At 39.3% G+C, this 267,084-nt stretch overlaps 16 protein-coding genes, 1 long non-coding RNA gene and 2 other non-coding genes across 30 annotated transcripts; 6 read left to right on the top strand and 13 right to left on the bottom strand.

Annotated features, from left to right (window-relative positions):
• Window positions 1-25,660: 25,660 nt before the first annotated feature.
• LOC127357755 (uncharacterized) lies at window positions 25,661-89,652 on the top strand. The gene is made up of 3 exons (XR_007882307.1): window positions 25,661-25,954; window positions 83,120-83,234; window positions 88,668-89,652. It is a non-coding gene; the product is annotated as an uncharacterized LOC127357755 (long non-coding RNA).
• Window positions 46,236-65,258, bottom strand: LOC127357753 (zinc finger protein 516-like). Its single transcript, XM_051390171.1, has 5 exons — window positions 64,902-65,258; window positions 53,308-54,802; window positions 51,011-52,285; window positions 50,674-50,738; window positions 46,236-48,515 (listed from the first exon to the last, which is right to left on the bottom strand). Exons 2-5 carry the CDS (start codon window positions 54,647-54,649, stop codon window positions 48,465-48,467), a joined length of 2,733 nt encoding a protein of 910 aa, XP_051246131.1. The 5' UTR covers window positions 54,650-54,802; window positions 64,902-65,258; the 3' UTR covers window positions 46,236-48,464.
• Window positions 70,412-73,450, top strand: LOC127357754 (relaxin-3 receptor 1-like). Its single transcript, XM_051390172.1, has 2 exons — window positions 70,412-70,544; window positions 71,722-73,450. Exon 2 carries the CDS (start codon window positions 71,863-71,865, stop codon window positions 73,039-73,041), a length of 1,179 nt encoding a protein of 392 aa, XP_051246132.1. The 5' UTR covers window positions 70,412-70,544; window positions 71,722-71,862; the 3' UTR covers window positions 73,042-73,450.
• On the bottom strand, window positions 76,201-116,148 carry LOC127357752 (ras/Rap GTPase-activating protein SynGAP-like). Of its 8 annotated transcripts, none has more exons than XM_051390162.1 (21): window positions 115,030-116,148; window positions 114,756-114,877; window positions 111,630-111,733; window positions 102,340-102,443; window positions 102,019-102,140; window positions 96,742-96,895; window positions 95,872-95,970; window positions 95,509-95,769; window positions 95,069-95,404; window positions 94,776-94,920; window positions 94,027-94,171; window positions 93,254-93,490; window positions 92,214-92,415; window positions 91,684-91,874; window positions 90,107-90,311; window positions 88,694-89,272; window positions 85,412-85,933; window positions 85,060-85,221; window positions 84,343-84,554; window positions 82,201-82,273; window positions 76,201-80,616 (listed from the first exon to the last, which is right to left on the bottom strand). In XM_051390162.1, exons 3-21 carry the CDS (start codon window positions 111,727-111,729, stop codon window positions 80,578-80,580), a joined length of 3,888 nt encoding a protein of 1,295 aa, XP_051246122.1. In that variant the 5' UTR covers window positions 111,730-111,733; window positions 114,756-114,877; window positions 115,030-116,148; the 3' UTR covers window positions 76,201-80,577. The 8 variants fall into 8 exon arrangements, with proteins under 8 accessions (XP_051246122.1, XP_051246123.1, XP_051246125.1 ...); XM_051390163.1 differs by having other exon boundaries at window positions 115,124-116,148; XM_051390165.1 differs by having other exon boundaries at window positions 95,509-95,748; window positions 114,756-116,147.
• A 6,181-nt stretch (window positions 116,149-122,329) lies between these two features.
• Window positions 122,330-127,688, bottom strand: vps72a (vacuolar protein sorting 72 homolog a). Its single transcript, XM_051390498.1, has 6 exons — window positions 127,313-127,688; window positions 125,114-125,266; window positions 124,567-124,687; window positions 124,270-124,446; window positions 123,566-123,710; window positions 122,330-123,342 (listed from the first exon to the last, which is right to left on the bottom strand). The coding sequence occupies exons 1-6, from the start codon at window positions 127,427-127,429 to the stop codon at window positions 122,952-122,954; spliced, it is 1,104 nt and encodes a 367-aa protein (XP_051246458.1). The 5' UTR covers window positions 127,430-127,688; the 3' UTR covers window positions 122,330-122,951.
• Window positions 127,689-128,109: 421 nt separating this feature from the next.
• Window positions 128,110-134,015, bottom strand: LOC127358242 (leucine-rich repeat and immunoglobulin-like domain-containing nogo receptor-interacting protein 1). Its single transcript, XM_051391208.1, has 2 exons — window positions 133,600-134,015; window positions 128,110-130,749 (listed from the first exon to the last, which is right to left on the bottom strand). The coding sequence occupies exon 2, from the start codon at window positions 130,739-130,741 to the stop codon at window positions 128,909-128,911; it is 1,833 nt and encodes a 610-aa protein (XP_051247168.1). The 5' UTR covers window positions 130,742-130,749; window positions 133,600-134,015; the 3' UTR covers window positions 128,110-128,908.
• Window positions 134,016-137,860: 3,845 nt separating this feature from the next.
• On the top strand, window positions 137,861-143,670 carry ctss1 (cathepsin S, ortholog 1). Of its 2 annotated transcripts, none has more exons than XM_051390032.1 (8): window positions 137,861-138,030; window positions 138,696-138,813; window positions 138,905-139,027; window positions 140,997-141,149; window positions 141,256-141,480; window positions 142,018-142,183; window positions 142,932-143,037; window positions 143,133-143,670. In XM_051390032.1, exons 2-8 carry the CDS (start codon window positions 138,697-138,699, stop codon window positions 143,230-143,232), a joined length of 990 nt encoding a protein of 329 aa, XP_051245992.1. In that variant the 5' UTR covers window positions 137,861-138,030; window position 138,696; the 3' UTR covers window positions 143,233-143,670. The 2 variants fall into 2 exon arrangements, with proteins under 2 accessions (XP_051245992.1, XP_051245993.1); XM_051390033.1 differs by lacking the exon at window positions 137,861-138,030 and adding an exon at window positions 138,093-138,219.
• Window positions 143,671-143,786: 116 nt separating this feature from the next.
• Window positions 143,787-147,149, top strand: LOC127357683 (cathepsin S-like). The gene is made up of 7 exons (XM_051390035.1): window positions 143,787-145,399; window positions 145,576-145,698; window positions 145,867-146,016; window positions 146,128-146,352; window positions 146,472-146,637; window positions 146,772-146,874; window positions 146,969-147,149. Exons 1-7 carry the CDS (start codon window positions 145,280-145,282, stop codon window positions 147,066-147,068), a joined length of 987 nt encoding a protein of 328 aa, XP_051245995.1. The 5' UTR covers window positions 143,787-145,279; the 3' UTR covers window positions 147,069-147,149.
• An 865-nt stretch (window positions 147,150-148,014) lies between these two features.
• LOC127357681 (synaptic vesicle glycoprotein 2A-like) lies at window positions 148,015-167,036 on the bottom strand. Its single transcript, XM_051390031.1, has 13 exons — window positions 166,835-167,036; window positions 162,160-162,907; window positions 161,322-161,502; window positions 160,420-160,571; window positions 159,352-159,485; window positions 159,119-159,208; window positions 158,364-158,471; window positions 157,315-157,403; window positions 157,057-157,221; window positions 156,581-156,714; window positions 153,791-153,997; window positions 153,547-153,706; window positions 148,015-152,529 (listed from the first exon to the last, which is right to left on the bottom strand). Exons 2-13 carry the CDS (start codon window positions 162,767-162,769, stop codon window positions 152,346-152,348), a joined length of 2,214 nt encoding a protein of 737 aa, XP_051245991.1. The 5' UTR covers window positions 162,770-162,907; window positions 166,835-167,036; the 3' UTR covers window positions 148,015-152,345.
• Window positions 167,037-168,408: 1,372 nt separating this feature from the next.
• Window positions 168,409-172,540, bottom strand: sf3b4 (splicing factor 3b, subunit 4). Its single transcript, XM_051390520.1, has 6 exons — window positions 172,451-172,540; window positions 171,364-171,492; window positions 170,711-171,253; window positions 169,548-169,715; window positions 168,860-169,018; window positions 168,409-168,724 (listed from the first exon to the last, which is right to left on the bottom strand). The coding sequence occupies exons 1-6, from the start codon at window positions 172,482-172,484 to the stop codon at window positions 168,561-168,563; spliced, it is 1,197 nt and encodes a 398-aa protein (XP_051246480.1). The 5' UTR covers window positions 172,485-172,540; the 3' UTR covers window positions 168,409-168,560.
• Window positions 172,541-173,054: 514 nt separating this feature from the next.
• lix1l (limb and CNS expressed 1 like) lies at window positions 173,055-181,992 on the bottom strand. The gene is made up of 6 exons (XM_051390298.1): window positions 181,436-181,992; window positions 178,795-178,958; window positions 178,365-178,505; window positions 177,603-177,698; window positions 177,163-177,240; window positions 173,055-176,417 (listed from the first exon to the last, which is right to left on the bottom strand). The coding sequence occupies exons 1-6, from the start codon at window positions 181,767-181,769 to the stop codon at window positions 176,166-176,168; spliced, it is 1,065 nt and encodes a 354-aa protein (XP_051246258.1). The 5' UTR covers window positions 181,770-181,992; the 3' UTR covers window positions 173,055-176,165.
• Window positions 181,993-187,980: 5,988 nt separating this feature from the next.
• LOC127357679 (type-4 ice-structuring protein LS-12) lies at window positions 187,981-190,442 on the top strand. Its single transcript, XM_051390030.1, has 4 exons — window positions 187,981-188,079; window positions 189,665-189,733; window positions 189,830-189,953; window positions 190,049-190,442. The coding sequence occupies exons 2-4, from the start codon at window positions 189,685-189,687 to the stop codon at window positions 190,248-190,250; spliced, it is 375 nt and encodes a 124-aa protein (XP_051245990.1). The 5' UTR covers window positions 187,981-188,079; window positions 189,665-189,684; the 3' UTR covers window positions 190,251-190,442.
• Window positions 190,443-190,587: 145 nt separating this feature from the next.
• On the bottom strand, window positions 190,588-197,694 carry LOC127357678 (polyadenylate-binding protein 1A). The gene is made up of 14 exons (XM_051390029.1): window positions 196,912-197,694; window positions 195,121-195,314; window positions 194,551-194,666; window positions 194,056-194,195; window positions 193,845-193,939; window positions 193,615-193,752; window positions 193,173-193,268; window positions 192,702-193,068; window positions 192,464-192,574; window positions 192,194-192,339; window positions 192,000-192,084; window positions 191,631-191,761; window positions 191,278-191,377; window positions 190,588-190,972 (listed from the first exon to the last, which is right to left on the bottom strand). Exons 1-13 carry the CDS (start codon window positions 197,102-197,104, stop codon window positions 191,285-191,287), a joined length of 1,905 nt encoding a protein of 634 aa, XP_051245989.1. The 5' UTR covers window positions 197,105-197,694; the 3' UTR covers window positions 190,588-190,972; window positions 191,278-191,284.
• Window positions 193,364-193,500, bottom strand: LOC127358512 (small nucleolar RNA SNORA5). The gene has a single exon (XR_007882446.1). It is a non-coding gene; the product is annotated as a small nucleolar RNA SNORA5 (small nucleolar RNA).
• LOC127358511 (small nucleolar RNA SNORA5) lies at window positions 195,531-195,667 on the bottom strand. The gene has a single exon (XR_007882445.1). It is a non-coding gene; the product is annotated as a small nucleolar RNA SNORA5 (small nucleolar RNA).
• A 1,746-nt stretch (window positions 197,695-199,440) lies between the features above and the next one.
• Window positions 199,441-209,061, bottom strand: LOC127357653 (14-3-3 protein beta/alpha-like). Its single transcript, XM_051389992.1, has 7 exons — window positions 209,043-209,061; window positions 208,080-208,220; window positions 205,850-206,157; window positions 204,445-204,568; window positions 202,166-202,329; window positions 201,102-201,197; window positions 199,441-200,932 (listed from the first exon to the last, which is right to left on the bottom strand). The coding sequence occupies exons 3-7, from the start codon at window positions 206,141-206,143 to the stop codon at window positions 200,882-200,884; spliced, it is 729 nt and encodes a 242-aa protein (XP_051245952.1). The 5' UTR covers window positions 206,144-206,157; window positions 208,080-208,220; window positions 209,043-209,061; the 3' UTR covers window positions 199,441-200,881.
• A 2,686-nt stretch (window positions 209,062-211,747) lies between these two features.
• Window positions 211,748-215,266, bottom strand: znf706 (zinc finger protein 706). The gene is made up of 3 exons (XM_051389993.1): window positions 215,147-215,266; window positions 212,933-213,078; window positions 211,748-212,710 (listed from the first exon to the last, which is right to left on the bottom strand). The coding sequence occupies exons 2-3, from the start codon at window positions 213,065-213,067 to the stop codon at window positions 212,615-212,617; spliced, it is 231 nt and encodes a 76-aa protein (XP_051245953.1). The 5' UTR covers window positions 213,068-213,078; window positions 215,147-215,266; the 3' UTR covers window positions 211,748-212,614.
• Window positions 215,267-223,410: 8,144 nt separating this feature from the next.
• Window positions 223,411-242,466, top strand: grhl2b (grainyhead-like transcription factor 2b). Of its 2 annotated transcripts, none has more exons than XM_051390386.1 (16): window positions 223,411-223,723; window positions 225,767-225,956; window positions 226,765-226,832; window positions 228,279-228,654; window positions 229,509-229,567; window positions 229,777-229,933; window positions 230,661-230,772; window positions 235,612-235,706; window positions 237,890-238,048; window positions 238,613-238,670; window positions 238,800-238,939; window positions 239,970-240,007; window positions 240,179-240,270; window positions 241,152-241,237; window positions 241,329-241,393; window positions 241,488-242,466. In XM_051390386.1, exons 1-16 carry the CDS (start codon window positions 223,704-223,706, stop codon window positions 241,600-241,602), a joined length of 1,830 nt encoding a protein of 609 aa, XP_051246346.1. In that variant the 5' UTR covers window positions 223,411-223,703; the 3' UTR covers window positions 241,603-242,466. The 2 variants fall into 2 exon arrangements, with proteins under 2 accessions (XP_051246346.1, XP_051246347.1); XM_051390387.1 differs by lacking the exon at window positions 223,411-223,723 and adding an exon at window positions 223,732-224,053.
• A 2,220-nt stretch (window positions 242,467-244,686) lies between these two features.
• ncaldb (neurocalcin delta b) lies at window positions 244,687-261,747 on the bottom strand. 3 transcript variants are annotated; one of them, XM_051390322.1, is made up of 5 exons: window positions 261,516-261,747; window positions 260,956-261,182; window positions 249,755-250,188; window positions 247,591-247,696; window positions 244,687-246,817 (listed from the first exon to the last, which is right to left on the bottom strand). In XM_051390322.1, exons 3-5 carry the CDS (start codon window positions 250,130-250,132, stop codon window positions 246,723-246,725), a joined length of 579 nt encoding a protein of 192 aa, XP_051246282.1. In that variant the 5' UTR covers window positions 250,133-250,188; window positions 260,956-261,182; window positions 261,516-261,747; the 3' UTR covers window positions 244,687-246,722. The 3 variants fall into 3 exon arrangements, with proteins under 3 accessions (XP_051246282.1, XP_051246280.1, XP_051246281.1); XM_051390320.1 differs by lacking the exon at window positions 260,956-261,182; XM_051390321.1 differs by lacking the exon at window positions 260,956-261,182 and having other exon boundaries at window positions 249,755-250,185.
• Between the last annotated feature and the right edge of the window lie 5,337 nt (window positions 261,748-267,084).

Here is a 267,084-nt window from a genome sequence, read left to right as displayed (position 1 = left end):
AGTATGATGACAACATGTAGGAGCATAATGTATAGAAAGTTAAATAAGGTGCACAACATGGAAGGCAGATTCAATAGAAAGATATTATATAAGGATATGAAACAATTTGAAAGGACCTTTTTCTCTATAAAGACACTCAAGTTTAGGGAAGAAAGAAAGATATAAGAAAAGGGCACAATCTTTTTTAACATTTGAATTTTTTTCTACTTTCTGTGCATGAGAATTTTGCATTTATCTAACATCTGCACTAGAATGTAAGTACTGGATTTGACAGTTAACTGATCAATTTGGCAGATATAAAGTTTTAATATTTGACATATTTGTATAATTTGATCAAGAAGTTTACTTTGTCAGTCATAAATACACATACAAAACAGATTTCTTTGAGTACGTAACCTTTTTAATCTGAAATATGGCTCAATACATACATACATACATACATACATTTGCAAAGTAGTCTTGAGCCTGTACGTTGACCACTCACTAAGATGCTCTTTAATTTTAGTAATCGATTATGAAGTTCAAAATAGAAAATCAGAATCAGAATCAGAAATACTTTAATAATCCCAGGGGGAAATTAGTTTCGTTACAACTTCAAATCTACATACAAGATTTAATAATAAGTACTTTAATAATAAATACATGTATTTTGTGTTGTGTGTTGTTCAGTTGCTTGAAGACTGTTTTGGCTGTTGGTCAGACTATGTAAGAAATCTCAAAACCTTTTACCACAGGTTGTCTCTAATGGACAATTGTCATAACTTTTACACACAATGTACAGAGTAATTAAGATCAATGATAAATTGATCAGTATTGAAAAGAATAGTTAGTTAGTTGATTGACATCTCTCTATTGTCTTTCTAATCAGACAAAGTTTGAGTCCATGCACATACAACGGCATTACATACAGGATCTGATGGTAATACTGTGAGGTGTCTCATTTAGGATCAGTCAGTCAATGCATTTTTTATGATGTTGTAAACATGCATGTACATGTGACTGTTTCATACATGGTCTCTAAAACAAGCCATCTTTGTCTTGTCACAACTGATATAAAAGCTCCACGTATGACTTTGTCAGGCAGTCAATGTTTTGTTTGTTCTGTCGCGACTCTTGTTTGCTTTAAAGCAAACACAAAATAAATTGGCTCCATGTCATCACCATTACCAGGTGAGCAGAGGCTCACGAGACAGCAGCACAAATCTGATGTTAAACAAAAGGGTGTTTATGACAAGAGGCATCGTGATGCGGCCTGTTATCCATTTATAATAATCAAAATGGAAAGCTTTGAGTCGCAGTAAGCGGTTCTGCTTCTGAGCAGTAACATCTGTACATCCATGAAGTATTACGCGTCGGCCAGATGCACATGATGGTGCAGGCGGTGTTTGAATCTTTGTGACATGCATATCAGGTGTACTCATGCCGACAGCAAGGATTCGGTGAATTAACCTTGTGCTCTCTTGTCCCCCTTCACCGCTTTCTGGGCAGCCTTCTGCTGATCGCAGCTCTGTAGGACAAGACCTTGCTTTCAAAACACGTCTGCTCTCTAGAAAGAAGAATATCTAGAAAAATCTACAGTAAAGTGACTGAACTGGAGTACATGCAGCTGAACAAAATGCTGTAATGTAAGTCAGAAAGGACAACAGTTACTGGAACCACAACAGAAATGCTATGTACATTTTCTGTACTGTTATGAATATTAACTTTTAATCAAAATATATTTATATAATATTTCTTCCTCTTAAGCTGCTGATTTAATATTTATAATCCTATTGTAAATTTTTTTTACAGAATATGAAAAAGTGAGCAAGTGCATTACAGTTTCCCAGAACCCTAAAAGTTCTTTACATTTGACCTAGAACCAGCTATTCAGCTATAAAAATACTTTACACATCTCTTTATAAATAAGCATTTATCTTCACAAGGTTGTTTCCTCCCTTAAAATAGTCTGGTGGTCAAACTAAATGTGAGAATATTCAGGTTGTTGAGCGTTATCCTTGATTGTTTGTATAAAAGATCACTTCATTCCAAATGATGACTCTACCTTGATGGTGTCTGAAGTTGTAAGGCATCAATCAGAAGGGAACCCACATGTTTCTCACATAACACATAAATATACCTGAGGTGGCAGACTCATTTCTTTGTGTTGCAGCCGATCTGACAGCAAAACAATATAGCACCTTAAATTTTTGTAAAAACATTAAGCCTCAATACAGAATTTGAAGAGAAGCTGAAGGTTTAAAATCACCTGAGACATCTCATCATGGACAGAGAGTTCAATCCGATCGCTTGTTGACACGTTTGTCCCCGCTGAGATCTGCAGGCAGTCAAAACCATCTTGTAAAGTGTTGTGTACCTGTCAGGAATGAGCCTTGTTTTGGAAGATACAGACGACATAATTCATCAGGCCGAGGGAGAGGCTCTTGAAGAATGGAGAAGTGACAAAGTCGATTCTTTCGAGAATAATGACGGCTGCCAGCGTTCTGAATGGATGAAGTGTCTTTTAGGATCTATCAAACCCCGTTTTTTTTTTTTCTATTGCTGTAAAGCCCACAGGTGTGATGTGAAGCGCTGTTGTGTCAAAGTGTCTCAAATATTGAGACATTTATATTTAAGTATGACATTTTTGGGTGGATTCTGTAATTTCACCATTGTATTATTTCATTTATTTAATCGATGAAGTGGACTTACTGCTAAAAGTGAGCACACTTTTAGTTTGTTTAGTATTGTTTCCACTACAGTGATAAATTGAATTTTGCTTGTTTAGGACTTTTTCATGATCAGACAATAGGTTTCATTCTGTCCTTTTGCCAATAAATACTGTATACTTGTTCAGATGGCAGATGATGAAAGCTGTAAAATGCTTTTTATTTCACGTTATTAACAATCTGATTCTGAATCAGCTCTTGTGAATAAAGCGTGAAACTCTATAAACTGGAGAAAAAAAAATTCACAGCAGGATGTGTGTGTGTGTGTGTCTATGTGTTTAACAACGAACTCTGCGTTGTCTTATTGGAGTTTGGATATGTGCTATTTAGGACCTAAGAAAAGGTAAATAGGTTACACTCGTGGTGCTGTGGTTCCTCTCGCAAATTCCTCATTATTTTGAACTATTCTTGGTATTGGTTGCCAGGTTTGAATGTCAAATGTCGTATTTATTTCATCTTGAGCTGTGCGAGAGAAACCACTGTCATGTGGTTGGGTTTAGACCCTTGGACAGTGTGACGAGTCTCATTCACATTCTGTCCAAACCTGACATCATTTGCATGAGAATAAGCCCAAACTCTGCAAACGTGACACGTCCCAGACAAGGGATCACAACTTGGCTGTCATATTAGGCCGGTAAATTCAGGTGACACGGATCCTGTGTCCTCATCTGGGCCAACCTGACAGTGGTTCATGTTCCCTGCTGTCTTTTTCTGAGGGGCTTTGTGAGGGGGGGGTTGCTTTTAATCAGCATGACGAACCCTGCCACCCCCCTGCTCGCACACACACACACTCTCACGCTCACACACATATGTGAGAGTGGGCATATGCTGAGGGGCAGTGGGCTGGCCGCTGTGCCATCATTAGTCCAAGCCTACACTGCAAGCTTCTGACACATGTCGAAGGAGCTTCATTCGACCTACAGAAGGTGCATCCGCATTATGCAAAGGTAGCAGTGTCTTTATGTGCAGCACTACTGTCAGGGGCTTGAAGGAGGAACTGAGGAAGGAAGTGCAGGGGGGAGACAGAGGGGAGGAACAGACATGGAGAGAGAGAGAAGCTGAAAATCAAAAAGAAAAGAAAAGAAGTGGAGGAATCTGTTGTAAGTAATAATTATTGACTGGAAATTCCTATTTTTTTTAAAGAAAATAAAGAAAATTAGATGATATCATTTGACTTGTTTCTTCAATTCAAATGAATTAAACAATATTTTTGAATCCGGTTAAACAAAACTAATACTCTATCTGTTGTTATTTCAAAATAATTTTCAATCCATTGATCCATCCTCATTTTCTCTAATGTATTCCTGTTTTAGAGGAAAAAACATTTTTTGACTGAGGTCTCTGTTTTTATGGTGTTGCAGTGAGAGGCTCTGTGGTGGCGGAGTGGCATTTTTTTTGTCTCACCTGTGCCCTCTGGCATTTTGATGAATCACTCTGAATTGGACTATGTTCAAGTTAGAGGCACAGTAGGACATGTGTCAGTAATGATCAACTGCTGCAGTGCAACAACAATAGTGTCATGAACTACATGACACCTGCTTGCTCAGACCATTGAAAAGTGCACCGTGTTGTGTTTATTGGGGTTTTTTTGTGTGTGTGTGTGTGTGTGTGTGTGTTTTTGGTGTGTGGTCGCACTATTCATGCATGGAGGAATCCTGTAGAGCTGCTTCTAGACTCTTGCAGCCTATTACCTTTGATATATACAGTATCTCTGTTACTATTTGAATTGTAATTGGTAATTGTAATACACACAGTATGTGGCTGTGATAACATTTACCACTGTCTGTGTGGGATTGTCACTAAACAATTTCCAATAACCAGGCATTGATTTCCTTTGATTAGAAAAACCGTGGTCCAATGCAGTACCAGGTACTTTAATTTAGTGTTACAATTATTTCTCAGCCTGCCCATCTCATCATGGCCCAATGCATCTAATAATAATAATAATAATAATAATAATAATACATTTTATTTATAAGCGCTTTTCTGAATACTCAAAGACACTTTACATTAAATCATAAAAGCAGCAAAAACAACATCAAATAGTAAAAACACTAAAAACACATCGGAGCTAAGCTAAACATGAACATGCAGCTTGAGTGTCTTGAATTCTGGACTGCACTTTGCACACCTTCTAACTAATTCAAAAACAAAGAATATTTTTCTATATCTTCTTTATCTTTAGTAGTCTGCAAATGTCACTGCACAATATGCAAACATTGTGCCATAAAACCTCCATTCTATGTACACTTTAAAGGCAACTTCTATATTTGGTTATTTTTCTATTGTTCTGTTTACTTTGTACAAATGAGTTATTGGTTCACAAAGAACATTGCTTATGACAATATCATCTTACCAGTGAGTGCATTAGTAGAAGAATATAAATACGTTATCAGTGTCGCAGAAGGGAGGCTGCCTTTGTGGCAGTGGACACTGATAACTCAAAAGTCTCTTTAATTTTGCTGTGTTTTTAAAATTATTGGCTGACTTAAAGGTTAACTGCCATCCCATCTGATGCATGCGCACTCTGCTCCAAAATGCTCTCGTCTTTGCAGACATAGAGGTAAAAGTTTGAAGGAGTCGTAAATTATCACATCATCCCTGTTCCTCTTCCCCTGGCTTCAAACAGCAGTTCAAAGACTTACACGTCTTTAAGAGATGTGTTAATAGAAGAACCAACAATCCACTTAATGCCCAAAGTGAAGGGTAGAGTCATTTTTACAAGTCCATAGATGAGATTCTGCTTTCATTGCCCACGTCAGTACAATGATTTAGTACCAGGCCCTGCCAGTCCTTTGTCACTTGGGCACTGCAATCTTTCTCTGTCAGTTGCCAGGGGGTAGGACTGAGATTCAGTTTTTCCAATAACACTAAATGCATCGCCAACAGCTCATGGTCCAATAGCTCATGAATATGAATATACATATAAATAGACAAGTTGAGGAGGCGGATGGATGTTGGCCTGTCACTTTTGCCTTGCCTAACATCTCCACTGAGGGTAAGTTGTGTCCTGGATCCACAACACAACCAGCCTGCTGCAAAGTCAGGCGAGGCTTTCTCTCTCGTACTGTTGTTAAAGGCAGTGCATATATCGCCGTTTTATTTCCTAGCCCCAAATTAAGTCGCTATCATTAGCATGAGTTTGACATCTCTTTAATTAACAGTTATCCAACAATCATGATCACAGTTGGAATAGAGTGACAGAAAAATGACAGGAGGGCGGTGGAGGAGCGGCAGCATGGTGACAAGTGTGGACTTTGCACTAAACTGTATTAATATGATGAGTTAGTTTGATGAGCCAAACACACCCAAACAGCTGTTTTCATACAGAGGGCCGCCTTCATCTGGGTAGATCTAATCTGAGACCATACTCAGCTAAGAGATTAAATTTGAGATATTTATCTTGCGACTTAAAAGGATAACTCTGCTTTATTATAGCTTGGATCTTATTTTCATAGGTTTGGCCTTTTTTTTGGCATGATAACCAATCATTATCACAAGAAAACTCCATGCTCAAATTAGACCTAAAAACTAATTCTGGGTTTTGTTTTATTATTTCCTTTAGACATGAAAGTACAATGAAGTTTAATGAAGAACTGGATCCTTTATTTGACTGGGATGTTACAGCAGCATCGCAAAAAAATCAAAATAAATTAAAATGGAGCAGTGAGCTGATAATACGAAAAAAACAATATTCAAGCTATCTGATGTAAATTTCCATTACAGTTTACAGACCAACTTCCTTTTTCATATTTGACCAACTGTACATGCCGTAGTTGTGCATACAGCTGTGTGTTGTGCACTTTCAGGTTTACCTCCAAATAAAGTGGTTTAAATAATCTGGTTAAACTCTTAAAAGTCTTATTTACAACCTGTTTATCTGAATGCTCGTGTTATAAGTCCTGTTGGACTTCTTCTTTTTAGCAATGACTCCCTGTTCATTGATCCTACAATATTGACCTTTCATAAGTCCCGCCTCTTTTTGCCCTGTGCTCCAAAAGCAGTTATCCAACTGAACCTCGGTCAACTTTCTCCTTTCCAGTACTTAGATATGCTATGCTATGTGTTGACCATTGATTGTATAGCTCTAATTGTGGACAGAACTTCTGGTTCTGTGAAGTGAAGCCAACGCCAAAATGACCTACATTCTTTCTTAAGGCCAGCAAGGGGCAATTGCAAAACAGAAGTCCGATAGAACTGGGCCTTATGAAGAAATTACCCTACTTCTCACTTGATTTCTCAGTAAACAGTTTCCCAATGAGTTTATAGTTTTAATTGCTAGTTTCAAGTCTTCTACCACACAGTACGATGTTCATTTTGTAGCTTATGGTCCCATTTAAAGTAAGACGATAAAGCAGGGTATGCTTTATTGTGCTTTATCTTGCGATTGATAAGTCTTTCTCAGTGAGTCCTCACAGCAGACCGCACAAAACTCTGATCAGTCTTTCAAACTACATAGTGGTGATCAAAGTAAAATCAAGATTCTTTTACTGCTTTGCCTATTTCTCACCAAAATGTTTTCAGAAACATATTTTAGTTTCCTCTTTATCTGTTATATGAGAACGTGTGTGACCAGGTAAACCGGCATTGTTTCCTAATATAAATATTGTTTTAAACCATCTTCAAAATTTGATTGTCTTTCTATCCGTTCTGAAAATTATTATTCTGCCACCAACTTTTTATCTCGACTGGCTCATCTCTTAATATTCTTATAGCTGTAGTGGATGGTAATGCACATTCATTTGCATTTTCTTTTGCCGTTTTTTGGAAATTCAGTTAAAATTTGTGCAAGACATAAGTTTGTGAAAACTTGGGTCAATAAAGTTAATTCAGTTTCTTAAATCATGACACCTGTCCAACCCTATGTATCCCCTAGCAGTATATCATTTGATGACTGAAAGGAGAAGTCCTCTGAAGGTCCTATTAAGAGCAATTGCAGTCACTGTTAGATTAACTACTGCAACTACAACTTTGTTCTGTGTAATGTAATTCAGTCAAATCCAGACCCACTCTCTGAAATTTCAAATTTACCGTCTCAAAAACTGATGAATTACTGTCAGCTGACCTTTGCCAGGAAGCTCATTGAAAAATGTGCACATTAATTCCATACTTTGTTTGAAAACCACGCTGGGGAAATGGATAGAAGTTGACTAATTCAGAAAACTAAATATTACTCTAAATACCAGTCTTAAAATCACTCTAAACCTCTAAATAAAATAGTAACTTTATTGTGAAATGTATGTGTTGTGCACCATTCGAAGCTTTTGGTTTGAGCATCCTTCCAGTGAAACTACACATATTGCTCTTGTCATACCTGTCCAGCACACAATGCAAGGAGTAGCTCGGCTTTGTTTGTCAAGACACTCACCAAACTCAGCTCTCCAACTCCTGGTTTAACTCCCACACTGTCACTATCTGGCTCGCTTCTCCACCGCCGTGGGAGTATTAACGCGTGACATCTACAACGGCCTTAACACAACACACCGAGATTGAGTTCCTCATGCTGCCTATACGAGTCTCTTCTTACCTTCACTCTGAGTTAAGCCAACCCCACTGCTGGGAAAGAGATGTGACAAAACCAGGGGGGAAGGGAAGTGGAAAATAAGGCAGAGCCAAAGCCGAGCTGCCACTCACTGACAGGCGTTTTGACAATCATAGGCTGTCATCACTTTCTGATCAGACCTGTCAGCAAGAAATGCGGCAACAAGACAGCGCTGCAGAAAGATGTCCCCCTCCTTACTGTACACGCACACAGATATTCAGAGTTGTGTTATTGATGTACACACACATCACACCGAGACATGCAAACACATCAAACATGTCAGAAAGTGCTACGTACCGACCCTAAGAATAAAACGGGTTTGGTTACACAGTACACATTGAATTGGCTGCGCTTTCTGCCAGTGCTGCAGGGATATCCCAAATAAAGCCAAAAAAGGCAGCATGCAGTGGCTTTGCAAACTGACGGCTGATGGAAAAAAGTATTTTTGATGCAAATGGAAAAATAATGACAGTATTGAGCTTGATTTATGTGGCACTATGGCCGGCAATCAACTCCCATGAAGCTTTCTCACTGAAGCAATTTTTAATTGAGAGTGAGTCACAGTGAGACCAAAAAGCTACGGCAATTTGAAACAAAATGTAGCTAAAACAGACTATGAGGAAAACCGAGAGAGTCGTACAAAATTACATTCAGCAGATCCAATTATTATTCTTTGTCCAAACAGAGGAAAACAAGAAACAGAGAAATGAAATAACATCTGTCATGTCATCTGAGTCTAACTGCCAGTCAGAGAAGCCAAGCTGCCATCTGCGTGAATAATGGAAATAAAAGGGGATCTCTAAAGTGTGTGGTGAGGACATTGTCTGACTTGCTTCAAAATTTTAAAAGAAATATAATTTGGATTTTTGAGTAATATGGGTTTTAAATAAGCTTTTAGGCTTTAATCTGAGTTTGTTGTATCTAATATTACCCAGCTGCTGCATGGAAAGTGACCTACATTCTCTGTTTCAAGTTCACAGATGTATTAGTCAAGCACCCAAAACAAGGCACCTGATTATTACGTAGTTTAAATGGATATTTATTACAAACTCACCCAGTACCAGGGTTAAAAAGTCAATGGTGCTCAAATCCAAGATAACCACATATTAAAACAATAATTACAACATGTGAACTACATGTGTTATAATTTTCTATACTACAAACTTACAGTCCTGTACTGTATATTGTATTTTAAAGCTGAAAACGATGTTTAGTTGTTAGATTTATTGGGTTTAAAACTGAAGTTTAAGTACTGGTAATACCAAGAAGTCTCAAAAGGTCTTTTACAGTTCACGTTTAGCTGTTTTTTACTCAGGTACTTAATCCTTCTCATCCTCTGTGGGACATAAATTACATAAAGCAAGACACTCTGTCTCACAGTGTATATAGCCTTATATAATTTGCTGTCTTTGTCTGTTTAGCTGTGGGTATCAACATGTGAAGAGACCATCATCACACCACAGTGCTTTATTGAAGCAAATGATGACATCAAGAGAGACTCCAGTATGCTACATGTTGTGTATTTATTTGTGTGCTGCCGCTGTTTCTGTCCGACTGCTCTGTTCATTAGCTGTACATCTGTCACTGCTGATGATCATTATAACACTAACTGACACTAGAGCTGCAAAATTACTCTGCAGCACTGAGAGACATCAGAGAGGCTTGAGTGGCAGCTGTCGACTTACCCCAAAAATGACGTCTGAAGTGAAACAATACTGACACACCAGTCACGTCTTTGTAAAGTGGCTCAGACAATGAATAAAACACTAGAGGACTGTATTTTCATCCCAGCTTTCGTTTTTTATGGTTGAAATGACAGTTGAATTAAACTTGAACTTATCATAAAAATGTAACATACATTTACAGTATACTGCATATAAAATCAGTGCAACAAAATCAAGTGCAGATTGAGATTCAGTCTTTTTATTAAATCTATACAATAGCAGAAGCAACATTGTTGGGCTTATTTTCTTATTTTTATGTAATATGTTATGTTAGGGAAAAAAATATTAATATCATATTAAACCTCTTTCTTTCAGCCCTTCTTGTACAGTTTCTTCACCCTTCTGTCTCTTTATTCTTTTGTGTCCAATGTTATATTATTCCCCTGCTGATCTTGTCATTTGCATGACCTCAACCTGGTTTAGAATCTAACACAGACCTTTTATAAACTGGCAATTTTACTGTTTAAGTCTTTACCATAAAAAAAGTGGGATAGTTAATGAAGATTAAATAGGGAGCAAATTTTCCCACCAGAGGTTAACCGCTGTATGGAACTGAGAGAAAATGAAAGCAAGTAGCACTAATGAGTTTGCAATTAGACTATTTCAGCAGGATTTGTGCACTAGTGTTGAGAAGCGAAGTGTATTACACTCTGTGCAGATAGATCTTAAAGAGCAGGGGCAGATTTTAGTGTGTTAATTGTATAGTCGCATATAGTGCAAGGAGTATCCAAAGAAAGAAGAAGTAGTCTCATTGTATTTTTGTGCTGCAGACTGAGTCAGATTTAGTGTTGTTGCAAGCTCAGGTACATGTCTTTTCTTTAAAAAAAATGTTCTTTGTGACTGACCTGCCATTACAAACATCAGACCATGCCTTTAACAATCCTATTACATACAAAGTGAGATTATACAGCATGTAGGCTCAGAAACAGTGTTTACTCTTAAATACAGTGTGTTGTCGTATTTGTTGTCCTGTTCAAGCTGCTGGAACTATATGATGGAAAAATTGACTTTTCACATGAAATCAAGGTGGTGGAAGGAAAAACAAATTCTTCCTGCCAACTTCATATAATTAGAAACATCTTTTCCTGGGAGCCGCGAGCCTGCCTCGGCCTGAAGCTCCACACACGAACGGCAGTGACTTGAATCACGTTTTTTTTGTCCACACACCCCAAATCCCACAAAGTTTACTGAGCACCATTGTCTTCCAGGATAATTATGACAAGAGAAACACAGAAACAAAGACTGGATGGTCCGGTGCTGTGGCAGGCGAGGACCAACAGTCTTCCCTGTCACCCTCTGAGGGCACCAGTAGAAAATAAACAACAAACAAGACAACACACTAGGATGATCTAAATCAGGGCTGTTGCAACAGCTTCCTGTCCTGAAGTGTTTGCCTTGTTTTTGTTCCTTACACTAACAACTAAACAAACAAACAAACACAGCTCCCACAACCTTGTGAGTGACTGTTAGCCTTCATCATGTTCCTTTTTTTTCTCTTTCTTTTCTTTCTTTTTCAGCTCTTTTCCTCCCACTCAGACATCACTCCGACACACATCAGTGTTGTGTAACTTCCCCGCTGTTTGATGAACCCGTGTTTAGTGCGCGGCTGCTGAGGACGTGTTTGTGGCAGCTCTCGGTGTCAAGGTGTTTGCAGATATTAAGTGATTGTTACACACAGACTAATTAAAAAGGTGAATTTCAAAAGCAGTAAATGAATATGTAAATGGTCTGTGTCTGCGCCTCGTTTTCTGAAGTGGTGATAACAATGTGGCTCTAAGCTCTTCTCTTAACTGTAATTTTCTTGATCCACCGTGACAAACAAACAGAAACGATAATCCTATTATATTTTTAATGGCACAGTTTTGTTTTCTCCAGGCAGCCTGTGAGAGATGTTGTGGTTTTTTTGTGTGTGTGTGCAGTGTTTTCTTCGCCGTACTGACAGAACTTGAAATCAATTTTCAGCCACTTCTGTTTCAGTCTGCACAGTTTTCAGCTAATTCCTGCTCCTTTTTGTCTTCATTGTTGTGTTGTGTGTATGTCCTTGTACCGGTCATCTTAAGAGAGCACAGTTTTCTTCTCCAGGGCAGAATTTACATTAAGTAGCTTAGCATCACTCTGGGTTATTATATGCTGCCATTTTTCATTACTGTGGGAAAGATACGTCCATTTGTTTTGGAAGGTTCTCCAAACATTGACATTTGGAATATTCTGTTGTCTCTCTTATTAAAGAATTTGAATTAATGTCTCTTCAGTGAAATGTTGTTGTGTTTTTATCCACATGATGCACTCTGCTTTATTAGCCTCAAACATAACAGGAATCTGTTGTGTACTTGTGGCTGACAAGAAAGTCAAACCAAATATAATTCAACTGCTTCCCATCGCTATACTTTAGAGGCTGGAATAAACCATCTGTAATAGTGGTGGAGTAATGATTTATATTTTTTAACCCGTATGGACCGTTACTACTTATACCACATAACAGCTCTGTCTCAAATGTGTATACTTCATATTACATTAAAGTATTCACAACATGTGAAATGTAGTAGTCACTGGCATCCCACTGTGCACCACATCATTTAATAATATAACAAAGTTAGAGGAATATGTCTTCAAAATCAACTGTATGTTGTTTTTTTAAAGAATTCCTGTTAAACTATGCTTTAAGCAAAGTAAATGATCAACTTCATCATCTTGAGAATTATCTTGGGAGAACCACTCCATTTAAACCCGAATGAATAACAATTGCTTACTCTCATTCATAATCGAAACTTCATTCTTTGTATATTAAGTTGTATGTTTGTCACAGATGAATTTCACATTCTTGTCTGTTTAGCTGACCTATTGTGCCCTTCTAAGACTCCTAGGTTGCATTAGCAATTAATTGGATTAATTCCTTATAAGTAGTAGGAAAACAGAGACCCCTTAAATCAAGTGTTATACATTTGTAGAAAATAAAAAAAAATGTGTAGAATATGTGTCTTACAACTCATTTACTCGTTGGGTCGATTCTGCATATTAGTGTGCGTAACTGTGTTTGTTGTGAAGCGCCGGTCTGAAGGAGGAGCTAAGTGAAGAGGAGCAGGAAGTAGGAGGAGCCTGGTTTGATCGGCGCCTTGGCTGAGTTCAGGTGTGAGCTCTACCTGCCCCAGAACCCTCGGTTCTCTACTGGCAAAAATCGAGCCTGAGTGGAAATGCAAGTTTTTTTGTTTTTATGTTCGCAGTATCTGGATGCTTGAGTTACTTATGTTATGTTAGAATGATTTGTACATTGTGTTAATTCTTGTTAGTTACAGGGCAGTCAGATGAACCCTTATGTATTAAATATATTGTATGGGGTTGATACTTTGTGCCTGACAATGTGCACAGTAACATACTATAGGAAACACATCCATATTAGGCGATTCTGCACCTTGCAATTTAAGCTCAATGCCAATTTTTAATGCCAGTGCAGGAAGTAGTAGAGTGCCCTATATTTAGTTGTAAAGTAAGGGTGTTCGGGATGGTGGATAGACATGTAGCACATCTGGCGTTCATGCAGAAGACTGAAATTCACCTCCCATCACACACCTGCAATTAAGATTCACGTTTATATGCAACGTAATCATAACCTTTTTAATAAAAAAACGTATCTAACCATATTTTATTGGCCATAACAGTCTTTCGCTAATCTTAACCATAATTTGCCAATGATTCGTAAAAAGCATATAGAGCATATGTTATTATGAGACAAATCTACTGAAGGAAACAAGAGGCTATTGTCAAGGTCCACTTACTAGCTATAGTTCCAGAGTGTAGCATCCCCGGCTGAATGATGGTCTACTCTTCAACTGATGTTTCCCAATTTATTGATGAGCAAACAGTGTAGCTCCCTTAACCCTTGAACACATCTGGAATACACCGTAAGAGCTACAGATAGAAACAAAAGTGAAATATTAATCTTCTTTAATGTTCTGAAGACAAACAATACTTACTTATGAGCTTTAATTAAATAAATAATTGCAAATCATGTCCCTTTAACTTTTGATAGAAAATCAATCACAATATTCAAATCATGAAATATCACCTTTTAACACCATTTCAAACTTGACAATCTCTGCTAGAGTGCTAATAAATACATTAAATACATGTAACATAAAACAAGTTTTTAAACTGTCCTAGCAAGCAAACTCCATTGTGATAACCTGCTCCCTAAGACCGACAGAGTTGCCTCAAATGAGTTTATATAGCAGTGCTCGCATAAATGTATTAGCTTAAAACTCTCCAAAATATGACTTAACATTAAACACTATATATAACAAAGCCATAACAAACCTTGTGCCCTTATCAGCTGGGTGCTAGGTAAACAAAAATAGATTATTTCGACATTAGGCTATAATAACCGATAATAGCTTAACTTAACAATAACTCTTAAAGGATTAATACAAATAAGAAATAGCAACTTCTTGAAATATTCTGGGCCGTTTAAAGGTCATTTACACAGAGGTTTCAGCCGTCTTCATCAGCTCAGATCATGTGATATGGCTGAACGCTCTTCAACAAGTGAACTTTGAGTTGAGATTATTTTGTTCGACTGCTGTTTTCGAAGGTCAAGACACGGTCAAAAATTCTATGAAATGCCATCAGTATAATTTGTCGAGATTATTTCCCGAAGAACTTTTCCACACCAGCAAGACAGGTGCTGTATGTGCGTCTCTCTCTCTCCTCAAACCAGGTTTTGACAGTCACCTCTCAGCTTGCCAAGTTCATACAAATGGGCACTCATGTTTGCATTCAGCAGCACTGGTCACAGCTGCTTGGACGTCTGACAGGCCCGTCTAGAGTTCAGCCACCCTGTCTGTGTTGACAGCTTCTGCTATTAAGGACACCAGCAGTCCACGGCTTCCCACTGAGCTACTGACTGGTTTAGAGAACACAGTGTGTGAGTGAGTTTTCCTTCTAAACTTCTTCCTAAACATCTTGAACATGAAGCTTGAGTGCAGTAATAACGATATTTTGTTTTCATTATAGGGATATTTTCTATCTGCAGCGAGGTCAGAGGTTACAGCTGGATGAATTTCAGTGTTTTGCTGAAAAACACTACAGCCAGAAAAAGAAGAAGAAAGAGAAACACCAGCATGACAGCTCCTTCAAGTACGGTATAAGTAACTTTCAGTGCATTTGTGTGTGTATTAAGCCCTCAAAGAGCTAAAAACTGCAAATTGAGCACAAATGTCATCGCTATAAGCAGGATACCTTCAAGAAACAACTTTGGCATGGCTGCCTATTTCTTGATGACAACCAATGGCACATTCATTTCCTAACTAATACCTGAACTAAATACCTTATTCCACTGGAACTCCAAAGGTTTGTAAATGTGCTAGCATTATGTTTTTTTCTATGCCGTGTGCCCTAATCAGTGAATAATAGAAAAAAAATTAAACTTAAATAAACAGCGCTGGGTACTTATGCTGACAATGTAGGAGTTTCATTTGAAAATGTTTTACCTTCTCTAGCAATGAAGAAAAGTCAACTTGTAATTATTGTGGAAGTGTTTGTTTGAATCTTAGTCGACAGAGGTATTTAAGAGTCTGAGCCAAATCCTCATGCAGTCTCCCTTGAACCCGACAGAAGACACCGAGACCCCTTTAATCTTGGCGGTAATGCACTGACAAGCTCTTCTGACGCACCTTTCATTTGAAATGTTTTAATGTCTCTTCACATTCTGCTCCTGTCGTCTCCCTCTCCTTTGCTTCTTCAGTCTCCTCACCCCTCTTTCTGGAGGTAGGCGTTGTCAAACATATTAAAAAAGGAAGCTTGAACTAACTTCTGAGGAACATCAGTCCAGCTTTAATCAGAATTTTAGTGCAGCTTGTTGTAGAAGTTCATTTATTAAAGTGATGGTATTTGTAACATCCTGCACCTGCACCTGATCTTCCATTCCCGAGGGAGGACAAACCCAATCATTCCCGGTTCTCATCTGTTAGAAGCTGCCGTTTACGGTATTGTATGCATCCTACTGACATCCATTCAGCGCAGACATGTGAACGACCCCACCGTGTCTCCACATAAGAGCACGGCACGCATACTTTGTGGTTGTTTTACTTTACATATCTTTGTAGTCATTTTGCGCCTTTTTGTCGTTATTTAGTATCTCATTATAGTGTTGTGTGTCTTTGTAGTTGTCTCTTTGTGGTGATTTTGTGTCTATCTGTGGGTGTTTGTATATATCCTTTATTTAACAAGGTAAAAACTCATTGAGATTAAAATCTCAGAGTGGCTTGGCCAAAAAGGGCAGCATAAACATTGTTACAACGGTAAACACAGACAATATAAACAGATAAATACAACTGTCCCACATTACAAATGAGTGAACACAATATTCAGTTAATATGGAATACAAGGTCAGGGACAAAAAACAATTATGATGCATCAACAGATCAGATGACCCTTTAGAAGCAATCACTTTGACCAAGAATTATAACGTCTTGATGCTTTAAAATTAAATTCCCCATAGTAATCAGACAATTTCAGGTCTTTCTGTACATTATTCCAGGAAGAGGGGACAGCGTATTGAAAAGCATTTTTGGCTTTTTCTGGGGACCAACTCATAGAATATTGTGAGAGCACAGGCCATATTGATTTCATTTTCTTTCTTTTTTTAGTTTGTGTCTCTTTGTGGGTTTTTTTTTTTTTTTTGTGTCTCTGTGGTCAGTTTGCACCTCCTCACGGTCGGTTTGTGTCTCTGAGTGACATTTTGCAGGTGAAGCTCAGGGGGCCCCTGACCCTTTGGGCTCCTGAGCCCACTAAGTAATCCGCCCATGGAGCTCAGGGTCAGGAAGAGGTTTTTGTGATGCACAACCTCATTTTTAGATGAAGGCCTGGCATTGCTTTGATGCAACGCAGCCAAAGATTTATCACAATTTCCATTTTCGCCATGTATCTATCCAAGAGGCTTATCATGTAGGGGTGTGATAATGGCTTTTGTTTGGCCGTTACAATCTTCTGTCTGTTTCCAGTTATACTTTTATGAAAGACTCAGCGCTGTAAGAAGCTTTGAAGAGGATTAGATTGTTCTTTGATGAAACTACGAGCAAAAGAAAAGTTTCAAGGTTGTACTGACAGAGCTATAAAATTGACCTATAGCATTATTTACCTGTCTCTGTTTTCTTTCTTGAGGCTATGTAATCAACTTTTTAAACATGCTGATCCTTAATCTCATGCACTTTGTTGATTGGAGCTTCTTAATTGTCTTTCTTTTCAGACATTAGACTTGTGTAAGAGGATTGAAATGCTTCACATACTGTACTTCTGAAACTGATTTATCTTAATACCAAACTAGACAGCAGAATGATTTTGAGGGCTCTTTAGCTGAAGGTATGAGGGGTTATGGGGTTGAAGCTGTCCAGCATCCAACTGTGTCCACCACAGGGGTGCACAGCTTACCATATGGAGAGGAATTCAGATGTTTTAACATGAGACATTTGGATGCTTCTTTAATCGGAAGCACATCACAGTATTATAGTGTTATATGAAGTGTATTAAGAGCATGCATAGCTGCAAGGAGAACCGAAATGGAGGCGTGTACCCTGTAGTAGAGGGCTGCATTGGGATTGGGATCCTGCAGTCCCACGGGACCCATGCAAATCGCATGGGAGCGGGCGGTTTTGACTTTGCTGCTGTTGGGAGTGGGCAAAGCAAGGCAAGTCTGGCATTTGGAGACGTTTTTCAGTTGTTACTCTCACAGTAAAATAACATCTTTTCACCTGCGGGACAGGAGAAAACACGAAAGGTCTGTTGTGCTGGAATGAATGGTCAGAAATCCACCGGGAGCAGGATTGAGAAACCAGTCCCAGGCAGGGCTCTACCCTGTAGCTGCAGCATTCTGGGTTCACTCACCTTTTACTCTCTACTGTATGAGAATTTTCATATTAAGCCATTCTTGTATGCCTCGGTAATGCTTTAATTTATGGACCCTCAACTCCTGAATACTTTCCACTAATTTCCAAAGTTTCCTGTAAAGAAGGAAATTAGAATTAATTAATACTTCAGTGGAGCTTTTTGCTATTTGCTATTTTCCCTATTATTTAGTTATTTCCAGGAAACTACCCAGGAAATTATGCAACCCTTTATCCTTGAAATTACATCTATATATTACTAAATTGTTTTCCCAATTACATTGTGATGAAAAACATAATCACTGCCTGTATTATATTCTGAGGCAACATTTTTTAGAGTTAAGTGTTTCATTTATAAACAAGACCGTTTACAGAAAGCTGGTTTGGGTAAAAAGACCAGAGTCTGTGGTTGGTTTTAGGCAACATAAGCAGTTTATAGTTTAATTTAGGGAAAGTCTGTGGTTTCAGTTCAATGTTAATAAACTTGTTGTGTCTTAAGTTGCTCCAGACTTTTTCAAGACTGTATCAAACACAACACCAAGTGCTGCCAGTGCCTAAAAATAACCATACAAACGATTTGAAGAACATTATGAGCAGATATTGTATCATAAGATCTGATATTTAGGAGGAAACAAATAAAATACATTGTCAATGAACATTTCACGGATATGTCCTATATCAACTTGCCAGATACGTCAGTTAACTACATTTACTCATTATGCTGATGAAAATGTAATTCAGCTGGCATTACATTTCCTTTCAAATGTATTTGCTGCTGCAAATTAGTTGTATATAAACATAATTTCTAGGAGACAGGGTTGACACACAACCACAACATGTTATCCAGACTGCTTCTTTAATTAATACAAATATTATGTTGGAGGTCAGAGTCAGATCAGCTACAACTACACTCAGATCCTGATTCTCAGTCATGACCTCACTAGAAAGAAATAAATGTATACTGAAAGTAATCATGTTGAAAGTTTTGCAAAGATACAAGCTTAAAGTTCTCCCAAACAGCTGAAACATCCAGAATGGTTAGGTGCCACACAGGAAAAGCTGTCTTAATATGATGATTAAAATGGTGTGTGCAGTATAAAAACTACATGAAGTAAGATTATTGCATCATGAGATTAAACTATATTACCTGTATATCAAAATATGAATACCAGATAAATATTTAAAACCAAAAAAAAGAACAACGAAGAGTGTTTTCATAAAATGTTCTAAATCTGTAAAAGTATTTCTATCCAGCAAATCTGTTATGAATCTGAAAATACTTAAAAAAAACAAAAAAACAAGTTGGATCTGTGAGCCTAGTTTATGTTAGTGATCCTTACTTGTAGAAAGCCAAACACAACTTTAATATCACGCGATAAAACTTGTTCAAGTAACATTTTCACAACGCTCCCTGCCTCGAGAAGCAAAAAATATTCAATTTGATATCCTGAAGACACAAATTATGGAAGTGCTGATATCATTTAGCGACCATTAGCCTACAGGCCGTAACCTCTTGGCCTCCTCTGCAAACATACGTGCACTCAAATGCACACACACTCACACGCGCATCATTAATGTATTTCACTTCAAAGTCTTGGCAATTTTCTGATGACATTCACACTCCTCCAGGGTCAAACAACATCTCACTGGCTCCGTATCAATTATTAAATATTTTAAGCAGCATCCCGCCTCCACCTCCGTCACCCCCTCGAGACCGATGCCGTTATCATTTTTGTCAGAGTCAGTTTCCATCTGCATTTGTCATCCCCGCACACATTTACGAGTTATCAATCGCTGTGTCAGGATGCAAAATAACTGATGTTCTTTTGGGCGGGATTGGATGGGACTATCTGGGGCTTTCAATCAATGCATATTCTCTCTCTCTCTCTCCCTCCTATGCCACTACTCCCTCATAAATCTCAAAGCATTGTGGGGCTGTAATGTATTTGTGGGGGGTGGGGAGGTGATGGGGTGGAGGCTTGGCTGTGGGTGCAGATGGGATGGGGGGTCTGGGTGACAGAAGCAGTAGTTATATTATCAAACATTACACCTTAGGGCGAACACGGTATCAAGGGCTTTCAGACTGTGTAAGCTCGGCGCGGTGGCAAAGGAGGAGGCACGACTACAGCACGCAGGACAAGAAGGGATTACTTTCTGTCGTCCATAAATCAACTCTCCAGCTAAACTAATCTTTCTGGCTGGATGGCAGAGTAAATACTCAGGGTATAGGGATGTAATGTGTGCTTGATGCATCTGGTTATGGCTGCCTGGATGCACACAGGAAGGGTGAGAGGCACTCCGCCAGCAGTTACAAGTTTGTTAATGTATACTTTCCTGCCTGCTATATCCTTCTCTATCTTGTTTCAGGTGATTGTGGTGGGGCGGCCAGCTGCACAGTGGTGATAGTGTGTGCGTGTACAGATGTGTGTGTGTCATCTGTTGTAACAGAATACCAGGGAATAGGGAATAATTAACAGAGCCAAATAAAGCATTTAAGCTGTCTAATGAGGACTTTTGTCAGTCATTTGATAGGGCAGGCAGATGAGTAGATGATGATGAATGAAATTAAAGTAATTTATGGAAAAGAAACTCATGATGTAGTCGAAGGCCACTCGTTCTTATTAAATCAAGTTATTCCAACATATCATTAATGGGGAAAAGGTCAAACAATGAATGACATAGAGCACATATGCATAAATTAATAATGTTCAGCAGGAAGCAGCATTAGACAATGGCTTACTATTTATTACTGTTGTTTGTTTCGTTTTTTTAAATATTACATTCTTCTATACATGGTAGGTCACTTATCATCAAATATGAATATACTGTGCTGCCTTTGACATGGTTTGCCTTTTTGCTGAGAGTTGGATGATGAAAACCACTCCCATGTCTGCTCTTAATATTTAGCTACAGCCAGCAGCTGGCTTGCATAGCTTAGCATAAAGAGTGGAAACAGGGGGAAACGGTTAGCCTGGCTCTGTCCAAAGGTAACAAAATCCCACCAGGACCTCTAAAGCTCCCTATTTAGCACAATACTTACTTTAACTCTCGGCAAGAAATCCAATAAGTGTATTTCGCAAAAGGTGGAACTATTCCTTCAAAACACGCCCCAGAAATTCATCATTTACATCCAGTAAAACAGTAAAGTGCCATAATGTAGTCAGTCATATGTCATTATTGATATAGGTTATTTGAAATAATTTGTCACAAGGATAAACTGATGTGTTAATTTTAGCTAGGATGATTCTTGAGCAAGCATGAAATGTCTGTGTACATTTTATAATCAAGAAACATACTGTTCCATGCCTCCTGCATGTGGATGATACTTACTGGAAATGTAATAATTTGCTGCTTTATGATGACCTGGAATATACGACTTATAGAACCTCCTCAGCAGCTTGACAGATGGTTACATGGTGGTAAAGAATGAGGGCATTACCATTTGAGGATACAGTACAGCACAGTACATGAGGCTCCTTAATGTTGGAGCAGTAGGAGGGGCAACATAATGAGAAGCCAAGCTGAGTCTTCACAGAAGCAATTTAAGTTCAAATCAGACCTCAGGGAAACAAAGAAAGCCCCGGTGACATGTAGCCTGCTCAGAGTAAATCACCTCTTACATTGTGTCTGGGCTCACCTGATAACTTGGTAGGTTTTTACATTTCCCTTTGAAAAGGATTTTGTCACTCAGGTTGAGGACACCACTGGGGCCTCAGGACCTAAATGACTATTTGAAATTGCAGCGTGGACAATTGTGCATCATTTTTTGTGCTCCCTGTGGAAAACAATAGCTTGTGAGAAGATGCATAAATGACTATAAAATTTTAACTAGGCATATTTTGGTTAGAAATGATCTGAACAGATGTACTGTATTTCATTTTCTTTCCTTTGCTGCAGATTTCTCACAGAGCAAAATAAAGTGATCTTATACCTTTTGTCATATTGCAACAAGTAGAGCTGAAAGAATTAGTGTATTGGGAGGAAATTAATCTGCAAATATCCTGATTATAAATTATATTTATGTCTACGTATATATACTTTTGCCAGTTTCAACTGTGAGGATATTCTGCTGAAACTGAAGATCTTTGGGTTTTGGACATTTGGTTGGATGTCATAGTGTCTGAGACATGGCTTTTTTTCACTATTTTCTGACATTTTATAGACAAAGAAATCAAGATTCTTTGGAATATTATTAATTATTAGCAGTAAAATGGTCTCTAATAAAACAGGGATGGCTATTCTTACATTATTAAAGGTTAATTTTCCAGTTAGAGTATATGAAGGTCTTCTAATGCATTTTCTTCTGCTGCCTCTTCCTGGCTGATTCTGCTGACAGGGGTGGTTTAGCACATTAGAATGCAAACATCTGCTAATTAGCACAAACACAACTGAGGCTGATGGGAATGTCATTAGTTTTTGGTCAAATACCAAAGTAATGGACAAATTAAAATCTGGCTTGATGGCGCTAGAGGAAATCTCATACAATATGCTGAAGCGATAGAACAGACCAGGAAATGGAGCATCAACATGGTCATATCTCCAGAACACTGAGGTCAGTATGGCACATAGTGAAACCCTAATAGGATTGGTTGACCTTCCTTGTGAATGCTAACATCCATTCACCTCCTTTACATTCCAGCAAACAGAGCTGTTTGTTTGTATGTCGACTCCTACGTGTCTGAACGCCATTGCCCAGATCCGGCTGGCCAGTCGCAATATTGCATTATTCATAAAACATAAACACACAAAATGGATTCCACTGGTCCACTCCCCACCTAAGTCAGAAGATTAATGAGTCACTCTTTAGGTTATAATTCAAAGTTCATCCTCACATACATCATATTTTGAAGCACATAGATTATAAGAGAGAGAACATTTATCATATGACAGGGCATACACAAGCTCTCCTGCACACATAACACACACACACAGAAACACTCTTGTCTCCTGCTGCACACACACTCGTGCACACACAATTTGTTTAAACACCAGGCCCCACCAGAGTGAACCTCCTCTTTCACATCCAGTTATTCTAATTTTATTCAGACACATCTCCTCTGAAGCATTAAAGTGCCGTTTGCACAAACAGATGAGAGATAATAGTCTAAGAAACTGGTCATTCCTATACTCTGCTGCCCTGTGAGAGCAAGAAAGATGATAATCATTCATCACAATAATCAAACCATGAGACATATGCAGGATTTCATGTAGTTCCCTTCAACGTCTGACTAGCAAAATTGGTACTTTCAAATTAGGAATGCAGGTAACAGCATGCTGTGGTTTGCCTGTGGAATAATTTCAAATAAAATGCTATGTACTGGTCATTCAAAAAAATATACAGTATAGAAGGGTTTTTTTGTACATATTATAGAATTTGCATGGTGTGCCTCTTAGCAGCCATTCGCATGGATACAGTATTTACCTACCTCTTAATATAATAACAAGAAATTGTTTCTCATAATTAATAAGATAATGCTGACTTTCTATCTGGTTGCTATTTCCTCAGTGAATTTAAATTGTCATTGTTTTATTAAATTTTTTTTTAGATTCCTTTCCAGAAAAAGGCATATTTTAAAGGAATAGTTTGCCATTTTGGGAAATATGCTTATTTGCTTTTCTCTTAGGTCTTTATTGTAAATATGAAGCTACAGCCAGCAGGTGTTTGGTTTAGCTTAGCATAAATACTGATGACGGGAGGAAATGGCTAGCCTGGCTCAATGTGCAGTAACTTCTGGGAATCTCTGCTTACAACTTGTCATTTTACACTTCGGTTTTTGTTTGTATTTAACAAACAAGACATAATGTGTCATTTAGTGAGGTTTAGAGGAGCTGGAAGGAGGATTTTTTCACCTTTTGATAAAACAATGCTAGCTGTTACACTCTTTATGCTAAGCTAAGTTAGCTGGCTTATGGTTTGAGCTTCATATTTACTGTGATAAGACACGAGAGTGGTATCAAACTTATGATCTAGCTCTCTGCAAGAAAGCTAAAAAGTGCACCATCGTATTTGTGAAAGATGCATTTCCTGTATATTTTTGAAACAGAACTCAAAAGCAGCAGCAGTGGGGAAAAAAATAGTAAAAACCATGACAGTGACAGTTACATTTATGGACCGTATAAACATGCATGAAAATGACGAAAAAGGAATGGCAAGCTCATCAAAAATAATTCATCCCAGAATACAAATCTGGTACATTGGATTAACTGCTGGTCACAAATGAAACACAGACTTCATCAACTTTCGAGCAATTTGTACTGACAGCTGATAACCTCTCAAACATCCTAGCAAACATTAACCCTGCCTCTCAAAATGATAGACTGTATTATGTTCTAATCTTCCCTCAAATACTTGATAAGAAAGGCTAATTTGAGTGCTGATGGAGTTGAGAATACAGCTGAAGCTCAAGAATAAATACAGATATCGTATCATAATCACAAAGAGGCCCGACTGCACACATTTAGAAACAAATTGGTCTCTTCACAAGTCCAATCACAGTTTTAGAGAGTTGATGCCGGCAGATTGAATTCTCTCTAAATTGGCATGGCAATGTCACAGATGCCACTTCAAATGAGGTTTGAACATATATTCATTCTGTAGCTCATTGGCTCATGTTAATCCTCTCCATTTGCCACTTGTCAGAGGCAAGTGTCATTTAGCGTTGCCATCATCTCACAGTATTTCAGCCTTTCAGTAACTCACACAAGGCGTGTCAGTCTTTCAATCAGGCAGAGGTTTCAAATCAGCTTAAACTTTTCTGGCCACTGATTAGATAATAAATTATGCCAGAAATGTATCCAATTTGGCAAAATATGAAGTCTTTGTAGAATGAATTATAGCTCAAAAGTTGGTGGTGTGTGGACGTAGTTTACAAATCCTCAAGCACTGATGGACTTCTCCACACAGATATAATGAGCAGTATAGACAAAGGGAGCAACAGAGTGCCCTCACTGGACCTATACCGTTAAAATGTGCATTACCACCATGTCACACCGCAGTGGGGGCAAATCTACTCAGTTGAAAGCTCCAGAACAAGCTAGTTAAATGGACCTTGAGGTGAGATTGTTTTGTCGACTGCTGTTTTACGGTCAGGAATTAACTTAAGAGCTCAACTTTTAAGCCAAAATGAATGAAAAGTTCTTTTTTTTTTTAAAAAAAGGGAAATTGGAACATTGACAATTTCATGATTGTAGAAAAAATAACGGGGGTAAAGTAAATTTAGTGCACTTGTAAATTAAGTAAGCAGGAAGTCATATGATCGAAAGCTCATATAAAGCTACCAAATATACCTTGAGGTGAGATTGTTTTGTCAGCTACGCTCTGAGTGTTCACTCCAGCTATAACAACAACATTATGGTTAAGTGAACGATCTTTGTTGTGTTCATCCAACATCACACCTACATTGGCTTCTTATCCCCATCATGACACTTATTATAGAGCTCAGCAGCTCCACTGAACGGCTCCAGGGATGTAGGTGAGAAAGACCAACATACAGTACATTCAACCCCCAAAATCACTCACAAGCTATACAACACGAAGCACATTTAGTTTTTATCATTGTCTATACATTTTTAATAGCAAAAACACTCCTCATACACTTCACCTTTAAAACACTGTAACAGATCTCTACATTAAGATACCAAACCTGGACATGCATCAATGGAAAATACGTTACACACACGTTTAATGGTGTGAAGTCTCGCAGCTAGTTCAGGCAGACACTCACAAGACAAACCCTACATACTGCAGTAGAAATCCAGCGCACCCTCTGCAGAGGGCGGTCTATTTAAACCGGTCAAAGCCCCGCCCACTCCTTTGCCGTGCGGTTCACCTGTTGGTTTACCTGTGTGCTAAATGTGCTGCAAACTGCTGCGGTTCATGTGGCATTTCTAAACGGATTCTGCCTGCAAACAGTGCAATCGTGTCACCTAAGGGTTCCTTTGTGAAGGAAATGTTCCTGTTGGGTTCTGGTTCTGAAATCTGAATCTGATTGCCTCATGGAGCACTTCAAACCGGAAGTGGAGTTTTCTGCTCCTGTGGCTGCAAATTAGGATCACATCACATTAGACCATCACAGTGGATTTACTCCACAGCTTCCCTTCATGGAGGTAAGTGTTTGCAGCTGGTGCTAAAATGCATATTGTGAGAGTGGCTCTGTTCAGTTGTTTGTGTGCAGTCACTATGAGGCTGCTGACATGCTGATGTGCTCTCCTTAACATCTGATTGTGTAGACATCTGCTATGTGCAATATTTGCTTTGGTCATCAATTATTTCCTTGGTGTCTAAGATTTGCTATTGTTCTTGGACTTTCTTATTGGCTCAAAGTAAACTCAAATCTCTAGCAGAGAGTAGAATTATGTTGTGTATGTGTTGGATTTGGTGATGAAAATATTGTTGCAGTAATTTTCACTTGCTGCCAGCTTTGATTCTATCCAGTTTCTCCACCTCATGTTTCAGTGTCAAGTGTTGGATAAACATTTAACTCAAAGCACGTCACAACTTGCTTTATTATTCTTCATATCACTGGTGAGCTCCTGATATGCTGCTAAACTCACACTGCAGCCTTAAGATTACAGAAAGATGACTTATTTATTGTTTATTAAGTTAGTACTAGTCTGCTGCATAGTTGATGTGTCTTATCCTGCTCTTGCATGCTGTATCAGGTAGATTGCTGGTTTAAGGTTTTCCCATCTCCGTTTACTATGCAGCATATTCACTTCTATGGTTGGAGGAGATTTGTTGGGAAATAGCCACATGGCGGCTAGATAAACAGTAGATTACACATAATAACTGTGTGTTTAATGCGGTATCCAATGCTTTGTTATGGTCATTCTTTCAACCTCTTGTGTGCTGAGCTTGCTGTATTAGTGGTGAGTTACGAGGCGAATATCACATGTACAAATATTAACTTTGCACATAATAAATATGTTCCACATGAATTGTAAAACTGAAGCTATAATGCTAAAGCCATCCATTTTCTTAGCTTTACTCGTGTATTGCTTCCTGTATTTATATGCAGTTTATTTACAGCCAGTTTATACAGTCCCATGCACATTTAGTGTGCTGTTGCCTCAATAAACAAACCAAACAATGAAGTTGTCAACAAACCTCACACTTTCAGTCTGATTCATTTTTTCCTCAATCCTTTCAAAACAAAAGCAGTTGGCAGCTGCCAGTTAACCGTCTAAATGATTAACTTCTGTTCAGATTAAATATCACCAAACACAAACTGTTCAGCTTCAAACTTCATTTTCTTCACTCTCAACATGAGACAATAAACACACAACCGCAGATCATATTTCCTACCATTACAAACAATTCCATGTTGTTGTAAAAACTAATTGGTAAAATCTGATCTTGTTTATCCAGCCTCCTAATGAAAAATCTTTGTCAATGTTTTCTTAGCTTTCATTTTTTTCCTGTGTTTTCATTGGCCGATTCTGCTCCTCGGCTTCCCTTGAGGAGCATTGTGGGTAGGTCATATGATCTCGCACTACTCATCATCTTCCCTTTGATGAACAAATGAGAAGTCCTGCGCCCTTTGAAGCATTTTTGTGTGGCACGTTCAGGCAATTAATGCGTACATGAAAAGCCAAAGCGAGAATAGATGAGAAACGATGACGAGGAACGCGGGGAGGAAAGCGAAAAGAGTGGAGGGACAGTAGAGAGTGCGAGAGAGAGAGAGAGAGAGACGGGTTTCAAGCTTCATCACCTCTTTCCAGGTGTCTCTGCCCGCATGATTTCATCTGTGAACTGCAATCAACTTCCTTAATGAAATAAGTAATTAACATATTATAATTGTGCTACAGTTTGATTTGACAGAAATCATTTTCCATATCTAATTCTATGCTAATTTAATCTGTTCCTCACTCGCCAACATGACCTTTTGTGATTAAGTTTCATGGCAGATTTCTTCTGTGTTCCTGTGTGAGTGTGACTTTATGTGTAGGAGGGATTTATTTCAGAGTCTAAAAATGTACAGATTTCACTATATTACAGCAGATGACAAAACGGCTTTTTTTTGTGCAGTGGGAAATTAAGTAGCAGATTTTTTTACTGCATGTTCTACATGATCTGTTCCACATTATCTCCCCCGCTGTGTGTACATTAATCAAATAGTGGATTAGGTAGAGGATGGGATGCACTGATGTGTTGTATCTGTGCAGATTCTGACCTTATTAAGCAGGTCCGGTATTGGTCACATTAAATACAAAAAAATGTCACTGTTTCAGCTGTAAGTTACAGTCGTTCTGTCACAGCCGCAGCGTGTGCTTCACAACAACAGTGAAACCAATGTTACCAAAAACTGAAAAAAGAAGGATCAAAAAGGAAATAAATGTGCTTTAGTCCATGAGTAAAATGTTAGGAAGTCGTTTTGAAACATTTCATCGACAAAATAGATATTATTACATGTTTAACAAGTTTGATAATGGAGAGGGTCTCGGAAAACAATGAGGGTCGATGTTACATCTTAAATAGCAAACTTAAAGCAACTGGAGTAAAAAGGACAAATAGAGTGGAGCAGCCAAGTTAACTTGTCAAGTTTTGGTTAGTTTAAGAAAAGAAAGCAAAAAACTCAAGTTTTCTACACCCAATAAAAAAATCAGACTGTCCTGCCATGAAAAATGTCAGAAGGCTGCTGTGAGCTTCCTGGTTCCTACAGACAGTCAAGGTTGATTCAATTTAACCAGACCGTGATCCCTCCCTAATGAATTTATTTTAACCCTTTATTGAAGTAGTTATTTTAACCTAAAGCTAACCAAAACTTAAACCTACTACAAGGTGTTTTTAACTGGTTATGAAACAGTCTTAATTTAATATTGATGCCTCTATATGGCCTACATAAACCAACAAGATTTCTATATATTCCCCAAAATCAGAATAAGAGGCAGTAGAAACAGTACCACTTTTGTCAACAGGGTCTGCCAGAATCAACACAAAGTTGAAGTTCGCTGCCTTGACCATAGCAAAATAACCTGTAAGCGTTTCCAAAACCACAGACAAATGATGTCTGATTAGACAAATGTGTCATTTTGGAGGGCAATTATCATGTATTTTTCTCTTGATGCATTACAGTGCATCTCGTAAACTAATACAATAGAATTTATTAGTGCATGAACGTTCCCACTTCCAGTTACTTATGAATGATCATCATTTAACACTTTTAATCATTTACACACAGTGAGGTCATGTTATGAATTTTACATCTGGGGAAAAAGAGAGCTCTGGTATCAGATCAGTACTCAGTATCAGCAGATGCCTGGAGTCAGTATCCGAATCTGTGTCAGGAGAGAAAAAGTTGGATTGGTGCACTAGTTTGAGGCACAATACATTGTTTCTCATGAGCTGCTGTTGGACTACAGTGTGTTCACATTATTGTTATTTCAATTCCAGCTCATGTTGTGTTATGTTGTTTTAGCATTTCTTTGCTGTCTGTCATGCCGCTCCCCACTTTCTATTGTAGCAGAAATGTCAAAACAAATAATCTCGAAAAGAACACAGTTTCACCATTGATACAAGAGCAAAAAAACACAAGCGGTAATCTGACTATGTATGAAATATTCTCCTGGTTTCCAGACAGCAGCAGAGTCCCCGGGCCTCTTTAAGTCCACTCCTCCTGGCTGAGATTCAAACTCATCAGACTCGGTCCTCTCCAAGAAAAACAAGCTGCCTTTAGCTATCAACACACTAGCAATCATGCTCATGAGAGACCGTAGTTGTGATGATCACATGAGACTCGAGCTATCATGATCACAAGTTTTCATGTTCGGGAGATTTACCCTCCAGAAAGAGCAAAATAAATATCATTTTACGTAATTACAAAAGGTCAAGCAGTCTGTGAGGGATGCAGGAAGTGGAGAGGAAGTAATCAGAGCAGCAGTCTGGCATTAGGAAGACTGACAGAATATGTGCCAGCCAGTAACGAGACAGCGTATTGCCGAGGTTCTTGTTTTTGCTGTATGATGGCTCCGAGGCCTCGGGGTGCACTGACAACATTACCATACTCTTCACCTCCTATACACAATGCTCATGTCATCATCGCCTTGGTGTGGCGTCACCCATTTGAGACTTGACACTGTTGCTGTTTTAGAGTGTCACTTAAGGTTTCAGGCATGAGCTTATTAGTTCAATCAGACTCAGCGCGGATGCTTAGTGTGTGCCAACTTAAAATCAAATCGGAGCATGTTACACTTGAATGCCAACTTCTCCCTGTGTGGCTTTTACAGTTGGTGTAAAATTTGATTTCTTTGAGTAGACGGTGGCTTACAGCAGTTACGGTGACGGATTTGAGAGAAGACTTTTAATTTAATGTTCTGTTCTGGGGAAAAGTCTTGCATCTTTAGGTACATTTTACAGTTAAGAGAAGATGCAGAAGGCAGGCGCTCAGAGGTAATATTCATGTCACTAGGCTGACTGTTGTCGTATGCAGTTGCAGTGTCCATTTTGATTTTGATTTGTGTCTGCTTAGCGTTTTTCCCCTGGGATTTCCTTTACTGCCACAGTATTTCCTTTCATCTTCCCTATTTCTCACTCTCCACTTTTCTGCACAGTTGAGTCAGTCGCCACCAAAATCCCCGCCTGGCTATTGATTCTCATGTGAATACGACCATGCCAAACAACTGAGGTGAAAATAGATTTGTTTTATGACTCAGGCAATAAGCTCAAATATGCAGGCACATGATGGTTTTTTTTTCTACAAACTGAAGAACAGCGTGATTTGTCCCCCCGTGCTACATTCTTCCTGAATATCTGCAACATGATTTATGTCAAGCACTATTTACTTTTAATCTTTTTATTGTATTACACAATTGGAATACACATTTCAATCAAGGCATAATTACAGCAAATGGCCTTTAAAATGGGTGTCATAATCAACATTTTGTGGATTTCGCTGAATTCCAAGCATGCCAGAAACTACATGATCATTTAATATGCAGGAGAAAGATGCACTGAAGCCCAGAGTGAGTAGACCTCTACCTCCCTCATTCCTCAGGATACTAGAAACCTTTCTGTTTCTCTTGAAGAGCAACCCAACCTCACAGTAGGAAGATTTTAGCCATTTTCACAGTGTGCCCCAATGTCTTGACGCTCATGTTGTCAGGTGTTCCCAACTCTCCTTCCCTTATTTATGACCGACAAATAAATACCCCACTAAACTAGGGCTGCAACTGATGATTGTTTTCATAACCAATAATTCTGCCCGCTTATTGTTTGTTCATTGTTTAGAAAAATATACTCACAACTGTAGGGTGCCCGGTTAGCTCAGTTAGCTCAATGTACCAAGGCTGAGTCCTTGCTGCAGCTGCCTAGGGTTCAAATCCGACCTGCGGCCCTTTGCTGCGTGTCATCCCCGCTCTCTCTGCCCCCCTTTCCTGTCTATCTTCAGCTGTCACTACCAAGTAAAGGCAATAAAAGCCCCCCAAAAAAAACTTTAAAAAAATAAAAAAATATTCACAACTGTCCCTTTTGCTTGAAGTAATGATTTAAATTATTAGTCAAATAATTGCAAATTCTTTTTCTGTCAATCAATTGTTTGATCTCTGCAACAAACAAAGCGTGAAGTGATGTATATTCACCTGAAAACCTTTTCTGTCCATGGTCAACAGGTCAACAGGAGCCAATTTTTTAACATAGGAGAATTTGTTGTCTCTTTTCTGCAGCAGTGAGACAGCATAGATGAAGTTTGCAGAATATGCCAGCTAAAGTCTGATACTACTGGGCTTAAACTCTTGATTTTGATGTGTGATGAAACAGACATGGTGTGAAATGCTTTGCTTTCATTATCTTAACTTAATTTAGAATATTCATTATTGGAAATATCAGAAAAATGTTGTATGTGCCAACAAGTGTCTATTTTACTCTTCTCTATCATACATGTTGTTTTATTTAATTCATTTACTATATATCTTTAGAGGCCATATATATTTGACATCTAGCCATGCAACTTGATATTGTTGTTGAAAGGGAAATATAGACATTATACTTTGATAAATCCATGTGTCAGAAGAGAAAAGTGTAAATATCTCCACATTCACAAGTGTTGTTGATGTGTTGACATCAATCAAGCAATGTACTCACATCAGTGACAACATGTTAAAACATCTGGCATTTGAGTGATTAAGAAAACCAATAGTGTTTCTGAATATGCATATATAATATAAGTGTGCATGTACGGTGGACTTGAGAACCTAAGAAAACACATGCAAAAAACGTAATTAATTAGATAACACATGTACAGCATTCAGAAAAAAAAACCTACTGCTGCGAGTACAGAAAACACAACCAAATACAGAAATGCTGCAAATAGCACAAAAACAACAGAAACGGTTTCCAGGGGTGATGAACACGGCTGGGACACACTTGTAGTTGCCTTGGTTTGTGACTCATGAACTTATTGAAGTCGTCAGTGGTGTTGGAAAATGAGCTAAAAAATGTAGTTTGTTTGTTGTTTGGTGGGACAACAAGTGTGTCCCAGCCGTGTCTGGGTGTGTTCATCACTTTCTCACTCTGCAGCTATTTTTTCTAAATGCTGTGTGCATGTGTTGTGTCGCACATGTTTCTTGATTTGCTTGTATTTTGTAGATTATTTTTGTATATTTTTGCATTAATTTATGCAGTGTGTTGAGCTCTCAGGGCCACTGTACGCATGTCCTAATAGAACAACAGGAATGATGCTCTCAATTTCATACATTGCTGTAGCAAAATTAATAACTAGAAGCAGTGTGTGCTCATCACTTTAACTTTTAGATCAGCTGGTTCAAAAATGTTAACATATATGATCATTAAGTATGAACAGAAAGTTTTCTCTTATTTTTAAGTTGTTAGATGGAGTTATTCTACATGGAATAGTAAATAAATGAGACATTTATGTTTAATTTTATTATAAATGTTGTTTCAAGTACAGTGTGTTCCACATAACAAGATTTTTTTCTTTACTTTTTCAACCATCTGATTGTCCTGACTTTGGTGCAGGTATTTTCTACTCTGTGTATCTGAGTGTTTATGTTTGCATCTGGGAAGAGCGCTCAAGGTTGGCATGACACAAGCTTGTTGTTCTTCCCAGCACTCAATCACACAACAGCCCCATGAAAAGAGAATAATGCTGGAGAATCACCCCCCCCCCTCCTCTCTCTCCCCCTGCAGTGTGTGTGAGTGGTATCCATCTGTCAGTTGTCAGTGCCAGGGAGTGATACAGAGAGCTGTCACTTCTCGTCAGCCCGCATTGGTGAGGCCTTTTGCAGCTGCCCTGCCTGACTCGGGGCCAGAGGAAATGTATGTGTGTGTGTCTGTAGATATATATGTGTGTGCGTGTGTGTGTGTGTGTGAGGGCTGGGGGAAAAAAGATAGAGAGAGAGAAAGAGAAAGAGAGCGAGAGAGAATAGAGAAGCAGAAAACAGAGAAGGGTATTCAGGGGGCAGTAAAGCAATTAAAGTGGAGACAATTGAAGGAAAGCTGGAGAGAGATTGGAACCAGTGCAGGACACACAACAGACTGTAAATATCACATTACCTTAATGTGTTCAGCACTGTATCACAATGTGCTCAACAGGACATGAGGTCATCCATGACTTTTATCAACCTCTGTTGGTGACCAGCAGGAACTGCACCAACCTCTCCTCCTGTACAAAAGTCTGGTACAGGCTACACCCATGAATAAGACCAGAATAACACTCCAATCAAAATAAAACATGGCATCTTTTGAAAGCTTGTCAAAATGCATTTTAATGTAGCATTTAAAGCAAATGCCAGTGTACTAACTGTGGTACTGTTTGTCTTATGATGACACAACAGATGGAGGAGCTTGTGTGTCTGAAGAAGTTCTAGAAGACACACATCAGCTCCTAAAACAAGTAAAAAACCAACAAAAAGCACATCATCAAGTCCTTCTTCTTGGTCGCAAGCCTGCCATTCTTTCGGTGCAAGCAGATTTGATTGAAGTACATTGTTGGCATAATCACTCCTGGCTTCCTCACAATATTACAAGAGAGCTAATGTATTATTGGACCTACAGAAAGTGAGAGCGCACTGAATAAATCTAATACATGCACTGAATCTATAAAATAATAGGGACACATAATTCTAGTATTAGGAGTCCCAGTGACAGCCATTATACCAGGGATTTCACTTCCTAAGTCTACAGCAATCACAGAGGAGGAAATGTAGATGTAGAAGAAAGTTGTAGCCCTTTTCGCCCATCAAACAAACAAAACTCTGAAGTCTGAAGAACCATGAAGATCAGGAAAATTGGGCCAAAGATGAATGTTAAAGAAAGACAACATTAGAGCTGCAATGATTAGTTGTCAACTTAAATTAATTGTCAAATAATTTGATAATCAATTAATCGTTCTGAGTCATTTTTTAAGAAACAATTGTAGCTTCTTGAATGTGTAAATATGTTCTGGTTTCTTTAGTCTTCTATGACATTAACCTTGATATCTTTGGGTTTGGGACAGATAAGATATTTAAGGACGTCGCTTTGGGAAACGGTGCTCAACATTTTCCACCATTTTCTGACATTTTATGGACCAAACTAACTGATTAAGCAATAATGGAAATAATCGTTAGTTGCAGCCCTAAACAACGTCATAATCTTGTTGTTCTTCGTATTTACTGTTTCACTGACATTTCAGCTGGATGGATTTAAAGTCTGAAATCTTAGCAGTTTGCAAAATACTCATAATTCTTACTCCGTTATTACATTAAACCACTGTGACATGCAGTATGTTCCGGTTCCTGTTCCTGGGAAAAGGAAAACACTGAAACAACATTCCCTCACTTATCTGTTCTATAGCTTGAAGGAGCAGTACATAAATAAAAGCATTATGGGTCATGATTCTTAGTAGATAGAGCATGCTTTGTATTACGAGCCATGCAAGACCACAAACAACGGTAGTATACACACACAGGAGACAATAATAGTCTTTGACTTTTCAACATCAATCTTTGACTTATCAACATCACTATCTCTTAGTAACAGCCGCAGGACTCAGATGACATTTATAATATACTGCAAAAGATATTTATCAGTTGAAAATGAGCAAACTTCGATGTGTATAACTTTTCTTCGGACACAAATTCAATGTGGGACAAGAAATTACGACGACGATTTCTTGTGTATCACGTGTTTGTTTAGAATAACTTTACACTCTACCTTCTGTATGAAGAGAAAGTCCAAAGCTGTTTTCTTGCAATATGGACACAGGCTGTAAAATCATGTGAGCAGGAAACATGAATATCTTCTTAATGAGGACACATAAATCTGTTTTTCACACATCACTGCTCTGACAGGATACTCATTATTAATAACTGTTACTTATTACATACTTGACATTAGATCAATATTAAACTGAAACTACTACTTAGCATTCAGTATTTTTTTCATCTTCATCTGTTCTGATCTCCATTTTACGAAACTTTCTCCCTCTGAACAGCTGTCTACTTATATAGAAGTGACCACTAAGTGCTTGTAGGCCTTTTTTTTTTTTTTTTTACATTTCGGACCCAGCAATTATTTTTGGAAAACATTGCAAGTAAATCAGTCATCTTCTCATCAAGACAAATGTGTTTGTTTACAAGATGATCACATGTGAAAGGCTCCATCACGCAGTGTGAAGTTATTTAACTTCACACTCTTGACGTCAGTGAATATTTCTCTCCCGGCCTTGCAGATGAGGCGACCTTCAGGAACACTGAATCCTGAGTCCTTTGTACTGGTGAGGCATCCAAGAGCTGAGCCTTGTTTCACTTTATCTTTCATCTCTCAGTTGAGTCATTTCAAATTAGTCGATGAAGAAACAAAGATAAACTACAGCTGCTACAGTTTCTGTATTGATAGAAATACAGTTTAAAACCAGTTATATTGATTTGCGGTAGCACTGAGAGATTGTGTGTGCGTTTCAGTGAGACAGAGAGAGAAATGTGCAGGGTTTCCTTTAGAGTACGACTAAATTCATAAAGAAGTGTGCGGACCCCACAACTGCAGCTCTTTTCTGTTAAAGGGAGACTCGTGTTGTCATTCTCTGTCCTTTCTCCTTTTTTGTCAAATTAGGATGACTAATTTGGCAACATGATTGCCACCTTCAGCAACGCTGTAATTCAGAATGGGGCTATTATAGCGAACATTTCAGGAGAAAAATGTCCACATTCAGGCAAAGTGCAGACTCAGCAGAGTTTATGAATCATTTGGTAACACTACATGAACACAGTCAGAGCACCTGAGTTTTACAGCCAGAACTCACAGCAGTGATGAATAACGCACATCAGGGGAAAAATGTCAGTTTATTGTGCAGTTCCTTGAAACGGTATGTTCAGCAGCATTTCACAGATAGGTCAAAAGGACATATTCGCAGGAAATGTGCAGTAAATATTCATATGTCATTTTTAGAAGAAGTTAACAAATAAATATGGATTTTTATGATCGATTGTGTACCATGTGAAGCCAGAAGGCACTTTTCAACATAATTCACGGCCTAACTCAGCTGGTTGATGGACATGAAGCAGAATAACCACACATCACAAAATAGAGGTGGAAAAGCCAGATCACTTTGTTCAGTTCAAACATTTCTAGTGACTGACTAGTGACTAAGTGATGACAACTTCAGTACGTTCAACAGTAAGTGAACACATCACCATTCATACGGCCCAACGTTCAGCACTGATTCTGTCTTCAGTTCAGCTTATATTCAGTCTGTTGCTGTTACTTTCAGTTCAATACAAAACTAGGTCTATAAAATTGTTGATTTTAAGGTTAAAAACTCAGCAGCCAACTATTTGCAACAGAGTTATGTTCAGAGTTAGCTTTTAACCAGGAAGTAATCAGGGTCGAGCTGAAAACGTTGTTCTCTGTTAAGCTACTGTTCGGTCAGTGACAATGATGACTCAGTATAGTCAGTTCAGTTTAATGTTAAAGAATAATTCATACATGTATTGATCACAAAATCAGTAAGTTTAAGTGCTTAAAAACATTTTAATCACATTTGTAAGCTCAAACTACTGTATATTTTGCAGTCAGTGGATTGAGTTTGAGAGGAAATCTCATCCTCTGAGGAAAATGTCAGATGTGATTGACAGCTCCTTAAAAACATAGTTTATAGTTAGTTATCTTTTTCCAAAAGAGTATTCAGCTGGAATTCCACAGACCATGTATCTTTATTTAATACCCTTTATTTTGTAGCCGACAGGAAATGAGGGGAGAGTGGTTCGGTGACATGCAGCAAAGGACTCAAACTGGTGATGTTGAGGTTCATGATCGCTGCCTCAACTCTAGGCTACCAGGACGCCCCAGTGTATTGATTTTTAAGATGTAATGTTATAACACGGGGCAATATAAATGAATATGATAACTACCCTATTGACCTCTCCTTCAGGTTCCCGTATGAACGTTTTATAATCATATAGTGCAGGCCAGTGCTACTGTATATTCAGCATTAACATTTCTCTGATCTAAGTCTATGAGCGAGTGTGTATTTTGTGTGTGCGCCGGATACGTGACATTAGCAGGATAAATAAAAATCAAATGCTGTTTTGAGACAAGAGAAACATTGCGCACCTTTTAAGAAAACTCTCTTCAAAGCCTCGCCACCAAAGCTAGAAATTCCTTCCTGAGGCATCAGTGAAATCAAAAACAACAAACATCACACTTATGCTCCTGTTTAGTTACTCAAATGTTGGTTTTTTTTTCCTGCTCAAAAGAAGCTATGCTCACACGCTATCAAAAAAGTTTCAAAGCACACGTTCACCCCCCTGTAAGAATGTATCAGTTTTTGTCTTTCTAATCTCAGCACGCTCAAGGCAGACACATGCAGGGTTTGTTTTTTCTGCAGTGTGGATTTGTGACAAAAGGTTGGCAAATTGTGACAAATTACTTTACCCTGAATTTACCTTTTCTTTGTTTGTTTGCGTCAGAAAGAGAAGATTTAAACTAAGAATTGGGTTAATTGTAGTTTAGCTAGAGTGAGTTTAAAATCATGAATAATCTTACTCCATGCCATGTTGCACAATTTCTAATAAACCATATCAAACTTGTATTAATGAATATACCCACCGTAAAATATAAACCACAATTCACATCATTTACCTTTTCTCAAACAACACAGACTGTGTGGAGTGGAATTTGTTCCAGTGATGGAGGAAATTGTTGTTACCGTGTAGCTACAAAGGTTCATGGTGGTTGTTTGTCAATGGGGGAGGTTTTTAGAGCCTGTTTTTGACAATGCCTACACACCACCCAGGAGAGAGAGAGAGAAAGGGAGAGAGAGAGAGAGAAAGGGAGAGGGGGAGGCAGAGAGAGAAAGATGCGAGGAGCTCTTGCCCTATATAGACATCCCCGTGGGAAGGGTTGAGAATCTTTGATTCTCTTTGAGTAGGCATTTTGTCATGTTTTATATCGTTCAACTAATAAAACACAAGTCCTTGACTAAAGACTTGGACTCCCTCCGGACGTCTGCTACATGGGCAGCAATTGTCTGCCTCAAACGTACCCCTCCATCTCTTCCCACATTGCCAATTACTTAATGCTTACTTTACTTTACTGCCTAAACATGTTCATTTACCATACATAGCAATATTTGATGCTCATGTGAATGATGATTTTAAATCTCAGTGTAAGAGAATTGGTGGAATTTAGCAGATATAATGGTTATGTTCATATTCACTAGTTTAGCACTTGAGCATGCTAACACTGACGTAGAACGGAGGCGGATTAATGATGGGAATCATTACCACTGCAGGTACTTGGTAATAAACCAAAGTATTGGAGAAATAAATAAATGACCTGATGATGGTGCAATCACCAAAGACAGTAGGATTCATCCTCCGGGGACCATGAAGGTCTGTACTAAATTTCATGATCTAGAAATCTTGCTGCTAACATGGCTAAAAACAGGAAATCAAGGTCATTTGTCCACATTATATGATTCTCTCCTCTAACTTGAAGCAGCCCTTGAGATATGCCAGATTCACTCCATGCTGTATCACACAGAGAAATTAAACAGGAGCAGGTCATCCTGCAAGCAAATCAATACATGAAACACATTTTTGCTTTATACTAATTAAGACTCATTTAAGGGATTACAATTGTTATGCTGCAGGCAGGTGCATCCGTAACACCACCGCTAACAGTTTTGCCCACGGCTGTCTGACTACCTCTCAGGCATTTTAAAAGGTGAGCGGAGGGGGAGTTTTATTGTTAAGTGGGCTTGGACACAGTAAAGAGCCAAGAGCTGGTGTTTAACAGCACTATTAACAGCAAGATGGGAGATCGATACAGCAAGGTAGAGAGGAGGCGCATCTCTGTCACTGTGATGTGTTATTAGTGCCTGACAGTGGAGGGATCTGGCTTCTTTCCAGTTCCTGGGCCTTGTCGTGTACTTTGCTCCACAGCAATTAAACCAAAACCCCTCTTTCCACTCTATGCTACAGATTCAATGCCTGTAAATAACCATTTCATAAATTACAAAAGCATTAACAAGCGTCGGTAAGATCTTTTGACATAACAAATAATACCTTTACCTGAGAGATTTATTTTGGCACCACTGAGATAATATCCTCTGTCTCTTTAACAACTGCAGTATATGACTGTGATACCTTCAAGGTCTTGGATAACGCAGACAGACTCTTTCATATTACTCTTTATTTTGCGACAGGTTCTATTGCTTTTTTATTCCCTTACCCAATGCATCTCTGTTCCAGAGTTTCCTTTTAGGTAGAAAAGTGCAGTGTTGTGAAGTAGTAGTTACTGTACTTTCAGAAAGACTCAAATAAATATGAGTCCTGCAGGAAGCTGGATAATATCTGCAGAGCCACATATGTTTAAATATAAACCTTTTTCTTGGGGCACCCTGGCAGCTCACCATGGGTGAGTCCAACCTGTGGCCCTTTGCTGTGTGTCATCCTCTTCTCTCCCCCTTTCCCATCTATCTTCAGCTGTCCTGTCAAATGATGGTAAAAGAAACAATAAATAAACACCCCAAAAACGCATCTTTCTAGCAGTGTAAGCGGCCAACTCCTGTGCACCTTGATTGGCTTGTTAATGAAACTTTAAAAGACGCAATCACTGAAAATGTATTTTCTTTTTGCCTTATGTGAATGCTCCAAACTTCGGTGACCAGCTGTTTAATTTTCTGTCATTCCGGCATGATACCAGGTCAGGAGAATGAATATCAGCTTCCAACTGATCCGAACTACAAACCTGCACTGCAATGGTCATTTTTTTCAAACAGAATAATCAAGACTGTTCAGTGGACCAAACAGCGTGATTAGTTTTGATGAAAATGCAGAGACACCATAACAAAACAGTCACAACCTGTTAACTTTCATGTTTACCAGGAGCAAAGAAGCTCCATTATATTTAAATAAAAGTCCCATCAACCTTTGAACAAGCAGTTTAAAATATGTTTTTCTTACATCGATATTGTCTAAAAAAATAAAATAAAATCGTCCCTAACTTTGAGTCTGTTTATAGCTCAGTGTTAGAAACTCTAAAACACACACAAAAAATTATATTCTGCTTTCTTCAATGTCACACTCCCTCAATTATCTGTTGTCCCTGACTTTACGAACTCATCGCAACTGGTCCCCGGTCTCACCTTTTGCAGGAACTGCTGAAGGAAGCATAAAAAGTAATGTGTAGGGAGATGGTGAATTACACAACATCACAGTTCAAGAGCAAGATGAAAGTAATTTCAAAACCTCACCTCAGGTCGCTGAGGCTCAGGCAGGCTTACATCACAACATGAGAGAAACCACACAATTTAATTATACTGTGTTATAGCTGTGTTATCACTTACCCTGCGTAATTATTTTCAAAAAGAGAGATACGGATCTTAAGATAAGGTGGTGTCTTGTTAATTTAAAATGTATATTCAGGTAATTCGTCTGACTACAGTAATCATACTGTAAACATTCATAATGGCTTTCATTTTTAATTACGTTTTATTTGTGATTTCTTTGAGACATTTTCATGTATTAGATGATGAGTGTAGATAACTTTAGCTCAAAATAAATCAAAACTCTAGAAAGTGGAAAGGGGATATAATTTGAAAGAACTTAACAGTCTTATGGCTAAATACATGGTTTTTGTTTTCTCTGATGTTGCTGAGTTTCCTCGTCTTTTATGATAAAACAACCAGTGTTCTTTACAACTCAAAGAGTATAGGAGAAATAATTATAGCTCTGATGGGTAAAACCCTAACTATCACCTCAAGTGAAATCGTTTTTCATTTTATTTCCACATGTTGACACAGGGTAATAAAATGTAGAAGAAGAGCTGAAGGGCAGAAACAACAAAGTCTGGACATGTTTCATTCAAGGGAATCACCCAGAGATGTACAATGCAACATATTATGTACATAACGTGTATATATACACTTGTGCATGCCGCAGGGTTTCTCCTACTACTTAAAATCTAATGCTTTATGTGTTTCACTGTCATCTCACTTCCACATGTTTTCAGACAGTATCTCCACTGTCAACTATAAAATACAAATTAAGAGTTTTTTGTACCACTGTCTCACAGTATATGGCTCTTATACTGCCCCATGCTACAAAGGATACAGTACAACCTTTCAGACTTTCAGTGATATTATTTGCAGTCAAATGGTCCTTGACAGTGTTTACCATTATATATGTGATGTTTTTGTATAAATATTACTGCTGAATTAATGTGTATGTTGCGTTTTACTGCTGTAGACATTTAAGGTTGAGCTAATTTTAACTACTTTAAATACTGTTGGGTAGTTTAAATACGGCAATGCATCATTCTGTAAGATCATCATATGTTGGTAGTGACACTGTCCTGTGAGAACCATGTATCTCTAAAGAGAAAAACAAGCCTGCTTTCTGCTTTGTGACAATGCATTTCCCAGCTAACACAAATAAAATAAGAACAAAGAAGTTTTTTATTTATTTTAACAAGTAGAAGAATTTCCTCAACCCATAAAGGAACAATTAATCCCTCAGTTTATCAGAAAAATTCTAATTCAATATCAAATAATCAAATTTGGAGAGGTCTAGTTTTCACTGAACAGGAAGGAAATCTGAAAAAAAGTAACAAGTAACTAAAGTTATCAGGCAAATGAATAAAAATACAGTATTTGCCTCTGAGAAGTGGTGAAGTAGACGTACAGTAAATAGGCTAATTACATTCCAGCAGTGATGGAGGTTGTACAGTACCAGTGGTTGTACTAATCATAAATTAAATAATCCAAGACATAAGAACAGAATTTATGCTTTTACATGAGACATTATATCCAACTGAAAACATTATTAATCTTTGGTGACGGTTTCAGGAAGTACAAGTGTGATTATCACTGTGATTTACATTAAGATCTGATGACTCAACTTCAAAGTGGCTGAGGGGATTGAAGTAGAATTTATTTTATGCATCTTTGTCACTAAATTGACTTTTGCCAACAGACTATTTAACAGTATGTAAGTGATGGATGCTAGAGGTCTGGGATGGCTGTCTCGGGTTTGATGTCTTTGTGTGAGACTATAAGCCCTTTTTGGACTGTCAGTATTTTTAATGGATTGTTCAGACTGCACTTTGTGTGTGTGTGTGGCGGCGATCTATTTGATAAAACGGAGGACTATAACATCGTTTTAACCTCACAGTAGCATTATGCAACAAATCATTGGATTTTGTCTGTTTGTTGTTAGTGTTTTATCATATTAAAGCCGTGTCCATTGATTTTTTTTTTTTTTTTTTTTTTTTTTAACCCTCCTCTTCTTTAAAAGTGTGTTGCAACTGAGTGTGCAGTCACTGTTGGAGTTTGTCCTCCAGATGTCTCTGTGAACTCCAGATGCTCTCAAACGCTGTCTCATACAATCATCCTTCTTCATCCCCACTAACAATTAGGTAATGAAATATTGATTTTTAGTTAGATTCATATTGATGCTATTAGCTTTGCATTGATAAATCACTGATGCTGGGAGCCAGACCAGGAAGACATTACTGTGTGTTAATCTGATGGATATGCCTTCGTCTTCCTGCATGTCTCTCTCTACCAAGACTGTCACACTTCATCTTTACTCTGTTTAAAGCAGGTTCAATGATGGGTTGACCAACCTCTTTGTCACTATATTTAAGGTTATTTCTTTTCTTCATTCTTGGTGAATTGAGGATTCACTTGTTGTTATGATGGAAACTTTAAAAGTATTTTTTGCAGTGTTCAAAAAAGTAAACCATGGTTACTGGATATATGCAGGAGAGAAAATCATCTTTTCTTATTATATTTTACAAATGTTTCTTGCAATAAATAAATAATATTTAGTGCTTGTATTCAAAGCGTTGTGCTGTACAGTACACTGGTGCAGTGTCTTGACTTAGACCCTAGCAACTTTAATGCCATGCTCTAACAACTGAGGTATACACAACAACATTTCCAGTCACCTACTGTGACTGCTGGGAAATCTCCTTATCACCAGTGTCCACCTGTCTGAGGCGGCGCTCAGTATTTTAGCCTGCTGTCTAGTCATTACTGTCACAGTGGGGCTTCAGTATCTGAAACTGCAATACACTTCAAGGACCTGAAACAAATTAAAATAAACCTTTATATGGAAATATAGTGCATAAGTTAAGAAAACAAATAGAGATCTTTAAATATGCTTAATTAAAACAATATGTCTGATTTGTATTCGATGGAAGAAAAGTAATGTAAAGAGGTCAGAGGTCAGATACAGTAGGTCTGTCATTCGACACACAGCATCAGTGGGTCCCCATGTTTTTGCTTGTCACTCCTTAATAAAAAGCATGACAGAGAGAGCTGAATGGGGATATTTTACCCTCTTAGATTGTTTATTTTAATACATTTTAAAAGGGAGAATTTAGGAAACTAAGAAAAACAAATGTATAAGCATAGAGGGTGTACAGATTGTAAATCACTTTGATGAGCTCTAGATTATGTGCCTTATTTATATAATAAATATGTTAAAGAAAAAATGACTTGCTTGCAGTGACTACATTAATTTCCTCTTTTTTCTGAATTGTCACCACATACAGAAATCACTTTACTTAAACTAATTTGAACTGTTTCTTTACACCCAAATCTTAAACCAACTAATTCATCTTTTCTCATTCTAAAGCAGAGGTGCAGCCAGAATTTAGAAAATACTAAAGCTTTAAGGAGCTAGTGTGTCAGATTAGGTGGCATCTAGCAGTGAAGTTGCAGACTGCAACCAACTGAAACCACTCGCCTCAACCAAGCGTGTAGGAGAAATTACAGTGGGCGCAAAACTCGGGTAAAATGCGAAGGGCATGAAGGGCACGCATCATGCCAAACTAATTGTTTTATTTTAACTGTTTGGTTATATTTACTCCAACCTGCTTTATTTTTCATCACCCACCTACATTGTGATGTGTTGTGTAACTCGAGTGGAGAATGCAAAATTATAGTTTAATGAGATCTTTCATTTTTAAATTTAAATAGGTTTTTTTACCCAAAAACAGTGAACTTCCTCTAAAACAAATACTATCATCTGTATAGTATATGTTATATGTGCGTAGAATGTAAACTCTTCTTCATGTTATGATAAACCCACCAAATTTTCAGTACTTACCCAGTGCATGACATCACCATCTTAACTTTTACGTCTAACCTAAGTCAAATTCTGGTTCTGATTTATCTCCTAAACCTGACTTGTAACCTTAAACCACCCTGTTAAAAAAGTAAAGAACACCACCCAAAATAAAGTCACTTTACAATACTGTCTTCACTTCTAAAGCTCAGAGTGGTTCTCATAAGGACAGCACACACACACACACGCACACACACACACACACACACACACACACACACACACACACACACACACACACACACACACACACACAGAGTCAGTCCTGACAGCTGTCACTCCAATGGCCCACCAGTCCGTCTCCCCTCTCTGCTCGACAACAAGCCAGGCGTTTCCCTGTCAGACAACATATGCCACTGCATTTCTCCTGCTCCGAGCCGCCTGACAGTATCCACTCCCAGACCCTGTGGCCGGCTCCCACTCTCAGCCCCTCTTGCTGGTGGCACTGCGAACATGATCTCTGATGTCTCTCAGGCAGTTAACTGATGCTGTCACTGCACCAAGATATAACACGACCCACTGACAAACACATTCTGACAAGGACATACAGGCACACCAGTGTGTACACAAGACTCGCATACGCACGGTCGCACAAGTGCTCATGCCTCGTAGACGTGCTAGACAACAGTTGCTGCAAGTACAGCCTTTATTCAGTATTTATTTCCTCCTCCGGGTTTAAGCAACCAGATAAGGTCAGCTGCACATATGTTGACTGTCACAAAAAATATTAGAATTGAAATGCTTTTCTGCGACTTTGTGCTAAACCATATCCACTCGACACGTTTGAAAGTTGCCCGTGGATTCAGTTTGGCCAACTTTAAGATTTACCGCATCTGATAAGGTCTCAATCATGCCTGCAGGCAAATTAGCTGTCTGGTGGTGGAAAAATAAGGCCTCATCCATCATTTGAAGCTTTGTCTTGGTACTGGGTCGAGTTGTATACAGGGGAAGCTCATAGAAGAAGTTATTGGGCAAACATTTTAATGGGTTAGTTGTTGAAAAGATTAGAACAAATAAAGGACACATGATGTGACATAGCCGGCAGGTAAAATGAGAAAAACCAAGAGGGGTGGAATGTCTAACAAAGCAGCTCTTCTATTTCCTGACATTGCCTGCCATCTGCTGGTAGGAGTGGTAAAGTGCAGCCAAGATGAGGCCAGATTTTATATTATTATTTCTGATTGAGATCAAAATCTTACCTGACCTGAGTACTTCAAGGGGGATCAGAGATAAGAAACAGCCATTCACACACATCTCTAAAATTTCCAAAATTAAAAGTTAAAACTCATCCAATAATCTATTTGTATGGCGCAAAGCAGAGGAAGTCTTCAAAAGATCAGTATTTTAGAGTATTAAAGCCAGTGTTTGGTTTGTCCCTTCTGGGCTACTGTAGAAACATGGCGGTACAACATGTCGGACTCCACAAAAGCCCCCCTGCAGCGTCTGTACATATAGAAGGCTCATTCTAAGGCAACAAAAACATAATGATTCTTACATTCAGGTGATTATACACTAATGATGATTTATAAATCTTCCTAAATGTTACCCTGGACATTTTAAATAACAATCTAAACTTTAAAACATTTAGTTTTCTTCACATAAATGGACAAAATGCTGAGATATTCCTTTTCTGTATATTTTTAAAGTGTCCTTACACCTTTTATAATCAAAAAAGGCCTCACAACCACCCTGTGAAGCTTTGGCGACCCCTGGTGGGGGCTCTAACCCTCAGGTTGGGGAACCACTGCCTTAGTGTGTGTGTGTGTGTGTGTGTGTGTGTGTGTGTGTGTGTAATGACAACAGCACTATTATAATGTAAATCTACATTGACCAACTTTATTTGTATTATTCTTACAGTCAGACAAAATGAGGAACTGGTGAAAATAGAAATTCTGATACCAACATAATTATTAACTGTGAAACATGTTTACATAGTCAAAACAATGAACCCAGTGAGAGCTCAACTTTAAGCTTTAAGTTTGCATAAACGTTCAGGCTTGCATAACAAGCACTGTCTCACTGTTTCCTGCCACTCCTCCCCCGATTCACTGTCTGAAGCAGCATCTTTACAGACAGCTAGAGCACAGGCTCAATAACACCTCCTGCAGGAGCGTGCACTCTGACCTCAGTTGTCACTGAAAACAATCCTTTTTTTAAAACATTTTCTGTTGTTACTACAAATATCAAGTACTTCTGAGTGTTAAAATTTCCACTCTTAGCAAACAAACAAAAAAAGACCATTAAATAAAACAATCATTTACAATATTTATCAAAAAACAGTTTTCCACACAGATCAAAGTCAATACTCCAGTAATAAATTATGTATTCTCAAGATCTCCCAAGAATCCATAAGTTGATGGCTTTTTGTCAAATGCATAGACTGTTTCTCTATGGGAGATGAATACACTGAATCAGAACTAAAATATAAACATACTAAACAAATCTGCAAACAGAAAACACATGAAAACAAATTGAGAATGAGGTGAATTTAAAAAAAAAAAAAAAACATTTTTGCAGTCTTTTCAGTAGCTTGACCGGCCGATGTAAGTCAGGGCCACGTCAGTAGAAATTGTTACCGCTACAGTTTCTACTTCTAAAAATCACAGCATTAAGTTGCTACATCACTAGCACGATGGGAAATCAGTGCGGCTGTTTACACTATCTTTCTGATAGGATAAAAAAAGGACAAATTATAGCATTTCAATTTCAAACTTAAGAATTATGAACCACATTTCATTGTTGGTCATTTTGACACACAAACTTGTTTGACAGACTGGCTACAATGATGGCCACCAATTTATTTATATTCCTCTGGATTTCTCACATTAACTGATTGCCCGTTGTGGACCGTGGGTTTGGCTACAGCTATGGATTTGCCAAGGTGTCACTCCTGCTGTTTGACATGGATATCTGATTTTAAAACTGGCCAAAAAGACAAAGATTTTATTAAAGTTATTGATGATTTTACAACTTGTAAACTGGAGGTGAGCAGTTACTTAACTTTGTCACTGGCACGGATACCCTGATATGTAGTATGGCAAGGTTTTGTAGTATTGTGCTTAAAAGGTATATCAAAAAGTCTCATGGAGAAATATTTTTGCATCTATCTGAGTTGAAGTCTTGTGACTGTGGGCTGAAGAGCATTACAACATCCAGTGTGAGAATAATAATATAACCAGTGCATCCCGTTTCTCTAAATGTGTGTGGGATAATGAGCTAATAATGCCAAAGCCTGCTCATATTTGACTCTAATTAAACCGTCCCAGAGTGCCTTACAGTGGGATCATTATTTTATTCATTTTCACTTGCCATACAATTGCCAGATGCTAACAGTCCACTCTTAGGGCACATTCTGAATAATTCTGTGAATATGGGCTTCGAACTGTATTATTATTATTATTATTATTATTATTATTATTATTATTTTAGCTTCAATTTGTATTCAAGTACCCAGTAGCATATTGTTAATATTGAGACAATCAAATGCATTAAAAACCTTTAACCAAAAACCAAAATAGGGCATGTTACAAACTTGTAGGCCATTAAAAAAAACATATATAGAGGTAAAAGTGAAGTAAAAAAGTCTTTTGAAGTGTTTCTGGTGGCATTGTCGTACAAACCATAAGAATTTGTGTTTTTCTTACCAGGATTTCAGCTGCTAGAGCTCATTTTCACTGATATCTGTAGGCCTGTAGTCAGTATAATGTCCTCTTTATCCTTGTCAATGTAGTGTCACATTTTATTTCCACCTAGGCTGTGGTCCCACCCACTAAGAGTTTTATTTTTTACAACAGGCTCAAACAGTTCTACCTCATTTCCATAGAACATATATTCATGTGTGTTTTGGTAACTAACATATCTACACTCTTTAACAAACAAAAAGCATGCGTAACACTTCAAATTAAATCATATTACAAAATAATAAAGGTCCACCTCATTGCTTTGCATATGTTGTGCATTATCCAGTGCCTCTGTCCTTTTTTAGGAGTTATGGCTGGTTCCTTTAAAGAACAGCAGTAGTGTCATGCAGGAACACGCTGTATGTTCACGTTCCTTTATGAAGAGACCCTGAGGATGAAGTGGAGCGGCTGTTCACCTGCAGGAGACAAGTGTGAGGCAACACCAGTTAGAGATTATGTAGCAACACTGAGTGTGTATGTGCGTGTGTAAATAATGCGTATGCGATAAATGTTGAAAATCATACACAATTAGAGGGCAAGAATGCTGTCTGAAATCACAATTTGAAATTATAACATTTCTTAATATCAGAATCACTTAAAATCAGCAGACAATGTATGATAGGGTTTTATTTTGTTTGTAACAGCACTCGTTCAATAACGTGAACGAGAAACACATTTGAATTAGCTTTACTTATGATGGCAGGGGAGTTTAACTGATGTTAATTGATGTTTTTATTTCTTGAAACTTTAAACCTCAGGTACATTTTCATTTAGTCAGAGCTGCATGTAGGTTTAGGCTTTTATTTTTAAGATGGTCTGCTTTATAATGAATTTTGTTTGCAACAGGTTGTCCCCCTCAGGGCAAAAACATAACCAATAATACTTATAACCAATAATTTACACTGTAGTTCTCAGCTAACCTGGTTTAATAAAAATGCATTCGTTTTCTACTAAGAGGAGATGTGCAGTGACAGCATTTTAGCAACCAGCTAACAGTATTATCCAGCATATAAAGAGTAATGACGACCTATTTAATTAAAACAATAAAACTAAACATGTGGTCAGTTCACTGATACATTTGGACACAAAACCTTACTTATAGTTATAGCTATATTTTAAATGCATTTAGTGTTAATGCCCTTAATGAGATCAGTTTTGGGGTGTACATTATGTGTTAATGCCTTTGGTTATAATTGAATGTCTGATGATATTATGTTGTGTAGTGCAGGCCCTGTCACAATACACAGATAATTTATGTAGCAACTACTGTATTAGTTGACCCACAAGGTCTCACTAATGTAAAGTTGCACATAAAGAGGCTTCATGTTTGTAGAAAATGTGCAGAGTATGGATGGAGTATAGCTGGTACCTTCGAAGTTTAAACACCAGAAGATACAACAAACATGTAACAACAATCTTTAAGAATTTGTCAGTTATTATATCAAAAACTATGTTTCACTTTTACTGGTTAACATCCCCCACAGTGTTTTCTATATTAGTTTTATCTGATTTCTAATTCCTCACCCCTACAGACTAAGATATTGCACGTCTCTAGTGTTAAAAAGTTGCCCACATATTACTCTAGGGGAAAGAGGAGAAAGAAAGAACAGTTGTAGGTAGCATCAGGGTAGGCCTGACTGACAGGCTGATGACACACCATATGGAGATGCTGGGTGAGTTTTACCCTGAGGGGGACAACAATGTTTTTTTATTATGTGTTTGCCTCGTCCCTGTCAGCCTCTCTTACGAAAACGAGAAGGAAGAGACAGCCAGGTTGTGGAAGTTGACAGCCACGCACGCAAACACATGAAAATACGGAGACGCACGTGCACAGAAATGACACGCTGTATTCAGACACAGACAAGGTACAGACAACACACAGTTGGTGAAGACGTACTGTACATACTTGTGAGGGATAGAAGGACTTTTATGCTGTTCTTAATTTTAGAAAGTGAATTCACTGATCAGGTTTGAGAGTTTTTCAACTCCGTTTAACTGTAATTAAAGCAAATCTCTGATGTTAAAAGCACTGCCCCACTATGGACTGACTGGCATTTGGTTCATAACAGGGACATATGAAGATATAATGCTGGGGATAAAGGTTTGTTTACATTAGTGATGTTTATATACATCAACTTATAATCAATGTAGTTAGTAAATGTTAGGAGATGACTAAACCAGTGTTTCTCAAACTTTTTGCCACCTCAGAAAATAATAGGCTACTAATAGTACCACCAGTATGACTAACATTTAAATACAGTAGCGTTGGCCAACCCTGTTCAACTACAAACAGTTGACATGATTGCACTGTTTCTGAACAATTCATTTTACCTCCGCTTACTATCTTGCCCTTACGTTTAAGCTCCCAACTAGTCATGGATGTACATGACTACATAGCAGGCTGCTAGTGAATTGACATTAAATGTTGTTTAATTTATTAAAATAAAGTTATTTGTGAGTTAATTCACTGATCTCTAGGCTAAAGATTATTATTATTATTATTATTTAGAATATTTTTAAATTAAATCTAACTAAAAAACTACAATATCAGTGGCTGCTGCGGAAAAAACATACTTGTTTGGAGGCTTCAGAGGTTGAATGGACTTCTTTTCCAAAATTTCCATTTAACTGCAACAGTGCTGTAGAGGTGAAAGTATAAAAAGAGCATATAAACACAAATATCCTGGTCATGTCTAATTCTAATTTACACATTCAAATAATGAAGGCCTACTGTTGACCTTTCAGTGTAAAACATCATAATAACGTTAGAAGTCACTCTTACTGGGTTGGCAGTGGGTTACATCATGTGCTCATTATTGTTTAATCCATTTAATTTTATCAGATAGCTTTTAATCCATCCATTGAAACCATTTACAATAAATTAAACACAAAACTAAAAGCTTCTCCTTACCTTGTGGATCAATCCTGGGATCAACAAACCCCCAGTGCTGGTAAAGAGCAGCTAGATCGTGGGGACTGTAGTTTTTCAGGAGACTCAAAATATCAATGTCCATTGGCATTTCTCCTGTTGAGTCATTCTTTCCCTGAGCAAAACGGAGTGGTTCTAAATAAGCTTTGTGACCCCACATGTTCATGGCAGCCCACAGATCAGGACCCTTAGGACCTGAAGAGGAGTCACATGGCTGCCTGCGGGGATGGGGTCTATCTGCAGCTGTGTTGGATGAAGTCCCGCCATGATTTCTGGCCAACATAAAACCCAAACCTTCCTGTGGGAAGTTTGCTTCCACTGCAGCTCTGTGGCCTCTGTGTTTGGGGCTGCTTGTAGGCTGGGAACTAGGGGCACTCTTGCTGTGCACAGTACTGCTCGATGAAGTAGCTTGGGTGCTGGAGCTCTTACTTCCCCCCTCGTCTGCCCGGTTATGTCCACCAGACTTCTTTTGAGGTAGGAGTCCCATCCTCCCACTAGACTGTGTCCCATGTGAAGCGCGCGAGTCCTTTGACTGATGCTTGGACTTTGGGACACCTGATTGGGTCTTGGGAGCTGAGTGCTTGCTGCTGCTGTGGGGTGTGATACCTGGAGGCTGTGTGCGCTGAGTTCTTGGAGCAGGTAAAGCAGGGCAGTCCTTGCCTTCGAGGAATGGTGGAGGCCCTGTGCGTCTCCACTGGGTAGCACCTGTCTTTAAACTCTTGGGGCTGTTAGTGCAGGGTGCCCACTTGGGTGCCATGGAGCTGCTTCCATCTACCCTGTGTGCAACCCGCTGATGGATCCACAGCACTTCTGGGTAGTTGGTAGTGTGGGTGCAGTATGGACACTGATGTCTCACCAGGCCCTCTGTTTTTATCGGGTAATTTACAGCACTGTCTCCTTCGCTTATGGGTAGTGAAGACAGGTTAAGGAGACTTCCAGCATCATTAGTAGTCTGTCCCTGCCCTTTGACCTCAGTAGCCTTTGACTTTTCTGTTTTAATGTTTGACTCTGCAGTGCCCTGGCCAGGCGGACATGTGTAAGGATTCCAGTATGGCTGACTGAGCAACACACTCCTGTTTCTGAGGTAGTCCATGTATCTTGAGGCTTTGGAACCACTTTGGCTAATGTTGTCCAAAGCTGTGCTGTGTTTGCTGTATGGACCCAGGACGTCCTGGTGCTGCCTGAGCAGGTGAGACCTGAGTAGTGAGGCATCGACAGTGTGGAAATCACAGTGCTCGCAGAAGTATGGTTTTTTATCTGTAGGTTAGAGCAGAAGAAGCAATGTAAAGGAATTCAAGAGTTGTGTCAGTACTGTATGCTTTTAAATATACTGTATACAACAGAGTCACTAGCAGTGATTACACACTTATAATTTATTCTTTAAAGATTACTAAATAAGTTAATTTCACTAAAACACTAGGTGATTATCTTAATCATTCAATTTTATTATGCTGATTGAACACAGATTTGTGAATGGGGGAGGCAAACAGCTTCCTTCCAGGCAGCACCTCTAAATCTTTCTAAATCTAAAAAGACCAAAGAAAGATTTCAGGTGATTATTTAGCAACAGGCGTAACATGTAAACAAAAGCAGGATTTATACTCTCCACAACCTCAACAAAGTGGTCTTTATCAGTTTGAAAGTTGCTTGTTTCGATTGTCTTTATACGAAAATGTTGTAAGATTCTGCAGAAATTTAGATTTTTTAAAACATCGAACGTTGGCTGTTGTGTATTATTGAGTTATAGCCAACAAAATATTCCTTTTAGCTAATTAAACCATTTTGGAAGTACCTGTCCCTTAAAAGTCTTCTGAAGCTTAGTTGAGGAATCCTTAATTGCTGTGCATTTTCAAAATGTAAACTATTGTGCAATTACAGTTGCTGTAATTCAATTACAAATTCACTAGAGGGCTCCCTTTTCCACAGTACAATGTTAACCCCAATCTGCTTTTCACAGCCCAATAAAGAGTTGTCTGAGTGTTGAATTTCCACATTGATGACCTGGTGAATTTAACCTACCTTACAGCAATATCAGAGAGAGACTTTTGGTCTGTCTGTATTAAAGCGAATAGTTTTTATCAGAAAAAGTGGCACATCTGTATGTCCACAAACATAACCTTTGGTACCTTCATTTAAACAAAAAGGGAGCAATATGCAATAGAAAGCAACTGTCCTCAGCACAAACTGGACCTGCTAATTGATTCCCATTTTCAAGCAATTTAAACTATTTTCTTTTTAAACTGTAGCACAGATACTGCAGTGTGGTGTGTATAGCTTACCCTCCTGGTCTTGGCTCCTGATGTTGTTGGTCTGTTTGGGTATGAAGTGAACGTCTTTAACTTTCTTAGTCTGCAGCGCCTCATAAAATGCATGACCAAGTCCGTTCAACAAAATACGGTCCTTCTGGCAAATCCTCTTGTCACCACCTTTAGTGTGAGCCAAGCTGTTCGATGTGTGATCAAGGCCTGGATCACCCTTCATCTTCTTTATGTTGGAGCTGGAAGTGTCTATTTGCTTCCTCTTCTTCTCCTGCTTCAGGGGTACATACTCGCCCTTCTCTGTGTCATATGCCACCGCAGCATCTGCTAGCCTCTCCTCCCATCCCAGACACTTCTCTGTGACCTCCACTAGTCGTCCCCTTGTGGCCAGCTGCCACGCTTGGTAACTACAAACTGGATCCAGCTCTGGAATTCGCCTGCCCAGGCTCTTTTCCTCAGAGATTTCTCTTGGACCAACACATGCAAGGCTCAGGCTTTCCAAAAAATGCATCTTAGCAACGTGCATCTCAGGGGCTTCAGTATCCTCCTGTGGTGGATTTTGTGTGCGGCTGTGGTTAAGTTTATGTAGCTTTTCATGTATTCGCAGTGTTTTGCGGTCTGAGAAAAAGTTGCCGCAACCAGCACAGAGCTCATAGAGGCACTCTTCATTTGTCAGTGATGCTGGGTCCTGTGGAACTCCATTGATGGTGGCAGGCGGCTCATTGCTTTTGCCACCTCTTAGCTGGGCCTTGACCCGGTGAATGCGCATATGACTTTGGAGGAACCACGCCTGGCGGAAACGGCGTCCACAAATCCGGCAGCCGTGATCCTGGGAGCTGCGGTGCCTTTTCATGTGGGATTTAAGGAGTAGTACCTGAGGGAAAACCTGGCCACAAATGCTGCATGTACAGGACCCAACATCAGCCTCATCATCGACCTCAGCGCCATCTTTACCCTTAACTTTTTTCTTGTTTCCTTTCTTCTTTACCTTCCCGTTGACATTATGAGCTTTGACAGATGTGCTGACAAGTTCAGGAGGAGGGTCAGGTGTCTCAGCGTTATCTTTCTGCTCTTGATCTGCATCCCCCTCCTTGTCACTGAGGTTTTGGCTGAACAGGCCCAGCTTATGGCTTCGAATGTGGGCCTTCAGACTGCCCTTTTGAGCCGTCCTGTGCTCACAGTACGGACACTTGTACGGCTTCTCCCGTGTGTGTCTTCTCATGTGCTGGGAGAGAGAGCTGAGAAGAGGAAAGCTACGGCCACATACTCCACAGGTGTGGCCAGAGGTCACATCTTCCTCTGTCTCTGCCTTTATATTGGCTGTGGGTTTTTGAGATGCATCCTCCCTCTCTTCTGTCTCCATTACTTTTCCTGGAGCAACAGTACGTCAAAGAACCACAACTGTGTAATAAATCCTCTAACAATGCAAAGTTTATCTCCCAAAAGTTAGTGGGTTCTCGGAATGGGCATCAAAAACATCATGTCCATCCTGAAGTCCTTGTTTTGGCAAGAATACCTGGAAAGAAGTAAAAGTAAAAGAAAATAAATTAAAATTAGGCTGGTGATAATACATACCAGATGACATCAAAAAGGTTGGTCAAATAAAATTACCTATATATATATATATATATATATTATATATATATATATATATATATATATATATATATATAATTATATAATTATTCAATATAATAATTATATAATTATTCAATATAATAATTATTCTAAAGAAAACCAGAAAATGAGCAAATGTTTTTTTTTTTTTTACATCAATAGTAAAAAGACCAATAAAGTCCAGTAAAATGCCCCAAAAAGCATTCAGTCCTCCTTGGAGAAATATATGCCACAATTTGGCAATACTTACTTAGGTTATATAGTTATATTTAGTTTAGGATACATAACAGTGATGATACATAAAAACACATGTGCACATGACTTTGAAGTGACCGTGCCTGTCCATGGCATAATTAAGGATATTACAATATTTAATACAATATTGGAAGAAGAAGGAGAAGACCCTATTTAACGAGTCTATAGACTGTAGAAGATATTTAAATAATTAAATGTGACAAAACACACAATTTGTTCCATAAGATTGATACTTCTATTCAAAAAGCTGTCAAACAAAATCACATTTCTTTGTGTCCTTTTGTTCATATGTAGGTATACAAAAACTTGAATACACTCACAATGAAAGCAGAAGTTGCTTACATGTAAGGTAGTTTCACTCCGTATGTGTAGAAACTACAAACCATGTACTAAGAGAGAGAGCTCACTGAGGCATCACACAGATTTTAAAATAACCTTTGTCCCCTAGTGGATGAGCAACGCCTGTCTGTGCGTATTAGAGTGTGGGTCAGTGTCTCAACATGCGTGTGTGTGTCCTTTGGTTTCCTATGCCTAAATTGAGTGTGTGAGGTGAAGCATGAAGAGATGTATTCATTCCTGGCCAACCAGGATGAACCCTGAGGGGCAGCCCACTCTACTTCACAATCAATAATCCATTATCAACAAACTTCATTTTAGAAGCTCAAATATAGGCACACACGGCACTGATTCTGGGGTTGATGTAGGATTGTGGGTAAAGGTAACGAGGTACATTTCTAAATATTACTGTTTTGATAATTAACAAAATTAAACGTGAGATATGAGGCAAATGATCTCGTAATTCTGATATATGAAGCCCTGTTAGCTCTGAGACATCTGTTTAAAAGCAGAACAAAACCATCCATGAACAGAACAGGCATTTGTTATACTCTACATGAAAACTAGTACAGTCGGTCTGATGTGGTTAAACGTGTTCAAGCAAACATATTTGTTAGGTTGTTAATGGCGAAAGAAAGTACTCTATGGCGAATAGCCAGCCAGGCAGTCAAAAGAAAAACCTGCTATTGTGTCAGCCGCACCAGAACTGTCACATCGCCTCATGTCTGGCCCTCCACCTCTCATTGGGGGGTCGAGAGAGGTATTGTTAAAGCAAAGAGGCCTGGGCCTACATGTCACTGTCTTCGAATACATGTCTGGGCAATGAGGCAGCACAAAAGACAACTCTTGTTTGTCTTGTCAGTCTTTTGAATGTGAGGGAAAACTAGGTGCACATTCACATAAAGGCTAGAAAAAGCGATTGACTCTGGTATGATTTTCAGGGGATGAGATTGTCTGTCCAATTATCTGTATCTTCATCCACGGTCGCATCTGCCTGCCTGCCTGCCTGTGGTCATGTGTCCTGATCCGCTCGCACTGGAATGGGTGTTGTATCTGGAATATGGGAGGAGTTTAGGAGGTTTTTTCGGACATGGCAGGTGTTTGGTAGGCAGACGCCATCAGATTAGTGCATGGGCAATGTGGCACACTGTCTCCAAGAGGGGGAGGATGTGCACGAGTAACTGGAGGGTGGCAATTAAGGGGTTAAGGTTAAGGCGAATGTAATGAGTTAACACAATGGGGATGAAGTCAGAGCTGAGGGCAACAGATGGGAATAAACGGGCCATCAGTATGGAGTTAGCCGCCTCTACAGTATGAGCTTATGCCTTTGTCAAAGCAGACTGCGTGATTGGTGCGTGCTATATATTTGCATCTGCAATATCCTACTTTTGCACAATCATACAAGGAAATGTATTTGTGCATTGTTTGGGTTAAACAAGGAATTTGTCTCCTGCATTTTTAACATCAAAAATCAATCTTACAAAATAAATGTTGCCTCTGTACGTCACTATCTTTTCAACCTTGTCTGCTTTCATCCCATAAATACTGAGAGCCCTTTGGAGGATCTGTAACTTAATGCAGATAGCCAAACATGTTGCTCCGGGGCTTAACTCATTTCTTTTTAGAATCCCTCGCTCCCTTTTTCTCTCTTTTCTTTGGCAGATGAATAGGCATGTCCAGTCAGCTGTCCTCGCATTGATTCATCCTGACGTCCCAACCAGCTCAGCACAAACTCCCTATGGTCAGGGCACTGATGGTGTGTGTGTGTGTGTGTGTGTGTGTGTGTGTGTGTGTGTGTGTGTGTGTGTGTGTGTGTGTGTGTGTGTGTGTGTGTGTGTGTGTGTGTGTGTGTGTGTGTGTGTGTGTGTGTGTGTGTGTGTGTGTGTGTGTGCATGAAAATATCCACTGTCAGTGTGTCGTATGTTTGTGCACTGCCTGTGTGCCTGGTTACCGCATCGAAACTGTGGGTGTAATTTCCTGCCGGGATCTGGAAATAGCATTTGCCCTGAATTTACTTTTCCAAGACACCACACCATCCAACACATCAAACTACCTCTTTTGTAAACAATTAATGTCCACTTATAGCTAATCTCTGCAATATTCTGCAACTGTAAACTGGCAGTAGCAAGAATGTGTGAACCCCATGACTGTGCATGTATATGTGCCTGTGTGTGAGTGTGCTGAAGTCATCCAAATATTCTCAACAACCAGCAACAAGCCCGTGCCAACATCCCCCTGACTGGAGATAGCATGTGACTGTCCTTATGCTAGTGTTCAAAGCCATAGTCACTCGCTAAGCCTCAGCTCACATCTACTGTTTTGTGTCCAATAATCCTGTCTGTTTCTACCACCTGCAAACACAACTGAGGCATAAAACAAAACTAATACATAAACTGAGTAAATGCAGTCTAAATACAAAGGAAGGATATTTTCAAAGATTTTTTTTTTATTTATCTAACAATCCTTTTGGCTTTCCTAAAACGGAGAACCTTTCTACTGCTGTAAATGCAATCTTGCACTAATTAAAATCACTGTGTTAGTGTTGTTTTGTAAAACACAGTCAGCTATTAGATAATTATAGAAAATGCTATAACAGAATGTATAGTTCCCAGAGGCTGTGTTCCAAATAAACTATTTAACTGTATAGTGAAGGAAAGGTCTCTGCAAGACTAGATTTTCCAGATCTCTAGAATATTTTAGTGGAACATATGGCTGGTTACAATTTGTTGTGGTAATGTGTAATGGTTACTTCATATTTTTATAGCATACTTTTTACCATCACTGTACACTAGGGCTGCACCATTAATCTTAATACTATCAAAATTACAATATGACCATATGCACATTGCAGGAAGCTGCAACACTATTAAAATGAAGGACTGTAGTTCTGCAGAGATGCCATGGTCTACAAATCTTCTTCACCAGATTTAAGAAAACATTTGTTAAGAAAATGTGTTTGGTACACACATCAATCACATCATCATGATTTTAATAGTTTTTTCAGGAAATTAATTTGTGATGAAAAGATGATTATTCCCGCACTAATTGCAAATCATATCGCAATCAAAATGTCTGTCAAAATAATTGCAATGTTTTTACCATATTGTGCAGCCATACTGTGTGCAGTATGCATTCCCTTATTGTAAACAACAACAGCTGTCTGTTAATGACAATAATACAAATAAATTGTGATCATACAGGTGATCATTCTCTTTATGAAATAAAAGTCAAAAGACCAGACAGTCAGCAGCTGCACAGAATGATGCTCCAGCAAAGGAGGAAAATATTTTTTATTTCTTATCTCTTTACTTGTGTTTTGGAGTAAGTGTGCAGAAAATGTATTCTCTGCTGATTCACTGCTGATGCAGTTGAAGATGACGCCAGACGTAGGGGAGTCAACACACACTCCCAGGTGCTACCATGAGATGACATGTTTAATGACTATCCAACACAAGTTCGGATGCTCAACATTCAGGTCTGATGCACATTACACTGCGCAAAATAGGCTTCCGTTTTAAGTTTACAAAAATGACAATTAGTGAAACAACTGACTGCACTGTCAAGGCTATAGCGCCCTGTGACCATAGAACAACCATGTTAGAGCCAAGTGCTAAAAAGAAATGACGTGACAGTATAATGAGCACAGTATGATTTGACGGACACGCACTAATATAACTCTTAGATAGTATTCTAGACCAAACACTGTTCCTAGAATGCCTTTAGTGCATGAACAACAGTGAAGCAGCACAGTACTGTGGGCAGCCTAATGTACCTAAGAGATTAGACAGCCATGAGCTCAACAGTCACAAGCACGGACAAACTTGCGCACATTCGTGCCCATCCCCCTCCTTGTCCAACTCTCTGTTACACAACATATACAGGGATTACTCTTCATAGCATGAGATGAGCGGCTCGATGAGTGGCCTTTTATCGCAGATGCCCCTTAGTGCTATGAAGCACACACAGGGAAGGGGAATTGACAAAGAGAAAATAAGAGTCTCAGCAGAGAGTTTACCTGTTGTGGAAATGTGAGCACTTGCTCTAAAATACACACAAGATGAGGTCTGATGCAGACGCCCAAAGGTAGGCATCAAAAACTAGCTGAACAATTCCACTTAGAGAGTGGCAAAGATGAAAGATGTGATTTCTAGAGACATTTTCAAATGACTCTTTTTGCCTTCCATTATTGGCGTTGATTTTTCTGCTGTGGTAGGTCTGAGGATCCACTATGGACCCACTCTTTTCAGTGTGGATTGGCTAGTGTGGGAGACACTGGAGTATAATCTGCTGGCATTAACTTGCTCTCTAAAAAAAGCACTCTCGACAGGGATTAGATTATCATGGCAAGGTCAGCTCAGACTCGCTCTGACTGTCTCCCTTTATGTCTCTCTATCACTCTGCTTGCCGTCTTTCACTTGATCAGTTTTCCTGTCATCTTTTGTCCGACCTGCTTACCTCTGTCATATGTAAATTTCAACTCATTCATTCATTAATTTCACTCGCCCCTAAATATAGATCACACTGCCAATGCAAAAGAAAACATGACAGATTAACACAGATTAAATATACATTACATTATGGCACATGTCCTCCTCCAAAGCTTGATGCCACAGAAAACTGACTTCACCCACACTGTGTTTGTTAGATTAGAGTGAGATTAGAGTATGAAACAGTCTTGCACATATGTTTTCTGACCTGAAAATTGAGACTGTGATAATAGTGTTTGGTTTATTCTTAAAACCCTGATGACACCTTCAGTTTGAGTCACAGTTCTTGATTTTGGCTTTGACTGAGACTCAATAATTTCACATTTAAAGATTAATTGCTATCAATTTGGTTGATTATTTTCATTATTAATCTGATTCTTTTCTCAATTGGTCGGTGAATTGTTAGGTCTACAAAATATTCTAAAAAAATGAAAAATGGGCTTCACAATTTACCAGAGCCCAATCTGATATATATCAATATTTTTTGCAGCTTTACATTTTATAAAACCACGGTATTCAGTTTACCAACACAGAAAAGTAAAAAAAATCTGCAAATATTCACATTTAAAAGACCACTGTGTAGGATTTAGTGGCATCTAGCTGTTAAATTGCAGATTGCAACCAGCTAAATACTGCACGCCTTCCAAATGTGGAGGAGAAACTACTGTGGCTTCAAAACTTGGGAAAAACATGAGCCAGTGTTTGGATTGTTCATTCTGGGCTACTGTAGAAACATGGCGGTTCAACATGGCGGACTCTTGATCTATTCTGATCAGGTTACTTAATCTTCAATGTGGACTGACTGTGATCTCAAACTATTTAATGCAAATGTTAGAGTAATAAAATAGATATAAAAAAGTAAAATAATTTCTTTGCACACAAAGCAGTTTAATTACCCCTCTGTGCAAAGTATGTTGTCAACAATTTGATACTTTACATTTCTCCTCTGTGATTTGGATAAGAATCTGGTATTGATTTTAGCCAAATGCCAAAACTTAATACTTGATAATTTATTATTGAAACTGATCATTTCTATAAACCTACAGCAACATACAGCAAACTCTGGTCTAAAAATAGGATTGCTCTTTTTTGATATGTAGATCTCTATCAATGCATGAGATCAAAATTCTCAAATTACAAAGACAATGTTGATTTGTAGTACACTACAACATGTGTGTAATTTCCTGCTATGATTAATGTAAGGATTGAAGGGTAAGGCGATACCTGCTTAGCGATTTTACCCTGGAGCAAAAGAATGACAGCTGGCAGCAGGGTCTGGATTAGGTTTCCCATAGGGGTATTGCATCTTTTACACCACCGCTTCTTTGGAGTAGAATGGGCCGATAGTAACCTGACTCCCTCAGACCCATCCAATCTCGTCTCCCTCTGTCTCAATGGGGCCAAGCAGAAGGGATCTGTGAACGCCTTACTCATCCCTCCCATCTTCCATCTGGACATTTTGCCAGTGTCTGCACTCCAGTTCCTCCACCGCAGACTTAAAGGGCAAGGTCTTTTTTTTTTTTTTCAGTAACCTATTTGAGTCATCACAAAACTCATTCAGTACTTAATTGCAGTAATATTTTGTTTTGGTTGGCGAAACAACAAACAAAGGTCAGTTGCTTTGTGATCAGAGAGGAATGCTGCTCTACATTAAGCCAGTACCTTACTTTGATTAGACTACAATACAACAGCAAGTAGTATTTGAATAAACAATGGAAGACGCATTCATCACAGTCATTGAAGACCAAGCCCTCTACCATTGTGACACTGCGATTCATGCACACCAACACTGAGGCTCACCTGTCATACACCCTACCACACACACACACACAGGGTCCAAAATTAACTCCTACCAAGTGCCAAATGCGGGTAGATTTTCCACTGGGAGAGTAAAATCTTGTCACTGAAAGTGCAATAAAAGCTTTGCGAGTAAAAAGCTAATAATAGTAATTTATCAATACATTGAGCACCCTAGAACTGATTAATATGTTTTTTTACGGAGTGTTAAGGAGTAAAGAGTGCATTATAATTATTATAATAGAGCCTTAAGACTGATTAACTGAAGGAAAAAACCTGCAATGTTTCACTGAGGACATTGTCATCTACCAATTAGGTAGACACTACTCAACCCTTGCAGGGACACTAAAGTAGATCATACAGTTAATGTTGTTTTTTCATTTCAAAACATATTTGAGATTGATTAGTTATATTTTGACAGAATGTACACATCTTAACAAGACTAAAGTCTATGGCCATAATTAACTGTTATTTCTGATTAAAATGCCAATTTCCTGATTAATGGTTTGATCTATAAAATGTCAGGAAGTAGCTAAAAATGCACGTCACAAGTTGACATGAGTCTTGTTTTGCCGGCCAATCGTCCCCAAAAACCAAAGATATTCAGTGTACGATGACATAACATAGAAAAAAATCTGAAACCAGTGATTTCTTTTTGTCAACAAATCAACTAAGTGAATAATTTTCATGGCCATGGCATGATACAGCAACTACATAAATCTTTTTTTGTCGTGTCAACCAATTTTTTAGGAGTGCTTCCATTCCCACCTCTTTACGTCACTTTAAGTTGTTTAATATTTTGGGCCCCAGGTACCTTGAACAACACACTCCATGCAAACAAACACAACATGAGAGAGTCAGCTAGCATATGTTAACATTGCACTGAATCCAGTATGTGGTCCATCTGTATGCTCTGCTGGTTATAACATCAGAAAGAGAGGATGCACACTCAGCAAGAATGTGCACATGTATGCACACACACCATTTTAGTGGCAGATTCCCAGATATTGCAGACTTATAAAAAAATGTAGTGTCATTTTTACTGCTTGAAACATGATACGAATCGAACCTGTTCAGATGCTTTCATTTTGATCACAAAAACTGCACAACTGCACAGTTTTATCTTAAGATATAAAGGTATTACAGTTAAATGCTTTTAAGATTTTTGAGGTTTTGAACACACTGTAGCGTTTGAAGAGATTGCAATTTTGTTGATATAATTAGTGTCATTTACTGGCATATCTGTGACTTAAAAAAAAAAAAAAAAAGGGAAGCTCGTACACAAGATATTTTGGATGTGAGCCACTGGAACATGCTGTATTTGAACTGCTTTACAATGCCTTTACAGTAAACCACAACATAATGACTTTGACCTGTTTCAATCACCAATTCCTCCTGGGGTTTTAACAAAGCCAGAACGCATTATTTTTCTTAGTTTAATATTTCTACAGCCTCAATCTACACCAGTTTATTTTCTTCCTCATTACACTGGTACATTATTACATATAACTGTACAGCTTTGTTCTTTCTATTCCCCCCAGATTAAGGAAAACAAAATGTTGCAGCCCATTGTCACACGAGGGATCTGCCCAAAGTGGAGATGGCCTTACCCCTCACATCTTCCTGTCTGCTCCGTCTGCACCCCTCCCCCTTTCCAGCAACAAGCCCCTGTCCAGACCCCAGTCTCCTGACCTAATCTGGATGATTAAATCATTTTTCTTTAGCACAAATTTTGTCCCCCTGCTACTCTTGTCTGGTAGTCGCCGCACACCCTCCCCTATTGATCGTCATACTGAGGAGATTACCCTAATAGCTGGGATTACCTCCCCACATGTTGGTTGGCCACATACAGGGGGGGAGGGGGGAGGGGGGAGGCATGGTGCATGTTGTGCATGATGTGCAAGTGTGTGGAAGGAGGGTGGGAGGTAGTAAGATATAGAAAATCTGGGGTTTGTGTATTGTCTTTGAGTACTAGAACACAAAACCTCTATCATGTCTCACTGCCTGTGGGGTGTAATTACACTTTTTTCAGCCCACATAACAATCTTTAACAGCGGCAGTCAGTCATGAGACAACAGCCTTTTATCAGCAGGGCAGACAAACAACACCCTGAAGACCTATTTGACACATATTTGTCCACTCGTTCACATTGACTCCATACAGCCAGGGTTTAAAGGTCAGTGGCATACCCTGGCCATACTAAAGATGGAACATTAGTCAGTTAATTGACTGACAACAACTTAATCGGCAATAATTTTGATAATTTCTCTTGGTGTTGCACTGCAAGTCGATAAAAAAAACAAGTAATTTAAAATGTCACTTTGGGCTTTAGGGAATTGTGACAGGTATTTACCACTATTCTGTGACTCTTTATAGACTCAACGATTAATCAAAAACAAAAACAACTGTTAGTTGCAGCCCTACTGTTTTACTAATCACCTTTACAGCCAACCCCCCCCCCATAACAATAACTACAACTGGCCAGCACTCCCCCATCCACATGTTTCACAACGAGCCCTCACTTTTGACATCTCTAGTTTGGTTGCTGCTGGCTGTGAGGTCTTTTTTTACTTGACTGCTGTTTCTAACAAGTGCCAGAGGCTGAAGCAGCTAAAAATCAAGATGTTATATACCCACAGAGGCAGGCAGGCAGGCAGGCAGAGACACACGGAGAGAGACTGGAGGCCATTCAGACAGTGCAAAGAAAAGGAATTCCGTTAATCCGCCGCTGATCCGGTACAATGGCAGCCTTGTTGTCTGTCCCGTTTGCACTCACTTACCACCAAGTTTGCGTGCGTTGACAATGTTCACTGATAGCCGGTTCACAGCTGCGCCAACCCGCAGTTAAGATAACAATAATGGCCCAATAATGATGGTGATAACGTGGGGAGGTCGTGTCAGTGGCGAGTAGCAGCCTGCTCCGAGGACACACGCTTTAGCCGACTATAACTGACATCCATATTACCGACTAAACTAACCGACCCGGTTGTTGTAACTTAACTTTCGCCCACACAAAAACTCCCCCTCCAAAAAAAGACTTGTACAAACTAACTGAACCACTTTAAACAGCATCCCAACTCCCACTATCGTTTGTCAGTTAACCGTTTTAGCTTCACTCCTTACCTTTTAGAGGGGTTAACGTTAGGCGGCAGGTCGCTCCTGAAGGAATCCCATCACCGATGTACACACACACACAGAAAAACACAATGGCGAACTACGTTTAAGAGATTAACTACTAATGAGAGCGATATCCTTCCGTTTGTGGGTTCATCTCCTTCTTTTTTTCCGTAGCGTTTAAAAAAACTTCACTGTCTTTCAATCACAGCGGTGCACCTGAACCGCAGTCCCGTCCTCCTCCTCCTCCTAGCAGCAGCAGCAGCAGCAGCAGCCGTCGTCGTCGTTGGGGACGTGAGTGACGCCGCGAGAGATAACGTTATTAACGTTAATAACAAGGGCGAGTGATCTCTGCGTGCGCGCGGCTCTCTCTGCCCCATTCACTGCAACTGCGCGAGGCAGAAAGTGACTGCTGGGCGCGCGCGCGCGCGAGTGCGGAACATTTAATTTCAGATTAAAGGTTAGTTTGAATTCAAAGGTTGAGTAATTTGATTTAATAATGTTTTAGACCACGTTACAGGAATTGCTTTAGTGTCGCGTGACTACTTGTGACCATATAAAAATGCGAAAATAAATAATTTAACTGTTATGGATAGAAAGATTAAAGCTGCAGTAGGTAGCTTTTATTTTAAAAAAATAACTTTTTTTGTCCTTAATGCTGAGACTTTGACTGACAGTAGTACATGAGACAGATATTCTGAAAAAAACAGGTTCCTCTGGCTTGTTCTAGTGCTCCTTATGGCATTTGCAAGAATACAGGGGCCTGGATGAAAACAACCAATCAGAGGCAATGTCAGATATAAGATAAGATGTAAAGATGCTTTGAGCTGAAGGCTTGAAGGTAGTTCATTCACCCATGTTTCTCACCTCTGACTGGTTGGCAGTTCAGGCCTGGTTAATTCTTGCAAATACCATTGGGGGCACTAGAAGGAGCCAGAGGAGCCAGATTTTTTCACTGTCAGGATATAGTAAAAGAATTACCAAATAAATTACCTACTGCAGCTTTAATCGGCTAGCTGATCATCTGGCCTTTTAAGATAAACAATAGGCAGATAAACAAAAATGTCTGTATGCAGACGCAAAATTCCATCTAAAACAACAATCTTACTGGCTAAGAAAACCATCTATATTAGATTATGTGCATGGAATAATGGTATTATACATGACTTTGTTTTGATATCTGCATTATTTATCGGACGTCAGTCTCCCTGCTCTCTAAATATCAGCATCGGCCATTGAGAAACCCAGAACGGTTGACCTATACAAACTATTATTAAAGAAAAGGTGAAAATGCTTTGCACCCTCAACCTCAACAAGCCAATGTATTTTATTTTGTTTAGTTTTTTTGCCCCTGCCCCTCACTGTCCACTACTAAATATCAGTATTATACTATAGGCACTGGCTGTCTGTGTGTACTGTTTATAGTCTGCATCAACAAAAGTAAAAAGAGTGGACAGAATATTCATAAAACATCAACATCAGGATCACCACACCCAGCCCAATGTGACTGGCCTTTACTAGCTGTTTAGAAACAAGAGGCCATGCACGATCTGATATGATCAATAAACTTCACTATCTAAAACTAATAACACATATATCATTCTCACTGTCAACAAGCTGAATACAGTAAGAATAAAATCTGTAGTATTGCTGGCTTATTAGCAGTTACAGCCACAAATCCACTACCCTAAACTAGTTTCTCCAATATCTGTCACAAACAATGAAATGCACACACAAAAATTTATTTTTTTAAATTGCCAACATGCCTGCTGGTTCAACTATTTTATGAATTATTCGGTTAACTCTAAACAACAAACTAAATACAAGTTAGAGTCCACTTTTAGATCCAGCCATCTGTTTCATACTGGAAAATGGTAAATGGACCTGTACTTGTATAGCGCCTTTCTAGTCTTCTGACCACTCAAAGCGCTTTTTCGAATATATCCTGCAACTTGTGTTACTATAATCTTTTCAATTGGTGTTTTAAACATTCATTTAAAAGACTAAATTACCACCAAAGTCTACCAATACAGCAAAGCAAAGGTCAAGGGGTAAAGGGAAAACCACAATGCCACCAGAATAGGGGGAAAAAAACAGCAGAAGCACCCACTGCATGATATCAAATCTTGCCTTATAATACAGTAGCGAGTGTCTTAAATCCATAAAAACAGTCAACTAAATTTGTGGATTAAAAAAAGAAAGTAGAGTGTGATGTTGTGAGCTCCTTTATGGGGCCTCTTGGTGAGTGTGCGCTCTTTTTACTATAAAAACTCTGTGTAGCTCAACAGCAAAACACTAGATATTAGATATCCATTTCATTTGACTAACTCAGGCGGAAGGCATTAGGGAAGAGATCTTTTAATGACCAGTATGAACAAATGCAATGATTACAGCCAACAAAATGTACAGTTGCAGCAAACAAAGTCTTTATTGGCAGTCTGTTGCGCAAAAAGGATCCAGGATCCTGTTGCTGTTATGAGATATGTTTTACATGTGTTCATAATCTTATTTTACAAAGGAAGGCTTTGTGTTTGTCCCTTTTTATGTATGATATATTCCTTCCACCTCCATCGTAGAGCAAATGGTCTCACGCTGCTTGTTGTTAGGTCAAACATTTGTCACCAGAGGGCTCACTTTAAGAGAAAGCAAGAGAACTAATGCTGGAGGACGCTATTGCCAGGCCTCCTCCTTTTCTTGGCACAGTGAAGTGTTGTATTCAGTTTTCACAAAGGGTGGCGACAAAGCCATTGCTATTGTTCACTCTCCTCACAGAACTCCCCATTCCCTGTGGCACAACTCAGTGAATGCTCAGAAAACACCATGGTGGTGTAGTATGTAATTCATTTATTAAGGAGGCACCCAGAAAGGTACACCTGTGTTTTGCATAAGTCAATCTGACTGTACATTTATTTAACATTTCAAATCAACTTACCAGATAAGAGTCTAAAATACACAGTTTAACCATCTGGATATGAAGATTGTAAACTTTACATTTGACCCAGCACCTATAAAATTATTTACAGCTGAATTTAGTATTAATAAAGCATTTATAGCATCTATAAGACATTGTAAAGAACACCCCCATTATGTATTATGCAAAATTTGAAGCAAAATAGAATAATCTCTTGTGGGACAGCATTGTTTTCTTGCGGGGTATTCATTAGCTCATGTAGTTCAAGGAAGTAATTAGTGTTTCCCAAAGCATTATAATGTTATTGCTGTGTTACCTTACAGTAAAATTTATTGAAATAATTTACATACTCATGCAGTAGCCTACCTTTAGGTGTAACAACAGCAGTGCACACAACACGCAGGGGAAATTATCTTTTGTTTGGGTTTTGTAGAAAAATATTGTGGTGGATGAAAACACAATTATTCCCAGTTCAATGACAATGTTTTGTCTTCATGGAAAATTTATTTTAAATTTTAAATTCACTTAAGAGGCTTTATTAGAGGGGTGGGTGTAGCCATGTTAGTGGAATGACTGTAGGGATGGCAATGTTGGTCCATCACTTTAGTCCACTATCGAATTTAATAAGAGGACATTTTGTACAGTCACCTCTCAGGATGAAGTGTAATAACTTTGGTGAACCCTTAACCTTATCTCTAGCTAGCTCCATCATTATCAGTGTGTCCGGTATTTTGGTTAAAACCTTCTAAACTTATGACATTACCATCAGCCTATATAGCCTAAATACAACATGTTAATTAGTGAGCTTTAGGGGTGCTGGTAGACATATCTTTGAAATTTGGACAGAGTTTCCGGTCTCTAAGCTAAGCTAAGCTAAGCTAAGCTAACCACCTACTAGCTGTAGCCTGATATTTACCAGCAGATATGAGACTTTAGTCTATTCATCAAACTCAATATGCTCATTTCTTAAAATACTGGGTGGTTGCTCTGTAGTGCTTGAAATATGTGCAGGTTTAAAAAGAATATCCAGTTCATGTTTGTGCATCTTGTTACACTACTGTTACTGTTGCACAAATAATAAAGTGAATGATTTAAAATGATTTAAAAAATAAAAAATAAAAAAAATGGATCCTTAAAGATCTGCAGCTAATTAACCATCTAATTAATAGCCTATGTTAGTTTGTAGAAATGTTTTTGTAGACTTTTCCTTATTGGTCAAAACATCTGTTCATAAATAAAATGTAGAAAACTTAAAGTTTCAGACAGTGATCAGCATACTGCCTTATTATATCATGGTTAAAGTAAAGCATGTTGTTTTTGTAGGACATTGCTGGCCATGAAAACACTCAGGGAACACTGCATGTTTTGTTCAGCTAGTTTATGAAGATGGCTCAGTTTAGACAGACCAGCATTAATCAACTTCCCCACTCTTCCGCCTATTCCAAGCTAATCTCATTTAGTCATTCACTGCTGATGTTCTTTCCACTATCAACGATTTATAATGAAGAGTCATCTCTGCGGCTCAATCTAATCTTGAAGCAATGCCCCAGATATAAATAGAAAAAAACAAAAACAAATTGGCTTTGCTACAATTATATTTTCTGTCACAGTCTTGTCATTTTTTCACCTGTAAGGTCCAAGTGCCTTTAACACCACCATTAATATTTAAAGCACATTGTTACTTGCAGCTTCTGTGCGAACCCTCAGAGAGGCTTTTTAACCCTTTAGCTGTTTACTCTGCAGAAAGAATAGTCTTATGTGCCTTATTTAATTAACGCAGAGGCAAAGAATAGTAAGTAAGAGAAGTGTAAATGTAGTAATGACATTTGTTTACCAGATCCTGAACTGGTCAATGAGTTTTTGAGCAATGTTATAAATAATTATATAAATATAAGCAGGGTTGGTTGAACAAGAAAAATTTGGATTTTCAGTTGAAAAAGATGACAACAGGAGTAAAAACAAAAACAAACTAGACAAATGCCCAAAATTGCTAATTTTGTATTAATTCATACATGCAGCACTTTTTCAAAATGATTTCCAAATAGCTAAGATCACAGACCAAAATATTTGCTCCTACAATAACTGTAATAAAGTGTTTTTTAAGCCTGCCTCTGAATCAAGATCTGCATCAAAATACACAAGCATGCTGATTAATAGAAGTCCTAATTTTTGGAGAATATCTGCTTATCCTGCTTTGAGTAGATGAGTACTTTTAAGTGTATCATGCCTTCAAGAGTTGTGACAGCTAATGTTTACAAGGGAAAGGAAAACTGTAGAATGGAAAAAAAACAATGGTCGTATTAGATTATCAATCAAATGGGGTTAAAATTGGAATACATGAAGGAGAATCTAAGAAAAAGAAGAACAAAAGATATCTTGGGGTTCAGGGTTCAACACTTAGGATGCAAAATTATTTTGTATCTTCACTAAAAATGTTATCTTTCCTGCTAAATTGGACCAACAGTGGTTATTTCTCTTTTGGGTAGTTGCCGCTTTAATGGGGTTAGTTGTTGTTTCCATTGTAATCGCTTTTATTTTATGTGTTTCAGTAGTGTCATTACTGGTGATTTCTAGTCAGAATGAAAAATATGATGGGGTGGAGCATAAATTCAGGGTGGGTGACATCCACATTGTTGTTGTTGTCCGCCTTGGAAGTAATTCCATGTTGTGCAGCAGAGCTGTTGGCTACAAGAAGACTAACTGTTGAAAGCTGGAAGTTTACCACATCCTATGAGATTCAGGTGAGATTTTCTTCCACATATACCTGTGAATGTATGAATAGAAATTTGAAAGCGTTAAAATTGAATCACCAGCCCAATAAAAGAGCTTAAACTCGCACATTTATATCTGTTGGAGCTGTCTGTAACTTTAGAGTAAAAGTTAAAAAGTTTTTAGATTTGTCTGATTACACTGTATCGGTCTCAAGGTTAGAAATAAATGGAAACTTTTTTTTAGCTCTGAAACGAAGAAATAGCCCTGAACTACAGCATCTGGCCCATTGTGCTTGAAAATGTTTTATTTGGAGTCAACAGCCTCAGATCAGATTCAGATTTATACCCAGTTTTGATTAAGAAATGTAATTGCATGCATAATTAAGAAAATAATGGAAGAATTAACCAAATAATTCTTTCATCACTGTTGAATAAACACATTTTAAACCTAATTTCTATTCTGTAACCTTCACCAGTCTTTTGCACAAATGCAGGAACTCCACTGCAAGTTTAGGGATGTTAAATGTACAGTAAATATTAATTTAAACAGTTAAATATCAATTTACAATTTGCCAAAGGTGCTTAAAATGACTCTGAAAGACTTCCTTGTGACTCCCAAGATCTGAGGAGAAATTACATAAATTATCTGATCATTTCTTGTAAAAATAGACCATTTATAGAGCAAGGAGTGAACAAAAAACATCCATATCTTACAATGCATATTCTTTTTCCCCCAAATGCCAATCATGTAATCTGCAAAAAAGATTTTTATTATTTCGTATTGGATCTAAAACTCAAATTTTCTAAAGTTTATGTGCTATGTTTTACTAAATGAGGAATGACATGGTTGTTTACTCAACTTTTGAAAAGTATAACAAATCAAACATTTTTCTGTTTCTATAAATATCAATACATTGAATACTTACCAACACACCTAATTGTGGTAGGCAATGAACTTGTATAGATTATAATGGATAAAAAATGACCCTGGACAACTTCTGACAGGATTTTCCACTTTAACGAGTGAAATTAGTTTTATCACTTCATCTTTGTATTCATATTTCCTCCCAGAGAAGTTTGATTCTCTAAGATCTAAATTGGATTATGTGTGGGTAACACTTGAGTGTAATTTGTTTATCTGACAGGGATAATGTACTTATTAACTGCAGCGCCTATTATGTAATAATCATTTCCTCTTTCCTTGCAGGGATAGATGACTGTCAGCTAATAAACAGACAACCAGAACTTACATTTTTAGTTCATTATTAGCACAAGGAGGATAGGCGGAAACAGGTCAAATAATAGCTGGACAACCTTAACCCTTAACAGGATTGTTCAGGGTAGCAACATGTCAGACTCAAAGAGACTTGAGTTCTTCAGCAATATCCTGAACTGCAGTGTAGGCTCACCCTGTTATAACTCCCACCTGATCTTTCACAACACGAGTATAGACAGCGGGCTGGAGATTCTCGATGACGGATCCCCCTGGCTGAGAATACTCATCTCTGTGGTGTACTTTGTTGTGGCTACAGCTGGAGTGTTGGGGAACTTGTTGGTGATGTTCCTGCTGTATTCCACTCACACCATCACCACGGGCACCATCAATTTCTTTGTGTTCAACTTAGCTTTGGCTCACTTGCTGTTCTCCCTGGCCTTGCCATTTTGGGCCATAGACATTGCTCTGGACTACAGCTGGCCTTTTGGCCTGGCCACATGCAAAGCCGTGTCATTACTCACAGGGCTCAATGTCTTTGCGAGCTGCTTTTTCCTGACAGCTATGAGTGTGACCCGGTACTGCTATGTGGCCACTGCTCTCAAACCCAGTGCCTCCCTGTGCAGTAGATCTTGCACTTCTCCAGTGGCCACAGCTTTCATCTGGACTGCAGCGCTCATAGCTGCAGCACCCCGAGGTGTGTTTGCTGACCTGACACATGTGGGCAACGACACAGCATGCCTGCTTAGATTTCCAGATGGTACAGCCTGGCTTGGAATAAACCAGCTCCTGCGAGTGGTGCTGGGATTTCTACTGCCCTACGCCACCATCACCCTCTCCTACCTGCTTCTGATGCGCTTCCTTTGCCGGCATAAACTGAAGGGCAGCAACTCTCTGCGAAAAGCTGACATTTCGAAGTCTGTGGCGGTGGTGGTGCTTTCATTCTGCGCCTGCTGGTTCCCGTACAATATCCTCACACTTTGGAGTGTCCTGGTCCAACTCGACATCGTTGATATCAGCCCCTCGTTCTACTTGGCTCAGACATACTTTTTCCCTCTGGCCAACTGCTTGGCTTTCACCAGCAGCTGCTTCAACCCTGTCATCTATTGCCTGGTGAGAAAAGAATACCGTGTGGCTCTCCACAATGTGCTCTTCAAGTTGAGCTTGGCCATCATGTCCAAGATGCCTTATGGCATTAATTCTGAGGAGGGGTCGGGACAAGCTGGGCAGCTGGCCATTCCACTCAATACCATGTACAGCCAAACTGACACAAGGAGTTATGCACCTCTGTCAGCACTTCCAACAGTTGTGTAAAGCCACAACACAATGATCGAACTCTTGACACAATACTTTAGTGTAACAAGTTTTTAATGTGATCTTTTCCTCTAAGGATGCACAGTATATATTTGAGATGTGTAATGAATAAGCTGCATCTTAAACACACCTAAGCTTTTGTGGGTCTATTTTACAGTTGTATCTGTCTGAATGGGCTGCACGACTTTAGTCTCATTCAGTGAAGGCATAATACAAGTTTCAACTTCAGTTCTTTTACTAATTCACTACAAATTTGATGTCCCTTCTATTCGTTTTCTTCTCAGTCTTCTTACTATTGTTGTATTATTATCATGAATTATTATACAATAGTAAGCTATTGTACAGATGTTTACTGGTGCAGTTTGGAACAATTAACATTCCTGTACTCTAGGTCTGGATTGTGGTTGTCTTGTCCAGGTGTGAACTCATTTTTGTCATTTGTTTGAATAGAAATAAATAAATAAAATTGTTCCTAACTTGCACTTTTTACTGGTTATTGTGTTTTTTTATATGTAACCCAGTCCCATAAAAAGTTTGCACCATATAATGTGCAGTGAACATGCTGTAAATTCTTAAAAAGAAAATCTGTTGTCTAGACTTTTTGTGACTATATTGTCTTTCTTGCTCTCTGGTGTTGGACACCGGCTGCAACAAGTCAATAGCTTATTATATTCTTATGAATGGAACTGTAGTTTCTGAAACATTAAAGGACCAGTGTGTAGGATTTAGTAGCATCTTACTGTGTCACAAGACTGTCGAAAAAGGCCCTATCTAGAGCCAGTGTTGTCCATTCTGGGCTACTGGAGAAACATGCGGTCCTCCAAAATGTTACACACTGGACCTTTTAATGGGCTTAAAAGCTTGAAATTGATTGGAGTTTACAGCTTCCTTTGTGTGAAAGTTTGCAGAAATAAGGCATCAAAGTGTGCTGTATAATAGCAAGTATCTAACCCCAGTCTTACTACAAAGTATAATAATATTGAATAAAAAATATATCTATATTCACGTCAAAAGTGACATTATCTATTACTACCAAATTTACCATAACATTACACCCAAATTGTTGGCCACAGTTTTAACAATATAATCATATATCACAATAAACCCCTTGAGATGTACCATTCAGTCTCAAGGGTTTCCATACTATTTTGATAAATGTTTTGGCAAGCGCAACTTATTTTGTAGCAATATAGGAAATAAGACTGTCAGGTTAAAGACTTACTATGTAAAAATTATGTATTGCTGCAGCCTTGTGTATTTTTACAGAAAATATGTTTCAAATCAAAAAAATTGTCACTATAAACAGTCTGAAATGAATCATTTAACATCAAAATTTACAAATACTGTATGACCAGTATTATGGAAAATCTTCATCTGCTGCTTAATCTGCCTGAACACCACAAGATGGTGTCCTTGATCAACTTTAAAAATGGATCCCACTTGCTTTAACATGGATACACATCCATCAGAGTTGTCATTTTTAATCCCATTATAAATCAATGCACTGGATTACTGGATTATTCTTATATATGTATTGAGATTTAGTACAAAAACCACTCTGACCTTTATCTAAATTACATCTTAATCTTAAAATGCGTCAGTAAACTCTCTAGTCACTGAAGGCATCCTGAAGAATGGCCATCAAAAAATCTTTTTGCTATTTATAATGATTTTTTCTGGATTTGCAAATGACTTTAACTTGGGAAACATAATTACTTATCCATGTCCGTCTTAGACAGCGGATAGAATCAATTGAAGAAACCAGAATTCATAAATTCACAGATACTGCACTGACATTTTCAAGATAGAAACACAGCAGAAACCAAAATGTAAAGCAGGTTTATGGCAGTTGACTAAGCATAAATACATTACAAGCATACATGGCTCATCAGAGTAGTGTGATAGTGACTGAGAAGAAATGGAAGGAGCTGTGAAAGTGATTCTTGCAGTGTGTCAGGCAGGTGGTTGTCTGCAGTCCTCTGGCATCATGCAGATCTCTGATGGAGAGCTGCTGACATCCCACTATCCACTCAGCCGCTCAAATGACACAAGCGTACTAAGAAAGGTTGTGATGAGTGACACAGGTGGATAGACAATGATGATGGCGTATCTTGACTAGATTGGATCATCTCTTAGAGCTGTAGAGGCTAGCAGAAGTCAATCATCATGTTGAGACAGCACTAAAATCAGCAGATTGTGCATACTGGGGAGAGTTCGACTGTGGCGATCGCCGTTGTTATCGATATGAAGCAAGTAGAGACTGGGGTAGACAGACATGTGACAGATTGGGCCTGAGGCGAGGCCCCACCTTGAGCTGGATGAGGGTGGTTTGCAGGGGCTTCAGGATTATTGTGGTGAATATTAAACTGAAATCCTGAAAGAGTTGTTTTGTATTTTTCACTGGTTCTTTTTATTTTGCTTTTAAATTCAGTTTAGTTCCAGTTAGCTTCCAGAGTGGGTTTGCTTGTTGCTTATTGTTAAAAAAAAAAGTTTCAGTATTATTTTATAATATGGGGGTATATGTCAGGGGCAAAAGTTCAGAATAGATATTACAAAAAAATACAATATGATATAATTTCACTTAGTTTCAGTTTTTTTCTAAAGTCTAATTAATATTTTAATCACGTAGCCTAACTAAAATGTTTTTTCACATCTAGTTTTTTTTTTTAGGTAACTATAAAAACCGTTATTCTAGTACAAAATTGAGAGCCGATAATATGGGAATCAAATGTGTCAAATTTGCCAGATTTTATTTGACATAAATAATTATTAATTTATTTTTTTGGGCACTTGGGGGCAGAACAAACTGAAAACACAACATCTGGTATTTTATCAAGTTGATATGGTTAACGTGTTGGCACAAACACTGAACTGTTCACACATCCAGCAATCGAGATGTGCACCTTACACCTCCTCCACAATGATTGACAGACTGAGGATGTTGTGAGGCTGTTTCTATAAGATTTATACAATACAGTATGTATTTATAAAAATCTTCAATCCAAAGAACACTGACAGACTTCACTTTCCTGTCTTCAAAGCATTTAATATAAAGCTAATGCTTATGTATCTCAGTGTAACCAAATGTAACCTTATTATTCAAATTTGTAAAATTGCTTAAATAGCCAAACTAAATACTTAAAATAAAAGATCTTCAAATAGGGATTTATTAGTTTATTTAAATCACTCGGAAAAATCACCTGAAAAATGAATACATTCCCTTTGTTCAAACAAAACAAATCATATCAATCAAGTATACTTACACTAATAATAATAATTACAAGCGCAATCATACCTACAATAACTACCATTTTAAATAAAACTACCAACATTAAACATCCACCATACAACATCAGGGGACTGGAGGGTATGGCTTATCCATGGGGCATGGCTTATTTCAAAAGAAATGTCAAGTAAATTAAGGTATTACATCCAGTAGGCCCAATTCAAGTCATAAATCCCACCAACTATATATTTGTGACACAGTAGATCAATTGTGCAGAATAGTAGCTGCCAAGAAAAATACTTTGTTTCATTCCAAAATGCTATACATCCATTTTTAGAAACATAAATATGTTGATAGATGTTAAATACCCTTATTCAAAATATACAAGATATCTCATTTCATTTATTAGGTCCTGCTTTAGCTGCAGATATTCTCCCCTTGGGTCAACAAAGGTTCATACATCCTCTAAAATGTCATGATTCTGTAAACATAAAGCACTTCTTCAGCAGTAACTTGAATAATATTCCTCACCAAGTTTTATTACACGGGAGCATTTGTCACGTTTTTCATTTGGACCATTAAACGCAACTCTTGTTCCCTTTTATGTAACAGATAATACAAGAGGAGGTGTAAATTAAAACTATTTATATGGATGAGACGAGGGCCAGGAACCGACCGAAATGAAAGCACAGCAGTTGTCTTAGCAGACCCCTCATTTAATGTGCTTTTTGAGTTGTGTTTAGCTTTAATGGTCACTCAGAAGATTACATTTCAATACTTTTTGTGCATTTGGCATTGAAGATATCAAAAGTTCTCGTTAGCAATTTCCTGTGTTCCACCTGAGAGTCTGACGAATACCTGGAACACTATCAATCTCATCCTGTAATTGAAAAAGAGATTTGTATGAATGTAATGGTAACGGCACTTAAATACAACAGGACAAACTTTAAAAATGGCCCTGTGATGACAAAAGTTATATATAAGAAATCCTAAAAACACCAATGAACAAGCAACGAAAACGTAAGCCTGACTTTGCATTTGGTTAGAAAGAAACTTTTTGTTAGCGCTGTGTCTTAAATAAATGGCGGTTTTCTAGCCATTTATTATCTAACATCAAAGTATCCTCTCGGGTTGTGGCGTGAAGCAGAATAAGGTTCCTTAATTCCAACAGAGAAGGGAGATGTGGGCACAATTTCAGAGGTAGCACACTGTACCACTGCAGCTAATACAGAGAGAGTTTCAAGAATACATGGGTATATCATATATTTTTATGTCTTTATAAACATTTTTCAGATTATGGATTGCAGCTTCTCATACAATGAAAACAGAAGTGCAGTATAACATTTCAAAATACTGTATTGCAATGCAGGCCAAATAAATAAACGCATATTTCAAAAAGAAGATTACTTAAAACTGCAATCCAGTATTGTTGAAAGCACCACTGCTATTTTGGTTACACAAACGTAGGTGAGATATTTTAAGAATTTGTCTATTATTCCACAGAACAGAAATGTGCTATGCTGGGAATTTATACAGCTCTCATCCCATGAACGCAGTCACACCATAGCACTGTAGTATCTGGATTGCAGCATTAAGAGTTAATAATATAAGAATCAGTTTTTACCACAAGTTCAACATGCCTGAAGGCCTACCCTTGATTTGAATACATTTTACATATAAGAATAAATATACATTAAGCTATTTTATACATTTCTGGTAACATAAACGTATAACTTTGTATCATTGATATTTATCTTGAAAGAAATTTTCTTTTTAAAGGCAAGAGGTTAAGATAAATTATATCAACCATGAAATTTGTAATATAAATGATTCTGACTAACATACAGAGTTAACCAACACACTGCTTATTAATTCATCACCTGACTACAAAAAAAAGGACATTTAATATACAAAGTTTACAAGTTTTTTTGTATTGGCATTGTTATTTTGGGCCCTGTGGCACAGACTGTAAGGCAGTCAGTTCCTATGCACATATACTACATATCCCTGCTTGGAAACTCTTTATTGGTCTGTTGTTTTCCTCTTTTTGTTAGTCTGCGATTTCTGTTCATCTCTCTCAGTACTTTCATGTTGTATAATGCAAAAGGCTGAATGCCACTCTCTTCTGTAAAAAACGTTAGAGTCAGCAGGTTGGATAAAAAAAAAGATGCCTTTCCGATGAGAAAGCCATGTCAAAGGTTTTTTTTGTACATTAGAATAATATCTGACAACAAATCGACCTACTCGTCCTCGCATTTAAAAAGCACATGCAGAACTGTTGCACATCTATGCTTCAGAAACATTAAACACAACAGATGAGTAATTCACTACTTGCTATAATATGATTTGTTTTTAGTTGCACATAATGTTTATAATCATAGTTATTAAAATGTATTCATACAGCACTTTTCAAACCAATGTTACAAAGTGCTGTACAACCAAACGTGAAAAGGCTAAATAAAGATAAATAATGAAAAGGGCAGACTTTTCAGTTTGATTCATTACTTTTGAGGCTTGGTTAGTTTCATCTGGCTTTAGACCAGAGGGAGGGGGCACTCCAGTGATTTAAGTATTGCGTTTTCATTAAGTTGGAGCCCTAAAAAAATTGTCAAAATCAAAGCAGCTGAGGCCGAGATACACGCACTCTTAAACCCCATTTACACCTGCAATTAACATGCGATTGATGTCCTTTCTAGATAAGGGAAATACACATGTAAATGCAAAGTTTAAATGCACATAGAATGCACTGTGATCAAAACATAGGCAGACCGACCAGACCGCGTCTGTGGGGGGGGGGGGTCAGCCTCGCATTGTGATCTCATCTCAACAAAGAAAAAAATGATCCTAACTCCGACTCTCCCTGCCACGTAAGCTGCTTGCCAGAAACTTCAAGTATTAGCAGCAGCTTGCAAGTCTTTCCTTGCAAAATGTGATTTTAGAAATGAATGACACTTCACAATGTCCATGGCATTGTTTCCGTTGGCATGGGATGCACCATGTTTGTTTGCCTGACTCATTTGCATAATGAGATGTGGAGGTTAAATGCAAAGGCCTATAGATCAGATACCACTGTTCGGATACAGTTTACATGCTAATAAAAGGTGTAAATAGGGCCTTTTGTCCCTGGCATGGGTCAAGATCTAAAATTGTGGATCCAACATTTCTCATAAATAACACAGACTTTGTGTTATACATTTGGAGTCTGAGCCCAAGCTGAGATATTATTTTCTCAGACTTGACTAGGCTTCTCCACAGCCCCAGAAGACATTATAAAACTGTTTTCACTATGTGCTGCGTAAAATCAGTGCAATGCCCCTTTTAGATTCTATATTTTCACATGACTCTTTATGTCTATAATATTTATGAAGCACTTTGTCTCACTGTTTTGAAATGTCATATATATTCTTTATTATGATTAATATTATTATTACAAAGTGAACAAAACACATTATAATCTCAGAGTATTTTTGTAAGTATTTCCATTATTAAATAGATTTAATAGCTTTAAGAAATACTTCTTTTATACACTGAAAGTCAAAGAGACTTTCTGGCTTTACACTGTAAGCCGAAGGAAAACGTAACCAGAGAAGATTTCGATTGTATTTAAAGCAGTTAGTTGATTGTAGGATTTGTTTGGCATCTGTTCAGGTGGGATGGCTGTACTATAAAGGATGCAAAAATTATAGTGATAACTACCTTTTGTAAGTAAGAATAGCTTTGCAGTGAGAATATGATACTAAATGATTTAATCAGAATCAAATAGTAATATAGGTCTTTGCTTGGGCCCTGTATCCGAGGATCATAGATGGCAAATGGTTTAACAACACGCTTGTTGTTTGTCACAGGCGTCACCATGAGGGGGAGATTGTGCTTGTTAAAAGCCTTTTCTACATTATGTCTGCAGCCGGTTAACTAAGAAGCGAGTGCTGCTTGTAGCGGGGACAATCATGAATCCCTCTTCATCCCCAGTGTTTTACACATCTCTTCTCACTTCTTCTGATTAAATAAAGAAACTCATTAGGTTCAGTATTGCCATTGTTGTGGCATTGGCTTATATTTCAGTCATAATGTGCAGAAGATTCGCTGCACACATTGGTCCTCACGCTAAACTGATTGTCAAGTTCTGGTTCAGGCAAAGTTTGAATATGTGCAAAGTTGTTGTTTTTTAAGAACATTGTGAGATGAAGCCTCCAGTGGTCCTGCCGGATTCACTGCAGAGCTTATCTTCATGGGTTTTTGTAGGATGGTCTGAATCGGTCTTCTTACACCCGAGTGACCATCATGAACTCTGGTCACTTTGGAATTGACAGTCAGGATCCTGGGTGGCCACCATAGCCCTGGTTGATAGACTGAAGGGAGAGAAAACGGGTTAAATTACAACTTTACGACAACCCTTATGTCCATTTTCAGTTTCATGAGGGCGCAAGTTTAAAAGAATAGTTAGACATTTTGAAAAAGAAGTTTATTTACTTTCTTGCAGAGAGTTGGATGAGGAGATCACTCTCCAAAACGCCACTCTCATGTCTGTAAGGTAAATATATAGCTGGAGCTGTTAGCTTAGCATAAAGAATGGAAACAAGGGGAAATGACTAGCTTCACTCTGTCCAAAGGTAACATAATCTGCCTACCAATACCCCCTAAAGCTAAGTCATTCACACAGTATATCTTGTTTTCTTAATCTGTTAAAAAAAAAAAAGGCAATGTGCTATTTTATGGGTGTGATCCGAAGGCAACCAAAACTTACTGCTCCTGGTCAAGAAATAGTCCAGCACTAAACCTTTGCACCTAACTTTGGACTGTGCCAGGCTAGCTGTTTCCCTCCATTTCCAGTCTTTGTACTAAGATAAGTTAACCGGCTGCTGGCTCAGAGAAGAGAGTGGTATCAATTTTCTTATTTAAGTCTCGGCAGAAAAGCAAATAGACATATTTCCCAAAATGTCAAACTATTTGTTAAATCTAAATTCTCCTTTGCTGTCTTTGGGAGAAGTATGTTCACACACAGTGATTTAATAGACTCTCGCAATCTGAAGGAATAGCATTTCTCAACATTTACTTGGGCATCTTGAACGGGACTCCAGTAACTAAAACTAATTCAATATCATGAGAGTGTTGTTTTTATAGCTATAACTATAATCTGAGCCAAAATGGACGGCTTGCAAACGAAACTCTGCAGCCCAATTTAGAAATCTATTTTAACCACGCACTTATATTTGTTTAAGAAGTCTGGTGTAAAAAAACAAATTACAATCTCACAACAACCCAGTGGAGAAACACTTCTATATACGGTCTGAGTTTTTCAAAAGACAACTTTGTCTATTTGCTCTTGATATTGAGTGCTAAAAGAAGGTGACAGTGTATTTTAAGGATAGCAAATGTCATTTCTCCTGAGCTATTCCGGCATAAACACGGCGCATACACACAGACACACACACACACAGCCTCTTCACCTGCGTCACAATCCAGCCCACATGGTGCATTCACGAAGCTGCAGCCCTGAAGAATTACTGTGACGCTGCTGATGAGTCACAGTGAAGGTTTTTTTAATGATGAATGCGTTCTGCGGTATAATAATCTTTTTTTTGTAAGTAATATTCCATTCCAATGTTGACGACTTGCTATTCCTTCACAGGGACAAACTAGATTAAACTCTGCACAAAAATGTAAGCTCTATCCAGCTCTTGATTTTTAGGATCAGCATTGTTTTCATTCTCCCCTCAGGCATGTGCAGTAAATGGTGAAATGTTATTTCAGATGTGATATAAGCGTACTTTTTGAAAGATGGGAATAGGTGAAGTGCATGACAGCCGCAAACTTTTCCCCTGCACTGGCTTTGGCAAATGCTTTGGATATGATGTAAGAATGATGCAAACTGTTTTAGGACATGACTGGTTTAGCAAATAGGGATGATAAAAGACGTAGACACAGGCACAAACCTGGTCTGTGAGGATTCGAGGCTTAATATCAGGAATGGCACCCCCTCTCAGCTCATCTTCCACAGCCATGAGTCTGACAACAGGGAAATAGAAACAAACATACCGGTTGACAAAAATAGAATTATGAAGCCGGTGTTCTTCGAATTTACTGTAGGATTATGTGGCCATATGATGATATTAAGGTCTGGACATGTTTCTGGGTACATTCAGCTATCCTCAGAGCTTCCTGAAGCTGAATCCAAACTGCATTCAGAACAATTCAAGCAGTTCAAATTCAGCTGTTCAGATACAGAACTTGTGAAATGATAGTGTGCGGATAGTTAAGTGTGCACCCATCTGCTGTATCTGTATTCAGAGGTGATGTTTAACTTCACCGAAGGAGGCTATTCTACCAAATGAGATGTGAGATCTGTATACTCCAGTTATACAAAATAAGCATTTCATTGGGTAGGAATCCAACTTTCTTCCATGAAACATTTCCTTCAAGTACAGGTAGCTACAGTTAAAATGAGTCTGATTTGGTTTCTTCTGTCCTTGTGATCAAGTTACTGAAATAAAATATAACAAAACAAAAACAACTGATACTTAACCACATGAAGTGTTTCACATTAAGTATGAGCCTAATGGGTATGATTTTTGGTATTAGTTGTGATATTTAAATGAGCTACATATAAAGCAATTGTTCAACATTTTGGGAAATACACTTATTTGCTTTCTTTCTGAGAGTTGGATTAGAAGATCGATACCACTCTTTACTGTATGTCTGTGCCTTAAAGGTACCCTGTGGAGTTTTCTATTTCGTGATCTACTTGCATTGGCACAATATTCATGTTTCCATCCAAATGTAATGCAAATTTAAAGAAAATCTGAAAAAAAAATTGACGTGCGTTTCCATCCACTACTGTTTTGCCAATTTTAGGGGTTGGGTGCATCGAGACAAACAGATGCGGGCACTGATTCTCCAGTCGCGTGCCAATGAACCACCGCAGAAGAAGACGCAAGTCTCATGCTTCATGTACGTCATTATTTATTGGGTAAGTCTGTTTCGATTACACATTTGTCTTTTATTTATACACCAACCAAGCGTAAAAAATATTTAATGATATTTTGAGTTTTTTATTTAAATTTTCTGAGTTTCCACATGGGTTTTGTGTGCAAATTGAAAATGTGCATAGAAACAGGTGAATGGAAATGCACATAATGATGCTCATGCATAGACTTGGGTAACATGATACAAATGAATGTGTTTGTTTATAGGGTACCTTTTAAGTATGGAGCTAAAACCAGGAGGTGATTAGCTTACCTTGGCATAAAGACTATGAGCACTTCTAAACATGTTGTACATCATTTTTTAATCCATACAAAATACAAATGTTATTTTTTTATTTGGACACAGCTAGGCTAGCTGTCTTTATGCTAAGCTATGCTAATTGGCTCCTGGCTCCAGCACAGATACAAGAGTGGTATCTATCTTCTCATTTAACTCTCAGCAAGAAAGAAAATAAGCATTTTGACGAAAATTTTGAACTATTTCTTTAAAAATGGATACATATGACATCATGCAAGTTGAATGTCAGTGGAAAACTTCAACTTTTACTTACTTTACTCATATTTTGTGAATCAGATTTTGTGAAGGTCTTAAAGTGTAGGAAAGATTAGCATTTGATACTTCCTCCTTCACTAAGCACAGATGTTGTCCTCTGAGTACTACAACAGACCAAAAACATTTCTTTTATGGAGGCAATTAAAAACAAGGAAAGCTGGTAATCATTTTAACCACCTTTACTTGGCATACATTTCGACTTTAGGGAAGGTTTGTTTAACTGCTTTTATGAATTTGTTTGTTGTAGCACTCAAACATTTGCTTTTACACGAATGTGAGCAGCAGTAACACACTGTCTAGAATGGTAAATGCACGCTTTCTCGTTCATCACACTCATTATACAGCTGGACATAATCATGATATAGGGCATACATTAAAAAAATATTGTGGATCTTAAGCTTAACAGCTTGTTTTATGATTATTATTTAATAACTTATTAGCAACTCTTGTGAGACAAATTTGATGCAATTGAGAAAGCCAAGCAGTAACTGGCACAGCTTCATTTCTGCCAGCTCGAGTTCAACCTCAACACTAATCACCTGCTGATGATGCCTTTGATTTGAGAGTCCTTCTCCAATTGCTGCTGCTTTAGGCGGCGCTCGCTGTCTTCCAGGCGGTTCTGATACTGCTGAAGGATTTTGCTTGTCTGCTGTTCCTGCGACATAAGCCTATGCTCGTATTCTTCAAGCTTGCGATGAGACATCTTCAGCCTCTCTTTCAAGGAATGTATCTCTTCTTCATATTCTTTTACCTGAAATAAAAATAAAGTCATTTCACCTGTGCCGTCACTGGTATATAGAAATGTTCCCGAATGATGAGTGGTTTTATCAATATAGACTCTGTAGTACAACTCTCCTGCTATGCTATGCCCTTTTATGTAAGTGGGATAGATTGCACCCGTAGTGCTGCCATGTGATGTGTATTCACCCTACAAGTTAAAAATACAGTTTTTCAACAGGAAAATGTTTTTTAAAATGACAGTTTTAGGCTTGTGGTAAAAAAATATGATGAAGCAGTGCCATTCTCCTGTTACTATCCAAAGAAACATTAGTTATTATGTGATAGGTTACTGTTACAGGGGCTAATTTAAGCTTCACTTTTAATAGTGTGACATATTTTCACTGCAACCATTTTCACTCACATACTTCAATCTGACGTGGCAAAAATACTTACGTGCTTTTTATATTTCCTAGAACAATGTTAAGTATTCAGAGGAAGCAAGAGAGTTTACTGGCAGAGGGAAAAAAAATGCTGACCCTCTCTAGTCGTGATTCATCCATGCTCTTGGAGTACTCTTTCAGCTGGCCCTCGCGGTCCGGCCGCAGGCTCTCGATGTCGGCAGAGAGATGAGGCATGTTGGACACCCAGGCGACTGTCCGTTCATTGAGGGCTGGGGTGTTCAGTGTTGACTGAGAGCCCTGAAACAACACCACAGGTCAGTCATGCTTGAATTAATGTCTTCACATTAGAAATGCCTTGATATTTGAATCACATAAAATGAACTATCTATAGGTGGACTGCATGAGCTCAATTTGGTCTTTCTACTTTGCCTACTACTAAATATTTTTGCTATACAGTTTTATATTTAAGGATTGTAATTAAATTGACCTGTTTATTGCCTGGTTTGAGCAGATGCTGCTGTGGCGGCTGCAGTTGTGACTGTTGGGACTTCTTGGTGTTTTTTGTGGGCGTGTCTGTTGACCCCTCTGCAGCAGCTGGTGGGCCCTGGTTCTCTTTGGCGGAGCTGGTCTGGTATGGGAGCCCGGGAGCTGGACTGTCCGTCACCGACAGCTGTGCGTCCTGTTGTTGCTGCTGTTGTTGCTGTTGCTGCTGCTGTTGTTGTTGCTGCTGTTGCTGCGGCTGCTGAGTTTGGCGCTGTTTCGGCTGACTGCCACTGAAGTTTGTGTCAGAGGAGTCGAGGAGGAGGTTTCTGCTCTGTGGGCGAACCTTTGGAGGTGTGGCGGTGTTTGGAGTGTTAATGGACCGCTGTGACTTGAGGTGCTGTGGGGCGATGGATGTCTGGCGCACAGGGTGAACTGTAGTAGGCGGTGTGGCCAAAGAGGCGGGCGTGCCCGTCCCGGTGGCTGTCTGAGATACGACTCCCATCAGGTGCTGCTGCTGCAGAGACTCCTGAGAGGATGACAGACAAAGAAGTTGTCATGTTTACTGTGTAGAATTTGAAAATAGAAGATCCAATAAGAAACAAAGACAGCAGTGTACATGGCTACCCACCAAAGAGTTGAACCAGGGATATCAAAAGACACGTAAAAGTATGTTCTATGAAATAGAATATAAAGGGTAAAACTGAATAAAACAACATTTGAATTCCAGTGTAGTAACACAATAGTCCCAAATCAAATTGAATAAAAGCCAGAGGCAAACAGGAAAGTTTTGATATAAAAGAAGTTGGAGCGGACCTCGGGCTTTCTGGGTTTGTTCCAGATATGTGGTGCATTAAACTGAATGCTCATGTTTTGTTTTGACTCTGGGGACAGTAAGCAGACCTGTCCCAGTTGACTTGGGAGGTATGGATGGTCAGAAATGTGTTTTGGCCCTAAACCATTTAGTACTGGATGGATGGATGGATGGATGGATGGATGGATGGATGGATGGATGGATCACTGTCCTGACACACCATCTGCATTAATGAACAGGAGGCTTGTGATGTTTGTTCCATTAAGGCCCACGCAGCAGGACAGAAATAGCTCAAGACTAAATGACTGTATCGTTAAACACTTTAATTTTACACAGACATGCTGTAGTAAACTTATCAGTGAGATAGATCAGCTGTCCCTGTGCAAAATATCCTGTCATACTTTCATTAAAAGCTGTTAAAGAAAATACAAGAATCCTACTGAACTCCATCAAACAAGTGACAGTTTAATTAAAGTTTATAATGTGGGTTCCCATGTGAGTTATAACAAGTTTGATACTAATTGTATATATATTAATTATATATGTATAAAAAGAAAGTTCTCCATAGTTGATCAGCTTTTACTGGAAATGCTCAAACCTGGGTTTCGAGTATAGACTCTCAAACACTGTTCTACCGATCCACAGTACACAGAGTTAAAGTATGTATAATATAATGATATGTGTAGTATCAACAGTTATGACACTCTTTTCTGCCCTGTCGACCCACAGCTAGTTTCCAGCCCTGTTGAAACGAGGCCACAAAGCATGATTGATGTCAAGCACCCTACACAGTTCTGCGGGGCAGACCAGTGAACGATCCTGCTGTCTGTAGCGTAACAAGTGTCCCTCAAAAGTGCCCTTACATTACTGTTAGATTTGCATATTCTGCTGCTCATGAGAGGGCCATTTTGTAAACATTTCCTATTGTGTTTTGATGCGAGCTTTACTTTGCAATACAGTGAAAACTAAAGTACAAGCAGAAAACTAACGCACTGCAAGGGCTAATTGGAATCATGATCTGACTTCATGCACACATTTTTTGTTGCGCAATCGAGGTGTTAAAATAACACTAAGAATAAATGACAAGGGTCCAAGTTTGTTGGGCAACTTGGCTTGAAATGGGGAAAAAACCATCCAGGTCTTTTTAGGAAAACTGAGAAAATGTATTCTTGGCTGTAACTGTCCTCATCACAACATTAGCAGATCCAGTGGTGATAATACTGTGTTTGTATTGAATTTGAGTGATTGCTGTAAAAAAAACTAAGGGCCAAAAACCAGAAGATCCACGGATATGTACGACATATGAGAGAAGAATTGGTCCCAAAAAGTAGTTTTTTTCTTAAAGCAGTAAATTAGATATTCACATTATTATGTAACTTCTATTTGAAGGATAACTACAGATGAATCTTGATGTTGTGTCTGGCATTCACACTGTATACCAATTTGGAGTCACACAAAAAGTATGAAACTTCAACTGCAACTGTCTTAAACTATAAAAATTATGTTTTCAAATTCTTCTTAAGTGGAGGATATTACCACAGTATTACAAAATGTACAGTTCATGTTCATGTACACCGTATATTAGGGGCCACAAGTTAAATCTACTGCAGTCTAATATAACAGCCCTAAAATAATCCTACCTCACGAAGGTTTAATTGTTCAGGTTTTGTTGTTTTAGAGAGGCCTTGATTCGACTATCAGATTTTGTTTTTAGAGGCTACACTTTCATTATTCGGAGAGGTGTTTCTATTATTTAGCCTTGTCACTGATATAAATATGGTGGACAAAATAATAGAAACACCTGTCAGTATAATTGAATACAATTAACTATCAACTGAGTGTATGCTGTGACAGGTCTGACAGCCAACCAGCAATGGTAACAGACAGTGTCTAGAAATAAACCCACAACAGGCTGTCCGATTCGAAGATCTACAATGTGACAGTGATCATTTTAAACATTAGATAGATCAGAGGTCACTGCTACGGATGCAAGTGAACAAAACAGACTGAACTGAATAGCAGTCTGTGAGTTTATGGACAAGCTAACAAGCTCTCCACCTGGTGGTGGTCTTTAAAATACAATACCACTCTAGCTGCTCAGCTAGTAGTATAAATATGACCAGTTTCTGTCCTGATGGAAGTGGTCTCTTACAGGTTAAATACTAATTAATTTGCGTTTAACCATAAGAGTTAATTATAGATTCAGATACAGAAGAGTGTTGTTGCATGCATAAATGTAATTGTAGTTAAGGATCCTTTTATACTATAGGAGCCACCTGTATTCAGTTGATAAAATAATAAATATATCACAGGTCTTGTTTCCTATATTTATTGTATATATAAGATTTATTTGTGAAACATAAGAAGATAAATCTTTTAGGCAAATGTTAAAAAATGCTGAATATCATTACTGTGCTTACATAAAACTGTCTTTCTGTTATATTTTAAGTGTGCAGATAAGTGAGAGATTCCTACCTGCACCTGCAGTGACAGCTGGTGCCAGGCGTAGTCATTGCTCTGATTCTGCCGGGTGAAATCATCGCTGTAACTGTGTGAGTGGACAATGCTGGGCTGCACCAGACTGCTCTGTGACCGCAGGCCAGACAAGTCTTCACTGCGGGAGAAAGCATTGTTGCCAAAGGCAGGCTGATAGTCGTGGTGGCCGTTCTCAGGCTCAGGGGCAAGTAGGAGAGGAGGGGGATGAGGCTGAGACTGAGCCGGGGAGTTCTGGGCAGCCAGATGGAATAGCGGGTTCTGGAAAGACAGGGGGAAGTGCATGGCCGCTGCTGCCTGCTGCTGTTGTTGAGATATGGATTCAGTGGGCCCCCCTATGTGGCCCATCTGGCTCAGCCTCAAACCGGAGCCCGCTGAGCCCGCTGGCATATGTCCTCCCATGCGAAGAGGACCGCAGAGGTTCCCGAAGCTGTGGCCCAGGCCAGCAATAGAGGCCTGAGAGGAGGTGAGCATGTCTCCCACAGAGTTCAGGTTGGAAATGCTGTTCATACGGGAGTCCTGAAGGTCCATCATGGACACACTTTTATTCACACTATGGACCTGAGAGACACAACAAAAACATTTATTCTAGCTTTATTCTGGACTGGATTTATATACAAAAACATTGTTCAGAAAATACACTCAACTCCATTTCTGAATGTACAGTAAATACGTGTATTTTTAGTTTTAAATTGAATTCAGGCACATTTAACTGTCATATCTAGTTATATTTATGCCTTTAGACAGCTAAATGCCTTTACATAGTTATGCTAGACCAAAGTCTCACTCCTCTGTGTATTGTTTTGTTCCACTTTAGCTCCCCTTGATTTTTCTTTAAAAATCTCTTTTTATTGCCTTGTTTTTCTTTTATGTCTTGTTTTAATGCCTTTTTATGTCTTATGTAAAGTACTGCACAAATAAACTTGCCTTGCTGGATTCTAGTAAGTAATTCATTCAATGCATAAAGACACTGACTTAATGTCATTTTAAATGTATGTTTTTTGGGGCGGGAAATCTTACATTGCAACCAAATTTCATCTAATCAAACTGAAAGTCAGACTTGAAAACGGCTTTGATTATTAAATAATCAGTAATAATCAGTTATTATGATCTCTTGTTAAATCATAATCTACTCTCAAAAGAAATCATCTTCTTATTGAAATTCACAAAGAATGTCTTAAGTGCTCAAGTGGATAATGATGTGATAATATATCAGTCACATAATGTTGTTTAATTTTCTAATGTAAATACGCTAGTAATTTGTTTATGGTATTTTATAAAAATGTGTGCACTGATGCTTACAGAGAAAGCTTAAAAAGCTGCAGAATTAAGACACAAATCAGCAAACAGAACCAGAGTGAAATGGAACAGTTTCATGACTATTTTACATCGTACCTTTGGATCTGGTTCGGTGATGTCCGAGCTGCTTGTGCAGTATGCGGGGCTGGATCGGGCCAGCGGTGGGCGGGTCACGTAGAACACCTCCCTTGAAGAGCGGAGGTCTCGTTCTGCGTGACGCCTCATGTTCAAATTAGATGAGAGGGATTCTACAGCGGAGACTCCCGTCGTAGGGGAGGGCAGGCGAGAGATGTCTATTGAACTGCACATACACAACAGGAAGAGGTGTTATTAAGCGCTATGATGGGTTTATTAACGTTGTCTTATATGTATTGTATACATGATTCTATGTTGCATTAGTCCATTGAATTGTAAACAACGTACATGGGCCGTATGGAAGGAAATCAAAGTGTAAGCACAGGACAGGTGGCCCCAAATGATAAATGTTGCCTTCTCTCCCACCTACTGTTTTATCTTTTTATTTCATCAGAATGTGTTTTTTTTCTCATTTCCCAATTATCTCACAACCCACCAGATTCATCCTGTGTCACCTTGTGGGGGTCCTGACCCAGGTTGGAAACCAGTACCCTGTATGGGTGACTAGGATGCCCATGTCACACATACTGTTTTATGTATTTTACCAAAAAGGTCAGAAAATGTAAATTTAGATGATGGAATGTAAAATAAATAGATACATTAATAATGCAAAAAACAATGAAACGGTAGCATGACTCCTTTGCTATTCTCATTTCATAATAAAACGTGTGAAGAAACCAAAGTATTCTGCACGCTGTAAATAATTTATTCTCACAGTCAAGAGTTTTTGATCCTGTCTACAAGCTTTTACGGTATGCAAGAACTACACGTTTTTCTTATGTAACTGTTGCATAATGAAACATGTGGAAACCCTGAGAGGAGAAGGCGTGACTCCAACCTGTCAGTCACTCGTACCCTGACACGTCTGGGGTTAGAGCTACGAGGAACGGCAGGTGTGTGGATGGTTTGAATTTCCAGACGTTTGATCTCTGTCCTCTGACACCTGCCTGCAGCAGATTTCAGTCATTCCCATTCAATTCCATATTTATTTGTTCCAACAGACTAGTTCTTGGGAGGAGGGATTTATAATAGTAAACACAAAATAGGTGCAGTGGATTCCTCTGATATTACCACTGTTTTTCTCTACTTAAAGAGTTCTTATTTAAACAGTTAGGCTGTAATGAGAGCAACTGTCTCTTGACAGTAGCAGAGTGCTGAAATGAATTAAAACACAGAGGAAAGAGGTTTGGGCAAGAGAGTCTGGGAACAGATGGTGCTGGCAATTACTGATTGATAAAATACTTAAAAAGCCTGAAGAGCTGCATTATCATTAGGGGCTCTTAGAAACTAACCAGTGTTTTGTTTTGAGCCGCTGAATTCTCACTTATTGAGTACGAAACTGTAACTCCTGATGTGCAATAGGTGCACATTTGCAATCGTGGCCATTCGCTTTGTCTCAATAAAGTTCAAATGCAAAAGCATAGCCCGCCTTGGCACACAGTCCACAGGAGCACACTCTTTGAGGACATGCAAATCCAATTTCATGTGTAAGAACGATAACGACAAAAATACATAACAAAGGAAAGCATTAAAGATACCTGTTTAAGTCACGCATCATAAGGCTTTGGAAGTCAGACGACATGAGACGATTGAAAGATGGCCGTGAAAAGAGTCTGTCCTTCGGTCTGTCTGGCTGGTGATTTGTAGGCATGTGGAGCTGTGGGTTCCTCAGGGCGACGCTGATGTCATTCAGCAGCCGTGGTAGGGGGCCGAGTTTGAGGATGGCGTCCTGCAGCATGGAAAAGTTTCCAAAATTAAGAAAATCCAAACCTCAAATGACTTATACCAGGGGGTTCACAACCTTTTTTACACTAGGGACCATTTTACTTTAGCATAAAATATTTATAACTTTCATTAGGATACAACTACAGTACAATTTCAACAAATTCACAGTGCGAGCACTTCAGTTAAATATTAAAGCATTAATTCCACCTCAGTTTTAATTGAGTGAAAATAATATTTATCTTGTGTCTGCAGAACCTTATTTTACAATTCTCGACTCTCTACATTCTTTAGTTACAGATATCATAGTAAATATTTAATTCAGTATTCCAGTTAGTCCACCTACCTTGCTAAGCTGGCCCATGACTTCCCACAGTAAGCTGTGCAACATGGACAATTCTCTGCCGAGGTCAATGTAGCCCTCGAACCCTCCAGCGTTTCCACCAGTCTCCATGTTGGAAATCTCGTAGAGAAACTGCTGCATGGAGCCCCACTCCATCTCCAGGAACTCGTTCATGAAATACATGTATTCCTCCTTGGGTCCAAATCTGCAGACGCAATAATGACAGGATAGAAACATACTCAGTGCAAGTGGAATCATCTCATTGTTTAAAATTCAAGTGTGTTACAATTCAGGTATTTGGACAGTGATTGCCTTTTTTTTGTTGCTGTTCTGTACTTTTGATGTCCTGCACATATATTAATTTTGAGTGTAAAGAAGTATGACAACAGTGATATCTTGGTTTTCATCATAGTTGTGACTTAGACCAATACCCATCACCCTAACTGTTTACGTATGAGCACAACAGAGAATGATTAGAAACCTTGATGAGTTGTCTACATGCTGCAATATCCTGGTTTTCTGTCAGAGAGTGCTACAGCTAGCATATCTGGTTTCTCAAAACCAAGGTAACGGGCATATCCAGATTGTTATTGTCCTAACTGGGACACTAATGCACATGTAAACACACTCCCTGGGACTTAAGGAACAGTAGTTTGACCAATTATTGCTAACTGCCAGAAGTATTACATGTCTGATCATTTGAGTATTTTAACCAATGGTCCTCAAATGTAGTGTCTATAAAATTGCCACCAAACTTTTGATACCTTAATTATAGGTGCCAGAATTGTTTTAATATTCTAAAAAATGTGAACAGAGTGAAGGTGAGAACAAATGTGTCGCAGCTGAAAGCCTTGGAGCTCACCGTGGGTGAGTAACAGTTTATACCCTTACAGTCAAAACTGCAAGTCTCTATTTCCGTGATGTTACTCTGTGACATGCATCCCACCTCGCACAAGCGTCATCGTCCACGAATCTAAAAATGAACTGAATCAATTTAATGTCGTAGCTTGTGTAAGAGGACAAGTGATGACAGACAGACTCACTTGCTGAAGCTGGCCAGGTTCTGCATCACTTTGGCTATGAGTGTGAGCGTGCGGGACGTGCGTTCGGCGGGGTACTCCTGCATTAGGTTGAACAGTGAGGGGGACATGATGGCTGGGCACATGAAGCGAAGAAACAAAGAGGAGCTGATGAGGCTGTCGGCGAGATCCTCTCTTCCACGCTCAGCACATCTGGCTCTCCACGAGGCAAAAACTTCCTTCAGCTCCCGGGGAAATATGCTGAAACAAGAGGATGATTTTATTGCCCATTGTCAAAGCGAACAGCAGGATAAAAATCCAGCAGCCCCTGAGGAATTCAGCAAGGTCAGGAGACAAAAACATACGGAAAATTACTGGACTGGACTGCTCAGGATGGAGGATTTATGTTTATGAAACCATACTGGAAATGGTCTTGGCGATGATGATTTTACAAATTATATAAGTGGGAAAAAACAAACAAACAAAAAATGATGTTCTAATTTAGTTTAAATATCAGAGTTGCAAAAAGAAAGCTTTTATATTGTTGTTACTATGGAGACAAATGGAGGCCAGATGTTTTGTCAACTGGAAAGACAAAATTGTAAATATAAAGCTAAAATTTAAAGCCTGATAAAATGTTTGTTTTCTTTTTTCTTTTCCTAATCTACACCCTATATTAAAATGGATGCCAGACGGAGAGTTGCATTGAGCAGGCTGTTATAGGCACCAATCAGTGGATATACAGAGCAGATACTGTCACATAGTTCTTACAGGTGCATAAATGGAAAAAAACTGACCAGAGAGAGTTGATAATCTTGCAGAGTAACAGCTCACAACACATGCGAAGGTTGGCTTGATGGTCAGCGAGCACTGATGGCGGGACACGCATGGGATCCACCTCACAGTTCTCCTCAGACTCATATAAGGCTCGAATGAAGTCGCCTGCAATTTGAGAATCACAGTGTCATTATGTTTCCCAAAATGCACCAATTAACAGTATGCTAAATAAAGGAGGAGGAGGAGGAAGTCATTATCAAAACACAAAAATATAAATGTAAAATATACAGGATTTGTAATAAATGGGATGAAACATGAAGAATGATTGGTATACAGTACACTGGATTGTGTGCATTAGGAAAAACCTTAAAACAGCTAATCTAAATAAAACTATTATTTCTCTACCATTGTATGAGAAAATAAAAGAATAAATTAGCATTTTATGTTGTGACACAAAAATGTTATTAAAGCACAAATTCTGTTTGTTGATGTGACATTTAGACAGTTCTTTCTGTTCTGTCAGTTCTAATATTTCCAAAGATGCTGCTACCACAATGAATAAGAATAATGTTGGAAAATGTCACAAATATATCACAAATGTAGATCAAACTATCTCAAAATTGCACTGGAACGCTGGAATTTAGCCAAGGGAGACACACTTACATCAAAACAATTGACACGGTTTGAGCTTCAAATACTGTTTTCATTCAGCCACCTGGAGATTACATACATTGTGATGTGCAGCTGGGCTCGTCTGCAGCAGCCTTACCTATAGCATCCTTGAGGTATCTGTGACCTATCAGTTTGAGGTACTCTTCCACAGCCTTTGTAGCTAGCGTGTTCTCACGAAAGATCAAGTGCTCACGGTCCATGAATCGATCCACCTCGCACATCGCCATGTCAGACAGGAACTCCTGAGAAAAGATTACATTTTTAAGTTGTGTACCAAGGAAAGGAAATAGTGCTTATTGTGATGAAAACAAACCTACAGATCATACAGGGAGCAGCAATGATTTAAGGAAGAATAACATGCAATCAGGTTACATTTAATCCCCTGTTTACCTTTGTCTTCCCTGTGCTTTGAAGGATGTGCACCAGAGCAAAGGCCACCTCCTCTTTGCTTTTCACGCTCAACAGCGGCTCCAGAACTGCACACAGTGTTCGGTAGTTGTTGGTAATGTACTCAGCAAACTCCTTGTACAGCTCCATCGGGAGGATGTTCATTGTCTGGTAGCGAGACTTGACACGGAGTGAGGCATTGATCACTTTGGTACTTCCAACACCTCCGCTTTTGGCCAAGACACTGGACTGTATCACCGGGTACCACTGCTCCACGAACTGCCGGCCCGTGATGCTGGAGATGGGGATGCTGACAAGGCCAAGATATGTGCTTTTCTCCTGGATCACCGAGCAAGCAACAGGCAAAAATATAAATAATTGTAATGTAATAAAATGTTTTTTGACCAGGAGCTATGGTTTTATTTTGACCACATATGCATTACCTTGCGTCTTTTTTTGTCAGTTTCCTTGTAGAGATGCAAACGAAGGCTACGAATGGTAGGCAAATTGTTAAATTCAAAATGCTCGCCCCAGAAGACGGTGTCGGTCCGGGGTTTGCTGGTGGTGCGTGCGTACAGCATGTCATCCAGACATAGTTCACAATAGTAGCGTTTCTTAGCTGGAAGGTCTCGAGCTTCAATGATCCACAACTTCAGCACATTGTCCACCCGTCTGCTGTTGTCCTGAAAGTGAAACGAGGAGTTCTATTACTGCATTATAACAGTCCTTATTTACATTGGTTCTTAATGTTACACCCTGGACTGATTTTGTGCTGTTGTAACATTTAATACATTTATTGTATCTACCTTGTTCGGTTTGACAGCTCGTTGCAGATTTTCAATCCACTTGTCTCTTTCTGAAGCTGATCGGCAGGCAAAACATTTTGTCCCTGAACTAGTGGTCACCTGCAAACAAATTATTATTATAAAATATTCCATATATGGCTGGACGTAGCAGTTATTCTTACAGTTGATTAATCTGTGAAAAAACTAATTGTTTTTCCAATAATCAGTAACATCTTCAAATGGCTAGTTTTGTCCAGAACTCACAGATAACTAATTTCTCACATTTAGTACCAGAGAATCTCTTGATATACAAGACGAAAAGACAATTCATGGATTCTGAAAGTGTTGCTTATTATTTTCATCTATCAATTCAGCACGAATTCTTTAAAAGGTCCAGTGTGTAGGATTTAGTGGCATCTAGCGGTATAGGAACACACTGCAACTCTATGGCGTCGACCCTCCCTTTCCAAGCACGAGGGAGAGACTACTGTGGCAGCGAAAAACATGTGAAAAACACGAAAAAGCCCTATCTTTTAGCCAGTGTTTGGTTTGTCCATTCTGGGCTACTGTAGAAACATCGAAGGCGACCCACGGACCCACAGATATAAAAGGCTCATTATAAGGTAACGAAAACAGAACAATTCTTACTTTTTGGTGATTATACACTAATGAAAACCTACCTGTGAATATTATATTCAATTTCTGCCACAGTTGCAAGCTGGACCTTTAAACCACTAGTTCACTCAATTTATCTAATTCAGACGGAGGTGAGAAGTGGTTTGATGTCTTCACTTAGAACTTTTTTAACAAATTCACTTAAAAAATCACCTCAAGCCCATTAGTAGACAAATAAAGCCAGGGAGAATGAAAAGGTTATACAACTTAATGCACCTCAAAGCAGTACTCTTGTCCTAAAATGCTAGAGTGGACAGGTTTGATTATGGCCTCTTCATCCAAAACTAGGTCCAAAGCCTCCGCAGCACTACTAGGAGAAAGTAGGGATTCATGGGAGTGGGATTCTTTGAAGCTCTGCATCAATCGTGTCCTGGTGAGAGAAGAAGAGACTTTGTTTACTTTCAGGATTCAGGTAATCACTGGTCTTTAGATAAACAATTTAGAAAGGTTTTCATATAACAAAAAATGAGTCATTGCTGCAATTTCAGTACGATTTTCTGAGATCTGATCCTTTTATAATGAGTTTATGGAAAAGTTAAGACTACCAGATTTTCTGTTCTGGGGTTTGCAGTTTGGTCTGTTGACTCAACACATGTGACTCATACTGCATGTTAGGAAATGGCCCACGGTGTCCCAGTCTGTGGCGTTTTCTGGAAATGCAATTCTTTAATTTCCGATAACTACACAAGAATTTACAAATGCATATAAAAATGTGATGTTGGTAAATGGGGGGGGGGTGTAAACCAGCGGAAGTAGTTCAGTGGGGCTAATCTGCAGAAAGCCTGTAGTGCAGTTATAAAATGGCACAGAGGATTGATAATAGGGTAGCCTTCAGAAGAGGGCAGATCTATCAAGAAAAAACTAAAGGTGTTGATGGAAGTGGAAGTGAAAAGGTTTGCCAAGGTTGTCTCTCGCCAGTTGGGGAAAAAAAATGCAGTGAGGAAAACATTTTGCCTCAAGGGTTAGGTGAGAAGATACTACAGCTACACTGCCCTACAAAGCATAACCGCAGTAACTACGCTAACAGTGAGACTGAGCCAGCAGCCATTTAGATTAGCATAGCATAAAGACTCTGAACAGGGAAACAACTAGCCTGGCTCTGTCCGTTAGTAACAAAAGCCGCCTAGCAGCACCTAACACCTATAACATGTTATATCTCATTTGTTTAACTCGTACAAAAAACTATCTCTGAAAGTGTTTTTATTTTATTTTTTCGGCAGCTTTTGTTAAATTTGAACTGAGCTGTTTCTCCCTGTTTCTGCTAAGCTGAGCACCTGTTAGCTTCATCGTAAATCTAATACATAATAAGTGTATTCTCTGAAATGTATACCTCTTCCTTTAACATTTTCTGAAACTAGCTTTGAAGAAGAACACACTGATACATACATTCATCATCTAACTCCCAGTTAGAAAGTGAACAAGTGTATTTCCCAAAATGTTCAAATATTCCTTTAGGATTTGCTGAACCTACTTTTGAAGAAGAATAAACTGGGAATGTGGAGTTCATCTGCACTGAAAAGCTGGAGCTAGCATGCTGCATTATTAACACTGGCTTTGAACATGAGAGAGATGAAAAAATGAAGGAAAAGAAAAAGCAGAAGCTTTTGAAGAAACACCTGATAATTATGCCACAAATGAGGAGCGCTAATTTTAAGCCAGATTTAAAGTCAAGCAGAGAGTCCAGTGAATCGTCCAGTTTGAGGAGCCGACAGCGCCATCGCATAAAAACGCCTTGGTAAAAGTGGCTTGGCAGCAGAGGTAGAGCAGCTGCGTTGGAAAGCTAGAGTGTGAAGTTGGACACTGAGGGTTTATAGCAAAGTCAACTTAACACTACTGAGTGAATTAAGTGTGTGTGGGCAGAACTCAAAGCAGGCTGTGAAGGCAGCTGTCTGAGGCAGCGGTGGGAGCTGGAGAACGGCTGTGGTTAGAGGGGAGAGCACAATGGCTGAGGCAGAGAAGTCCCTTTAACCCCGACACCATTAAGCTACCCCCACCACCTCCTTCAGAGCTGCCTCCACACAACCCCTTGGGTTAATATATAATTAATTTGAACATTTGAACTGGGCTTCTCACCCCGCATTTTTAGAACAAAGGATTTTTTACATCCCTCGCTAAACGACGCATTTCACATCCCTGAGCATCGGACAGCCACACCTGCCCTCAAAATGTCTATTATGCATCTCCTGTGGCGGTTGGAAAGTGTACTGTCAGCATTACATTTTTACTTTCTGCCTCTCCCCCTCTACGTCTTTACACTTCCCATATGTGCATCGTGACTGGATTGTGTGAGGACCGCAGAAAATGTTGATCAGCAATGCAAGGCAGAATCTTCTGGGATCTGACCTCAAGTCAGAATACAAAACAAAAGAAAGCTGCCATGAGAGCCTCCAGAGCTGTAAGTTATCCTAATATGATCCAATAACAGGAATCACACTGATATGATGAAGTGTAGGCATAAGGTTATTATAGAAATTGTACTAGGACATCCAAAAGACCATTTAAATTTTACAATTTTTTTCATGGTTTTAGATACCACTTTTTACGTTTTACGACCAACTTTTTTGTTGCAACACGGACCGTTGCTCCTGTAACACAGTACTAGCTGATTTCCACTCGGCTATGTAGCATACGTAGCTTAGCTGACTACCCGGACTGGGAGCTCGAAGGATGCGGAGAGGTTTATTTGCACTACTAGCAGAGGAGAATGAGAACTGGGTTTACAGCCTCTGAGACCGACGCAGGCCAGGAGATTTACAATGGCTCTGACCTGGACTCCGGGGAGGATGAAGACTGCTGTGTCTTCATCATAAACCAGTGACAGAAGAGTATTTAAACTGGAGAGAGGTAGGTTTATAGCAAATGAATTTGTAACTATATTGTTTTACATCATCCATCATGTTGATAAGTCAGAGTATTTTTTTCTGTGGAGTTGGAAGCTATTTATTCTGTTGAAGTTTGAGTCATTGCAGCATTTAACAGCCAGCTGATAAAATGTAGATATATATTTAAATATCAGAAATGTGCGGTGACTAGTCATCTAATGGCTTTAACTAATGACTACAAGTCGACTAGGAAAATCTTTAGTCGGGGGAAGCCCTACAATTCAAGTAATATACAATGAAAACTCCCAAATTTATCCCAAAAGCAAGTACATATTTAAATTAATGTGTAGTTTGGAGGCATACAGGTATTACTCTTTTCAGCAATGCTGTCTCCAAACAGTCTTGCACATGTGCACGTACAATACCCTCCTTCAACTGTATTCAACTCAACTAACCAAAAATGTTTTCTTTGTAGTCGTAATATGTCCACCACATCCAATGAGCTCTTGTAAGTCTTAACGTGGCAAATCAATTTTAAGTTCACTTGTAGTATGTCACAGCTCTGATGGCAGCATTGCAATGATGAGATAAATAGTTTTTGTAGTGCTGCTATTAATATCAATCCGCTGAATATCTTCAGTCACAGCCTGAAAGTGGCTGGAAAAAGCACAAGCTGAAACCATCTCTGAATGTATCACCAAAGGCAATGTCCTTCATTCAGCAGGGCTTTGCTTTTGTCACAGTGGTTGATAAGAAGCCACAGTTCAGGTGAGGGGTGTCAGGTGGGCTCCTCAGAGCTCCAGCGGCAGTTTGAGATTCATCCACATTCTTCTTCAGCCACATAAAAACACAAGTGGCTCTTGAAACACAGCAGAGATTTTAGCTTTTTGGGGAAAGAATAAAAACATATCTTCCCTCAGGATAACACAAAATGCTAATGTTAGCGTGAAGATCAGCTAAGGCTGATGGGAATTCACAGGTACACTATATTGTGTTGATCTGTTGGACATGTGATTCCTATAATTTGCTAACATTAGCCACCATACGCTACTGGTCATACCAGACGAAGGAAGGCTTTAACAGAAAAACCCCCTGAGTGTATTGAAATGTCCGTGGTTGTGTTTCATTTTTCAAGAGTTTTATTTATAAAAGAAAGGCAGAATATGATTGTTCTTATTTTAAGTTACTTTAAATAAAATAGTTATTTCAGTATGAACCAAAGTACTTGACTGATGGACTGAGATTGTCGTACCTCGAGCCAAATGTGAGGCTAAAAATACACAATACAAACGGTATAACTTCACACTTAAAATAGGAAACCAACAATTAAGATTCTGATTTGTACTGCACTGTAATTACACGCGTCATTGTATATTATAGAACTACCCATCAATACATGTACACTGCACTATACTATTATTGTACTATTACAAGTATATGTGTTTGGGTTTTTTATTATATATATATTTAAAATTATTTCTCTTGTATCGTGTTACTTGTTAATTGTGCTATTGTACGTGCCACTGAAATTGCCACTCTGGGACAAATAAAGTGAACTGAATTGAGTATAATTACAGTACACAATCAGCTTGTCCCAGAATAAGAAGCAACCTTGAAGCTAGGTATTGAGGTTAGCAATGTTCTGGCTGTAGCTCAAAAAGAAATGTAGCCTTCAGCAGCAAAAGTGAGAGGTTTCCATGCAGAAGCAATTCGAGCGTAAGGTAGTCACAGCAAACCCACTTAGGTAACACCCAGTGCACAAAAGCAGCATGTCACCCAAGCAAGAACTGATTTCATTGTTGATGGTTGAGTAGTGTCCAAAGCTTAAAGCTGCTCCCGATCTAAGCGCATCAACAGGCTTATTTATGTGCTATGTACAGTTTGTCATCTCTTTGTGAACACTTATCGCCTCACAGTAACAAGGGTCATTGTTTTATTTTGTCTTGATCACATGACTGCATGATCTTGCCACAGCACAAACTGCAACATACATGTAACAGGCATGCCTTATTTCTAGTGATTATAGATGACTGTGGGTAGCTCTGAGATGACAAATAATTATTCAGCTAATTAAAATATATTATGATCACAAGCAGGGTCCAAAAGTAATACCTGCCAAGTGCCAAATGTGGATAGGTTTTGGGTTTGGTGGAGGATTACACTGGAGTCACCGGTGGCCAGTAAATAATTTAGAGACACACATGAAGCGAGAGGGTAAGTTCCAGAGGTCTGCATCTTTTTGAGATCCTCAAAAGAGTCAGAAAGGCTCAAAACACGAGATCATTTTTTATTCAAATGCATGATGCCATGTATATGGCCAGTATAAATATTTTTGGCAGGTACATTCTCTTAATTTAACTGCCATTGGCAGATAAACCGAAAAGTTAGTTTTGGACCCTGATCACAGAGAAACACATGATTAATTGCAACCATGGCATTTCCAGCCTTCATTAGCATGTATATCAGGTGAATTGTGAACAGTAAATCACTCCTAAGTAGGGATATATTTGTTAGATCAGTGATAAACTGGCAACCTGTCCACTGTGTTTTCTTGGCTTTTGCACAATACCTGCTGGTACAGGCTCCAACGCCCATGTGACTCTGAATTAGAAAACAGTTGCCATTTCCTTGAATGTTATGAAGGCTTTACACGCTTTACAAGGTTACTTACCTCTCTTGGTCAGCACTACGAAACCGGGGCAAAATCATTTGTCGGAAGCTGCTGGTCCGGTCCAGTTTGGGCTGACTTTTGGCCCTCTTGATGGAGCCCTTCAGCCTCCGATTGAGAAAACTCTGAAGATTCAACAAGAGAAAACAGAAAGAAATACAGCTTATAAGAGCGGAGTGAAACACATCGCCAACTGCTGGAATATATTAGCTTTACTTCCCAAGTGGGAATTTATAATATTAAAAAAGCCAATGTGTACGTGTTTTCTATGTGAGCAGAAAGCATACATATGGCATTCACTTGCATCAGGAGAGTGTGACAGACCTTAAATTTACTCACCGGCTGTCTGAAGGGCTGTGGGGTGGCATTGGGAGGGGTTTCCATGCTTGACTGTCTTACAGAGGCAAAACTTGCCCTGCGAGATTGGTCTATGAGAAAGGAGTGCAGACATTCAATCATTATATGTAAAAAATGCAGAATGAAGAATTACCTAAATGTATTATTATAATTAATTTCACATGTTGTTTGTCCTTTTTGAGCTTTTTCACATATAGTGCATTAAAAAAAGATCACGCTGCTTTTGGATGCTTAAATACGCAGTAAATATTAGGATTTTGACGATGTTCTGTGCGTCAGTAAGTCAGACTAATTGGTTGCTGAGTTATGGTTATTTCAATGTATCATGTTGCTGTAGGACTGTTGAGTAAATCTCCACCATATTTTGCAAGATGGCTGAGAGTTTATCTGTGTTAGTGCTCATCTAAATGAGGTAGCAATTACACAATGCATTGATTATTGATAATGGTTATGACAATTTAATGCCAAATGGGTCACACCTACTTTGGCAGCCAATAATAGGAAAATGGCATCGAATCAGAAAACCAACTAATAAAATATGTAGGAGGCGGGTTGAAAAAAAAATGCAAATCACACAAAATGTGTTAAGGCAGAACTGAGTGGTGGTATATGGATAAACTGTTAAGTAACAGTAGCACAAACAGCAGAGTCATATTAAGTCTGATCGACAATTAACAGTATACAAAGGGCTTCTAAACTCTTGTGTGATTTTAAAACAACATGAAGGCCATGAACAATATTAGAGATTTGATGATGAAATGACAAAAGTTCCTTGAAACAGGTCACAAAAGGAATGAAGTACATCAGTCCAATATTGCATGATTACTTCATAAAGGGTATAACAGTTTAATAGATCATGTATTTATAATCTTATAATCTATATAGTAACTTTAACTGTTATTTAATTCTTGTATGTAACTTAAGTAACATTTCCTGATGATATTGTTATATTATCACCAAAAATGTACAGTATGTTGCACCCTTTATGAGGTCATCAGTTAAGAGGAACATTTTATTACATTATTTTATTTGTAGCTTACAGTTGCTTTGGTTACATATAGAAAAGGAAATGGCATTCAAAGCACACATAACACATAATCATCACAAACAAGATATCAGCACATCAACAATGCCAAATAGTAGGTATAAGTCAAGCTCGCCAACAAGGACAGACAGCTACATCCTCAAAAAAAACAACACAAAGACATTTTTGGGGGGCTTTTATTGCCTTTTAATGCACAGTGACAGCTGAAGAGTGACAGGAAGGGGAGGAGAGAGAGAGAGAGAGAGAGAGAGAGAGGGGACGATACGCTACAAAGGGCCACAGGTCGGATTTGAACCCTGGGCTGCTGCCACAGGGACTCAGCCTTGGTACATGGTGCGCCAGATCTACCAGGGGGAGCTATACGGGCACCCCAAAGAAAAACATTGTGACAGTCTGAAAGACACTTAGACGCTATCCGTCATCCTTCCATTGGGAAACTTTTTGTAACCAAACACCATTGTAAAAAGACATAAAACCTGATGTGAGAATATATTGGACCTCTAAATAGTAAAAAGAAGTCAAATGCTCTAATGAGTCATCTTGGCCCTTAGTCTGACTTGTGCAAACTCTGGAACGTGGTGGTGGATCTATAAAAGTATAGACATGCGTCTGTAGGGAATCCGATAGGATGCTTTCTCTACATACCTGTGTTTTCAAAGAAAGACGAGGCCAACGCACAAATGCAGGATTCTCCAAACATAACTCTAAAGTCACTCTAAAAACAGAAATACTAGATAGAGTTTTATAAACAGCAGAATGAAGTCAAATACCTCCCATGTCTGTCCGATCACCAAATCAACAAGCGTCAAACGTATAAAGGGACATTTTGGAACATGGTGTAAATTTCCTCCCTCTTAAAAAATTTGTCATATTTCCCAGCCTGGTTCCAGACCTATAAATCGCCACCCACATGTCCAATTTGTTCAGCAATTCAAATAGGTCTGGTATTATTCCCACTGATTGCTGTCTCCCCGTTAGAGAAACAATTGACTAACCAGAGTTTAGTAGGTGGGATAAAGAGCGGGGACCCTCTTCCTACATCCTTAGTTAGCTTGGTTGAGAGCATGGATGAGATTGACGCCGCTGTAGTTGTCGTCGTCAAGTTACAGAAATAACAACTACTCTTAAATGGACACATTTCTCAGGTCAATTTTAAAAATGTTAATTGCTCTTGTCAACTGCTACTGTAGCTTTTATGTCACTCGCTACTAATAGATTAGGGCAAAAGATTTTAAAAAAAGAATCCCACATAATGTCAGGGTGAATATAATGAATAAGAAGTTAAAGTTAAACAAGGTGTCTATTCAGTCTGATTACCAGGCTACCAATTTTCAGCTAAATACAGTTCAGGGTTAGGGAATGAAGCCTGTCTAAAGGTAAAATGTGGCCCTCATTTGAAGCCAAAGGCATTTTTTTTTTTTTTTTTTTAGCCTTAGATGTAAAATAAAGTCAAATTCTGCTTTATTTATTTATCTACATTAATTATACATTGTTAGGATTTGAGTTTTGCGGGTTCTGTGATCAAAATCACACATCATACATTTGATCTTCTGGAGGTGTGGCATAAAATATCACAGATTCATCCATAGGGTGATCTCTTAAAGCTAAACGCGTGATTGTGTTTCATTCTGCTCCTCTATTTTTGTTTGCAATTGATCTGTGGGAGCAAAAATGTTTTTTTTTTTTTTTTTTTGGTAATTACCCATTCCCTAAAGGAGCTTTTTTTTCCTCCCTTTTGCAACGGAGAATCAAGACACTCACATCCTATGATTTCCTCGCTTCCAAAGCCTGTAAATAGGCTACTCTCCAGGTTCTATTCTGAATCCCAGCTAATTGTTTGGTATCCATGGAAACAACTCCAAGGGCTTCTACTTGAACTGTAGAAGATATTGGCACACAACTGCACAATAAAGATGATGAAAAACACAAAGTCACAAGCTGTAAAACACTGTTTCTGCTACCGCACGTGTGAGTGAACTGATCAGACCAATCGGCTGCCCGCGGGGGAAATCTTCCTCAACTGAGGGAAGTATTTCTTTTTTGTCTCGTGTGCGTGTGGGGCTGGATTCTGACACTTCTCAGAGGCAGAGTCGCAGCAAACTGATTGAATGACCCTGCAGAGGAATATATAGCATATATCACATTTTTAACATTGCTGCGACTAAAAAGTCACCTGCATCGTGTGGCGCTCTAAGTAAACGTGACATATTAAAACACATGGATGCGTTCACATGGGCTATTCTGAATGTAAATTGCTGTCAGGATGGAGTGTGTGGGTGGCAACAGCCTCTAGCTAACTGTGATACAGAGGGAGAGAAAGACAGAAAGAGGAAGACTGTGAGTGGGTGTTGGAGAAACATACTCAACCTTTACCATATATCTCTCTATTAATACACATTTGGAAACTTTGTTTTTTTTATAATAAATTGAATTAAATCATAAGCTTTTTCACAGGATAGATTTTTCTTTTGTTACAGACAAAGAATAGACGCATGTAAGGATACAATGTGCCATCTCTTAAACTAAGTGATTACGATACAAGCAGCCCAATCAAAGACAAACTATAAAATTGTTTTTTAATAACCATGAAATCTCCCAGCAGATATTCATTCAGCATAATATGCGCTTAATGAAACCCAAACTTTTCATTCAACCCATGGCACACAATCATCAAACAATCATTAGCGAAACTACAATTAACGACGCAGCGATCTGATTCGCTGGATAGTTATCAGCACCAGTACTGACCTCATTAAGCTTATTTGGTATCAGCTATGATGAAAACAGTCCAAACTGTATACATGTACTTTATCAATATTATTATTATTATTAACTATTTCGTGTTTCTGCTATCAGTTACATCAATTCAGTCCTAACAGACTGCCAACTCAGTTTTTAGCACCACACAGTAGTTATCCCTGGCATCATGTTAACTTACATAACAAGACACAAGACTTCAAAAAACACTGCTCCATATAGTGCCATTGGTGGGCAGTCCACGGCCATGCTAGCAGCTCTGATAGGGTGTAATTAGGCATCACAGGGGTTTGAACTAAATGCTAACGCCAGCATGCTAACAATGACAACCTGCGTGTCCTAAATCTAGGCTACCTCTAAACAGGTTTTTAAATTGGAAGTGGAGGTAGCAACTGGGGGAAATTTGAAATAAATGAGGATGGAGGTGAAGCAGCTTTAGAAATTTCTTGCAAAACAAAAGTAAGTATTAAGAAAGACACTTTGCTTTCCGCTTATGAAGTCAAACTTGCAGTGAGAAAGTCACAGTTTGATAGAAATCTGATGTATTGTATTACTTCTTGTTAGTTTAACGGCATAAAGAATGTTTGTTTTAGTATATACACTGTAAAGAATTAGTATGCAGTATGGATTTGGGACACAGCGTAAATGAACATGCTGATGTTTAGCAGGTTCAATGTTCACTATGGTCACCACCAGAAAAGGAAGTAAAGTTAAAGTTGTTGGCATATCTTATTTATTAAGTTCTGTTTTGCACGTTGCACTTTGCACAATAAAAACTGTTTCTATTCTGCAACTGTTTCATGCATTTCATCATTTTGTGGAGCCCAGAAAACCCTATAGTAATGAAAGCCTTCAGTATATACATGATGACATTAAAATATTTTAAGTTATATGTACTCCTTACAGTAGAATACGTCACCATAAATCTATATAAAAGCCCAACATCTTAGATTGGTGTGTTAGCATGTTGTTAATTGGCACTTGGAATTAAATGTACAGTTAAGGCGGATGGAAATATAATTAATAATAAGCTTTGCTGGTATTTGGTCATGCCAAAAAGTATATATACCTAATTTGTACCCAGACAAATATAAATTCTGATCTGATGATGGATGAAAAGTTGGGCGATCGCCGAAGTGATTGCAACAGATTCTGACATGAAATAGTCGGGTAATCACAGTTCAGTTCCATTTCGTGTAGAGAGCCTTTCCAGTGAGCCAGCATGCACAATAGCTGCAGCCTGACTCTGTTTGATATGAATGGAACAGAACCTTAGTATCATTGGTAATACCTGTGTTTACCCTACTATTTCATGTCCAAATGGCTGCTGTGAAAAAAGGTTTATTCGTCCTGAGGGGGAACATGAGTGTCTGTACAAAATTTTGTGGCAATCCATATAATAGTAGTTGAAACATATTAGTCTGGAACAAAGTGGTGAACTGACAGACCAACATCCACAGAGTCACAGTGCTAGCCTGGCATAATGATCCAAATGAGTTCTACAGAGTGAGGTATATGGGTTTTAAAAGTAGGAAAAAAGAGAGCACTGAAATCATCTGTGAGTTGAGTCCAGTCCGAACTAGTGCCCGTTTGTTGGCTAGCAGAGGCACTTTATCAAAAAGAAAGGCTCAAGATTCAATGTGAACAAGTTTTCACACATATTCCAAAAACTGTTAACAGCCCCACACAGTTTCACTTGTTCTGAAAGTTATTTTAAAGTTTGACTGTGTCCTCTCCAGAGTCGTCTGGAGGACGGCATGGCCGAAAATTCCCACAGAGAATACCACTGGGACCATTATATAGATGTCAAGGCTGTTGGTTTATATCAGTTTGTTTACATAGTACAGTGACTCTTCAAACTGCAGCTGAATATAAACATGCAGAAAATCATTCTGCTCGTATTATGTAATGAATTTAAACACCTAGAATCGATGTATAACTTTTTGGCATGGACATAAAAGTATGAATGTATTCAACAGCACAGTTTTAAATGGAAAGTATGTCAATACGGATGCTTTGACTGATGGCTTTCGGCATCCAAAGCATCTCTGATCATTTGTATTTTCACTCATGACGAGAACCTGCATTGTTTAAGCTACTTTTTGAGTCGGTGTGCACCCTGACAGGTGTCATATTCGGTTTGTTTTATGTGACATGTGTGAAGGCCTCTTCCGCGTTATGAGGGCTACGTGATTTACATCTTACAATTCACTGCATTGAGAGCTGGAGCTGAGCCTTCTGAGAGAACTGAGTGAGCTTGATTTTACTGTGACTGTCCACAATAGTGATGGTGCAGTCCAGTTTGTCCTAGAGTGACAGTGTTTCCAGTAACAGATATCACACACACACACACACACACACACACACACACACACACACACACACACACACACACACACACAGAGAAGATCTCGTTATGTCTGGTCTGGAGCATCTGACAACAAGAAGCCTCTGGTGACTAACAGGCAGGCCTGCTGGGGCAGATGTCACATTCATGTCATATGGAAGTCCCCGTAATTGCCACATTTCGACTAGTAAATACCGTTCATGTCGACATCCAACTGGTAATTACGGCTGGGAATTTGCTATTTTTCCAACAGCTCCAATATGTCCATGAAATGAGTCAATATGTCAAGGTATACTAGTAAAGTCTTAATTTAATGCTGTGATCATGCACACCGTTTAACTTACTGCAAAATCTTACCATTACGAGACTGTGGTTAATAGTTTGGGATCACATTAATGCAAGTTCATTACATTTGGACAAATAATTGACATCCATGTTTTACAACACAGTTTCTATATATAAGAGCTATATGCCACTTTTCATACCTATCTGTATGTAAAAGAAACTTGATATATGAGCAGCTCATCATCCGTACCGTTTACCTTGTTTACATTTTTGCCATTATGTATATTTTGGACTTTTGCACCTTAATATATATTTTATATTTGCACTCTTTCCTACTTCTTCCCTCAACTGCTGCACAACAATTTCTCTTGGGATAAATAAAGTTCCACCTCATCTCATCAATTCTGGTTTCTGCCAGTTCAGAGTTTTAACTGTATGTATCTATTCACAAGCGTCAAACCTGGTTTTTATTATATTATTAAATTTCTATTATCTATACAATTCTAAAACAACTGGAGGCATTTTATAATTTACACATGATAGATGGATAAATAATAAAGTTAAATAAAGTTTACTGCAGGTCACAAAATCACCTGTTTTGTGATTTCATCAGTATTACAGCTGGCTGATATTATCGGCTAATGAGTGTGTTGGTATCAATGTATACAATGGCCAACCAGGCAGCAAGAAACTGCAGTACAGAAGTACATTTGATTTTTCTTTTCACAGGTTTTAAGATGTCCTCCCACATTCCTCTGGCTGTCAATACAACAGAGGTAAAAGCAATTTAAGTTGTGGTGCTTAAAGAGCAACTTAAAGTTAGAAGCAGAAGAAGGTAGAAGATGTATAATTACTTTATATACTTACACCATATATACTTAAAAAATAAAAAAAGATTAAAAAAAGTTCAAAGCAAATAGATGTCCAAAAAACTTGGACAGATAGCACAAGGGGCAGGTGGGAAAATGTGTTTTAAATTGGGGCTAACTGACTCTTTTAAGCCAACACTTAACACGTGTTTAAAAAAATAAAGTACACCGGGTCAAAGATAGTATACCTGTCATAAATTCATCACAGCATCACAGTGCAAATGTGTGTAGAAAGTTAAGGCCGTTCATTAACAGTCAGCTGTCCAAACAATCAGCCTGCATGACTGACACGCCAAAACCTCAGTGGATCAACCTTGCGGCTCTTTGACAAGCCGGCAGCATCGCCCCAGGAGATTTGACACGGTTTAAGTGTGAGCAGTGATTTACAAAACACAGAATGACATTGGAGATTCCAAACACACAGACACACACTGCTGGCATTTAGAGAATCAACTGCTTGATGGAATTAACTCTCGTCTTGCAGTGCTTTAAATGCAAGGTGATTAAACACAAAGGCTGTTGTTAATAAAGTTAGGCTCCCTTTTGAGTGACAGACACAAATTAGCAGTTAACATATTCATATGAGTTCCATCATGGGCCCAGCATATACAATCAAAAGATAGCGGCACTAGAAAGATGTTTAAATAGAAAAAAAAAACAAGTGACACTTGTTCAGAGCCACTCCAGTGCTATGTTTAGAAACAGCACTGTAATCAAGTAAATGTAGAAATGCACAGAAGAGGTAGAGCTGCAGGATTTGAAAGCAGAGGTGGGAGGAGGGGTTGAGGAAGCAGGGGCAGTGTGGGCGTGAGGGAGCCACGGGAAAGAACCTGAGATCGGCTTGAAAAACTGACTGATATTTTTGGAGGAACAGAAAGAAAGTGACTTCCAACGTTTCTGCAATGTAACCACGATTTCTCAAGGCCGAGAGACGGGGTTATTTCAAATGTGAATATCTTAACAGGCATAAGAACATTAACCTAAATAAACAATCTGAAGTTGCTCTCCATCATGTGTGGTTTCCAGCATTCCCATCTCTCTCCTGCCTGTCCCTCTGCCTGCGCGTGTGTCTGTGTGTGTGTGTGTGTGTGTGTGTGTGTGTGTGTGTGTGTGTGTGTGTGTGTGTGTGTGTGTGTGTGTGAGCTAGCCAAGGGGAGTGTGGCCTAGTTACCATAGGAACATGTTCGCAGCTTGTGCACTGCTCTCCATCAAACTACCTTCATTTTTACTAATGTATTTAGAAGCATTATTGTGTGCTGTGCTTGTAAATGAGCAGACCCAAATTAAACAGCTGCAAATTGTGAGAATGACATCCGAGATCAAGCAGCAATTTGAAGCTCTTATCACCAACTGACTGCACTGAGATACTTTGGTATTATCTCACCACACGTAACACGGTTTAAAATAAGGTGATTCTCAACTGAGAATTCCCCCACAACATGAGCCGCCTCTTGTTTGTTTCTTCCTGACACTTGGAGACATTCCTCTGTAGGTCTTAGTGTCTGAAATGAAACAACAGCTTTACACGCTGCGCTAACTAACAGAAAATTATTTTTCTTCCTGAGGGAGCAGAAATGGCTGCTTTCATCTGGGGAAGTAACGAGAGCACAGAGGAGGAAGACTCAGAATGAATCAAAGCCAGAGTAAAAGGCAAATGGTGCTATCAGACCTAGAGGATGTCAAAATAAAACTCTGAAAGTGTAACAAAGCAGGGCTCAGAGGGTGAGTGATGCTCCGGTGGAGGAGTGCGTGTTAAACCTTCCATTATACTGGCAAACAGTGGTGTCGATGAATTTCAGAGAAAGAGCGGATTGAAGGGGAACATATAAATACATATATAACAGAGAAAAACCGGTTTGGACCACGACAGACTGGAGCAGAGGCTGTAAGAGTTAGGTACAGTTGACAGAAGTGAAAAGTAAACTTCCACCAGTGTGGGGCTAAACTGACTCACTTGGTGTTAAAACTCCAGGTCCGCCACAGCAAACCTCCGCTTGACCAACCAACCCAAACTGACTCTGATGCGGCAGCCACGTCTTTGAAGATGTGTCCATGCAGCTATATGGCACAGACATAAGTAAAGTTTTTTGTTTGTTTTAGTTTTTAAGATTGATGTAGGATTAGTAACTTACAACAATGTACAACACAGGAAAAATAAACATTATTGTGCATGTAGATAAGGAAATAAAGGAAATTAACATTAATATAGAGCAATATGAGCAAAGATGAAAACAAAACTGTATAATTTACAAATCAAAACAAGGAGAAATGTTACTTCCAGCTACAGTTCGGAAATAAAATAAAAATATAAATGGTTAGTAGAGTCTTTGAGGATGTTGTTGAATGACCTTCTGAGATTTATCTTTCAAAAAAACAAATTTCTAGCTGTTGGATTCAAAAATGCAATGATAATACAAGGGAGGCACCATCTGGGGCTAAAGGAAAGTGGAGTGCAGATTTACTGCATTTAAATTTCACTCACCACTCAAGAAAAGCTAAAAGAAACTGCCGGCAATTATTGCAAAGTCAATTATATACTTGTATTAGGAGCAACGTTCAACTTATCACAGCTGCCCTTTATAGCCTAAATGTCACGATGCTGCTTAACCACAAGCTGTTATTATGATTAATTGATAAGCATTCCCACCGACACATCAGTGTTCCTTATTCCTCATTCTCTGGTTTGACTTTCATGGAGAAAAGTGGGAAAACCAGCCAATAAACAAAGACATTTGATTATTCTCCTGTGACAGCTTAAATTCAGCCTGTCCCAGTCATCATGATATCCATTTACCTTACAAATAACTGTTGGTCACAGCTGTATGAGACGCTAACTAGTTAGGGCTGCCCACTTCAATGTGGCTAACGCTAATGGAGGAACAGATTAAGAGGAGGAGTATATGAGGATACGAGGAGAGGTTTGTTAGGCAGCTCTGCAAGAGAAAACAGAGTATTACGAGGTAGAACATTGTTAAACTGTTTTGTGAGGCTCAGGGTGGAGAAGAATTACCAGAAGGGTAAAAATATCTTGTGTTTTCTCTATTGGGTTGCTGGGGGAAAAAATGAGGATGGAAAAGAAATTCATGGCCCGAGGCAAAAGAAAACAATTTGAGAAGATTGCAGGACAGGAGCTTGCTGACATGAGTTCCTGCTTTCTTTCTTTTTTTGTTAGAGAACATTCAAACAGACTGTCAAAGCCTTTCTGTCCTTGGCAGCAAGAGAAAACCCCCCTCCATGCGTTGTATTGAAGATGGCTGAAGAGCAGCAGAATTATTACGGAAACTTGGTGTTGGAGCAGAATCAGCTCTTTGCCGGCTGTCAGGCTCCCAGCTGACAACTGTGGCAGAGTGGCAAGGAATCCAGATTATCAACAGTTCACGAGGAAACCGAGAGAGATTAATAGACATCCATGACTCTATCTATCTCTTGCCTTTCCATGATGCAATGTACGAGATATCTTATAGGAATTTCATATGGAGGAGGCTGAGGAAATCCTGCGAGGGGCAATGAGTCAGAGTGAGCTGGACTTATCTTGTTCTATCAAGTGTGCAGCCTCAGACATGAAGCTCTTCACTCTCCTCTGCATTATGCTTTTTTTTTAGGATGGGAAACTGTATGCAAGAGCCTGGAGTGGAATATAATGAGCTATAAAGATAGGGGCCTCCAATAATACCTGTGCTTCATTACACTGTCCAAACATCAAGTGCATCTTTTGTTTTTGCCAGTTGAGATGGAGGAAAACCGTCACAGCAGTAAAATCCACACGAGAGTATTTTCATCCAAAATGCACACACAGACCTTGAGTCCAGTGAAAGTGGGATACTTTTTGAATGTTTTGTTAGTAAACTAGTTTGAGAAAGATAAAATCACCCTAAAATGTCATTTTGACTTTGTTCTGATGTAAGTGAAATTAAAGAATGAGCTTAATATCTACTTTGCATATCTCAGAGCCCCCCTGCAGTCTGTGCAGGTGTTCAATGTGCAAAAACCAGAGACAGCCAATTAGCAAACTACAGGTATCAGTGAAATCAGACATGACAGAAGCTGAGTACCAATCAACCAGGTCCTTATACTGAGTTTAACTTTTGGGGGCTGTGAAGGTAACTAATTTAAAATTCTCTAGAAAATACATTTTATTAATAAATAATATTCAGCTGAGTGTGGGACATCATGTGTCACATGCTGTGTTTTGTGCCATGACATTATCATGTGTACAAAATGCATCTTGTATGTGGGACAAAATGAACTACACTGAACTACATTGTGACACTTGGCATTGCATTTCTACACTGCATGTGCCAATTAGCAGATAGTTCATGCAAAAAATGCAGTGAAAGATGCAAATGCTAAATGCAAACCCACAGCACCACTGAGAAAAAATGCATTCATACACATTATTTGACCAAAACATACATTCAGAGGCACAGAATGCCAAGTTTATGTAATATGCAAATTCAGCACGTGATATACGGGCTTATATCCTGCAAAGAACAGGCTGCATATCAGAACTTCATACAAGGAAATCCTACATAAATTGTCTTATCAAACATCCATTAGGCCAGTGCTTGAGTAGGGGGGAAGCCTTCCGGTACAGCAACCCAACAGCGGCTCCTTTTAGCTTTTGTGCCAAATTCCCTAAACAGCCTACACGTTTTTATGTCTCCAAAATAAACTGGTAAAACTATTCCTAAAACACAGGTATGTTTAACACGCCCGGGGTATTTCTATAAAATCATTCGGCAAATCTTATATTTTCTACCTGTTTGCTAATGTCCCACTTTCACTGAACTCACCACCGAGTTGTCATCAGGCCTGCAATGCATCACCTTAAAAACTCAGCAAGACACTGAACCTGGCCACCCGAGCAACGCTGGTCAGTGTCACAGTTGCATTAACAGCTGGTACAGACCCTGCTGCCTGTGTTGCACATGAATATCCGGGCTTTGAGGTGGACAAGCAGCATTAACACCTCGATTTGTGAGCCTCTCCAAGCCAGCTGTCACCAACACTTCACTGTAAGATGGGGTAGATATTAAGAGTATGTCACTTTACTTTCTACCTACACTTGTACAACACTTACCCAAAATCACAGGACTTCCTGGTGACGAAATCTTGAAAACTTAGTTACATCTGTGGATGCAGACTCAATCCAGTGGGTTTTCCAGGGCACTTGGGAAGGTGCTGAGGTTCCAGGTTTACTTGCTTTTGGGGACAAAAGGTAGAATCAGTTTGTGCAGACCTGAGAGACGGTTTCCAAATAAAAGGCCAGTGCTGTCCTCTTTGAGAGATGCTTGTATTTCAATCATTAGGGCCAATATGTTGTGTTCAACGTGGGCAGCTCCTCCTGTTCTCACCTATGCTGCAAGTGTGTCCATACATGCCCTTTTTTTTTTGTCAAGTGTGAAGGCTTTATAGGAGGAAAGCTGGCTGTCACAGGGGTCCCCTCACCTTCAGCTCAGTCCATCACTGAAGCCAAAGCTTGCCTGTCAGCAGTGGCTCTGTTGTGCAGCTCAGCAGCAGCTCTCCTCTGCTTCTGCTCCCTCTCTTCTTCCTCTGCTCCCTGTCCTCCAACTCTATTACAATCCAGGAACTGAGATGCGATCCCAATGCAGCTTCCTCGGTAATAAAGAGAATCTCTTCTGAGGACGGTTTTTGTCATCTTAATTGTTTGTTCTGGGCACATGTGACTTCAAACAGCCCCTGCGTCGCTTTATTATCTGGGAACGATATGAACTCCTGTCAGCGCGGCTTTTTTTTTTTTTTTTTTTGGCGTAACGATCCACAGAGCCAATTAGTTCATCATCTGCCACTTATATTTACATTTAAAACACTCTATAGAGATGGACGACACGACACGGATCCTGCATGGTTACAAGCGCTGCACATGAATCGTGCCTATTACTGATAATAAAACGGGGGATAATTATCAAGGTGATGCCAGTGGGCTAAGCCAACTCTGAGCAGCACACAGACCTACGGCACATTGCGCGCACTAACGCCACAAACGCATAGAAATAAACATCCCGGAGGTATTTACAGGCGAAATCCCGAAGATGTGCAGCAGCATCTGAGCAATATCTGATTCATGCACATTTTTTTTTTTGTTGTTGTTGTTGTTGGTTTTTTTTGACGCGCTCCTCGCTTCTAGTTCGGGTGATTTAATCTTGGAAAGCGTCTGTAGTTCACCCTGCGTGGCATAACGACGTCCCCATAATCCAGAAATTCAGAGCGAGGGGTGGGTGGTGGTGGTGTTGGTGGTGGTGGAGGGGGGAATCCGGTGCCAAAATTGACGCTGTGTGTCCTATGTGCTCCTGCAGTCCCGTCACACCTAATTTTGATTTAACGGCAGTGCGTGAAAAAAAAAGGTGGTCGGTAAACGGAGATGTCTCTCCCTTGAGGGCGGAGATAGTGCGTAAGATAGACAGAAACAGAAACCAACGCCTCCAAAGGCAGGCGAGTCCGCCCCGCGCTGTACCATCTCTGGAGTTTGTAACGTCCGAAAATAAAAATGAAAACGATGACGGCCGGCCGCCCACTGCGCCGAATAATTAGGGATGGGAATGAGGTTGGGGAGTGTAACAAAGTTCATTTAAGTTACTTCTAGAATATGCAGAGTGGGTTTAATGTCTCCCACAGGGCGCTTGGTTTGAAGTAGGGGTGATGCACTTTTAACAAGGCTCAAGTTGGCACACCTGAGAAATTTACATAAACTTATTTTTAGCCGACGTTAAGTGGGAAAGTGGTGTTTTTTTTAAATATATATATATATATAGTTTTGGGAATGTGTAATAAGTAATATGTCAGCAGCTGCAAGGTGTACAGGAAACATATGGGGGCTTTTTTTTCTGTGTCAGCTGGTCACTTCAGATTTCTGGTAACAAGATCCCCAGGGGGAGCCTCCCCCCTCCCAAAAAAAGCGCCAGATTCACTGTGGAGAAATTGGTTTGTTGAAACATAATTGGGCCCTATACCTTTGTTTTAAAGCACAGCCGACATGATAAGGAATCCTGCTTTAGTAGCTAATCTTGGGGCCCTAAGAGTGTAAAAAAAATCACTTTTTTTTAATACTTTATTATTTTGGCAGATTATGTGCTTGCATATTTCTAAATTAATTTGTAACACTGAAGGCTAATTATGCCCCTAATAGAATAATCTGGCCACATAAACATATTAAAGGACAGGTTCAGATTTTCATGCTGGCCATAAAGAATGAACAAAATCAAAGCGGCAGAGGCAGACTAACAGCATCCTAGTGAATCCACCAGGAATGTGCGTTTGTATGCATTATTTTGGCCAACGCAGCACACTTTGGAGGACATTGCATCACGTTGCCGCCAATGTTGAGCAAGGTTCATCTTCTTTGACGGACGATCCTACAATTATTTGCTGGAGCCCTCACAAATAAATGAAGGGGTCTTTTTTTTTCATGCAGCTGCAGCTTTACTCTCTGTAGACATCAGGGTCCAAAAACACTGGATCCTACATTTCCCATAATTAACAACTAGGGATCATCCCTTCCTTCCCTAAATGCCCATGTCTTTCAAACTCTGACAGATTGTAAAGCATGCTGTATGTTACAAATTAACATAATTACAAGCCCAGATTGAGATTACTCTGACTGACATCACAATGACATCAGCAAGGTTAGTTTCTCAGGCTTTGGAAAGCTCCCACCAGAACCACAGAAGAGATCCCTCAGGCAGGTAAACTGATCTTCATGCATAAAAGGAGTCTGCTGAAGCTAATACAAGCCGACTGAGTTAGTCAAAGGAAAGTGGCATTTTCCAAAGTTACAGTCTTTAGCATGACATGTGTTTGAACAGTGTTTCCTTGTTGAGCTGCAGTGGAGGTACAGTAACTAAATAGACAGTAACTCTAACCAATCAGTAACCAATAACTCTTTCAATGCACATATGTCAGTATTGTTCAAAGCCAGACTTGAAAAACTATGACTCTCTCCTTTAAGGTGCTCAGTGATGTTTTTTGTGTTTAAAAGAAACTCAGTAAACCCATAAACAGGAGGATTCAAAGTCTGTGGGTGACTCATTCATATTCTAATAGACTGTAATCAGTTTTATTCTGGTCACTGAAAAAACGCCAAGTCCAACAAACACTGTCCATATAGGATGCAGACGTGTGGGGGCACCAGCAATTGTTCTCCTTCAAAAGCATTTTTATTTTGATATCCGCTATGCAAACATGTTACATAAATGTTTATTGCTAATTGTTAAATCCTGAATGTGTCATAGATCATTTCGTGGGCATATATAAAGAAGGCGTTACATAAATCCCTGATAAAGAAGGTGTAACCCGTTTTCTTTTCTTGTTTTTAATCCTGTCTCTATATCACAAACATGAGGCTGGTGGTGAATTGTGGACATAAAATTGTTAGAAAACTGAGACATGGGTAATGATAACCTTCTTTCTAAATGGTGGTAATCCTCTGAATGAATCACTAAGGGTTGGATCTGTTAAAAATACACAAACAGGAAAAAACCCACTGCATTTAAACAGAAAACAAATGATGATTCTCTTCTTGCTTTTTCTTTTATCTTCCTGGTATAAATTGGAGTTTGCTCGGGTCTTACTGTGGTCATCTTTGTGGGATTTAAAGTGTAATCCAGCAGCATCGAACAAGAGCAAAGAGCAAAGTATAGGAAGCCAGACTAACTCGGGACACTGGACGGCACATGCAGCCTTAAAAATAAAACAAAAAGCATAAACTGGAAATGACACATCCCCACTGTATCACTCTCAACCCTCACTCAAACTCAAACACTCAAACACACACACACACACACACACACACACACACACACACACACACACACACACACACACACACACATCTCCATGGAAACTGATAAAAGAATAGCTGTTCTGCAAAAAGAAGGGGTTGATAAAGCATATACAAGAACTTGGCTGGTCAGCAAGAAACTAATTTGTGGAATAAAGAAAAATCCAGGAGGATTTGAAGGATCTAAGCAGAATCAAAATGGCCGTCAGTCATAAAATATAAAGAAAATGATAAATGAACCTAGATATAATGTAAAAAAAAAAAAAAAAAGAACTTGGAGAATATGATACTCATGTAAACCTTTTGAATCCACAAAGGCTGGAGAGTAAAACGCGGTCAACCCAATTTAACTTTAGTTTGTTTCTATCGTTTCATGTAATTATAGGCTGTGCATTTTAAGGCGAGTGTGTGGTTCAAACTGCTCGATGAGACGATGCAAATCCAGCAGGATCCAAAAAACCGAGCAACAGAGACTCGAGTAAATATGAAGGAATGAAAGTTACGCGGATGTTGCAGATAACAGAACAGAGACGGTGGGCAACAGAAGAGGGGAGAGGACAAGGGAAGGAGTACAGCACAGAGTACAGCACAGTACACCACCTACACTCGTCTCCATGGCAACTACCACACTAGAACGAGTGATAATGCAGTTCCCTCTCTTCCTATTCTGAAAACTGTTCAATTGGTACCATATGCACTGTGCAGTATGTGGGAGACAAAGCTTTCAGTATTCTGTTGTTGCAGATGATATATGAGAAATATAATGCATGTAAAAACACTACTGGCTAAATATTTTGACTGCAAATGTTACATCCGTCGATCCACCAGAGACACTGGCTTAGCCTGACACTGAATTCATCACCATCGCTTTAAGGGATAACTTGTTATTTTTGAATTAATTTCTTCTATTTTTTTTTTTTTTTTCCTTCCTGTCTTCGCCAAAGCAAGTGGCACACTGTGTGGGCAGCAGTTGCTTTCAAAGAACAAGTATTGAGGTTTAGAGGTTTGAAAAGGCATGAAGAGATAAATGCCTTTTTCTCAATGCTTCAAAAATCTTATACACGGCTTTGTGCAACATGCTCTTTGAAGATCTGTATCCTCAAAAAGTGAAGATACCGGTGTGCAGAGTACAGTTTGACTTGTACTGGGGAATAATTTGACCCATGTACTGTTCACAAAGCGTGCATATGTGTGCTAAATTATACATCTTATCCATAAAAAGGCTAGTGAAATTATTTGAGACAATGCGTCTTTGCTACACCCACCACTGCTTTTTTTAGCCATCCTTCCATGGGCCTTTCATCCTATTCTGGACTCATCTCTCCAAACTGCTTGTTTAACTGCCAAAGCAGCACAGTATGCTGCTGTTAGCATACGGTAACTAATACTTCTGCTAACAAAAATAAATAAATAAATCAATCAATTTGTCGTCAGTCTGAGGGGATTGTCTTTGTCTGTTCTGTTGCTCGATGTTAATTTGTTAGGCAGACTGTCATGATTAATACAAAGTACAATCAGTCTGTCACTGTCAACTCAACATATGACAAATGCAGCGCAAGTAAGATCGGTTGTCGGTCGGCCCACCAGGAAACCTTCCAGATGGCCGATCCGCCTCTGCTCTTCACTTCACCAGCATTGTTTGTGTCATGACAGAGACCATCTGACTGCCAGGGAAGTGAAGTGGATTTGATCTTTATCCCTGGCGTCATTTGAGCAGCCTGGTTTCTGACAGGAACGTTGGCCTCGCCACTGAAGAGAAAATCCTCAGTTTAAAATGTGACATTTAGGTCTTTATGTTAACCTAAACTCAGTGTTCATATCTGTGTGAATGCCTGCTGTATAATGCATTATTATCTTATTCCTTTTAGTTGACCAGTGTACTAGCACTTATTGTGCTATTAACAATGGTCCTTATTGATACACAAATCAATAGAATTTAGAGCTTAAGCAATTTGAAATAGCAATTTGGCCACTAGTCATGCCAGACATAAGTCCTACTGCAAGTTACATTTATTTTCATGATTAATTAATACATAGTCCTAGTGTGATTTGTTTTGTTTGACCAATAGTCTAAAAACCAAAGATCTTCAGTTTACAATGAGAGAAAATATCATCCAAGTTGAAACCAGGGAACATTTGGTATTTTTACATAAAAATGACTTATACAATATTTCAATTACCACCAACAAATCTGACCGTGGTTACAGATTGTTTGAAGCAAGTACATCAGCGGAGGTTAACAATCAGGGATATCGGTTTTAAATGAGAAGGTGAAAAATATATTTCCATTTTTAATCAAAGACCAGCTGACAGGAACAAGAACTTCAAATGAAACTTGAGTTTGGTTGCTTATGACACAGAACAAAGATGTGGTTGAATGCTCAACGAGATGCTCTGCTCAACATCATCAGGACATTACAGGAACAGCAGGAGAAAATCCGCTTGAGTGCAACATGATCCTTTTGGCAGCAACGTCAAAACAGAATTTTGGGAGCTTTCATGCAAAGGTAAAATTTCTGCCCGAACCATCTGCTGAGGGCTAAACTGACATGGAGGCAGACTCAGCAGGATTTGCACCTTAAACTCCAGAGGAATTCAAGGTCGACTTCACCAGTCAGCCATGACACCGTCATCCTCATCAATCACGTTCCCGGCTGAAGCGTGAAAGTGAAAACTTCCATACTGCAGCTGAAAAATAAACTCACATTTTTGCTAATAATAGAAATGATGTGAAAGGCACTCGTATTTCAGGAGTGGGAGGTCTATCCGTAACTATAGGCAATTCAATCTGAGTGACCAAACATTTACATTATTTTTGTTCCCCAGTGAGCTTTTATGTAACAGAGGTCAGTCGCAATGGCCAAAAGCTACAGGACACTGTGCAGAGGAGTGATTCTTGTTCATTGTGTGAGGGGTCAAAGGTGACTGCGCTAGTCAAGCACTCAGCGCTCTGTTGTTCTGTTTTTGTGCCCTGAGAGAATAAATATAGAAAACCTCATTTAAGGTCCTAGAGGGATCAACATAGCAGCGTTGTTTGCTGTGACACCAGGGACTGGAGTTCAAACTATTTTTTTTGTAATTAACCATGAACAGAAATAACAGCTTTTATAATAGCTTCACGACCAACTCAGACACATTCAAAATGCTTGTAAATTGGCTGTCTGGTTTATTTAGATACTACAATGTGATTTATGTAACTGGTGTTATTCAGATATCTTGTCTTTTCCCGTTGAGGTAGTGAGCAGTTAGTGGAAATCTGAATAACAATCTATTGTCAGAGTCAACATTAAGAAATAGAGGAATAACAGAGGTTTGCTGTCAATAACAACCTCAAGTGTTCCATATTTTAATGATTATTGTAATGTTAACATTTAGCAATAAACAAAAGCAGGAAGGAATTACTGCTTTTATAATTTAAAACTGTCAATGAATCGCCGGATACAGGCAGTGAATTGAACTCCTGGGACCAGTTTTCCCAAATCAATCTCATCTGATTTCAGTAAAAGTTGAGAGTTGGGATGAATGTGAAATTAAGGTTTTTAAAAATAAATATGAAATTTAGAATTTTTTTTAACCAAGGTTAAGCTAGTGTTGATTACAATGTATGGGTATATTCAGGATGGATGAAGTTGTAAGGGGCATTACACATTAAATGAATCAAATACGATGAGAACAAGGTGATACAAGCTGTAGTTTAAGTTATTTAAATTAAATGAACAAAACCATCAAGACAGACTGACGGCCATGTTTTTAGTGTGCTGTTCCACAGCAGTCCTTTCAGGGTAGCTGTTGTTTCAGTGTTTGATGTCTGAAACGTGATACAAACCAGAGTTCATAATAGAAATAGTAAAATATGATTTTTTTCCCACATTTCAAATATTTATTTTTGTTGAGAAATATGTACATTTGTAGAAACCAAATATCTTGACAGTAAAAAATGCATTTAAGAAAAAGAAAAATATCAAAAGCTGCCAACGTGCAGTTGGAGGCCTACTTTGCTTCCAAAGCCAACCTGCAGTTTTCCATCCACTCAACCTGGATTTGTCGGGGTATTAATGTACACAATGAATTTCTGTACAGAGACGTCATAAGTAGGACTTTTATGCAGTTTAGGAGAATACACCAACTGATCTGGTTGTGGTAATTATTATTAGTTCTTTTTATTTTCATTTAATTTTATGCCGTCCAGTCAACAGTAGCACCAAAAATATTTGTGTTCATTTTGATTCCTTCAACAACAGTAACAGTTTTTGCTAAATCCCAAAACATCTGCAACTTTTCCAACTAATGTCTGATGCCAATGATACTTTGTATGGATGGAGAGAAAATCAGATAAGATATTTTTGTTTTCAGAAAAGGTGTTTACCCCATGGTGGTGCACAGCCACAGGTTGCGGCTCTTACTTCAAGTCACTCTACTTGAACAAATAAATCTAAAAAAGACGCACAGACCTATTTCTTAAATACTTTTAAAACTAATCTATGTTCCAACAGCACCCTGCTTGACGACCATTTTCTGGCGAGCACCCTTCGTTGCTGAGGAGTCAAGTCCTGTCACGCCTCCCGAAGTGTTTGGAAATCCATGAGCAGCCACGTATTTACGGTAGGCTTCTCGGATGATGCGGAAGGCTCGTGTGTTAGCGTAAGGTATGTCAGTGACTGGATCTCTGTACAGTGCGGCCTTGTGGGTGACAGGACAAACCTCCTGGACGGGCAGCTGAGGACTTGACTGGGCACTGTGTGGAAAGGCCGCCTCGAAAGCTTCATCATCACTGAATGTTATGTAAGTACGGGAGCATAGGCCTCCGGCAGGCTGCTGGGAAGGTGTGGTGGGATTTTGTGGTGCAGTCTGAGGGACATCTTGATCCAACCTTTGGAAAATGGGAAAAACGAGAAAAAATTACTACTTTTTCACAAATATACTATCATATCGTTGTCAAATGACATACTGTAACTACTAATCATGATCATATAAGAGTCTAAAAAGGATGAAATACTTAAGGTCAATGCAGTTGAAGCTTGTTTCTTTAGCCAGCATTCTATGTGCCAAATTATTTCTGAAGCCAATTAAGTCTAGTACAACATCACACATACCCTTCAACATCCACATTTTCTTCTTTTAGGACTGAATGAGAGACTAGCGGCATCAGGACTGAATGGTAACGGATGGTTGGTCCTTCAAAACGCCGCTTCTTGTGGACTTGTTTCTTCTTATCCGCCTCCAGACGTTCATAGTTCTCTACACACAGAATAAATGAATCGGGACATCCAAATTTCAAGTGTATTGTCATTAAGTGAAACACCCTGAGACAGCATACTGGTAAATGTATATTAATTACTAATTTAGTAACAACAATCATTAGTAAAATGAATCATTATTCAACATTTACTATGCTTTTCTCTCTTTGCCACACTGATTCACATATATTCTGAATAAAGGTAGTGACATCTGTTGCAACACAAAATCAACTATATTTCTATTTATACTGTAAACACCAAAAACCCCACCACTTGTGCCTCATACAGTCACAATGCCTTTTAATGGGCTGTCACGTCCACAGATGTCAAAAAGGGTTATGGACTGAACACAGCAACTAACTACATCGGGTCCAATGACTGTTAAGAGGAAACACTGCTCAATGTAGTGTAATTTAATGCATCATTAGGCTTATTCAATTGGTATATACAGTATGCTTACGGTTTCTATTGTCATTAATTTACTGTCCAGGCATTTATAAATAACATTCTACTGAAGACACTACATTTACATCTGAGTAACTTCACTGACATGTTCTCACCTAAAGATCGAATGTTAATCTCAGCTGTTATTTTGGCCTCAGCCAGCAGTTCTTCCTGGGTAAGGGGCCGGTCGCGATGAGCACCCCTCCGTCTCCGAGGGGCATCCTGGCGTTCTTGCAAGCGCAGATTGGTCTTTCGGGTATGTTCACTGGTGGATTGTCGCACAGACTTCCGAGCTAAAGAAGGATTAAGACATGCAGTTCAAAAAACCTGAAAAATCCTGTTAAGAAATTATATATAATGATCACCGACCATCCACGGACACTGTCAAATGCATTTGTGTGTAGGAATCTTACGCTCTGCAAAATCTTGGAATTCTTGTGGAATCCTTCTTTTGAGCTCCACTTTAGTTTTCTCTATCTTCTTCTGTTCCTCAGAGGGTCTTTTGGGTTTGGGCTTTGCAACTTTTATAGGTTCCTTGGATTAAACAAAGACAAAAAGCCTATTAACATTAAATCTATTTCATACATGTATGATGAACGAGCAAAATAAATACAAACTTGTCTAAATCAAAGTTAGAAAGACCTGCTTGTTACCATAATGTAACTGCTGATTCTAATCCCACAGACAACAGTGAGGAGGCAACATTAAATTAATTATGCTTTATGCTCCCTCAGCTTCTGCTGAGAGGATGGCGTTTGGCAACCAATGGCTCCAGTGGAGCTGCAGAACAGCCATAATAATAAGCAGCCTTATAAAAATAAACAGGGCTTATATGTTGTGAATATATGCTCATAAAAATACGTCACAGGATACGAATGTAGACTGAAGATTATTTGAATTCATGTATGGATGCAGAAACGTGATTCAAAGTGTGATTTGATAGCTTCTGATTGTCGCTACCTTATAAGCTTTGGTGACAACCCGACTTTTCCTCCGAGGTGCATCCTCCTCCTGGTCACTGTCTGGCTCGTCACCCTCATCAATGTCAAAGTCGCTGTCCACCTCATCCTCTGTGTCTGAATGCTCTCCATGATACTCGTCATCTCCTGATTCCTGAAAGGAAACCAGAAAGCATAATTTAGCCAACAATTTATGGAAAATTATGAGAAATATTACCTGTTAATGCAACAACCTTCAGAATATACCCTGGTGTCAGTTTTGGTAAGCTTTTTTATATGCTGTATTCAGACTTTTATTCAGGGGACATATCACCATTTTGAAGCTAATGCAGGCTAATGTAGCCTAATGTAGTCGAGTTAAGTTCTGTGATGTGCTGAGCAAAGTACCATTAAGCTATGAGATTTAGTGAGGGAGCTACTCACACTCACTCAGTCACAGATTTACAACACAACGACATAGACAGGCAGCTCTCTGTATGTGTTTGTGTTGACAATGACACCAAGCAAATCTCAAGGTGATACAGCAATTGGGCTCATGGAGTGTATTTAAAAAGGGGCAGACAATATCATACCAACATCTAATGTACAAGAACATAAACTCTGATGGAACTTCATCATATTCAGGAACAAAAAAAAGTGGGAACTTTTAAGCTAAATGCCAATTACGTGTAGTTTTAAAAAGTGTCCTGGAAATGCATTTTGATACGAGTTTTAAAAGCAGTATGAGACAACTAACAGAGATCTATGGAAGAAAAATAATCTGTTGTTAAAGAATAAGTGCCTGCAAAGGTATTTAATCGGGACATGAAAACCATGACATTTGCAAACATTAACAAACTGTGGTGACAAAGACCAATATCGGTCACAAGTTAAAAATAATAAATACATTTTAAAAAAGTCAGACTAACCCTCACATTTAAGTACAGGCACAGGCATGGTACCCTGTTTTATGAAAGTGCCAGTACAGATGACTAAGGCTTCACAAGGTTTGTTTGTGATTTTTTTCTCTTGTCAACCTCGGCTGAGACTAATGTCAGAACTGCCAGAGCAGCCCCTGCCAAATCCCCCTACACAAGTGGACCCTTGAACCGACAGCTGTTAAAATGAGTTAAAACTGAGGATACAAATTAACATCTTTAAATTTCAGCCTTACACTTTAGTTGCTGCAATATCAAATAACATTGAGTAGTGTAATATAGCTTGAATTGATGGAGTTTCCCCGTTGAGAAAGTGAATCTTAATCCTATTCTTCTTCTTCTTCTTCTTCTTGCAGCCTTTATAGCGTTTCCTCTCTCTTTGAGTGTGAAGTAGGAAAGACTGGCACTCTCCTCTGACCTTCACAAATTTGTTAGCTGTTAATGGACTGGGCCAGGATATTTTGGAGTTGTGGTCACAGTTTCAGATGAATCACACTGACATGTTGGTTTGGAGGACCAGAGCTGCAGCATTAACTTCAGGAAGGATGGCAAACTAACACTACACAGACTTTGAGATGAACATGAACACTCACTCAGTTACCAGTGTATTGGGTACACCTAGCTAATAAATAAGTAATAAATCCTACATTCAATTTCCCACTTTCTTAATATCAATAAAGGAAGACTAAATATGAGACCTGAGTGAGTCACTTCTCTGCCTTTAACAAATTAACTACTTGAAAAACTTTAAAATCACTTGTTTACCTATATATAGATATATAAATATGACATGAAACATATTGATCTGTTGAGAAAATGTATTGTTTCTTCTTGTTATTGATACAGTGCATGTTGGTCCAGATCCAGCTACCAAAAGATAACAGATTGTTTTCAGTATTGATACAATTTAAATCCTTTTAGTTGCTGGGTCTTAATTTTAGTCTGACAGACTAGGACTGATAGTGCCAATTGAAGTAAACAATCCATCCCTTAGGAACATAACGTTAATATAAATCCCTATATGTTGCAGTTGTGATGGACGTTACTGGTTCATGTTTAAAAATTACTTATCAAATAAAAACAATTAAGTAACTACTCAATTAAAGTCTATTACCGCTACAGGCTAATATTATTCAATTCGACAGGGTGTCACATTTTGAGGAAAACAGAAACAACATAAATATTTCAGAGATTTCGTCCAGTTATTCAAGAGACCAACTCAAGTTAGCTGAGAGCTAACGCTAACGTACAGGCTGACCCTTTCTCTCGGCTTTGTTACTCACATCGTTGAAGCCTCCGTATGTTGTCTTGTAGAATTCATCCTCTTCTTCAGCATCCAGTAGTTTTGACATGCGGTTACCCGCAGTCTTTCTGGGTTCGCGGCCCACTGCCAGAGTCATGGCTGTTAGTTTCTGTATGTAGCGTTAGCTCGGTTGATGTTGTGCTAACTGCTAACTGTTGTTGTCTGTTTTAGAGGGAGCTCTTTTTACCTCGTTGTTACTGGCTGCGTTTACTCAATTATCTGTTCGTACACATATTTATTTAAGTTATGAATACGCGTTAAATCCACGCTGATATGCTAAAAAAAGTGTACCTTAATAACACAAGCTAAGTATGCAGCTAACCTAGCCGCCGCTTTCTTGTTGCTAACCAACACTTCCGGAGTAGATAATGCACTTCCGGTTTATGTTCAAAATAAAACCGTTTGTTTTTTAATTTGAATTAATATAACTTCATTGAACATTATTTCATTCACATTCATGTCGTAACTTCAGATTATTTTTCTGGTAAATTTATAATGGCGGTCATACAATGTTTGATACCGTTGTCATAGGAACCAGTAGAGTTGGTGCCTGGCACCAGAGAGCTAATGTATTGCCATGGCAACAACATACATTGAGATGAACCTTGTGGCAGTTGTGATGAACATTATAATTTTCTAGCTTAAATCTTGGTCATTGTCTTGTTTCAACATAAATTAACGTTACAAAGATACAAAGTATACTTACCACATTTGATGTTTATCATGGTTTAAACCAAGAACCACTGAATAAGCAAACCAAATAATACAAAGTTATATTTTTGAAAGCACAATCACTTTTATTTTATGCCACAAAGCAAAACTATTAGGTTCTTTATTGGGGAATTAAAAAAAAAAAAACATAAATTCCACACATTTTATTTACAGTACAGCAGTAGATGTGACAATATTAGAATACAAGCTAAATAATGAAATTAAGTAGAAATTACATGATATTATTGATGCAAGTGTTGTGTACATTAACCTTAATATAAGGTTAACGTTTCTTTTATAATATTCTAGTTATCTCATGGCTACCGTCTCAGGTCCATAATAATTATGTAAATAAATAAGTACTATTTCATATGTTCTTCAAAAAACAAATGAGCAAAAAGAAAAAAACATACAATTAGTCAGCCACGAACGCCTATAAACAAAAGTTATTGTTTCTCTATATATACATCAACAAGTGCAATATAAGCAACAATTTACATTTCACATATTACATGCATTATGCTCATTAAATATTGCTTACTTTGGTTGCTTTATATTCAGGCTTCTAGGAGCTTCTGTCTCACATAAAAAATAAAGCTAATCAGTGCTGCTCATCTCTTGGTTAGATGTTCCTAAAATGTAATTTAGCATAATTAATTACATCATTTACTGTGTCTTGTCCTTTTTTTACAATTGCACAACATAGGCTCTAGCTAACATGCTCACATTTATATTAATGAATCAACAGTCAGCCTCTGTTGGACAAGTTAACATGCTCTAAAATTCAATGAGCCTACTTCAGTTTAAAAACTCTTCATGTACCTAGTCACACAAAGTAAAAATTAGATTTTTTTAACTTATTGAGTCATATTAGTTTCATGGTGAACCTGCTTGTCTCCATATAGTTGCCTGTCCCTCCTTTACTACTTGACATGGCGCTTCGTGGCACATATGCTATAGTGGCTGTGTGCTTTATTTGCCCTTTACTCTTACTCCAGAAGAACATAAAAATGAAGCATATGCTCACAGAGCTGAAAAAGGAGAGGAACCCAATGGTCGCTGCTATCAGTAACGTCTTGACATCAAATGGGAGTTGTTCCTGACTTCCGTTCATACCCGGAGAGGCAGACGGAAAAGCAAACCAACCTTTAAGACGAAAGGGGTTTTTAGAAGATGATGGAAAGGCTCTGACATGCAGGCTGACAGACAGGCTGTTATTTCCTGCCGCATTAGATGCCACACAAAGATAAGTACCGCTGTCTTGAGGTTGTGCATAGCGAACCTCCAGCGAACCATTAGAGAGAGCCCGTATTCTACCAATGGATGATAAAGGTTTTAGCTGTGGGTTCAGCCAGGTGACAGACGGCACAGGGTCACCTTCTGCATTGCAGTAAAACTCCACCGTGTGCCCCTGATCTGTTCTCACTTCTTTAGGTTTGCGATTCAGGATACGAGGTCGCCGACATGTGAGCAGGCCTGGGAGTTCAGCCTCAGTGAAATCTAGAAAACTCCAGCCCTGCAACTGGACAGAGGTAGTGCAAGTCGGTCGATTTCCACCAAAGTCCAGATATAGTCGTCTTCGCACCACCCACAGCAAACGGCAGTCACACGCCAGTGGGTTGTTATCAAGTCCCAGAGTCTTGAGGGTGTCCACTGAATGAAAAGCTCCCACCTCGAGTGTGGTGAGAAGGTTTCTAGACACATTCAGCACTTTGAAATATGCCAAACCCTTGAATGCTCCGATTTCGATGCGAAGCAATGAACCCCCCACCAGATGGAGCTCTTGGAGCCGGAGCAAGTCTCCAAGCAGGTTTCCATGAATGTAGGCGATTGGGTTAAAGGAAAGGTCAAGGTATATTAGATATACAAGATGATGCAAAGGGATGTATGGGACAGCACTGAGTTTAGAGTGTCTAATGGTGAGGGATGTAAGATTTAGGCCAAAGAGACTGTTTCCTGACAGGGTCTCCAGCCAGGAGCAATGAGATATGACAAGTTCCTTAAGACGCTGTAGATGATTGAAGGAGTAGTTTGGCAGCGTGGTGAGGCCCAGTCGGTGAAAATGAAGACTTCTCAGCCCAGTTAGCTGTGTGAGTGCCTCTGTCGGCACAGCGGTGAGGTTGCAACCGTCAAGGTGCAACTCCTGCAGACTGGTTAAGCCAGAGAAAGCTTGATGAGAGATGAACACAAAGTCATTATCTGCCGCTTTAAGAAACTGCAGGGCAGTCAAGTCACGGAAAGTAAAATCTAGAAAAACAAGGATCTCGTTGCTGCTTATGTCCAGTAACCTCAGTTTTGGCAAACCAGAGAATACTCCTGCGGGAATAATCTTCAGGTGGTTGCGAGCAAGACGCAGAGTTATCAGACTTTGCAAGCCGAGAAAGGCTTCCACTTCAATTATCACCATAATATTGTCACTCAAATCCAAGTCTAAAAGTTGTGTCAAAATCTGGAACTGCTCACGCACCAGAGTCTTGATCTTATTGTGTGTAAGGTTTAGTAGTTTAGTGTCTTGCGGGAGACCGGTGGGCACTGTGGTAACTTGTCCGTCAGAGCAGTTCACCTCCAGTAGTACGGTGTTGCAGCGGCAGGGCTGTGGACACGGCCGGCGTGTTTCAGATGTTAATGCCACCCCCGCGGCCAACAGGTAGAGAGCTCCCCAACACAGCCATTGGTGGATGGCGCTCCCTTCAAACATCTGGTGGCCTGCGAGAGAGAGAGAGAGACAGCTGAAAAGAGTGAGCGAGTGATGATATTTATTGTAGAAATGGTGGAAACATAACTTTCTGCAACACACAAATATAAGAAAGGTGGCAGTTGCCATAACTGTCACCTTAAAAAAAAGCGTTAAAACTGGAAGGGACAGGAAGTACATTCGCTGCTGGTGGAGGGTCCTGTCTTTGTAACAAATATTTTTAAAAAAGACAGAAAGTGAAGGAAGATGTGGCCAAATGTTGTCAGATGGTGATGCTGAATCATCTTTTTCAAACTGTGAATGTCACTGATTTGAGTTTATATTTATGTTGTTTACAGTATTTTAATAATCCAAGATGATAAGCTACAGAGGTAACAGCTGTGTCATCAATCCTGGAACAGGCTCCTGCAAGGTTTCACACAAGCCAAATTATTTTTAAAAAGCAGCTAAAAGTTCATTTGTTAATATACATTGTAGCTTTACTTAATTCTACTTGTTTTTACATATTGTCTTTTCTCTATTTTTCAGGCAGTGTTCACACTCAACCTCAACCTTGCGATTCAAAAATGTGTGAAATCACAGGGAATCAAATACTTGTTATCCACCTGACTGACCACCATCAAAGGCAGCTGAAAGCTCCCCAAAGCTAGAAAGTAATTGGGCCTTTGAGTTTTAATTATTATGTTGCAAATTCTGTTCCCAAAGTCCACATCTTCAATCAATTTGGAAAAAAAACAACTACTTACAAGAAGTTACTAGTAGTAATCACTTTGATAAGATAAGACATTGGTGTTGTAGCTGGTTTTGAGACTGTTTAGCAACAGTTTATATCAGGAAGTGGGTTGGCTCTGATGTAAGAACTATAAACCTCTAAACTGCTCTTTTAAACCACTATTAATTAAATCTCTGACCTCTATAAGATCAACAGAAATTGCAGTTCAATCAGCAGAGCTTATCTCCTCCTATACAACTTTGTGGATCAGCCCTCAATCCTCTAACTGTTGAGTTTTAATTGATAAAAATAAAGTTGCAGCTTCAGATCACAGATTGACTCAACTGAAATGCCACTTGCAGTTGGTCAGTCTCCTTCATCCACAATCTACACTGTCTAGTAGTCTGTTTTTATTCCAACTTGACAGCTCTATCAGGAATAAATAAATATAAAAAAAGAGCGGGCTGTCAACTCTGTTTTTGTTGTATTAATGCTGTTTGAAAGCAGCAAAAGGGGCATCACATGGAGGACTTAACCACTCAATTATCTGTGGGTCCTCAATTATTGTAAACATCATTTCTGTCTGGGTAAATTATAATGTCAGAGGAACACATATTCCTTGGCATTTATTCTTTCCATATTTGGTATTTTGTTTATTTAGATACTGGGGTTGTTGTAGAAGCATGTTCCATGCTGATTTAAAAGACCATTTTTGGGTGTACTTTGCATCCTGTAAGACTTGAAGGATCTATTTAACAGTCAAAAAAAGTCTGGTGGCATTTAATGAATGAAGATTAATGTTAATGAAGAATTGTTTTGGAATAAAACACGTCAACTTTAAGGATTTTGTTTTTCATTTGGTGATGGGGTGATAAAGTCTTCAGCCCCAGTGAGGAAGATATTTTTGCATAATTTCCTGTCAGATGCAACATGTAAGATAGATGAAACTTTGTGGTTTCATTTCAAAAGAAGAAGATGTGTATTTTATTTCTTCAGTTCAGTTTATATGATATATATGAGGTATTTCTTGATGCTCAGATCCAGAACAACTCCCATTAAAAGCAACACAATCCTTAATTGAACCATTGCTTAATCCACCACAAGGGGGCAGCAAAAGCAAAAATATATATATGTGTGCAGTATGTCCAGGTCCAGTGGTTTTATAGTACTGTAACTGGGAAAATGGACCAGTTACAGTCAAATTGCTATCAGTAACCACATAATAGCAAATAACTTGAAAAATAATCCATGAAAAAAATAATTTAACAAGTAATTTGAATATGGAAGCAGACATAATTGCTTTTAACGAAGAAACATGAATATGAGGAAACAAACCGACTGGAAGCTTGTAAATAGGACTAAGGGTGTGACTTGCTGAAATGCATTATTTAAATTGCCATGTGAGTGCTGAAAACAAAAAACACCATCAAGTGTGATGCCACCCGCAGCTCTGGCAGCTCTGCTCATGTGTTGTTATGCTGAAGGATGCAACGAATAGAGTGTGTGAGAAGAGGGATGAAAAGAGAAAGACAACAGTAGGACAGATTCCTCTTAACATTTGTGACATTTTGTTTGCAGGAAGAGTTGTGTTTCTAAATGCAAAATATAAAAGTAAGCATGCTAACCAAAGCAAAAAAGAAATGTGAGTTTAAAAGAGAATTTTTGATTTCTTTGCAGACTGATTTATTTTTTATCAACTTTGACATATGTAGTGCTTGTATTTTCTAAAAGATTTTACTCTTCAATCATTGGCTTTAAACTAGAAAACTCCACCTTAAGTGTAAGTAATATTCATGCTGGAGTGAATCAGGAAGATGTCATGTCTCAATGTACTTCATATTTTTTAAAGAAGGTAATTTCATCTCAGCACATTTATAGGTATGGAGCTGTGGGAGTACTGCATAGACTTGAATGCTGGTGTTGACAGCAGCTCCCCAGAGCAGTGAGTGATGGAGGCTGACTCCTCCTGAACTCCTCTGAGAGCACACATGCTAGAGAGTGAAAATAGTGTACAAAAGGTGAAATCGCTGTTATTTACTGTGGCCTGACAGCTTCAGGAGATCAAATACAATGGATGGTATAATAAAAAGCACAGAATTATAGTAATCTTGTAGCGGGGGAAAGAACAAAATCAAGTATTGTAACTCACCGTCTCTTCAGTCTGGAGGGCTCGTCATTGTGATAGCTCCATTTTCACAATTTTAAAATAAGAAAAAACACAAGAGTGCATTGGCGAATGGATTTTTTTCCACTGAGATACTCTCTGGATAAACTGTCGATACAAGCAAAGAGAATTCAAAGAACAGAGTACATCTTTTGATGTGTCAGGTCCACCTCAAAACCTTCTGTTTCTCAAAAATAAATCCAAATAAAACCTGCAGTGTGAGAGAAACAGACAAACATATCATAACAAGAAAGACTCATCCTCCCATTCTGAAATATTCAACCTCCGGAGGAAGCATGTCGCTGCGGCTCAGTTTCCCTGTTGCTTCGCTGTCCTCATGGCAACAACAACCAGGCTCTGGACGTGCGGGTGCTCGGTGCATGCTGGGGGATTATATGCACTAGCTCCTGGACCCCGTCCAACACACTGCACTGGATGACAGGAGGCAGGCACAGGTCAGCCAAATGCAGAGATTTATGGGGCAACACCAGATGGAAATGAATTGAAGCCCTGACACTTAAAGGAATACACAATAAAGGAATAACTTTCCGTCTCTCTCGTCTGTCAGAGACGTCTGAAAGCTTGACAGAGACCATTAATATTAACTGTCATTAACCATTAACCTGTCGGATGTTTGCATCTTGTAGTATTCAGATTTTTAGTATTGTGCTGCAAACACTCCATCAGAACTACAAAAGCCTAAAATGTGCCATAATCTTAATTCTGTGATGTTTTAAATTAGTGATAGTAAGAAAATGCCCATTTGCATTTTTGAGTGATCACAAAATAAAAACTAATAGTAGAAATAACAGTCATACCTATCTCTGCCACAGCACAAAATAAGATGGTGGACTTACTCTATCTATAAAGACATATGTGTAAGGCAAAGAAAGGCAGGGTGAGTTTAACAACAAGGACACTCAAAGGGCTGTACATGAGACATAAAAAGGGATCAAGACAATCAAAGAAACAAAAGGCAACATAAATAGACTCATAAAAATAAACTGAAGCTAAAATTAAACAAAAATGTAATCAGTCAGAACAAGTTACGCAACTTCAGAGATATTAATAACTTTTCCCATATTTAATTAACTTGTAAAGCTCAGTCACTCATCATAGTGACGTGAATGGACACAGTAGGATTAGAGTATAATCTTAAAGGGATAGTTCCTGTTTTTTGAAGTGGAGTTGTATGAGGTACTTATCCATAGTCAGTGTGTTACCTACAGTAGACAGCGGTCAGAGCGCCCCCCGTTTGGAGAAGCAGACAGGAGTCCCAGCATGGAAGCTAAGCAATGTACTTCTGTGGGATGTGGGTGGAGCAGCAACAAAATATATTTAAAAAATCGATATCTACACTATATTTAGAATATTTTCACCACACCATCACACAGCCCTTCCTGACAGGAAACTGAAGCCTTTATCTTAGCTGCTCTTTCCAAAGCCACCAGAATAAACCACATATAAATGCTTCAGTTTCCTGTTAGAAAGAGCTGTCTCACAGCAAGGTAAAGCACTGAAAATATTCTAAATATAGCGTAGACTTATACTGATATTGATTTTCTTAGGTGGATTAAATATGTTTTGTAGCTGCCCCCACCCACAGAAATATAATGATTAGCTTCTGTGCCAAGTAGGTTGTACACACTGACTATGTAACCCATACAACCCCCCTTCACAAAGCCTGAACAATCCCTTTCATATGATTGGAAGTAAATTCAATCTGTGAATATGTTACTGCAGGTCTGACATGGTTTAAATAAATTTACACCAATAAAAGGTGAAATGCTGGTTACTGTACAAATTATTGAGGTTATTTAACTCATGCCTGCAGTGTTTCCACATACAATATTCACTATCAATAAGGGTATCAATAAATGATCAGGCCACAATCCATGTAAATATGTGAATCCTTGGGTTTATTTAGTGACCCCAGTCTCTTACAATTACGTAGACGTTTTTGAACACATCAGGTGATTCAATTTAAAATTAACATTATAATTCATCTATGTATAAGTTAATAAGTTTTAATAATAAAACGTGGATTCTAACATCTTCTTTGATGCATTGTTTAAAATTTGCACCAAAAAAAAACTCTTTGGCAAAAAGAAAAATGTATTGAATTTGTTTTCTTTCCCCCTCAGTGGTTGAATGAGCTCTCATCTCTCATCCCATATCTCTGAAAGAACATAACCAGTGTCAGTTCATTCATGCGTTTATACATTTGTGATTTAGCAGCTCAAGACACCCACACTGCTCCCCTTGTTAATTATATTTTTCAAACAACTTGTTTAATTAGCAAACACTCACATCAGATTCAATGAGAGTTTAAACAATCAGGTGTTCGAGAATTGCCTGCCTCTCCACTCAGCTGCAGGATTACGAGGTGTGTTGACACAAAAGGTGGGTGATCACCACAGAAGAAGAGCCGGTGCTGAGTCAGGACCTTACCATCTGGTACCTCAGGGAACCTGCATTCATCAGCGAATCTCTGTCCAACCCCGGATTCAGTGAGAGAAAATCAGTGATGAATGCCAATTACAGCCTCAGCCAAAGATCCTAATTGCATAATATCCTCCTGTCTTTTTAGCATCATAATATTTCGTCACTGCTGCTCCCTGTTGTGGTGCCTACTGTGAGGTTTCTGGGTACGTTTTTTTTTCCAGATAGAGTACAGGATAAGAGGGGAGGGAAAGCTGTGGGGTGATTTGCAACCAGGGACATGCACAGACATTTTTGGAGGGGCTATTGCTCTCACCTGGAAAATGGGAAATCCAACCCCCAGTTCTTTTTACCCATGTCACCTGTTATGGGTCACCCATCAGCATGTACCTGAATCGTGAAATTCCTGAAAATATTGCAATTTTAAGGTCCAGTGTGTGACATTTGGGAGGATGTATTGGCAGAAATGTAATCATATATATGTTTTCATATAAGGCAATATTTAATTAGGTCTAACTTCAGCTAGTAAGAAAAATTTAACTTTTTTGTTTTGCTCCAGAGAGGCAGCTCAGCCAAGGAGGGGCTGTTGCTTAGGAAACTGTAACCTGGCCTTGTGCATGTCCATGTTTAAAATAAAGGTCCTCATCTGAATTTTAACGAACATTGCAATGACATGGTCAGCATCTTAACATAAGAATTCGGTATTTTGGCAAATTCACTTATTTGAGTTACTGCAAGTAGCCAGTTCGCTTAGCTTAACACAAAGACAGAAAACACTTTTTTTTCTTGTTTGTTTAATCTGGACAAAAACAAAAACCAATATGTTGTGGTTTTACAGGGGTTCCATGTCAGGTTATTTCTTGGGTGAGTGCAGTAAGACAGGCCAGCTGTTTTCCAGTTTCCAGTATTTATTCTAAGCTAAGATTTATATTCACTGTATGAGAGTGGTACCAATATTTTTATCTAAGTCTTGCCAATAAAACAAATAAACCACTAGAGCCACCAGGGTGCATGATGGTATTAACATACTGTAAGTAATAATGTAACATATGATAATAGCCTCATATTTGAGTAAGAGTGGTAGCCTATATTTTACTGTTGTTTGACATTAATGCTTTTATTAAACGTTTTATTAAAGATACTTTGTTGCTGCGGTCTCTACTGATTTATGCATGCATTTTGTATTATGTTTGTTTGTTTGTTTGTTTGTTTGTTTGTTTTCCAGTAACCGTTAACATATGCACTCAAAAAAACAGCTGTAAATATGAGGCATAGAGGAGGAGTTTCACGCTAAAGAAGTAAACTGAAATAGTTTCACACCACAACCTCTCTTACATAAACAGAATTCACAAGAATCCACAAAACAAAAAAGAGCTTTGGTGGTGGGAAGTTTTTCCTCAGGAAGTTCCAACTAATCGCAGCTCTCATCACAAACTGAGTCTGACACTGTTATAAATTTGCATCATTAGTGTTTTCTTGTTTCTGCCAAATAATCTTAGCCCATGTGTCAATGTCAGACATAATTCAGTGAAGTGACAAATACAGAGCAAGAAAATTGGGATAAATGGTTAAAATGATGTCATTTCTATTCATTTATTCCAGTTTCATTATCATGTATTGATTTTCCAAATAATTTCTCAATTTATCACTAAACTTTTCCATCCACACTTTTTGGTTTTTCACATGTACTTTCCTCCACAAGCCACTTCATTTACATGTACGTACTGTACGTCTTTTACTGTAATTGTGTCACTTCCACCTCTGGTACTAGAAGGATATTTTGAGCCTGTGCAGCCGGTTATCAATTGGATTCACATGACAACCCGAGAGCAGACACACTGAAAAACAGAGTGAAAAAAACAGTGTGTGTATGAGGAAACTATACTTCCTCTTTCAAGTGTGAAGGTTCTCTTGTCCGTTAAAAACGTGTGAGGTTCTTGCTGGGACAAACCCTGCTGATTATTCGACAACAAGGTACATTCAAACTATTTCTTCCTATGTGTAGTGATACGTTGATTGTTTTTGTCTGATATTCTTAAATTGAGATCAAATGCTCGTCAAAGCTAATGGCTATATTAACTAGCTATAAGTAGGTAGAAAGGTGAAACAGAGGCTCAGAGATTACAGTTTGAGATGTTTGAACTTCTTCTTTTTGAGGCGAAGGTAATCTTAAGAAAGTCTGCAGTGCAAGAAACCGGCATTTTAAATTCTTATTCAACTTTCACATCAAAGTTTTACGGGAGTCACCTTGCTCTGCGTACCAGCTATCATGACCTCATCAACAGAGTATGTTGTGTTGTGGTTTTAGACTAGACAAGACAAGACAAGCACTGTGCACGTGAACAACAGTCCTTAATGTAGGTTAATGTGTACATATGAATATTATCTGCAGTAAGATTTTACACAGAAGCTGGTCGGCTTGTTGATGCTTGTTTTTGCTGATGCTATGAGGCATGCTATGAATTAAGTAGGAAAACATTCACTCTTAATCACTCAGTTAATAGTGTACAGGGCTGTAGCTACCACTGAGGACACTGAGGTCTTGTCTTCAGTATTTTTGTGGGAATTTGGGGGGGGAAGCAAAAGTAAAGTATAAGTAGGTAATAATATTCACTTTTTTAACTGTTTTTCCTTTGCAGGATGCACATTTTGTGTGCCTTGCTTTTGGCCTTTCTGGTCCTCGGCCACTCTTCATCTGCCCTAAATAAGCTGTGGGAAGAGTGGAAAATCAAACATAGCAAGGTTTATGATAATCAGGTAGGATTGTGGAAAAACCTTCATTTCTCTCTCTTTGTCATCGCGTACAGGAACCCCATCACATTGTTAACTTTTGTGCTTTTTGTTTCAGACTGAGATCGTTTTCAGGAGAGCAGTATGGGAGAAGAACAAACTGCTGGTGTTGAGACACAACCAGGAGGCCTCAGCAGGAAAACACAGTTTCACAATGGGAGTCAATCATTTGGCTGACATGGTAGGAATCAAACAGTTTGTGTTTTCTAGTGTCAGAGCCCAAACAAGAGAGACACTGTCTTTAATCTCAGTCTGGAGTAATTCATCTGTAACATTTAAATGGCTGAACTGTGGGGAAACAGACGTGCAGTTAATGGGCTTTCTGTCACTGTAGATAAATCCAAAGCAATAATTCCACTAATGACCAAAAATATGTGCACAATTTATCAAATGCTCATTTGTTTGCATCATGTTCCAGACGATTAATAATAACCCTCCTAACCCCAGTTTTACTGGTCACTAGACAGAGCAACCTCTCCGGCAGCTAAGTCAATCTTACAGCATGTTATTTGTAGCTTCGCTGCGTTTCATTTATTAGTTTCAGAGCATCACGTTGAGCCTTCCTGCACAGATCTGGTGACATCTTAACAGCTGACAGACTAGAAGTGTTTTTTACAGTTTTTTCCTCCTTACTTTGTAATATTAACCTGCATCATCATTGAGCAACACAGTGGAAAACTGTCTTCATTTTGCTCTATGGATGTCTCTTATTACATGACTATGGTGAAATATTTGGATTATTGTTTGTACAATTGAATCAGTTTTATTTTACATAGCCTCAAGTTTGTTGGCTGGATGCTGAATTAAGCCAAACTATGTCAACTATAGAAGACCCCTCTTTAGCATAACAGAGTAAAAGTAATCATCCAAGATTGAAAATATTCAAAATCAGGGAATTTGCTGTCAAAGAGTAGAGAGCTTAAAACACTGATCCTGTCACCATTTAGAAAAGAAATGTATGAGAGAGACCTCTAGTGGATACAAACTGCATAACAAACATTTTAGCCCTGTACACCAATTCTCTTTATGTCACCGAACTGGCTCCTCTCACTCCCAGGATCTATGCACACGCATGCTTGACATCAGACGCTGTGCATTACTGTGCAATAAGTGCTTTAACACTCACTGACCTCTGTTGGCCAACACTGTTAATCTGCATTTAAAACCTGCACCCTCCATGGCTTAATTTAAACCCTAACCTATAGGCGCAGCTAATCTTCCTTTACACAACCTGATTAATTTAATCCAGTGTGGCTGGGCCAATCTGGACAGTCAGGACTAGAATGAAGTACAGTATGTGGGAAGGCTGTACGGTTACAAAAAGGCATTTGTACACGCAAGCTGGGTGGTTTAGGGAGTCAAAAGGATGAGGGAGAGCATTGATGAAGCTGCATTAGAAGATATTGTAGAGAGGAGGGTTTGGATTTTTATGATAAAACCCCAGAGCAGTGAAGCCCAGATATGTTTGATGTGTTGAAATGTTTAGGACACACTTTTGGACTCCTGTCAGAGAGCCCAAAGGAACGTATGTTATAGTTGCCAGATGGGAGGACAGCTGGATTGTTTTTAACTTGTTAGAAAAAAGGTTTTACTGAGGTTTTGTGATCTCTGAAACTCTGGTGAGAGTCAAATCCGACACGCACCATTGACAGAGGAGGAAGGTATCGTACAGGTAGAAAGAGGAACATGTGAGATGGTGTGGCATCATAAAAACTGTATTGAGCTCTTTGTCCTGAGGGCAGAAGTTTAAACTTGATAAGAATCAGAGGAACTTGTGGGAAATTTTATTATTGTTCGCTGGTGGGAGGCTGAGGTGCAAAATAAAAACTTTTTCCAAAGATGTGACACTAAAACTATTTCCAAATTGGGTCATAGCCTGTTGGGGGCCTGGGAGGAGGGAGGAACCAGCATTATCATGAGCTCAGTTCTCAGATTAGGACTGTTTCAGTACTATTGAGAGGGACTTTTAGACAAGGGGAGATGCATTTGTGGCACACTGAAATGCTGAAATATATTTGTGTCTTTAAACTGCTGAAAATACACAATATTGCAGTGTGAGATGTGCTTTAAGTTAGTAGAGCACTGTTGTAAGAGGTCATCAGTTCCCTCATGTGCATTTTATATATTTACCAGCCCTCTTTTCTATTAAGACAGCTGATGAAATCAATGAGAAGATGAACGGCCTGAAGCTGGAGGAAGCGGTTCAATTCGGAAATAGCACTTTTAGGCAAGTGAGTGGCTTATCGGTGCCTCAGAGTGTGGACTGGAGGAAGTACGGTATGGTCAGTCCAGTCCAGAACCAGGTAGGCAATGGTTTGAGTTCAGCTATTGTAAATGAGGAAATGAGAACAGTGTGATAAATAACCAATGGCAACAAACACAATTTGTCTTTTTTTTTGTCTTTAAAAGGGGTTATGTGGTTCCTGCTGGGCCTTCAGCTCTTTGGGAGCTCTTGAGGGCCAGATGAAGAAGCAAACAGGGGCCCTTGTTCCCCTGAGCCCACAGAACCTGGTGGACTGCAGCACCAACGACGGTAACCTCGGCTGCAGAGGAGGATACATCTCGAAATCCTACAGCTACATCATCCGCAACGGAGGCGTTGATTCGGAGAGCTTTTACCCCTACGAACACCAGGTAAACAAAAATAAAAAATAATAAACTGTTGTTATAGAAAGCTTGACGCTACATACAAATGTGCAACTACTAAAACTGGGTTTGTTAGCATCTTTCTTGTTTGTCCATTTGTTCTTTTCTTCTTTGTTTGTTGTATTGTTTCTTATATATTTTTCTTTCCTTCATGTTTGTTTTGTTTGTTTGTTTGCTTGTTGTCTTTCTTTGTTTACTTCTTGTTTGTTGTTTGTTTCATGTTTGTTGTTTCTTTCTTCTTTCTCAGTTTGTATCTTTTTTCTTTGTTTCTTTTCTTTTGTTTGTTTTTGGCTTGATTTCTTTCTTGTTTGTCCCTTACTCACTTCCTTCCTTCTTACTTCCTTCCTCTCTTTATTTCCTTCTTACTTCTTCCTGCCTCTCTTTCTTTACTTCCTTACTCAACTTCATTTTATTTTAGAGCTAGAATTGAGTTTTGAAAGAGAGTGAAACAGTGTTGTTACTAGTAACTAGTTTGATTAAATAGTGATACATAATATATTTTATAAATCTAATTTCTATTTGTAGAATGGGAAATGTCGGTATTCTGTCAAGGGAAAGGCCGGCTACTGCGCTAACTTCCACATCCTCCCACAAGGAGACGAGAAGACTCTGCAGGCTGTAGTTGGGTCAGTGGGGCCAGTCGCTGTGGCCGTGAACGCCATGTTGCCATCTTTTCATCTTTACAGAGGAGGTGAGGCTGGAGGCTTCTGAATGTGAGAGTTCAACTGATGAGTGATTGGATAACACTGCAGCTTTGAACCAAGTTCTGGTTTGAGTCAAGCGTCAGAAAAACTAAATGCCTTCGCTGTAGTGAATGAAATCATTTTTGTATACGTTTAACAGATAACATGGCATGGGCAGTGTTTTATATTTTATACTTTATATGCCAAAAATAATTGAGGCCTCACAATAGAGACACATTTCAGACATTTTCTTTTCTTTTTCTTTTATGGAGAAAATTCAGTTTAATAAAAAGTACAACTGCTATTTAGGAAAATACCATGCATAAAGTCGTAAGGCTTCCTCTTGCTGCAATATCTCATTTTATTTCAACTTCTATAAAGTGAGCATAGTGCGTGTACAAAACACTCATTAAAATACAATTTCTACAAGGGCAACCAAACTTTTGCTTCTTTAGGGGGGTATAAGGGCAGCTGGGTGGCTTTTTGTAAAGGTGTTAATTGCATTTTATTTAATAGACTGGAAGCTGTCAGGAGTTATAAACACAATGACAACAGGAGTGACTTTACAGCAGGAACTCTGAGTTATAGTAGAGACTAAATCATGTGATGAAATGGTTCCCATTCCCAAAATCATAATTGAAGTTAAGAACCACACAAGATATTAATGATTTCTAACTAAACATAAAACATGTCAGATATCAGCAGTAATTCTATTATTTTACATGTATTTTCTCAACCACCTTATGCGTCTTTCAGGTTTATACAACGTGCCCAACTGTAACCCAAGGTTCATAAATCACGCTGTCCTGGTTGTGGGCTACGGCACAGACGGAGGGCAAGACTTCTGGCTTGTGAAAAACAGGTAAATGTGTTCACCTGTACAATGTGAAAGGAAGAGTATGACTTCACATGTGTGATATTAATATTAAATAAATGTGAATGTTTTAATGATTCCAGTTGGGGAACTGCGTGGGGAGAAGAAGGCTTCATTCGAATTGCCAGGAACAAGGGGAATCTCTGTGGCATTGCCAGCTTTGCAGTCTACCCAACGCTGTGAAAAAGGGGACCCGTCACCTGAATCATCTTGGTAGAATTTAGATAATCGCATTTATTTATTTAATACCAGAGACCAGATGTTTGTTATTTTCATCTTTAATAATGGCACTGTAGACGCTGCCTGTCCTGAAAGTCTGTCCCAAAAAAAAAAAACTCTCACTGATGTTTTGGTGTTTTGAATGAATTCTTATAAAATGTCTGAGTTTCCCTTCAGTAAGCTCCCATCTCTTATTCTCTGTCATTTTGAAAAAAAGATTGCTTGCTTTGAATGTTTAAAATGTATTTTTATATATCATGTAGGTACACTGTATTTTATATAATATATTTGATGCATTTATTTAAATATTAATATTTAAATATTGTCTCAACTTTCTGTCTGTTTAAGTACACACTTAAACACTTGACAATAAAGAAATATCAGTTATCTGCTTGTTAAGAAGGAGACATGGGAATTAATTATTATTATTATTAATGTTAGTAGTAATAGTCAAACTTTAGAAAATTCCTTTTGTTCTTGGTGGTCAATATAATAATAATAATATAAGGTTTTAAAGGATTCAGGTGTACACAATTACATACGAAAGGTTCTCTGGATACCACAAAATGGGTCTTTGGATGGACCAATGGCAGATAAATCATGATAAAACACCCTCTATGGTGGATTAATGTGTCCAAGGTGGTCACCCAGTGGTAAAAAGGTGAAGTGCACTATAAAAATTGAGAAAAAATGAGAACTAGGGATGCAATGCCATATAGGCTACCCTACCTTGGAACTGTTTCACCATAAATGCACCACATTCTTCAGTGCGTTGGTGCCCTCATACATGCAGCTGCTGCCTTTTTTTTTTTTTTTTTTTGCCCCTGCCCCTTCGGTCCACCACTGCAAAAGCTTTCACTGTTGAGGTCACAAAATGATTTGTCATCATCAGCCTGTGGCATGGCTGTCCTCTTTTCCTTGTTATTCTTCCTCAGACCTCCTTCAGCAGGTATGGTCATTTACTGATCTTATGTTTTGGTTGACATTTATGCTTTATCAGTATTTTCAAACATTTGCAAGGGACTTGAAAAATGAGGACTACCTGGTTGGTTTTGCAAATGTAGTTCCACCTCTGTTTAAGTGCACAGCTGCTTCCACGAGCATTTCTATGAGACCTTCTGGGGAGGCAAAGCAGTTTTTAGTGAAAAGGATCTAAAAATCCACTGTACACCTTCTCAACACCAAACAGAAAACAGACAAGTTAGAAAACAGCTGATGTAGTATATCTCTTTAGCAGCAAAATGCTCCTGTTGCTCCAGCCAGATATTTCCCCCAGGAGTTTCTCTAAAGATCAAAAACGGAACTAAAAGAGACTTACATTCATCAGGAGTACAGAAACACAACTCCAAATGACTGATAATGTCGCTCCCCAGCTGCTGGATCTGTAAATAAGCAACTCTGCTAACAAGTTTTTAAATGTTGCTTCTGCTGCTCCCAAGTGGCCAAAAATCAGTCATCGCAGTTTAATGATTTGCAGGTGTGCAGTGAGCGCTGTGATAAATAAAGAGTCTTTCAGATTCAGCTTGGATTTTCCCCTGGTGATCTCAGGTAGGTCAGGTTTTAGCATCTGTGCCATCAAGTGAGAACGACTACTTTTCAGTGCTGGTTTTGGTTTCTGCTTATAATTTTCTGTCCCTAATTTTGGCATTGGACCAAACATAATAGTGGGCCACCTGGTAAAGTATCCTCTGCCAGTCAATTTGTCAAATTATATTATATAAAATATAACTTCTAATGTACATGTATTAATGTTTGCTTTAACATGAAGACCACTCACAATATGTCTTCACTGATGTGCAAATATTTTTTTTAACATTTAACTAATGGGTTTAGTCAGTTTATTTCCATTGCTTCTAAATGTTAATGGATATCAGCTGCTGGTGTTTTAATGAAAGCTGCTGCAGCTGTCCAATCAAAGCACGAGCCAGGCCTGTTAGTCTGATGTAGGACACTTTTTAGCAATTTAGCTTTCACTGAGTTCCTGTTTTAACTTCTTTTCCTAGATCTAGAAATGTTTCGGAGCCTGCTTTTCACCATCATGTGTGGATTTGTAACGGCCGTTATCAATTCAGAACTGGACCGAAACTGGGAGTTATGGAAGAAAGTGCATAATAAAGTCTATTCTCAACAGGTAAGACTAAGGTGTTCATTCCAGTCAACCTAGTAACTTTTAACAACTGTTTGTTTGGCCTAACAGTACATGGACATGTGAAACATTCTGTTATGTGGAGCATACCTAATGAATGATATTCTAAACTCTTCCCCCTTTTTGGTATCTAAGTGTGAATGTTAATCCCATGTTTCTAGATTGAGGAGTTTGGTCGCAGGCGGATATGGGAAGAGAACCTGGAAATGATTAATGTCCATAACCTGGAAGCCTCCCTGGGCTTACACACCTATGAGCTGGCAATGAACCACCTGGGAGACCTGGTGAGTCTATAGCCTCTCAAATGTGTGTATGGATGGTTTTTACAAAGGCTATGGACTGTTTTGTGTATTGGGTTTAACAAGTTATGTGAAAACCAAACATTTGTCCTACCCAGACATGATGTAGAAAGCTGAAAACTTGTTGGTAATACTTATTTTCTTCATTTGTAGACCACTGAAGAGATCACTGGCACACTGACAGGCACCATCGTGCCCTCGGACCTGAAGAGGGGTCGGTCCAACTTGATCAAGGTCAACAGCACGCTACCGCTGTCTCTGGACTGGAGGGATGAAGGCCTGGTAACTAAGGTCAAAATGCAGGTGAGTTCATACCTCAGGCGTCAGTACACATTAACGTAGAACCTCAGGACTAGTCTTTGAAGTTTAGGAAGATCCAGTCTATTTAACTCATGTACAAGTTTTCTCTTCAAGGGTTCTTGTGGCTCTTGTTGGGCCTTCAGTGCCGTTGGAGCTCTGGAAGGACAACTCAAGAAGTCTAGAGGTGACCTGATGTCTCTCAGTCCACAGAACCTGGTGGATTGTTCCATAAAATATGGAAACCATGGGTGCAACGGTGGCTTCATGGCAAACGCCTTCCAATATGTCATTAAAAACCAAGGCATCAATTCTGACGCAGCCTACCCCTACATCGGCAAGGTGAGTTTTCAACACAATGGTCCACTGCATGCATGGGTTTTAAAATTTAAGGTATATTGTGGTTAAACATTGACAATTAACTCCTGACAAAACGTCCCTGCACGTCACTTTCATTTCAGCGGGGTCGATGCAAGTATAACTCGCAGTATCGGGCTGCTAACTGCTCGAGCTACGCCTTTGTACCGGAGGGGGATGAATCTGCACTGAAGGCATCTTTAGCCAAGATCGGTCCCATCTCGGTAGCAATTGATGCCTCCAGGCCCAAGTTTGTCTTCTACCGTCATGGTGAGTAGTCATGGCTTCATAGCTCTTAAAATAATACACAACTTTAATCTTGATCGGATGTAAGGAAGTGAGTTCTTTTACACTTTTTTGGATCTGTGTAAATGGTTTCAGTTCAGTTTTGTGTGGCCCAACAGGTGTGTACAGGGACCACACGTGCACCCATCATGTGAACCATGGAGTGCTGGTTGTGGGCTACGGCACAGAGAGAGGACAAGACTACTGGCTGGTCAAAAACAGGTTTGTCTGAAGTGTTGAAATGTGAATTTTGAATTAAGAATAGTATATTCCTTGATTTATTGGTTTTTATTATGTACATATTCTTCAATTGTAGCTGGGGCATAAACTATGGAGATGAAGGCTACATTAAGATGGCCCGGAACAGACGTAACCAGTGTGGCATCGCTCTCTATGCTTGTTACCCAATCATGTGATCAGCAGAGGGGACAACTTTTGGATGTACATTTCTCCGCAGCAGTTGGGACATTATTTTAAATAAACAGTTTGATCCTTAACTTGTGGATTTCTTGTGGATGCCCCCCCTTTCCTGTCTTCAGCTATCCTATCAAATAAAGGCAAAAGCCCCCCAAAAAATACTTTAAAAAATAAATAAATAAAACTTAGTGGTTCTCAACCTGTGAGTTACATGTGTGACTTCACTTATACAAAGCCGAATATTCAAGTCACTTGTTGACTGCATCTGTAATAAGAGTAAAGCTAGACTTTATTCATTAGCCATTTTTAAGGGGGTTCTCACTTGAGTAACCCATTTCAAGCTCAACACTTTGTTTTTATTTACTTTTTTTTTTTTTTTTATTCTAAGCAAAGTCTACTTGTGAACCGTAAACAGATGTCTGAGTTGTGCTCAGTTCAACTTGTGAGTTTTCTTTTATTCAAAAGCAAATTTGAGGCCTGAACTAAGCATTATTAAAGAAAATGATCACATCTATTGTCCATACTGGCCCTGAAGAGATGAAAACATCCTTTAGACTATACAGTAAGGAAAAAGCAAAGTTGCAGATGCCTCACTTAGTTTTTTTTCTTGTTTCCCACCCCATTAACAATCATTTTAGTTTATCCTTTGATCCTTTCCAGTGGTCCAACCTCACAGGCGGCAAGATGTAGCAAAGGAGCACTGTTGGCAGGGAAATCAAACCAGTTAACTTTACTCTCCAATTCCCGCCCCTGGACAAGACAAGTACGTATCAGAACAAGGCAGCAACATAACTGCACTTTTACGGGCAGTCTGCGCGTTAATGTAGTGAAGATACTGATGCAAAGTCCAACCTCCTGCTGTCATTAATATTTACGTTTGGAGAAAAACCCTGTGAACTGAAGAGAAATTGATTTCATGCTGTGTAATGCAAACCATGACATTGGTTTTCTTTCTTCATGTTTTATTTTTCCATTATGATTTATCATTTTCTTCATAGAACTGGATAAATGGCACAAAAGTGCAAATCCCAGCATAATGAACAACTCTCACATAAAATAAATACAGCACCTTTTCAGCATCACTAAAATATTCTCAATATCCAGAAGTAATAAATACTGAATTTACCAAGTTTTTCAGTCTTCATTTACAAAACACAAAGACAACACACAATAGATTTTTGTGTCATATTGAACTTTTTTTGGAATTGTTTTCCTTGATCTTTTGTTCCACAAATTCCAAACTTGCACGTACAAACATCTACAGTTTCTACACACAGTACATAGAATTTTGAATTGAACTCACATTTAGAGTAGAACTTTTATCATTTAATAAACAGGTCAGAGTCAAACCAAAGAAAACGCAAACATAAAATCCTTCAGTCCAAACTACAGCGAAGGATCCTTGCAGTTCTTTGCAGATAGGAGTTGTTTTCTGGCATGGGTCGGCCCTTTTTTTTTTTTTTTTTCTCAGGATCCATTCAGGACTGATCTATGCTCCTAATATTTGAGAAGACAGAAACCATGCCATAAAAAATCCTCCATTCCTCTATCAGACTGCCATCATTAAGGGAAGTCTTCAGGCTGGTGTTCGCTTTATTTTGACAACATCCCATATCACTGCCGTCATCATAGATAAAACTCAAACCAGTAATCCTTTTGATAGTTTATACATATATATATATATATAGAATTAGAATTCTACACATAGCAACATTAAATAGTAAACTTACGTTTTGGACACGAGCTTCAATTTGACAGAGGGGCTCTTTTGATGAGTTGATAAACCGTGGTCCTTTTTGGATTTAAATCTGACTTCCTGTTTTCTCAGAATTGGGGAAAGCCTCCACGTTATTGCTTACACTTCCCCCTATTTAAATAGACTCACGTGGACAAAACAAGTTTATGTCAAATTGTACTTTTTGTTCATAATTTTTCCCTTTGCCTAAGCGTATTGCCCTTTTCCGGCCCTATCTTGTACCTCTGTGACAAGGTGAATTGCACGACTACAAGCGTCCTCCTCAGAAATTCAGGCTTATATATAAAAAAAGAGTTACCTGGGTCCAAGGTAAACAAAGGAGCACAGCCACCACTAACTTACTTTCAGAACACATACTCAAGTTTCACCAATTTTAACCCCACTTTGATTAAGAACAATCACTGCAAGCAACAAATCTATGTCATCATACAACAATGAAAACACTAGTTCTTGCTTTAGACAAAAACAGCTGGCATACAGGACGTCCAAAAAGTCAGACAATACGATACAAACATGCGTCACGATCGGTTGAATACAGAAGGATTAGGGGGTGAAGTCGTCTTTGTGAATTTAAGATGTGATCCTTCGTATTTCTGAGCAGAGAACAGACCGCACTTTATCTCTGAGACTGGCTATCTTTGATGTGGTTTGTTTTTAAAGACTGAACTATGTCAGCAAAAGAGCACCCGAGTCTATTATGAAGAACAAAACATTAAATTCTATACTGCATATATTGTGTTAGGTTGCTTTTTTTATCTTCTCATAGTGTAAATATATTTCCGTGGTCCCCAACTGAGCTGTTTTCATCACGGGGATGAAAACATCGCAACAGAAAAAAGTAGAAAAATATGTGACAGACAATTTAGAGTCAGCTTATACACGCACACCACACACACACACACACATCGACAAGAGCTTCAACAGTCTCTCCAACATAAACAAGACAGGAGACATCTGTTCATTAAATACGCACTTTGACTTTGTAGACAAACAGCTTGATCATCAGAATGTAATCTAGATTTGACAGCAATAATTCAACATTTTGGGAAATATTCTTCTTGTTAAAAGATCAATACTGCGCTCATGCCTGTGCGCTATGTACAAAGCCACAGCCAACAGGTGGTTAGCTTAGCTTAGCATAAAGACTGGAAACGGGCAAACAGCTAGCCTAGCTCTGTGCAAAGGTAATAAAACTCCAGTCTAATGGCATCCTGGCGTCAACTCCATACTTTACCCACCAACATGAGAGTGGTATTGATCTTTTAATCGGACTCTCAGCAATAAAATGAATAAGTGTACTTATCAAAATACTGAATTATTCTTTTAATGTCTCTCTCTCTCTCTCTCTCTCTCACTCACTCACTCACTCACTCACTCACTCACTCACACACACACACACACACACACACACACACACACACACACACACACACACACACACACACACACACACACACACACACACACAATCCAGAGGACGTCTTTAGGTCAAATAACATACTCTATTGGGTAGCAGCAGCCCCCATTTACTCACTCACTGATTGTCAGCACACATATTGATGTACACCTTTGGAGAAATGATACCGAAGTAGTGATATGTATAAAGAATGGTACTCAGTTAGATTAGTGATTGTTTCTAATTTAGGATCACATTTATTTTCCTGTTTACTTCTGTTATCCTTACAGATTGTTATCAACCGGTATCATACAGGAAAAGTGAGTAATAACTTTTCTTGTTTTCTGGCACAAACGGACGCAGTAAAAGAATGACAGGAACAGGAGCCCTTAAAATTAAATTAGGTGAGTGATTTGTAATCTCAGTTTTCTCTTTGTGCCACTCTGCCTGATCAATAGGACTTTTATTTTAACTGATTCTTCATCTTTTGGTCCAGTTTCATTTGAGCTTATGGGTATAATGAAGTCATATCATGACTTTAAAGAGGCATTAACTGCCTCAACTGCATTGATTGTATGTTTTGAACCTAAACATAAAAAGACAAAACAGCGAAACACTTAAGCAAACTGCTAAGAAAGACAGTGAGATGCGGTCAAAATCTCTTACTACTGTTACTGAGGTCAAGAATGAACTTTCACACTGAATTTAAATGACTTGTTTTGTGACTTCTTTTCATATTAAGGTTAACTGATGCAGTAATGTATATGGGACGAAGCCGGAAATATCAGACAACTATCTTGCATGTACAGTCATTTGGTGGAGTGGTGCTAAAACAAAATACCAGCTGTAATCGTGGTCTAAACATTTCACCACACCTGAGCTACTGCGTGAGTTATATGCTGATATAATTATGTCTAAATTAGCCTAAAACATTCTGCTGTTGGATCAGTAAATAAAGTCTTCGTGGCTGCACTGATTTGAATGAAATGACGTAATTTAAATGAATAAATCACTTTCTCTTGTCTCACATAACAAAGACATGCAATCCCACGCACACTCACACCACTAATTTAGGCAAATATAACACTATAGTATCTGCTCTCACATTTAGAACTTGACCAAAATCTGTCCCACAGACGTTCCTGTGTTGCAGGCATGAACACCATCACACTGCCACAGCTGTATGGTTCAACAACAGGGAGGGAAAATATTAGTTTAACACTGAACACTGAGGAGCTGGATCAAACTAGTCCCATTTACAACAGAGAATCCTGTGAAATGCATCTTCACCTGTGTGTGTTTTGAGGCTATAAGTAGAGGAGGAGACTGGATTTATGCAGGGACAAAGGGAAATTGTACTTAGTTTCTGAATAAATCAAGCCTCACTGGAATGTCTTAATATTATTTGGTAGAAAATAAGAGCTTGCAGGTCTTCAGTAGTAGGCAGCGGTCAAGAGTCATTGGCGGTTTTTAGAGAAAATATATTCACCCAAAGAAAATCTTTTCATCAAACACAAGCACATCGGTCTGAATGGAAATGTGAAGTGCACTGTAGCAGTAACATCACAGCAAATTAAAAAGCAGCACTGAAAGCCAGTCACTGAGGCCGAGGACAGACAATAAAGAAGAATACTGCAATCATAACTGAAAATCGACCACATACATAAAGTAAATCTTTTCATGGTTTCCCCCCTAAATGGCTTTTTTTCAGTCTCATCTCTTCATTTGACATCTCTGTCTTCTCAATTGATATTGTAGATCTGGTAAGGTCGGGTCAGTGATAGAAAACTCCTAGGAATTAACATTTATCCTTACTGCACGCCACAATTTGTACTGCATTACCCTGCGCATTTTACACTTTTAAAAAGATCTGATGTTGTTGACAGTGTAGCTGAAAGTATTTATTTCTAAATCTGCGCTGCTCTTCTCTTAATCACTGTGGCTCTGTATAGACTTTGAATGATGCAATCCATATTTCAAAGGATTCTGGGCTTACGATGGGGATGGCAGTCTGTTCTGTTGGTGTGTGTGACGGGCAGCGCTGAAGCTCTCAGGGGTGTTCGGGCTCTAATTGTCAAACACACACTCCAGCTGTGCCCTGCTGCCCACTGCTGGTCATTTTCTTTACTGCAACACTTGGCCTCGTGTTTCAGGCAACTTTGTTGCAAGGAAACTACCTGCAGCGAGCGCGCCGGCAGCAAATAAGATGGGTATGGCCTTGGTGATGCCGACAAATGACTGGAAGATGCTGATGCCCAAGACGGCCGCCAGCTTACAGAGGGCATTCAGGAAGCCGAATGCTGTGGTCCTGAACACAAGAAAAGAGGGACAAACACAATCAGAGTTAGGAGTTTAAATAACTGATGGAAAGAGGAGGATTTTTAATAATACTGATCATTAATTCTCTAATTTAAGCTGATCTGCCTTCAGTGCATTTGAACATGTTTAGTTTTCCTTTTCTACACTTTGTTATTTATAGCACAGATCAGTCAAAGTATAATTGCAATTGTTTTTTTGTACTTTTGATGGTACTGTTAGTAGTAGTACTCGTTGTTGTTTATTTTTGATATTTTTGGTTTATTGTGTCATGTACATGCAAGTTCTCAGCCCATATGGATTTAAAAGACAACAAAGATACTGTTGCCATGGTGAAACATTTGTCAGACAAGAAGGGTTTTGTCTCTTCTCATAAACTCTACAAATAAACATATGCCAAAAATAAGGTGTCCTTACCAAAACACAACTCAACTCTCTATAATAATCCCAACCAGAGAGAGTTACTAAGGGCATTTTTAGTATAATCCTTAAATCATCAATAAAACATTTAAATGGACTCTGCCTTCAGTTAAATCATATTACAAACAAGCCTACCTGTTAAAAAAAACTAATAAACATATGAAATATGTAGCTGGAGCCAGCAGACAGTTAGCTTGGCATAAAGACTGGTAACAGCAAACTAACCTGGCTGTTCCTTTAATTAACCTAAGCACTAAAAACTGTTTGTAAAAGGAAGCAGGTGTGTTTCTCCTGCACTAAAATTCAGTTGGGTGAGCTGCCTTAAAAAAAACAGCAAGTCAGGAAAAACGGAATAAGTTCAGAGGTCAAAAACAACAAAAAGAATCATCTCATGTGCTGATCCTTTGGGTATATCTATTTGAAATCAACCTGAAGCCTTCACCAGAGCGCAACAGTAAGCTCTCTTTGTAAAGGACACATCATGTGATCACCAATCAACAGAAACAAACTGCAATATACATTGTCAGGAAAACATAAAAATAACTCATAAAAACCCTATGCTGCCACGAGTTGGTGCATCTCATGTTACCTTTTGTCCGAGGGGTAGAGCTCCACTGTTATCACATCCAGGGCGTTCCACGAGGCGATGCTGATGCCACCAAACAGACACAAGAGGGCGATCATCCCTGATTCACTGTTGCCGAACATCAGGAAGAAACAGCTGATGCAAGATATGACACTGGATCCCGCTGGAGAGAAGAATGACAGTCACATTAGGTCAAAGAGCCTCTATGGTCATGAGCGAATTATCTGCATTGATTAGATTTACCCACCCAGCATCCTTAAACGGCCAATTTTGTCCATTAATAGAGCCGACACAATGTTGCCAGGCAACACTGCCAACGTGCCGAGGAAGTTAACAAAGTATATCATGTAGGCATTGTTGAAGTCGTCGCTGAAGTCGAGTATGCAGCCCTCCTTGTTGTGGAGAAACGTGCTGTTGACCAGTTTACAGTCGACAAACCTGTATTTGAACAAATCTGATTAAAGAGAAAGAGAAAGAGGTGTTATTGCTCAGTAATATTAAATCTAAAGAATAATCTATAGCTTTTGTAACCCTAACTTTTACAGTTGCTTACAGTTTTACAAAATCTCCATGTTTTCTACCAGATGAGAGAAGAGATGAGTATGAATAGCTTATAAATAAAAGCTGCTGTGCTCTTCGTGGCAAAGAGTTGGGCAAAAACATTAGCAATAGAAAAAAATTTTCATTATTATGAAAAGCAGGTATTTCTTATACTTTGATTGAGGAACATTCATTGTGTCCCATCAACGTCTGAAACCAAACCTACAGTATGTGCATACTGGCATAATAGATGATTGGTTTTCCTAAAACATGGAAAAAGGGGGGATTGAATTATCTCTCAGCAAAAGAAACCAGGACATTTGCAAACCACTCCACAACCAGTCCTCTGTCAGCGGCTGTTTTTAATCAAAATTCCTTAACGGCAGAGACTTAACAAAAACACAGCATCCATCACTAGAACTTCTTCAAATAAATAATAGGAGGAAAAAAATATAGAAGCGGTCAGAGGAGGTTGCATTGTCTATCAAAAACCAGTTTTCCTCCAGGTTACAAGCTCTGTTACTTTATTCTCTTTTCATACTTTGCTGCCTGCAGCAGCACAAGCAGCATGATTAGATTTTCTGATGACACTGGTGAAATTGCTTCATAACCTATAACAGCTTTATTAAAGGGAGTCAGGCACAAAAGTGCTTTTGAGTGATCATAAAATTTTTAGATGCACAAATGACATAAACATAAAAGAATGTATCGTTGGCTTCGGGGATGAGAAGATACAGCTGCTGTAAAAGCTGCTGTGAGAGTGAAGATGTTTGAGATTTAAGACTTGTTGTTAGCAGAGAAACAGCTCATCGATTTTCTCAGGCAGAATTTGACATGTTGATTTAAAGCAGAAATTAAAACCATGCAGCAAAAAAAAAAACCCACCCTGGACTACAGCAATGTGTGTTAAATGATCTCTTTGTGCATGTTTGTGCACAGTTACACACTTACAGTATAAAAGATTCACGTACAAATGAGCAAAGATACGACTGTACTTTTCAAGAACAAAAAAGAAAGACAGACAGGACACGACATACATTTTGTCATCTCAACACACACACAGGTTTGTCATGTCGAGTCTAAGAAGAACTTTGGTTCTGACTATCCAGTTAACACATTCTTATATCTGTTTTACTTAATCATGAAGATCTGTTTCACGGGGGGGGGCTTCACTGACAGCAATTCTCTCTTTTTCTAGAAACTCCTCGAACACATTCACATACAGATACACACATTCCCACCTGGAAGCTGCACAGTACAGCCACAGTCTGATCTGTGGCCACTGAGCTTCTCCACTGGGGCGGTTGGGGTTGAGGGCCTTGCTCAAGGGCACCTCTGTTGTGGTAACGAGGGAAAGTGGTGGTAACGAGGGAAAGTGGTGGTAACGAGGGAAAGTGGTGGTAACAAGGAAAAGTGGTGGTAACGAGGAAAAGTGGTGGTAACAAGGGAAAGGGGTGGTAACAAGGGAAAGTGGTGGTAACGAGGGTTTCTCGTTACCACGAGCAGCCTTTCTTTCCCTGCCAGTCCAGGGAATTGAACATCGCTTCTCTAACCTTTAGGTTGAAGAGGCAGTGGTGGCCAGTGCCGCCTACCTCTTCTGTCAGAAGAGTCTGGGCCGGATTTGTTTACGTTGCTACGGTAACAGTGCTACGCCAGTGTAACCCAGGGATACTAGCAACAGAGTGTTTCTATGGTTGCAGTCCTGCTGAACTCCTCCTTGTCTCTATTTTTACTTTAAGTTGCAATAAAAACAAATAAAAATTCACATTTAATCTAACACTATTCGTGTTTTTGCAGTGCAGCTGTTTAATTATTATAATTAAAACTAGTGCACAGCAGATCACTTTATAGCTGCACTAATGAGTATCTTATACTAACATTGGATCAAATAACTATATGTAAGGTAAAAGAAGACACTCACATATATAATTATCAACACACCCTGCTGTTCCCATCAGCTCTACAGAGCGTTTTACTGTCTTTTTACTCTGCTTTGGTTCCAAGGCCCACAGATTTACTGTTTTGGCTCGCTGCGTTCATCAGTGTTGTTTCCAGATGCAGTGAGCAGCTGTTTTCAACAAAAGAAGCACTGATAAACTAACTGTACGCTACATGTCCAACCCCAAAAGGCGGACAGACAAAGTAAGCGAGTACCTGGTTAACATAGTGGAGCATTAAGCAGCTAAAGAGCCAGATATTTGGCCTCAGGAGCTAAAAGGAGAGTGATTTTTAGACTAACAATTGCTTGGTGGCCAGAAACACGACTCCAAATGAATACTAATGTTGCTCGATGTCTTCTAGATGGGTGACTAGGCAACTGTTTGCAAACACACTTCACCATAACAACTTGTAAGGTTTTTACGTCTCTTTTCTCTTGACATTTTATAGACTAAATGACTACATTTTAAAGATTTATCAATAATTAATCATACTGATATAGTGATACTGACTGTCCTCACTACTATCAAAACACCAGTGAAGTTATGTTAATATTTACCTGTGTTATAGAACAAACTTGCAACAAAGGTGCAGTTTCTGAAGAAGGTGTGTGTGGAGGTGATGTCCTCAAAGTAGCACTCCTCGAACACAGAGTCTTCAAACACCATGGACTTCATCTTCAGGTTGAGGAACCTGGCGAACAGGTCACAGGTTTTAGTTTTATATTGTTGTATGTTTGCAATTCACATCAATCATCAGTTTGGATTTTACTAACATCGACTCAGAACTGCCGACTGATGTAGATTAGCTGGCTAGTTAGCACCCTTTTTGCTCATATTAGCTAGATAATTTAACCAGCTTCAAAATGTGGCTGTCTTTTATAGACGAGCCTAGCACATAGCATATCTAAGTACAGGAAAGAGTAAAGCTGACAGAGGCTTACTCAACTGTTATTGGAGCACAGAGCAAGAAGGGGCGGGACTTAAGAAGGGACAATTGTCCAGGAACAAAAACTGTGGCTCACACAGCACTTACTTGTCATTGAAGTAGTGTCCTTCGCGATGAATTTGGTTTTCGAGGGTGAAGTTAAAAGTCACATGCTCCACTCGTTCCTTCGTGAAGGTCTTTGTGCGTGATTCATATTCCTGCTTCTGGATGTATTTGATCATGTCTGGGAACCACACCGTCAGACCATAGTAGCTGCAAGGTTTTAAGAGTCAGGACAGATGAAATAAGGGTCAAAAGTGAACGTGATTCACCACATAGCAAAGGTTTTATGAGTCTGTAGTTTACCTGAAAGACATGGTAAACCAAACAGCCATGAGCATGAAAGTCGTCCGTTTATATTCTGGGCTGAAGCAGGCAAGAATGTTATTCCGTATCTGCAACATACGAACAAGAAAACACAACTTTTGATAAAGAAAACTTGGGAGACCAGATTTAAACTATTATAACAGATGCTCTAACTTTAATCTGATGACTCTGTAATATCTCAGTTTACATTTCTGAGCTGTAACATGCAACTTGTTGAGCTAGAATTCACTTGGAAGTAACGCAACACGACAGCAACCAGGCTGCTCTGAAGCTACATCTTTACAGCTTCAACTTTAAGACTGGAGACTTTTCAGTAAGAATTAGGCAGGTGGTGCAGTAGCAGATTCAGAAGAAAATGGAGGGTGTAGGCGTTTAACAGAACGTAGGCTGAATGCAAATTAAAATCAGGCACAAAGCTAAAGTTTCTGCCTGGAGCAGTAGTGCTGCAACAATGTGCAACACAATGAAAGAGTAAGTTTAAACACAATAAAGTCAAATACTAACATAAAATAATAATGCAACAAATAAGAACTACCAGGACAAAATGCAAATTTTTTGTTTGCGTTTGTTTCATCAAGTTAGATAAAAAACAGAGAAAATAGAAAGTCTGCACTCATAAAATCTGACGTAAGTCATAATTCAAAATAATTCATAAGGAAAAGATGGCATTTTAAACCTCTTAGCTACTCTTGGCCTCCTACGCCTCCATCCACACTGTTCATTTGCACTGATGCCAGCTCCACTGTGGCCTTTTACAGGCATGCCCCCAAGCAGTGAAATGCCTCATACTCTGGTACAATAATTGTAATACTGCATTTTTAAAGGAGCAATGACCTCAGATATGATCTCAGGGGTGTTTTATTTCACCCTTTTAAAAAGTTGTTGCAGTTTTGGTTCAGAGCTGCCTCCACAACAATGAATCTTCTAGTTGTTTAAACAAAACCCCTGATTAAAGAAAGTATATACACTGTATGTGAATTATATTTTTAAAACCATATGAGTTTTCACCCCTTCTTCACTTCACTCACCTGTTGGGAGAGGCTCATAATCTTCAGTCGGTAGCGCTTCCAGACTGGAGTATCAGTGCCAGTGTCCACCAACTCATCCATCTGTTTCACCGTCTTAATTGTGGTGACCTTGCATGAAAGAGACACAAATCTTTCAGAGATATTCCTCCAGCCAGATGTCAGGGATGGAACTTTGACGTATTGTTTTTTAATTATTACAAGTGGTATTTCTGAAAAGACTTCGTGAAACTTAGACTTGTTTGACTAAAATATAAGTATTGTACCATGTGTTGTTTTTTTGAGTTTTTTCTTTCAATTGTTTTAATGCCAACAGTGAAATGTAGAAATGTGCAAGCAGCTGTTGTATGGATCTATAAGAAGGATAACGATTTGAAAGTAGAAGGAAAACAATTTTATGTACCCGAAGAAAAGCTTTGGTTTAAACATTTCTAGTTTATGTATCTGCTAGAATACAATGGATGTTGGGAAAGTCATAGAGCTGTCATCTCTAGTAGAAATGGTCCAAGCTGTGTATATTGTACTTTTTGATTACTGTGCAGCTGACACTAAAAACAGCCAGTGACCTTTGATGCGTGTCATTCCCAATCTCCGTCCTCCGTCCTTACCCGTCATCTCTCTAATGTCGACTATCCAATAAAGGCATAAAATGCCCCAAAACGTTATTTAAAAAACTACATTTGGATCCCTTCCTGTGAAGATGTTCAATTACTTTAATGGAGGTATTGTTTGTGAGCTTAATATAACCATATACTCACAGAAAACACCTTCTCTGGGCATCCCTTTGCGCGCATGTTAGTGTCGTGAACTTGCTTCAGAATCATCCAGCCTTCGTCATGTTTGCCATTCTGTTTGGGAGAAAAGTAAACATCTCCTGTGTTTTCTGCATGCATTTATACCCAGTAATTTAAACATTTAGAAGAAGAAATCTGTAGTTTTATGTCAGTAATAACTCATATGAGAGTAACTGTCAACAAGCACATCTGCTAACCTCTAAGTAGAAGCGTGGGCTCTCTGGCATGGCACTGAGGGCAGCGATGGCTGCAACACAAGGGAATGCGCACACTAACACAAACACACGCCAGCTATGGAACTGATATGCCGAGCCCATCTGGAAACTCCATCCTGAGAAGACAAAAAAGCACGACCAACATGAAGAAATGAGCTCACACCTTAGACTTCTTTCACTTTGTCCCACGAATGTGAGTCAAGTCAATAGCAGGTACGGTCAGAAAATACATCTTTATGAAGCATAGTCTGCAATGTATCTAATTTGATGTGACACAGTATGAGCCATGTTCTTATTTTTCCTCCCCCAAGGGAATTCAGAGGTCACGACTCTGGAAATAGTTTGGCTAGCAAACAAACTTACACCTGGTTTCAGCAACCGGCTCACCCTGCTGCCAAAGCCAAAGCTCAAAATTGTGTGTTTACACTTTGTTTCCTGCAAAAATATCAAAATTTAAAGGAATATTTTGGGGAAAATATACCATTTTGCTTTCTGGCGATAGAAGTCAGCAGTCATTTAGCTTAGCTTGGCATAAAGACTTGAGACAGCTATCATGGCTCTGTCCAAAGGTAACAAAATCAGCAGACTAGTGCCTCTAAAGCGCACTAATTAAAACAATTATATAACGTTTGTTTAATACGAACAAAAAGTGTAAAAACAACAATTCACAATTTTGCAGGAGGCTGTGAATACTTCTTGGCTTTGGGCACAGTGCCTGGCACAACTGCTCTGGTATTACATGTTATTTAGTGAGCTTTACCTTTATCTGGTAGACCGATTTTGTCCCCTTTGGCCAGAGCCAGGCTAGTTTCCCCCTGTCTTTATGCTAAGCTAAGCTAAGATAACTGGCTATAGCCTTATATTTAATGCACAAACATATCAAGAGTGGTATCGATCTTCTCATCCAACTCCTGGCAAGGAAGCAAATAAGTGTATTCCCTAAAATGTTGAACTATTGCCTCCTCAAAATGAGAACGATCTGCTAGCTTGGGCAGTGCAGAGGTAGCTAGACATAACCTCGTGAATTCAGGGATAGGTTACTGTACTCACCATAATGTGGGATTATAGCCCAGGCCATCGCAGATGCGTATATTCCCCCAATCATCCAGAACATGCAGAGCCAACTGAGGTGCTCGCCACGCTTTTCTTGGGACAGAAACTCAGAGTAGTAGGAAAACACGATGGGAATTGAGCCACCAATCCTGCAAAGATCAGAAACCAGCTGAGCCCAGTATTTAAGAGCAAAGATCCAGAGATGCACACAGAGTTTAGGTTGTCAGATTAATAGCATTCTGTACATAGAAATAAGAGTCATTTTTAAATATCCTAAAGCACCATATATATCATATTACCATAACATGGTATCATATCGAGAGAGAGATAATTACCTTAAACTCCTGCATGTAAAACTAGAGTAACTAGACCTTTTACAAGTGGAGGCACCAGTTCGGATCTACGACCTTTAATTTACTGCACTGCTTGTTTTCTTCAGTCACTGAAGCTTTAACATTATTTGCTTCAATTACTCCATCACCATGGTGCAAAACTAACTCACAGAAGCTCTGTAGGAAAGTGATTGATTTCACCACAATCTCAATTTGTCACTTCACTAAACCAGAGAAACTGCTCTTTTTTAATGAATTAAAGACTTGAGTGTTCAGAAAGTTTAATATATGCTGGAATACTAAAGATCTACAATTAATAGTAATAATTACCAAACTCAAAATGCTGCAGTCAGAAGTACAACATAGTTCATCTCAAGATTGCAGCTTTTGGAAGATTGAGTATACTGGTTTTTTAATAATTGTAGTTACTCATTTTTATGTAATAGCTTCCCACAACTCATGTGTGATGGTTAAAATGTGCTTTTGCACTTCTTTGTATTTTTGTGTTTTCCTTGGCCCTGCTGGATTGATCTGTAGAATATCAGTGAAACAACTTTTTCTATTTACCCAACACCTGAGAGAAGCCGGCAAAACAGAAAGGTGCTGTAGCCCTGAACGAAGGAGGAGAAGAAGGAGAAGACACTATTGATGGAGAGAGAGATGAGAAGAGACTGCCGACGGCCTATTCGGTCAGCCAGAGCCCCCCAGAGGAAAGCCCCAACCATCATCCCAAAATATACAATCAGACCTGTGGAGAGAGCAGAGGAAATTAAACTGTAACAAATGTCAATACAAAATGTCAGTGTTTACTGCAGAACTCTTTATTTACTGCTACAAATATGTCTGTCCAGTATTCTTTATTTCTGCAACACTCCTGTGAGATTATGGGCTTTGCAGGCTCATGCTTATTTGGCTGACAGCTGGCCTTTACGAGACAGGCAGACGACACTTTTTTATTTTATTTCTTTATTTTTCTTGTTGTCAATAAATCCCAGGAGAACTCCAAGCCCTTTAACAAACAGGGCACAAATATATAGTCTCAGTAAGCCTATAATTTCCTTAAACAGCGGGGCACTGTAGTTTTTAGTAAACTCAAACAGGAGTAAATTGTTTTATTTGTTGGGGACTATTTTCAGCCGCAGATTAATACACATTTGGTGCTTTGTTTCATTGATGTGTTCTGAATAATGGTTTTTGGACAACAATTAAGCTATGTAGCCCAGAGGAATATGCAGCAAATACTTAACAGGTTAACAGGATCAATTCATTGTTGGTTTTGGAGATTTGTTGACAATAAGATAAATATGGACAATAGACAACCTTTGAGCAACATAAAAAATTGTGACACACAAACCAGAACTTGTACAACGGAAGGAGGAGACACAGTCAACTGTAAGAGTCTTACCTAGCATGCTTTTGTTAGGTTCAGACAGGCACATATCCTTCTCAGCGCTGGGCAGGACGAACCCGACCACAAAGATCTCCACGCCATCTGCCATGAGAGCCAGCCCCAGCACAAAGTACAGGGTCCACTGGAACTTCCCGTGACCACATTCTTGTAAAATGGTCTCGTACTGTTGAGCCAGCTCTTCCTGGTCCTTCCTCCTCTCTGCCTCGGACACTCCGATATCTGTGAACTGCTGAGCACCGGCTTTCACCGAGCCCGGGCCTCCAGCCAGGCTGCCTTTGCCTGATTCAGCCCTTGGAATTCCTTGGTACTCTCCCTCGTAGATTTCATCATCCTCATCGTGACCCTCTGTAGAGTCACTGTGGCCGCCCTCGTCGTCATTGGCTGCCTGGCTATCTCCACGGTAGTAGCCTCCATCCTGGCTTCCCTGCATGGGGTAGTCATCATCATCGTCCTCTTCAAAACGGCTGTAGGAGCGCTTGCTGTACTCATCGGTCACCCGATCCACTGAACGGCCGACCTTCTTAGATGCTTGCCTCTTGACTTCTTTGGCAATGTCTTTGGCACCTTTTATGAAGGCAGTCCGGTTTTGGTAACCGTCCTCCATTTTAAAGAGGTTCGCAAGAAGCAAAAGGGGTCAAAAATTTAGTGGAGAGGGCACCTGAACGTGCTGGGACTTCAGTTTGTTCAGGATACACCTCACAGACTTGAAGAGTTGACTCCGGCTGACTTGACCGACAACAGGCTGGGGAGAAAATGGAAATATAGATTAGCCAACATTTACTTTTTTCATAATCATTCAGGCATGTAGTTGTAGATTTCATAGAAAGATGCTTTGTTGTCAAGAGAGACATTTAATAGAAGCTTCAAAAGCAAGAGTGCACATTTCTGGTGACCCAATTGATGCATTACTCAACAGGGTGCTCCGGTGCTTGAGCATGTCAAATGACAACAAAGAGACACAAAACAACCACAAAGATGTAAAAAATGACTACAAAGGGGTGCAAAGTTACAATAAAGAGACACAAATCAACAATAGCGACACAAAATTATATAGAAAATTAGTACAAAGAGATACAAAATGACTAGAAACAGACACAAAATGCACAAAGAGGTGCAAAATAACTACAAATAGACAGAAAATGACAGGACAATAAAAAACATTACAGAGATACAAAGACACCAATTGACTACAAAGAGACACAAAATGACAAGATATGGAACATTTAGATATACATATTATAACATATATAGAGAGATAAAAATACGTATTTATACAGGTCTATGTATAGATCTGTCCATTCAGCTAACCAGCTTTTAATGGTATGTTTACAGGCACCTGTTGCATTTTCCATATATGCGCAGCATGTGTTCACTGCTGAGTCACAGATGGGCCTGAGCAGTAATTACAGGGCGAGGCATCAAGCCTTGAATAGTGAGAGTGGTTTTAATGGATGTCTCTTGGTGCAGAAATGGCCTAAATGCCTCTGTTTATGTTCATGGAGGAGAGCTACAGTACATGACCATGACTCAAATGCAATGTGACTGAGATAATGCTCAACAGGATCAGACACTAGTTTGGGATAAAAGGACACCACTGTAAGGCCCTCATCATCTGTAAGGCCCTCATCATCCTGTAACAAGACTCACAAAATCCTGCATTAAATGTGAGTTTTTTAATAGTTTAAGCAATTGAATATCAGGCTTGACAGTAATACATATATAAATATATATAAATAAAGTATACTTCTTGGGTTAGTCACATAAACATTCCTTAATTGAAAAAGCGTTCTATTTGCTGATTTAGAGGAGCTGTGTGCGAAAACAAATGAGGCTTGAAATTGAGAAAAAGCAGCCAGAAAACTGATGTCCATTTCACTTGTCTGCTGCAGTATCACATCTCCTTTTGAAAAAACAACATTTATAAGGCAATGACTCGCATAGTTCACTGACAATACCCACATCCATATGGTTTTGTATTAAGACACTGTGTGCCCCGGGTCATTGTGCAATAAAACAACATGTCACTTTGATTTTGTGATGCAGTGAAACAACAGACACAGAATGAAAGACATCACCGCAGCGCTCACATTGACCCCTGTTTCAAAAACGAGGTCTGACAGGTAATAACGGGGCTGACAGAGCTTTAGATGTCTGGTATACAGTATAAAGGTCCAGACACAGGATTTTAGAAATACTGAGCTCAGGGGTCAGAATCCGCTGTATTTAATTTAATGGTTTTTGTCTTCTTCATTCATTTTCTGTAAATTGTATCCCCCTACATGATGGTCTAAATGTAACTTCAAAGACTACTCCACACTACCATTATTAGATTCTGACAGTGAAATATTAAATACCTTCATTATGTTTTTATTCATTTTCATATCTTTGGACTAAAATCAGTCATTTACAAATATATTTTGGCAAACAACACAAACAACTTCTACTGCCATTGTTTGGTTTTTCCATTCTGGCTCCATTAAAAAGGCAACCTGCTCCCTCTGTAGATAAAAACCGCGCATTTTTAAGGTAATGAAAACACATTTCCTATAGACAGGTGATTATACACTAATGAAAACATATCAATGAATATTATATTCCATTTCTGCCAATAGAGCCTCCTAAATGTTACACACTGGACCATTAAAACCTACCATGTGCAACCACAGTAGAACTAAACTGCTCTTTAGGTTGTTTAAATCCCCAAATTAACATAAGCAAATGCTGAGTATATGAGAACCACGCTGATAGCTACAATCATCAATATCCTGTATAGCTTTGATTCACACAGATGAATACTAGCTATGTTTAAAAAAATGTAAATGGTTTTGTATTCAAAGTTATCTAACATATACAATACACTTATGTCAGATCAGTATCCTCATTAGAGCACAACACACATTTGAGTTATGTTTAATTTAATTCAAACATCCTCTCCAGTCATGAGGGCACAGAGCCTTCGCTGTCAGCATGACGAGCAGATTTACTGGCACTGATCAAAGGCACCCCACAGGCCTGGTCAGCCAGGCTAAACTGTAGGACACTAACCTAATAATATCTTGGAGTCAAGCACTTACAGGCCTGTAATCACGATCCCTTATGAACGTAAGAACACAAACTGCATAAAACAATACGGCCGTGTGGAGAGGAAACAACAAGACAGCAGATCTGTTTTTTTTAAAGCCCCTGCAGACAGACTGTCTATCTGCATAGGGGTTTTCAGGTGTCATGGCTTACTGAGACAATAACATAAAACACAGCCATCATTAATAACATCAGCACTTTTCCTACTATGACAAGTCGAAGTGTCTGCTGTGAAAAAAAGACCTACAATGTTGGAATAACCTACGTCTTTATGGCTTTTTTTAAAACCATTTTTGGGTTAGTTTGGTACGATAGCCCTTTTTTCCCAGCAGACATTTTGACTTGTCACCGAAGAAGAAGCACAGGTGTTACTAATGTTGTTAACGATGGCTCTGTTCGCCAAGACGGTGTGAAAGTGAGCCTATTTTAACAGCCAAAATGTGTCTGCACAGTATAGAAAGCAAAGCTTCATGTCCATGTCGATTTCAGAGGATTAAATACTGGTAAAAAAATTAGTCACTGTAGGTGTATTACAGAAATAAACCTCAATAAAAACCAACAGATAGATAGATAGATAGATAGATAGATAGATAGATAGATAGATAGATAGATAGATTAATCTTTCATGCAACAGGTAAGATACATATACACTCCTTCAATTCTGTTTTTTTCCTCTTTTTCACTAAAAATTGTAAAAGCAAACACTATTCAGACTCAAACAACGGCTTTAAACACACTTTCTTTAACATCTTCCCTGTTGTCAAGTTGACAGCTTCTCTACAACCCCAGGCAGCCAGCAACACAGAGCCCTTCTCAGTGGAAAAGAGCAGGCAAGAGGATGAGGGGGGGGGGGATATTATTGCTCCCCTGGTTGGAGCAAACCCTTTTATCATTTATTTTGTTTGTCTTTTTTTTTCCTCCCCCCATTCAAAAATCAATCAGCTCACCACTTCCTGGCAAGGCCAAGCAGGGCAGATAGCCATCACATCATCACAGGCACGCTAGATTATGATAGCAGTGGGAGATCAGTCGTGAAGTGTCGTGATGAAAAATCGGGACACCTGAAGATAACATTAACGACATTATCTTCCTGCAGGCCTACAATGTTATAATATTTGTGCTGTGGTGTTTCAGTTTCTTGCACAGTTGCTAGATTCCAGCAATTGACCAAAAAAAATTAAATAAAAGCAGATGTAAGCCTCCAGTCCAGCTATAACCATCTTCACAGATGTTAAGAAGAAAAGAAAAAAAGGCCTAGTCGCTAACAGGCCAATTTCCACAGCTCACAAATATACGGCCGGATTAAAATATAAATGTGTCACAAATAGCAGCAGGATTGTCTGCTCGCCTGCATCCTGACATCTGAGCTCATTCTTAGAAATCACAGAGGCAGCAGCTCGTCACGACTTGGATTAGATTATAGATAGGCCCGATTCACAAAATCGATTTTAATTGCTGTGTGAAGCAAACGGTTGGAGAACACGCCCCATCGTTTCTTCCTCATGATGTCTTAATGCCCTAAAATACAAAATAAAAAACATACCGCTTACAAGACGCCATCAACCGCATACAGTTAATTATTATTCACCTTTTTTTTTATCCCTGCGACGCGGTCCCTCTTCTACCTCTTCTTCAGCCCCGCTGGAGATGGTGGTGATGAGGAGGATGAGGAGGAGGATGAGGATGATGGTGCGTACGAGGCTGTTGCTGTAAACCGAGTGGAGTGGTGATGATGCTGCGCGGTCCGGAGGAGGAGAGAGAAGCCCACACCATCCACGCACACTCAGTGATGTGCAGGGGTCCCCTCCCCCCACGCAAGAAAAAAAAAAAAAAAAAAAAACTCACGAGCGCACGAGCACTTTAACGCCTTCATATCTGGAGGGGGTTTTGGCGCATATCTGCACACAATCTGCGCTCGTTTTTCTCCAGCTTTTGGCACGGGCTGGTGCGCCTTTTACACTGCGGTTTATGCGTCTTTACCCGATCTCAAGGCTAATTACAGCTCTGTGCGTAAAACTGAGTTCATATTAAACACGCACTGTATGTGGAGATCCTCGCACGCACCCCCCCCACACACACACACACACACACATTTGCGTTTTGGTTTTGTTTTACAAAAAGATTGTACACACGATTATCAAATTATGTGCACAGACAACACACGTGCAAGTGCACCTGACTCCTGTTGTCATGCCAACCACTTGCCATATTCTTGATCCCTTCTGCTGCATCAAGACCCGCTATGAAGAAACGTGAGCTCTCCTCGCGGACAGTGTGATGTCATAATCACCCGTGCCATTCAGATAAAAAAAAATCTCTTTGGAAATAAGCGATATTATTTTAGCTGTTTTGTATTAAGGCTTGCATTAAGGCTGTGTGGTAGTGTAAGTGTGCAAGAGAGGGTCTCAGCTCAGGGATATTAGGTAGAAAATGTAAGGATGAGGTACTCTGAAACTTTACCAGTGGTTTCTAAACAGAAGAAATAGCATTTTTACACACTGTATTGCAGACTGTGTGGGAAAAGAGCAGGTTATGGTGTTATATTACATCATGAAAGGGAGGAAATAGTCTGAATTTTTGACAATTGTTTGTACCGCTCCATTTTAGGGGGCCACTGTGTCACATAGACAGGAGAAAACAAACCCACAGTCCCTGCCGTCATCCTAATAAGTCCTGTAGTAGTAAAAGATATGGTGTAAAAATACAAGAAACAGTCTGGCATTGATGTTAGTGTAGCAGGCATTAAAATATATTCTTAAAATATATAAAGTACTGATGCAGAACAGCTCATTTCAGAATATGTTATAATGTCGGATTACTACTCTATTAACGCCCAAGCACCATTTTAATGTTGTATCCGATCTAGTTCTGACTGTAAAGCTGAATAAAACTCGCACTAAATCTGCAGAAATCTAGTCTTCAGAGCTTGATTACTTAATTAAAAAAACACAGATGGAAAAAACAATATTACTGATGGCTCCATTTAACTATGTCCTATTATGTTGCAGCTGAATCATCTTTTATTAAAGCATATAAAGTAAAGCAAATTGTAGAGAATACTTAAATTAGAAAGTTGGGAAACGTGACCCTTTGAGGTACAAAACTAAAAATGATCATAAAGTGACATTTGTGACTGAGAAAGGGAAATAAACATTGCAAAAATTGTACTAAAAAAATTTATTTGTCAAAGGTTTCATCTGTACAATGGCCACAAAACAAACAGGTGGTTAAATTATTCTCACTATTACAAACTTGAGTAGATCTTAAGATGATTTATTAAAAAAAAGAAGCTAAACGAGAGCTTGTTCCTTGGATTACGGTGGCATTGGTGCTCTCATAGGAACGCGGGGCGGGACACCGGGGGGCCTTGGAGGCATTGGAGGTCCTCTCTGGAAGCCAAAAGGAGGAGGACGAGGAGCACCGTAGCCCGGTGGAGGCATGGGAGGAGGCCCTCTCATACCTGGAGGCACAGGGGGACCTGTGAGGGAGAAATTAAGTCCAAAACCATTACTTTTAATAATTACGCATTATAAATTTCAGCATTTTAGTATTTATCAGGTGAAGAGACATTTATTTGACCACAAAGACCCAGGGAGATTGCCACGGAGCTTACCCATATGTCCATACGGTGCTCTGGGTGGCATTCCCATAGGCGGGGGTGGGGGCATGCCAGGGGGTGGTGGTGCCCGGGATTGATTTGATCCCGGGGGAGCAGGAGGTGGAGGCACCATGCCAGGAGGAGCAGGGGGGGGCATGGGCATCTGAGGCATACCTGTGAAACACAAACAGTTTAGTATGCAGGCACTCGATCGAGCAAGCAGCTTGTGTACTGCGGTGTCTGACAATGTTTCTAAGAAAACCAAAGAATTTCAATGAAAATGTACATTCAAACCAACAGAACCCACTGCATCACAACAGTCATTTATGGTCAACACTGCCAGACAATGGGGTGTGAATAATAAAGTTATGGTGTATCACGGTATGCATGATTGGGTCTTTATATAGGTTAATAGTGGCTTATTATACTGTCTGGAGTACATAAAAAATAGAAACATTTTATGTGTGTGCAGAATGTAAACATGTTTTATTGTGCAAACTGCAGCACAATAAAAACAGAACTTAAAAATAGATATGCCAACTTAGACATTGCTCTCAAAATATATAAAAACACTATATAATAAACATTGTAAAGTGACATAAAATAGAGATATTTTCTCAAATGTTCTATTGTCAGTATATTTTTGCATAACTTCCCACTTGCAGCTACAATGGAAACATTTTAATCTTCAACAAACCAGTACCTGGATGCATGCTGCCAGGAGGGAAGGGTGGTGGTCCAGGTGGTGGCCCACCGCCGCCACCCTGTTGGCCTGGTGCTCCTGCATTTGGAGGCATGTTCATTGAAGGGGGCATTGATGGTGGCATCGATCCAGGAGGAGGAACGGGAGGGAAACCAGGGGGTGGCATGCCTGCACACAAACAAGTTGTATTAACAAGCTATCGTTTCATTGTCTACGTGTACACAAAACCAGGCTGCCTGTTAAATATTCTTGTCATCTTAGCCACTGTTATAATTTTAAACTTCATTAGTATCTCATAATAAGATCATTTGTCAGCTGTCACGTTCACTTTTAGTTAAAGACATCGCCCAAGCTTAAATTAAATTGATCATGTTATCACTTGCTGATAAAGGCTGCATCAGTCAGAGCAGCACACTTACATTATTGCAGGATTCTACTTAATCCCCTTACCAGTAATAAAACTGATTATCTACCCTCGTAGCACTCACCACTACATTCAGCTACTCAATCTATAGCCTTTAATCAGAGGCAGCTGTATATGACAAGAAAGTGTGACCTTTTTATATGTGGAGTAGGAATATAAGATATATGAGACAGTTGAAGATGTGGGGATTCAAATCGGTGATATGAAAAGTTAATCTTGATATTAGTATGAAGGTCCAAAGATATCAATTTCACTCCACTAAAGGAAACATGCATTGTTTATAACCTAAAAACTTAAGAGAAAACATATTTGTACATAAAGGAATAATTTTCAGTCATAATTTCTCTCATTTTGTTTGTTTTTTAAATTTGGAGAAAATCGTATCATGATTTCTATTGAATCATGAGTTGAGTGTATAGTTACTTCCGTAATGTGGAGGATTTTCACATCGCAGTGGTGAGTTGAAACTACAATTTTCACATTTTATAGTGAATCAGGTATGGATGACTCGTGTCAGAGCATACAGATATACACTGTGCCAAACTGCGTTCTCTGTAAACATATGACCTGAAATCATCATCTATTAGGTTACCATTACTGCTATCTTTCCACGTCTGCGGATGAATAGTGGTTCAAATGTTACACTGCAACAGAGGTGAAATAATACACTACTGAAAAGAAGAGAGCCACAGAACATCCTACATGTTTTAACATCTACACACAGTATTTTTGGTCATACCTGGCATGGGCATCCCAGATCCCATTGCAGTTAGGACCGGTGTCGGGGCACTCGGTGGGGGCGGAGCGTCTGCAAACAGCTGATGTGGCCGGTCTGCCTGGGAAAGAGGGTTTTGTGCAGCCAGGAGTCGCTCTGCAGCCGAACCGTGTCGCTCTCCTTTGGAATCCTTCTTGAAGGCGTAGGACACTGTGATGGGCCTGTTACAGAGGTACTGGCCATTCATGGCCTCAATGGCAGCGTCTGATGCGTCGAAGCTTGCGAAATTGATGAAAGCATAACCCTTGGAGTTGCCTGTGTCTGGGTCTCGCATGATCTTTGGCGTCTGGAGGATCACGCCAAAGGCACTGAATGTGTCGTAGAGCAGTTTCTCGTCGATCTCCGGGTCCAGATTACCGATGAAGATGTTAGCACCCACGTCCAGGTTTTTGTTGTGCGCAGAGGCCTTATTAACTCGAATTGGTTTGCCATAGAGCTTTATCATATTCATGATTTTGATGGCGTAGTCAGCATCCTCTTCACTAAGGAACTCCACAAAGCCATAACCTGAGAAGGAGTTAAAAAAAATGAGCTCACTGATTGTTATTTATTCTCCCATGACAGACATGTTGCTACCTTGATTATCACAATTTTAGGCATTATTAGCCAATCCTCACCTTGATGTTGGCCAGTGACCCTGTCTTTGGGCATGTGTGTATTGACCACAGGACCAGCCTGCAGGAAAAGCTCCCATAGTAACGGCTCTGACACCTTCTCATCCAAGCCACCGACATACACAGTGGCGTCTGAAAAAAATAAACAAGAAAGAATTAGAAATTAACTTGATATGGAAATCATAGATGTCCAAATTGGTACAAATTTTACATGGATTTAGGTTAAGTCAAAATACAAGGCAATGAAGGTGCATAATGTCTGGCTGTCGCTAATTTATCATGTAAAAATACCAAATAACTTCTTATTACAGGGTTCCCAAATGTTATATGTTGCTTTACTACGAACTAGCTGATTATGAGTGTAAGGACAACGTTTTAACCTTTCGGTAAGGATAGTTAAAACCCCCTATTACGATTAAAGCTGGAGGATATGGCACCAATTTTATAAATCATCAATACAATAATACAAAAACAGTCACCATAAGACATTTTAATGTGATTTTGCTTTTCTAAAAAGGCCATAAAGTTACCAATAATAAAGCTAGATATTTAGTTAGTTAAACTACCTATTCATTATAACCATGATAATCATATTTTCTACAGACCACACGGTCTCTCTAGCTTATCAAAAGCTGTGTTAAAGCACCCGAAAAACTTGCACAAATAGAAACAAAGAGGGATCATTGGTTTAGTCAACACGACCGACGAGTTGTGCCAGACTGCTCTCTGGTAGCTTGCTAAGCTAACGTTAGCTGTTAGCCAACAGGACGTACCTCCGCGTCTAATAAGCGAACAACAGCAGCCACATTTCAAATGAATCAAACCCCCACAAGATACACACAAGTTCTCATGTAGCAAAGAGGTCAAAATAACTCACAGCAAAGAGAATTTAATTGAATGGCTAAAGTAGCTGCAAGTGAAGCTAACAACTGAACACTTCCATGTGATCGACCGGTTGTTTACCTCAAACTATGAGCCAACCAGACGGCGCTCATAAACACAAAGGTGAGCAGTTAGACGTGTAAAGCACACGCAGTTTTATAAATCACTGCAACTAAGGCTGAAATAGTTCGTGTAATGTTGCGTTTACCTTGGTTTCTTTCAGAAATTGGTCCCGCTGCCATGTTGAATGAACAACGCAGGGCAAGCGTCCTGAACAGAGGCCCCGCCTCTTCCTGTCTGTGTGCCGGAGGCGGAAGTCGTCAAATAAAATAAAATAAATTAAAATAAAAGATTAATTAATAAATAATAAGAAGTGAGTTTTGGTAGCCCTTTAGGGGTGTAAAGGTAGATCTTAAATGAAATCGGATACTTTGTAATTTCTAACTGAAAATAAATAAATAAAAATGATATAGTTCAAAAGGGTTTACAAGGTTTTTAAACTGTTGTATTTATTTATTTTTTTAGTTGTTTAGTTTAGCTCAATTTCAAAGTTTAATCAGGGACAGGGTCTGAAAATTAACTTCAGCTCGACCCCAAACTGTATTACTACATCTGTTGCATTACTTTTTTCCGTGCTCCACAGTGATTATTTGTCCCAAACAAGTAAAAATGTTTTTAAAGGAACCATTAACACAGCTGGCCTCCTCAGCATCAACCGTTACACATGATTATCTATTTATTTGGTCCAAGTTGTATAGGTTGAGTTGTTCACCCTTGTCTTAAGCAGTGAAATAAATGACATGACAAATAAATTTTTAATTAACATCTGTATGAGCCCATTTATTACATCATATAAATCTACTAAAAGTATAAACATGGAATACAAAATGCTCATAGAAAATACATACAATAAGGGCCTTGGGAAACACTTTATAAAACAATACTGTATAGAATATGAAACATATAAAAACAAAACTTAATCAGCACATCATGCATCAAAGCCAAAAGATGAAAAGTCCAAGTCTTAAACGGATAGCAAAAAAAAGAAAGAAAAAGTTGAAAAAGCCTTCACTGATAATGCTCACAAAGAAAGGTCAAAGGCATCTGTAAGAAATGAGCTCTGAGATTAATGGCTTGTGGTCAGACACATAGTAAGCATCTAAATTAGAAGAAAGAAGAAATGCAAAAACATACAATTCAAGATGTCCAGCCTCATTGCTGTAACCAGCTCATTCAAATACTCATCAAGTTTTTCTCTTTTATTTCCTTTTTAGCTTTAGCACGAGTGGACGAGTATAGTTTGTTCTTGAGTCGGACTGGAAATTGGTTCATGAGTCCATACAATCACTGATTAGTACAGAAAATGTATCTGCAGATGAGATTCTGGGAGAAGAGGGGAAGAAACGTGGGGAAAAGAAACGTGAGCGCTGCAGAATTGTGAGGTCAAAGTGTTCAAAGATTCAAAGGTCTATTTAAACTTTTCAGTATCTACTGGAGAAAGCTGCAGGGTGTTTGCAAAGAACACAAAATTACATAGAAACATTTTCTTACTTGTGCTGCACACATATTTTGCAAGCTGAGTACCAAACAAACAATATATCATGAGTATAAATGTATACCAAAGGTAGTAAGATTGAATAAATCCTTCATAATCAAACATCATGTAACATATTCAAGCAATAGTTCGACATTTTAGGAAATACACTTATTCACTTTTTGGTGGAGAGTTAGATTGATTGAAAAGATGAATAACAATCTCTGGTCTGTAGAGTAAATATGAAGTTACCGCGAGCAACGGGTCTGTGGACTACTTCTTGGTTCTGAGCGGTTGCCAGGCAACCTGTGGAAACTCCAGGAAGATATTACCAGCTACCAAGAAATAGCTTAGTCCGCCACACAAAAGGCGAATTGTGTGGTTTTTGTACAGATTGAACTAATCAGATAATAGCATGTTAACTTGTGAGCTTTAGGAGTGCTGGTCGGGGGATTTTATTACCGTTGTTCTGATCCAGGTTGGCTGTTTCTTGTCTTTATGCTAAGCTAAGCTAACTGGCTGCTGGCTATAGCCTTATAGACAGACAGAAGAGTGAGACTGATCTTCTTGTCTAACTCTCTGCCAGAAAGCAAATAAAAAAAAAAAAAGTCAAACTATTCCCTTAAGGTACTGTAACAGCAATATAGCATGTATTACCTTTACATGAATTGAGCAAAAACTTCTTTAAGCAGAGTAGAACTTCCCTTCAAGACCTCATTAAAACAAATGAAAGGTTTGTGTTTTTTTTTAACATGTCAAACTATTGCATGCTACCAATTTCATAAAAGGCACAATGATCCGAGTGATAAAACAATACAACTGGTTCTGGCTTTAATCTTACTCGATCTCTGCTTCTTTGTTTTCTATTTGCCGCCTCCTCAAATTTAGTGTAATCAGTTTCTGCTGTTGATCATCCAGCATTCAGCAGCGAAATGGACCCTCCTGCTGTTTAACTTGCATAACTCACTGCCCACATTTCCTTCCAACCAAAGCCACATTAAACTCTCACTTCCATTACATGGGGTCTTTAAAAGGCTACTCATTGAAATGCCTTCATCCTTATAATGTATTCAATACATTTTAGATAGAGAAAAATAAAGATATCACATTTACACTATAAATGAAATCAGGTCCTTCAACATAAGAATATTTGAAAAAGGTGATAAGTGCGAGTTACATACATCGTTTTTAGCCCATGGACATACACTAGCACTGCTAACAAACAAGTTCTGCTTCCAGTATGGCAAAAATACAACCACAAATGCTGGTACTGTTTCGTATTGCCTGCAGTGACTCACACACGATGAATCAGCTTGTTAAAAACCTCAACTCTTTTCTTTTTTTTGTTTTGGCCTTCACATTTTTACCTCCGATCACCACTGTGTGGCTTTTTCGATGTTTCTGCTAGATGAAGCACATGACAAACACAATCTGTATCACGAGAGTAATTCAATAGTCTAAATGTTAAGCGGCATCGCTTTGTCGACGCTTTAGTTGATAGCACACTGAAAATATACATTCAGCTAGTGTCATGGTCATCAGGCATACAATGAACACTAATATAATTGAGAAAAAACCTTTACACATACAAAAAAAGAAAACATAGTGATGGTTCACTATCGGATTTTTCAAAAACCTGAGCTGCTGTCAGAGTAATCAGTAACCCGCTGACATTTTTGCAAAGTACCCTCAAATGATTACATGAGCCAATAAGTATTAGTTTCAATGCTTACTTGAATTCTGTTATTACTTGAGGATGCAATTTCCACATATTTACACAATATTCTCAGGCAGAACGAGGTGGTGTTCCCATTACGGAAGTGTTAGGCTAGGTGGGATCTTGTGTCCCCTCGCTGTTTCTGTTTCTGGCGATATTTCATTCATGGTCATCATACAAACGTTTTACCACCTTCACTTGCCAAGTCCTAAATACTTTATGCAAGTAAACACACCCAAAACATGAAAGAAAACAAACTTCAGCGATCCATACCTTGATCAGATGTGTTTGGTTTGATGGGTCATATTAACTTATGTCCCGTACATTCACTGATGAAAGGCAGGCTTTGCTTATGAAATCATGAAAAAACCATGTCAGTCAGCTGGTATGCCAAGCACGTTTACAGGTTTTTTTTTTGTTTTTTTTTTAAAAAGCACTGTTATCCTGTAATACCTAGGCACAAAGAGGTAACGGCTATAGCGGCAAGTGTTTGTTTTATGGACGGACGTGCATATTGTAAGTCAAGGCCTGATTACCTGGTCCTCGTAACAAAACACAAGATACAAAACCTAAACGTTTGCACAATATCACCTTAATATCTATGAAGAGATCAATACTGTTACCAGGAATCCTACGGAGTGTGAAGGCATATTTCCACAATGGACGGTAGTTTTAGTGCGAGGGCAGGGTGGCAGTGTTGGCTGCGTTGAGTTGGCCCACAGCTAACATCAGGATGTCTTTCTTCTCTTTGTAAAAACGCAGTTCTCTGCCCGCCAGCCTGGCATCCTCCAGTTCTCGCTCTGTCGACGCCATCTCCTGCGCAATGGTGGCGGCTACGCTCTGTTCTCGGTTCACCCAGTCGGCAGCCATCTGAGTGCGCATGTCATCATCCAGAGCCCGGTGGGAGTAGTGAGCCAGCACTTCCTGCAAAGTTTAGTAAAAACAAAGAGGGGAAGCTAAGTGGTCTTGGCAACTCAAAATCTAGTAAGACCTTAATAAATCTTCAATAAATCCTCAGGTAAAAGATATAACGCATCTTATTTCCAGTTTGAAGTAGGGACACAGTGATATTGCCAAAGACAGTGAACATTTGGTATCTGCCAGGCACATTGAAATTGAACGTTTCCTTGTCAGCGTCATTCTAAAAGTCTGTGTTTCAGTTACATTAATTTGGTCACAGTGAGCTGCTAACTCCCTGGTATCAGGTTACCTTACATAAAAATGATGAATGTAACTGAATGAATGAAAAGAGAGTGCTGGTATTGGACCAGTACTGAATATCTGCAGAAACCATGACTTGTGGTATCAGACTCGGTATCGGGGGAAGCAGAAGTCAAAAATGGCGATGCCCTAATTTGAAGGTACTTCACGATGCCTTCCATGTCAGCTGTAAAACCAATGCTGTGCAACTAGAGATTCTTTTACAAATCCATTTTTTTAGCTAGCCTGTGTTGGAATTTTCTTCTGCAGTGATCTTATTTTCCAGCTCCCCGCTGCTCTCTAACAACGCTCCAATTTGTGGTGCGAAGAAAAAAAATTGAATCTGTCTGGACCAGTCTTGCCAAGTAGGGAAAGATTTAACACTTTGTTTAGGAAACTTGATGAAGAGTGATGAAAACTACTACTGTAGTTGGATAATTGAACCCATCTGTGAGATGAATGATAGTACCTGTCGGGAACACTGTCGTTCTCTCATGGCTTTGAGACTCCCATTCCAGTGCAGCAGCTGGAACACAGTCATCAGCTCCTGAAACACAAACACAGCCAAGCCAGCAGCAATAAGGCATCAGATTTACTGCAGAACACTCAATGTGTAGGAATTCAGGAGTGCAAACTCTGCTTGCTTCCTTCAGATTTCCTATTTTCAATTGGGCATGGGGTTAAGATGGTAAAAGATTAACAGGTCACTGTGGGCTCAAACTACTGGATGTTGAGCTGCAGCTCTTAAAAACATGTATGCGATCGCAATCTTTGTTTCATACATTTTCAAGCTCAACAGATTTTAATCTGGGCTCAAATCTGCCAATGCTATTTTCACACTATCCTGGTGCGTCTGAGGAGCGTAAAATGCTACTTAACACGACCCAGACATTCCTGAATTTTACGCACCTGAAACTCCAGCATGGATTTTCCTTTGTTGGACTCAAGCATGAAACGAAATGCGCCAATTCCTGTGTTGGGATTGTCAGCCTCTTCTCTGTTTCCCTGCAAACAACAACAACTAGTTGGTGTCAGTGTGCTTCGTTCACCCAAACAGCTTGACAAATACTGGATTTCTGGGGTAAATATAATGATGAGAAAATAATTATTAAAATGTGAAAAAATGTATAACATGACGCACAAAATAACAACGTTGGGACAATGTCAATATGTCTCAAATGGAGGGACAGATAATAAAAACATCACTGAATGTGACAAATTAGTCTCTTATATATTATACATATGAAACACACAGACATATTTTTATTTATCTATTTATTTAATTTTACTTAATGAACTGTATTTGGTATTAATTATACATATTTTAATATATTTTTTAATTATATTTTTCTGTTTTCTTTTCTAAACAAAACTAAAACATGTGCAACAATGTGCACTATGAAACATTTTTTGGTCAGGGAAACTGACATAATATCTGACATATGTCTCCTTGAAGAATGTACTCAAGTTTTACATAAAACTACTATAGTGCAAAAATCTATGTGCGTGTTGCCAACTGCATTAAATACATATTAAGTTGATGCATATGCATCTTACGTGTGTCCTTTTACGTTTTTATTCAATGTGGTGATATATACTGCAGATATACTGTGACTTACTGCTTCCTATTCACTGACAACTCACAACCTTCTCTAATTTATTAGAACTTACATTGAAGGAGGCCAGGGCCTCACTGACGCTCTTCTCAATGAAGTCGTCTGTGATGCGACGGGAGGGGTGTTCATTGAAAACAGAGTTCATCAGGGCAATCTTGGCAGCGCTGCGCCTTGCCTCGGCTTTGGTGGGACAGAACTGTCAAACAGTAAAGCAGACATGCATTAGTGGTCAGATACAATCAGAAACACAGATATACAGTCAAAAAGCTAAAGACCCTTTAGTGGTCTTGAGTTTGCATCCATATTTGGTATGTTGTGGTTGCAAGCATGTTGGAGTTTTATAAGCTTGTAACAAGGCACTAGAATGACCCTTTTTTTATATGAATTGTGCAAAACACAGCATGTTTATTAATGTCCTGTTATCACTGTTTTGAAATCAAAGAAAAAACTCCTGTTATCACGCTAAGAAAATGCAGATTCTGTACCTGGAAACTTCCGAAGCAGCTGCCTCCGGGAAGACTAACATAGCAGACATATGGAGGGCTGTTGGATGGGACCATTTCATAAACAACTAGAGCTCCATTCCGCAAGTCCGCCCCTCTGGTCAGCTTCATCTGCCAAAACTCCTGTAAAGCTTCCACCACGTTTACTGGAGGACACAGACAGAGATAAACTGACTCACAATGTGGTACATTAACCCTGTCTTTTATAACTAATCCTACTTACATAAGAATATTCAGGTTTCAAGAAACCAGAATGTTTTGTTTTTTTTGTTGCATTAGTTACCGGCTGTGCTCTACAACATCCTCTCTAAACACAAAGGTGGAAAGGGTGGGGGGAAGGTCATCTCAAGGATGCCAGGGGTATTTTCCTGAAATTATTTAGGTGGCGGCTCAGAGGAAATTCTGCATCACCTCCGAGGAGCTGCTTAAAGAAACACACCCTCAACTGCACACTTTATGCGCCTGTGTGAGAGAGTTATATTCCTGCTCTCCAAAAAGGAAACAACAACAACAAAGAAAAGCAGTAAATTTGCGTCTGAGTCAGAAATTATTATTTGGGTCTGAGCCTGCAGGGAGATGTGAGTGCAGCCAACATTATCCAGGGCTGTTTAACTTCTGTTACCTCTCATCTCTTTCCTGCTGTGCTCTCACTGTTTGAACACAGGCAGTCTGCCTCTTGCTCTCGTTTCGAGTCTGGAGCCCGATCAGAACGTTTTAGGGCTGCAGCTTTGTGGCTATTGAGGCCTCTGTAAACGAGCTGAGATATATTCTGACATCAGACATATAAGTCCCTAAACTGCAATCCAAATCATTTTGTTGCTGCTCTTACTGTGTGTGAAAAAAAAAAGTTCATTAGAAACAGCTCTCTTGTTGTTCGCCAATAATAAAGTAATAACTGGTGTTCTATTGAAAACAGCAGCGTTGCTCTACTTTTACAACAAATATATGAATCCTTAGTGTTTTAAACATTACAGAACATATTCTTTATCATAAGTATCATCATTTTACTTAAGCTGTAGATGTAAGACGAGCCATGGGATGTACAATATACATATTACATTTGAATGAAATGTAGAGTATTTTCCATAAATCAGAGACAAAGTTCATTTTGAGCCTCTAAAGGGTCAGGACAGTGATAAGATAACCCATTTTGGTCTGTTATTTTATCCATTTTTAAGCATGTCCTGTAAGATAAAGCAAAGAGAGACAGGAAGTATTGAGAGATAGTGGAGGATAACATGTGACAATGGTGCGTGCTCAGACTGAAACCCACAATGCGGCATTGGCCATGGCATCAGTCATGACATATCTGACAAATGCGTCACAGGAAAAAGTAAAAATAGAATAACTATTAAATAAATGATCACTGACAGAATTACATGGCTTGTCGTAATGGTGTTTTCATTGCAAATAAAAGCGATTTAATTCCCTGCTAATGGCTTAATTAGAACTATACCACATAGAAAATGTAGAAAACCCAAATTATAATACAGTGTAGAGGAAATAATTATTGCCAAATACCAAAATATCATTGTTTTGATGTAATGTGTTGTTTTTCGGTGGCAATTTGATAACCCCTTTCTTCATTAGAGTAAATCACAATATTGGAGCAACATTAAGGCAAAAGTAGCGCCCTGATAAAACAGTCTTTATGGTCCTGCCAGTGTTGACGGTGTTAAGTATCCTAAATGGGATAAAGGGAGGGAAGAGGCATTAGTCAGAGCAAGGAGGGACAATCTTTTGGAAAATAAATCCTATTAGCACCAACAGGAACACATGTATTACCTCCAAGTGGCAACATTTTAGTGCAATTTAGTGCAGTTAGTGTTAGGCATATCTCTTGTCAGTGTGCTGTAGTGATAAATATAAAGAGAAAAAAGATGGGAGGACCACCAGGAGATCATCATGAGCCAAATACATTACATTTTTATATATCCGTAATTCATGTGCTTATATCTATTAAAAAGTTATGATCCATCTGGTATTACTTACTGAGAGGTATCGTCTGGATAACACACACAACACTTTTGGTCATCTCTGAAAAGATGTATGAACTTTATTTAGCTCAGTAAAAAAATAAAAAAAGGTGTATAACCTGATTTTACCCTTTAAATCTTTGCTCATGTCTTTTCCTTTTGTTATTCAACCTTATTCATAACTTTCACAGTTTACACTACAGGGCCAGTATTGTACCGTGTCCAATATAAAAGCAGATGAATATAAATTGCCTTATTTATTAGGCAAAACAGCCTATTGTTTGCGAATGTAATCCTCTGGAGCTGTGGTAGTTAATCCTATAATGAAGGGATTGAAGCCATGGTTACTATAGCTATAATATCAAAGGAAAAAACTTTTGGAAGAAAATAGAAACATTATGGTGATATTAAATCTGATGAAAATGACCACAATAATGGTAAAACACTAAATGAATTCGGTGTGTTTGACACTGAGCAGCCCCACATGGACATTACAGGAATGTGGCATATGTTTTTCCCGTTGCTAATCCACTTCAAAACAAATGGCGCAGCTAAAAGTGGCTTTCTGCTCCTCAAAAACTCCCTCAAGTGTAAACTGACCGCTACGACCCGGATTAAACATCTTTACCACCGCTGGACGTTTTTACCTCTGCCATAACCTTGCGTGTGTTTGGCGAAGCTGCGGACCACAGCCTCCACCGCCTCCTTCAGCACCGCCGGGTTCCCCGGGTTACAGTGGCCGGTAGCCCCCGGCCCCAGCCCCGCTCCGATACCGCCGTACAGGCTGTGGAGCTGCAGCGGGGGCGGTGGCGGAGGAGGCCCGGACGAAGCGGCCAGAGAGACCGGGGAGGGCAACAGCGGCGCGATGGGGACCGTAACCCCGGGCCGGAGAGAAGAGCGGAGGGTCCCCGTCGGTCCTGAACCGAATCCAATCCCTGGCTGCAGCCTCTGAGGGCGGATACTTTCCGGGATAGATTCCATTGTCCCAACGTAACGTCTGCGGAGCCCCCGGTCTGGACGGAATTTACACCGTTAAAACCCCGACGGCGTCAGCTTCACGAACGCGTCTCCGAGGGGCTGAATGAACAAAGTGTTGGCTTTTGTCAATCACAGCCGAAAGAAGTAGTTAGCCGATGTTGATTCGACACATATCAGTGCTGCTATGCATCCTCACTCTCTGGATTAGGCTGCGGGATTGTCAGTCAAATGAGGCGTTCACGTGCCCCTCGTATTCCACAAGTTCACGACAGTATTTTTACACGTTTAGCCCTCGTGTCCCTGGTTTAAGCCCAGTGGTGTAGTGGTCCTTTGATAAGTGGGTATACTCTTAGTTTATGCCCCAATTTTTATTTTTCTGGCCCATCCGGTAAATGATAAACGCCCTGTTATAAACACTGACACATAAAACAACTCTTGTATATTTAGAACATCCAAAAATGGGTCAGTATTATTTGCACATTGTCACTTAACTTCTGCTGCTTGACTTCAGGCAGTAAGTTTCATTAAGTAATCAACATTAGCCACAGAAGAGAGGCAGATTGTGTCTTACTGACGGGTGAGGTAACTAGATAATTATGCACTCATGACAGTCTATAAAACTATATCTGCTTACCCAGGTATACCCTGCACTACACCACTGTTTATATATCATTTACTGCATCCTACTATCAGTTATATGCTTTGTTGTAGGTAAGTGATATGTGTTTGTATGCTAATAATTATTTTGTGATTTATCTTTTGCTTTGTATTGTAACAGTGGTAATGTTTTTGCAAATGGTCAGCCTAGTCATTATAGTGTCTTTATTGTGACATAGGATCTGTTTAATGGGATATTTTTTGTAGGCTATCTGTCCAAGTAATCAAGTTTCATTCACCTTTTTCTTTCTCATTAAAGGTTGTGTGTGTGTGTGGGGGGGGGGGGAATATAGTTTTTCCATATTGAAGTGTCTAATGATTGTGTGTCATATAGTGTTAATACTGTAAAGCCATTTGAGGCAAATCTCAGATCTTGTGTTGCTTTAAAAAACGTTAATTTGATTTACATGAAAAAAAAGCAACCCTAATTTGACCTTGACAATAATTTACTGTTTGCTTTAGTGTGTAATGCAATCCAATTTGTTAAGTTTATAATGTTATTTTTTTAATTGACATTAGGTCAGAAAAGTGGTAATTCGACTCTATGGTAATTTTGAGATCATAATTATTGGTGTTGTTTTGTTGGATTAATTAACATTACATTATGCAGGATGACAGAATATTAGAAAGTCACTGGTTAGCGATGGAGGATGTAGTGTCACAGAAATGAACATACAATGAATGTTACAGCTTGCAGCTATTTACCAGAGGTTTCTGATAGCCGCCTGATTGTACTGTTAATATGTTCATCTTTTTTATAACATCAGGCCTTTACTACTTCAGTCAATTACAAACTTTCCCAAAGGCTTTTCAGTTTACTTACTGCACACAGAAACTGACAATGAAACAGCTGAATCCAATTTAATACAGTCAAATAACATAGAATAATCATAATTTGTGCTGTAATAGCTGAACACAAAGGGAGAATATATGCTGCCATTATACTACTGTAATGCTTCAATAGAGAAAAAACCCTTACATGTCACATTTTGTTGACCTGGGCAAAAGATAATTCCACTTTTCCTTTACAGTGCGTAGTTTGTTTAAACATGTGCATAGTGTTGTGATATTTCCGACATTTTCTACAGCACCTGAAAGCATCTGTGGAAAGTCAGAGAAAAATCAAGACAAGAAATCTGAGCCTCCTCTGTTCTCCTCTGGCACCAACAGAGAACAACTACACTGTGGGTTTATGGCTCCAGCTCTGCAGCCTGAAGCATGTGATTAAAACTTGGAAGTGGAGTAACTCAGTTTTACTCGATAAGAGGGTGAAAAAAGTGATGATCCTTCTCGGAAACAGTGAAAAAGATAATGCAAGCTCAAAGTAACTGAGTTTAACTTTGAGTTAGTGGACCACCAACTTTGTTCACAACAAAGACTTGAAGAGGAAATGGGACCTCCTCTTGTGCTTCCTAAATGTTTTTTATGACTTTCTGGAGCTTGTGTAATTTTTCATTCTTTCTGTGGTCTGGTGTGAGGCCAGACGACTTTAGAGGAGGAACTAGGGAGCATTGGATATATCATTTTTCAAACTGTGTCTGCAAAAAAAAAACAATTTTTTAACAAATTCAAGTAGACTGAGGGACTGTGAAATCTCACAGAGGCCAAGAAGAAAAAAAAAACAAGAGATATGGCCTGTTAGTGTTGTTTACTTCAGAGTACACACACAGGCACATAGGAAAATCAACAAAGCCATATATCACAAATGTAATGAGTGTTTGGCTCACTGGAGGGCGTGCTCTCATTTCATTACATCAGTTAATAACCTCAGCTATGCAGCTCAGAGGACGCTGATGTTGCTCTCCATTCGTTTGCGAATGTTTAGTTTGTGTAAGCTGCTGCCTGTTTGCGGCTCAGCGGAGCCATTTACTCGGGGGGTCTTATCAAGGTCAAACTCCATGATGGATACAGCTTTGATGCAAAAGGCTTCAAAGTAAGCCACAGCTAATAGTTTCTAAAGCATCTTCTGACCTAAACTCTGAATGTACTGAACTTTTCCTTCCTCTCACTGTTAATCAGCTTATTATTATTATAACAAACAGCCATACTAGACATGGTTTGTTCATTTCTGTAAGCTTGTCTGTCACATGAGTGGCTACATTTACATAAGTAAAATACAATAATTGTACATTTATGCTACTTTATAGTTGTACTCCACTACATTTACCTGGCAGCTATAGGTACTACTTTTCAGATTCAGATTTTATATAAAACACAAATAATAATTTAAATACAACGCATTGTTTGGACCTCTTTTTATATTTCAGATGTCATTTGTTAACAATTCCACCAAAAAGACATTTCCCCTCTAAACCTCTCAGATGGTTTCAATTACATGACAGTTTGTAGCCAAAATAAGTAAAATTCAACCTTGTGAGGCATCTGGAAATGAAAATCACAAAAACACACAAGAATAAATCTTACCAGGCTTTAATCTTCCCAGATGGTTCTGTGTAACAAATCATCTAGTGCAGTCCAGTTTAAAAAAAAACAAAGATTAGACATAAACTCCCAAAAAGTGAATATAAATCTGAATAGCAGAATAATTTTTTACCGCATTAATCATCTCATGACCCCTCAGATTTATCTTGTGAACCTTTAAAGGGGGCCCCATCCCTTAAGTTGGGAACCACTAGACTACTTTAACAATGTAAAGTAGTTAGATTAGCTTCACCATGACCATATAGTAAAATACTGCTCAGACACTGATGCATCAGTAATAATCTAATCATGTATCAAATGATAATATATCAGTCACAGGGACATTTTCTCAAAGAATGAGTACATTCAGTTTTGATACTTTAAATACATTTTGATGATAATACTTCTGTACTTTCATTTAAGTAGGAGTTTTAATACGTACTTTTTCTAAATATTAAAATGCTGCTTACTGCAAGAATAATAGAATAATAAGAACAAGAATATAATAACAAGAATACAATATTATGATTTAGCTGTTACAGTATATAATATTATTTTATATAGTCTATTATATAATTAACACTTTTGATACAATGAAAGTACATTTTGGTGATAATATTTATTGTTTCTAATTTTTTATTATCACAATGTTCTTACCACTTCTTCCTACTGCAACATATTTATGTATTTCTGTGTCATCCTTACATGCCTTGCATACCACAGCGAAGATGGTTCCATGTCTGGAGCTCTTTTCTTTTTCTTTTTTTTCTTTTTTAGAGGCATGAACACCCTGAGCTGTTTCCACCAGGAGTGTTCAGACCAATGGTGAACAGACTCTGGACAGAGAGAATAATCTCTGGTTGAAAACATTCCCACATCTGGTTTTGATTTAGGCTTTACAGTGAAAATCTGACTTTTAAAACTCCAGTGTAGGGGTTTCCCACTTGATGACTAGAGACTCAAAGGACTGTCGTTCAGGTTTGTGTTGTTTATGTCCACTGCTCACATATTTTCCCTGTATTCCCATTTTGCCCCTGTCTTGAATTGTTTATTACTGACTGGGGTGGAGTGTGGTTGAGAATTAATTACTTTACAACGGCCATAAAGATAGACTGGTAGCAGTAACACCCTTTTGGATGTAAACCAAAGGTAGAAGGTTTACATCCACATGAATAAGTTTCAAACAAGGACAGCTGACTGAGATATTTCTAAAGACTATCTTGTTTAAAAAAGCTCTTGTTTTCTCTTTAGAAAATAGTTTTCAATCCTGTCATTTCTGTCTAAATTAAGAACTAAACTAATAAATCTCAAAAGTCAAAAGAAAGGTTTTGTATTTACTCAAAACAGGAGACTGAATTCATAATTCAAAACGTACTGTTAAGGCAGACATAAATCTTCATTATTAAAGTTCAACATATACATAGTAAGTAAGTAAGTAAGTAAGTAGAACAAACAAGACATACAGGCCTTTTACACCAACAGGGAACCGGCTCAGTTCTGGGTTCAAGCACCTAGTTTGAACCATTCGAAACATTTCAACCAAAAATAAATTGGTTCAGAACCTGAAAAGTTGGTTTCTAGCAAAAACAAAAAATAGCAGGTTTTCTTTGGGCACCAAAGTGGGTCGGTGTCATATTCTGCAGGTCAGTGTGCATTGTGCAGCGCCCTCTGTTGAGGATGCATCCGATTACTATGGTTCCACTCAAAACTGGTGGAAACACAGGCTGGTTCGCTAGATAGCACCAACAATCTTGAACAGAACCGATTCAAGAACCAGAAGTCATTTGTTGGAAAAAGGGGCCTTAAGAGTCTTCAGTCGTGCTAGCAGCTCTGTCAGGCTGTGGTGTTTTCAGATAAACGCTAACATCAGCATGCTAAAATGCTAACAATGGCAGTCACAATAGACAGCAGCCATTTTGACATTAAATAGTAGAGTAAACACAGGTGATAGAAATAATACTGATTAAGGTTCTGTTCCATTTAGATTAGCAGAGCCTTTCCAGTGAGCCAACAGGCACAATAGCAGCACGCTGACTCTGTTTGACCTGAATGGAACAGAACCTTAATAAGTGTCATAGTTAATGCCTGTGTTTACCCAATTATTTCACCGTCAGAATGGCTGCTGTGAAAAATGGCTGCTGTGAAAAAGCATAATTTAGCATGTTAGTATGCTAATTTGCTAATTAACACAATATGCAGTGTTTTTAGTTTTGCAGGTGAGTGCTGGACAAATTGAAGTGTTGACCTCACGATGGCGCTAGAGGAAGTCATGGGAAGTTATTACAATTCATTATGTTGGCCCATAAATATCTGTAATAAATTTAATCACAATCAATACAATAGTTGTTGAGACCATAGTTGTCATAGAGACCATGTCTATTTATCATCTGATATTTCAGTCTGTAACAAGAAATAGTGCTTTTCTGATGTTATGATGTTGTTTTTTTGTTTGTTTTAATGTTGCTAATGCCACATGAGCGTCCCAGAGAAGTGATCATAGATTCCCATAACATAAAACTTAATTCTATGGCCTTCCATTTATTCATTTTATTTTATATGTATATTTCATATAGCAGGGACCACTGTCACACACCACAGCCTTTGTAGCCTTGTTTGTGATATCTGGATGGACCTGTATACACCCAAATCATTAGTAAAACACAGATCACATCAATCAATCAATCAGAGCTCATCGTGCTGTAAAAGAAAACATAAAAACGAAGTACGACCTCCATAAAGTTTGATTCTTTAATGATATATTAATGCTGAATTATAACCTTTATTTATAGAGCAAAAGCCCTTTCTAGCAAACATTTAGAAGCATTTTACAGCCACAATAGTGCCATGAAATGCAAAATAAAACCAAGAATAAAACAAGACATCCTGTCAGTTATCTTGTCTGTCTGCTGATGCTTATGTGGCAATATCAAAAGTTCTCACAAACGTGACCTCACTGTCGTACCGGTGATGCTATTACTGTTGATTAAGTGTTTTATGTAATCAATATGATAAGATGCACACTCATGTTGGACAGTCAGCAGAGGGACTGTTGGACTTTGGTTTAGTTTGCCCAGGTGGCAGATTGAGCAGCAAGGGTCAGCACTGTGCACAAACATCCAATAATCTTGTCCAATCAGATTCACATTACGAGAGGGCTGCATCTCCACGCTGGACTATAAGAAGTGTGAGAGTCTGACAGGAAGGCACCATCCGGTCCAATTCTCCTGACGTACAGGTGAGTCCAGCTCTGTTTATCTCACTTTCTTATGGGTTTAAACTGCTTTTTATATGCTGAGACAACTTCACAAATTCTTCTTGAATGTTAAACAACTAACTATTACTAAACTTGTCGATTTCAGATTGAATGAGGGAATTCATTTATTATTTCGACACACAAAGCTCAAAAGCAGTAACAAAAATATAGAAAGTATAATAGAAAAGGTATTTGTATACGTAGACTTATAGTTTCAGACCTAAGAAGGATATAAAAATCATGTTTAACTACAGACAGTCTTGTCCATTTACTTTACACTAACTGCAAACCATATTCAAGCGTTTTTTCAATTGTCTATATTGTTTAATATTTAACATCTGAATTTCAATGAAAGTTTAAAAGAATGAATAAATAATCCAATGAAAAGTTAAGAACTGAGGTGTTTATTGAATTTAAAGCAGCATGGTGATATATCCAGTACAGTGATTCATTCCTTTTTATGTTTTATTGGTAAATGTATTAGTAATATATATATATATATATATATATATATATATATATATAGTAAGATGTTTTTATTAGTAAATTAATTAGTAAACTATATATATAGTCAAATTATTAATTGTGAAAAAGTATTGGTAAGTTGAGGTGGAGCAGTTTGAAAATCATTAGTATTTCTGCTAAAAGAAAGGCAGATTCAGGATTCAGTATTCAGGGTGTGAACTACAGGGGAGCCGGGGGGACCTGGGCTCCTCTAAATAAGACATGACCTCTCCTGAAAACATAGTTTGTGAAATTTGTGGGGCTCTCTTAAATATACTGACAACATATTTTCTATATCTTCATCGTCATGAATTATGTGTAAACTCAGGCTACTATTGATTTGTGCACGAGGGTGATTCATCACTAATTCACTTATAGTAATAATATAATACTAATAAAGACACTGCTATTCTTGAAGCGTGGCTGCACAATATCATTACCTTCAGATCAGAAAATAGCATAAAATAAACTTTCCTAGTCCCAGTCAGTCTCTTCTGACACATATCACACTCAGTATGTGACTACAACAGAGAAAGCCTTGGTATAGTTCACAAACTCCCTGTATTTAAACATAAAGGTTCATTCTTGACTTTGGGAACACATTATTCCAAACTTAAGCAGCCTTTTACTGCAGCTGTTGACATGATGTCTCTGAAAGGCCAGATAGAGTTTACAAATTAATGTGTGGGTGTTTGGACAAACACACTGCAGCTAAAAAATATTTGTTTTATTACCTCGTGACAGCAAGGCTAGAACAACTTTTTATCAGTGAGTCATCTGACAGGCCTTCCTACACTCAACTTCTGAAAAACAACTTCATGAAACATCTTAGTAGCTAGAGCAAAGGATTTTCATTTTGGTTTTATACATTAAAATAGTCAGAGGAGTTTAAATGCACTGCTCTACTTTCCAAATGGAAATGGAAGATGAACTCAGTCATAAAGGCTAAAAAAGGATGTTGCTTTCAGTCAGCCCGAGTGTGATTACATTGGAATAAAGAAGAAACTGAAAGGAAGAACACTCAGTATATTAACACCAGGTTGTATCTATGTTTGTTTTGTAGGTCTTGTCCACTCAGCAGCCATGAAATTCTCCCTCATTGTCGCCGTCGTCGTGCTTGCCCTGGCACAAGGTACAGTATGACCTTCCCAGAATTACTTTTAATTTTAAAAGTGTTTGAAGTGTTTAAAAACTTACTTTTTGACTCTTTTATTTTGGAAACCCACAGGAAGCTTTGCACAGGACGTTACCGACCTTGAAAGGCTCGGCCAGTACTTCGAGGAGATGAAGAACAAAATGACCCAGGACCTGACTGAGATCATCAACAAACAGGACCTCACCAGCCAGGCTCAGTGAGTATCAGAGAAGCCCCCCCCCCTTTCTGCTGCTGATCACACTGGACCGTGTCTATGGTTTAAATGCTAACCAATGAGTTTCCACCCCGCAGGAGTATCCAAACCCAGCTGGAGCCCCTGGCCGCTCAGATCCAGGAGCAGCTGAAGACTGTTGCCAGCAACGTCGAGGAGCAGATCAAGCCCATGGCCACCAGCATGCAGGCTCAGATCCAGCCCATGGTCGATAACTTCCAGAAGCAGGTGGAGGCCATCTTCCAGAAGCTGACAGAGCAGGCCAAGGCCATTGGCAACTAAACCAATCGTCCTTCCAGAAGATGCAAATGTTCAACCCGGTACTACCATCTTTCTCCCGGAGTTAACAGAGCTACCTGCATTCAATGGCTGGCCTGACAGTGGCAGAAATACAACAGCCCAAGATGTGTTTCACCGATTGTTAACATTGACGTTATCATCCGTCACAAAGCGCAAATAAAACTTGAAACACAACTTCAGTGTCAATTTCATTTTTTTTGTGTGTGTGTGTGAGATGAGTGTTCATTTTTAAACTTTGCCACTGGAGTTCTTAAGTATTTTGATTTGGTTTATAGAAACGAACACATTCGGGAACTCTTACCACAAAAACACATACCAATTATTTTATAAGTTTTATTCCAGCAAGCAAAGGTCAAGGGAAATCACAATAACAGGCCTCTACAGCCCAAACATTCAAACATTTAAAAGGGATAAAATGGCAGAAAGGAATGCTTTCAATCTTATTGTCATACAATTCTCCTCTAAAACCCCTCATAAATTGATCATTTTCTATTTTAACTTTTTCTCTTTTTTTGTTGCATTTTCTGTTTTTAACTCTACAAACCAGGCCTGGTGTTTCTGTTCATTTACAGGCCTGGCTAGAGACTTGTTTCCATTGTTTTTTTAATATATTATTTGACTTCTTTTTACTTTGTTTTATGTATTTTCAATTTTTTAAATTCTTTTCTCCGTCGGTGAAGCTAGTCTCTCAAGGTTCCCCATTCCTGTGAACACAGAACAAAAACACAATCAGTAATACCGATCTCTTAACCCCTATTGCAACACAATTTGCAAGTAATATTCAATTTCTTATTACATTCTCATTAACCAGCGGCCAAAACAAGCACTTCTGCTTAAACACCACCAGTTTTATGGTCAATTTGAGACTGTAATTATTAATTTACAGTAAGAATGATGAGGCTTGTACATTCAAAAATTCAAAATACACCTGTAGACGGGTTAACATGTGGAAACATAATTTCCTGACACTGTCCTCTTTGTTTAAGGAGCTCTGGAAACCTAGTTGTACCTTGGATTCAGACACTTGGGACACCAGCTGAATTTGTCACAGTCTTCTGGGCGGCCTCCTTAGCCTGGTGGGCCTGAAGCACAGCCACAGCCTCATCCACCTTGAAAGACAATTGTTAAATGTTGAAACATCAAAACATTATGGTGAGATCATTTCAAAGTGCTCACAAGATCCACTTTTCCTGTGTCTTAAAAAATGCCTACTAATGAAGGTGCAAACTCACATCCTTTACCGTTTATATTAAGACCAGAAAGTTCTCTCTGGACTTCCCTGTTTTAATATTAAGCGCTGGTGAACTCTTCAGAGAAACAACCAAAGGGAAGTTGTCAATATTAATTAACTTAGGCGCTGACCTTCGAGCGGAGAGACTCTGGGGACTCAAGCATGTGCAGCAGCTCAGAGTTGTCAATCTCCAACAGCATGCCAGTGATCTTTCCTGCAAGGCTTGGGTGCATGTTCTGGATCAGTGGGAAGAGACGCTCACCTAGAGGAGTAACAGATACAGACGATTTAAGACAATTACCACAGTTATTTAAAAAATACCATGTAAATACATGTTTTATATTCAGTACACAGCACATTAGGTATATAGTGGGGGTTTGTTTTGTTTTTTTGGTGGGGACAGAAAATGGCATTCTACATACTGGGTCCAGTGAGGGGCAGGGGATGTTGTTCCAACCTAACATGGTATGTGGTCATAAAGAACTGTTGCTGACACTTACCCAGCATCTGCTTCTGTTCCTGTGGTGGAGCAGCAGCCAGCATGGAGGCAGTCAGAGGCTCCTGTCCCTGAACATGAACAGCAGGCTGAGGGGAGGGAGGCAGGGAATTAAAAGTCAGACAGAATATTTGGACTGCACTTTGGGGGCAGAGTAGGTCAGTAGGTGTGATCTGACATAGAAATGTGCACTCCTACCTGCTGCATGGTGACTTGTGGCTGAGCAGTCATGTGCTGCTGGGGATTGCGGACTCCTGCGGCATATTTGTACTGAGGGACTCCACGCACAGGAGCGGCTGCTGCAGCAGCTGCGGAGGATGGTCGGGGGCCCATGGTCTGAGCGGCTGCAAGAGGAGCCAACAGGAGGACAGAAACGTTAAAACACAAAGATACAAGTGGGAGCCATACACTTGAACTGTTTCTGCTGTACAGTTAGACCGACTATTGATCCAAGTACAAGTGACTGACCGACACGCTGGGTAGACATCATGCGGGGCACCTGGGAGGTCGGCCGCATGGCACCGAAGGTCTGTGGTCGTGGTGCTGAGGGACGCATGGCACCGGGCATGTTCTGGAAGTCTATGAACACACAATTACACAGTGGTCTTCATGTACACAACTGGGTTTTTGTCACAGTGTGATTTTAAAATAACAGTAAGTATACGCAATGATGGAAGGACAACTTAAAAGAGGGCGAGATACTCACGCTGTGGCCGGACACCTTGGGTGGCCCAGCGTGGGCTCGGGCGGAGCTGGGCCATCTGCCCAGCAGCTGGGTAGTAAGCAGCACGGTTCTGAGCCTGAGGTATGGCTGCCATGAAGTAGCCAGAGGGTGGAGCTGGCTGGTAGGGATTGATGACTGGGTTTGGGACCGCACGCACACTGGCCATGCGCTGCATGTACTGGTTGGTCAGGTGGGCTTGACGCTCCTCTTTCCGCTGGGCCAGGGCCACATACAGCGGCTTGGTGGCTACAATGCGTCCATTCATTTCCGTCACTGCTTTGGTGGCCTCCTCTGGGGACGAGAAGCAGACAAAGCCGAAGCCTTTGCTGCGTCCGCCCTCCATCATGACCTGAGAGCGGGAGTGAAGAATGAAACGTATAAATCAAAACACTGAGAGAGTATTAGTACTGGTAAGTCAATTACAGAAGGTAAATTTAAAAGCTGAGGTCCTACCTTGGCACTGGTTATGGTGCCAAAGGGTGAGAACTCCTTTCGCAGACGCTCATCGTCAATTCCATCATCAAGGTTCTTCACGTACAAGTTGACGCCCTGAAAATAGGATAAAAGCAGTGTTAACTTTTGTGTTTTCTTTTGAAAAGACTGCATATCAGGCATGAGTAATCCAATGTCAATGGACTTAATGTTTTTGTCTGTAGCACATATTTATCCCCAGAATCCATGATGAAGAAATGTGGGGCCCATGAACTACAGAGTCACTGTTGCAGCCACTTTGGCCAGTGCAACCTATTAAGGAGGGAGCACTGAATTTGACAAAGCTGCATTCTTTCAGCATAAGTGACCAGACGATATGACTGAAGGTAATTAGCTGACAGGAAGCGTCCGTCAATCCTTGATGCATTATTTTGTGAATTTGCACTAAAAGGAGGAAAAGGACCTGGTAGCGAGTCATGCGGTCTTGTTTCATTTGCTCAAATTTGCGCTTGAGCTCTGTCTGTCGCTCCACCTTCTTCTGGGCACGACCAACGTAGATCAGCTTGCCGTTCAACTCCTTCCCATTCATCTCATCCACTGCCTGAAGCCAATGAGAATACCGAGTTAACTCCGGGGCAGGAAATGGTGGTCATTTCTAGGTGGTCACCAGACAATTATTGGTACAGCTCTTACCTTCTGGGCATCCTCGTGCCTCTCGAAGCTGACAAACCCAAAGCCTCGAGATTTTCCATTGTCATCCGTCATGACGCGGATGCTCATGGCGTTTCCTAGACAACAAAGAGAGAACCTTTAGTGACTATATTTTACTGCAGAGGATCAAAACACTGTCTATGTATGCACAGGAGCAGTCCAAGCTATTTGAAATATGGACACCCTGACTAACCGTATTTATTGAAGAGCTCCCGCAGCTTCTCATCATCCATGTCTTCACCAAAGTTTTTTACGTAGACATTTGTAAACTCTTTGGCTCGGGCACCCAGCTCAGCCTCGCGTTCTTTGCGAGATTTGAAGCGACCCACAAATCTGCATTAAAATGGACATTTAGCTAAATAGCTTTTATACACATTAATGATACAAAAAACAAAAAAACAAACAAAAAAATGTTTAATGCATCACAACTGTCAAACCAATTATTTTGTTTAGTAAACTGTATGAGCTATTCCACCATCATCATGCTTACTTAAAGTATTATTACACACTGTCGAACTCTTATTAGCTATACTGCCATCAGAAACTTTTGCTCAAACAGTTGAAAGTGCTCAAGCATCATTGTGCAATTTTCAAACTTCAAATCAGACCAGGTGCAATTTTAATTCAACAGAGTCCTCCCCCTTCACACATTAGTATGCACCAAAAAACTGCTAAAACATTCACTTACACTTTTCGGTCATTGAGCAGCATGCCATTCATTTTTTCAATGGCTCGTTCGGCTGCCTCCTGAGTCTCAAAATGCACAAAGCCGTAGCCTTTAGAGCCATTCTCGTCACAAACCACCTTAGAGAAAGAAGACACATGCTGCTTTTAAGCCACACACACACACACATGCAGTAAAATTTGATTAAACCTGAACTGTCTGTTGGATCACACCGGAAGTATTAGTCCCCTCTAATAAACTGACTCTCTCTTGTAACGTTCCTTGCATTGGTAAGTACAGTTTATATCTCTAATACTAATGGACATACAAACTGTTTGGTTTAAGCACACAGGGAAACAACCTCCACCCATTAGTTATTTCATCTTATGACCATTCACATATCATACTGTACGTGCTGGGTGTCCATCTCTTTGTTAGTTATCTATAGTACAAACGACTCTAGGACACTTACAAAGCACACAGATGCAAATGATGTGCCTGCACTTACAGTGCCGCGCCATAACGATGACGGTTGAGTAGCCCCCTGCTTCAGGTTAGATACAACAGCGGGGGAGTCGGCCACCAGTCTTTTACCTTGCATGACAGGATGTTTCCAAAAGCAGAGAAGGTGTCATATAGAGCCTTGTTGTCGATGGACTTGTCAAGATTCTTGATGAAGATGTTTCCCACGCCGCTTTTTCTCAGTGAAGGATCACGCTGCGACCACATGATGCGCACAGGCCGCCCCTTGATCACATCAAAGTTCATGGTGTCCAGTGCACGCTCGGCTGAGGGAAGGAACACAGTATATTTAGTACATTTCAATTTTCAAGTTCTGGATGTGACAGGATAGGTTAAAAGCGAGGGTGTTAGTCTTAAAGGGGGGTTCTAGTGCTTAAGGGCTGTCGGAAAACTGGATCTGCACGTGTCCCCAGGAGAAACCCATTTCTAAGAGGAAAAAAAAAAAGTGGTTCACAGACCTTGATGTCAAAAAATGTATTGATTTTTGTCTGTAGCACATATTTATCCCCAGAATCCATGATGAAGAAATGTGGGGCCCATGAACTACAGAGTCACTGTTGCAGCCATTTTGGCCAGTGCAACCTATTAAGGAGGGAGCACTGAATTTGACAAAGCTGCATTCTTTCAACATGTTTGACCAGACGATATGACTGAAGGTAATTAGGTGATTGGAAGCATCTTCCTCCGCTGGTCTAGAGTTTCAAATTGGGCACTTTTGCTAACAAGTACATGGGCACAACTGCATCAGCAATCTCTGGCAGCTTGCTAACTCAGACACATTTTTAGAAATGTATTATTTATTTATTAAATTTAAATAACTGAATAGTGGTTGAAGTTCATTCTACAGATTAATTGGGGGTAACCTTGCTTTAGGTGTATTATTTAGGGCTGCATTTAACGATTATTTTCATTAAAGATCAATATGATTCATGGTTTTATACAGAAAGTGTCCATTACAATTTCCTAAGCTTCCTAAGCCTAAGCTGACATATTCATATTGCTTGTCTTCCTGACATCAGTCAAAAAGCTAAAATTATTCAATTCACTTTCATAAACGCTAGCTGGGACCGGTGTATTTCTTTTGGCATTTTCACTAAAAAAAAGTGACTTTTTTGTGACTTGGCTTATCAATACAATGAGTAGTAACAGAAGAGATTTTTGCATCAATATTTGACTGATACAGGCATAACTACATGCACCATGATAGAGGATTTTATCTATATGGCCTCACCCCCTAACACTTGGCATATTAAGAGACTTCAAGTACAACATCTTGAACAGAATATATCTCAGTAAAACCACAGAAACACACCCAGGAGATCCAGATGCGGACGCAGACTCGTGCTCGTATCAGTGGAATACAGAAGATACTGTGTGGAGGGTGGATATTTGGCAGGGCTGACATATTCTAAAAACATCTGAGTGGACTTCCCCCCCCTCTTTCTTTGGAGATGAAGATGAGTGTTAACATCGCAGCAAAACTGGCTGTCAAGCATCCTGGGTAGATTGAAGGAAACTGCTGTGTCAGCATTTTAGTCTGAACAGTTGGGGTGTTGTCCTGACAGGACAGAGATAAAAAAAAAAAAAAAAAAAGAAAGGCACAGAGCATTGAGCTGGCAGCTAGCTAGAAGTCCACTGCTACATTACTGGGGTGGGCCGGGCCGGGCCCGGGCCGGGCTGGGCGGACACGGTTCTTTTCTGCTACGCCACTGCTGGGAGGTTCAACTGAGGAGACCCTACCGACAACATGTCGGCCGCAGTCACGTGTAGTGGGGGAAGCAAGCTTTCACTTGTCATCGACTGTCATTTTGAAACAGACACTTTTTTTTTTTACACATGTATTTTGTTGATAAAAGCACCTACCGTCCGCTGGCTGTTGGAAGTTGACATAGGCGTATCCAAGGGAACGCCGGGTGATCATGTCCCTACAGACCCGGATCGACAGGATAGCTCCGGCTGGGCTGAATTTCTCGTACAGCATGGCCTCGGTCACATCTTGATGCAGATCCCCGACGTACAGGGAGGCCATGGGGTAACTGGGAGCACTGGGGTTCATTCTCGTTGGCTGTGGAGGCTCGCAAAGTACTCAGACGAAGCTTGATTTTTCTGAACGGAAAAAGTTTTCGGCGACAGTGCGAATTCTTGGCTCTCTAAACGGCCACTGGCGTCACGTCAGTTCGGGGCAGAATTCTAATGGTAAACGTTAGCAACCGTTGGCTTGTCAGTTGCAGTGGGGGTTTTTTTTTTAGTAAAATTTAATAAGATGACTATGTTAAAATGGCACACTGTCGACTTCTACTGGGGATTAAAACTGTCGTATAAATGTGACACGCAATGATAAAAGCAAAAAAAAATTAAACGTTACTTGGCCTCGCTTCTGAACCACGTCGACTGACAATTTATCGTTCGATTTAAACGTTAGGCAGCCCCTTCTTATACGTTACCGTCCGGTCCTCGAATGTCTACTCCAGCTTCACCGATTTGTTACAAAAAAAAAAAAAAAAAAGGAAAAAAAAATGAAATGATTTTTTGGTTTTTTTTTAAATGTTTTGAATTTTTTTTGTATTTTTATTTTTTTATAGAATGTGTGCCGAGCGAGCTCAGGAGCACACACGCACTCACACAGCACTAACAGCCGGGGTTGAGGGGGAGGCAACGTATGGGAGGCTGTCCAATATATACCGGTGCACGCGTCACCAAAATGGACCAATCATCTTCCAGTATAGTTGGAAAAAAAGTCAACAAAGGGGCGTTGGCCACAACTGTACGCATGATGATGAAATCATGTTTAAAAAAAAAAGGTTAAAGGCTGAAATTGACTTATTGTACTGACCACAATACTCCTATTGTTTAGCGGTGCTTTATGAGCACGACTTAAATCCCTCCTGGATCGCAGTGTTTGGGATCTACAGACAGGCCTGCGATCCACAGTGCTCAATAGCCTACAGCAATGGGAATGTCACAGGCCGGTCATGCCTTACGTATGACATTTTAACTGTAACACCGTGTCATTCCTCATTTGAAAAGAGTGTATGCTCATTCTGCTAATCTGATATGCACGATTTCACCCACACACTGTACTTTATTTCCCCTTTATACAAATGCTGTGGTGTAACTTTATAGGAGCCTTATCAGCTGAGAGACTGAATGAGAGTGAGAATGAAAGACAGAGCCACATTACTCCCTCCACACGATTTGTTTTTGTATTTTAAAGGCCACTGATCAAAGCTAAATTGCTCTCAAATGTCACTTGAAATGGGCTGACTGATTGGAAGCAGACGCCTTGATATTGTATGATGTGCTCATAAATATGCGGTTAACAACAGTGTGCTTATGATGTGCTTGGATGTGAAGAGGAATAGATTAGAGTTTGACATTTATTAAAAACTCTAATCATCTCTAGTCATCTCACATGTGACTTAGACTTGGTTTTTAGTCAGACTTTGTCTCAGTAGGGTTGGACAAATCAGTACAAGGTTTGTGAAGAGAGAGATTAAAAAGATTTTGGTCTGTCAAGTTTAAAATGAGGAAAAATGATAATTTGCTGAGTCTCATGGTACTTCCATGTGCATCACATGGCCCTCCACAGCCATCACCGTCAGCAGAGGGCAGTGTTGTCGGTGGAAAGCATGCTTCCAATACACTAAAGCAGAAGTCTGAAGCCTCTTTCAAGGTCCCATAGTTATGACAGTTTAAGTGTTGCATCTTAAACTATAATAAACTTAACCCTGAACCACAGGAGGTAATGAAAATAAAGGTTTTTATAACGCAAGCTACAGTATTTTATCATCTCACTGGTCTTTCAGCATGCAAGCATCTCTTTAGCCAATATAAATTTGTGTGTGAGCCCATAATGCTGCAGAGAATGATTAGTGTATTCATCTTAACGTATAACTGTTTTAAAATGTTTGCCCTCAATCAAAGCTGCCATAACTTACTCTCAAATTGGGGTCTAAGATTGAGTTTTGGCTTCAGGATAGATTTGTATGTCACAAAGGTACAAAAGGGCCTTTTCACTTCTATATTAGAAAACATCAATATAGTCAATTTCTACAGTTATAAATCAAAAGTGCCCCACATACCAATCTAGATTTGAGAGATCATACAGCTTTAAACTCGACGCTGTTCTGTTCAATGAAGACTGTTCTTGGCTGTGTGCTCGAGGACATTCACTGGCAGCCACTTAAAATGTGACGGCCCTTGTTTCGTAGCTTTAACATGGGTACGTTTGTCAGATCACTGTGAGGATATTTCAGTGGTTAATAGTGGCAGACTGAGCTGATGAACTAACAGTGGACCAACACAACTTCTCATATGCATTATAAACTTTAAACATGACCTCATTCCACATGTACAGAGAGCAAACCCACACACACACTGAGGACAGCACACTTGATTTTAATATTTTAATTCCACTTACATGAAAGCATATAACCAAATAACATACTCAGAGTGTAACTTGCAAATTCCAAATCCCACATCCCGTATCTTTAAAACCAAGATACTGTAATTAGAAGAAACTGGCACTACTTTGTAACTACTAAATGGTCATAATGTAGCTTTCTACCAAGTTACTTTAATTATCCGTTTATATTTAGCATTGTTTTAGTTTTTCACAATGTTCTTTCAAGGAAATTAAATGTTACGGTAAACCAACCCTGGTTGAAGCTAAATCCTAAGCAAAATTTGCCAGTTTCAAAGCATGGCTAACCCTCACACCATACTACTGAGAACCACATACATTCCAGGAGTCAAATCAAGAGTCAAAGGGAATAAAATACACATAAAGAAAATATAAAAACACCTGAATAGAAAAGAGTAGTAAGCCACATAAAAGCACATGGCAAAAAGTATCCTCCGCACTGCTGAAAGATAAAATATCAAAAGTTACAGTATTGAGCCATTTTGTCAAGTTGTTCACTTTAGCTTAGGCGGTCTATACCTTGTCATGTGTCAAGGAAATTATAGTCTACACAATTCACTGAGAGTGAAAAGATAAGTCAGTAAAATGGAATGTAATCCTCTCAACAAAACTATCAACTAACTAACTTTTTTTTCCCCCGCAAGTGGCCATTCATACAGAAAAACCTCAACTACGCCTGAATGCACATATAACTCAGTGAGCCATGACACATGTACCATCCATTAAAACACTACCTGCTACACTGCACACTGACAGGGCGGGATGGATACAAGCAATGTGGTGATAGATCTTTACCAAGGTAAATTCTGTCATCTATATGGCCACTGCTATTGTCGGATGTCACCTAAAATTTAGTGAATACAGACCGCAGTGACCATTTTTACAGTTTACGTGCTTTAAAAGGAGTTTTGCAGACAAAGTGTCACAAAGATTGCAAATGTTGAGTTCAAGTAAAAACATACATATTATCAAAATGGCAGTTAAGAGGTTTTTTTGTTTGTGTTTTCCTGCAACAGCAGCAGTTTGCTACAGTGAATAAGGTTAAAGAACATGGGGCTGGTCTGGTTTAAAGGAGGGATTTCATCTGGACTAAACCATGGACCAAAAAAAAAAAACTAAACAAAAACTAAACATCCACTGGTTCACACAATGAGTAACTTTAAAAAAAGAAAAAAGAAGATCTGTTCCATGTTTGCTCTGTGGAGGTGCTCATACAATTAACACACGCACGCTTCAATGTATCTGCACACACATACTGTACGTTACACGTTGTGAGTGGAGTGTAAACATACATATCTGTGCATGTATGTGCAAACACAGCCACACACACAACTTAGGCTGGTGAGAGGTAAGAAAATGTGTTTTGTTTGTTTATGTTTTTTTCTCTGACGTTCAGTTCTTCTCAGCTACCTACTCCGTCTCCTCTACCTCACCTTCACCCTGGGCGTCTGACATCCACAGCTGCAATAAAGCAAGGGATAGTGGGATTAGTGCACACCAAAAAGTATCTTGAATATTTAGTCGAGTCGAACCAGTGTCTCAACTAAACCAGTACAGAGATAAGGGACAGCAGAAAGTGAGGGTATAAAGACACAGCTGACGTGCAGGGAGGTAAAGGCGAGACACTTACTGTCAGATTGTCACGGAGCAGCTGCATGATCAAGGTGCTGTCTTTGTAGGAGTCACTGTTGAAGGAATCCAGCATGGAAATGGCTTCATCAAAGGCCTGGAGGAGAAAGAGATGCCATCAATGCTTCCAAAATAGTGTGCAAGTAAATGTAAATTCACCAACATGAGAGGAATTTAAATAAATACTGGAAGGGCAAAAGTAAAAAGAACAAAAAATATATAGTTTTTTGAATAAAACACACAACAGCAAGGAGCCATTAAGTTGGTTCGACAACTATGGGCTCGCTCCAGGATTTTTAAGTATGATGAAGAAAGTAAAACACAAAATGTGCAACAGAAATGCCAATTAAGTAACCATTAAAATAACCATTTAATGGTTACTTAATTGGTTTACTTTTTCAGTACACCTGCCCTTAATCAAACAGTAATTAAAAGTCATGTTAGAATAATAATATGTCCTTATATAAGAGGTATAGGTCTTAAGGTGGAGCAGAAACAACATAAAGAACAATAACACAAAGACAATGCCAAAAGAAAATAAATGACATTGGACCACTCTGGTGTTCATTGTCAAAAAGGTATCCAAAATTTTTCTAAAACTAATTCAAAAGACAACAACACACATTATTATCCACAGCATGTTGTGTCTGTACCATTGAATGTTTCAGAATGTTAAACTGATAATTTAAATCCAAGGGCATTTCCAATTTGATCCAGGTCAATTTCAGAAATATTAAAAAGGCCAAAGATTAATGGGACACTTGAGTAAAACAGATCCCTTGTTATCGGTAACACCTGTACTTTTCCTACCACGACAAGTCAATTTGTCTGATACGAAGAGGGCCTATATCATTCTTGTATCCAGTCCCTGACTGGATGGGTACAGTGACTGGAGCAGGATAGACTTAAAAAAACATCATAAAAAACAGAATGTACGCCTCTGCTTTCAAGTAAACTCATTTGTTATAGACCACTGGACCATTAACTCCATATTATACTCTTCACAAGATTCATTATTATTTCAACAGAAATAAGACACTAATGTGAAAAGAGGTCAACTCTTACCTTCTTGGCCAGATTGCAGGCTTTTTCCGGTGAGTTGGTGATCTCGTAGTAAAAGACAGAGAAGTTAAGAGCGAGGCCAAGGCGGATGGGATGTGTAGGTGCCATTTCTTTTGAGCTGATGTCGTAGGCTTTCTGGTAGGCTTCTTCTGAGTTTTGGATGGAGGCTATGCATAGAGAGGAGATAAGACAGATTTTTCAAATGGGAAAAACAAGATTTCTTGAAAATTGGAACACTTTAAGATAGGGGAACACTCCACTGTGCACCGTCTATGTGTGCATGATGCTGTATGTAAATAACTCAATGTTGCAATGTCAGACATTGACATTAAACAAGGTCAAAGTGTCAAATAATGAGGTAAACGTATGTAAAACGTAATCCCTGTGAGCAAACGACTTGACTAGCTGATGTCAGCTCGTCACAGATTTCTTTATATGGTTATCTGCTCAAGGCAGGGCACGACTGAGTCTGGAAGAGTCATGAGACTGCTCAGTATCCACTGTATGCAGAAAGTGCTTTTTCGGTTGTGAGGGACAGTTTTCTGGTTTTCCCTCTGATGTTGTGCAACTTCTCTACTTCAACTTCAACAGCAATTAGCTATCTGCTAATGGACTTGGAGCTCGAGACACTATTGGTCCGAAGCTCCTGTACTAGAGATGTAACGTTAAGCAACAATACTGCCCTGGTGCTCTGAGCTCCCAGTCCGGGCAGAGTCACCTACCAGGTCGGCTAAGTTAGCTGCATGACTAACCTAACTGAACCAACCTAATCTAAGCAAACTTAGACAACAAGTAGCTGTTTTTCCAAGAGGAAGATTCATTAATCACAGAAAGTTTAAGTAGAACAGCCAGAGGACATCAGAGAGAATAGAAAAAATATGATCCAGTTTCACTAAATTCAGGGTTCAGCCCCTCGGCAGGCTTCCGCAAAGTTTGGTGAACAAAAGAAAGTGGGCTTTAAGGGAGGAGGGGCTTAAAGAGGGGGCTTGTTTCAGACAGAGAAGAGAAGGGCTGCATGAAGGGCCAGCTTAAGATAAATAAGTTATAATATATGTTTGAAGAGTGAATCATGCAAAGCTACTCTGGTGGAGTCTCAGACTAAGGAAGTGGGAAATAAGCATAAACACACTACTCACAAAAAGTTAGGGATATTCCAATATGTTCAATGTCTCAGTACTTAATGCATAACATGCCGTTCTTCTGGTTCAATGACAGTTTGTATTTAAACAGTCCTCTTCATCATGCTGTTCACATTTTGACATCACGAGACCAAGACGACACCTAACAATGGATCAACAGTCCTTGGCCAGTGCAAGGCTTCAAATGGGATGTACTCAGAGGGAGGTTTCCACTGAGCTTAGTGTCACAGTAGATTGCAAAAAGTCCACTTGTGAACAGCATGAGACGTCTTGTCGAGCTGTAATTGATGCTCAAGGACAAAAGACACTGTTGTTAGCTTTTTGTTTCAATAAATTGTTTGAGATGAAGAAATTTCCATTGCATGCCTCTACTTAAGTGCCCTACGTTCATGATATAATATCACTGTAGCATCAACTTTTTACATTTTCCATAAATTTCACCCAAAAGTGGAATATCCCTAACTTTGTGTGAGTAGTGTAGGTCCCTTTAACAGCCACAAGCCAGATTACAAACTGCCCACCAAAGGTGACAAACCAGTCTGGAGGCTTATAAAAAGAGAGATAAAATGATTGCACTGTATGACACACAACAAAATCTGAAAAGATTGAGAAACACACATCACCAAGGCAGTTTGAGTTTCCACACCCACCACACAAACTCTACAAATGCCTCTCGGCCACCAGTAGCAGCCAACACCCCAGTACTGCTCCTGTTGCCATGACAGCCCAGCAGCAGCCCTCTACAGCATTTCGGCTGACAGTTGTAGGTCAAGGACGGGGAGGGTGTCAGTATTCTGGCCACAAACAAAACTTGAAGCAAGCCTAGATCTTCATCTTTAAGAGGATTTTAAGAACCATTAATCAGCACTCATTCATCCCCTCCTCCAACAGATGTGTGACTGTTGCCATAGAGACAGGTCAGACAGCACTGTGTGTTTGTAGCAGTAGGTGGCACCATTAAACATTTTTTCTATGCGTTTGGTGTGTCCTGCATACTACTCATGAACCTTGACCATAATAATCTCCTTGTGCCGTCTGAGTCCCTCGATTGACTGCACAAGAGAAGGATGAAGATGGAGAATCTATGACCAATGTATGACAACAAAAAACCCTTCAAAAAGGAAAAAGGTCTGCTTAACTTACACTTCTTTTCCTCTTCACCTGACACCTCAGCCAAGTAGCGGTAGTAGTCTCCCTTCATCTTCAGGTAGAAGACTTTGCTGTCGGCCGCTTCTGCATTGGAGATCAGATATTTGTCAAGCAGCTCCTGCAAATGAAAAAGTGCAACATTAGCACTGGAATGTGTGCAACTCATCACACAACTGAACAACTTTTTGTGCACCAAAACTCTCATCAACTCTCCTGTCTTTGTGTGTGTGTGTATGTGTGTGGGAACTCAGCCCCACCTGCAGTGAAGCACTGCCTTGGTGGGTGGAGCCGCACAGTCACCACGTCACTGCAAGTGCAAATGAAGCCCCGCGAACAAAAAGCAAATAATTAATGTAATCCTCGCAAAAGATGTACATACGAGGAAATTAACACTCATATGAATATAATTCATTCAGGTAAGTGAGGTTGGCCATGGCTGCACTGAGGCAACGACCTCTGCAGGACACTTTTAAAAAGGCAGAGATAAATTCCTATAAAATACCAATAAATATTGATTATCTGCTGAGGACGGTATGGCATAACTACTAGATTTCTTGTATTGTGACATCCCTACTGACCTGTAGACTGATTTCTATGTAAAGGACTGAGGACGGGGTAAAGTTGTCACATTTAGGCGCACTCCCGACACCATGACAGCTTCAGTAACCCAGCTTGGACGATAATGACATGGGGCACTAAATCTGATAAGGTTACTGTTGATCAGGCCACAAATAAGACAAGAATTGGGTTGGGGTGGATTATTTTTCGGGGCCAAAAAAACTTTCATAACTTTACTCACTAATTTTGGTGAAACGGCATCACACTTTATGGGGGAAATGACCATGAAAGCGGCCTGTCTCGGAGGCTGTGTTCAGCCCCGGTTATGCCATGGCCACTGTTTGACTAATGCCCAGGACGCTATCTCGCACATACGATGAGCATACACCAATCAGCCATAACATTTTGACCACCTGGGCACCCTGGTTTTTCTGAATATATTGATATATATTCTAATATTTTTTCTTAATACATCCATGCCATGGCCAGATAAGAATCACTGAAAGCAGGTTGCCACAGGGGTGGAGTATTTTTCTTCTGTGCAACATTGCGAGGAAAAACATATTGGATGTGGTTTCAAATTGGAATCACTTCTTGGTTCCACTATATAGCTATATATAGCTGTCCTTGTAACTGTAGTTTTCACTATTGACTTAACACTAAGCTTCTACACCTCCTTTATTATTTCAGTTCTAATGTTTCCAGTTCTCACTATAAAAACACTCAATCTATCTCCACCTTGATTTTTAACTGAAGCACCTCTCATTGTCTTCCTACTCATAAATCTCAACTCAATCGACTCTTCTTCACTTCACCCCTCTCCATTGTCTCTGCTTCTTACCAGTACTTCATTGCAGATGTCCTTCAGCTCCTTCTCAACCTTTTCCCGGTATGCCTTGGTCACTGCTTTCTTGTCGCTGTCCTCACAATTGCACTCTATGCTGGACACCACCCTCCAGGAGGACCTCCTAGCCCCCACCACATTCTTATAGGCAACAGAGAGCAGGTTGCGTTCCTCGTTGCTGAGCTCCTTGCCCCCTTCTGTAACAGCCTTCATGGCTGCGGCCATGTCATCATAACGCTCAGCCTGCTCGGACAGTTTGGCTTTCTGTACCAGCTCCTCCTTGTCTGCCATGGCTCCTGTGTGGGCTGAGAAAGGAAGGACAGAGGAGAGGGTGTTAGGAAAACAAAGGGGACAGGAGACGGATTAGGAAGACAACGTTGGGGGAGGGCAGTAACAAGGGGAGACAGAGAGGGGCAACATGATGGGGAAGGGGAGGGGAGGGGGATTTGATCATTTAACTTGAATGAAGGAGGACGACAGTGCATGACAACACGCTGTCCATCCTGCCCAACTTCCTGCCTAACCTGATTTCTCAGAGAAACCTGGTTTCTGGTATGCATGTGGACAAAGAAAACAATCAATCAACAGGTAGTATATAGGGGTAAATACTTTGAACACTTCCTAATAAAGCTGGAGAATATTACATGGACAAACATCCATGTCCCGTAAAAAACATTTGGTACATTGGTCTGAATCACTTGTATGAGATTATCACATTATTTTCTGCAATATTCTTATCAGTGTTTCAGTGTCTCATAATGCTTGGAAAGTTTTTTCAATAGAAAGCATCTCTTGGGCGTCTGCACACCAGCATTTCTAAAGCATTTTTTGGATTTCAACCAGCTTGGCTCATCGGCACTCAGACTGGCACAGACTTGATTTATACTGGTGACTAAATTCACTTGGCAGCCAAGTTATTGGAAAGAGAAAGTTGTTATACGTGTACTACCGTGTGTTACTTTAGTAATAGTCTTCTCCAAACTGATTCATTTTAGGACAGAAATTTGCAAAATAACATGTTGAATTAAAAATGTACGACTAAATTTAGTTGTAATAGAACCACACTAGTTAAAATATAACGTTTAATTAGGTTTGCATGTAGGTCTGGGCAACATTGCCTTAAAATAAAAAACACACACTCACACCCACTTTACGAGTACAAGTTTTAAATTACAATTTTTTCTTCTTACAAACCGACTACAAAAAGATAACCACTTTCTTCTCATATGATAAAGGATATGGGTAATTACTCATATATATATATATATATATATATATATATATATATATATATATATATAGAGTCCTTAGCAGCTGCACATTCCCTCATAACTTCCATAGTTTAAATCTTGATTTTACTATTCAAACTTTTGTGTTGCTTTAATTCATTGCCCAGTTCCAGACCAATTATTGACCATGTATGAGGTTAAGTGCAGGACATAAAGTCTTTCATTAATCAAGACCTAATTTAAAATAAGACAGGTGAGGCAAAACTGAACAGCAATCTATCAAATATGACCAACATTAGACACACACACACACACCTATGTATTTTTTTAAAATCACACGATAAGTGAGTCAGATTTGCCAGCAGCAGACACCTGCGCCCTTCTGAGGAATGTCGGCCACACACACACACACACGCACGCACACACACACACACACACACACACACACACACACCTGCCCACCGAGCTCCTTCAGTGTACAACCCGTAAAAGAAAAGCCTTCCCGTATGATTTAGCTTTATTACTTTCACAGTTTAAGTTAAAATGCGTAATAAAGCTGCAGATGCATTGATAAGAGTCAATGCTGGTGGGTCCCCAATCAGTCAAACTAGAATGAAAGGAGCCCTTGCTTAGTTCAGTCCACAGTGAACGCCCTTTTTTAAGCGTCCCGGAAAACAAACCAGGGCTGCTGCTGCTTCTGCGAGCATTCATTGTACGGCGCTGCACTTACAAAAAGCTCATTTGACACGAAAACCTCCTTCTAAAAACACAGCGAGTAAAAGAAATAGAGGGGATAAAGTGCAGCGGCTCTTCCCTCCTTCAGTAAGCGCCGAACAATGACTGAACAGAGGCGCATCACTGGTTTCCTCTTACAGTCTCAGTGGCAGCGGTTCTTGCGGGATTAAACTGGTCCGCACAAAGCACACGGGGCGAAGCTAACAGCTTTCCGTCGAAAAACATCCCCCGAAATAATCCGCAGGTAATAAATGTGAATTTACCTGTGAGTGTCGTCAGATGATGTTGTTCCTGATTCCCGGCCGCACAGCTGATGATCTCTCCCGCTCATCCACGGGGTTTCCCTCCAATCAAAGACACGGCAGCAGGGTCGCACCGGGACTGATGACGTCAGACTCGGGTTGCTAGGGCAACGAAATTTACAGGCAAAAAAAAAAAATTGTTTTAAGCCGGTTAGTGGACAAAATTTCTCCGTAAACAGGCAACTTAATGCTAGTTTATTTTTTAAATTCAAACAATGAGTGTAGAACAGTAGAGAACACACTTTTTGTGTGCGTCTCAATTCGGGTCACTGCTTCTTTTTTATTATCCGCGTCTAAAAAAAACCCCTACAAAGCTTTACTGTAGTAACGTTATGAAAATTTATGTAAAGCATAAAAACAAACAAAAGCAAAGAGCGTTTGTCCAACAACTTCAGCAAAGACTCATGGGAGATGTAGTTGATACAATCTAGCGTAGGTTAGACGAGAAGGAGTTAAAATGTTGCTGATAAATATTGGAGTAACGTTAGGTACCGATGTATTTTAAAACAGGGATAAGAAAACGGCATCCTGATTGAGCAGATGTTTATTTAAACAAATATTAAGGCTAGGATAACTAGGGGAAAGGTCAAGGAAACGAACTAACGTTAAACTAAACTAACGAAATTCCTTATACAAGTGTCCAAAATGCTAGGTTGCTATGGAAACTAGTCTAGTGAAAAATAAAGAAATGAAAAAAAGTACACTTATGACTATTTGTTTTTACTGAGAGGTATGCAGACACATTGATATATATATATTGACATGTAAATAAATCATAGATAAGATTTGATTCATAATAACAATGAGCATCACTATTGAAGAAGTGTTAAACAATGTTTTTAACCTATCATTAAGCTCCACAGCAAGTAAATCTACTGAGCCCTCTGACAGGGGACACCATTTTTAACCCCTGCACTTCCATACCTTAATGTTGTCTTTGAGTCCTAACCTTGTCCAGGAGAAGGGCTGATGCTCAGCTGCTTACCCAGGCTTTATAGTAAATACACTGGCTTACTGGCTTGCCCCACTGGTTTGATAGTTAGTTTCATCAGAAACATCAGTCCAGACACCATCCCTGTTTATCTAGTTCCACTAGTCTTGCAAAAAAGCTAATCAGTAATACTAATTAGTCCCCCTGGTATCACACAGGGATGCCCCTTAACTTGTCTTACAATATATATATATATATATTTTTTTTTATTGTTTAAATATAAAGTTGTGTGTGAGTGTAAGAGTACAGTCAGGGGGGCAAATAAACAAACAATATTTCTTTAAAGGATGTGAATCATGTGTGGAAAAGTTTGCTAATTAGTAGCAATTAGGACTACAGGAACTAGATAAACAGTGACTCATTACATCTCATTATAGTGACTAAATACAATTTTTAAAAATTGTTTATTACAACCAACAGCTAAGGTAGATGCAACATATATACGTAAATAAAAGTGATGCTCCCCTAAATGTTTTCCCAATGACATAAAATAATAATAAAATAGGCCCCGGAGGCTCCACCTAGCGCCTACCTCAGACATCACTAGAAGAAGAATGATTCCAGCACTGACTGCTGGTGGGAGAATTGCTCAATAATCAGGTTTTGAACAGGGCGTGCCTCAGCCCATTAACATTTGGGTGGGGTTTTTGAGTTATTCTGAAGCGGGCCAGTAGATTGACAAGTTTGTTTTTGGGCCCAGAGAGAAATTGATATATAATATAGCAGTGCTGTTGCCACGGACGCCACTGACCAGAGTTGTTTTCCTGAAAAGAAAAATGCACATAAACCATTTGGTCTGAATTCACCATAGATGTTTGAAGACTAATAACCAGTGTTCCTTCATCACTACTAAAATGAAAGCAGTCTCTGATTTGCAAATGTTTTCATCTCTTCAAACTGACATATGTGCCTGGCAATAGATGATCTAATAGCAGGTGGGAATCTAATTAATTCCTTCAACTTATCAAGGCGACTAATTCATTTTGTTCAAGTGTTGCCCTTTTCCTGTCAGTCCTGTGTTTCAATCCAAACAGACAGGACACTACACACAAAGGAGATCTAGCAGATGTGTGTGTGCGTGTGTGTGTGTGTGTGTGTGTGTGTGTGTGTGTGTGTGTGTGTGTGTGTGTGTGTGTGTTTGCATGAATGAACTCAAGTTGTGTTTTCTTCATTCACAACAAGTTTACAGATGGGAAGGAAGGAGGTGGACTATTTGTGAGGAGACGGGGGAACAATGTGAGCCATGACTCATTTAGTGGAGCTGCTCAAACCATTGAAGAAACAGGCAACATATTCAGAATGAACAGGGGAAAAAAGAGATGTTTCTCTGGCTCAGTTGAGACAAAGATTCATTTTATGACCTTTAGAGACTAAAGTGAATACAAGGCAACGCTTGTAATACCAGTAAATGTGATGCTGTGGTTATTTCTTGTCTGTACTGAACACAACACATCTTTTCAGTCTGAGCTGAACTGATGCATGTTATGGCTGGAGACAAAGGGCCGCAGGAAATGTGATGAATAAAAGTCAAAGATATCATTTTCAGCTGGTCAAGTGACTAATGGAGTTATCATTTTTTGTTAATTAGACTCAGACAGTGCTGCAGTTTTAGTCATTTCCTGTTGTCAGCAGTTTGGCTGATACAAGGCCTTTTATGACAGTTGGTATCAGGTTCTGCATCGCACCAATGATATATCTGTTTCATTACAATTTGAATATCCGTTTCAGATTTGGCACTGGTATTCCTGTCCTATTTTCCAAGTGTCATCCTTTTTCCTTTCAATTTATTACAGGTGTGTATGAATTAATATGCAAACACACATGAAATAGATATCTTCAAGATGTTTTGATTTTGTTTTTATATTTCAAGTATAAGATTGTTCTGTTGGTTTTTGAAGGTATTCATTTTCCTGTTCAGCACTGTTAACTATCCTAATATTTACTGAGTTTTGCAATTTCCCCTGAGAGAAAGAACAAGCACTCACTATGTAAAATTGCTGCTAGTGTATAATGCATAATTTCCTGTACATCAGAGAATGTTTTCCTACAAAGACCAGCTGATACCAGGTGTTAAAACTTCCAAAAACTTGATTTGATCAGTATAGTTTCCCCAGTGTAAGATCATTTATTATTAACATGGCCTCCTGGAATAATGTCCAAATCAGCTGTTAAGTTACTCTCAACCTTCCTGTCTCCCTTTCAGCCAGATTTTAAGGTTCCCGAGTGGTAAAGTGCAATACAGTGTACACAAATATTCATCATTATCCATTAATTACTGTACATTTACAAGTGACAGCTGATGTCCTATGAATAATTCTCATTTTCATAATGTGAAAAAAAAACATTTGCACTATGTGAGCAGAGCTGCAGAGAAATGCAGTAAATGTTGAACTGTCAGTAGAAGTGAACCAACAAAACCTTAAAATCTACACAGTGAATTTAAGTTCAGAACAAAAAAAAAAAGGTTGCACATACAGTATCTATAAGGCCTGAGAAAACTGCCATAAGGGCAGATAGGGAGGATTCTTTCTAATAATATTATCTACTCAAAGACACTATGTACACATTGTCTGTTTCATCATGCATCCTACAAAGCACTAGTGCAGAAAATTCACATGCTAGAAAAGAAAAGCAGATATACAACAAAGTAAAATTTAATAAAATGTTATAATACATCATTGGAGCATACATTCATTTTCCAAGCATACAAATGCTGCAGACAAGCCCCTGTGAAATTTAATTAACTGACAATTCATGTAGTATTCTTGGAAATGGCTAGCAAAATGTTCACATTTTTGTGACCCAACATGAAATTATGATTAGCTAGATGACAGACTGCAGTAGAACATGGCAGACAGCGCTGTGGGGGAATCCCATACTTAACAACGGACGTGTGAAAAAAAATGTCACAGCCTCCTTTTGATTCAATACTCAAAACACTAATAAGAGAATGAGGTCACGTTTGTCATTGCCTTGATTGCAGCAGACTTAAAAATCAGAATTCTCCCACCCAAGCCAAATCCATGCTTTGTTTAATGACACTGTATGCGTGTATACTCATGTGGTATGTTGGCTATAAAGGTTTAATCAGATAATCAATCCACCAAAGCGTCAGAGAAAGAGGTACAAGAGCTAGCAGCAAGAAATTTTCCTATGTGCACAACACCTCAGGGTAGTGAGGAGTCTGTTCTGAGAAACCGTGTGAACGAAGGAAGAAATCTTCATTCACCACTTGGATTGTTCCTGGATCGGACAGGTCTTCAGTGGCCCTGAAAACGGAAAAAAACGGGCATTTGGGTTTAGCCCCATGTGTGATTAAACACGAGCAAAAACAGGACTGGATGGGAGGAAGCATTGCATCAAAGGCAACCGGGCTTATTAAAGCCTAAATGAAGATAACTGCTTCATGTTGGTTACATCAAATCATCCATTGCTGTCAGACTGTGACAAGTGCAGAGTTGGTGCAGGGCCTTGAAGAACTTGGTTTGGTATCCAGGGTGACCGTTTATGCCTCCACTCCCTCTAACTCGGGGGGCAGAGGGGATTTTGGGTGCTTGCTCTCGAAGTGCTGCTTGAAGGTTTTTGGGTCGGGCATCTGGGACTGCAGGAAGGGGCAATACATCCAACATATATTATGTTATAATTTAAGTAAATGGCACAAGCCTTGTATTTGGTTGATTTCTCAATGATCAAAGGATTTTATACAAATAAAAAATAAATAAAAAGAGGCACCAAATGGCAGAAGAATGAACACGTTAAAACAGAAAATGATTCCTATTCCCATCCTGAGTCAGGTTTTGGCCTGTGTGTTGTTCGTACTCACCCTGCACACAAGGCAGGTGAACACTAGCGCTGCCTTGGCTGCCGTCTTTTGATCATGACCCTTGGCCTTCTTTATCTCCGCCTGTTTCTTGGCATTTTTCTGCTGAGACTGAATCTTCTGATGTCCGCGTGCCATTCTGGGAAAGCCTTAAGAGGAGGAAGCAAGGACAAATGACTTAATGTTTACTGATACACATCAGTGTTGTGGACATACTTAACTTTTATTATTGTTGATATGCATCTACCATAAACAAGTCAGTTGGTAAAAGCCCATAGAGAAGAATTGCATAATACCATGTTTACTGTCATACCAAAAGTAAGTATGGGTGACAGAGACAGATCACACATTTCAGTGTATGGGACATTCTCTCATTATTTTCCATCAGTTTGTTACAAGGCCAGTGACAAAGCCTTTCTTATACTCAGCTGGAAGTTAAGTGTATATAAACAGACTGTAATAAAAAAAAAAATAAAAAGGCAAAGAACCAACAACTGCCAGTCAGCCAGGATCAGGCAAAGTAAACAAGATAAAGTTTAACCTGAACTAAAGGTCCAGGCAGGTCCATAAAATTACTCATAAAACCAGGAGTAATTAATTTCATGAAAGACATTCAGGATGGGGAAAACTAAACAACATTAGAAATAGTTACATTCATACACGTTCATACAGCACGTACAGAGGGCCAATTCCAAGAAGAAAGTTTACCAAGTTAAATGGATAAAGTTGCCAAGTTAAACCTGCAGCCACCTTAAGTCTGACAAATGGATATGATAATATAAAAGTTAATATAAATAAAAAGTTTGCAGGTTTTAGGGTGTTTTCACATATAGTCTTTTTTTTAAACTAACCAAAATCAGAAAAGAGAACAAAAATCATTGTCTGAACAGGACCGGGTTTCGTAGATTCATTTGTAATTTATAAGGGAGTGGTATCAGGGAGGGGAAAAACAAGTTCTCTCTTGCCCTAAAATCCTTTTAAATATGGATTTTTACAGAAAACCAGTTTCTCCAGTCAAGTATGTACCAATTCAATTCAATTCAATTCAATTTTATTTGTATAGCGCCAATTCATAACAGAAGTTATCTCAGGACACTTTTCAAATAGAGCAGGTCTAGACCGAACTCTTTAACATTAATTACAGAGACCCGACAGTACCACCATGAGCAAGCACTTGGCGACAAGGGCAAGGAAAAACTGCCTGTTAAAAGGCAGAAACCTAGGACAGATCCTCCGGCTCTAGGTGGGTGGTCGTACCACGGAGGGCACTTTCAATAACATCCTTGCTAAGATTTAGATTGATGCAGGTGAAGGTTTGGGCATGTGGGCAGGACTCAGTCCATAACTACAACGAGGTCCCCTGAGAACACAAGCACACTACCAGAGTGGCCACATTAACCGAGTAAAGGGCCCTAGGGCAAGCATGAGCTATGGGCCCCCTGGATTTTAACATGATATTATGTAATAATGCAACACCCACAGTTTCTAAGCCTTAGTGGGGCTTATTCCCAATTTACCACACTCTGATAGAGAGGGTGACCCTTGAGGATTTTAAGCCCCCCTGGAAGTATAGGAAATTGCAGTTGCCCACTTCTCCCTGTTGGTAATCCAGCCGTGCTTTACTAGCAGCTTCTATTAATAGTAAGAAGTTACTCAACAATGTATTGAGTGTTAACTAGCGTTGATTAAAATCTGAAAACACGCAGTATGCTAACTTGTGTCAACACCATATGCTGGCTAACAAGTTAGCTGATTTTAGAAACAGTTGTATTAGTTGTTAGAGCTTAAGGAGTGAAAGGTTATAAGGCTTTATTAGTCTTTACAGTTGTATCAACCTTGTGATGTAGGGACAATAACAGAATACAATCGAATTAGCCAAGTTAACAGCTAGCTAACGCTGCTGTTTTTAAACTGAGATCTCACGTCCAGCTCTTCGTTTAGTCTTCCCGTTTACGGTTTTCATTGAGACTAAACAAACCAGTTACCACAGCACATCTGGCTCTTTGTCATCGAGGTCACATCAGTTTGATTTCCTGCAGGTGACACCCAGCTGTAACGTGGGTTAGCCTACATGCTAGCCTCAGCTCACTCTGGCTACTTCGTTAGCTAGCCGGCTACGGTGAATATTTCCGTCGCTCTGCGGGTAACGTTAACCATAAAAAAGCCCCAGCGATATGTTATATCTTATAAAAACCATAAAATGGCAGCAGTTCTTACCTTAAAACCAAGAGTACGCGTCGTTTGCTGGGTGAACTCACTGTAGTCTGACAGCTGCTCAGTTCCCAGACAGCTGAAGGCTGCTGCTGCGTTCAATGACACTCGAAAGATTCGCTTTTCATAGTAATTTTAAAGTTTCGGTTAAAAATAAAAACATGAACATAGGCTTTCATATTTATTTCCAAAATATTTATCCTAGAAAATGAACGTTACATATGTTAGGAGCAGTATAATATATTTTAGTGAATGACAGCACAACACAAATAACCTATCAGTATTATTGTTGGGATAACTAATCGATATGTGTATCATGTAATCTAGGTTGTCAATGTCAGACATAGGCCTACTGCTTTTGCCAGCTCTAGGGAGAATGGCAACGGAGTTATGGGATAGAAGTATGTCGGGATGTAATCATATTTACTATTATAAGAGGAATCCGTGAATGCACTAATGGGGCTGGCTGATTGAATTCGCCATTGACAATATATAAATATAAATGTCTTTATACAGTCAATGATAGTCACCATGCTGCACATACATGACATTGGCAATGTTGCCCCCGAGTGGTAGAGTTTGGTTAGTGCACATTCACAGAAACAGGAAATTAAGACAAGATAACAGATGAAGAAGAATGATATCAAACTGAATGCACATAGGTATGCTTCAGTTATGTTTTATGCACTGCTTTATTCACAATGCTGCTGTTATTACTATTAATAAAATATATACCTTCAAACACATGCCTGGTAAAGTTTCTTTATTTCTTTATTTGTTTGGTTGATTCAAATCTAATTGTTTGTGTTGTAAGTGTTCCCACATTTATTTTAGCTTTGAAGAAATGCAGAGGATATTTTTTCTTTATATCTTGTTTTTTTCTATTTTACTTTGTTATTTAATGTGTATTTCTTTTTCTTATCTGCTGTGTTCTAGCTGGAGCTGCTAGACAAGTTAATTTTCCCAGTGTGGGATCAATAAAGTCTTATCTTATCTTATCTTGTAATATAAAGTAAAAAAAAAATAAATAATAGATTGTGTGGGAAAAAAATGTCTATTTAATCATATGTTTCTTGTTTTCTGTTTTCTTTAAAAATGTATAACAGCTCCATCTGTTTTTCTTTCAATTAAGCAGATCTATATTATTTGTCCAGTGTCAAATGTTTTCAGATATTGTTTTCTTTGTGTTATCCATCAGATTATTTGCTATTTACTGAGCTTTTCTGCACCTTCAAGTATTCTATTTTTAGCTGAATGTTTAGTCTTTATTGGTATACGGTGTACACAGAACCAAAACCATTAGACATCACTACCAACTGTGATGAAAGAGCTGTTCCCTCAAGGTAACACTAGGGGGCAGGTAAGGGGTGCTGGCGTATGGTTCAGTGTGTTTGTGTGTGTGTGTGTGTGTGTGTGTGTGTGTGTGTGTGTGTGTGTGTGTGTGTGTGTGTGTGTTTTTATATGAGATATCAGTCAAACATCAGGGTTAAATCATGTTGTCTGTGTGGCTGCATCATCAGCATCCACATCATGTTCACTGCAAGCCTCCAACACACAATAACACATTTCTGAAGAACTGAATCATCATATTTACAATCTGAACATTTACTGTGTGTACTGCTGGTCCTGTTCTGGTTGTTAAGTATATAATCATGTTTTTTTTTGTAATCACAGCTATATAAACACTGCTGCAGCACGATGAGTAAAGACAGACATAGAATGGGACAGCATTAGAAATTAATCTTTTCTATGTGCGACTGTGGTTTTTGCCGTCGCGTGGGAGCAGTGGAGCTGTTCACCTTTGCCCAGCATTTGAATAAATTCAGCTAAAATGTAAATTAACTGCAACTCCAGTTATCACATGATAGGTACAGCACGCTGCCCCACTAACACCAAAACAGCAATAAGTCTATAAAGAAAGCAGGGAAATCATAGTTTTTATTTGTTAAGTTGTGAGTTGCATTCACTTATTTGTCTTTATTAGAAAGTCAAAGTAAAGAGAAGTGTCTATTTTTATTCACTAACCACACTTATTCCAGTTGAAGATCTTCCCGACAGTGAGGTGTCATGACTGTCTTAAGAGAAATTTTATCATTGTGAGAAAAGTCTCCAGCCAGCCATTGTGTCCCCCTCCACCTTCCTGCTTTTTTTCTCTCCTCATCATAAGAGAAGAGAGACAATCCTTTCAGCCTTTTGTGAGAGGGGGGAAATATCTCTCATGAGAGAAGGGTGTGATTATGCTTTCAGAAGGGGGCAAAAAGTAAAAGAAAGAAGGGGAAAAAATGACAAAAGCCATGCATTGCTCAAGTTCTCCCACCCTGGAGGATGTTGTGCAGGGACTTGCTATAGCTTAGGTTTGGGGTGAGGTTGTCCAGCCTTGGGGCCTGTGTGAAAGCAAATCTTCCAGGTGTCAGCTATTCAATAGTGGAGGAGAATATTATCTGGCTGTCTATTGTGCGTATGAATAAGCAGGGGTTTGCCGCAGACAGCCTGAGATTTTTTCCCATTTGGGTCTTTTCCTCCCACCACAAGGGCTTTCAGGTTCACTTTCGGCTCAGCCAGGTTGTTTTTAAAGGAAACTTTTGTTGTAAATTATATTTTTTGCTGGTTTATATTCCCTCACTGCATGGTCACATATCTAGGATCACTTTGTTTCCAAGAGGGTCAAGAAAAGATTCTTGCATTTCCGAGTAGAGACTACATTGCTCAGTCTTTGAAACATAACTTCACGAGGGAGAAACAGCGGCTGTCAGGGTTGTGTGTGACCTCCTTGTTTCTCTGGAGGCTGTTGAGGGAAGAGGAAGTTTGATTTCATCTTCCCCATTGGCCACTTCCTCTCCATGCTCCCCCCTCACACTTTCCCATTTAGTTTTTTTTTCCAAACCAACAGGTTTTGCCACAGTCCACTGCTACTGCTGCACCACCGTGACATGCCACAATGTTGCCAGACCAGTCGGGCTGTACACAAGTCATGACACAGTCACAACACATCCACATGCTGGTAACTTTCACTGCTGCCTTTAGAGGCCTTGTACCACGTGACTTGATTGACATAGATAGCGCGCACACACAGACAGTTGTTTTTAAAGTGTATTTTGGGAAAAAGAAAGGACATAAAATGAAAACTCAAACCATTAATATCACACATCAGTCTATCTCTGAGGGAGAAAAGGTTAAAACCAAACTTAATGGCACACACTGAGTGCTTTAGACTCTTATGCAAGGCAAATGCATTTGTTCATTGTTTTATTAAAACTGACCCTGACATGCACTGCAGAATCACATCAAGAGGGCAAACTATGCCTTCAGGCAGAAAGAAGTTAATTTCTTACCTCTACACACATACACACACACTTACACACTTATACACGCAGAGTGCAACTGAAGGAGAGGTGAGGTCTGTTGTCGGGCAGACATAAGCCGGTCAGACAGAGGCTGATTGTGAAGGCGGTGACAGCACTCAGTAACCTCACTAACAGCAGCAGCTCTCTGATATTTGTGGCTGTGAATGGAGTCAACGGCACTGGATCAAATGTCAGTTTCAACACAAATGTTATGGAATTTCAGATTTAGACAAAAAAGATCGGTATAAGGTTTACATACATAATTTATATAATTAATAATTTTATATTTTAGGATTAGTACCCTAAAGGGCACTTTATCATGTTTTATCTACCATAACAAAAGAAGGCAACGAAGAGTCTACTGGTGTGAACAGCTATAACATCATCATCAAATCACCAAAATGAAGAAACGTCTGTTGGAGGATGGATGTTCATCCCTCGAGGAGAGTTCAGAGTCTTATAGAGTCTATTGCAAGGAGCAATACAACTGTTGTGGTGGCTAATGGTGGTCCAGCACCTTACTAAGACACTTCATGTTGGTTTTGACTTTATTTTTGATTTTATACTCTGGGTCAGGGGTTCCGTAAAATTCCAAAGCCAAGGATTCCCGAACAGCATTAGCTTACGGCCGGGGACCCTTATCTGCAAGATCTTCCAAAACCCATTGACAGTATTGCTGCAAATGTAACAAGTTATGAATATATTTTCTTACTTGTAGTAATGCAATAATTATTTATATGTTGTGTATATTTTAATCATTACATTAGATTAAATTATAATCCATTATAGGCATTGTTTTGAAGAGTGATAGGCAAAGTGATAGATCAGTTATATAAAACATGTTTAAAGCATTTTCCCTTACCTTCCCTTAAATGTTCTGACGCCACTTTTAAAATACTAATGATCTAAGTCAGTGATTCTCAAACTTTTTGGTGTCAAGGACCCACAAACTGTTGCAGACCTGTATTTGATCATTTGTCTCAGGGATCCCCGTCTGATAAGATTTAGTTAATCCATCTATTCCGTAGATCAGCAAATGAACAGTGAAGAGTGTGAAATAATTCTGTCTTTGGGCTGACTGTCAATGAAATAATAGTGAAATTTAATTATTCCCTATTTTTCTGGGGGGGAAGCCTTGAATCTCCTTAAAGACCCCCGGGGGTCCCTCGACCCTTCTCGTTGAGAACCACTGATCTAAATAGATATTTACCTGTAATTTACCTGTTTAAATGTCTGAATTATGTGATTGTTAATCTGCCCAGTTACCTATTCTACTCCATTCTACTTCATCTCTCACCTTCCTCCTCTTCCTCCATCCCAAACTCCTGTTTTTCTTGCTGCTGTCCACCTGGAGGACAACGTGTCCGCTTACACCTTTCTGTCTCTGCCTCAGCTGTGACTTTCTGTACTCAAACAGGTAGACTCACACAGATAATCCTGGCCAAGTCCAGACAAGCTGCTTCTCCCTGAGCAAGAACTCCTGGTATGTAGGATACATCTTTCACCTCTCTTACAGAGTGGGACACACACACACACACAAACACACAAACACACACACACACACACACACACACACACACACACACACACACACACAGAGGAAGGTATTCTGTGGCTCTTGGCCCCTGACTTTCCAGTCTTGCCCATGCCTGCCTGTGGCAGCTTGTACGGTAGCCTTCATCTGTCATACTTTCACATGGCAGACATTCCAGATGGGAGAAGTCATGTAAGGAAAGGTACAGATAAGACAAAAGCGTACACATAACCATTATTTTCATTAATTCAAGCCAAACATACCTCACTCTGTTTTCTGAGTATAGTTAATAATTCATGGGCAGGGACAGATTTTTTAACAACAGGCCCCTGGGCACAGACATGTAAAAGCCCCCACCCCCTAACAGCCATGTCGTTTGCAGTCTCATTATGGTATATTGCATCTCTCTAGTTACTTTATCTTTCTTTTTTGTTGTTTTGCATCTTTTTTTTGGTAGTTTTGTGTCTGTTTGTGGTAGTTTTGCATCTCTTTGTGGTAGTTTTGTGTCTTTTTGTGGTAGTTTTGCATCTCTTTGTAGTAGTTTTGCATCTCTTTGTGGTAGTTTTATGTCTCTTTGTGGTAATTTTGTGTCTCTTCGTGGTAGTTTGGCATCTTTCTCTAGTTGTTTTATGTCTCTTCATTCGTTTTATAGTTATCTTGTAACTTTTTGTAGTCTTTTTGCATCTCTTTGCAGTTCATTTTCATGTCTTTATGGCGGTTTTGCAATCCTTTTGTGTCTTTTTGTTGTTTGATTGCAACAAGAAATGTTTTTTTCAGAGAGGTCAACCAGAGGTTCTCAGCAGAGACCCAAGGGTCCTAGGCCCATCTAGTAATCCATCCATGTTCATGAGAAAAAGTAGTAATAAGGTTAAATAGAAATATTCTTGGAAGACATCAGCTATTTTTCTCTCCTACTTTAAATTATGTTTTTTATCCTTCTCTTTTTGTCTACTGTTCATCTCTCTGTCTGTGTGTTGTTGTGAAAAAAGGACTCCACCTGTATTTATCTAGCAGTTTCCTTTAAACACACACACACACACACACACACACACACACAGAGAGAGAGAGAGCTCAGCAAAGGCCCAGGTGCTCTGTAAAACAAATTAGACGAAGGAGGATAGTAGTGATCATCAGCAGGACACACAAACACACAAACACGCACACACTCACGACACAAATGACGGTTAAACTGAACCCGAAACGTCATTTTTAGATTTCCATACAAGATTGCCTGCAGGCATTCATAAGCAAAAGGCCCATATTTTGTCATGCAAACACCTTCGTAAGACTGCAGCCCAACCGTTTCTGCAAGGGGGGCGGGGGGGTTATTTTTTATATGATTTGTTTTAGCACTTTAAATCTTTAATTACTTGGTCTTTATGTGTTTTATGTGTTCTTTGATTTTTATATGAAGCATTTTGCAACTTTGTTTTCATAGGTACTGTATAAATGTAGATATTATTATTATTGTTATATTATAAATATAGTAGTGTTATAATAGTGTATAATACTGTTTTAGATATACTATGAGCTAAAAATACTACTGATAGGTATAAAAAAAAAAAATTCCCGGGGAGTGATTTATATAGTATATCAGATCAGCTGGTCGAGGTGGAGTTGGTTGAACCACTTTAAAGTTAGGTAATTTGGTCCAGTGGCCCCCAAAATGAGAGGTTTCCTCTTAAACTTCTAGTGAGAGTTTTATCTCTTTGGGTCTCGAATACTTATTTAAATGAAACTATAGTAGTTTAGAGGGGAAATCTGTCTTTAGGCAACCATTTAACCATAAACATAAATTACAACGACCCAAAAACACGCTATTTTATCACCAGACTAAATCTTTAACAAAACATTGTATTACTAGAGTATGTTTTTTTTATGTAAAAAGTAACTAGTATAACTGTCAAATAAAAAGTAGGCTACAATATTTGCCTTTGAAATGTAGCAGAGTTTAAAAAGTAGCATCAAATGGAAAGACTCATATAAAGTACATGTACATCAAGGAGCTGGAGTAAATGTAGTTACTTTAGACATACTAGACTTACACGAATGTTCAAGTACAAAATTTACAGGCACTATATTTCAAAGTTGCATTGTTGTTTCTAATTCAGATCTTAATTTAAAATGTTTTTATTATCTTAATGCTCATCTATTTAAAGGTCCAGTGTGTAACTTTTAGGAGGTCCTATTGGCAGAAATTGAATATAATATTCATAGATATGTTATGATTAGTGTACAATCAACTAAAAATAATCATTATTTGTTATCTTAAAATTAGCTGTTTATATCTACAGAGATAGAGGGTCCTTCGCTCAGAGGCAGCTATGTTGAACTGCCATTTTATTTACAATAGCCCAGAATGGACAAACCAAACACTGGGTTTAGATGGGGCTTTTTTTTTTTTTTTTTTGTAAATTTCATAGATTTTCCTACATGCTTGGAGGGCTCAGGTGTATTCAAGTGATGACAATGTACAACTTCACTGCTAGATGCCACTAAGTCCCACACACTGGTCCTTTAAAGTGTGCTTGTGTTGTTTCTGATTAATAAAGTCCACTATCTATCATCTGTCTGTCTACAACAATAATTAAGGGTCAGTTGTCACAAACTGTTGCACCCCACATCAACAGTGCACCAGCAATAAACTCTCTCTCTCTCTCTCTCTCTCTCTCTCTCTCTCTCTCTCACACACACACACACACACACACACACACACACACACACACACATTGTTTGCTCTGGCAGGGTAATCCCAAACACTGGGATCTCCTGATACAATGGCTTCATTAAGGGGGACAATGGCATTGTATCAGCTAATGACAGGGCTCCTCCCTGCCTTCTGTCTGCTCTGAGATTACCTGAAACACACATACACACACACACACACACACACACACACACAGTGAAGTCATTATGAAAATTTAGAGGGGGAAAAGGATAAATCAGTGGTTGTGGGAGGGAGAAAACCTGTGGATGTGGGAGGCCAACTATGAAGTCATGCATCAAGTCCCATCATACCACCAACTTTTACCCCTCACTGATTTTTATGAATATCATATTTTCCATAATCTAAAGGTAGATATAAAACCCTTACAGCCGCCTGTGTTTCCCCGTTCCCTGTGTCATCATGGTGCCTTCAACGCCGTCTTTTTCGTTCGCTTGCAGTCAGGTGGGCCTCTACCTGCCTCTGTGACCCACCAGCCAATCAGAGGCCAGCTCCGCTCTGCAGCAGCCAATCAGCGGCAGACTCGCCCTCACCTCAATTCTTTTCTTTTTTTTTTTTTTTTTTACAGTGAAAGAATTTCAGCCAAAGTTGACCCGCTTGTCATTCAAGCAAGCCAAGGCAAATATTATAATGCATGGCATATCCTTATATGTTGATGGGTGTCACAATCTGCTGTGCAAATTGAACACACAAGACCCGCAGAGCGATTATTGGCTGCTGGGGGACAAAAGCGGTTTCACCTGCCAGGTGGAGGAGAGGCAGTCAGAGAGAGAGAGAGATAGATAGATAGAGAGAGAGAGAGAGAGAGAGAGAGAGAGAGAGAGAGGGGCAGGGAGAAAAGAAGCGGGGCGAGAAAAGTCGACTTACCTGTAGCCCAACTTCTGGCAGCTCACTCACTCTATTACCTGCTCCGACTTGAAAGTCCAGTTTCACAAGGAAGAATCGTAGAGGAAGCAAAATATGTCACAGGAGACAGACAAGTAAGTGATCGAGCCGGCGGAGAGGATCTTTGATGGTTTCAACTTGAAGGGAAAACACTTGTTTTTAAAGTGTTTTCTTTTTACCTACTAATTTGAAAAAAAAAAACCCAACAACCTTTGATTTAAATACGAAATTAGGCTGTATCAGAGGATAACCTCTCGTTCTGTTTTATTTCACTTTTGGGGAATTTATGAGAAATATTGAACTTGTTCTCCTGGAGGAAAAGTTATAAACTTGGCGCCGTGGATTTCGTTTGAGCCGAATTCGCCATTTTTGACTGATGGAAAAGCCTTCAAAGTGCAAGGACTGGGATTTTTCTAAATACTTTCGTATGTTTGAATGAAAATGAGAGTTTTAGCTCTTTTAGCATTGCATTACATTTTCACCTGTTTGAGGCCTGCAGTGCGCTGATGGTCCTGCTTGTGAATGAGGACAGCTTGTGTTGCCTGCTGGCCTCCTGTGTTGTTTTGTAACACCAGAAACTCTTTAATTTGCATTTGATAAATACATTGTAACCTTTGTGCTACAGTGAAAGCTACTTCTACAACAATCAGAAATGCATTGAAATAACTTTTCAGAGAGAAATTGTAAATATTTTACTTAATTTCTAATATCTAATATATATTCCAAAATATTTTTATTTGACCAGAAAACACCAATAATTCAATAATTTAAACTCGGTTTTGATTGTATTAGCCTAATACAGTTATAAATGGGAATAACTCTTTTAATAATAATAACTGACCTGGATTATTATTGAAATAAAGCGGTGGTTCACTCACTCACTTATTTACATTACTACTATTCCTGTTATTGTTGTTATTATTAGTTGTAGTTGCAGTAGTATTTGTAGCATCAATGCAGTTATTTGTATTTGAATATGAAACAGTCTCTAAATGTGGTTGCTTGAGATTTTTCAGTCGCTCTGCAGAAACAACGACTTCCTGCCACTGTTATGGACACACACTGACAATATTTAGTCAAATCCACCAGAGTAGAGTTGTTCAAATCATAAACATCCCCTACTTTTCCACCCGCATGTCAGCTCTCTACCTGCTGGCGTGGTTGCCATGGAGAAGCTGACCAGAATGTGTAATAAATGGAGGATCAATGATAGAAAAACTGATTGGTTTCCACCTGTAGTGACTGCAGTTTATCAATTGACATGAACAAGATTCTGTCAATGGTAGAAAATCTGTGCACAACATTGTATGACGTAATAAACACTGTGATGGTAAACCAGCTTCATCTTTTATGCCTCTTTTCTACCGTTGCTTCTTTTCCTATAAAGATTTGCGTTAATATGACATCACAGATGAGAGGCAGGACAAATGGGTGTGTTTCATTTGGCAGGTAGATCTGATTGACAGGAGTTAATGCCAATTAGAGAAACCACTATAGTATTACAAATGTGTTATTTGATGCTGTCAATCTGGTATTCAAGCTTCCAAAGCATGCAGTACATTTCCCTAATTTAAATTCTTGAGTAATAATTCTTGTTTACATCAATTAAACAACGTCATGCACTTTGTTGCGACCACACATACGAGGCTACAACATTATAAATGACTATTTCCAAGACTTTTACGCAGGGCGAACTATTACGCTGATACCATTCACTGTACATTTTCTAAATGCCAGTTGACACATCCAGAGCCTCGCTCTTGTGATTGGATTGTGAGTTCAAAGAGATGTTGTGACAACACGGTGTGTTTAACTGGTCTATGATCTCGACTTAAGTGAGCCTAAAGAGTAGAGAGACAAACCCATGTACACACACGCACGAAAAGGGCTATAGTGTTGATTTTTATCAGTTTATCTAAAATTTCTTCTATTATAAAATGTTCAAATGAATGACAAATAAGCACATCTCAAAGTTTTGACTTGAGAATTGCTACTTTTTAAGTTAGCAATCACCAAAAAATAATTTTAAATAGAATAAAGCAGAATAAAACAAGCACATTTTAGCACTTGTGAAGCCAATACCAGCAGATTAACTCATCTAATCTTCTGAATTAAAATGTTGTATGTGTGTTTGTCAGTAAGCGTCTGGTGGTGGTGGTCCCCAACGAGAGCTCCTTCCCTGCAGTGCGGCGCGCCTACACCAGCGAGGACGAGGCATGGAGGTCATACCTGGAGAACCCGCTGACAGCTGCCACCAAGGCCATGATGAGCATCAACGGGGACGAGGACAGCGCCAACGCCCTGGGCCTGCTCTACGACTACTACAAGGTCTGGAAATATAGTCGAATTTTAACCAGACATCCAAAACATTTGCTGGTTCCCGCTTTTCAAATGTGAGGATTTGATGCTTTTCTTTGTTGTATATGATAATAAACTGGTCCGACAAAACAAGACATATGAAGATGTCACCTTGGGCTATGAGAAACTATAACACAATTCTTTATTCTACTATTTTCTGACAGCTTATAGACAAAATGATTAAGAGATATACAGTTAGCCAATATTCTTGCTGATATAGTTCATATAGAGGCATCAGTATGAAATTTAAACTGTTTTAGAACCTGTTTAAAACTCTTTGTAGTAGGTTTAAAGAAGATGAACTAATGTTAATCTTAAATAAAATGTTAAAAAAATGTGGACGTTGATGCGCAGGGCCTTTCTGCTGAGACCCCTGAATTACAAAGTACAAAGAGCACAGAAAAATTATTGAATGCCACATTAATTCATCATATAATAGCATATTCATTTAGTCTTCTATAGATTCCCCAATAAAGACAACTGTGTAAAAGTCTAAATTCATAAAGTCAATGCATGTATAAGTCCAGCAAAGGAATTCACAACACACTGACTGTTATTTCTAACTGCAACAATGATAAAAAATACATTGTGCAGAGACCAGAGGCTAATATCTACTGAATTGTGGAGACACACATCACTCATCCAACACATTCTGACTTTCTATAACGTGTTCAGTAATAGAAAGAGAAAATGTCAAGTAAAGATTGGAAGCCATAACTCCCCTGTTAGCTCTGAATGATGTTGGCCAACGTAACAAGTCCTCCTTTTCTTCTTTCAGGTGCCCAAAGAAAAGAGGCTTCTGCCAGTTCCCAAAGTCGCTGAAATGATAGAGGAGCAGGAGAAGAGGTCAGTGAATGTGGGTCTCTCAGTGTGTCGCTCAGGGTTGCTCATGTACAGACAGAAAGACGTAGAAAAAATGCTAAACATGTAGTTGCTAGCAGACCGTTCCCAGCAATGTGTGGAATTACATACCCAGAGCTCAGTGACTGTAGTATTTGATACCTCTGATTAATACGACTACATATTAAACAATTTAATATGAAAAGCTTTCAGTCTAAGAACTAAAACACAATCCTCCATAACATTACAAAGATGTGTACTGAAAATAATAAACAGGTACTTCATGTGTGCAAATATCAGAGACGAGTGAGTCGTGTTTCACCTGAAGCACCAATACTGAATGAAACAAACACAGGCTGGAGCGAGGCCAACAAAAACCTGCTGATCCCTGCAGAAAAACGAGAAAATACAAAAGATTTCATCACATAATGTGCCTCTGCTTTTGGAACAAAAACCTTTAATCTACAGAAAAAAGGTAACTTTCTTGTATTTAAGTAAACCTCCCCAATTTTCAGTTTGAAATGGGAGAACTCCTGCTCTCTCTGTTGTTTTTGGATAGAAGAGCAAGGATGCGTCATTACATTTCTTTTGCCTATTGCCAACATTTTCTCGCCTGTATGATCCGGCACCAACACTGATATGAATCTCAAAATAAAAGCAGGTGTAAAAACAAGATTTTCATACATGTAAATCTTAAAATAATTATAGGCACCCAGGAGTTTCATTGTAACTAAACAGAAGTTATATTTACCTTGAGGTCTAATAAACATGTTGAATGCATTTCCATCCTCATTAAATATTTGCAAAGACGTTTTTTTTATTTTTTTTATTTACATCCATGTTTTCTTGTTTCTTCTTTCCTGTCCTTGTTGAAACAAGCAAAACAGGGAGCCACTCATAAAAAAGCTGCTCTATAGCACTATTAGTAGTCAAAAACTCCACAGGGTGGCTTTAAGTTATCTAAACGGTTGTGTGCTTAACAATTGTATTAAGCTTCAGTAATGTTTTTTACGCCCTTCCTGCCTCTGTTTCCTATTATTATTATTATAAAGTGAGAGGGTTTTTTGTGTGCTGATCATGCAAACTAAAAAATCAAAGCCAAATGTGTGAGGTCTAAAAAAGAATGAGTCAACACCATAAAGAATCATGTTTTTGTTTATTTAATCACTTTAAGATCTGCATGTCCAAAAAAGCTTAACCTGTTTTATACCTGCTTTTTTAAAATATATATATAGATGTCAGGTTTTGGCCTTAAGCAGCGTTTATTTACATCCAGAGGTAGTAGCACAGTAAGTAGCACAAAACTAGTAGTTCACATTGCTGGGGGGTTTTTGCAGCCTACAGAAGCATGCAATTAATTTAGAATGCTAAATACAGTTACATTGGAAAGTAATTAAAAAACAAATAGCAGAAATACATCCCAACTATTATTTAATCCATATTTTTGTTCAGGTCTACGTTGCTGAGCAACCACAGCAGCCAAAGCGAGGTGGAGACAGTGGACAACCGTGTTCAGGTCCTCAAATCTGTTCCCGTCAACCTGTCACTAAACACGGAGCACCAGGAGAACAAACGGGAGCAGTTTAGCAGCTCGACTGGGGCGGCGTCAGGGGATGGAGGCTCGCCGGCTGTGGCTGTGGTGAAGGCCGAGATGTACGCGCCCGTCTTCATGACGGGACCAGGGCTTCACTACAGGGTGGAAGGAGAAGAGTCAGCGAGGGTGATCTACGAACAGAATCCATATGAGGTGACCACCGTCAGTCACAGCTCATATGGGAAAGAAGACCAGCAGAGTCCGCCTGACAGCCCGTATGAAGAGGAGAGAGGGGTGAGAAAAGACGCCAGGGTCTGAATAGATACTGTGTTATTAAAGGAAAAATACACCTTAAAACAGCAGTTACCAAAGATGAATGCAGAAAAATATATGTTTATTTTTCTTTGTGATTCAGATTAAGAACTTCAGGATGGGAAATAACTTGTCACAGATGTATTAAACTTGTGTCAAGGGGTTGCACGTTTTTCTTGCTACTAAAAGCTACTAAAAGGGTTGGGTACCACTGTCTTACAACTCACTAATACTGTTGAAAATGTAAATTCCTGCATTTTTGGCCCCAGTTCGTTGATGCCTGAAGATGAAAACCTAGTAGATATATGTATCACAAGTAGATATTCTTTCAATTTTGGTGTCACAGCAGTCACAAGATATGTTTTGAGAAAGGGGCTCAGCTGATGCTCTTTTGCTATTATTGTTCTTTCGCTTCTTCATCATCTTCCCAATCTACATGTACAAACTGCAGCTAAACGAATGATCAGACAAATAAAAGGGAAATTGCAGCACTAGAATACAGAGTGTCGCATGCTTGTGATCTTTAACAGTACATGCAAGGGTGGAGTTGTTGTGTAATGGTACGTGAAGACAGATAGATGTTTAAATATGATTCACTGAGGAGTCCAAAGGTTCCTTACCTGAACAGGAATCTACAAGTAGAGCTTGTTTGTTTGAGATCTCCATTTTGTCCCTCTGATCTTTATTTATGACAATACTGTTGCTGAACTGTTGGTGTGTTTTTACTGTAATTTACAGTATTGTTTAACCAGTTCCTCTCATGCTAAATTAATTTGTCATTGTGCCCAAATAATTTCCTCTTTCTGTGTGTTTTTTTTTTTTTGCGTTCTCAACAGAAGTACCACACACCTTCCTCTCTGGCTACGGATGACTTCTTATTTCGACAGGAGGGAGTGTAAGTCACTCAAAATATGATCACTTAGTCTACTTGCTATTGCAGCACAATTATCTGTGTATGTTACAGTGTGAATATTAAGATATATGCCATTTTGAAATCAAAACACTTGAAGTTTTCCAGAAAGGAATGCAAAAGTTTGTGTTGAAACCCATCCCTCCTTATGTCCAACCACACATCATTCTCTATGTGTGTGTTTGTGTGTACAGTGACAGCTTCCAGTACACGCTGGATGCCACTCGCTCACTGCGTCAGAAGCAGGGCGAAGGACCAATGACCTACCTGAACAAAGGCCAGTTCTACGCCGTGACGCTCAACGAGCTCAGTGCCAATAAACGCCTCCGTCACCCCATCAGCAAAGTCAGGGTGAGGGGGATTTTTTTCCTGCTACTTAATGTCGCGCCTTCTTTTGATGTAGCAGTAGTTTATACACAGTATTACCCACTCTTAAGTCTACCTATGACCAAACCTTAAGACTGCATGTTTTCAAAGCTGCTCTAATCAATAACAATGTATTTATGTGCAACATGAAGGGGTCGCTCATAGTGGCAAATTATTGGTCAACTCTGCAGTTCACCTCAGGTCTACAGAGCATTTTAGCGTCTTTCAGCTCGGTCTTTTGATTTTAAGGCCCACACTCACTCTCATCAGTGTAGTTTCTAGATGCAGCTGTTTTCAGCGTAAGAGCTCTGATAAATCCACTGTACGCCACGTTCCTGGCACAAAACAGCAGTCAGACAACTAGCTGGTGGACAAAGTAGAGCATTCAGCAGCTTAAGAGCTTGATATTTCCCTCAGCACTCGGTAGAGACTATAAAAGGAGCTAAAAAGGAGTCAATACTGGACATATTTGACATATGAAGTTTAAAACATAAAATACTGCTCATGTTTTTTAGCCTTGCAGACTTTTATCGTGCGATGTTGCTGCATTACCAGATTTAAAAAATAACTTGGTTAATGCAATGTTTTGTTAATTATGGTTTATTTTATGCTCTTCTGAGAGGTTACAATCCTAAAAGCTCAGTCCCAAATACAAGCGCTGGTTCAGTTGAATCCTCTTGATCTAAAATCTGACCATCATTCTCCTTCTCAGAGTGTGATCATGGTGGTGTTCAGTGAAGACAAGAACCGGGACGAGCAGCTTAAATACTGGAAGTACTGGCACTCTCGGCAGCACACAGCCAAGCAGAGAGTCTTAGACATCGGTAAGACTTACCACTTACTCCATATTCATATGTGAATGACAGCAATTCTTCAATGGCCAAATGACTGAATCCAAACACGTGAACCAAAAGACAATGACAGATTTATGTTATTGCAAATGCTGGAATGCTCTCAGCTAATAAACAAGGCATGACCAAACTGAGAGCAAACAAGCCCCCACCCAACTTTCTGCCTGAGGCGGTTCAGCTGCCCACCATCACACACACATACACAGACACACACACACACACACACACACACACACACACACACACACTGAATCTCTTAATGTCTAGGTGTTGCTGGGATACACAACATAAATCCCGTAATCTCCTCGACATTGCACGTGAGATTGAGCAAAACACTGATGTGAGAAAAAACATGATAATCCAAAACACTGTGACGAACTTTCTCTTTCTGGCAGTGTTTCCCACGGACGTGTGCTGTCGATCTGAAGTCTCATATTTGTATCTTAAGACTTTTGACCTTTTGTCTGTCATTTGTTTTCGGTTGATGGATTTGAATTTGAAGCTTTTCTCCGCCTTATTGAATGAGTGTGTGTGAGAAGCTTGTAGGCGGTTTCTGTTTGACAAGCTTGGGCCTGCTAACCAGGCCGAGATTCAGAGGTATGTGGGAGACTTGGAGTAGATGGGAGACACACACACACCTATACACTTGCTTGTTGGGACAGGGAGAGGAATGTTAGCCACACTATTACCTTGGCTGGTTTTGGTCTGTTGAAAGTAATTCTTGCCCAATTTAGATCTTCATCTTAATTCCTATATTTACATGAACCAAGACAAATCGGCCTACAATTCTCACACATCTTTACAGTCGTTCCCAACCTGGGCATCAGGAGATACATTTGAGCTGTCATGGGATGGTTACTGTGGTAGGTAATAAGAAAAATACAATATCAGCTGCACAAAATGAAGTTTAGTTTTGGTGAAATGTTTCTTTTTTGGAATACCGGTAAAATATAGATGCAAATATAGTGCATAGACATGCACCCTTTGACATTGGTTGCAAATAGACACTGCTTTGTAGTAAAATAATAATTTGAAATGCACTTATTTGCTTTCTTGCTGAGAGTTAGATGAGAAGATGGATACCACTCTCAAATCCCTCTGTTAAATACGGAGCTCCAGCAGGGAGACGGTCAGCTTAGCTTGGCATAATGACTGGAAACAGGGAAAAACAACTTGCCCCGGCTTAACACCTAAGAAATAGTCTGGCGCATTATCCCTCATATAACCAATTAGTGAGCTTTAGAGTTCCTGGTAGGCAGATTTTGTTACTGTTTTACTGCTGTGGTCAGGCTAGCTGTTTCCACTTGTTTCCACTCTATATGCTACGTAAAGGCCAGGACACACCAACCCGACGGCCGGCCGTCGGCAGAAAAGCAGTCGGAGTGATCAGTCGGCTCCCGTCTCCCCGAGTCGGTCAAAAAAGTGCCTCCAAACACACCAAACCGACGCCGACTGGAGCGTACGTTCTGCGCGTGTGCGAGGTGTAATACGTCCCCATAACAGCAGGCGGCGCTAATCTGTGTTGTCGCCCCAAAAAAATGAAAACCGGAAATGACGGATCACTCTAGACCTAGTAAACACAGAGCACGCTGTCGTCAGCCATTGTTTTCATCAGAGAGTGTTGATAGTAGTCAAGAAGGATCGTTATTGTCATTACTCGCTGAACAGAAAATACAATGGCTAATAATAACAAGATACTGGCGTTGGCATAGTATGTTTACCATCGTCACTTCCGGTTTTCTCGTGCACTCACTGATTCGCTAGTCAAGGGCTAGCACTCCACCAATCAGATTGGTCATTGAGGCCAACGGCCGCTGGCCGATTCTACATGTCGAATCGGCCAAGATGAATGCCGACGCCAACAGACGACGGCACGGGACACACCGAACCGACTCGAGTCACCGACCTCGCCTGACTGTCCGACGACGTCCAACGGCCGATAATCGGGTTGGTGTGTTTGGGCCTTAAAGGCGTGTCCTGGCCGGACACACCAAACCGACGGCCGACTGTCGGCAGAAAAGCAGTCGGACTGATCAGTCGGCTCCCGTCTCCCCAAGTCGGTCAAAAAAGTGCCTCCGAACACACCAAACCAACGCCGACTGGAGGGTACGTTCTGCGCGTGCACAAGGCGTAATACGTCCCCATAACAGCAGGCGGCGCTAATCTGTGTTGTCGCCCAAAAAAAACGGAAAACCGGAAATGACGGATCAGTCTAGACCTAGTAAACACAGAGCACGCTGTCGTCAGTCATTGTTTTCATCAGAGAGTGTTGATAGTAGTCAAGAAGGATCGTTATTGTCATTACTCGCTGAACGGAAAATACGATGGCTAATAATAACAAGATACTGGCGTTGGCGTAGTATGCACTCCACCAATCAGATTGGTCATTGAGGCTGACGGCCACTGGCCGATTCTACATGTCGAATCGGCCAAAATGAATGCCGACGCCGACTGACGACAGCACGGGACACACCGAACCGACTCGAGTCACCGACCTCGTCCGACTGTCCGACGACGTCCGACGGCCGATAATCGGGTTGGTGTGTCCGGGCCTTAAAGCTTACTGGAGCTGCAGCTTCATTTTTCTGTACAGGTATTAGAGTGATATCAACCATCTCACTCTCAGCAGGAAAGCGACGAAGCGTATTTTTCCAAATGTAACAAGCAAAAGAAGTTGGGAACATCTAAAAAAAAAAATGTATTTCTTCTTTGTTTTGCTGCTAAATAGCATCTCAGTACTGACATGATCTGAAGATAAAAAATGTATTTTTTAACCTGCCATTAGATCCTGTTAAGAGGAAGTATGTTATCTTTTTCGGTATGATTCCCTTTGGTATCCTATGTGGAATTTGCCAGTGTAATGAGTGTGTTTGTTTGCAGGTATGAGCTGTAGATAGATAGATAGTGCGCATCTACAGCTCGACACACAGGGCTGAAGTATTTTTACATCACAGGGACACATGCAGGTGTACACACAGATAGATATGTACACCCAGTTTCAGCATGTACAAACACAGTTCCTGAATATGGATTGCAAACGAGGATGCTGAGAAACCGCTTAACACACAACTGGGGATGGAAAAGTCACTTATTCCATTCTGGTCATTTTCTACCTGTTCATGTAATCATCATTTATATCACGGCTGCGACTTGAGAATTATTTTCTCAGTTCATCAGAATCCAAAAAAGCCCCAAAAAGCCCAAGTTGACATTCAAATAGTTGGTTTGGTCCTACCAACAGTCCAAAACACAAAAGTATTCAGTTTAATATAATTAAAGACTTAAGAAACCTGCAAATATTAATGTTTGAGAAGCTGGAATCTGTGTGTGAGTGCATGAGTTGCATTAGGGTGGAAGGAATCTCCACTCAAACAGCTCTGTAGGTCAAATGACAGACCCCTCCACCCTCAGAGCCAGGTCGGCCTGTAGCTGGATGCAGCCTGTAACCTGAAGCTGTCCAGAGAACTGATTTGAATAGCGGCGGAGGGTTTGTCGGGGTGGGGGGATGGGGGGGTTCATCATGCCCCTGGGCTGCGTCACAGAGTAGAATATTTGAATGGGGATATTTAACAGGGGACACTGGCAGATAAGCATGTTGCTGCTTGCCCTGCTGCTTTGTGCACCTGCTAACGAACCTGGAAGTGTTGCTGTCTTAATGTGCCTCCTCCATCGCGGTGGGATGATGGAGCAGGTCAGAGGTCACTGAAGGAGGGAGGGGGGTGGATGCTCTGAGATATGTCCAGCAGAATTGTTGTGGGATGAGCTGCTCTCAAAAGTTACAATGCTATGGATGCCTTCCAGGAAAGACTTTCTGAAGATATGAGTCATTATCCCTGTATTTAAAACAATATTGACCCTCTGCCCTCTCTCTCTCTCTCTCTCTCTCTCTCTGTCTCTCTCTTTCTCTCTCTCTATGACAGCTGACTTTTTACTCCCCCTTCCAGTGTGGCAGTTTGGAACAACCATAAATACATTTAATTTCCAGTGTGGTCAGCCACAAAAAAATAAACTACAGTGACTATGTTCATTGTAATGAAGGAACATTGGTGTGTTTTTAATAGTTTTTAAACAACAATAGAGTTCTATGGCACAGACAAATGTGGTTTTAGTACTTGTTATTTGGATCAGTTCATTGTTGGCTTTGTTTTTTTAATGAGATTTTGTTAATGGCAAGAATGTAAATTATTAATATTCTTTAAAGTAACACTCCCATGAGCAAACACTGTCGTTACTGAAACATGGCGTTTGCCATCTTGAGAGCTACTTATCTTCAAAATCTTGTTTTTCCTGGAACCGAAAAAAAGTATATTCCTTTGGTGATTGTAACTCTCCCAGGATTTCTTTTTTTCTTTTTTTAGATAAAATCACAAGTATGAGCCTTTTCCACAGCATACCAGTGTTTTCACCTCCTTACATTTAAAGTCCCTCCAGTCTGTAGTCACTCAGGTCAACAATAGCCAGCCAATACACTTACCTGACTGGCTTTTTAATATGGTTCTCAGGACCAGATAGCCTCTGTGTTTCCTCTTGCTGCCTTTGAAGCTTCGGGAGTTTGTTTGCCCAAGCAAGATAAGGGTTTATCTTATAAAATTGAAGCGTGCCATTTGATTACTTATCTTAACAAACAATAGCTACCTGCTTGTGTCATTTATTGACATATTTTGGCTGTGTATGGGGGCGGGGGAAGATATGATGTCTGATTAGGTTGTTTTTTTTAAACCACAGATATGTGAAAATTGAAGAAAAACAGTTACATTTGAAAAGTTGTTGTGATAAAGCAGAAATAAACCATCCCTCTGTTTGCCCCCACAGCTGATTACAAGGAGAGCTTCAACACAATCGGCAACATCGAAGAAATCGCCTACAACGCCATCTCCTTCACCTGGGATGTGAATGAAGAGGCCAAGGTACAAAACACAAATTACAATCTGACATAAATGTCACTGTAATTTTCCTAGAAACCGGTCTACTATATTTACTCTGGCTGGAGGCGTGTTGTAGATGTAAGAAAAAGCAGCGGGACAGGTTTTTTTTGTGCTGATTCAAGTGTTGGCAAACAAATGCACTTGCTTCACAAATGAACCTGCTTTTGATTGTGTTGTAAGCACCTAACCTGCAGACACCAGAAATACCCAAGAGCTCATTTTAAAAGTAGTGAATTAAATCACCAACATGATGTTACAGTACGAGAACTGAAAGCCCGAACCAGCTCCTTTGCGTCAACTGTTGTGTTTTCGACTGTCCGTCATAAAAGTGATGGGCAGTGTTGTGTACTTTTGCTCTGTTTGTCCTCTTTGTCTCTGTGAAGCCCACTCCTTTGTGGCCACTCCTTAAATGGAGCCACATTACTGTTTGAACTCCGGAGGCCCCCCAAGGGCCAACACACACCAATCCCTGTCCCCACCCTCTGTTGTTTGTTTTGCCCTCATTTCTGTGTGAATGCGACCGGCTATGTGTGTGTGAGTCAGTCTCTGTTTGTGTGTGTTATGTGGTTCTTTCATTGTAATGGCAGCCCGGGGACAAAGACGTTGCTGGAGGAAGTCCAAGCACACGTCTCTCAGCCAATATTGACTTTTTCTCTCTTTCCCTCTCTACATCTTAACCTATCATTCTCTTAATTTCTTTGACTATTGAGCCTAAATATATCAGGGACAGGTGTAATGCCAAGGTACTTTATTGCGTTTGAAAAGGAAGTGAAAGAATTATTCAAAATTTCTTCATCGATTTCTACAAAGGAGAATCATGAGTTGGCAAAGTCTCAAAATAAACAGGATACCTGAAAGAGATAGATCAGGTTTATTTGGGGGGGATTTTATGTGGTTTTTTTTAGACATAATACAACTTGTGATTGGCTATTTATAGTATATATATTATATAAAGGAGTACTTCTTAACTTTTTATTTCCTGTAAAGTAAATCAGAGTATCCAGCTTTCAGGAATGACTCTAAACAAACTATAAGAAACACCTCACTGGATGCTAGATTCAACTTTATTTCAGTTAAGTGCACATGATGTGGTTCAGACTACTGTACCACAGATCAGATTGAGTTGTTGTTATTTGTGCCTTTGTTAGAGAGGTGTCGAGTGGAGAGCAAGGACGGTATGCAGACTCTAACCCAGGAAGTTGTGGTCGCAACTTTGGTAACAGGATAGTAATAATAGACTATAAATAGTATTTTGTGTTGGTGTAGACGGAGGAAGAGTGCACTACGCCAAACATATGTTCTCATTCATCATCAGTGATTTCTGCGCCCAGATCTTCTTCCCACATGTTTTTGACAAGAGTTAGAAGGGCTCGGCTCAGCAGGGATAAATGGGTCGTAAACAGCGGATGTGATATATGCCTTTGCTGGGGAGACACTTTGGAGATGACACGACACAATGTTGAAGTTCAGGAAGGCCATAAAAAAACAAATATGGAGAGAGAAGAGTCTGTACAAGCTGTTTAATTTAAGTATTTCATGCAGCATGTCAAGCATCCACTCACTAGACTTTCATCCAGGTACATCCTACTTATAAAGCATCAAACAGACCCACGCAAGTGATTTAAATTGCAAATATAAATTGAAAATTCACAGTTGTACCTCTCAAGGCCTAAACACATAGAAAACTGTGGATAAATATAGAAATAAATGGCAGTCTTACTAATCCCTAGAGCTATGTAACTATGTAGTTACATGTACTTCTGATTTCTAACTACAGGGATTTTAAGATATCCGAAATGCCTTGTGTTTCTCAGAGCATTGAAAACCACTCTTATAGACTTTAAAGGATGCAGAACTGAATTTAGATACAGCATGTGTCTCTGAATCGACTCATGTTTTTAAAATGAAAGTTGTTCTTCAGCCACAAATAATAGAACAACATCCAAATAGATGCTGTTTTCTCATTTTGTGTTCAGGTCCATGCTGTTCAATTACCGGCTTCTATTGGCACTCGTGATTATTTTGAATATTTGTGGATGTTTTTGTGGGTAAAATTGTGTACAAAAGAATGAAAACATTCCTCTAAAGAAAATAGATACAACACCAAATTCATTACAGTGAGGAGGTATTTAAAGCTCTCCTCCCGCCTCTGTGTTTTTTGGCAGATCTTCATCACAGTCAACTGTCTGAGTACAGACTTCTCCTCACAGAAGGGGGTCAAGGGTCTTCCTCTGATGATCCAGATCGACACGTACAGCTACAACAACCGCAGCAACAAGCCGTTGCACAGAGCCTACTCACAGATCAAGGTCTTCTGTGACAAGGTGAGAAATCGCTTCCTCTACAGCAATTATAAAAGGACCCAGTCTGGAAAAGTTTCATTATTTTGTCAGCAAATTAATATCCTTTAAACTAAACCATTTGTATGCTAGGAAACATTAGGCCTATAGTAATAATGTTTTTTCCTCCCTGTTGTTGTAGTGAAACAATGTATTTAAGTGGATTCAATGAGTCATCTTAAAGGAGCAATATCACTTAGTTGAGATAAAAGCTGCAAGTGTTTGTGATTGTGAATGCAGAATATTCAGGTGTATAGGTGGAGTCAGGGAGTTAAATCATGACATCAGTCCTCCCTCTAGTGGTCTCACCTGCACAGTGAGGCTCCAGATACACCTGTGCACACACACACACACACACACACACACACACACACACACATATAATGGAAAAAAAACACACTTTCAAGTGAGACACATTTGATTTTCTGAGAATTGAGACTGTCCAGCTGAAGTGATGTAGTGATTACTCCTTTTTGTCAGCGGAGCAGTGTGTTTAAAGGAGGCTCGTAGCGTTTTCATAAACTGATGTGTTCAATTTGTTTTTTTCAGGGAGCGGAAAGGAAAATAAGGGACGAGGAGAGAAAACTGTTCCGCAAGAAGTCAAAAGGTTTGAGTTACATGACGTTTTGTTGTAACGTTTTGCATCAAAATCAGATAATAATATAAATCATGGTGTGATATGAGGGCAGGAGAGGTACAAAACCCTCTTGTTCACATGAAATCTTCTTTTTCACAGGGAAAGATGGAGGTGTTGGCGTGATAACCGTTCCCAAGAAGTCTGACACCACATATTTCAAGACCATGACAGACCTGGAGGCTCAGCCTGTACTCTTTATCCCAGACGTTCACTTCGGCAACCTGCAGAGAGCCGGACAGGTAGATCGCCCGCACACACATTTTTCTCTCTATTAACAAATGCGAAAGAACTTGTTTTCTTATCAGTATCAGTTCAAAGGTGAAACTGGTATGTAATACACTGTAATTTCAGAATGACTCAGTGGCTACTTACTCAAGTACTTTCTGTTTCTTCTTAATTACGGGGAAATATTGTACTTATCTACACTTATTAGACAGATTCAATGACCAGTTACTATTAAGATTTTCAGATCCCAACCTATTTGGCTTTCGACCCTTTATAAAAAACTGTGTGTGATCAGTGCCAGCTGTCACATTTCATATGTTTATGGGTTGCAGAGCAGATCCCTCATAGTGAGATTTTCTTTTTTTTAACTGGTTTTATTCAAATAACTGTTTCCGATATTTCAAGGACAGAGAAATGTCCAAAAAGTAAACACAAATTTGTGTATTTTTCCTTCTTTCCTACCCCATTAATTATCTCACAACCCCTCAGATTCATCCTGTGACCCTTTGGGAATCACTGGCCTATCGTAGACATATCGGTAGTAGTATCGACCTACAAAACAGTTTTTTTCCCCCAGTATATAAAGAAGAAAAATATTTGTGTCACTGCAAAGTTTATCCAGCAGAGTGCACTGTGATTTACAATACTGTGGTAAGCAGCACAGAGTAAGAGAGAAGAAGCAGGAGCGCCCCGGTGGCTCGCCTGGTGGAGCTGGCCTTGTTCAGCTCCGACCTGTCGCCATCCCCCGCTGTCCTGTCACTTTACAGCTGTCATTATCCATTAAAGGCAATAAAAGCCCCCAAAAAACAACAACAACAAAAAAATTATATATGTATATACATAATTGTTCTCCTCTAAAATCAGTTTAGGTATTGGTCTCAAAAATCCCATGTTGGCCAGACACTAATATAAAATAGCTAATATTCTGTACTTTTACTTAAGTAGGAGTTGAATGCAGGACTTTAACTTGCATTGTTACTTTATTAAAGATCTGAGTACTGTTTGTATTCATGCATAAAGCCTAAAACCTACATTAATTTCCAGGTGTTTACCTTCAACACAGAGGAGATCGAGAGAGAAGGGTGAGTGTGTGAACATTTTACATCAAGTCATACAAATATAAAGTATGCAAATGAAGGCAGGTGCAAATACATACAGTGGAAATGCATGTCACCGCAAATGCAAACACCGATGTCCATATGTGTCATGGCACATGACACACAATTTTTTTTGTTTTTTGTGTGTGTTTTCAGGAGTGTGTTGGTGAAGAGGATGTTCAGGCCGTCAGATGAAGAACTGTGTCCGTCCCCTCACAAACAGATCAAAGAGGAGACACACAAGAGAGGTACAAGATGGCGGCTTCCTCCTCTGCTTTTCTTTTCTCTTTTAAACTGACTTCAAGAAATCATCAGTGAAGGACACAGAACAGAGAAATACCTGCTCCAATCTAATGTGAAATGAGGGAACACAAACCAGACCAAAGCCTAGCTTTTGTTACCAGGCTGTAGTCAGGCTTTTCATTTCTAAGGTCATTTATATTGCAAAAATAGCAAACACATTCTTGTTTACTAAACAATCTCACCCCAACATCCATTTAATAGCCGTTCATCTGAGTGAATCTTTCGTAGCAGACTAGAGTTGAGAGTCAAGTTGTCCTGGGATTGTAGATGTTCAAATTCATCTTTTCACCTGTGCACTTTTAAGGTCATGTTGGTGTCAGATTTGTGATGAGAGTTCTTTCATTTTACACAATCTCCCTTAGTGGGTTGTTGGGAAAGTAAAAATAAATAGCCCAAGGTGACCTCTTTAAATTGCTTTTTTTGTCCAAAAACATGAAAATACAAAAATATTCAATATACAATCATATAAAACCCAGGGAATCAGAAACCCCTTACATTTTATATGCTGGATAATAAGTACTAATATATAACTACTAAATTATTAATGATTAGTTTCTGTAAATTGATTGTTTTGAGAATTATTTTATTTATTTATTATTTGGTGATTATATTGTTAACATCACTTTATAGTCTGGTGACTTGTGATGGTATTTCTTATAATTTCCGGCCATATATAGTTATAATAACTAATTCATTAAAATACAAAATGTGAACGTGAGAAACACCCAAAGATCTCTCTCTCTCTTTAAGTGTTTCTCAATATGAATTATACAAACTAATACTGTAGCTAACAGGTGAATGTTAATTATTCCTCCTCGGTCTGCAGTGCTGTTGTACGTAAGGAAGGAGACGGACGAAGTGTTTGACGCTCTGATGCTGAAGTCTCCCACGCTGAGAGGCCTGACAGACGCCGTGAGTGAAGCCTTTCTGATGACGTGAGAGAGCCAAGGCACAATTTAATCGCAGCACCTGTTCACAAACTGCTCTCATTTGTCATTCGTAGATATCAGAGAAGTACAGCGTGCCCCCCGAGAGGATAGCCAAAGTGTACAAGAAAAGTAAAAAAGGGTGAGTGAGGAAGCAGATTGCAATTTCAGGCCTATTTGGAGGCTCGTGTCTCCAAAAAAGCATGAAATTAAACTTCAAGTGTCTTTCCTGTCAGGATCCTGGTGAACATGGACGATAACATCATCGAGCATTACTCCAATGAAGACACCTTCATCCTCAACATCGAGAACTACGCAGACGCCTACAAGATCACGCTGACAGAGATCTGACAGCTCGTCAGCCGAACCCTGAAGGAGCTGAGATGCAAAAAGGGACGCTGTGACTGCTGGTTAACTGAAATCTACGAGGCTGCTATTGATTGGCTGATAAGCTGACTGACAGTATTGGAGACAGTCAATTGGCGGCGTCGCTCCGACGCTCTGAAGTCAACGTCGACAACACCCGGTCCCTCTCTGACCCTGTTACACTATGAAGCGAGGCGTATGTTTCTGTGCAGGAGGAGGACGCGTATAAAAAAAGGGACATTGTAGAAATTCTTATGAACTGGTTATATTTTACTTCCTCAGCGTACTCATCCTCTAAATTGTGAGTATGAGATCCGTGTCCTCCACAGTTTTTATTGTATAAAAGAATTTCTACTTATTCTCATTCTGTACAGTCTTGTGTTTTTGCCAAATAACACATCAGGAGTAGCTTCATGAAATGCCTGATGTATTGTATGTAGCCGCAGCTTGAATTAGTTGGTCCTAAGTAACTTAGCAGCTTCTTTGCATGCCAGCCTTTGTTTTTTTTTTGTTGTTAGTTGTGTTATTATTTATTAATGCTTTTAATGATCATGTTTTGCATTTCTTTAGCAATTTATCAAAGGATTTCAAGTACTTTACATTCCAGTGACTTTTTTATTGTCACCCTACCCACCCGAGTACTCAAGGAGTTTTTTTCAATGGCTTATCTCTATTTTTTCAGCCATGTTGTACTATTCACGTGTCAACAAATAGCCTAAATGTTTGTTTGTAGGAGATGTAGACGACTTAAAGAAGGCTGTAAACAACTTCTGAGGGGTGACAAATGGCACTTGGCTGTTGTGTAGATCTCATGCTGTATTGAAAAAAATGAATAAAGACATAAACATAGAGGTGTCATTTTTAGCAGCTCTGTGAGGCTCAAGTTTCTTTGAGCTAAATGCTAATGCTACGTACTCAATGATCACAATGACAATGCTAACATACTGATGTTAAGCAGGTATACTGCCCTGCAAAAGCAAAAAGCTGTAACTACAGAAACAATCAAGAGGAGAAAAAAGTTTTCACGATGGCCCAAAAAAAAACCACATGTAACATACACAAATGTTATTATGCCTTCATCTGTGCATGACTGTTTCTTTATATTTAATTAGTTATTGTCAATTAACCTTTTTACCTCTGTCACTATATATGAAATACACTGGGATTTATATTGGTTGTTACTTTTTAAGTGCTGATTGTATGGCCCTGTTCACAGTGGGTGGGCTTCAGATTGCTTCCCTCTTTGCCATTACAAGCATACAGTGGGTGCTGAACCACATTTTATTTCACCTTTTATTTTATGTAAATGATTGTTGCCTCCCCCTTTTTCAGCTAGCCGTAGCTGTTGGGCACTGCTCTTCATTTCAGTGCTGGGGTGTCTTGGTCCCCCGTGATGGCCATCATGAATGCCCTTCTTGTTTTGGCTTGGTCATTCAAAGACCCGGCGGGTGAAGCAGGGATTCAGATAAAAAACTCCCCAGCCACATTGCCCAGCTGGTCCTCTGGAATAACAGGGTCAGCAAGATGACACTCAGCTGTAATTGGGTAGAGTTGAGGTCCAGTATCCGGCTACAGGAACCTTAAAGAGCATGGATGCTCGAAGGGATCCTTCCCTGATGGTTAACCTCTTAATCAAGAGGGGAATATTGATAAACCTATGCTCAAAATTCACCATTTGTAAGACATGCAGTCAAACTATTCCGTCTCAGTAGGCAGTTAGAGAGGATCCAGTTTAAGTGGCAAGATTTCACCCACTGTTCTTCCTTCAGCCTACAGGGGTGGCTAAATGCAACTACCCTCTACCCAAGGTGGGACAGAAAGATGAAACTTCAGGTGACACGTCTTGAAGGTTTACACCCATGGAGGGACGGGGTGATTTTGCTCCAAGGAGTCCCTCTTGAGAACATTTCCTCAAGAAGCACATTGGTAACCATAGACAGGTTGGACAGCAGTCTGTTAAGGTTGGTTGGTACGTGGGGTGTGGAGACTGACTTTGGGGCAGCGAACACATCATCGTCTTTAAATTAAGAGCTGTTCCCCTTTCTCTGAAGGCTCTCCTCCCTTCCATTCAGGGCAGACATGTCTTGATAAGAACAGTTCCCCCCACTGTGTATCACGTAAATCACCAGGGAGGCCCCGGGTCCCTGCCTCCAGGTGGAACAGAAACTCCTGTTTTGAGCCTTTTTAGCGTCTGGCTTTACTCAGGGAAATCTAGGGGTTGTAAACTGAGCAGCCTCCTGTCTGAGGCTCCAACCAGAAGTGGAAGCCCTCTAATGGCCTCAGTTCGGCACGGCTCAGACCGACCTATTTGCGTCAGCAGAGGCAACCCATTGCAGAATGTGGCCCTCCCTTATGGGTCAGGGAGGTCCCCTTGTCTCTAGAGCGGCCAGAAGGATTGTTTTCCTCTGATTCCCCAGGTACAGATTTCCATGGGTGATTAAAAAGTGCTGTTAATAGCCCCCTGGTGGCCAAGGATGTACTGGTTTCCAACACTTGGCTCACAGTCAACACTGGGCCCTATTAGTCAGGGTGGACCGTCTCTCCCAGGCAGAGGGTCAGAAATGGCTCCCCAAACCAGCAGTCCTGCAGCTCTGGGCTTGGCCTCTTCTCAGAGAGGGCTCTTTATTCTTCATCATGATTTAACTACTGCCCCATTAGTGGTGTGGGTTATCAAACATAATTACCACAATGTCTATTCATTAAATTGTATATTCTTGAATTAGACTGGTCTAGTTGGTTGTCTCTGTGGCAGAACTATGGTTTGGTTTCAGACTTATTTTGTATTAACTGTATTTCTACATGCTGTTATAATTTTATAAAACAGTTACATACTGGTCTCAACACAATGTGCTTGTATATTTATATAGTATACAGTTTACTATGTTCAACATCTTAGTTTGGTGAGCTACAAAATAAATACTTAACCTGATGGGGCTGTTAGGCTGTGTCTAAGTACAGGTTATTCTCTGGGAACCATTAAATTTAATAGCAATCCATCCGACGGTCCAACCGACTAACCTACTTTCCCTTGAGCCACACATTATGTATATATATAAAAGGACAATTGGCCATTTTCCCATTTTGCCTTTATTTGAATAACAAAATGGACATTCTACTCATAACACATAATGCATTAACAATACAAAATCTACAAAATGATACAGTTCTTTTGTTCGACAGGTAATAACTGTACAGTATAAATGGATACAATACTGTTTTTTTTCTTTTATTCAATTCATCTATATTTGGCACTTGACCACAAGATGCTACTGAAGTGAAGTGTGGGACTGAAGTACCAGATCACCTACTTGAAATGTGCAGAAGCCCAGATAATTTATCACAAGTGTTCCCCCCCACAGTCCTCATTCATCTGCCTGTGAAGACGACTGTATCGCATGATGTTTATAGACCAGCGGGGAGAGGCAGGTGTGAATGAAGTACAATGTAGGCAGTAAGGAGCTTTCAGTAAGCCCTTGAAAAACACAGTGAGGTCTGGTGGATGCTGCCGTTACTTGCTAACCAACGTCAGTGCTTTGTTCTGTTAGTTGAGTATATGTTACTGTGTGTCAGTCATAAAAATAATCTCCATTATCACAGTAAATTGTCTGATAGTTGTATGAAATCTGGGACGGATGAGGAACAGATGTTGCACTTTTGGAGACTGTTTACACATCATTTATGCACAGTACAAGAAAAACTTAAGCCAATGTTTACAGGCTCCCTGGGAAATATGATGTCAGTAGAGGGATGGGGGAAGACTTGGGGTCAAACTCTCAAAAAAGGTAAAAGGAAGCTACATACACTAAAATGTAGCAGCGGATATGCAAAGCTGAAAGTGTGGTCCTCTCCTCTTTAACCTCTCTAGCATAAATATGAGTGAATATACTGTACATCTTTCTTTTATATCATATTCGTCAAGTAAAAGAAAATAAAATGTCATTAATCATCACATTCCAATAATTTATATAAGTGAATTTCTTCCATTGGAGCAAATCGCCACAATGTTACCACAGAGTAAAAGAATATACAAGTACATACTATATATTCATATTAACATCTAACTTTTTTCTTTTTTTTTTTGCTGATACACTTATTGAACCATAGTTAAACAAAAAGAATCACAGCTCGGTTTATACGCATATGTCCAGTTCATGTATTCATCAGTAAAATGAATGTGTGTGTTTTCGTGTTAAGTGTGTGCGTGTAGATTTGTGCGTGTGTGTGTGTGTGGACACAGAACTTGGCATAAAAAGTCACTTTCAAAAAGAACAGATGGTTGTAATCTGTTGTCAAAATATTCCCCTTCATTTACAAATCTCAGTCAGTTTTGGTTTGATGTAACATTCCTCCAAAAGTATACATTTAAAAAAAAGAAAAAAAAAACATTTTTCATTTTTAAAACACAATTTCCCAGATCTCCTGTCTATATAAACCATACTGTAAGCTGTGAACATTTGTAGTCCCAGACTCACATACTTCATTTCATCCAGTGTTAATGGAGTAAGACTGCAGTATTTTGTAAAGATCCGGCCATCATCACACAACAACTCGAGTCAGCAACAAAATAAGCACAATTCCCTTTAAATAAGGAACAATGCTTTCAAAAATAACAAATAAAAGAATAAAAAGAAACAGCAAACTTGGATTCGGCTCAGCGTACCTCACGAAATCTGTTGGATTATCCTTGCTGGCTGTCTTCTCAGACAGAGATAGCACGGCTTTGATTCAGTGTTTAACAAGTCTTTGATGGGATTTCAGTCCTTTGGGTTATATTGGTACCGTATACGAGACCCGTGTTGTCTCTAGCTTCTGACCAGGCATAGAGGCACATGTACAGAATGTGCATGTGAGTGTCTGAAAGATTATATATGCATCAGGCTTTTGGTATTTGTAGTATGTAGAGTTGTATGTTGGCTAAATGTGTGTGTGTGTGTGTGTGTGTGTGTGTGTGTGTGTGTGTGTGTGTGTGTGTGTGTGGCGTGTGTGCGTGCATGTGTCTCTATAGGTCAGGTGATCAGATGTCAACAATCTCAGATGGGTCAGCTGGGAGAGATTTCTGAAAATGTGTTAAATTAATCAAAATGAGATGGGGAAAGTCCAGAATTCTACTGCCCAGCGCTGCTGGGATCGCACTGAAGCAGCCGGACAATGGAGGGATCGTTCTTCGCTCCCTCAACAAACTCCTCAAGGGACAGTTTACCTGAAAGGGAGAGAGCGAGAGAGAGAGAGAGAGAGAGAGAGGGACAGATTAGAGCTTATAAACAATTGTCTTGTTTATTCATTGCAGCAGATCTCAGATGATCAAAAACAGAAAAATAAAGAGCAGATATCTTCCCTGAAGTGATGTGACACATTATTTTATCAGGTCTTTTAAATAATATTTACAGAAATACTTTTCTTTCTAGTTAATTAACGGCTTCAATTTAGACTGCTAGAGTGCTTCTACAGATTTTCACCAGTGTTGCCAGATTGGCCATCCGGTTTCCCATGACGAAAATATATTCCCATAATCCCATATTCCCATAAATAGGCCCATATTCTCCACTATGTGGTATAATTGGGAGTTCAGTGAGCTCGATACGCAGAAAGAGACTGATAACTGATCGACCAAACCAAATTTCAGTTCATTAGAACTACGGTGAAACTGTTTTCGTATTAAAATCATCATATGGTCATAGCTTTCTGATATAAACATGTAAAAGCTCACATAAGTGAAGAGCTATAATGTTTAAAATAAAGTTATCCACAGAGACCTGAGGCACGTTTGAGGCTCTGATCGGGCTATTTTGTGTCAGTCAAACCCGGTAGAACTGAATTTGATTAGGCTGGTTGAGAACTGTACAATAATACTGTGACACTGCTTTCATAGACTAGATTTCCAAAGTAATTTTTATGAATTACTTTCATTTAGAGGCTTTAAATAAGCTACTGTTTGAACAGAAACAGTGAAACGAGTGTCTGAGGAAGTCTTACCATCTCGATTTGAGTCCATCTGCCTGAAGATCTTGTCTGTGCGTTTCTCAGGCGTGGACTCATCCTCAGGCATCTTCATCACAGAGGAAACCATCTTGTAAATAGCCTGAAGACAGAGAGAACAGATCATTTACATAAATATTAGTATGGAATCATAATTAATAACAGTTAAATTAAAGCTTTTTGGTCAGTTAACTCACTTAAATAACACCTAAGTAACCTCTAACTAAAAGTAGTTTTAGTACATTTTAATAAAGACAACCATAAAGAGCCAGAAGCACAACTGCAGGGTTGTATGAAGCAATGTTGCATCAGCTGGATTGTTGCATGAAAAAATAACATCTCAGTGAAATATACAGTATATACGCCCTATCAGTCAACTTATCTCTTCTGGGAGGAAGATAGATAAAGGATTACTTTAATTTAGGTTTGGCTCTGGGGCCTGATATGACTGCAGGGAAATGAACAGGATGTCTGATATTAAATAGATGATAAATTGACAAGAGTGAATGTGTTTGCCTCACTGTTCAGGTTTGTTTTGAGATATTTAAAGCTGAAGCTGTTAGTATTTATTAGTATTGTTTCCAGTGTTTGGCTTTCAACCTGCCACGCAGTTAGAATCTGTCAGATCATCTGTTGTGTATATCTGACTCCATCGCACAAACACACGCAGTGATTGTGATTAGGGGCTGCAGGTGTCAATTGTATTTATTATCAGTTAGTTAGTTGGTGTATTGGTTTGTTTTAATGAGATGATCAAACACGTAATCTTAATGAGCAGCTCCAAGCCTCTGAGAAGGTGTACTTAAATATTTGGCATTTGTAATAGATGAATAAATAATTCATCTTAATAATTTACATTTCTGTTAAACCACTAATCGATTCATTCTTAAATTGAATATCTTTTGGACTATCGGTCAGACAAAACAGGAAATTTGGCCACAGATTCTTGGTAACTATTATTTCATGGATGTGGGAAGTAAGTGAGGTGTTCCGTTAATCTGTTAATTATCAATATGTATAATACATTTATAATAGTTCCTGCAACGTCTTGCAACTTGCAGCAGGTAAGAGCTTTCCCATCGCTCGCAAACACATTGAGGTGTTTTGGAGAGACACTGATCGTCCTGTCAGACCAGTCAGACCACTGGAGAGAGTTCAGTCCAGTTGTATGTGCCTCGGTGTGCACGTGTAATCTTCTCTCCTGTATGAAATGGCTGTATCCTCACTGCCCTGCATCATAATAAACGTTTAAAGTTTAATGCTTGACTTCAGTGTTCTTGACTGCGTATCTGCTGTGGATAATTTAACATACAGTATGTTGGTGTTAGTTTGCCGTCCGTCTATAATTGGTGTAAAATGTTGTTAATCACTAGATATTATAGACTAAACAATCCATTAATCTGAAAAAGCTAATTATAAAATAATTGATGGATCTGTAATGAAAATAATCAGATGTATCAAGGCTACACATAAATACACCTGCTCACTTTACAGACACCTAAATAAAGACTTGGAGGAAGGGATTACACATTCTTTGGCACTCTGCTCCATTTAGCGCCGGGATGTGCGATGTAACAACATGTGTAAGGGACTGCTGGTGCTGGTGCTGGTGCTGGTGCTGGTGCTAGTGTGTGAGTGAGTGTGAGTGTAAGCCTGCTTGATACTATTTGTTGTAAAGTAACCCTGGAGCTGCTGAGGAAACGATGGGGGGGGGCCACTGCTCTTCCTAGAATCGCTTAGTTGTTTGATACAGTGCTGAGTCAATATGAAGATCAGAAGACGGCCGCTCCCTTCTAGAAATACACCACAGTCAGGTCTTATTTAGAGACGTCTTAGGGCCTGAGAGGGACTGCTGGTTTCTAAAATTACACAGCAGCTGGTTTTCCTGCTGGCAGTCAAATGGTGCAGAACACAGAAGCAGATGGATATATGATGTAGCAGCTGGTGTGGATGGCTGAGCAAAATGTTGCTTCACAGCGCAGAAGTACTTATAGGATCAGGGAACATGTTGTTACCATGATGGCATGCAATGGCCACTGAAAGTCTGAGGGGGTATATAAAGCTAGAGAAGCAGAAAGTCTGAACGGTTGAGAGAACAAAGCATGGAGGGAAATGAAGATAAAAGGGACCAAAACAGACTAAACAATAACAGTAAACCCACCGTTACAATCTCCAGCATCTCTGCCTTGCTAATGTATCCATTCCCGTCCAGGTCGTACATACTGAACGCCCACTTCAGCTTCTGGTCCAGTCGGCCACGTGAGGTCACACTCAGGGCGATGATGAACTCCCTGAAGTCTATGGTCCCATCTCCGTTGGCGTCAAACGTGCGGAAGACGTGCTCGGCAAACTTGGAGGCGTCTCCGTAAGGGAAGAAGTTGGCATAGATCTTCTTGAACTCCTCCATGGAGAGAGCGCCGCTGGGGCAGTCCCGCAAGAAGCCCTTGTACCACTCGGTGATCTCATGCTCGGTGAAGTCCGTGTTCTCCATCAGGTCCTGCATGACGTCGGGACGGAGCTTGCTGTTCTGTTTGCCCATGGTCGCTGCTTCTGTTGAGGCTGTGGGTGATGTGAGGGCAGTGGCAATTTAGACTGCTGAAAGAGAGGAGGAAAGAGAGAGAGAGAGAGAGAGAGAGAGAGAGAGAGAGAGAGAGAGAGAGAAAAAAAAAAGTTGTTAGAAATAATCTGACATGACCTTGAGCCTTTTTGATACAAGAGGGGGAGGGAAGACGGGTAGGAAGGACAGTGATGTAAAAAAAGGAAAGAATAATTTCACACATAAAAATCTGGATTAACCGCTCCTGTAAAAGGTAGCAGTTTCAGGAGTTTCCGAAAACAACTTTTGCTTTTCTTAAAAACATATTTATTAAACAAGTTTAAACCTGCAATAACTGGCTTTCTGTGTGCTTGGGGGCTATATCTGTAGCTGCTGAAAACGAGGCTGATGAGAGAGGCGATAGTAAACCAAAACAAACATTGAAGTTGCCAGCCTGAAAGAACCTAGGCAATGAGCCGAGAGACGCTCAGAGTTGGGTGATAACTCTCTGAGGGTTTGTCATTTGAAAAAAAAAAGAAAAAATGTTTTGATTGATTAGAGGAGCTTTAACCTTAAACAGCAAATGCCACATACTCAATGAGTGCCGCTATATCTTGGGTCATCATCTACTAATTAAAGTGCTCATGAGACAAGATGCTTCAGGATCTGCTTGGTTTACCGACTCTGTAGAGTTTTAGGATGTCAAAGCGCCCTAACATTAAGCTGTTTGCGTCAGTGTTATGACAAAGATCTGTTTTTGAAACTTGATCTACCAGCACCTGGCTCCCATTAACTTTAACCTCTGTAAAGAAATACTTTAAATGATGGAAAATATGCAAAACCACCTACAGTATTCAGTACAAACTGGATTATATAATAATTTTGTTGATTTAATTTAGTTTGGTGTAAGCTTCGAGACTGTTTTTATCCTAAATGGATTCTTTTTCATTTAGTTTGTTGCCGTTTCATTAGTAAATGCGAATAAAAAATAAAAAGCAATGACAGTGCATAGGATAAAAAGAAAAACAGGGAGATAAAATTGCGTATGTGGTCTTGTGCACATGCAAATCCAGTCTCCCATGCACCTGCGACACAAGACCACCGTGTTTTCGTGACACACAACTACCGAAGATGCACAACTACACCCACACTTACAGTGTTGATAACCTCATGCATGCCAATATGTCAGTGCACTGCAGATGCACCTTCTTCCATTTCCTGCAGGAACTATGATGCCTCAACACACACATGCACATCCTCTGTATTAAAAGTAGAGAGAGTGTACTTACTCAGTTCGGGTTTTGAATGAAAAAGACTAAAAAGTAAAGTCCAATTTGACATTCCAGGTGCATAATAAAAACACAGCTGAATGCATATACATGAATGCTAGCCACAGAGCTGATCCAACTTGTCTGACAAAAAAAGAAAATCACGCTCCTCCGTAACGAATGAGTCGCTGCAGAAAGTGAAGAGGGAGCCTTAACACTCAACAGAGGATGCACTTCATCATCTAACCCTGCAGCTAATAAGCTTAGCACTCCCCCCCATCAGACCAGCTAGCTGCTGCTGAGCTCTCCGGGCTAAAGACAAGAGGGAAGCTATTCTGAGCTTAGTCGTGGATAATGACTGTTAAAATCAGTAATGTCAGGTCAGGCCAAAGAAAATTACCGTACAGGTATGTTGTTCCAGAAGGGGAAGTAATGATCTGTCAGCTGTGTGTTTCCAGTCAATGTTTGTGGCTTCTCTTACTTTGGTTAAAGAGCTAAAATATGAAAGGGATGGTTCATAAAATGTAAATAAACAAACATGTAAAAAAAAAACAGCTGTCTAACTAATATCACTCAAAGCAAATGTCTGTTTATGTTCTTAAGATGACCCATTGATTAATCAAGACTAAACAGGAATTATGTCTACTTCCCTGGAAAGCTTCAGTAGGAATAGGCACTTTCTGCCAATAAAAATGAACTCAGAGTTAATTTAAAGTGCTTCTAACAGCAACAAACACATGTACATAAGCAGAGGGTATTGGAAACAGGACTATTCTACGTGAATTAATTTGGCAATATTTTGGCAGTTTGAATTAAACAGCCTCCATTTTCATTAGTTTTGTTAACTGCTAATGCAAGGACTCTGTCGTTGTCTCCCTTCCCTAAATTTCACTCTCACATGTTCCATAAACAGCCAGCTATAATCCTTTAATTAACTCAGAGTAAACAGTGAGCTCTAGCAATGTGGCAGCTACCTCTAATGAGTTCCCTGCTGTTACCTATAGTTCAATTCAATACCAGCGTGAATGCTGGAGCAGCAAGAAGGAGATTAACACCTCTTTAGACAGTCATCAATCCTGGAAAATAACACAGCAGCAGCTTCACGGGGGGTGGGGGGGGGGATGAGTTCAATGTGAACTGCTCATATACAACCTTAAAACTAGATAAGTTACAAGTCTTAGTAAATTAACTACTGAAATATTGAACATACCTTACAAACACTTTTGTAGGTGTGTTTAAATTAAAATCACTGGTGAATACACACAGGTCTGAACTCAAAACATGCAACACAAAAAAAACTAAAATATATGATATAAATAAACAAAAACCAAGTATACCAAAATATTGCCACTAGAATAGAACAAACTGACAGTTTATTAGCTCTCAGTGGAAAATAATATATTTTAGAAAGCCCTTCAGCCACCAAATTAACTTCTTATATCTGTCATTCAAAGTCTAAATGCCATTTGTGGCCAATCTTCCATTTTGGCTTATTTTGGCTCTTTTTCTAATGTATCCTCGTCTCTTAAAATTATAACTAAAATCACATTAGTCACCCCTTTTTGGTAGTCAGTAAGGACCACACCAGCATCCGACCTGACCCAAGTGACATTTGCAGGTATGCTGCGGTTTAACGTGCTGCAGCTGAGCAGCTAATTAGCTACTTTTCCCTGGTGAATGTTTGTTTGGTTGCGCGTTCAACAATTGACCAACTATCTGGTTTCCATTGAGGCAGTGTAAGAGGTCATTTCTGTCCACGGATCAGCCAGTGTGACTTTAGAAAAGAAACTTACTATACCAAACGAGACTATAATAGATATACTCACCACAAGCCTGGTTCACTTTAACAAATAAATCATATTTGATGTGTATCTATCCACTTTTGTACAGAGCATCTCAGTACAGAGCGCACACACACACACACACACACACACAGACAGACTGTCATTCAGCTAATCAACCAGTCGATGTCGTCCAGTCTACCTCCATTCTTTTAATTCATTCTTTGTCTGATGTGGTGAGCTGGACCGCCACGTACTGTGCAATCTGCATTTTAATTGCTTAATGGATTGTGGAGCGTTTTCCATGATTATTGGGGCTGCGTTGTCATGACGACTGACCCGTACAATCACTCTCTTTCTTCTCAAAAAAAAAAAGGCAAACAAAAACATATTAGTTTACATAGCACCTTTCATTCACAATAGCGTTTAATGACACTTTCTGTGCAGACTGACAGCTTGTTTAATTGTTTGCTTTTAGCTGCGGCTCCAATCACACAGGAGCCTTTCAGACAGACTTTTTACATGTTAATGTGGAGGAACAGAGGCGACTGCAATGTTTCCCTGCCCATTACTCTAAATGAGGAAAGGAAGGTTAATCAGTGTTGTTCTCACCAGCTTTACAACAACAACAACATTGGTTATAAGATATATTCAGCCAGAGGTTTGATATGTTTATGTATAATACAGATTCAAGATCAATGTGAAGATGATTTATCTGATTAATTGATTGTTCCTGTTTTTTTCTCACCAACTCTCTAAATCCTAAATATATTAAATGTGCAAGGAATTAAAACAGAGGAAAGAGGCAAATCTTCATACTTAGAAGCTAGAAAGAGCCACTGTTTGGCATTTTTGCTTGATAAATGACTTAAAACTAACATTACTGACGCTTAGTTTTCTATTGACTGATCGATTAATCTGCAATATGTTTCAGTGCCATTTTAAACTGTTCACAAACCGAGGGGCACTTGCACAAAACAAGCAAAAATCTATCAATTAACTGAATTAGTAAATTAAATAGATACTTCAGTAGGAATTATGGTAAGCTTTTTAATCACACCTCTGTAAGACTTTGCACCCCCCGCCCCCCACAATAAAAAGAAATAGTTTCCTCCATTTACTAATAAATCAAAAACGCCAACTATTCCCTGATTCCAGCTTCTCACATTGGAGGAATTGTTGCATTTCTTCATAGTAAACTGAATATCTATATGTTTAGACAGTTAAACTCATCACCTTAGGCTGCGGAAAATTATAATTTTCACCCTTTGCTGACATTTTCTGGAAAGAAATTGAGCTGACAGATTGATCAATCATAAAAATAATAGTCAATTGCAAGTCTACTGTGTTATAAGAACTGATATTTGTCTCACACTACAAGCTAAGTATTTTTCTTATTTACAAACATCCTGCTGGTTTTACACGACTGGGTGAAGTTTCTGTGCGGAGTTTGCATGTTACTCCGTGTGGGTTTTCGTTTCCTCCTACAGTCCACAGACATGCAGGTAAGCTAAATTTTCACTGATGACTCTTTTCAACGACTGGAGCTTCATCAGAGCAAATGTTGTCCTGTCCCATATTTTCCTTGGAAACACTTTACTTTACGCTCCCGTAGTCAGCATCTAGAGTCAGTAGGGTTAATAAAATGTACTCAATAAATGGTTAATAACACACTATAATGTAGTTGTAAGCACATATAAGGTCATTTTAGGTGTTTATTGATGTACAGTATTTGTCAACAAGTGCAAATTCTCCTATGAATACGTCGATTAATAAACACTATATTATAGTTTGTAATATACCATTTAATAAACATCTATGTACTCCACACTGATTGGGTGGTTAAAATAAAGTGTCACCTGGCCTCTTTGTCCTGGCTGAAGGTTTCAGTGTATTTTAAAAGCAGAGATGATGGGATGAGAGCTCAGACCTCCACTGAACATCCCTTCAACAAGTCACCCTAAGAACTCTGCTATTTCTGGCTGTCAGAGATCACTGCCGACAATTAACCGTTAAGACTCTTACCTGCTGCTGCTGGCAGACCTTTGATGACGCAGTTACATAACAGAGGCTTTTTCAAGTGGACATGACACATGGTTGAGCCAGGTTTCTACTTCACCCATCTCCTGAGGTCAACACATGTGACTGAACAACACCGGGCACTGGTTTAACCTTCTGAGCGTGTCTGAGAGGAGAACAGGCCTGAGATAGAGTGGGTGACCTCACCTGTGCAGGTATTAGCTGACAGCCAACAGGCTGTCGCTTTCAGTTTCTAAAGACACTCAAGTACACACAAGATCAGCCTGTGAGGCTTTGAGACAGATTTAACTTCTAAAACCAACAACAAGCTCCAATGTACCACGCTGCTATTTAACTACAGACAATATTGTGACGCAACATCATCAGCGGCACCAACTGGAGAATCAAAGCAGAGAGAAGCGTCTATATCTTCTTATCCAACAACTGCTGAAAGCAATACATAAAAAAAACCATTAATTTCCATGAAATATAAATGGTATCCTATCAAAGACAAATACAATACAGCGAGGATGTAGAGCTGGATACTTGGTACCAATGCAGAAGCAATATTTGTCAGTACCTTAGTTTGGTTGAAAATGAACATTTTATCATTCAACAAAAATGTATTTATCTAGTATTTATTTATTCATTATTGATTAATGTGTAGATTTTTTTTATAAACTGAATAATAACAATACAATTCTTCAATCTTTAATGCCTTAGTTTGGTAAATATAAACATGATTTAATCCAAACTGCTCAAGCAATCTGTGTTTAAGAACCTTAAATACAATATATAGTATTTGAAATAGAGCTGAAACTATGAGTCAGTAAATGTATTAGTTGACTGACAGTGCCAGTATTTTTTAACTTAAACACAATTCTGCAGTCCAACAGCTGAACTCAATCTTGCTGCTTGAATCGAAAGCCTTTCACGCAGCATTCCTCCTAGAACATCTTGTTGCCCACTTACGTAACAGGCAGAAGTCTCCATTTATATCCTGCAGGTAAATCTTAACCCAAGAGTTCCACAGATAATCTAAGAACAGAGAGAGCAGAGTAGAAAGCTGGGAGGAGGCCGACAGAGAGCCAGCGTGAATGAAAGAGAGCCGATCGCAGATAGCGAGTTTATGAAAGCTACATTCATAATGCAACACGATCCGTCTGTGACCAGGCTGCAGAGCTGATTCTTCCACCTAACGGGCAAGCAATTATGAGACCTGGACGATCTGCAATCTGATATTCACACACACAGGTGAAAATGAAATAATTCTGTTGCATCTCAGCTGTGATAAGATATTAAAAACAGCAACCATCTGTGATTAGACACAACAACCTGAGAGGCTGAAGGTGAACGTGGTCTTGATTTCAGGCTCCACCACACACAGGCACACGTCTTACAGGATTGTAACATCACAACAACTCTCTTTCTACTCTGCTATTAATGCGAGTAATTTGTCTGGAATTGGACCATCAAAAAAGCTCATAGTTGTATGTTTGATTAACTCGCTACACAACGGGTTGAAACTGGTAATGTGTGCTGCTAGACTTTAACACATTTACCACAGTGCCATCTATTCAGTTTCATTCCCTCTCACTTACTTCATGCAACGTGATTTAAACAGCGCTGTAACGGTATATTTTGTGTAGTTATATTTAAGGTTTTGTAGAGAGATTTTTTTTTTCTATAGCTGCTCTGCCACACTTGTCAATGTCAGATGGACGGAGCAGCTTAAATACCCCAAAAGGGAGGGAAACAAAGCAGGCCTGTAAAGTTGCTGCAAACTCCTTACATATACTTTCAGTTTTTTTCAAAGCATTTTATCCTCACTGGGATGGACTGACCTTTTGTGCATGGAAATGTACACTCAAAACCAAACGGCACAGCATTGTAAGCCTTTAACATATACATTTTATTGGTAATATTCCTTTTTATTTGAATCTCTCTTTCTCTTTCTTTATCTTTATATGACTTCTGCTCTTACTGCTGAGCTGACCGGGCTCTTCTCATCCAACACATTTTATTATACCATTGGCCCTGTGTTAACCTACATATGATACATAAAACTTAACTGAACTAACTTCTTATTCAAAAAGGTCAACATCGGTGTCATAAAAAAAAAAAAAATACAGTGCCGGATGACAGAAACCGATGTGGTAGCAAACCTTCTACTAACAGCACATCAAAGACTCAACTCAAGACCGTCAAACAGGCTCACTTATATCAGCACATTAGAGTCATATCAGAGCAGTTATTACTCAAACCAACTGAAACTAGCCTCTATTATCGTAAGCAGCTAGGCCCGGGACAGCTAAAAACTGAATGAATTAAATAATAAAAGAAAACCACTCTCATAAGTCTGCCGTGTATGAACTAAGAGGTGACTGACTCACTTGTGCCATTTTGGCTCAAATTTTACGAGATCTAAAAGCGCTGACCGGCTGCTCTCCTATACATCTCCACACACCGTATAGACTATCTCAGATCATCTTTAAAAGGTCTTGTGGCCTACAGCCCGTCGGCGATCACATGGCTGATCAGCAGCACATTTCAAAGCAACCATCGAACACTGCAGCGTGGCATAGCATTGGGAGCACCCGTGCTCACGTTACAAGTATCGTGAAGAGGGCTGTTCAGTGTAGCATGCTTCAGTGGCTCCTTGAATATCGGACTGCAACTCTATCTCCTGTGTTATTTAGTGTGTAAGGTCAGAGCTGGTCCACGGTCGGTCCAATATGTACCAGAGTCTGGGGAAACTGACATCTTCAGCAGAAGGTTTGCTCTGTCGCTGTCAGGTAAACAGGACTTCTGGCAGTCAATTTAAAAGGAGGTTATAGCGATTTACAGCTAAGTCAACAAACTAAGATTTAAACAGTGAGATAAATGTAGAATATGAGACTGCAACAACTGAAAGTAAATGTCATTTTAAATTACATCTAATTACAGTAAAATACATGAAAATGTGAATTCTCTGGTTGTTCATTAACATCAAAACACCAAGACTGTATGTTTGTATGTGACAGTCTAGTCCAGTTTACAACTGATAAAATGATTGATGATGATCGATTGACACAAAATTAATTAGCAACTTTTGATAATCAATTAATCATCTTGGCCATTTTTTTCCTCACATTCTCTGGTTTCAGCTGCTCAAACTTGAGGATTTACTGCTTTTCTTTAAAATACATGATAATAAAGTTCATAGCATTGGACCGTAGGTTTGAAAGACATCACCTTGGACTATGAGAAATTGAGATGACCATTTCTTCACAATTGCAAATTTTTTAGCTTCCATATACAATTAATCAAACTAAATAATCAGCAGGTTAATCGATGATAAAAATACTCATTAGTCATTCATTAGTTTCAGCCCAAATCCAGTTAAGCTTCCTCTACAAGAGTGCAAACATAAGACAGTTTCAGATCAAACTCTTAAAACACAAACTAAAAATAGCCACCACTTCCTCTGTCACAAGTTTGTTTATTGCAATAGCACTTGTATTACAGTCTCTATCTGTCATTTCAATGGACATCAGTGGAAACCACACATTGGTAATCGCTTTAGCACTTCTGTCACCGCGACTCGTATACAGCAACACCCAGAAAAAGCAAAAATTGAACTATGAGCTTGAAACACATTTGAAAGAAAAACTGATGCCTTAAACCATTTCTCTCCTCCTCTAAATGTTGGTAAAAGTCCCATCCATCCTGCCTCTGAGAAATCTGAGGCAGCAACTTCATCATAATGCGGCACACATGAGCTCCCATTGTCAGCCGGAGAGCTTCGTGCGTCAAGGCGCTGCAGAAAACCACAATCATGAGATTGAGACGGAGAGACAGAGAAGCCATTATGAGGGAGCGAATGAGAACAAGATAAAAAAGTGTCACTGACAACAACTGCAAGAAGGCAGGCAGAGCTGCAAAACAGACTCGGGATTGGACAAACACACGCCGCCACTCACACACTCGCATCAAATTGTCACTGATTGCATGAGGAGGGTGCTGTTTACTTTGCACTGAATATCTAAATGTGCCTCTCTCCGAAAACAGCCTGTTGTAAAGACAAAAGGCTGCAGAGATGGAAATGTCAATCTGTCCAATGACTAAACAACCCCCCCCCCACCGATATCTGCTGCACAGCGTGTGTGAAATATGGCTTTCTGTCCAAAATATTATCTGTGTGACAGGCCCAAATTCCCTTTCTTTAGGTCTCTTTCTATATCCCAGCATCTGAAGCTTTCGCTTGCTTTTTCAGTTTTAATCCTCCACTCATCGTCCTTGCTTTCTCCCAATCACTCTCCCTGTCCACTTCCTTTTAAAAAAAAAAAAAAAAAAAAAGGGCTAATTCAATTCAAAAGGGCACTGACTGCAGCCCGGATGAGTATAACTACAGAGGATGCTGCCAGCGTGGTCATTCTGGCCCAAAACAAGCCCGCAAGACACCCACACCAACTAAAATAGAACATCTGTTCAAATTTAGCATGCATTTGTGAAGAGTTCAGCATCTTGAAATGTTTGCAGGGATGCTTTTGACACCAAGGGGGCTATTAGCTCGACTCCACCCTCGTGTCAGCACCTCCACAGGTCTTTAAATTTTCTTGCCATGTTGTGTTGGCTGCCTGAGGTGAGGAGGTGGAGCTGTATTTCACTTCAGTTTCGGGTCCAAATTTCCTAAAAGCGTATCGAGAGTTTGGAAGCAACGGAGCATAAAAAAAGATAGTAAGACTAGATGCCATTGCAGAGTCTGTGTGTCAATATATTCGAGCTACTCTTGTAACTGTAGCATTTCATTTTCTCCTTGTGTCCACTCGTATCATATCAACTCAGTCATTTCTGATCACTTCATGAACACTTCACGAACACTTCACAGGGACCACCAGAAGAAAATCAGCCGTGACAGGTCGTTGTTTACATCCCACACAAACAACCAAACCACTGGCATTCAATTACCACCAGACACAACAAATACATTTGCACACGGCCGGCGAGGTCTCTTAATTCTACAAGCCACTTTGAAAAAGGCAGCAATCTTGTCTCCGGTCCATTTCATCCTCAGTCTGACTTTAGCTGCTCGATTGTCTGGTGGGAACCTGACACCAATATGGTCTACTGGCAAAGCAATTACATGTAGGGTGGCAATTAATGACGATTTTCATTATTGATTATTTGTCTTTACAGTAAAACAGGAGGAAAGCAGTAACTCCTTACATTTGAGAAGCTGGAACAATTTGAGTGTTTGGCTATTATCAAAATTGTTGTGGCTATATTTTCTGTTGATGGATTAACCAACTAATTGCTTCAATACGGCTTGTTTGATATTGTATGTACATTGTATTCCCCCTTTTCTGACATTTTAAATGACTGGAATGAATTAAATAAATTATTTTATGATCTACTTGACCTGTAAGTAATTGACCGATTAACTGATAATAAAAATAACTCTTACTTGTAGCCCTAAAAACCAGGAAAACTTACGAATCCTCACATTTAAGATGCTGCAACGACTCAGATTAATATCTCACCAAAACTGCTGACGATTCTGTCCATTTGATCTTTTCATCATTGATCTGTTTACTTACTTTAAGTCGTCTGTTGCTGAATTTTTTGATAACTACCAATGCACTGAAGCTCCCAAGACTGCCAGCTCATTAGAGTGAAAGCTCTGTTACTGTACACCGGCTATATAATGAAGACCAGTATCCAAACACACTCTCTAGCAAAGACATTCATTCACAGTAAAACAAACATTTCAGCTCACCTGTCAAGGTAAAGTACCACCAGTCCAATAATGCTACTTCCTCTCTCCTGCTCTAATCCACTGACTGACTGATGTGTATTTGCTGAAATGAGATACCCTGCCTCACTCAGCCTTGTGTGGTGGTGGCAGGACTCCTTTTTCACTTCCTGTCCTCACTCATTGCAACAATAAAATATGGGAGTATGTAAAAGGCAGCAAAACTCATCTCTGGCTCCTCCGGGGAGTTCCTGCAGGGCAAAGAAGAAGCAGCCTCATCCGATTAGAAATCTAGGTAAAGCTTTATCCGCTGCTAGTGTCTTGTAAAGCTGCTGCACTGCAAAGTTATGGAAGAAAAAACCTTGTTCCTGTGATATTATACAGGCGAATAAAGAGTGTGAGTGAGAGTTTTCTAGCTGTAAGGTAAAACTGCTTCAACCTGCAAACTCATCTCACCTGAGCTAGAAAGCAACAACAACAACAAAAAAAAAAAAAAACCCGAAAAACTAAAAAAGAAAAAGAAAGTAACAGGAAGCAGACAAACTGCGAGGGAGGTACGGACCTCAAAATTAGCAACAACTTACCTCGCTTTTAAGTTGCTGTGGAAGGGGGGGGGGGCTGTTAAAAGTCTCTCTAATAGTCCATTACCGGTGCGAACGGTAAAAAGTTTCAGAGGCAAACGACGTGGGGAGCAACAGGTTGCAGGTAGCCTCGCAGGAGCAGGAGTTTTTTTTCCCGGCTGCTCTCAGTCCAAACTCTACCAAGCTGTTTCCCGAGAGCCGCTGCACAGACTCTGCTTAGCCCTGCAGCTTCTCGACGTGACGTCAAAGTCTGCCCGTCACGTGGTGCCGGGGCAGACCAATGGTGAAGCCGCGTTGTCCTGGCAACAAGATCCCGGCACCTGGACAGCGATTAGTATGTAAAGATCTGCACAGAAGTTTGTTTTTGTTTTTGTTTTTTACTTATAAATTCATGAGAACACATGGTTATATTATGGACATAGGAAGTGCTGGTAGTTCTGTGTGGTCTTGTTGGTACAGGCTTTGTAATATTTTGTAAATATATCAGGAATATGAAGAAACTAATATTAAACATCACTGCACAAGGTCCATTGTATATGGGTTTCATATCTTCTGTTTATTATATAGTTTTTTCTCTATTTACTGTATACTTTGCCTGTATTTATTTATCTTCATAGCTTTGATTTAATTGTATATATTTATATTTCCATGGCTCTGTTGCCCTGAGGATCAATAAAGTGTTTTTTAATTTGTTTAATCTAAACTCCAAGAACACTTTAGCTTTTAACTGCTTTCTCACTTGCTGTTAACAGCCTTTCATGGTCTTTCATGGATAAATGTAACATAAAACAAATAAAAGTAGCATTTAAAAAACATTTCCAAAGCCCAAAATAGAGGAAAAAAGATATAAGCTGTTTGTGTAGCCATGCAGTGCATGTGTCCGTAGCTTACACCTACCCAAATGCTTGTCTTTAATAATGCAGTTCAATGCAAATGTAATTTCATGCAAATGCACATTTCTAACCATAGTTTTGCATGCATTATGTGTGTCTCATCTGCATTGCTGTTTTTTTTTCTTCCTAATGAAGCGTATTTGCAACTAAGTCCTCTGCATGGATTCAAATGATAAAGATAAACAGTTGTAGACTTAATTTTAAATTCTTTACTTTAAATGTCCTTTTGTTTGCATTCCCTTACATTATCATCCAGTTTATACATAATGAGCTTACTTATTTCCGAGTATTGCACGATAATGATGAGACAGATTATGGTGATGATAACCACCATGCCTTTGCTGTGGCCCAGTACAGGTGTTCCCACACAGGCACATTGGGAGCCATGCTTTGCTTAAGATGATTAGTGGAAGTCAAAGCCACAGGGCTTATTCAGCCGGTGTTCCAGGGAGCATTTTCTTAATGGCCTTATAAAGAACACTGAGAACCCCTCCCTCCTGTTGACTCAGCAAAACCCTGACCACAGTGGCAGATTGAATGATTCGCTGCATTCAGAAACGAAACATAAAAGACAAGTTTTAAACGTCACAGAAACATGAATGACCCAAGCATGCAGGCATCACATTAGCTTGTGTGTGATAACAAATGGTGTTGCACTTCTTCTTTGCAATGTCACAAAAGCCCAATTTGATGGCTAGCGATGTTAAAATAATATAATAATAATAATAAAATAAATATATAGAGGAGTCATATATTCTGTGCCGTGCATTCGAGACCAATGTCCCTTGAAATTTGTGTGGTAAATGATCTTATATAAACCCTGACATTGCTATACACTGAGGTTTAGTGAACTGAGATGTATGCATGGGTTCATACCACAATGGTGACTCATGCAACATCAAACTAAAGTCAGCATGTCAGGCTTCCAACAATATAAAAACGAAACTTATCATAACTGAGAGTGTCATTATATGGCTTTATTACAGACAGAGAGATCAGAGGAAATGAGGGGTAGAGAGATGTAACAAAGTTCCCTGCCAGGCTCAAACCGGGAACATGGCGGCTCTCGTGGGCATCTTAACCCCTGTGTTACATGGACATCCCCAAAAATCATATCCCATATTGAGAGAAATCCATAAATATTACTTTTTCAACACAATGATGTACAGAAAGTGCCATGCAATCTGTGATCATATTCAAACTGTAATGAGCTCATTAAATTTACAAATATTGGTTTTGTCTTGTTGTGTTGTTTCACATATGCTCATTTATGCATCTTTATGTTTTAATAAAATATAACATATTACATATAAAGCCAGTTTAGAAAATAATGCAAATACACAAAATCACAAAAGCAAATGAAACAATAAATCAATTTCTAATGATCAAACAAAGACCATGGGTATGCATGACGTCTGCACCAATGCAGTTTCAGGGTAAGTAATTCAGCGTCATGGTAGCATTATTTGACATTGTAATGCTGTGAGTTTCTGACGTTGGCCAGCAGACAACATTGTTATTCACTCTTAACAGAGGTGAGAGCTCATCAGTGAGTTTGACCCTGGGGGAGAGTCCCTGAGTACTGTGGAGCTAGCACTGCAACCTCTGACTAATAGGTTTGCATAACATTGATCTGACTGGCTGTCCACTGAAGAGCAATCCCCAACTCTGCACTCACCCACCCACACATACACACATACACACACATATACACATACACACCAGTGAGACCTGGTCTGCCACAGCTCAAACGCCAAGAAGCTTTGAGCAGGAGAACCACCCTCTAAACCAGCCGGCCCCATGGCTCAGCACGGGCTCTGTCATTAGGTAACAGTGGCTTTAGAGACAATGCTAAGTAGCTGGTGCTGGATGGAGAAGCCACTGAGCTGCACAGTAGAAGACCATCAGCCTCTTCTCACTGATTATCTGTTACCTAACCAGAAGGCGCTAACCTTGTGCTGCTCTGAACCCACTGGGGAGCGTGGCCAAAGTTTTGTAGTGAGCTAATCTCTCTGGCAGCCATTCAACTGGCTGAGGATGGTGATCTTTCTTTCTTCACAATAAAATCCACCTGTAAGACGGCAGTACAATGCCTTTGTTCACGTTTCTGTCACTGTTCTCATTTTATCGTAAGTTTCTGTTGATTCTGCCAAATTACTGATCAATATGTGATATTATGATCCAGGTTAAGGGTGGTTATAGATGTCTAGTGTTGTTAAAGCTGGTCCCTATCAAAAGACAAAGCATGGGTTTCTGGACACCAGAGAAGAGAAGGTGATCCTCCAGCAGTCAGAGAACAAGGACGGCCCTACCGGGTCGACGTGTGCGTCATGAGCAGCAGACTAATGCTCGTGCTGACTGGATTACCACGCAGGTGAATTTATTCTCAACCAGGACATGCTGAGAGTTGCGTGTTGAGCTTCTGCAGAACCATTAGAAAGGGACACGAGTGTGAACTGTTTTTATGTTTGTGGTCTCTGCAGGGGAGGGAAAATCCTCTGAACATTTACAGGAACAACCCTGGGACAGAAACCCTCGTGGGGGGACACTGATGACCTGTCCTGCAGATGTCCACTAAGAAGTTCAGCAGGCTGAATAACAATGATTATCTGGTTATCATGGTAGCTGTCAGTAGGTGGCATATATTAGGCAGCAAGTGAACATTTTGTCCTCAAACTTGATGTGTTAGAAGCAGGAAAAATAGGCAGCATGAGGATTTGAGCAACTTTGACAAGGGCCAAATTGTGATGGCTAGAGGACAGAGCATCTCGAAAACTGCAGCACTTGTGGGGTGTTCCCGGTCTGCCGTGGTCAGTACCTATCAAAAGAGGTCAAAGTGGTCATGGCTCATTGATGCACATGGGGAGCGAAGGCTGGCCTGTATGGTCCGATCCAACAGAGGAGCTACTGTAATGCTGGTTCTAATAGAAAGATGTCAGAACCTACAGGGCATCATAGTTTATTGCGTATGGGGCTGCATAACATTATGACCAACAGGGTGCCCAGGTGGTCATAATGTTATGGCTGATCGGTGTATACACCTCCACAGTGTCCCCACTTCACTACTGTCTCCATTACACTCACAATTTTTACTTAAATATATCCTGCAGTTTGACCACACACCAAGATCCTGAATGAAACATGTTCAATACTTGGAGGACTGCCAATTATTAATACCAGCTTTAAAAGGAAACCAAATAGGAAGAGAGGTTTTGCAAGATTTGTGATAACATCTACAAAAATGTGACTTCCTCCATCAGTGTAAAACAATGTCTTAGTAAAACAGAAACTTAAAAGGGAACTTAAATGACATTTCTATGAGGAAATGGTTGAACAGCTTTACTCATTATTAAAATCAGTACATTTAATTAAGTAATGTAGTAAAATACTTGGATTTACTTGAATACTTAGATTTATATTCCACTACATTTCAGAGGGAATTATTCTACTTAGCACTCTACTACATGTATCTGTCCGCTATAGCTACTAGTTACTTGTCAGATTAAGAATTTACACCCAAAATGTGCAATCAGTATATAAAAGAAATAAGAAAGAATTTACAGCTTAAACTATGACTAAAACAGTTCAAATTAGCTTCACCAACTACAACATTAAAATGCTGCTCAAACAGCCATAAAAATAATGAAATAATATGATTTATGCTAATGTAACACTCACAGGAGCCATTTTTCTGCATAATGAATACTTTTACTGGTAATATGTTTGTACTTTTAATTTTGAAAACAGGACTTTCACTTGTAATGGACTATTTTTACACTGTTGTAATGCTACTTTTACTTAATCTCCCTACTTCTCTCACCCCTGTATAGTGGTGCCATGGTCTGGAAATATGTTCAGTGCTTTGAGACCAGCCAGCTATTGATTACAATTTATTGCAGACAGAGGACTGTAGCAAAATAAATAAATAAAATAAAATAAAAAATGTCCCCACAAAGTTAACGGTAATAGAAAAGACAGGAAAAAATGATAGGATCCCAAACAAGGCACCAAATAGGACTGCTGGCAAATGTCACATTTTGGGCATTTACCTGCTTCATTTCTTTACAGGTCACTTTTATTATTTTGTCTCTGGATGTGGCAGAAGAAAATAGTTATATATAAATAGAATCCAGAATAAATTGAATTTTTCATCTTTCCTTATTTAAGTGTGATTTACTTCTGCCAGAAAATAGAAAGAAGAATGCAGATATGACACCACAGCATTGAAATCATTTATAAAGCCCACAGCAAAGTCATCTGCATTGTTTTGGAGTTTTATTTTTATCTGCTCAGATGAGGCAGAGTGAAAAGCAACTACACCTTGACTTCAAAGAGCTCTGTGCTTCCGATAAGCTGAGTCAGGATGAGGCTGTGGACTCACGTCAGCAATCTATTATAGAGAGTTTACTTAAGTACTTTTTCACTTAGTGTCTCCTCTGCACTGTACCGTGACAAATGTGACACCACCGCTCAGGTATAAGTCCTCACCTGTCTGTAAACATGAGACCATGACATGCAATATAATCAATTCTGTCATATTGAGCCATAATAGAGTGTTTAATAAGAGGGATGGTGCAGCACTTTTATCAAATGTTTGGATAAAATATATGATGTATTTTCCTTAAAAACCTCCTGCTTGACCTCCTCGTGTTTGTTGATCAGAGAAGAGCATCGTCAAC

This window comes from Dicentrarchus labrax, unplaced genomic scaffold, assembly GCF_905237075.1.
Source record: "Dicentrarchus labrax unplaced genomic scaffold, dlabrax2021, whole genome shotgun sequence".
NCBI lineage: Eukaryota > Metazoa > Chordata > Actinopteri > Moronidae > Dicentrarchus > Dicentrarchus labrax.
The sequence above is the reverse complement of the archived record's forward strand: the minus strand, read 5'-3'. Positions and strand labels throughout refer to the sequence as shown.

Excerpts from the sequence above, each read along its gene's own strand:
- LOC127357753 (XM_051390171.1), bottom strand. The coding sequence starts at position 54,649 with ATGGAGACAGAAGAGAGGGAGGATGCATCTCAAAAACCCACAGCCAAT. Across the intron at positions 50,739-51,010 it reads TCCCAGGATTGATCCACAAG|CACTGTTGCAGTTAAATGGA; the intron begins GTAAGGAGAAGC and ends TCACCTCTACAG. Across the intron at positions 48,516-50,673 it reads CCTCTGAAGCCTCCAAACAA|GTGAACAGCCGCTCCACTTC; the intron begins GTATGTTTTTTC and ends TGTCTCCTGCAG.
- LOC127357754 (XM_051390172.1), top strand. The coding sequence starts at position 71,863 with ATGTCAGACTCAAAGAGACTTGAGTTCTTCAGCAATATCCTGAACTGC.
- LOC127357752 (XM_051390162.1), bottom strand. The coding sequence starts at position 111,729 with ATGGACACATCTTCAAAGACGTGGCTGCCGCATCAGAGTCAGTTTGGG. Across the intron at positions 95,770-95,871 it reads GAGCTGTCAAACCGAACAAG|AACTCCTCGTTTCACTTTCA; the intron begins GTAGATACAATA and ends ATGCAGTAATAG. Across the intron at positions 84,555-85,059 it reads ATGAATCACGACTAGAGAGG|GTAAAAGAATATGAAGAAGA; the intron begins GTCAGCATTTTT and ends TTTTTATTTCAG.
- vps72a (XM_051390498.1), bottom strand. The coding sequence starts at position 127,429 with ATGACTCTGGCAGTGGGCCGCGAACCCAGAAAGACTGCGGGTAACCGC. Across the intron at positions 124,447-124,566 it reads ATTCCAAGATTTTGCAGAGC|CTCGGAAGTCTGTGCGACAA; the intron begins GTAAGATTCCTA and ends ATCCTTCTTTAG. Across the intron at positions 123,343-123,565 it reads GAAAATGTGGATGTTGAAGG|GTTGGATCAAGATGTCCCTC; the intron begins GTATGTGTGATG and ends CATTTTCCAAAG.
- LOC127358242 (XM_051391208.1), bottom strand. The coding sequence starts at position 130,741 with ATGTTTGAAGGGAGCGCCATCCACCAATGGCTGTGTTGGGGAGCTCTC.
- ctss1 (XM_051390032.1), top strand. The coding sequence starts at position 138,697 with ATGCACATTTTGTGTGCCTTGCTTTTGGCCTTTCTGGTCCTCGGCCAC. Across the intron at positions 141,150-141,255 it reads TCAGTCCAGTCCAGAACCAG|GGGTTATGTGGTTCCTGCTG; the intron begins GTAGGCAATGGT and ends TGTCTTTAAAAG. Across the intron at positions 142,184-142,931 it reads TTTTCATCTTTACAGAGGAG|GTTTATACAACGTGCCCAAC; the intron begins GTGAGGCTGGAG and ends TGCGTCTTTCAG.
- LOC127357683 (XM_051390035.1), top strand. The coding sequence starts at position 145,280 with ATGTTTCGGAGCCTGCTTTTCACCATCATGTGTGGATTTGTAACGGCC. Across the intron at positions 146,017-146,127 it reads TAACTAAGGTCAAAATGCAG|GGTTCTTGTGGCTCTTGTTG; the intron begins GTGAGTTCATAC and ends TTTCTCTTCAAG. Across the intron at positions 146,353-146,471 it reads CCTACCCCTACATCGGCAAG|CGGGGTCGATGCAAGTATAA; the intron begins GTGAGTTTTCAA and ends CTTTCATTTCAG.
- LOC127357681 (XM_051390031.1), bottom strand. The coding sequence starts at position 162,769 with ATGGAGGACGGTTACCAAAACCGGACTGCCTTCATAAAAGGTGCCAAA. Across the intron at positions 161,503-162,159 it reads ACCTAACAAAAGCATGCTAG|GTCTGATTGTATATTTTGGG; the intron begins GTAAGACTCTTA and ends CTCTCTCCACAG. Across the intron at positions 157,404-158,363 it reads TTATGAGCCTCTCCCAACAG|ATACGGAATAACATTCTTGC; the intron begins GTGAGTGAAGTG and ends CGTATGTTGCAG.
- sf3b4 (XM_051390520.1), bottom strand. The coding sequence starts at position 172,484 with ATGGCAGCGGGACCAATTTCTGAAAGAAACCAAG. Across the intron at positions 171,493-172,450 it reads AATTTCTGAAAGAAACCAAG|ACGCCACTGTGTATGTCGGT; the intron begins GTAAACGCAACA and ends TATTTTTTTCAG. Across the intron at positions 169,019-169,547 it reads TCCTGGCAGCATGCATCCAG|GTATGCCTCAGATGCCCATG; the intron begins GTACTGGTTTGT and ends TGTGTTTCACAG.
- lix1l (XM_051390298.1), bottom strand. The coding sequence starts at position 181,769 with ATGGAATCTATCCCGGAAAGTATCCGCCCTCAGAGGCTGCAGCCAGGG. Across the intron at positions 178,959-181,435 it reads CACGCAAGGTTATGGCAGAG|TAAACGTGGTGGAAGCTTTA; the intron begins GTAAAAACGTCC and ends TGTGTCCTCCAG. Across the intron at positions 177,241-177,602 it reads AATCCATGCTGGAGTTTCAG|GAGCTGATGACTGTGTTCCA; the intron begins GTGCGTAAAATT and ends TTTGTGTTTCAG.
- LOC127357679 (XM_051390030.1), top strand. The coding sequence starts at position 189,685 with ATGAAATTCTCCCTCATTGTCGCCGTCGTCGTGCTTGCCCTGGCACAA. Across the intron at positions 189,734-189,829 it reads CGTGCTTGCCCTGGCACAAG|GAAGCTTTGCACAGGACGTT; the intron begins GTACAGTATGAC and ends GGAAACCCACAG. Across the intron at positions 189,954-190,048 it reads GACCTCACCAGCCAGGCTCA|GAGTATCCAAACCCAGCTGG; the intron begins GTGAGTATCAGA and ends TCCACCCCGCAG.
- LOC127357678 (XM_051390029.1), bottom strand. The coding sequence starts at position 197,104 with ATGAACCCCAGTGCTCCCAGTTACCCCATGGCCTCCCTGTACGTCGGG. Across the intron at positions 194,667-195,120 it reads GAAACATCCTGTCATGCAAG|GTGGTTTGTGACGAGAATGG; the intron begins GTAAAAGACTGG and ends TCTTTCTCTAAG. Across the intron at positions 193,269-193,614 it reads ACCGCATGACTCGCTACCAG|GGCGTCAACTTGTACGTGAA; the intron begins GTCCTTTTCCTC and ends TCCTATTTTCAG.
- LOC127357653 (XM_051389992.1), bottom strand. The coding sequence starts at position 206,143 with ATGGCAGACAAGGAGGAGCTGGTACAGAAAGCCAAACTGTCCGAGCAG. Across the intron at positions 201,198-202,165 it reads CCTGCAATCTGGCCAAGAAG|GCCTTTGATGAAGCCATTTC; the intron begins GTAAGAGTTGAC and ends TTTCTCCTCCAG. Across the intron at positions 200,933-201,101 it reads TGCTCCGTGACAATCTGACA|CTGTGGATGTCAGACGCCCA; the intron begins GTAAGTGTCTCG and ends GCTTTATTGCAG.
- znf706 (XM_051389993.1), bottom strand. The coding sequence starts at position 213,067 with ATGGCACGCGGACATCAGAAGATTCAGTCTCAGCAGAAAAATGCCAAG. Across the intron at positions 212,711-212,932 it reads TCACCTGCCTTGTGTGCAGG|TCCCAGATGCCCGACCCAAA; the intron begins GTGAGTACGAAC and ends CCCTTCCTGCAG.
- grhl2b (XM_051390386.1), top strand. The coding sequence starts at position 223,704 with ATGTCACAGGAGACAGACAA. Across the intron at positions 238,940-239,969 it reads ACCTGCAGAGAGCCGGACAG|GTGTTTACCTTCAACACAGA; the intron begins GTAGATCGCCCG and ends ATTAATTTCCAG. Across the intron at positions 241,394-241,487 it reads TACAAGAAAAGTAAAAAAGG|GATCCTGGTGAACATGGACG; the intron begins GTGAGTGAGGAA and ends CTTTCCTGTCAG.
- ncaldb (XM_051390322.1), bottom strand. The coding sequence starts at position 250,132 with ATGGGCAAACAGAACAGCAAGCTCCGTCCCGACGTCATGCAGGACCTG. Across the intron at positions 247,697-249,754 it reads AGATGCTGGAGATTGTAACG|GCTATTTACAAGATGGTTTC; the intron begins GTGGGTTTACTG and ends CTCTGTCTTCAG. Across the intron at positions 246,818-247,590 it reads GATGGACTCAAATCGAGATG|GTAAACTGTCCCTTGAGGAG; the intron begins GTAAGACTTCCT and ends TCTCCCTTTCAG.